At 41.5% G+C, this 288,358-nt stretch overlaps 1 protein-coding gene across 1 annotated transcript; it reads left to right on the forward strand.

The window, feature by feature from the left end:
* Positions 1-102,629: 102,629 nt before the first annotated feature.
* Positions 102,630-224,404, forward strand: LOC126281884 (myrosinase 1-like). The gene is made up of 11 exons (XM_049981199.1): positions 102,630-102,806; positions 118,912-119,045; positions 125,623-125,757; positions 142,250-142,372; positions 151,766-151,946; positions 157,426-157,520; positions 167,485-167,632; positions 200,386-200,534; positions 203,013-203,147; positions 207,994-208,100; positions 224,106-224,404. The coding sequence occupies exons 1-11, from the start codon at positions 102,662-102,664 to the stop codon at positions 224,245-224,247; spliced, it is 1,494 nt and encodes a 497-aa protein (XP_049837156.1). The 5' UTR covers positions 102,630-102,661; the 3' UTR covers positions 224,248-224,404.
* The last annotated feature ends 63,954 nt before the right edge of the window (positions 224,405-288,358 follow it).

Raw genomic sequence — 288,358 nt, forward strand, 5'->3', positions numbered from 1 at the left:
CATCCATAGATATCAGAACCATCATTCCAACTGGAAGTTAGTTAAAAGTTGTCTGGGTAAGAGCGGATATGAGAAAGTAGAGCAGTATTATAAAGTGTACAAGGGTATACTTTTCAGAAGATACAGTGCAGACAGTGATGCTTGGATATTGTGTTGGCCAGAGCAATATATTGAAGTATTGACAAAGTATGTACATGAGAGTTTCGGACATTGTGGGACACAGAAACGTATCCAAAAGATCCAGGAAAATGTATGTATACGTTTACAACATTGCCATGAGAGGGAGGAAGCATTTATCTACATGTGATAGGTGCCAGAGGGTAAAAGATAGTAATCAAACCTGCAAAGGATATATGCAAAACACACTGCCAAAAGAACAACAACATATAGCAGTCGATTTTTATGGCTCATTGCCTAAGGCTAAATGAGGATTTTGTTACATATTTGTCATGGTGGATCTTTTTTCAAAATTCATTAAATTATACCAGGTAAAGAAAGCAATAAGTAAGAACATCATTTTGAAAATTAGAAGAGACTATTTCACAAAGTTAGGAAAAACGAACAGCATACTCTCTGACAATGGTGCACAATTTATTTCTAAGGTTTGGAAAGGATTTGTTGAGGATGAGATCATAAACAATATTCTGATATTTGCTTACCACCATTCAGGCAGTCTGGCTGAACATGGTGTGAGAGAAATAGGGAGATTATTTAGAACTTACTGCAACAAAAATCTTACAAGTTGGATAGAGAACGTAGAGAACTTTGAAGATATACTGTACAGCTTACAGCATTAGTCTACTGGGTTTTGCCCATATGAAATAATGTATCACAAGAAACCACTGAACTGGATTAATGAATTAATTGAATTCCCAGCATGTAAGGCTATGAGTCCACAGGAAAGAGAAGTGGTCAAGAACGTAATGGAACAACAAGGGAAACTGAGGAAAAACAGACATGATAAGAAGTTGAGACCTATAAACAGGAAAACAGGGAAGGTAGACTTGGATTTACCATGTGTCTTCACCATTAACAGATCATCGATTTCAAAATTTATAGGTCTCAACTTCTTATCATGTTTGTTTTTCCTCAGTTTCCCAAGGCATGCCTCCATCCTTGCTACCTTCCCTGTTTTCCTTTCCCTGTTGCTTCATAACCTGGGTTGTGAGTAACTAAATCCACTTTCCCTTCTTCCCTTTCTTTCCCCTCTCTCCTCCCTGATGAAGGAACATTTATTCCGAAAGCTAGGAACTTAAATTTTCGGTTGTTTTTTGTGTTTCTATCGGCTGTACTGAGCTCAGGTAAGTACTGGCCAGCCCCTCTATCTCTTTGTTAGGAATTAAGGAAATTCTCTGATGTCTATACTGGTCCATTCAAAATCCAGTCTATGCCACAACCAAATGCATACAGGTTAGTGTATCTGGGAGGTTACTTGGTTTAAGTAATATAACTGAACTGAAACCCTATAAGCAAGTGTCAAACATCAAGAACACAATAAGATCATCTAAAAGCCCTCAGGAGGGCACCACATCTTTGTGTCAAGTGCTTGGTGAGCACTAGGTCTCCAAGCTACGTGGCATTCTATTTTCTTCTTTTTGTTTTCAGATACTACTACTTTTACTTATCTATAAACCTGTAATGAAGTTCTGTCTCACTGTAAATACTATCCATTCTCTGTATCATAAGTTTTCTCCATGTAATATGAATACTGAGTGACATTATTTGAGGAATAATTTGAAAATATAAACTGTGTACTAAAATTGACTTTCTTACAGTAATGAGTGATCAGTAATTTATAATTACTTGGTAACTCTTAAGATGTGTAAATAATGATTCTTTAAGCATTTCAGATGATGGTTACCACTTTAGCAGAAACATACGTGAAAAGGACATTTTACAAATAGGTCATGAGAAATGAGTTGAGTAAAACATAGTGAGAAAGTTACGACAGCTTTGTAGAGATGAGGATGATAATATGTTAAAGTGCATACTATGTATATAATAAGTATTGTAAGTATATAAAACAGAAAGAAACTTCCACATGGGAAAAATATATTAAAAACAAAGATTCCAAGACTTACCAAGCGGGAAAGCGCCGGCAGACAGGCACATGAACAAAACACACAAACACACACACAGAATTACAAGCTTTCGCAACTGGCAGTTGCTTCGTCAGGAAAGAGGGAAGGAGAGGGAAAAATGAAAGGATGTGGGTTTTAAGGGAGAGGGTAAGGAGTCATTCCAATCCCGGGAGCGGAAAGACTTCCCTTAGGGGAAAAAAAGGACAGGTGTACACTCGCACACACACACACATATCCATCCGCACATACACAGACACAAGCAGACATGTCTGCTTGTGTCTGTGTATGTGCGGATGGATATGTGTGTGTGTGTGCGAGTGTACACCTGTCCTTTTTTTCCCCTAAGGGAAGTCTTTCCGCTCCCGGGATTGGAATGACTCCTTACCCTCTCCCTTAAAACCCACATCCTTTCATTTTTCCCTCTCCTTCCCTCTTTCCTGACGAAGCAACTGCCAGTTGCGAAAGCTTGTAATTCTGTGTGTGTGTTTGTGTGTTTTGTTCATGTGCCTGTCTGCCGGCGCTTTCCCGCTTGGTAAGTCTTGGAATCTTTGTTTTTAATAAGTATTGTAAGAGTTGTTAAGAAACCACTTTCTGGCCATCACACCCTGTGGACAATCTGCATCAGTAAATAATGTTTACTATTTCCGTGCATGTTGTCAGCTTTGTGAACCTGTTGTGATGTTCAGGAGGTAATTGATAGGACAATGAATAGTTCTAGGAGTGAAAGACAATTTTCTAGATCCATATGAGTGTGTACTGTACAGTATATAATAGTTCTTTAAGTTAGTGTTATCATTTTCATGACAAAATTGAATCTGGGAGTATATTATATAATGGAGATTATTGTAGTTATACTCTGCAGTGCATGTATTTGATTTGTGGGAAGTGATAGCATGAAGTAGTTCAAAGGTGGTTCTATGAGAATTAAAGTCATAGTCATGATTTTATGAATTTGCTAATGAGGTGTACAAATGGACAATGTTAAAGATGTACATGTGTTATTAAATGGAAAAGTTGCGCTGTGACAAAAGACATTTTGTGAAAAGCATGTCATTACAAGATTGTGTGACGAGGAACAGTCTGTGAGTTTATGTTTGATATGATAGAGAGTTAAATGAGATCTGAGGGGTCAAATATACTGTATAGTGCAATATACTGCAATACTAATCAAAAAGAAAGTATACTTATATAATTTAATTTTGTTCATTAACTTTAATCTGTATATAGTTAACTCTTTACTGTTTAGATATACTTGTCTTTGTGTGCTGTTGTTTATAAATATGCTAATAGTATAGAGTAATATGTGAATGATTTTGATGTATTTATACCTGACGTGACCTTAATTGTAACATACACGAGTAACTTGAGTAATGAGTTCATCCCTGTTCCTACCTAGAGAACCGTATCCATGATCCTTACCAGACATGGAAGTAAAAATCTAGGAAACTGTGAAACTAATAGTGCACTGTGCTATTGCAATGTAGAGGCTGCCAGAAATAGAGGGGTTCCACACACAAGACGGACAGAACAAAAGGATTGATGATTGAGAGCTGCCAATTCCTGAAGATGTGTGATGTAAACCTATGACTGGAGTGACAGTTAAAAAAATTCTATTTTTTCAATTAAAACAAATACTATGAATATTTAAATGTATTGAAAATGCTGCTGTTATCGTGGTGGTTTTCAGTCCTGAGACTGGTTTGATGCACCTCTCCATGCTACTCTATCATGTGCAAGCTGCTTCATCTCCCAGTACCTACTGCAACCTACGTCCTTCTGAATCTGCTTAGTGTACCCATCTCTTGGTTTCCCTCTATGATTTTTACACTCCACGCTGCCCTCCAGTATTAAATTGGTGATCCCTTAATGCCTCAGAACATGTCCTACTAACCAATCCCTTCTTCTAGTCAAGTTGTGCCACAAACTCCTCTTCTCCCCAATTCTATTCAATACCTCCTCATTAGTTATGTGATCTACCCATCTAATCTTCAGCATTACTCTGTAGCACCACATTTCATAAGCTTCTATTCTCTTCTTGTCCAAACTATTTATCATCCATGTTCCACTTCCATACATGGCTACACTCCATACCAATACTTTCAGAAACGACTTCCTGACACTTAAATTTATACCCAATGTTAACAGATTTATCTTCTTTAGAAACGCTTTCCTTGCCATTGCCAGTCTACATTTTATATCCTCTCTACTTCGACCATCATCAGTTATTTTGCTCCCAAATAGCAAAACTCCTTTAAGTGTCTCATTTCCTAATCTAATTTCCTCAGCATCACCCGAATTAATTTGACTACATTCCATTATCCTCTTTTTGCTTTTGTTGATGTTCATCTTATATCCTCTTTTCAAGACATTATCCATTCCGTTCAACTGCTCTTCCAAGTCCTTTGCTGTCTCTGACAGTATTACAGTGTCACTGGCAAACCTCAAAGTTTTTATTTCTTCTCCATGGATTTTAATACCTACTCCAAATTTTTCCTTTTGTTTCCTTCACTGCTTGCTCAATATACAGATTGAATAACATCAGGGAAAGGCTACAGCCCTGTCTCACTCCCTTCCCAACCACCGCTTCCCTTTCATGTCTGTCAACTCTTATAACTGCCATCTGGTTTCTGTACAAATTGTAAATAGCCTTTCGCTCCCTGCCACCTTCAGAATCTGAAAGAGTATTCCAGTCAACATTGTCAAAAGCTTTCTCTAAATCTACAAATGCTAGAAACATAGGTTTGCCTTTCTGTAATCTAGCTTCTAAGATAAGTCGTAGGTTTAGTATTGCTTCACATTTTCCAACATTTCTACGGAATCCAAACTGATCTTCCCCTAGTATGTCATTTGAAAGTACCAGATTGTGTGTATGTATTTAGCAGCCATTCTTACAAGTAATACTTTTAAGAGTGGCTGTAGGGTGTTAAATGATACCAACTCCCCAGAGATCTTTATGAATTGTCTGATACTACCTTTTGTTATATGCATCTGTGTATTTACTGTTCAAGTAAGTGCTTGCTAGGGCCTTTTATGTGTATTTTTAAGGTTTTCTTCACTTCAGTTTGCCTCAAAACTTATTCTTCTTTGCAAATACTTATAGAATATTCTGGAATGATGTAAATTCTAGTGATTGTTTATAGATTATTGTCATTAACAAAACTATGTACATATTCCAAAGTGAATACAAATTGTGAAATTGAAGTAGAGGGTATTTGGCATCAAATATTAAGAGGCTGTGGAAATGTTGGCATAAATAACTAATGCCTCTAATGACCATAATTGCAATTGGTAAATTAGCTTACACAAAAAACCTCGTTCCAATTCAAAATAAAATACATTCATTATCCAGTGATGTAATTTGATTTGTTTTTCATTTTTATGTAATTCATTGTAAGTAACGGCACTTGTAAATTATGCAGATAATTACCTCTTGTTAATTACACAACCCTAATTTACAATATCCCGGTATCCAAGAAAACATGTGTATTTAATTTATGTAACCTGGCAAAGCATGATGTGTATACTTCGAATAAATGTTAGCAATACCTGTAGAATCCATACAATCACTAATAACGAAATTAAAGTAAAATGAAAATAATTGTTGAAATCAGGTTGTGAATTAATTTTCACACATAAAACCAAAGATTATGATAAATATAATATGTTATTTTACATTATATGTTATAATCTGTAAAAATGTAACAACAATTTGTTTAGATGAAATTGCTTTTAATTGTCAGTTACTTTTTATAATAAATTAACAATGGTAGCAATTTGTATATAAAGTAACACAGCGAGGCTGCGAAAAAGTCAGTCAGTGTTTTGCTTTACCTCAGGAGTCTGTGCAGTTCGGGTGTCAACTAATGTCAATAAATAATTTTGTGAAGCTTGAAACTGTCGTGATGTTCTTATCAATTGTCAATGAACCTGGCAAACAGAAAGTTAAGTGTTAACAATCTGAAGAGAGAGTTACAATGGGGAACCAACAAAAGTTCTAAAAACAGTCACTAAAATAATTGTGCAACCACTAGCTGCAATAGTTAACCAGTCCCTTCAAAAGGTTATTTTCCAGACACACTAAAGTATGCAGTAGTTAAGCCACTATTCAAGAAAGACTACTGGCCAGTCTTTCTTCTTCTATCACTATCAAAAATATTTGATAAGCCAGTCACAATACAAATTCCAAATTTTGTAGAAAAATTTAAAATAATCTTAAAAAATCAGTATGGATTTCAAGAAGGGAAACCCACAGTATCTGCTATAAATAGTTTTGTTGATAAAATTTGCTCATCTCTAGACAACTGACTGCATGCCACAGAAATTTTTTGTGTCCTAAAAAAAAAACCCTCATTGCTGCTCTATAAACTGGGAAAGTATGGAATTAGGGGCATGGTTTAGAATGGTTTAAGTCCTATCTAATGAACCACAGACAAAGAGTGGTTATATCACCAGAGAGTGGATCTTATACTTCAAAATGGAAAACGTGTTTCACATTCAGTACCCCCAAGGTTCTGCCTTAGGTCCCATTCTGTTTCTGTTTTACATAAATGATCTACCACTTAATATTGAGTGTCACTCAGTTTTATTACCAGGTGACATCTTTAACGACTGGAAGTGAGAGTACTGATCGACTTCCACAAACTGCATTAAATACTTTAGAAGAATTAGATACCTCATTTGGTATAAATGGGTTGAAATTAAACATGGAAAAGACTTAAATAACGCAGTTTACATCAAAACAAGCCAAATTAAATGATTTATTTATTTAATCATATGCTAATTTTATATAATACACAGTTGATAAAATACAAATGATTTTATACAATATACAAATGATATAAGACAAGATTAAATCTTAATGTCCTTGTTTTTCAACCATTTAATTAGGCTGGATGTGAGAGTGAACAAGTCATTGGGAATTCCTAGGTATGAATGAAGTGGACATCATTGGACCAGATGTTCAGTTGTCTGCTCCTCTTGATTACATTCACACACTGGTGAACTGATCCCACCCCATTTGTACCTGTAATAGCTACAACAACCACGTCCAGTCCTTAACCTGTTGAGATGCCACCAGAGGTTCCTCGGTAGGTCAAAACCTTTTGGCTTCTTTGTGCGATCAAGGTGATAGGCTCTTGTTCCTAATGTTTTTGTTGACCATTCATGCTTCCAGCTTTCATTTAGATCAAAACCATCTGCGATGAATTGTCCTGCAGTAACACTTGCTGGTCTTCTCGATTGCAACCGTTGCTGAGGTGGAAGACAGAATTTCTGGTGCAGTAGTAGAGAGGGCGATGCAGAAATTTTCTTGGCCTCCCTCAGTAAGTCTTGTTTCCATGTTAAGTAAGGTGGAGGGATATGACTCAATAGAGGTAACCAGTGGCATGAGGTTGATTTGATGGAACCAGTAATGCAGTGCATTGTGTCATTCAGTTTTGTGTCTACCTTCTTCACATGTACACTTTCCAACCAGACAGGTGCACAGTACTCAGCAGCAGAGTACACAAGACTGATGCCAGTTAAACACAGACAGTCAGTAGAGGTTCCCCAGATGGTACCACTGAGTTTATGTAGTATGTTATTCCTTGCAGCACCTTTATGAGAAAGCTTGGTGATGTGCTCTTTGCAGCTCAGGGTTCTATCTAGAGTGATTCCAAGATATTTTGGGAAAGGATTGTACGTCAACATTTGTCCATTTAGCAGACCCCTTGGTTTGTAGTTCGCAGCACGATTCGCTAGATAGAAACAAGAAACTTCAGTTTTTGATGTGCTTGGGATCAATCTCCAGGTCTTAAAGAAAGTTGACATCTTCTCCAGATCCTCCATACGAATTCGTTCACCATCTTTGAAATTACTGCTCCGTGCTACCAATTCAATGTCATCAGCATAGATGAATTTAGATGATGTTGTGGCTGGTAAATCATTAATGTATAAATTGAATAGTGTTGGGGCTAAAACAGATCCCTGTGGTAGTCATTTTTTGTTTCCATTTGTGGCTTTTAGAGCTGCCTAGAAACACTTCAAATTGCCTTTCACTAAGCATGCTGGATATTAGATCCACAATTTCTCGACTTGGTACAACTTGCAGAAGATTATAGATCAGTCCCTGTCACCAGACAGTGTCATATGCGGCTGTCAGGTCAATGAAGATAGCTGTTGATTTCAGATGGCCTTGAAAACCTGCTTCAATATGGGTAGTTACAACAGGAACTTGATTGGTGCAGCTGCGTCCTTGTCTGAAGCCAGATTGTTCAGGAGTGGTATCAGCCTCGACGAACGATGCTACTCTGGTTAGGAGGACTCATTCCGAAAGTTTGAATGTACAACTGTGAAGTGCTATAGGGCGGTAGCTTTCAGGGCTGTCTTCTGGCTTGCCAGGTTTGAGAGTGGCTATAACTTTTGACAGTTTGAGCTGTCCAGGAAGTTTGTTCTCTTTGAGTATGTAAGTGAAGATTGAAGTGAGCCAGAATATGAAGTGTGGGCCCATGTTCTTAATAAATTCATTGTAGATGTTGTCAGGGCCAGCAGCCTTACCGACTTTCTGTTGCTTGACAGCACTTTCTACTTCAGCTATGGAGAAGGGCCTAGAAAGCAGCTCGTTTCTTGGGGTACTGTGCTTGAGGTTAGAGAGGTTACATTTTACTGCTCTGGTATGATTCTCGTCTCTCTTTGCCCTTGTGAGGTCTGTGATCTCGTTGGCAATGAAATCAGGACTCAATTTAGGATAAAACTTTATGAGTTGTTGCTTGCCAGTTAGCCCATTCAAGACTGTCCATGCTTTCCTACTTGTTGCTTCCCATTTCTCTCATCTGTTCTTGTTTAAAGAGTGGAGTAGCTGTGAGCCCACTGTTTGATTTCTAGAACTTTGGTATTCTTGATATAAAGCCTCACTTTCTTGGTTCCAGCCAATCACATATTTCTTTCTGTAACCCCTAGGAATGTTTGACTTAGCAGCTTTGATAACTAGTCTAACAAATTCATCGTAGTTGTTTGCTGTTATGAAACTTGCCAGTTAGCCCATTCAAGTCAAGTTTGCTGTTGTCTGTAAGTTCTTCGCAGCTAAGTTGGAACCAAGGTCTTTTGAGAATCTACCCCAGTTAGCATGTTGAAAATTCCATCTGGGTAGGGGCATTGAGTTTACAATGGGAATTTTTAAACCTATTTCTGTCATTACAGGACGGTGTTGGCAGTTTGGGAAGTTAGACAGAACACTACGAGTGGCGTTAAGTGGTTGATCTAGCTGATTTTTGGACATAAATACCAAGTCATGGTTGTAATCCTTAGCCCACTGTGCAGAATGGAAGGTTCCCTTGTCTTTCACAAGAAAGACCAAGTGCATGCTGGTAGTTTGTGCCCATTGAGCTAGTAACTAATGATATTCAAGTCAGTCACAAAAACCAGGAATTGCAGGAAGAAAGCTGTGCAAAATTCCTAGGAATGCAACTAGATAAATATCTATCTTGGGGATAACTTATACAGTACCTTGAAAATAAATTAAATAGTCTAACATTTGCAATGAGGATACTGTACAATGCTATCAGTTTGGGCATAAGAAAAATAGTGTATCACAGCTAGTTTGAGCTAGTAATAAGGTATGGAATTGTATTTTGTGGTAACTCAAACCATGTGTTGAATACAAAAACTTCAGAAAACCATCACTAGAAATAGCCACAATGTTGGATGAAGAAAATCATGTTGCCCATTCGTAAAAAAATCTAAGTATTTGAGCTGATTATCTTTGTACACAGTTACTCTGATTTATTTGTAGGAAATCATTTGGAGCATGATTACAACATCAAAAGTCAAAATAATTTTATGCTGCCCACACACTGTTTAAAACTTTATGCTCAACCTCCACATTATATGGGTATGATAATTTATAACAAAGATAAAGGAAGAGAACTGCTCAGCATAAATTTAGAAACACTGAAAAAAACCTTATACGAGAAACTAGTGCAGAAATGTTACTATTTAGTAGAAGAATACATAAATGACAATCTGAAAATTTGATCAGGATAGAACAAGTACTTAGTAATGTTAATATTTAAAAGTTTGTTACTTTTGATGAAAAATTATTAATTGCTTAATTAAGTAATTATTCAGTACCATATATTACATTACTGGTATTATAAGGGAAATTGTAAACCAGTTTTTGTGATTTGATGGGTCTCCTGTACATTAAGTCAATGGCTTGAAATTGTATGTTATGAGGCAATAAAGTTCTGCAAAGGGCATTCAAAAAGTTTTGCACAGTCATCTCTAATTCTTTTTTATTTTTTTGCTCGAGGACAATGAAATTTTTTTGTGAACATACTTGGAGCATTTAGCCATAAGTTGGTGGTACAGAAAATTGTTTTCATTTGTTCACAATTGAGCCATAATGGACGATGAAGTAGATGTCAGGTTATGACAATGGTCAGTGATGGAGTTCCTCTTCAAGACCAGTGATGACTCTGCCACATCGATTCACAAGAAGTTTGTCCCTGTTTATGGGGAGCACACAGTGGATCGCAGCAGTATCCAGCAGTTGTTGAAGAGGTTTAAAGAAGATGATTTCTCTTTACTGAACAGTCCATGACGTGGTAGACCATCAATGGCAGTGAGTGATATGAATAAGGAGACCATTGATCAAATCATCCAAAATGACAAACGTTTGACGACACAACAGCTTGCTGAAATGACTCATTTGTCATTGGGTAGTGTGGTATCACTGGTACAGTCACTAGGGTACAGAAAAATCTGTGCATGTTGAGTGTCTAGATTATTAACATGAGAAATGAAAACTATGAGGAAGAATGTGTGTGAGGGTCTCATGAAAACCTTTACTGATGAGTGGAAACAGTGTTTTGACAGTGTCATTACCCAGGATGAAACATGGTTGTTTTCGTCGAAACCTGAGAGCAAAATTCAGTCCATGGAGTGGCATCATCCGGGTCCACCTCGGGAGAAGAAACCAAGACTTTCACAAACAGCAGGCCGAAAGGTGATGGCCTTCTTCTTCTGGTATCTGTGTGGTGTCATTTTCATTGACTTTTTGGAACCTGGCTCCACAATTACACAGGACCATTACTGTTTGTCACTGGACAAGCTGCAACATGTCATCAAGACCCACAGACAACAGCTTCAGGGTCAGCTCATCAGAATACACCATGACAATGCCAAACCCCATACAGCCCCTATGACGCAGAAGAAAATAAGGAAAATGGTTTGGAACATTGTTCCCTATCCTCCAAACTGTCCGCAGTTGGCTCCATCTGATTTTTACCTCTTCGGTCATCTGAAGGCCCACCTGCACGGTAAAACATTTGATAGTAAGAAAGATCTTATTTCCTGTGTCAAGTTATGGTGTAAAAGTCAATCCCCAGAATTTTACCAATGTGCATTTACGTCATGGAAAGAACATTGGGCCAGATGTGTCTCGCCTGATGTAGGCTACATTGAGCAGGCTCGATGTATAGCTAAATACTCAAACTACGTTCAGAAAAAGATCATTTTCCTACAGCAAAAAATAAAAAAAATTAGAGATGACTGTGCAAAACTTTTTGAACACCCTTTGTATTCTATTCTAAGTGCTTCATGAAAAAATTCATGACTGCAGGAGGCAGTGGCAAGCCAATTGCTGTGCTATCTGTTTTTTCACAATATTTGTTGCGGTACAAGAGGTACATTGTCATTAGAACATGACGGAACAACTTGATGATTCCAGGTGGAAACTGTTGGGCTAAAAGATGCAGTGAGTCATGTACTGGCACCTCATAAAAGTTACACTACGTCCAGACTAACTATTACGTCATTTTGACGTGTTTTCATTTTCTTGAGTGTCTCAACAAATGTCTGTGACTTCATAACCTGGTGTTCATAATGACCCAGTTTTGGTACTAGTAATCCTGCAAGATGTCTTGTGACTGCATTAACAGTGGGCCTAAGAGGAACATGTTCCTTATGTATCTTTGGCAATCCATAAAGCCTAGGAGGTCTGGTGGCACGAGGCATTAATTTCTTCACCACATCATATGGCAAACAAGATTCTTTTAATAGCTTCCCTGTCATCTTGACTATGACCTGTGATGGATTGCAACTAAGCTCTGGTACACATCATCTTGTAATAAATTTAGCACCTTAAAGGGGGTAGTGTTCAGTGTTAAGAACCATGTTGGTAGTTTCTTTGTTGGCTGGCAAGACAACCAAGTCCTTGTTCTCACAGAATAAGCAAAAGCCACATCATTCCTCTTGGCTTTTATTTCATTTTGGTGGCCCAGCTTTTGACAGTATATGGCTGGTGGCTTGTCTGATGTCCTCAGCTGTGTTGTGCAAGAGATGCCAAATGTACTGCTCTACTCGACTAATAGTTTGCAAAATTGGCAAGCATAATGGGACTCGTGACAAAATTAAGGTATTTACTCAGCACTGCCACAGAGCCATTGTCCAGTTCTTGTTTGGAGAGATTAACTACTGTTCTGTGGGGCTTATCATTCTCCATGTCAGTTCCTTCTTGAGTTAAGCAGTCAAGCATGCTACGTTGCTTAGACACTGTCTGGCACAAACTAGCATGCTTTTGTGCTGCCATGGCAACAAAATTGATGACATGCCATTAAGATCAAGCTCATATCTCATCTGCTGTCTCACTATGGCACGACTTGTCCTCTTCAAAATTCTGTCCACCGCAGCAGTTCAGATGTGGTGCTTAAGTTGAGCAAAGCAAGGAATTGCCTCCTTGTTCTGGAAGTGTTGCATAAATGCTAAAGAACTCAGCAGATGTGATTTCTTTTTGTGCAGTTTTTCCAGCAGTCTCACACTGCGCATTACGTCCTTGCCATAGAGGAAAGATATATGTGCTCTGAGTATTTGGTGCTGGCATGACTGGATAAAATCTTCTCGGTTTTTCAAGATTTGTCAATTCCAATAAAATTCTTGAGCTGCCATCATCATCAGGGTAAAACTACTGACTGTCAGGGCTGACACTAGTTCTCACTTATATACCTATGATTATGGCCAATGACATCAATCAGAGAGGGCCGAAACAATATTAACATGCACCATTACTCTATGGCAAACATTAAGAAAATAACAAGCAGCTTTACTTATGAATGTTGTACTGGACAGTAAAAATTAATAACAATCAAACCAGTGTAGTGATCATATCATGTAAAGTATTCAATGAAACGTGATTCTGTCAGGAAACGCAGTTGCAGGCTACAGTCTATACCCTGCATGTGTAGCAAAAGTTAGAGGCAATTTTATCAAAGAGAGGTATGCAACTGTCCCACAGCCATGAATCATCAAAGGCTACATGTAATAAGAAGCAAGCATGAGTTACCTAATAGCGCACCTAATAAATCCATCCCAGATAATGAGTACCTACAGTTAACTGTTAGACATACTTTAAATAATTACTTATGTAAATGGCCATTAATAAAAGCTATATTAAATTTGTATGGAACTGTGAGAAATGAAAAGAACTAAAAGATGTGCACCTAGAGTGCAGAAGAACACACTTTCTCTAAGCTGGCTACATGTACTCTGCAATTTTAATGTATCTCTTACACGAAAAACCTCATGTAAGGATGTATATGACTAACAATATTATGAAAAGGATAGTTGTTACTCGCCATGTAGGGGAGATGCTTAGTGGCAGATAGGTACAACAGGAAAACCGTCACAAAATGAGCTTTCAGCCAATAAGGCCTTTGTCAAAAATAGCCCACACACTCATTTTTGCTACTATTACTGCTGTCTGTCAGGCATTCTATTTCATCTGGTAATTTTTCCATATTTTAGTTTCACTAATAACTTGTATAATAGTAGAAGAAGGAAGAGAAGGAAAAATAATAGGTGGATATGGACTGGGTGAAAGGAATGAAAGAGGAAGCTGCTTGGAAGTTGCACAGAACATAATTTAAGCATTGCAAATACTTGGTTTAAGAATCATAAAGGAAGGCTGTGTATGTGTAAGAGACCTGAAGATAGCAGAAGATTTCAGATTGATTATATAATGGTCAGACAGAGATTTAGGAGCCAGATTTCAAATTGTAAGACATTTCCAGCGGTCAATTTACTGGTCATGAACTGTAGATTAAAATTGAAGAAATTGTAAAAAGGTAGGATATTAAGGAGATGAGACCTGAATAACTTGAAAGAACCAGAGGTTGTTGATAGTTTGAGAGAGAGAGCATTAGGCAATGGCTGACTACAACAGGAGGAATGAATACTGTAGAAGATGAATGGGTGGCCTTAAGAGATGAAATAAGGAAGACAGCAAAGGACTAGATAGGGAAAGAGACAAGGCGTAGTAGAAATCCTTGCATAACACAAGAGATATTGAAGTTACCCGATGAAAGGAGAAAATTTTAAAAAGTAGCAAATGAAGCACGTGAGAAGGACTACAAACATTTAAAAAATGAGATTGACAGGAAGTGCAAAATTTCTAGAGGACAAATATAAGGATTTAGAGGAATATTTCACTAGGGGAAAGAGAGATACTGCCTACAGGAAAATTAAAGAGGCCTTTTGGGAAAAGAGAAGCAGCTGTATGAATATCAAGAGCTCAGCTGGTAAATCAGTCCTAAGTAAATAAGGGAAAGTGGAAAGGTCGAAGGAGTATATAGAGTGTATACACAAGGGAGATAAACTTGAAAGCAACATTATGGTAAGGGAAGTGGACACAGATAAAGATGATATGGGAAATATGATACTGCAAGAAGAATCTGTCAAAGCTCTAAAAAATCTAAGTCACAGCAAGCCCCAGGAGTAGATGATATTCTGTTAGAACTACTAATAGTCTTGGGAGTGCCAGCCATGATAGAACTCATCCATTTGGTGTGCAAGATCTATGAGACAGGCGAAATGTCCTCAGACTTAAAGAGGAATGTAATAATGCCAGTTCCAAAGAAAGCAGTTCCTGACAGATATGAAAATTACCAAACTATCAGTTTAACAAGTCATGGCTGCAAAATACTGACATGAATTCTTTATAGAAGAATGGAAAAACTGGTAGAAGCAGACCTCAGGCAAGATCAGTTTGGATTCCGCATAAATGTAGGAACATGCAAGGCAGTTCTGACCCTATGAGTTATCTTAGAAGATACGTTAAGAAAAAGCAAACCTACATTTACAGAATTTGTACACTTAGAGTACTTTTGACAACATTGACTGGAATATTCTCTTAGAAATTCTGAATGTAGCAGGGGTAAACCACAGGGAGCAAAGACTATTTACAACTTATACAGAAACGAAATGGCAGTTATAAGAGTTGAGGGGTGTGGAAGGAAGGCAGTGATTGAACAGGGAGTGACACAGCTTTGTAGGCTATCGCCAGTGTTATTCAACATGTGCATTGAACATGCAGGAAAAAAAAAAAGAAAAAAATTGGAGAAGAAATTAAGGTTCAGGGAGAAGAAACAAAAACTTTGATCTGCCTATGACAGTGTAATTCTGTGAGAGACAGCAAATGATTTGGAAGAGCAGTTGAAGGGAATTTTCAGTGTCGTGAAAAGGGAGATGCAAGATGAACATCAGCAAAAGCAAAACAAGGATACTGGTGTGTAGTCAAATCAAATCAGATGATGCTAAGGGAACCAGCTCAGGAAATGAGACTCAAAGTAGTAGATGAGTTTTGCTATTTGGGCAGCAAAATAATTGATGATGGAAAAAGTAGAGAAAATATAAACTGTAAACTGGCAATGGCAAGGAAAACATTTCTGAAGAAGAGAAATTTGTTAACATTGAATGTAAATTTAAATGTTAGGAAGTCTTTTCTGAATGTTCCTCTCTGGAGCACAGCCATGTACGGAAGTGAAAGATGGATGGGAAACAGTTCAAATAATAAGAGAATAAAAGCTTTCAGATAGTGGTGCTACAGAAAAATGTTGAAAATTAGGTGGATTGATACTGTAACTAATGAGGGAGTACTGAATAGAATTGGGGAGGCAAGAATTTTGTGGCACAATCTGACCAAAAGAAGGGTTTGGTTGATAGGACATATTCTGATATATCAAGGGGTCACCAATTTAATATTGGAGGGAAGTGTGGGAGGTAAAAATCATAGAGGAAGACAAATAGATGGATACAGTAAGCAGATTCAGAAGGATGTAGGTTGCAGTAGTTATTTAGAGATGATGAAGCTCGCACAAAATAGAGTAACATGGAGAGCTGCATCAAAACAGTCTTTGGTCTGAAAACCACAACAAAAACATCACATCAAGAACTTATGTAATAATGTATTGTTTCTGTAATGAGAAAGGCTTCAGCTTTGGTAGCAGCTGTGATTGTCTGCACAGTGAAACAATCATTGTAGTTAAACACTTCAACATTGTTCAGTTTAACTTTTTGTTACACATAGAATATAGGATAGTGGTTTTTGTGGTCAAATTTGAGTGTACACATGAACTGTATTCACATGACTTGAGGCATTTGAGAAGTTTGTCTATTTTATATAGTAAATATTAAAACTTGCATGTAACTGACCTCTTTGGTTGTTTGACGCAATGATTATTTAGGATAAGAAACTTTAGGTGTATATCCCCATTAATAGTGAGAAAATGTGCTGTTAATATTTCAGTGTTCATTTTGGGATTTGTTAAGATAATGTTATGTCAAACTTTGCACATATGTGTTCTATAACTTTCCTCTAACATTATTTTAATTTATTTCAGAACAAGGAGGTTATGTAACTTTCTTTTTCTGGGTTGTATTAATATTTCATGAGTGTCAGCTATAAATTCATTGCAACAGAGACAAATGTGAGCCAGTGTTAAAATATATCTCTGTACTTCTTCAAATTATGGGCAAAGATTGCATGTAATAATTTGCTTTTCACTCAAATCAGAATTAATTAATTTCTCTCTTTAGAAAAATGGCTTGCTTGGGTGCACTTAAAATATACACTCCTGGAAATGGAAAAAAGAACACATTGATACCGGTGTGTCAGACCCACCATACTTGCTCCAGACACTGCGAGAGGGCTGTACAAGCAATGATCACACGCACGGCACAGCGGACACACCAGGAACCCCGGTGTTTGCCGTCGAATGGCGCTAGCTGCGCAGCATTTGTGCACCGCCGCCGTCAGTGTCAGCCAGTTTGCCATGGCATATGGAGCTCCATCGCAGTCTTTAACACTGGTAGCATGCCGCGACAGCGTGGACGTGAACCGAATGTGCAGTTGACGGACTTCGAGCGATGGCATATAGTGGGCATGTGGGAGACCGGGTGGACGTACCACCGAATTGCTCAACACGTGGGGCGTGAGGTCTCCACAGAACATCGATGTTGTCGCCAGTGGTCGGCGGAAGGTGCACGTGCCCGTCGACCCAGGACCGGACCGCAGCGACGCACGGATGCACGCCAAGACCGTAGGATCCTACGTAGTGCCGTAGGGGACCACACAGCCACTTCCCAGCAAATTAGGGACACTGTTGCTCCTGGGGTATCGGCGAGGACCATTCGCAACCGTCTCCATGAAGCTGGGCTACGGTCCCGCACACCGTTAGGCTGTCTTCCGCTCACGCCCCAACATCGTGCAGCCCGCCTCCAGTGGTGTCGCGACAGGCGTGAATGGAGGGACGAATGGAGACGTGTCGTCTTCAGCGATGAGAGTCGCTTCTGCCTTGGTGCCAATGATGGTCGTATGCGTGTTTGGCGCCGTGCAGGTGAGCGCCACAATCAGGACTGCATATGACCGAGGCACACAGGGCCAACACCCGGCATCATGGTGTGGGGAGCGATCTCCTACACTGGACGTACACCTCTGGTGATCGTCGAGGGGACACTGAATAGTGCACGGTACATCCAAACCGTCATCGAACCCATCGTTCTACCATTCCTAGACTGGCAAGGGAACATGATGTTCCAACAGGACAATGCACGTCCGCATGTATCCCGTGCCACCCAACGTGCTCTAGAAGGTGTAAGTCAACTACCCTGGCCAGCAAGATCTCCAGATCTGTACCCCATTGAGCATGTTTGGGACTGGATGAAGCGTCGTCTCACGCGGTCTGCACGTCCAGCACGAACGCTGGTCCAACTGAGGCGCCAGGTGGAAATGGCATGGCAAGCCGTTCTACAGGACTACATCCAGCATCTCTACGACCGTCTCCATGGGAGAATAGCAGCCTGCATTGCTGCGAAAGGTGGATATACACTGTACTAGTGCTGACATTGTGCATGCTCTGTTGCCTGTGTCTATGTGCCTGTGGTTCTGTCAGTGTGATCATGTGATGTATCTGACCCCAGGAATGTGTCAATAAAGTTTCCCCTTCCTGGGACAATGAACTCACGGTGTTCTTATTTCAATTTCCAGGAGTGTATTTACTGAAAGTGATCTGCACCATGTAACCTAATAAAACATCAGACTCGTAAGCAAATAAACTGTTTGCAAGTTATACTAAGCAGGAGATACTGGTTATGACCATAAAAACTGGAAATAATTTAATACCACTGCACAAAACAGCATTAGCTTCTACTAGTACAATTACAGTGGCCACATTAAACTGTAGGTACTTCAGGGTAGAAAAGGATAGGAACTGATGTAATGAAGATTTTGTATGGTTGTTCTGAGACAAGCATGACACTTAACATAAATTATGAACAGTGTAAGATACCTTTATTTTCTACCTATATACATAAAATGACTTAAAGAAATTAGAATCTTTTTTAAATTATTTTACGTTTCTAAAAGTGGCACCACAGTAGTCTTATGTTGGTCTGCTGCACTACATTAATGGTTATTTGTTTTTGCTGTCATTTGAATCCATATTTGTGTGAGGATATCATTAACAAATATATGTAATATTATCAACAAAAATATTATTTAAATGGTAATTATCCTGTATTGGCAACACTGTTAATCGTGCAGGATATGTCTTTGCAGTTTATTTATTTATAAAATATTTTGCTAAATATTTCACTAAACATTTCACTAAATTATAACGGACTGAGCATCTGTTCTTCAGTAAATGCATAAACTTCAGAGTGATAATAAATGACCATTCCCAATTAAACTGAAGCAGTATAATGGTTTATATCTTTGTCAAACATCTTTTTTTACTTTTTGAAATACTGGTGAAAGTTATCACTCCAAAAGATATTTCTGTCACAGCTTTTCAGTATCTTTTACAAGCCTGGAAAGATATACTAAAATAAGGTGTTAATATTTGTCAAAACTGTGAAACTTTACCATGTCACCATATCTGTGGACTACTTCTTACGTTTCCCTCCTTAGTATGTATGCGAAACGATTTGTGCTCTAATTGCTGAAATCCTTGCTCTCTATTGTCCCTCCTAACCCTTTGTAGTGGCTGATACTGACTTGTAGATCACAGAACTGAGCACAGTGTCATTGTACATTTTAAGCTTAGATTCATGCTTATACGTATTTATGAATATCTGACTGATTAGTGATGCTTGATAATTTATGAACATGAATTCAATTATTTATGATTGTATGCAAAATATATGTTCCTCACAGGGAATTCAGTCTTAACTTGTGTTCATACTCCTTGTGAAACTTAAAATAGGAGACTAAACAGATTATAACTTTTAATTAAATCTTTTGCTACAGGTAAGTTTTCCAACAGGACTTCCAAACAAAAATAATATTTGTTTTTACTGTAGTAAGTTCTATTACACTGTAACTACATTTTCGACAAATTGTGCACGGTGGTGTTAATTAATTTTTCTAACAAATATAAATGTCAATCAATTAATACAGGTTTTTCTACAGAAATATGATGCCAGACTGTAACCACAAAGCCTTATTCACACTGAAGTAGACCTCTACCTGGTATTAAGTCTTACAGTGTCATTTTCAGGATGCCAATTTTCTTGGAGTACCAGTACTGTATTATCACATGTTTGGCTCTTTATTATGGCATAATGCCACACGTATCAGAAAATGAAAATGGGTACTTGAAATTCAGTGAACAGTTGTAACATGAGAATAATGTTGAATGAAACACTTCGTTTCAAATGAATTGACTGTCTGTGGAAAAGATTGATAGAAGCAAAATTTATTTTGCAAACCAACAAAAATAATTTCATTGTTCCGCAAGATGATTAATGCTTGACTGCTAATAATGTGGAAGTAAAACAAAATCATAAAACTGAAACTAATAACATATTTTAGTCTCCCATAATTATGTGAATGTATTTTAATTTACTTGATGGCTCCCAGCCACAGAACTCTGTTTTGTTTTTGTTCGACGTGAGACCTGTAAATGAAAAGAAAACAGCAAAATTATGAAACATAAGCATGGGTCACATGGAGACTATGTCCCACCTCCTGCCCACCACAACTCAGTATGCTCTGCATATGCACCAATATGGCAGCATGGGTGAACCAGGAAAATTTTCTATATGGCATCTGGCTTCTTGCTGCTACTGCTCATACGATTAACAGCTACATCTCAAGTAGCTAGAAGCAGGAGAAGGTGCAACTCGTATGTGGTATCAGCTCTGTTCATGCCAATGAGGCCACTAGCGAAAAAAAAAAAAAGCAATATTGAGGAAAATGAAGAATCAAGAAAAATGTTAACCCCCCCCCCCACAAACACACACACAAAAAACAAAACCCACACATGTAATTGGGATATATTATTAAAAATCGCAATCCTCTCCAATACTCTGTACAAAATCTGACCAAGTGAAGGAAATTATATGCACAGTACCATGTTTATACAATAATTTGTGGTAATCAATTTCATCTGTTCTAAAAAAAGTCAGAGATGTGTAACAGCAAGTAAGAACTCATCACAAAGTTGAAATCGATATATGGGTACAAGGTAATCAATCTATTTTCTGACATGGAATGACTACAAATTATACATCCAAAACACTAGTTTTGAGATATCATCCTGTGTGTTCACGTAGAAAAAAGCGAAAACTGACAAACATGTTGAAACAAATCATAAACATCACTGCAGCTAAGTAGTTAAACCATAAGTGTAAATGTGGACATATGTTTAATGACGAACTTTGTCATCATTGCTGTTATTATTTAATGTTTTTCTTATGAGGTGCACTTCATATGCTCACCACCATTAGAGTGTTATTTTAGGTGTGTTGAAAGATACAGAGAGGTGAAAAAAATGAGTTTACTTCCCCAATTGACTTTGCAAACTTATTCGAAGCTGGCTCAGTGAATTTCTGTACACTTTGTAAAATGTAAATTTAAAAGGAAGCTAAGGTGCTACAGTTTCACTTTGTGCTCTCTATCACTGCTGCCAATCTTTATGGTCTGCAGTGTGTGGTGCAAAGTATATAAGTGATTAGTATATGTAGTTGTTGTAATTGTATCATAACAGATTTGGGCACAACTGTCTTTAAAATGTACTACTGCAAAACCCTTTTTTCTATTTCGGTATCACATCTCTGTTACAGCACATCATCTGCATGAAAAGTATATTTTCAGCACTTCACAAAATGCTATCACCCCTACCTCCACACCCATCACTGAAGGGCCAATCCCTTTCTCCACATATCCAGTAGACAAGCTCATTTTATGTGTGTTAGTGTGGTGTGGTGGGTGCGCTAACTATTGCGTGACTTAACAAGTTGCCAGCCAATAAAAGTTTACTAGCCATAAATAGGTGATGTTTCCTCAATTATGACCAAGCCCATTCTTTGAGACTGTGTTTGACTTTAAAAGACTCACAATTGATATTCTTGTTGAATACAGTACATCAGAAGTACATGCAAAAAGATGAGACTGAGTTATAAGTGGCACAATAAAATGTGGTGGCTGGGCTCCTTCATCACGTATTGGCTTGGTCCAGAACACTTCATGTCAACTGTCTTATTTTTCCATTACTGCTGCAACCTAGCAATAGTTGTACCATAATTGCACAGTGAAGCTAAATGTTACAAGTTGTGTTGGCAACACCAATCATGGATTATATCAGCATTTCCTCTCTCACACCTCCCCTTTCCACTACGGCCTAAAGCATTCCCTTAACTCTGCCACCACCCATGGTGTGATAGGTTATTCAGTCACATCAAATATCAATAGGAAGAAAACAGGACAAAGTCAAGTGAGATGTTGAGTAAGAATTTAGAATAGAGGTAAACCTTATTAGGAAGAAATATAAAATTGGGGAATTTTTTGCATTGATCTTATGGATTTTTCAGAGGAACTATGAATTTATGGTGTAGAATTGCAAAAAACATATGATCGGAGAATGTAAAATCGAATTTCCACTATATGCATACTGTTTTGTATGAATTCTGTCATTTTACCTGGTGTGAAAATGTCTACGTTTATGTCAACCAAATTGAAACATGTGGAAATAAAAAGTGGAGATGTAAAACTTAACAAACAATACTTCCGTCATCTCATAAACAAAAGTCAGGACCAAACTTTATTTTTAGTTAGGTTATCAGTTGGAGATGATGATTAGATAAATACACCAATACAAATTAAGCAACCTTTTTTTCTTTATAAAGTTTTCCTCTTAGATCATCACTGCAAATATTGCATCAATTGTGTAGGTCACTAATTTGCAATAAATTTGGACTTCCAGTATGCAATGATAACTGCCAAGATGGAACTTCACCCAGTCAAGACTATGACCTCCCTGCCCATCAAAAATCCTGACTCCTCACTGCTTCACAGCTTAAAAGGGCAAACCACTTTCTTTTTGTGTTTTTGCTTCAAATACATCTGAGAAGTCATCATTTCTTTTGAACCATACATCACTTACAGTGTTATTGGCTGATTTTTTGTTGCATCTCACTCTCTGATGTTTGCACCATAGTTATCAAATTATGGAGAATGTGTGAAACTCTCTGATGTGAAACAATTGTGTATTCCTCTGGGCTTGAAATTTCCCATACAGTTGCTTGGGGGTAACACTAAGCACTCGCAGGTTACTAATTGCCCATCTAATGCCTCACCTGGATGGTTCCCTTTTCCTCTAACAGTTCACTATTTCAGCTTTTGTGACTGACTTATGATACTGCTGTACTCCTTTTTCCTTCTATTACTGTTGCGTCCTTATTTTAAGCACTTGTGTTTTATGTATTAGGAAGACTGCAGTGTTTTCAAATACATAGCACAGGCAGTCTCCTTAAATTTTATTTTGGGCAAATATATTGTTTCTGTGTGTTCAAAGTGCTGGAGAGTGACTTCTTTCTTCAGAATGTTTTGAGTATGCTTTTGAACTTCAGTTTCTTTGCTTAATTGTAATTATTCTTCTTCCATGACTGTCTTAGAAACTTCATCATCATCATCATCATCATCATCATCATCATCATCATCATCATCATATTTTTCAAACTATTTGCTTGAAGTTCACTGATATTGAACTGCATTTGTTTAGTGGTTTCATATTTGTAACTTTCAGATCCATGTTTATGTTAGTACTAGGTAATTTGTAAATCACTACATCATTGATATTATTATGTAAAACATCCTTGGTTTTCTTGCTGCACCAATTTGGGATAAAATCTTAAGCTTTCAATGATAGCCTCCTTCGTCATTGTCAGGAGCAACTGACTGTCTTCACTGCTACTATGGTGGCCTTATATAGCCTGTGGATGGCCTCTCATTGGTCAGCTCGTGACTGGTTGACGATTACGTACTGCTGTCACACATGGTATGAATTTCTGTGCTGGTGGCGCCGCCACTTTCATGGCAACGCAAACCCTGCAAGGAATGTTTCTGCTGCTTCTCTGCATTGAGCGCTCATTTCCATGTACGACTGTTAGCATCCGCTATCACAGTTACATCTCTTCTCACTAATTCTTATTTAAACAGCCTCCTTAATAACAGAATCCCAGTATGTGGAGGCATGGGACAAAATTTTTGTTTCATCAAATAATATTTTATGTTTGTTCGCGAGACTGGTCTCCCAATTGCTGATTTTCTCCCATCCTGTCTTATATCCTTCTTAATCGAAGCACTTCACTCTTTGCCTTCAGTTTGTATTGTTACTTTTTGGTTCTGACACATATTATATATATTCTTATTCTTTTTCAATAGCTTATGATATTTATAAAAATTTTGAAGATCTTGCACTGTTTCACTATTTCGATCATTTTTTCTAGGTCAACAAATCCTGTGAAAATGTCTTGATTTTTCTTAAGTCTTACTCCCATTATCAAGTGCAACTTCAGAACTGGTGCCTGTATATTTTCAAAATCCCATCTCACTGAAACCTAACAAAATCTCCGCTTTATTTCCCATTCTTCTGTGTATTATTCCTATCAGTAACTTGGATGCACAAGTTACAAAGCTAACTGTATGATAGTTATTGTACTTTCCTGCCTTTGCTGTCTTCCATGTTGCGCGACTTATTTTTCCAAAAGGCTGAAGATTCGTTTCCAGTCTCATAAATTCTACACAAACTTGAATAGCAGTTTGGTTGCCAATTCCCTTGTTGATTTTAGAAATTCTGAAGGAGTGACATCTATCCCTTCTGCCTTATTTGATTGCAAGTCTTCCAAAGCTCTGTTGAACCCTGACTATAATGATGGATTCCCTATATCTTCCACATCAACTCTCATTTCTATCACATCTGATGAATCTTCTTCCTTATGCCAACCTTCAATGTATGCATACTGTTTCCACCTATCTGCACTCTCTCTCTGCATTTAACTCTGGGATTCCCATTTCCTGCTTAATGTTGCCACTGCTTCTTTTAATTTCACTGAATATTGTTTTGACTTTTCTGCATGATGAAAATGTCCTTCCCACAATAATTTCTTCTTTGATTTCTGCACATTTTTCCTGCAGCCATTTCACCCTAGCTGTCATGCACTACCTATTTATTTAATTCCTTAGTGATCTGTATTGCTGTATCCCTGTGTTTTCCTGACATTTTTGTACCTCCTTCTTTCATCACTCAACTGTCTGCTCCTCTTCAACTGACTGACTGCTCTGGTATTCCTTATCTCAGATCCACATCCTTGGCAAACTTTAGTAGCCCACTTTCTTCCACATTGACTCTTCTAGATGATTCTTTTAAATTTTATCACCATCATTACTAGTGCCCAGATTTTAAAGGCCTTTTTCCTGGACTTTAGGATAAATTTGACAACAATTTCTATACAAACCAGGTACTTTTGTGTAGAAAAATTGTTTTTATTATGCATGTAAAGTCATATTTGCCATTTTTTCAGTAACAGGCCATATTTTGACAATCTTTTTCCATAACAGGTCATATTTCAGCCAACTTTTACCAAAAAAGCTTGTGTTCACTGTATCTCTAAGGACACATGAATAAATACATGAAAATCTTGCTTACATGACACTGTTTCAGGTGATATTGTCACAAATAAACAACACTTACTACAAAGATTAATTTACCAGGACTGTTGTAGACAAGCAGTGGAACCCAGTAATCAGATTACTGACATAAAACATAACACAATAACCCAAGGGCAAAAAAGGGCTCTCCAAGCCAATAAAGATAGATTCTGACATATTAGCCCTTATCCAGAATCAATATTTTGACGAAAATAACTGGAATCTGGGTCCAAATGGACCCTTGAATAAAAATTCAGCATGATCCCCATAAAAGATATAATTCATACTTAAATGAGTAATTATTGTATTAAAATAAGTTTTATTTCAAATATAAATCAAATTTTATTGAGCAAAAATTTTTCATTGTGTTATTTTTTTGACTTTAAGTCCTATGTCTCATTTTACAACAGTTTTTAGTACCTTACTTTGGTATGCTATATGATTACAAAAAAGGTTTAGATTAAAAAACCTAGATGTACTGCAGAGTTTCTCATAACTTCCCCTTAATATAAATAGGGACACTCTATGCCATCAATTAGAAACAAAAATAATGAAAACAAAAAATGGAAGTGTCCAGATGTTATCTATACCAGTATAGAACTAAGAATGGCACTTGGTACACAACACTTTTTTTCTACATACAGATGAATTTAAAACATCTGTCGCATTTTTGTGATTCTTTGCTGTCAATTTTAGGATCACAGAAATAACATCTTCCTCTTTTTCATGAGTTACTTTGATTACAAGGTGAATTTTCTAGTCGTAGACCATTTTGTGGTTCATCTGCTGCCTCTAGATGATTATCTAGCCTACTCTTAAAATCTAGTGAATATGAAGAATACTCCATCTCTTTTTTTCTGTGATAAACGACCTTATCAAATTTAGTCCAATTTTTTTTTTATGTAATCATTACGTTTCATACATTTTACACCATTTGAAGCATTCCATAATACGAATCCATTTTCACTCGCAACATTCAAAATTGCTGAAACAAATACACATGGCCATCATTGAGGTCTTGTAGACACTGAATAATTGGTGCATTTCTGATCTAATGTATCAACACCACCTTTTGTTCTGTTGTAAAATTCGATCACATCAGGTTTTCCATTGTTTTCAGTGACTGAATTGTCATGGTGCATTGATGAGATCACCACTACGCTTTGATTCTTTTTTGGGACATAATATGCCAGTATTTTATCCTTCATGAAAACAAATAACATAGATCCTTCTACTCATTGTCCATTGGCTAAAACTTCTGGTGGTATTTTCCTTTCATGAGTCAAACCATTTTCAATCAATTTGTCAATGAGCTCCACAGAAGAGAACACGTTATTGGCAGTTATATTTCTGTTTGGTCCAAATAAAGGTTCTACAAGCTGCAGTACATTCTGTGCTGGAACTGAAAGTTGGCTTGTTTTATTAGTGATTGCATTTCTGTATAAATAAAAGCGTTGTATAAATAGTGTGTTTTAGTGTAGCAAAGGCACATAATCTTGATGCCATATTAGCAGGCTTTGATTTCATATAAACCCTGAAAAAAACATTTCCCTCTAATAGGGGAAAGCATTTCATCAACTGTCAAACATTCTGAGCAGCTATAGTTTTTTTGACAGTTCTGAATGAAATTTCGAAATATTTCTGAGACGAGAGCAGCACAATCATTAGTTCCTCTTTCTTCCCTAGAATTCACATCATAAAATCTCAAAGCAGCTAACAGGAACACAAATTGCTTTACTGACTTCATTATTCTGAATATATCTCTGCCTGTTCCATAAGTTGCCCATAAACTTTCTATATATTCATGGCGAGATTTGAATACACCTGATAATAGCAACAACTCAAAGAATGCTTTCATTTCCATAATGCTCACATTGTTAGTGTAACTAGCATTAGTTTTATACTTTTCTGAATATTCTGTTATTTTATGATTAGTGTGAGTGCAAATAAGTGCAATCATTTCTTCTGATATCAGCAACTGGCATGATTCATCGGTGACATGTTCCATTTTTCACCGCTGTAGCGATGAGACCAGGCAGGTGAGAAATGATGTTGTGGCTTCTGACTCTGGACCTAGCTGACGAATAGACCACTTGAATCGATTTTTACCTTGAAATTATGCACTGCTGACAGCTGGCTAGCTCTCTCTACTGAATCATCAGACGATGAGTTACTTAAATCAGAAGAAATTTATGGTTGTGTATTTTCATCGTCACTTATGTTTTCTTCATCACAAGTTGAAAATCACTTAAAAGATTCTGTGTCTGAATAATTTTCATCTAATAATAGTTCACAGATTTCTTTTTCAGTGAGATCCCACTGCACTGTGGCAATAAAGTGCCTGAAACACCACAACATTATTAGTACACACTGACTAAACAAAACCTGTATCTTGGCTCGTGAGTCAAATTGGACCCAGGGATGGCACGTACCTCCATTTCCAGTAAATTTATAGCAGCGAGCTCCCAGTCCCTGGTGCACCTAACAATGCACTGACATTATACTGGCATGTGAAACTGAAACTACATGCGTTTTCATTGTTAGACAGTTTAATTTTTGTCGCAGGGTCCAAAATAACCCATGATTCTGATTAAGTGTTAAACATAGGGTAAATTGCCACACTATTCATTTTGAATACAGACTCACTCCAGTCCAACGTTCTGAAAGTAAACTGCTCCTACAGTATGAAGTTAGAAGTTTTTTTTATGATTTTGAAGAGAAGCTCCTCAGCACTGATGGGGTCATATTTTGCAAACTATGGGAAGCTAACTCTTCATTCTGCACTTTTTTGTAGAACACCAATTCTTCTCCACACTCCCACAGAATGTCAGGAAAAAGAAACACATTTCTTCTGGAAGGAACTACAAATTTATCTATTTTATTTTTAATTTTTTTTTTACATTTTATTTTTGTACAAAACTGAGTGAAACTTATCATCTTAATTCACATGACATCTTGCACCTATTCAAAACTGTGAAATTTACATAATTAATAACAAATTCATTAAGCATAAAAACATAGTTCTAAATGCCAAATGAAGAACAGTTATGATGGAATTAATAGTGCTATGGAAAATGAATGGCTGGCATATGTCTTTAGATACTATGGAATGCAAGAAAGCAGTTTTTATCTTTATTTAAACATAAGTATATGTTGCACTTCTCATATGGGACAAAGGCATAGCTTGGCAGTTAAGGTATCTGCACATTGTTCTCTTCTCATTCCACACTGGGTCAGTGGTTAAGTGACTCTAATCCCACATCCTTTGGAGGTAATGATGATACCTTATATCTAAGCCTGTTGATCTCTATCACATCTGTTCTAGTTGGTCTGCCTCACTCATTTGCTCCAGGACCAATCTGGCAAAGAGTTTAAGCCATTTCAGTTCTAAGCTTCGAGTTCATTGGCATGTCTGCTGTTCTTTTTTCAGTGTTTATCCTTACGTAGAGAATCCACAAATTTTCTACAGTTATATCAATCAGATGCAAAAACAAATCTAAATACCACTGTTTGGATCTACTCTTAACATACCTGTCAATGTTATTAACTAATAAGTTTACATTTCCTACTTGTGAGTTGTAAACAGAAACAACAGCAGGACATGTTACCAGTCTGTGTCCTCTTTGACACGTTCCACATCATTACGAAAGAATCGTGTTCATGATCCATGGAACAAGTAATACAACAAACTAACTAACTAACTCTCTTCTGTCTGTCAAACCTACTCACTTCAGATTTTGGCAGGTTACCAGCGAAAGGAGATAGGAAACAGAAAATACTAGTGTCTTTACACAAAATGGAGGCAATGTCCTCTTGGTCAATGGTCATAATATATTCCTTAGAATAATCACATGCTTGTTTCTTCAGTTCCCTTTGATTTTGGAATTTACAATTTTCTATTTTATTAGTTTGGACTATTCGTACACACTGAATCTGTAGCTTGAAGTGTATGTGAGAATGGGGTAGCCCCAGTAGATCAATTTTCAGCCGTTATTTACATTTAACTGATGAAAGGAGAAAATATAAAAATGCAGTAAATGAAGCAGGCAAAAAGGAATACTTATGTCTCAAAAATGAGATCGACAGGAAGTGCAAAATGGCTAAACAGGGATGGCTAGAGGACAAATGTAAGGATGTAGAGGCTTATCTCACTAGGGGAAAGATAGATACTGCCTACAGGAAAACTAAAGAGACCAGTGGAGAAAAGAGAACCATTTGTGTGAATATCAAGAGCTGAGATGGAAACCCAGTTCTAAGCAAAGTAGGGAAAGTAGAAAGGTGGATGAAGTATATAGAGGCTCTATACAAGGGCGATATGCTTGAGGACAATGGAAATGGAAGAGAATGTAGATGAAATGGGAGATACGATACTGCATAAAGAGTTTGACATAATGCTGAAAGACCTGAGTCAAAACAATGCCCCAGGAGTAGCAACATTCCAATAGAACTACTGATGGCCTTGGGAGAGTCAGTCATGACAAAACTCTACCATCTGGTGAGCAAGATGTATGAGACAGGCAAAATACCCTCTGACTCCAAGAAGAATATAATAATTCCAGTCCCAAAGAAAGCAGGTGTTGACTGATGTGAAAATTACCAAACTATCAGTTTAGTAAGTCACAGCTGCAAGATACTAATACGAATTCCTTACAGACAAATGGAAAAACTGGTAGAAGCCGACCTCAGGGGAAATCAGTTTGGATTCTGTAGAAATGTAGGAGCACGTGAGGCAATACTGACCTTACGACTTATATTAGAAGAAAGATCAAGGAAAGACAAACCCATGTTTCTAGCAATTGTAGACTTAGAGAAAGCTTTAGACAATGTTGACTGGAATACGCTCTTTCAAATTCTTAATACGGCAGGGGTAAAATACAGGAAGCGAAAGGCTACTTACAATTTGTACAGAAACCAGATGGCAGTTATAAGAGTCGAGGGACATGAAATGACTGAAGACAACAACAACAACAACAACAACAACAACAACAACAACAACAACGTCACTTGTATTGCACATGCCTTACACAGAGCTGGAGAAGAGGTGCGATCAAGTTGCCTTAACATGGACTAATTAATTTCCAGTGGCAAGAAAATATATGTGAAAACTCTGCTACAACTGCTCACCAGACAAACACATTCACTGATTCCCCCTGCCCCCTTTCGCACCTCCTCAGGCTCTTCTTACGCTGCAAGGTTCTTGGCTTATTGCTGCTGAGCATTAATGCAATTACTACATCAAAATAAAGACCATCTTTTGCGAGCTTTATAGCGATGAATCAAGTACTATCAAAACTGTGAAAGAGGATATAAGAACGTAGGCTTCCGCGGCCGGTGTCATAGTGATTAAAATTCTTCTGGGTAATATGCCGCGTCATTTCTAAAAACTAACAACAATAATAAATTAAAACCGACGTTTCAGCCGAATTGCAACGGCCTTCCTCAGGGCACGACTGGTTTTGCATGGGGTAGGTGCTACCATTTATTACAGACTATCGATGTCTGACGTCACAGTTGTAGAATTTTAATTGGCCCTCTAAAATGATTGGCTAGTCATGACGTAAGGGAAGATGGAAGGAAAGGGGCTATTCGTGGATATCCATGTCGTCAACGATTGGTAGCTGACCGCCAATCAGCGTTCCGCTTCTGGTCGGCAAGTTTTCCTCCTGTTGTGCGCGGAAGCGGGGCAGAAGCTACACGGGACACGGACGTATCTACACAAACAACTGTAGAGCAACTGTCAGTCCACTTCCGCGCACAACAGGAGGAAAACTTGCCGACCAGAAGCGGAACACTGATTGGCGGTCAGCTACCAATCGTTGACGACATGGATATCCACGAATAGCCCCTTTCCTTCCATCTTCCCTTACGTCATGACTAGCCAATCATTTTAGAGGGCCAATTAAAATTCTACAACTGTGACGTCAGACATCGATAGTCTGTAATAAATAGTAGCACCTACCCCATGCAAAACCAGTCGTGCCCTGAGGAAGGCCGTTGCAATTCGGCCGAAACGTCGGTTTTAATTTATTATTGTTGTTAGTTTTTAGAAATGACGCGGCATATTACCCAGAAGAATTTTAATCACTGTGAAAGAGGACTTTACACATACCTTGTCTGCAAAGTACATCATAGTCACTTAGCAAACATAACTGGGGCCCGAGCATATACTTTATTGGTGCTGCCCCCCCCCCCCCCCCCCTCCTGCTCCTTGTCCCTTCCACCACAATTGGGTCCTGAGGCACAACACTTCATTGGCATCTCCTCCTACTCAGGGCCCAGGATACAGACACTACACTTTATTACCCCTCTCCCCCCCATCCCGCTCGCCATCCAGAAACACATATATTAATATAATGTATAGAACTTACTCCAATAATAATATATTTTCCTGAAAATCCTGTTTGTCTTGGAGACGGTTTGAAAGTGACACCCAGGGCATGATAGACCCCTCATGCCTCCACCTTGCTACGCCACTGGTACAGCAACGCCAACTGTTCATTGTATCAAAAGCCATCACATGACTGGAAGCTGCCGGTAATCAACTGCATGTTGCGCTGGATATAGCGCAACATGTGTAGAGTGCATTGAGAACAGATAATGGTCGTGTGACTGACGAAGTGTAAAACAAATTACAGTGCTCTCTAGCAGAATCCTAGATGCTCTATAGTGTGCAAAATTAATGACTGTCTCTCTGGGAATACTATTTGTAGACAATGCACCCATCTGGCCTACAACGAACACAATCACCTTCAAATGCTCTTCTGTGATGTGGAGAGGAGCTTGTTTGGGTACAAAGCTATCTTCAGCAACAAATCTAACTCTCTGAAGACGAGCAAAACCTGAAAATGCACCTCGTGATCCAGCACAAATCTGCAGAAGCCTAAGACAGACAGAATGTGTCAACTAATTTGGTTTAGGATTTACACAACACACGTTGTTGAATTTTTCATTTATTGTTACACATAGAGTAGTAAAAACAAAACTATTCATTCGATTTGAAAAATAATAAATATATTTTCAGAAAATGTATTTTACAAGTGTTAGTATTTGCAAAATCCTTGTCATTGTCTCTCAGTAGAATACACTTTGGTTATTGTGTTCAGTATAAATAAGAGGTAAATTTATTATTCACTTTGTGACATCTTCCATCTGAAATAAATTATTCTTATTTTTAATTTAGAGGGCCAGATCATTCACAGTTAAAATTCTGTGACTGAATCTTAGGTAAATTCCAGATCCTACAGATAAATGTGAAAGTTCTGGAATTAAATTGTTTGTCAATAAATAATTCAGTATGACTAACAGGATAGTGTAATCATCAATGAAGATTGCTAACAATTTTATTGCATTAAATGAGATAGCTTTAATCAGTATTGGAGAATAAGCTGCTGCTCTCTTTATTTTATAAATTTAAACAGAGCCATGTTCCTTCTTACTGAATCTAAATTTTTCCAAAAATGTAAGTAACATAAAGATGAGAAAGATCTAGTTTTCATTTGAAAGACTGAAACTTTAGTCAAATTTTGTTATGCGTTGTCAAGCAAGTAAATATACATTAATGAGTCAAACATTGTGACCACCTCCTTAACAGTGTTAAGAGCTTCAGGCGAACGTTTACTGGAAGCATGTACTGCGGCATCGAAACTTGCAGGGGGGGGGGGGGGGGGGGGAGGAGGGGGGGGGGGTCATATTACTCCAGGGGGAATATTCACTTGCTCCTCCAGGTGTAGTAGTGGTAGTAATTGAAGTCACCAAGGCAGATGTGGACTAGCTAAACATTATTGATGCCTGATGTCTTCCTTGGTGTCATAACGTTTTCCAGCAGGTTTCCGTGTCATTAAGCCAGATTCATACTATAGTTATTTTAGAAGTTGGGGGAACATGTCCTTCAGGCATGCGTAACATTATACACTAGATTTATGGCACTCTCAATGTATTGTGAAAACGGGTCAGTCTTGCCTGGAATGTAGTAATTTTACCTATGAGTCCTTTATCTTGAATCCTCACTAATCTAGGTTGGTTGCCATTGTTTCACATACTTGTAAACATGTTTGACGGTTAATAAGGTCATTAAAAATTATAATATTGTACTTCAGTGCAACTACTGCTCACATTTATAATAGATTTTGTTAAACAAACAATAGAATTTATGGTAACTTTGACTTCTATTGTGTATCTTATCTGACTACACAATTAAATTGCAGTTTTACTATTCTGCTATCCTTTGGAAGTCTATTGGGTCATACTTTAGTGTTAATTAAATATCTTTGGGTGACAATGAACAATTAATAGTCTTCTTTCGGTATCTACATACAAAAATATGTTACATATATAAAGGTGTAGGCTGTGGGCTAGAGCTCGCTACAGTCTCCCATTTCAGAAATCTGATCATGCAATAAAAGACCCAGACCAGTTCTTTTTCTTCAGATTATCTTCACAGGATAGCTGCCACTCAGCTGATGATTTGTTGTTTATCTGGTTGCAGATAAAATCACAAGTAGACACTTGCTAGTTCGGGAACACTGGGCCACGTTCGTTTGTGATACCCCGTGAATGAATGTTTTGTTCCTTGGGCTGTTTGACTCATTCTTTTAATTCATTGGCCGCAGCAGCTTCATGTCTTACATTACAGTAAAATCTTTGTACAAAATATAATTTTACAGGACCAAATAAAAGTCAAATCGTAGAGTTGACAAACAAAATGACAGTTGCTACGCAGTTTAATCTTTCTCAAGAATATCACGCTTTATTAGGAACCCATTAGATGACATTAGGGGTAATCGTGAATTTATCTTCTACATGCAGATGTTATTACAATCAAAGCCAATTCCTCTCGATTTTTCTCCGCTACACACGGTGCTTGCTTACTTTATTCGTGCTTCGCAGCTACATTTACTGACAATACATACCTTGTCAGTCCAAAAACAACCATCTCAAATGGTCAAGAAAGTTCTCCTTTGGGATGTTGTCCGACTCGAGCGCCACACTGGCTTGAAAGTCGGTTATGTCGTCAAAGTGTCGTTTTGTGTTCTTTTTTCCAGGAGCGAATTGTCAGCGTTTTGCACTTCAATCAAGTCAGGGCAGGCGTGATTTGTGGCGCAACGACGTCGACACACTACGGCTGAACGTCCATGCATGCACATCCGTAGTTTACATTTGTTAGTTGAAGCTGACGCCGTAGTTGCTGCGCTGAGTCGTTTGTACGCCAGGAACAAAAATGATCTCTGAGCCTGTTTGGACAGATGGTGTAAACTTCGTATGGCATTACACATACATCGCATTTTGTTTGTTAACTTCGTCGATAGTTTACATTATATAATTATTGTTCTCTCAACTTCACCAACTTTGATCCTACAAACACATTCATTGTGACGCTGTGTTACATGAACGTGAATAATTTATAATGGTGGCTTCAATATTGAAACAAGCATATCCACTACAGAGTGGGTATAATTAAAGTGCAACTACTCAGACAGATCCAGTGTGTCCTGTAATTATCGTATTATTTTTACATTACCTTACATTTGTCATTTCCCATGGATCCCTTGGAGACGAGTCTCTGGGATGTAGAAAGAGTCAGTTTTTTTTTTTTTTTTTTTTTTTTTTTTTTTTTTTACGCAGATACATTAATGGTGTACAATTATAATCCAGACAGAGCTATGAGCTATAATCCTCGTGAAGATATTCATCGATGGAGTAAAAGGATTCAAATGGCTCTAAGCACTATGGAATTTAACATCTGAGGTCATCAGTCCCCTAGACTTAGAACTACTTAAAACCGAACTAACCTAACGACATCATACACTTCCATGCCCAAGGCAAGATTCGAACCTGCGACCATAGCAGCAACGCGACTCCAGACTGAAGCGCCTAGAACTGCTCGGTCACAGCCGCCGGCTGGGGTAGAAGGAGTTGGACAACAGGCAGAAGTTCTTTAATTCACTCTGAAACCGATCTTGATCACTTACAACACCTCTGATATGCTCTGGTAAGTTATTGAATATATGAGTACCCATGTATTTGACTCCTTTTTGTACTAATGTCAAGCTTTTATAGTCCTTATACAGATTGTTTTTGGTTCTGGTATTATAATCATGGTTTGCACTATTTTCTTTTGTGTAAAAAGAGACATGTTGGAAATGACAACGGACATAAATGAGTACATGTACTGAGAAGTAGTAGTTAGAATACCAAGTTTCTTAAAGAGAAAGAGAAGTCTAGGAAAGAGAAGTCTAGGACTGACACCAGATATAATTCTAATGATTCGTTTCTGAATTTTGCATATGTTCTCTTTGTGAGAGGAGTTTCCCCAAAAGAGGATTCCATTTACATTAGTGAGTGGAAGTAGGCCGAATAAACTAACTTCTTCATTTTTAAATCACCTATTTGTGCTATCATGCGTATTGCAAATGTAGCTGAACTAAGGCGTTTCAAGAAGTGTAGAGTGTGAGTTTTCCAGTTTAGGTTGTGGTCAATTTGTAGCCCTAAAAATTTGACACTGTGTACAGCTTTAATTTCATTGTTTGAATTCATTATACTTATAGGGTCAGGTATTCTTTGTGAAGTACTAAACTGCATGTACTGGGTCTTGTCAAAATTCAGTGACAGTCCATTTGCTTTGAACCACCCACTGATACTTACAAATATTTCATTAGCTGATTGCTCAGTGACGTCACGGGTACTGTTTTTTATACCAATACTTGTATAATTTGCAAATAAGACAAAATTTGCATTTTGTGACACTGCATATGGAAGGTCACTAATATATAATAAAAACAACAATGGACATCACACACATCCATGCCCGAGGCAGGATTCGAACCTGCGACCTTAGCGGTCGCACGGTTCCAGACTGTAGCGCCTAGAACCGCTTTTTTTTTTATTATTATCAGATTGACTTGGTATATTTCACGAGAATTCAGACAACCATAGTCAAATAATCATTGAATATTAGCTGCAAAAAGAAAATCAACAAATTAGTTGAAACACAAATAAAACATTACTTCTGAAGGGGAAGACCAACCCGTTATCCCACCCGTATGAATTTTGGGTGTATATATATACATGCAAAAGAGAAAAAAAAATTACGAAAAAATACAACAAGGAAGGGGACTCAAGCTCAGGGAAGAAACAGGAATCACAGGGGAACTTAACCAACACCTTGACGGTTAAACACAAGAAAAAGCATATTCGCAAAAAGCGTTCGGTATTGTGGTAACCGCTGCCATTTCCAATGCGCAGTTGACAAATAATGGTGAAAAACGCGGGGATCTGGGTCATTACCGCCTTCAATGACGTAGTGGACATAGTAACCCAAGAGCCAGACAATCGTGTTCGTTTTCGTCTGAGGAAAATAAGAGATGTCCGGATGTAAGAAGATGTCGTCTGGGAATGCGGTTTCAGGCCCTCTAGTAAGAAAGGCTAATTGACGGCGGACCCAGAGCCAATGATCCCGTCCGCAAGCAACTAGCCTGTGAAGTAAGGTGTCAGTTTGATGACATTCCTCACACTGATCAGTCGGACGAAGGCCAATACGAAAAAGACGATCACCAGTAGGTATCAGACGGTAAATGACCTTATACCACGTTGAAACAATCTCCATCGGAAAAATGGGAAGACTAAGATGAGACCAGACCGTTTTCCATGACGTTGACGGGGAAGCAAGTTCAACAGAAGAAGGGAAACATGCTGTACCCCAACGGATTTGTAGCATGTTGGTAGTAATATGCGTCATAGAAAGTATATCAGCACTCAGAATACCGACAAGTACAAAGTATTCATGAATGTGCCGCAATTTAGGATTAATCCGTCCAACATCAACAGGAGGGGTCAGACTGGCCGGCCGGAGGCGGGAAAGTAAACGAGAGGTGACTGAATGCGGAGCCCGCGTACAGGTTAAAACATTGCGGCGGGCAAATAAGATGGACGTCTTCACTTTGATATCTGAAAGACCCAATCCTCCAAGCTTCCGAGGCCTGGCCACTACTTCATACCGGACACGGAAGACATGGCGGCGCCACAGAAATCGACTAGACAGCTGTTTCAGCCTGCGGGCCATCATCGCGGGAAGCGGGAAGACCTGCGCAACGTAGTACATTTTACTGAAGACATAGGTCTCTAAAACCCGTGCCTTGTGAAGGAGGCTAAGGGAACGGCGGTCATGTTCAATGATCGCCCCGTGAACACGACTCGTAACCTCACGCCAATTTAGTGCCGCCATTTTGATCGGATTACGATCCACTATGATCCCCAAGGTCTTATGGCGGTCGACAACCGTCGCCCAAGGAATGACGACATGATCAAACCTCTCAACGGCAGGAACGTGCATTTGCGATCATTAATGCGAGCACCAGCAAGACCACAAAATGAATCCGAGGTATCCTTAAGCCGCGGTATGTCCTCGGCATGTCGTACTAAAACCATGACGTCATCGGCGTATGCACGGACTGCAAAAATTTCCCCCAATATATTCCAGCCACGTAATTGCATGGTGAGATGGCGAAGTAAGGTCTCTAAGGATAGAACAAAAAGTGACATGGATAAGGGGCTTCCCTGGGGTAACCCCCGTCTGATCGATATCCGGGGGGTAGGGTGACCGTTCACAATCACCGAGACACTGATACCGGTAAAAAGATTAGTTAAGACTTGTCGAGCATCATTATTAAAGCCGACAGCGGTGAGCACATTCGATAAAAAATCATGGCTGACGCGATCGAACGCTTTTTGGAAATCAAGAAAAAGCAAAGCCCCTGAGATATTAGCGGCAGCCGCCACCGAGATTACATCGCGACATTCGAGAACGGAAGTCAGTATCGTGCGTCCAGGCACACAGCTTTGGTGGGCGGCAATATTGGTATCGAGCAGCTTAGAGAGACGGATATTAATTGCTCGAGCGATAAGTTTATAATCAAAGTTAAGGAGAGTAATAGGACGGAGGGAATCAATTGCAGGTCGACCTGTGGATTTCGGGAGGAGGACCATTCTGCCTTCCTGAAAAGGAGCAGGAAGTGAGACTCCCCCCATCACTTCATTTACCATTGACGTTAAGGTGTCACCAATGAGCGGCCAAAATTGAACATAGAACTCCTTAGGAATACCATCTAATCCAGGCGACTTGCGGGACTGCGATCCTGCAACAACATCATATATGTCATCCTTCTGAAAGGGACGCAGAAAGGCGTCGTTTAATTGAGGAGTGACGACGCGAGGCAGCAAGGAGGTAAAGTCGTCAAGAGAGGTTTCCGCCGGGACATGAGTATCGTACAGATCAGTAAAATAGGTGTAAACGAAGTCAGAAATGTCACGGTGAGAGGTGAACACGCGGCCGTCAGCGGTTGTGAGGGAGGCAAGGCACCCACGTTTCCGGCGCGACCGTAAACGGACTAGATGGTAGAGTGACGTCAGTTCCTCTTGTAGAAGGGAACGTGGTTGAGACCTCGTCCGCAGGGCCTCCATTTGAATGCGTTTGAGCTGCAGCAATTTGGCTTTGATGCGCTGTATATCAGTAACCCATAGGGGAGCATGCGTAGCACTATCGTACAGTTGACGTAAGACAGAATAGTAAAATTCTTGCGTTCGTCGATCTTCTGCCACCTTCGCAGCCCCAAAACGCATGAGAGCCCTACGGATGTGTGGTTTTGCATACAGTGTCCGCCATGCCACGATAGACAGGTACCGGTCCATAGTACGAGAACAACGAGTCCAAATGTCCTCCAGGACGATACCAAGGGAGGTATCTTGCAAATACGCGATATTGAGCATCCAAGGAGGACGAAACAATTTTACCGGTTGTCGCTCGTAATTAAACGTAACGGCTACAGCGCAATGATCAGTAAAACAGGCTGGTATCACATCAACAGCCAGAAGTTGCCCACACAAGAAATCGGAAAGGTAAAAGCGATCGAGGCGACTGCTAGACGTGGGAGTAAAGTAGGTATGTCGCACAAGTGTAGGATAGCGAGAAACCCACACGTCACGCAGGTGCAAGGAGCGCACAAGGTCGTCGAGTTCTTTACTGAAATTAAAATTAGGAGACTGATCTACCGGCCGTAGAACACAATTGAAGTCCCCACCTAAAATTATCTTTGTCGGGGATTTACGAAGCAGGTAAATGACTTCTTCTTTATAGAAACTCGAACGTGCGGTAGTACAACCCGAACCAGAAGGGGCATAAAGAAGGAGTAAACTGAGATCATAAAACGTGCACCCGATCCCCCTTCCACTGTCGAGTACTTCGAAATTCATCAACGGAATGCCTTCTCTATAAAACAAGGCAGTGCCCGTAGAAAGTTCGAAAGCGACATTAAAAAACGTCGAGAACCCAGGAATGGAAAACTGGTCGAATAGGACTTTCTGTAAAAAAACAACATCTGCCCCAGACTGATAGATAAACTGTCGCAAAGCGGCGAGCCGAAGCTCAGAACATATTCTGTTAATATTCAGAGTAAGAAATGTATATGCTTGCATGGAACTTCAACCCAGAAAGAAGAACAAACATCGGTAGAGAGCCGTCAGCTGACGGAGCAACATACAAGTAATCATACCAGAAACAAGCGCTGAACCACAGAGAGAAAAACTACGAAACAGAACCCTCATCTTCCCACTGCTTTTTCTTCGGCCGTGACGCGGCTCTCTGTGGCTGTTTACGGATTCGACTGCGGCTCCGCGGTGCCGACGCTGCAGCGTTCGGCTGCGTGGGAGCATCATGTAGACATTCCGTGTCAGATTGCGGGAGAGAGGCCTCTACATCCCACTCGTCCGCAGACATGGGTTCACGGTGGGACAGTTGGTGAATAACAACGGGATCCACTGGCTCTGGAGAATCAATCAGTTGTTTGATGGGAGGAGGCTGTGACCCAGAGGGGGCGACAGAAATTCCAGAAGGGGGATGCGAAACAGAGTCAATAGGAGAAGTGTCAGAGAGAACCGGAGAAGACACGTGGCAACCAGAAGCAGGTTCCGTCACGGGCGTCTCCGAAGAGGCTGCCGCGGCAGAAGGAACAACGTCAGATAAGGTGTCAGGGAGCTTCTGCAAAGGCGTGATAGCACCTGTGGCGTCCTCATCCACGATTTCCGACTGAGAAAGAGAGTCCTTTACCGGAGGCCCATCGGAAGGGCGAGCCAATAAGGAAGATTCATCAGCCGCATCATCCTGTGTTCGCCGACGCTTGTTGTGAGAAATCAGCGCGGGCACATCGGAATTAAGGGCAGCAACATCCCTACTCAAGGACAACGGGGGAAAATCACGGCCGTTGTCGGGCAACGGATCACTGCGTTCCTCAGTAACAGTGAGCGATTCAGTCCGAGATCTTTGCGGGAGAAGATCAGCTAAAGTCAATTTTTTACGGTGTTCGTATGTAGGTTTTAATACCACCACACGCCGCGGACAATTAGTACGGAAATGACCAGTTTCATTATAATAATAACATGTTCCTTCCTGGCCACTGTACGTGATATGGACCCTATAACCACATACCTGTAGGTGAGAAGGAATAGGTTTTTTGACCACCATTTCCACCGACCGAATACCACTATATACCTGTAAGCGGTGCTGAGCAGACCAGCGTTCCTTTCGAATATGGCGTACGTCCCCATAAGGAAGCAAAACGGACTTCAGAAAACAGTCGTCAACCTCGGGCGGAAGGTTAAATACCCGAACATTCGTATATATCACTTCTGCATTTGCCAAGAGAACCATACTAGTGGAACCATCACGGTGCGTAAATGGTACCTGAGAACCATGACGAGAAAGTAGCCTATCAACCTGGAGCGGGTCAAGAAACTTAACAAAAAACACATATAATTCGCTGTCGAAATATGCGGTATGCACCTGATCAGTAGTGACCTTAACTGTATCGACTAACCAGTCATGTATCTCCAAAGACCCGGGCTGGACGTGACGCGTGGATTTGTCAAAGGTAAAACTGACTGTACCTGTACGCGGAACTTTCGTGGGAACCATGGTGGACATCACGGCGAGAGACGACGCCGCGACAGGAAGGGCCGCACGAACACCAAACACCAGCCGACAACCAGCGATGCGACGCGCACGGAGACCAACACGGCACTAAACTGACAGGAGGAAAACACGCTGCGCTACGGTAGAGGCGGAACTAAGAGCACGACCTAGTCGCCCGACGCGCGAAGCGAGGCTGAGACCACCCAAGCCGGCCACTGTGGAGGGATTCATTACGTAAGTAACTCAGCATGTCACAAAGTATGACATCGAAACTTGGTAAACATGCTAAAGCGTTAATGGGGCACCAATTTTCGCTGGATTGTGCATGTGACCAGTCAGCTGTGAGCAGACATTGTCATGTGGTGGAACGCAATACAGGAACTATTCTGCGAGATATGGATTCGATAAGACCGTAGATTTCTGGAGGTATATGGCACCAAATGACTACGCGCAGATGGAGCAGGTCCCGTAAATTAAAGGTCGATAGTTCGTTGGTGCGTAGCTGATGCCCTCTACTGTTCCATATACGTTCGCCTGAAGAACTACGTATTCAGATAGTACCATCGTCATGGTGTTACACGAAACTTTATTATTTCGACTAGGAAACACGTTCCATTGAATCATAGTCCAGCCTCGATGATCCCATGCCCACTGCAGTCATTACTGACGATTTTGTTGAGTCAAGGTGGGAGCACACAGAGGTCATCTGCTGAGGAGCCCCATGTTCATTAATGTGCTGAAAACAATTAGTTCCAGTTGTGGCCACCTCGTGAATATCTGGCACTGTACACTATTTGTATGACGGTATGACATACACGTTGTCATTTGACAAGCTACAATGTGAGTGAACAGAGAGGATATAGAGAAGAGGGACGTGCGGTTTTAGTGAAGTTGTTTTATGTCAACGACAGCAATTGTAATGCTGCACTGATAAAGTATCGCCGACTAAAAAGTCAGAGGAGAGGCTCGATCTCGTTAAACAGTTTATGAAGATGACAACGAAAATAAGGGTGAGCGAAGGAAAAGGAAGGAAGGCTGAGCTTGACGTCCCGTCGACATCGAGATAATTAGAGACAGAGCCCAGGCTCGGATGGTGTCAAGGATGGGGAAGGAAATCAGCCGTATGTTTTCAGAGGGTTCATCCCAGCATTTCCCTGGAGCGATTTAGGAAAATCACATAAAACCTAAATCTGCATAGCCAGGTGTGGGTCTGAACCGTCATCCTCCCGAATGCGAGTGGTAGGCGCTGAAAGACGAGCTGCGAATTACTGCCGCCTGCATCAGCATTCTACTATGTTGTCAGATTTGCCCCAGATTTCCGCCTATCGTGCTTTACAGAGCGTGCAAACCTCCAACCTCCTCGTTCTGAGATGAGGCGTGAACGTTCAACTCATAATTTCACCGTTCTTCAACAACTTTCCACAGATTCTGAAAACAGTAACATGCGATCAGCCGACCGATGCCGCTTTTCCAGAATGCTCCTTCCCAGTAACCGGGTGATAACAATCTGCCCTTTTCGAAGTCACTTACGTCAGCAGATTTCCTCATTTTTCGCCCTTGTCGTCACTAAATGATTCCCCATTGGTCTCCGTTCCGCTTATATACTTTTCTTAACGCATTATGTGACCGTAGTGTCGGGGGTGGCATTCAGTTTCACGGAGGTTGTCAGCAGTCACAGTTTTGGATCATCACGGCAGATTCTATCCTGAGTCACGTTTGTACTGAAATTTTTACGACTTTTCGAAATGATATGAAAAATCAAAGAGGATAACGTAACCCATCATAACTGAATCGATTTACAGTGCATCCTCACACGCTGCCTTAAGACGAGAGGGTGTAGCTAGGGGCCGTGCGGTTCTAGGCGCTTCAGTCTGGAACCGCGTAACCGCTACGGTCGTAGGTTCGAATCCTGCTCAGGCATGGATGTATGAGTTGTCCTTAGGTGAGTCAGGTTTAATTAGTTCTAAGTTCTAGGGGACTGATGACCTCAGAAATTAAGTCGCATAGTGCTCAGAGCGATTTGAGCCATTTTGTAGCTGTTTTATTCACCAGCTGCTGGTTGTCAACGCACCTGATGCGTTGGAATTACTTTACATTTAATTGCCAACGTTTAATAACTGTTATGTTACGAGGACTAAGCGGTAAGGTCACCTTTTACATCTGTAATAGGAAATAATTTGCGTGCGAGGGAGAGGAACAGTTGCTAACTCAGGTATTAGGTCAGTGTGAGAGTGAGACTGCTACGTATCTTTTTACTTGCAGCCAGCATGCTTTTCTTTTACCTGCAGTAGTCGTTCTATGAGACCTTCGCAACTGAAAATCTGAAATCCGTCCTGTCATAGGTTTTTAATGGCTGATAATCTCATAGCCGTTGATATTCCTCGCTAAATTTGTGCTGCGAGGACCGAATGTGATGAGTGAAGGTATTGGTGCTTCAGTGGTGTTTGTCTTAAGAACAAGAGGATGAATCTAACTAATTATGGCAGCTGTAGCTGTTAGCCTGTACTCAGCAATTGTACAGTTAATTGATCAAAAAATTCATGCAAAGCGGCTTCTAACGATATTTCATCTGTTGGACGAATATTCGGACATTTATCAGAGTATTTTGTACGAGATCGAGACTAAATATCTAAGATACTCCAAGTTGGGTACTCGTTGGGTTCCTAAACTTCTTCAGAACCACATAAATCAACAGAAGACTAGACTTTCTTTCCGTTATGATGGAGAAGGAGAAGGTCCGCTTTCAGAATAGGATAACCTGCAAAAGGCGCTTATTTAGGCTTTTGACAGATGGTCACAGTGTTGTGACTGGACAGGGTAAATCTCTCCAATGTACTTGCTCAATTTTAAACAGTTAACGAGCACAAAGCGAAGCCCCAGCATGGAAGTCTGTAACAGGTGTCTGATGTCGGATGTTTAAAGCCCCTAAACCGGTTGTGGTTGAATTAATTAACTTTTCTCTCTATATTTTTGGATGGTAGCCATATTTAAGGTATAATCTTTATCACTCCATTACAATCACATTTTTCAAAAAGTTTGTTTTCGAACAGGTGACATAGTAAGTAGCTGATTTACTTATCCTGGACAGGTCAGGCCGACGAGGCCGTCCCTTACAGTAATAAGTTATGCATCTTCTCCTCATTCGCCGGGGTTCCCGGGTTCGATTCCCGGCGGGGTCAGGGATTTTCTCTGCCTCGTGATGACTGGGTGTTGTGTGATGTCCTTAGGTTAGTTAGGTTTAAGTAGTTCTAAGTTCTAGGGGACTGATGACCATAGATGTTAAGTCCCATAGTGCTCAGAGCCATTTGAACCATTTCTCCTCATTATTGGATAATACACACTACAACTCGCAAAGTTCTCCACGCTATAGCACAACCTGGAGCAGCAACAGTGGCCATAACCCGGCTGGGGATCGAATCGAACTGAGCATAGGTGACAGGTATGGGCATGTCATTTCATGCTGCTTTAATTCTGTGGCAAAGGTCAGTGACAGTAGTGGCTGGCGAATGGTGACGTGCCTTTCCCTCTGCAAAAAAAGACCAGATGAATTCAGTGGGTAAGAGATGTACTGTCCTAAGCACCTGGAACGATTTCAACCAAATTTGGTACACATATTAGATACGATGTGGGAAGAAATACTGTGAGGTTAAGAACTAGCGTCTTGCTAGGGAGAGCTTGATACTGTGCAAAGAGAGGGGGTGAGGAGGAGATGGACAGACAGCGAGGGGAATGACGAGATGGACACAGATAGGAAGGAGGACGAGATGGACAGAGGGGGAGAGGAAATAGACAGAGAGAGGGGAAAGAGGAAATGGGCAGAGAAAGGGAAGAGGACGAGATAGACAGGAGGAAGAGGATTAGATGCACAGGGAGAGGAGGAGGATAAGATGAACAGAGAGAGGGGGAGAGAACATGAACAAATAGGGAGGTGGAGGAAGTGGAATTAGAGGAGAGAGAGCAGATAGGACACGGAGGGAAGGAGATGATGCTCAGAGAGGGAAGGAGCAAATGGTCAGAGATATGGGGGAGCAGGAGATCGACAGAGACAGGGGCAGGAGGAGATGGACAGAGCATAGTGGCAGAGGAGAGTGGCAGAGAGAAAAAGGAGGAAATGGAAAAAGAGAAGGAGAAGGATAAAAAGAAGACTAGAATAAATACACACCTGAGCCATAGCAGAATGGCTTTATCTAACCAGTTACTTGTGCATCTAAAGTTTTAATTTTTGTGCAAGATATAATTCAAGTTCGCCATTAAAATATTACTATATGATTTTAATATGAGTAAGAACTGACTGATCACTTGTATTACTTAAAAGTAATAATCAGATGAGCGAGTTGTGTAATTGCTAGATGAGTCTTATGATCAACTGAGAGCATCTCCAACAACGCGTAATTTTCTTACTCAGCAGAAAATAACGTGAATTTAACAAGCAGAAGATAAGCCTCTATCACCAAAGGATAGTGCACATTCGAATATAGATTCTTTTGGGGGATAGTCTGAAAGTAGATTCATACTTTAAACATAATTAATCAGATAGTCAATCTGTTCCTAGGTCCAGTACTGTATAAAATGAATCTTTACTTAATAATAAAACATATGAATGGGCCTGTATACACACACACAACGGGAAACGTTGTAGGATGAATCCTGCCAAAAAAAGATATGAAGGATAAGCCACATACAAGTAACAATGAAATTCGATTCAAACTGTACTTAACATTTATTCTGTGCAGACTATTAGAAAAATACACATTTACATAAAAAATACAATGGATGCTAGTGTCTGCTTTAGATGGGCTTATAAATCATTGGATACTCGTAAAATAGGAATAGTGTTATGCTAAGAGAAGAACACACGCCCTTCAAACTCAAACGAATACCACAGAGATGAAAGGAAAGGAACTATAAGAATTAGAAAGGAAAGGAGCTATAAGAATTACGACATGCCCCAAGAATACTTATAGTCGACAAAGGTTTGCCCCACCGGCCAAAAGCATCTGTGATGAACACCGTAAATTCATACCGTAGAACTGAGTGCGAACTACGACACGAAATGCAGTTCAGATCGGAAATAGAGAGTCATTAAGGCACAGAAATACAGATAGGTACCTAACACGGGCCAAAGGAAAACCACGTGGCTGGACAAGTTATTCTGCAGAATAAAGTACCAACATTCCCCATTTCCGCTGTAATAAAGGGATGAAACAAACAAGAAACTCCGAATGTAAAATAAACTGCGATGCTGAAATAATCACACCCTCAAATACATGGTAGCCATATTCGGTGCTACAATCACACAAAGCATCCACTCGGAGAAAATAAATCAAGAAAAATTACGACATGTACAGAAATACATATAAGACATATCATGTTGGAACTTAATCTGGAGCCCATCGATAAAGGCAGGAACTGGAGAAGATGAACTGAAGGCTCGTCGTTTCTCGATCACGTGGTCCAAATCACACAAGACGAGACCACGAGACAATATGAAAATTCTTAAGATCGTTTATCCCGGCGAAAGAATTACACACGTAAGAAAATTACTGAAAAGTAATCGCAAGAGGAAACAGATTCCAAGAACTGATGGCTCTCTAAACCGTGTACTAGGACGTGGAACAGGTCAAAGACTTGTATTAACGAATAAAAATTACAGAATAGAAATGAAATTAAAGTGAGAGTAGAATTAAGACCGTAACAAACTTAAGCACATGCACATTACCACTGAAACCTAGCATAGCATGCTCACCACACTTACGCATTTCTTAATTTCGGCTGAATAAACTAACTACCTATTGTGGTGTGCAGACGGTAGCAGAGCCAGGATGGGGAAGGTGTAGACACATTTATTTGGTCCATGCCTTGTTGACACAAATTTATCATTTAACAATAATTGGTTATACATCCAAGTTAATACAATTAACAGTTTAAAAGGAAATTTTAGCAATAAAAAAATTTAAAACATTCTCTGGAAGAACATGCAGCCCCACTCTGAAACATTACATAAAGGTTCTGTTAGTAAAAGGTATATTATATTGTACAATAGTGCAACATGTGTACAAATATTAACAATTACACCAGAAAAATATTGAACTTGTGATTTGTACTACATGTAAATCAAACCTTAAAAAAATCCAATTTAGCAAGAGTGTAACTAATTCCCTATTGCCTGCAAAAAAAAAAAAAAAAAAATCAAAAAGTGGCAGTAATTATCAGGTTTTTTTTTACCTCCTAATTTCACTTAAGCTTACGTAAACCCTACACAAATGTCAATGTCATGTGACATCAGTTCACCTTTCCTGACAAATACACAAAATTTCTAAATTCTTTTATATCAGTTAAGTAAGCTACAAGACAGAAATAACATTAACCACTGGTGACACGAGTAAACACTGTCAAGTTTTCACTTTCACGACGGTTGTGTTATGTAGCAAATTTTCGTTTAAATACTCCTCCCCCCCCCACCCCCCACGTGTTCCAAAATGAATTCAGTCAGTCTCGACAAGAAACACAACTTAATACACAAATATGGCAATATCATGAAATAGAGGGGTTTATCCCAAACAATATTAGTAGAATTAGGAAATTTGTAATTTAAAAGCACCAATTTTAACAAAGTCTAACGCAATAATAATTTGGACAGAACTTTCATAAAATGATCGATGATAGTGCACTCCGTGCCATACACTATGAAACAAATTAAGAATTATTCACAGTAGACACCTGCCCCTTAATGATATTTTCTGAAGTATTTCTAATCACAAAATGTTGGCTATAAGTACCAACCCCATAATAAGGTAATGATCATGAAATCTAATAAAAGTATATGAAAATTTCGGACTTAGCCAGGTGACAAGAACCACACCAAGGCAGTTTCCTCTTACACTCGAGTGCTAGGCTCAACAAACAACAGCTGGCCATGGAGAACCACGCTAAGCAAGCGAGCATTCCGTCCTCCCCACATATTCGCAAACAGCCACACTCATCGCAGTCCTTAATCTGCAGGCACCAGTTGACTTCCCGCCACTTCCGTCCTATCGCCATATACCGACCGAGCCGTCCTCCAAAACTGTGGCTTCGCGCACCAGCGCCAACAGCGCTCAGCGATCACTCCCCCTATTGCTGCGGCGAAAACAAGTGAAATAATCTCGCGGGTAAATAAAAAATGCTGAGCCGTGACACAGCTCACCTATAAAAATCGGTTGACTGCTAAAGCCTGTTGTTGCTGTGGTCTTCAGCCCAGAGACTGGTTTGATGCAGCTCCCCATGCTACTCTATCCTGTGCAAGCTTCTTCATCTCCCAGTAACTACTGCAACCTACAGCCTTCTGAATCTGCTTAGTGTAGTCATCTCTTGGTCTCCCTCTACGATTTTTAACCCCCACGCTGCCCTCCAATACTAAATTGGTGATCCCTGGATGTCTCAGAATATGCCCTACCAAACGATCCCTTCTTCTAGTCAAGTTGTGCCACAAATTTCTCTTCTCTCTCATTAGTTATGTGATCCACCAATCTAATCTTCAGCATTCTTCTGTAGCACCACATTTCGAAAGCTTCTATTCTCTTCTTGTCTAAACTATTTATCGTCCACGTTTCACTTCCATACGTGGCTACACTCCACATATATACTTTCAGAAACGGCTTCCAGACATTTAAATCTATACTCGATGTTAACAAATTTCTCTTCTTAAGAAATGCTTTCCTTGCCATTGCCAGTCTACATTTTATATCCTCTCTACTTCGACCATCATCAGTTATTTTGCTCACCAAATAGCAAAACTCATTTACTATTTTAAGCGTCTTATTTCCTAAAATAATTCCCTCAGCATCACCCGATTTAATTCGACTACATTCTATTATCCTCGTTTTGCTTTTGTTGATGTTCGTCTTATAACCTCGTTTCAAGACTCTGTCAATTCCGTTCAGCTGCTCTTCCAGGTCCTTTGCTGTCTCTGACAGAACTGCAATGTCATCTGCGAACCTCAAAGTTTTAATTTCTTCTCCATGGATTTTAATTCCTACTCCGATTTTTTCTTTTTTTTTCCTTTACTGCTTTCTCAATATACATATTGAATAACATCTTGGATAGGCTACAACCCTATCCCACTCCCATCCCAACCACTGCTTCCCTTTCATGCCCCTAGACTCTTATAACTGCCATCTGGTTTCTGCACAAATTGTAAATAGCCTTTCGCTCCCTGTATTTTACCCCTGCCATCTTTAGAATTCCAAAAAGAGTATTCCAGTCAACACTGTCAAAAACTTTCCCTAGGTCTACAAATACTAGAATCTTAGGGTTGCCTTCCCTCAATCTATTTTCTAAGATAAGCCGTAGGGTCAGTATTGCCTCAAGTGTTCCAACGTTTACACGGAATCCAAACTGATTTCCCCCGATGTAAGCTTCACCAGTTTTTCCATTCGTCTGTACAGAATTAATGTCAATATTTTGCAGCCGTGGCTTCTTAAACTGAAAGTTCTGTCATTTTCACATTTGTCAACACCTGCTTTCTTTGAGATTGATATTATGATATTATTCTTGAAGTGTGAGGGTATTTCGCCTGTCTCATACAGCTTGCTCATCAGATGGTAGAGTTTTGTCAGGGCTGGCTCTCCCAAGGCCATCAGCAGTTCTAATGGAATGTTGTCGACTCCCGGGGCCTTGTTTCGACTTAAATCTTTCAATGCTCTCTCAAACTCTTCACGCAATATCATATCTCCCGTTTCATCTTCATCTCCATCCTCTTCCGTTTCCATAATATTGTTCTCAAGAACATCTCCCTTGTATAGACCCTTTATATACTCCTTCCACCTTTCTGCTTTCCCTTCTTTGCTTAGAACTGGGTTTCCATCGGAGCTCCTGAGCTCTAGACCTCTATTCATGCAAGCGGTTCTCTTTTCTCCAAATGTCTCTTTAATTTTCCTGTAGGTAGTATCTATCTAACCCCTAGTGAGATATGCCTCTACATCCTTACATTTGTCCTCTAGCCATGCCTGCTTAGCCATTTTGCACTTCCTGTCGATCTCATTTTTGAGACGTTTGCATTCCTTTTTGCATGCTTCATTTACTGCATTTTTGTAATTTCTCCAGTCGTCAATTAAATTCAATATCTCTTCTGTTACCCAAGGATTTCTATTAGACCTCGTCTTTTTACTCACTTGATCCTCTGCTACCTTCACTATTTCATCTCTCAAAGCTACCCATTCTTCTTCTACTGTATTTCTTTCCCTCATTATTGTCAATCGTTCTCTAATGCTCTCCCTGAAACTCTCTAAAACCTCTGGTTCTGTCAGTTTATCCAGGTCCCATCTCCTCAAATTCCCACCGTTTTGCGGTTCATTCAGTTTTAATCTACAGTTCATAACCAATAGATTGTGGTCAGAGTTTATATCTGCCCCTGGAAATGTTTTATAATTTAAAACCTGGTTCCTAAGTCTCTGTCTTACCATTATATAACCTATCTGAAACCTGTCAGTATCTCCAGACTTCTTCCATGTATACAATCTTCTTTCATGGTTCTTGAACCAAGTGTTAGCTATGATTAAGTTATGCTCTGTGCAAAAGTCTATGAGGCAGCTTCCCCTTTCATTCCTTACCCCCATTCCATATTCACCTACTACGTTTCCTTCCCTTTCTTTTCCTATTATCGAATTCCAGTCACCCAAGACTATTAAATTTTCGTCTCCCTTCACTATCTGAATAATTTCTTTTATCTTTTTAAATAAGTTAGGGTTTCAGTTTTCTGATTTTGTATTATGGGTAGGGTTGTTTTTGGGGGAGGACACCAGACAGCTAGGTCATCGGTCTCATAGGATTAGGGAAGGAAGGGGAAGGAAGTCGGCCGTGTCTTTTCAAAGGAACCATCCCGGCGTTTCCTGGATTGATTTAGGGAAATCACAGAAACATAAATCGGGATGGCCGGACACGGGATTGAATCCCCGAATGCGTGTCCAATGTGCTAACCACTGCGCCATCTCGCTCGGTGATTTTGTATTATTTCCACGTTATTAGCAATCAACCATTAATCGTCTTAATGAAGTTATTTTTGTTTCTTTCCTGGACAAATCTGCTTCTATAACTCTTCTCCGCCGAGGCAGTCAATTCATTTGAAACGAATTGTTTCATTCCACACTATTGGCTAGTTTCAACACCGTTCAGTATCAAGCGCACGTTTTCGTATTCTGACACGAATGGCATTAAACCATAATAAAGAACCAAATACGAGATAATACAACCCTGCTGCCCCAAGAAAATTAGTATCCCGGAAACGACATCGAAAACCTGAATATCAGGTAGTTTAGTGTGAATCTGGACATACAAATGTGCACTTTAAGCCATATTAAGCATTTTAGTTTGGTTTACGAAATTGTAATGCTCTGGGAGTAGTATCTGATGTCCTGTTTCTCTTACGACACTGTAAGACATCTTAATGTTATGTAAGTACGACGAACATACGTAAATATTCACTTGAAGCTCATTAAACAGGCAAATTTGGTCAATAGTTTTGAATTAAATACTTCGTTTCAAATATATTGACGACTTTAGCAGAAATTTACAAATCTACTTTCCATTAAACACAATGTTTTTCTATCACAAGACATGCTAGGCTTTACATTATTTCTTAATTTCTGTTGTTTACATCTTAAATTTATGGAATTCCACTCCATGCTAAACTTTAGAGTGGCAGCATACCGTGTTTTATCATTTAACTCCCCACATGGCTTTATATTTATTACTAGAGCAGAATATAAACTGTCACTTGTACAGTTTCTTTGCCCCACAGACAACCTTGTTAATTTTTTTACACATTTGGAAATAATCATAAAATAATTTATTGTCCTTTATTCTGGTGTTTAGCAAATTCCTTCCTACTAACTTTTTGCAGTGCTGTGTAGATGCAAACCTGATTGGAAAAGCTACATAAAAAATTGCAGATACGAATAAAAAAATCTGTTAAAGTCACCACATAGCAAAAGGTTAGGGTACTTTGAGCTGTAGAGTCTACTTTTAAATGAGTATTACGTCAAGAACCCCTTTCTTATTTGGATTCCTTAACTTGGTAGGATATAATAAAACAATTACTCCAGGTGCGACTCCTTATGTCCTTTCAACAAGTCGCAGGGCTGTACATGGCCACATGATACCCCACCACGCACGACATTCCAAACAGAAATGCGAAGAAAAGCGTATCAGCAGAGCGAACACCAAACGCGGGCTGCCTACGTCATCGTAGCTGTGCGTGCGCAGTACGGCCTGTTTTCTGGCGCTCTCGGGCAACTGCTCAACCGAATCTTAACAGTTACTTCTGCGAAATCTAAGCGATTCAGGACGGTGTACAAACTCACGATTTCACTTTCTATTTTAGCCGAAAGCAAGAGTTTAGTTGCGGTCCGGCTGTGACGTCATCCGAGGCAACGCGTATTACGGCGTTTGACTGATGTAGGCTCTACGGTAGCTGGGTGCGAGGGAGGAAGTCTGATAGGCAATGTACCACAGTGTTCGAAGGATCGGATCTGATGTGATCCCAGCCTTTTGGCTGGTGATGATGGTAACGAAATGATGGGATGAAAACGTCATGATTGTGTGTGTGTGTTTAGTGTCTGAGTGTGAGTATTATGGTGTTTGTAGCATATATGCTGTAACTAAAATGGTACGTTATAGTTCCTGGTAGTGGTCATAATGGGGAATTTAGTTCTGGGGGTCGTGTGGATTTTGTCCCAGATTCCTGATGAGCGGGTGGTTGGAGTCTGAGATTTTGCGGAAAAATTTAATGGACTTCTTTTGGATGATTTCTAGAATTTTTGGTATACTGTGAGTTGTGTAGATGGCTCCGTTTGATTGATACTGGTTAGCATCAGCAGCAATTCTGAAGTATTTGTTTTGCGCTCTTCGTACTTTTGCGATATTGGGGTCTGCGGCAACTGATCAAATTTCGAATCCGTAGGTGATGGCTGGTTCAATGATGGTTTTTAAAATCTTCTTTTTGTCTTGCATGTTGATTCTATTGCCTTTAATGATGGGGTAGAGTCTGAAAATCATTCTGTAGCCTTGTTGCAGATGTCTGTGAAGTGGTCTCTAAATGTCATTCTTTTATCAAGCTTGATGCCAAGATATTTTACTGTGTCTGCCCATGGAAGGTTTTTGTCGCTGAACCGGATCTACATCTACATCTACATGACTACTCTGCAATTCACATTTAAGTGCTTGGCAGAGGGTTCATCGAACCACAATCATACTATCTCTCTACTATTCCACTCCCGAACAGCGAGCGGGAAAAACGAACACCTAAACCTTTCTGTTCGAGCTCTGATTTCTCTTATTTTATTTTGATGATCATTCCTACCTATGTAGGTTGGGCTCAACAAAATATTTTCGCATTCGGGGAAGAGAAAGTTGGTGACTGAAATTTCGTAAAAAGGTCTCGCCGCGACGAAAAACGTCTATGCTGTAATTACTTCCATCCCAACTCGTGTATCATATCTGCCACACTCTCTCCCCTATAACGCGATAATACAAAACGAGCTGCCCTTTTTTGCACCCTTTCGATGTCCCGATGTCCTCCGTCAATCCCACCTGGTAAGGATCCCACACCGCGCAGCAATATTCTAACAGAGGACGAACGAGTGTAGTGTAAGCTGTCTCTTTAGTGGACTTGTTGCATCTTCTAAGTGTCCTGCCAATGAAACGCAACCTTTGGCTCGCCTTCCCGACAATATTATCTATGTGGTCCTTCCAACTGAAGTTGTTCGTAATTTTAACACCCAGGTACTTAGTTGAATTGACAGCCTTGAGAATTGTACTATTTATCGAGTAATCGAATTCCAACGGATTTCTTTTGGAACTTATGTGGATCATCTCACACTTTTCGTTATTTAGCGTCAACTGCCACCTGACACACCATACAGCAATCTTTTCTAAATCGCTTTGCAGCTGATACTGGTCTTCGGATGACCTTACTAGACGGTAAATTACAGCATCATCTGCGAACAGTCTAAGAGAACTGCTCAGGTTGTCACCCAGGTCATTTATATAGATCAGGAACAGTAGAGGTCCCAGGACGCTTCCCTGGGGAACACGTGATATTACTTCAATTTTACTCGATGATTTGCCGTCTATTACTACGAACTGCTACCTTCCTGACAGGAAATCACGAATCCAGTCGCACAACTGAGACGATACCCCATAGCTCCGCAGCTAGATTAGAAGTCGCTTGTGAGGAACGGTGTCAAAAGCTTTCCGGAAATCTAGAAATACGGAATCAACTTGAGATCCCCTGTCGATAGCGGCCATTACTTCGTGCGAATAAAGAGCTAGCTGCGTTGCACAAGAGCGATGTTTTCTGAAGCCATGCTGATTACGTGTCAATAGATCGTTCCTTTCGAGGTGATTCATAATGTTTGAATACAGTATATGCTCCAAAACCCTACTGCAAACCGACGTCAATGATATAGGTCTGTAGTTAAATGGATTATTCCTACTACCCTTCTTGAACACTGGTGCGACCTGCGCAATTTTCCAATCTGTAGGTACAGATCTATCGGTGAGCGAGCGGTTGTATATGAGTGCTAAGTAGGGAGCTATAGTATCAGCGTAATCTGAAAAGAACCTAATCGGTATACAATCTGGACCTGAAGACTTGCCCCTATCAAGCGATTTGAGTTGTTTCGCAACCCCTAAGGTATCTACTTCTAAGAAACTCATGCTAGCAGATGTTCGTGTTTCAAATTCTGGAATATTCCATTCGTCTTTCCTGGTGAAGGAATTTCGGAAAACTGCGTTCAATAACTCCACTTTAGCGGCACATTCGTCGATAACAGTACCATCGGCACTGCGCAGCGAAGGTATTGACTGCGTCTTGCCGCTTGTGTACTTTACATACGACCAGAATTTCTTCGGATTTTCTACCAAATGTGGAGGTTAGGAGGCATTCTTTTATAAGTAAAAAGTATGCACCGAGTCTTCTCCATTTTGATGGTAATTTTCCATTGGTTTGCCCATTGCTGGAGGTGTTGCTCTATTTTACCGACTATGTATTGGAGGTTTGAACTACTGCGGTACACTGCAGTATCATCTGCAAATAGGGATAAGTGACCTCCTAGTTGTCTGGGGATGTCGTTTGTGTAAATCGTATAGAGAATAGGTCCCAAGACTGATCCTTGTGATACCCCAGCCTCTATTGTTCTGGTGTTACTAGTCGCTCCTAGAACATGAATATAGAACGTCCTATTGCGGAGAAATGATGCTATGGTATGAATGAGACGATTGGGACAGTTGTACCGATGAAGTTTGAAGATCAGGCCGTAATGCCACACTCTATTGAACGCTTTTTCGATGTTAAGCAGGACTGCTCCATTGCCTCTCAGGCCATATTTATATACGGGAGCAGCGGACGGCCAAGAGAACATCTGCTGTTACGCGCTCTATGCTCACGGTAGTACCCTCTAAAATGCCGCTTTTTCGGACAAACAATATTTTATGACACTGTTGTGTATTAATTTAGGACCTTCGAAAGGAATCAGTTCACTGCTAGTAGCGCTACGTCACCATAACGCGTCTGTGCGTAGCACACAAGTATTGCACCATAATTTAAAAATGAAATTAAAGTTGCTTTCCCAAACTTTGTCAGCTTGTGCTTTAGTACACAAAGCACAAGCTGTGCTGTAGTGCGACATTTCGAAAGACAATGAATTTAAAAGAAATTCATGTTTTTTACATTTGAGGAACAGTAGTGAAATGAGAAAAGATGCTCTTAAGCGAAATGTAGTCTGGTTGCGACGGCAGGTCTTCGATGATAGTGATGGGAAAATGAATCTTAACGTGGACATCTTACAGTCCGCCGTAATGAGTGAATATACTGAGACGCTACATGAGTCTACCGTATCTCGAGTAGCACGAGCGTCTTCAATGGGTGGATATTTCCCGTATCTATATCCGTACTTTGAATGGCATCCTTATCTCGGAAGCGGTGGAATCCCAATAGACATACGTTACGCTACATTGTGCAAACATTGTAAGGACTGCACACTGTTAGACAAGGAGGGATGATGGAGAAGAGTAAATATACTAATTTGAGGCAGGGAACCTTGAACTGGAAGCCATTGAGGCGCACGTCATAGGCGAAAATGATAAAATTTCTAATTCACTATTGGTCTGCTTACGGTGATCAAAATCCAAGTAGGAATTTCTGTAACAGTTTTATGTATCTGAACAACTTGTTCAGTTGTTGACAGTGACGTGCTCCTGCTTCTCTGCTCAGCAATGACGATGTTTTCCTACTCGTTCTAACTTCCCGGATGTTGATCAATCAGTCTCACATATAGCAAGAACTGGTAGCAGGAGATTTCATTCAATCTGCATAGGTGATTGTATACGAAATTTTTCATAGGATCGCACAAGAAGAGACCAAGTGGAGTCAGATCGGGTGAACGATCTGACCACGAGTCACAACTCCTGATAATGTGTGTTTACCAGCTGTACAGTGTTTTACCTAAAATATATGTAAATATTTTATGATATTGTTTAAAATTGATTTATTGATCATCGTATTACACTGGCAGGGGTTTTCTACGACACATCTGGCTTCGTAACTTTGTCACTTTGGGGCAAGGGTTACTTGTTTCAAATAGGTAAATTTGCTCTTCTCCGCCACCATTAAAAATGTGTATATAGGGTTAGTGGTGCTGGATAACATTAATAGAACAGGATCAGACAAATTTGTTATTCTTGGAGCAAAGTTTCATGCAACACAAAATACAAAATTTTATAGGCAGCGGTGCTGTATGTATGGTATATAATAAAATAAGAGAGCAAAGAAGTCATTAAAACAATCACTTACAACTGACTGAAGACAGCATGACAATTAAATGGACTACAAGCACCGATGATGTAATGAGTGTTAATTTATGTTTTAGTTTTATAGATGCCTTATAAATGTGCTAAGCGCCACTGAGAAAGTAAGGAGATTATAAGATTAAGTAAGTAAAATTATTTTCCTCAGTGATGAAGCGTAGTAGTTATGAAGATTATAAAAGACAAAATTTCAAGACATTCCGAAAATTTTTATAGTTGTACCTGATATGGCGAATACTTCTCATTAAGAAGGTCTGGTCAAAGAAATCGAACAAGCATAGCCCGGTGACATATTGTGTTTATATAATCACGAAAGCGAATGCCTCCAGCTAGTAGTCCATACCAACTTGCGTTATCCAACGACACAGGATTCTCGTTCCTGTGGACGGTGGTTCACCGTTTTCCTTGGCTTCCTAGCCTTGCTTAATACAAATGCTGGTCGTTCCTTTTCTCAACCCGACTTTTTTCTCTCTTTTTAATGATTTAGCCGTCGACGGGATGTCGAGTCCTGATTTTCCTTTTTCTTCGGAACTGCACTATAATGGTAAATTTTTGTGACTGTGTTAATTGAGGTGTTATCTACTTTTTTTCTGTAGTTTCTGAACCTGTAGTTCGCAGACTGTTGAGTCGAAATATTTTTTAATCATGAGAAAGGTACGAAATTACTTTTGTCTTTCACAAACGTGTCGGCGTTCCGTACAACTAACGATAATTGAGAACCAAGGACTAAACTAGAATCGTTCTATGCAAGTGGAAACCTAGTTGTCAGCGATACCTGTAGACCCGTCCTCTTCAGTTTCTGAACGGATCCAGCGGGTATAAATATTTTTAGTGTCTCATCCTTGATTTTCCCATCGAGCTCAGAAGTATTTCGGGGGTAGTATCCTATAGTATGTCGCACGTACTGTTAGGTGTAACTGAGTCCCTTTACGTAGTCAGCTGCTGGATACGAGCACTCTCCTCGAAATCAAGCAGCATCACTGAAGAAGAAGAAAAAAAAGGAGAGGCGCTAACTATGAAATAGGTACTGAAAAAGTACACAACTTTGAGACAACGCAAGAATATGTTTGTATATATCTTGCAGTAATCGATTCGCCTATGTTCACGACGGCTGATCATTCAGAATTACACTAGCACCTAATATTGAAATGATAACGAATTTTCATGCATACAAATTCAAGTCTCTCAAGAATTAAACCCAAGAAACTTGGTAAACAGTCAAAAATTTTTTAGTTGAATGTTTCAGAAACAATAAGCGATCAATCTTCTCGTAAAGAAAATCGTTCTTGTCATGACATTCAACTACCCGGATAAACAGCAGAAGGCAACAAAGGGTTGTGGTAGGAGATCTGAAGTCACACGTTTATAAATGTAGTTGACTTAAGAGCTATACCCAAGTGACTTCCTAAATAGGCAAGTATTTGTTAATTGGTTGCATGAGAAATAAGGAGTGATTAATCACATCAAAAAAATCGTTCATTTGGTGAGAATCAGCTATCCTGGTAAACGGCAGGCGGTAACAATTTCCTGCGCGCATTCGCTTCATGTCCAGGACAATAAAAATTAGTAAACATCTTTATTTTGTTACTTGATACCATGTGACCTTTACCTCTGGCGTATTGCTAACGTTTGCGTGTGTAAACAAATGAAAATCAAGTCACTAAGTTCATTTTTGAATCAAAGCCTCTGCATCTACATCTACATGATTACTCTGCAGTTCACGTTTAAGTGCCTGGCAGAGGGTTCATCGAACCACCTTTAAACTACTTCTCTATCGGTACACTCTCGAACAGCGTGCGAAAAAAAAGAATACTTAAATCTTTCCGTGCGAACTCTGATTTATTTTATTATAATGATCATTTCTCCCTTTGTCGATGGGCGCCAAAAAACGTTTTCACACTCTGAGGGGAACTCTGGTGATTGAAATTTCACGAGAAAGTCCTGCCGCAGTCAAAAATATTGATTGAAATTTCACGAGAAAGTCCTGCCGCAGTGAAAAATATCTTGTTTTAACGACTGCCATCCCAATTCATGTATGATGTCCGTGGCACTCACTTCCCTATTTCGCGATAATACAAAACGAGATCTTACACAGCATAAAAATACTCCAGAAGAGGGCTGACAAGCATAGTGTAAGCCTCTTCATTTTCTAAGTGTTCTGCTTGTAAATTACACCTTTTGCTTTGCTTTCCCCACAATATTATTTATGTGATCGTTCCAATTTAAGTTATTCGTTATTGTAATCCCTAAGTATTTAGTTGACTTGACAGCCTTTAAATTTGTGTTGTTTATCGTGTATTTGAAATTTAGCGCATTTTTTTTTAGTGCTCATGTGTAGGACTTCACACTTTTCATGGTTTAGAGTCAACTGTCACTTTTGGCACCTTACATATATCTTGCCTAAATCATTTTGCAATTAGATTTGATCATCTGATGACTTTACATGACGTTAAATATAATATGTAAACAATGTAAGAGGACTGCTTAGAATGACCCCAAATCGTTTATATAGATCAGGAACAACGTAAGAGCTACAACACATTCTTGGGGAACGCCAGATGTTTCTTCTGTTTTACTCAATGACTTTTCGTCAGTTCTTACGAACTGTGACCTTTCTGACAGGAAACCACGTATCCATTTGGACAGCTGAGACGATGCTCCATGGCCAAGAAATTTAATTAGAAGTAGCTTGTGAGGAGCGGTGCCAAACCCCCTCTGGAAAAAATATGCAGTCAATTTGATGTCCCCTGTCGATAGCACAAACTCCTTCGTGAGAATAAAGAGATAGCTGTAGTTCACAACAACGATATCTTCTGAATCTGTGTTAGCTATTTGTCAACAAATCGTTTTTTTCTATGTCATTCACAACGTTCGACCACAGTATATGTTCCAAAATTCTACTGCTAATCGACGTCAGTGAAATGGGTCTGTAATTCAACGGATTACTCGTATCTCCTTTCTTCTGCTGCTTGCCAGTCCTTGGGCAAGGATCTTTCTACGAGCGAGCTGTTGTATATTATTGCTAAGTGTGGAGCTATTGTATCAGATTATTATGAAAGGAATATGACTGGTCTGCAATCAGGACCGGAAGCCTTGCCTTTATTGTTTTAGGCTGCTTCGCTACATCGAGGATATCTACTTCTAAATTACTCGTTTTGTCAGCTGCTCCTGATTCGAATTCTGGAGTATTTCCTTCGTCTTCCTTTGTGAAGGTATTTCGGGAAACCATGTTAAGTAACACGGCTTTAGTGGGAGAAGGGAGAGAAGTAATCGAAATAAAATTATCTGGATGGATGAGTGTTTGGTAACTGAATCGGGACGTCAAAAGGAATTTAGTCTAACCCATTTTTCTGCTACGGAATTCAGAAATTTCTAAGCACTAATTCAAGGAAAAAAACGATAAACAAATTTATCAGTTTTACGATGTCAGGTATCAACATAACAAATTTGGAAGACGTTTGTTAAGGCGCTCTTAAGGATATATTAACGTTGGAATCAACTTTTCCAATTACTCCAATGCTGGAGGGGAACTGTAGTATAGTCTTTGCATTAAAACTAAACTCATCCTGCACAGGCCATGAATGCCCAACGGTGCTGACAGGCCGCCGTGTCAACCTCTGCCCATAGGTGTCACTGGATGCTGATATGGAGGGGCATGTGGTCAACACACCGCTCTCCCTGCCTATGTCAGTTTCCAAGGCCGGAGCCGCTACTTCTCAATCAAGTAGTTACTCAGTTTCTTCACATTTTGAGCATAAAATAAAATATGTATCCAGTTTATACTAAACCAGCAGCTTTCCTTATTTAGCCTCTCTTTAGCATGATTGCCACTATTATAGTCTTGTGTTTACCATGTTATTTAAGTTGTTTACCATAAATGATTTTAATTTAAAACTACGTGTAACAAGCAAATATTTAGGAAAACTGCTCATTCTTCCTCGTATTAAATGATAACTAACATTTTCTCCGTGGAGTCACAAGCCTTTATTTGGTGTTTTACAGATGGTAATAGTTTTTTTGCGTGCGCATTCTATGAAATGTTGTCGTAAATAACACATTTAAGTGCTACAGTGCTATGGACATTGTTTCCAGGAAACAAATATAAGTAGTTGTTAATGGTTTAATGAGGCTAGAATATAGGTCAAGATTTCAAAGGTAGTGGTAAGCCTGAAATGCCTGCAGTCTCATTATGAAAAAAAAAAGAAAAAGACGGAGTATTCGAATTGTGCAGTAGCAACCATATGCATCACACGGAAGACCCATGTAAGAATAAACTTTATTGTGTATGTGAATCTTGTCTGAAGCTTCAAGAGACATTGTGGAAAAATAAATAAAGCATTAGGTGGCGGTTGTCATTCTCAGTTAATGTTGTAACGGCCTCCTTAATTACAAAACCAGAAGAAACCAATAAAGAACGCCACGAGGGTCTAGCGTCAGCGATCATTTAATTGTGTTAGACAGAATCGAAACTACGCCCGTGAAGTTTCTGAAGAAAGAAGTTCTTTTCTTATTGCGTATCTTATCAAACGATGAACTATGAGACTCTCGATTCGCGCTTAGGAAATACCATATTCGCTTTTCCCGAGTGAAGATGCTTTGTTTGTTATCTCCGTGAGTGATGTAATTGCTTTTTGTAAGGAGATTTTACCTGTGAATGGCATTTGCGTGCTAGACGAAAGCTAAAGTCATCATCTGTAACTTCCCTCTTTTTCTGTCGAGTAATCAAATGAGATTTAAGTCGTCTCAGTAAGCAACAACCTAGTTGGCTCGTATATTACGAACTAAAGCAAGGAAAATTCCATACCACTGGGGCAGAGGAACATGGGTATAGCTTCTTCAACGAAGAATACAGATGACTTCAGTGGCAGCTGTGATGACCACATGACCTTTATCAACAAAGTCTGTACTTTTCTAACATCATAACGAACACGACTGGAAATGCATCATTGCTATGTGTTACGATATTGTCAGTAGAATGGAATTACACAAAACATGACAAAAAAACTATTTTGTGTCTCACAGACGCTCTCTATCTAACGACCTGTTGTAACGTTTTCATGTCAAAGATATAATAAACTTCACGATTACCTTGAATGAATGTCTGATTTGTGGAATGAGTACTGAACTCGAATTGTCGTGTTGTGTGTTGTCAGTGTACTTACTCTGAGTTATTGGTAGCACAACTTTACACGAATTGTTTGTGCCAAGCAACTCCCAGTACCAATAAAGAAATACAGTCACTGCAAAATACATTCAGTCCCTTAGGCCCTGAATCATCTGGCTCTGTTCAAAACTGATAACTTTGGTCCCAGTGTACATAACAAATAAATTAAATTGTCTTGCCTCTAAAGTAGCAACGGTGGAACGTGACATTTCCTGATATCTCAGAAAAATATAAATATGCTAACTACAGGTTCAGCAGTGTGCAGTGTTGCCATAATACTGTGAAATACACATTAAATTATTTTGGCTGATAAAATAGAACATTTAAGAAAATCCAACTTCTTTGAAAAAATGTGTGACTGGGTCGGGAGGCGGTACTAATTATAGTGAATTGCTAATCAGTTTTTTTTTTTTGCAAAATTATATTTCAAGTTAAGTTTGTCTTTTCAAAAACATCTGACAATTGAAGTTACGTTACTCACAATTGGTTCACAAACAATGAGCTTTAAACAGCAAGTATTATATAACCTCATTAAAGCAGTTTAAATGCAAACCATCAAATTACATATAGCTCATTTAACAAAACTTAGAAGCATTACAAAAAATGAAATATCTAATTAGCCTTTTTATCAAAACAGTTTACGTGCATTATCGGGTCACTCAACAATTTCAAATTATCAGCCAACCCACCATTACTAATGCCCTGGCAGAAACAGAAATCATAATTATTTAACTTCTTGACCTTGGTTACATGAAGGCTTCTGCTTCCATGTCCATCAATACTGACATTCCTGCATTAATCTAACTCTTGGGTGCTTCACACGGCACACCACAAAATTCGGCTACTCCATCGTCTTTCCCTCACATACAGATACCTGCAACTGAACGCCAAGCACTCTCTTTCTGCAACACTAGCAGTACCTCTGGATCTGCGATATAAAGACATACATCGTTTATAGAATCATATTCGGGTGCCACATACAAATGTGCCCCAGTATACTCCTTTCACAGTAAGTCATCAGTTTTGTACAGGGCCAGATGATTCAATGCCTAAGAGGCTGAATGTATCTTGCAGTGACTGTATTTCTTTATTGGTATTGAGAGTTGCATTGCACAGACAATTCGTGCAAATTTTTGCTAACAATAACACAGAGTAAGCACACCACTTGCACTTAAAACATGCAACATGACAAATCGAGTTCAGGACTCATTCCACAGATCAACGTAATCGTGAAGTTTATTATACCATTGTTATAAAGAACGTTACACTGTTAATAATTTTGTGTGTGCAAAACACCGAATAGCGAAACGCAGTTAAACCTTAATGTTAAATAATGTGCAGGGAGGCACATTATGATGCTGATGAATGTGTTACACCCTCGGACTGGGTTGAAGGAGTAACGACACCTTTCGAAGCGATTAGGCTGAAGTTGAAAAGAATTATACAGAATTCCGTGGATCAGACGCACACAGATTTCAGTTGAGTGATGGTGAAGAGTATGCTGAAATTTCAGAAACTCATCAGGAAGAATCGACGTAAGTGAAATGGGAAGCTGAGTTAATGAAGAATGGTGATGTGCGTTCGAAGTTTTCTGAAGCAGTAGGTACTGCATATCACAGTAAGTAGTTCAGTTAAATAGAAACGAAGATCTATACTAATAATAAATCTGTAAAACCGCCTTGTATTTGTTTGTCTAGGAACACTAAACATATCCATAAATTATTATAAAAATATATTTGTGTAAGTATTTTCCATATCTCCACCGATACCACTAGACCCGTTTCAACCAAACTAGGCACACATATCACTTAGTGTCTGGAAGGAATCGCGGTGGGGTAAGAACTGCCTACATATCAAAGGAGCGAAAAAAATTTTTGCAGGTGTCTGTCAACAGATCGATATACACTCCTGGAAATTGAAATAAGAACACTGTGAATTCATTGTCCCAGGAAGGGGAAACGTTATTGACACATTCCTGGGGTCAGATACATCACATGATCACACTGACAGAACCACAGGCACATAGACACAGGCAACAGAGCATGCACAATGTCGGCACTAGTACAGTGTATATCCACCTTTCGCAGCAATGCAGGCTGCTATTCTCCCATGGAGACGATCGTAGAGATGCTGGATGTAGTCCTGTGGAACGGCTTGCCATGCCATTTCCACCTGGCGCCTCCGTTGGACCAGAGTTTGTGCTGGACGTGCAGACCGCGTGAGACGACGCTTCATCCAGTCCCAAACATGCTCAATGGGGGACAGATCCGTAGATCTTGCTGGCCAGGGTAGTTGACTTACACCTTCTAGAGCACGTTGGGTGGCACGGGATACATGCGGACGTGCATTGTCCTGTTGGAACAGCAAGTTCCCTTGCCGGTCTAGGAATGGTAGAACGATGGGTTCGATGACGGTTTGGATGTACCATGCACTATTCAGTGTCCCCTCGACGATCACCAGAGGTGTACGGCCAGTGTAGGAGATCGCTCCCCACACCATGATGCCGGGTGTTGGCCCTGTGTGCCTCGGTCGTATGCAGTCCTGATTGTGGCGCTCACCTGCACGGCGCCAAACACGCGTACGACCATCATTGGCACCAAGGCAGAAGCGACTCTCATCGCTGAAGACGACACGTCTCCATTCGTCCCTCCATTCACGCCTGTCGCGACACCACTGGAGGCGGGCTGCACGATGTTGGGGCGTGAGCGGAAGACGGCCTAACGGTGTGCGGGACCGTAGCCCAGCTTCATGGATACGGTTGCGAATAGTCCTCGCCGATACCCCAGGAGCAACAGTGTCCCTAATTTGCTGGGAAGTGGCGGTGCGGTCCCCTACGGCACTGCGTAGGATCCTACGGTCTTGGCGTGCATCCGTGCGTCGCTGCGGTCCGGTCCCAGGTCGACGGGCACGTGCACCTTCCGCCGACCACTGGCGACAACATCGATGTACTGTGGAGACCTCACGCCCCGCGTGTTGAGCAATTCGGCGGTACGTCCACCCGGCCTCCCGCATGCCCACTATACGCCCTCGCTCAAAGTCCGTCAACTGCACATACGGTTCACGTCCACGCTGTCGCGGCATGCTACCAGTGTTAAAGACTGCGATGGAGCTCCGTATGCCACGGCAAACTGGCTGACACTGACGGCGGCGGTGCACAAATGCTGCGCAGCTAGCGCCATTCGACGGCCAACACCGCGGTTCCTGGTGTGTCCGCTGTGCCGTGCGTGTGATCATTGCTTGTACAGCCCTCTCGCAGTGTCTGGAGCAAGTATGGTGGGTCTGACACACCGGTATCAATGTGTTCTTTTTTCCATTTCCAGGAGTGTATATTTTAAGTGCACCCAAGCAAGCCATTTTTCTAAAGAGAGAAATTAATTAATTCTGATTTGAGTGAAAAGCAAATTATTACATGCAGTCTTTGCCCATAATTTGAAGAAGTACAGAGATATATTTTAACACTGGCTCACATTTGTCTCTGTTGCAATGAATTTATAGCTGACACTCATGAAATATTAATACAACCCAGAAAAAGAAAGTTACATAACCTCCTTGTTCTGAAATAAATTAAAATAATGTTAGAGGAAAGTTATAGAACACATATGTGCAAAGTTTGACATAACATTATCTTAACTCACTGGTACTCACTGTGCTGTCTGTAAATATATTTAGTCATTGCCGGTTTCGATCGTTGAACATCTTCACAGTGTTGACAAAAATAAACAAATAAATAAAATTAAGGAAAAAAAATTGTATGCTTGTATCTGCTTTTATTGTAATTCTTTTATTGTAATTTTAATGCATGTCTATCTCTCTGTAACTGCACTGTAGTGTACACGTGCTTTCGAAACTTGTTCTTTGGTCCTTATCTTTGATGTTCTTCGTCTTAAGCTTGCAACTTCTTTGACCGAGACTTGTGTGTTAACCTACTGGATGTCATTGTGCCTGAGCAATGGTGCTGTGCACTTAGTGCTGTTATACGAGTTCATGTTTTCAATGTTTTCTGCTTGTTTAAGCCGGTATTGTGTCGTTAAGTATCTTTTTATGACGTTCTCAAGTCAGCTATGGCGCATAATTTTCCGACTAAATAGCATGTATAACATGTTAAGTTGTCACAATAGATGTTTTTCATAAGTACACTTAATTTTTCAGATTTATAATTCTCATGAAAATATAATTTGTGTCGATATTCACAGTTTTCACTTTGTTTCCGTTTTTGTGGCAGCACTGTGAAGATGATCAATAATCGAGACTCTAACATTCTGCGTGGTTTCTGTTTGTTCTAAGTCGTTTCTCCCTACCACTTTCACGCAACGACGCTCTGAGTTTTTTTTTTTTTTTTTTTTTAGGGAATTGACTAGTTTGGATCTGGGACCTGTTGCTGGTAAGGAGACGCCAGACCACACATGACATGTAGAGTTCAGAAGAGTTCAGTTAGACTAGCGATGATATAATGAAATACTTAATGATTTCAGCGTCAGCTCCACTGCAATCCCTGTAAAAGAATCTGAATACTAACTAAATTTAGTGCAAGGGGTTCAAGGCTTTCCTATTTTTAGTTAGCTGGTAAAATAACGTCGAAAAAGCAGTAAAGTTTACCATTGGAATTTTTATTCTACTCACAAAACATTGTTTATAAATTGTACTATTGATAAAAGGAAATATTTTAAGACAGGATGATAAAAACCAACTGCATTCAACAAAAATGTGAACGAATATTCCCTGAATGGGTTTCCAAGTTCTATAATGGCTCGAAGGATGACCTTTGCCATATCACATCTATAATCTAGGTTTAAATTAAGTTTCATAAAAGAGAAAACTATCAAAAATGTTCTACTGTGACCCTCAGTTATCTTTAATTACTTATGTAACTTGTCATAAATTACAGTGGTTGATGTGGCTTCTCAATAATTAAATAACAGAAAAATCACCGCGTTTCAGATTTTTAACTTCTAATAGCAAATGTGAATACCATGAAGTTTAATTGATGATCAACACTAGTATTACGTAAAAAGGGGATGTAACAGATGAGACTTCTGCAGTTCTGAGTGAAGCCTTATGCACTCTTACGCGGCATCGTGTGCGTTCGTTACCTTGTCGGTGGATAGGCAACGTCAGGGGTGGCGGGCGGGGCAGCTCCACACACTTCGCCGTCTCGGTAGCAACTCTCACCTAACTTCTCCTTACTACAATTTACCGAAGTTGGTTTAAGAAAAAGGTACCGGGCTGTGTTTTCACTGACCAATCAGCGTCTCAATGTTAGCCTTAAGCTCCACCTACAAAAATTCTGTCTATCCAATGAGAAACATTATACTTTTCGTGGTGGAGCAATGTTTTTTAATGTTTGATACGTAACAGAGACGTGTATAGTCTCACGCTAAAACTTGCAGCTGGTGCAGCCCCTTTAGTGATATCGTAAGATCTATACTGTTCTTCTGGAGGGCTCTATCTTTTAACATGGACTGGGGGATGCTCTTGGCGGTCGGCCGGCGATGTGGGTGTCCCTTATCGTAGGGACTTCTAGCCTACACGGCTCTACTCTCGGCTTCCTCGTTTCTCCCCTCAGAACGGCGTCTGTTTCACAGCGTGCAGGTATGACATGCATTTAGGCGCTCTTGTATTAGTCTGTGGTATTCACTTGTTGATCGTATTACTTTGGTTAATTTAATGTCAGGATTTATTCGGAGCTATGTGACATATTGCTGGATTTGCTATCATGTCAGGGTTTTCATGGAAGGTGTTGGATTTGCCTGACACTGTACAAAACCAATTGTGGATACATATATTGAAGACAGCACAGTGTGTAACATGCATTTCTCCAAGCACATACAAAGGGTTGGGGGTGAGTGTGAGAAAGAAATATAGGCCACGACGCGTCAATACCCAGATTTTACTGATCCAGTATTTGAGAACGGGAGCACTTAGTGACGTGCAACAAATTTTACATACAATTTGAAGCCTTTACGAAACTTATTTTTCTGACACTCCCTACAAAATGATGAAAAGAAAGAATTTTATCGTTTACTACATTGTCGCTGTTCATTTTCACATCAGGCATAACGTCACAGTATTTCTTTACTATTCTGCATACACTGACGCAAAAAAATCTCAACACCAAGAAGAAGCTGTGCCAGGTAAAACGAAGTTGGTAGGCTTGTTACTACATCTAAAAGACGGTATCTATTCATATTTCGCTGCAGTCGCTGTAGTAGCGCCACTATGAGGAAGCAAATCAGGTTTTGCTTTAAATACACGCTGTGACGGTCGAAAGCATTAGTTGCGTTCGAGACTGGACATGGTGAGTTGATGTTAGTCAAAACGGAGTAGTGCAACAGGGCTACGAGAAGTTGGATGTTCCTTCTGCGATATTGCAGAAAGACTTGGCAGGAGTGTAGCTACTCTACATGATTGCTGTCAGCGGACGTCACGAGGCACTACCGAGAGAGAAGATCATCGTTGCATCTGCGGCAGCAATTTGAGCGGCTGTTAGCACCACAGTGACACAATGAACTGTTACAAATCTGTTACTTCTACTACAGCTCCGAGTCAGGTGTCCTGTAGTACACGTTACACTGGCCCCAAGCCATTTGCGCCATTTGCGACTTCATTGGTGTACAGCGACAGCTCATTTGACAGCAGAGTTGAAGTCAGTTGTGTTTTTTGATGAAAGCTGGATCTTCTGCCTCGGTGTTAGTGAAAGCCGTGTGTTGGTTAGTAGGAGGCCATATGAGGATCTGGAACCAACCTATCTGCTTGCTGGACAGAATGGACCTACACCTGGAGTTATGAACTGGGTCATGACTTCGCATGACAGCAGGAGCACTCTCGCGGCTGACTGCAAATTTGGAAGCCAGTCTGGTGATTCGATCTGTTGTGCTACCATTCATGAATGGCAATCCAGGGGATGTTTTCCAACAAGATAACGGTCGCCCACATACCACTGTTACAACCCAACATGCTCTACAGAATGTCGAGACGTGGCCTTGGCATGTTCTTTCACCACATCTCCAATAGAGCATATACGGGAAATCATCGGACGACAACTCCAGCGTCATCCACAAACAACATTTACCGCCTCTGAACTGAGCGACCAAGTGCAACAGGCATTGCACTCCATCCTACACTCTGACATTCGGCACCTACACGATCAACGCATGCACGTTTTGAGGCTTACAGTCAACATTCTGGGAGTTACACCGATCACTAATGTCCAAGTATTTCACATTTACGGTGGCTTATCTCGCGCTTATATTAACCTGTGATCTGGCAATGTTAATCATTTCAATATGTTGCCTAGAGAAATTTGCTCTCGGAACTTCATTAGTCTACATTAATTATTTTTTGGTGTTGCGATTTTTTCCGTCAACTTATATTCGCGACAAATTTTTCAGCAGTATTCACGTGTACCACTCTCTGTATCTGCAAACTCTATTATTGTACGCCACGTAGTTCACGATATATGGCGTCATAAACACTGAGAAGCGTGAAAAATTGCCTTAGCATGCATTACTAACTAGCTTAACCGATTTCGATGAAATTTGTTAAGGAGATAGCTCAAACACTGAGGAAGAACATAAACTACTTTAGAAAATGTGTGGTACAAGATACTTACTAATTTGAAGAATGTTACGCGAATCAGGGAAAAATATTTACTTTTTGGCTTTTGAACTTTAGCGTATTTGTGAAACTGCTTTTATTGGTTGATATGTGAAACACTATGTCATCAGAAGTATCCGGACATGTGGCTGAAAATGACATAAAAGTTCGTGGGGCCATCCACCGGTAATGCTGGAATTCCATTTGGTGTAGATCAACCCTTAACGTTGGTGACAGCTTCCACTCTCGCAAGCATATGTTCAATCAGGTGTTGGAAGGTTTCTTGGGTAATGGTTCAAATGGCTCTGAGCACTATGGGACTCAACATCTTAGGTCATAAGTCCCCTAGAACTTAGAACTACTTAAACCTAACTAACCTAAGGACATCACACACACCCATGCCCGAGGCAGGATTCGAACCTGCGACCGTGGCAGCCCCCCGGTTCCGGACTGCAGCGCCAGAACCGCACGGCCACCGCGGCCGGCTTTCTTGGGTAATGGCAGCCTATTATTCATGGAGTGCTGCACTGATGAGAGGTATCGATGTCGGTGAGGCCTGGCACGAAGTTGGCGTTCCGAAACATCCAAAAGGGGTTCTGTAGGATTCAGGTCACGACTCTGTGCTGGCCAGTCCATTATAGGGATGTTATTGTCGAGTAACCAATCCGCCACCGGCCGTGCATTATGAACAGGTGCTCGATCGTGTTGAAAGATGTAATCGCCATCCCAGAATTGCTCTTCAACAGTGGGAAGCATAAAGTTGCTTAAAACATCAATCAAGGCCTGTGTCGTGATAGTACCACGCAAAACAACTAGGGGGCAAGCCCCCTCCATGAAAAACACGACCACACCATAACACCACCACCACCGAATTTCACTGTTGGCAGCCCGCATCTCGTGGTCGTGCGGTAGCTTTCTCGCTTCCCACGCCCGGGTTCCCGGGTTTGATTCCCGGCGGGGTCAGGGATTTTCCCTGCCTCGTGATGGTTCGGTGTTGTGTGATGTCCTTAGGTTAGTTAGGTTTAAGTAGTTCGAAGTTCTAGGGGACTGATGACCACCGATGTTAAGTACCATAGTGCTCAGAGCCATTTGAACCATTTTTTTTACTGTTGGCAGTACACACGCTTGCAGAAGATGTTCACCGGGTATTCGCCATACCCATACCCTGCCATCGGATCGCCACATTGTGTACCGTGGTTCGTCACTCCACACAACGTATTTCCACTATTTTATCGTCCAATGTTTACGCTCCTTACACCAAGCGAGGTGTCGTTTGGCAGTTACTGGCGTGATGTGTGGCTTATGAGCAGCCGCTCGACCGCGAAATTCACGTTTCCTCACCTCCCGCCTAATTGTCATAGTACTCACAGTGTATCGTGATAAAATTTTGAATTCCTGTGCTATGGTCTGGATAGACGTCCGCCTATTACACTTTACGACCCTCTACAACTGTCGGCGGTCTCTGCCAGTCAACAGACGAAGTCTGCCTGTACGTTTTTGTGTTGCACCTGACCCTTCATGTTTCCACTTCACTATCACATCGTAAACAGTGGACCTAGGGATGTTTAGGAGTGTGGAAATCTCGCGTACAGACGTATGACACAAGTGACATCCAATCACCTGACCAAGTTCAAAGTCAGTGAGTTCCGCGGAGCTCCCTATTCTGCTCTCTCACAACGTCTCATGACTACCGAGGTCGCTGATATGGTGCTGGCAGTAGATGGCAGCACAATGCGCCTAATATGAAAAACGTATGTCTTTGAGGGTGTTCTGGAACTTTTGATCACATAGTGTATGTGGTACGATTCGAAGTTATGAATACAACGCATATAGAATTTTCAATGTGTTTAATCCGTACTTCCACGCTGTTTCAATAGCTTGATGCATAGATGTGCTCTCCAGCCCATGCCCGTCTGTACACAGTGGTAGACCAGGGAGAACATCACGAGCTATACCTACCCAAAAAGGCAGACACGTGAGCGCAGCTGATGCTACTTCACATACAGCAGCTTACTTACTCATCATTAAACTACTGATATGTGACCACAGGCGCGGGTAATATCTAATCTGTAATAAGCGTAACTGAAGTTGAACGGAAAATTATATGCGAAAGAAAGGTGCCAGCAAAGAAATTATTGGAAGCATAAGAAATATTTCAGTTGAGCCTCAAAGGAAGGAAACGCAGAAAGGTTCCAAGTGAAGCAAGGAATACAACAATTAAATTGAAAGAGAAACGAAATCAATAGGACGTGCAAGGAAATGGCTGCAGGGAAAAAATTGAAGGGATCAAAAAGTTAATATTCATTGGACGGACGGATTCAGCGTATAGAAAAATCAAGATAATGTAACATGATAACAGGGAACATTGTAGTACTTTCAAATGAACGAATTCTGTGGATCTAAGAAGTAGGACAGTAATGAGACTAGTATAGATACGTAGAGCATTTCTCGCAAAATAAGCTTACTAATATCAGACAGACTTTACTTCTCCAAACAAATTTTTGAAGATGCATGGTTGGAGAACAGTACTGAATGGATTGAATCACAAATTCCGGAAAAACCCGAGAAGAAGAGAATCGAAAGGATTCAGAGGGACGCTTCACTTGCGTATACCTATACTCTGAAAGCCATCTTGCACTGTGTGGCGTAGGACAGTCTCTTATCACACTCATTTCCCATCGTGCCTGTTCCATTCGCAAATAGTGTGTGGGAGCAACGACTATGAACACTGCTGACTGAGTTTAAGGTCGTTATCCTTTCACGTAACGTAATTGGTAGGAAATTAGAATTACCGACTGTTCTTGGAACGAAGGGTCTTGGAATAACAACGGTAAACCTCTCCATAATACACGATGCTTCTGTTGTAGTGTTTGCTACAGGGCTCTCACGTCGATTAAGCAGTCCCGTGACGAAAAGCGTCGCTCGATAATTTTACATTTTATTACGGAAATAACTGTGTCAGATACTGTACTGTACGTAGGAACCAAAGATGTTATTCCTTGCATAACAAAAACGTACAATATCATTGCATAATCTTTGATCAAAATTATCTTTATGTTGCATGTAATGTTAATGATTCCGATTTTGTTCTTGCTCTTATTAAAACGAAAGGGAACTTATAACAGTGAATGTTACTTATTACAATTCGATAGTAAGAGGAAAAGTTGTATTCAAGGAAGAATCTCTCATAAGTAATTAGGTGAAACTCGAACGTAAATATTACTCTTTCTAGTCGTTATAATAACTATAGAAAGTTTCAGCTACACTTCGTCGACTTGGAATTGGAGTTGGAGTTGGGGATATTGGTTAACGAACGTACAAGTGAACACGGTGACTTTTAGCGGACTCAAGAGCACCCAAAAAGAAATATGCTTTTACCAACGCATTACCACAGTGCAAAACACACACAAAGAGAGTTTAGTTTCAGTGGACATTTCAATACGCCGTTTGAAAACCAAGAATAGATTGCTAATATTGTCTATAAAACCATAAAATACTGTAAAAACAACAATATAGCTCTTCGTTGAATGTTCTCTACCTCCTCATTTAATCACATTGGTAATGGTCTCAGACTGATGATGACACTCAAGTGCTGTTCGACAACGATTTTGTAAGTCACTTCCTTAGTGAATAAATTACATTTTCTTAAGATTTTTACAGTGAATTCTAGCTTAAGATCTACCTTTGATACAATTAGATTTACGTTGTAATTCCACTTAAAGTCTTTTCGAATGTTTGATTACTCCGAGGCGGCCGTTGTGGCCGTGCGGTTCTAGGCGCTTCAGTCTGGAACCGCGTGACCGCTACGGTCGCTGGTTCGAATCCTGCCTCGGGCATGGATGTGCGTGGTGTCCTTAGGTTAGTGAGGTTTAAGTAGTTCTAAGTTTTAGGGAACTGATGACCACAGATGTTAAGTCCCATAGTGCGCAGAGTCATTTGAACCATTTGGTTACTCCGACGTATATTGCGGCTGGTCCCGGCGGAGGTTCGAGTCCTCCCTCTGGCATGGGTGTGTGTGTTTGTCCTTAGGATAATTTAGGTTAAGTAGTGTGTAAGCTTAGGGACTGATGATCTTCGAAGCTAAGTCCCATAAGATGTCACACAGATTTGAACAACTCCTACGTGTTAATGGTAGGCCGAACTGCTATTTCCAGTGATTTGTTGCGGGCAGTATAATCGAACATGAGTGGATTTCTTCGCCAGTTTATGCACATTACAACACATTTGTTTACATTCAGGGTCAACAGCCATTCCCTGCACCGTTTGTTGACCATCTGCAGGTCTACATGACTTACGATATGGAGTCCGCTACGTTAATTACATAGAAATGTGCGGCTCGGTTAGTGACTAGGTTTAAGTTGCATTCTCGAGTCTGTTCTCTAACTACTCGAAACATTTTCCAGAAAACAAAAGTTCGGGAAGGAAGACTGAGATAAGGCCAAAATCTGCATGCGGTCTTGCGAAATTGTTTCACCACGGAAGATCGTAATACGGTCCCTCTTAGGGCATTTATCGCACGAGCATCGAAACGGGAGATATCGAAATAACCGATTGCAGAATAGAAAATCAATTGTAATCGCTTAGTAGTGGAAAGGCATCTGGCCCAGGTGGGGTACCTGTAAGATTCTACAAAGTGTATGCGGAAGAACTTCTCTCCTTCCAATGGTATTTATTGCAATTTGGTGGAGGAACGAAGTACACTTAACGGTTGGAAAAAAAACGTAGTTCACTTCCGTTTTCAATAATGGTCGCGGGACAGATGTACGTAACTACAGGCCTATATCGTTGACCTCACTCTGTTTTTGGAGAACGAAAGTCTCTTCTGTAAAAATCAATATGGAGTCCGCAAACAGAGATCTTGCGAAACTCAGCTCGCTCTTTTCTTCCATGAGATCGACAGCGCTGTAAAAAACGGCGCTCTGATTGATGTCATGTTCCTTGACCTCAGGAAGGCATTTTTCACGGTCCCACACTGCCGTTTAGTGCAAATATTCGAGCTTACTGAGTATCGGACCACATTTGCGACTGGTTTCAAGACTTCGTTGCAGACAGAACTCAACACGCTGCCCTTATCGGAACAAAATCGACAGATATAAATGTAATTTTCGGAGTACCCAAAGGAAGTGCGTTCGGGCCGTTACTGTTTACAACGTAAAGCTTCGGAACGTTTATTAAGATTGTTTGCAGATGACGCGATTGTCTATAGCAGAGTAGCAGTGCCGAAGACAGTATTGATTTGCAGAGTGATCTACAGTGGAGTGATGGTGCAGGCTCTGGTAGATGAATGAGCGTCAATAAATTTACCATATTGCGCACACATGGGAAAAGAACTCTACTAGTGTAAAATTTCACTATTAATGACAAATTCCTGAAAACAGTATCTACCATAAAATAACTATCCAGAGGGGCCTTAAATGGAACGAGCACATAAAACAAATGGTAGGAAAAGAACACGCCTGACAGGTACAGACGAAGAATCTTTGAGCCGTGGCGAGCTGGCGCCAGTTCTATTTTGTTCATGTATCTTTGAGATCGATTGTGGTTGAGGTAAGCTATCTTTGCTTTTCGCGTGTCATGTCTTGTGGTTTCGCAGGCGAAGCGAGTTGGTTGTTAGCCTCCGACATGTAACCCTAGAGATCTCGTGTCATAAGTGGGGGAGACGAGTGTCAACGGCTGCCGTACGAGTGTGATGACCGTTACACGTTATGGTGTGAAATTGGTTGGGCGTTTTGCCGACTGGGCAGCTTGGAGGTACAAGTTCTCTGACTTCTCTGGGAACAAAATTTAAAGGGAAGAGGTGAAGCTGTGGCACCCTTTCTCTCGTATTGTGTACCTGATTTATGGTAAGTCGTCGTAATGGTGTTTGTTCACCGACGCACTCAAGATTTTAAACTTTATTATAATTATGGGAGACTTTCTTGGCCTAGTTAAATGGTCGCCGTTATTTGAAATATTTCTCAGAAGTTTTTTGTGTCTCTTGCTGTCAAATGATTTTATGTTGCTGTTTTTAAGACCTACACTCTATTAATATAGTTGTCGATGTGTAAGTGAGTCAAAGGTTCACCCCAGTATTTCTATGTTTCCGAGTTATTGGGATGTCTTTATGATTCGGGCAGAAACTTTTAACTGTGCCAGCGCTTTGGCGGGTGAAATGTCATCCGAGGTCTAGGCCTGGCAGTGTTTAAGAACCTGTCCACTACCGGAGTTGGTCACATATCCCCTTACGAAGTTTAGTATTTCTCTTCCTTCCGTCAAGGCGAGTTAAGCGGGCAGATATATATTTTGTATGTAACATGTTTGTATACGAACTTGTTTTATTAACTATTATGGACTGGCAACTGGCTAAACTTTAAACTGCATAGAATCTGCTGAGTTCCTTGCGCAGCTTTCTCTAGTAATTTTTTACTAACACTTCTGAGTACGTAAGCATTAATTTTTTGTTATCAGTGTCTCTGTTGTAGTTTCTTTTAATTAAGTGATTCTGTCATGTTATGTAATGGCATCTTAGTTTGGCACTAGTGCTCAAGTGTCAGTAAGTCATTCTTTACCTGGAACTGTGTCATTATATCAATTTTGAGGGAGTTTGAAGGGAATTTGAAGTTCTCAACATTGTCAGTAACCCCCTTTCCTTAATTTTGAATTGTTTGTTAGAGTACGGAGTACGTTGGGTTTCCAATTGTATTTGCAATGTTTTATCTAGTGGCTCCTCCACAATTTGTAATTGTCAATTTTGTTTTTTAAAAAACTGTTTGTTAGAGTACTGAGTATGTTGGGTTTGTGATTGTATTTACAAAGTTTTATCTAGTGGCTCATCACCAATTTGTAATTCTGAAATTATTTTTATTAAAGGCGGAACGCTAATAAATTGTCTTAATTATAAAGTGTGACTACCAAACATGATTCCATCCCGCTTCCTCTTTTATGGTATTTAAGATATGCTGTGCAAGTGTGTTACGGCTAAGGAATCACGTATCAATCTTAAGGAAATGTAGCTCATCCAAGAAAGAAATGGTTTAAAAGGCTCTTGTTGGACCGATTCTGAAGTATTATTCATCAGCCTGGATATCCTTACCAGATACGATTGATAAAAGAGAGAGAGAGAGACAGAGAGAGAGAGAGAGAGAGAGAGAGAGAGAGAAGTAGACAGAGAGAGAGAAAGAGAGAGAGAGAGAGGGAGGGAGGGAGGGAGGGAGAGAGGGAGGGAGGGAGGGAGGGAGCGGATTCGACGAAGAACGGCGCATTTCGTCACAGGATCGTTTAGTGGGCAAGAGAGCGTCACAGAGATGCTCCACAAACTCCAATGGCAGACGCTGCAATAGAGGTATTACTATGGGAATTTGGATAGAGCACTTTCAAGGATAAATCTGGCGACGTATTACTTCCTCCACAAGCATCTCGCGAAACATCCACGATGCGAAAATTCTAGAAATTAGAGTCGATGCTTACCGACGATCATTCTCCGCACGCACCGTTGGGGAGTGGAACAGGGAACAGGTGGGGGGGGGGGGGGGGGGGACGTCAGCGGTAACAAAAGTATCCTCCGTCACATACAGTAAGGTGGCTTTCGGAGTGCGATGCAGAAGCAGATGATCAAACGCGAATCCTTTACTCTGAAAACAGGTTTAGCCGCATTACTAGTCCAATGTACAGCTGAGAAATTTAAGTCTCCCTTGTTATACGAGGGTCAGTCAAAAAGTAATGCCTCCTATTTTTTTTTCTACGTTTAGTTGTCAGGAAATTTAAATGCAATTACATAGGTTGAAAACCACAACATTGAGGATCATTTTGTCATTTTTCAATGTAATCTCCGCCCATCTATACAGTTTTGGTCCATCTTTGAACAAGGGCATGTATCCCAGCACGGTAAAAATCACAGCTCTGCTTCCTAAGCCATTGACGCACGGATGTTTTGACGGCCTCCTCATCTTCAAAATGAATCCCACGATGAGCTTCTTTTAGTGGCCCGAACAGATGGAAGTCTGATGGTGCCAGGTCAGGGCTGTATGGGGGATGAGGCAAAACTTCCCATCCAATTTTGACAATCTCGTCAGAGGTGTGACGACTGGTGTGTGGTCTTGCATTGTCATGCAAAAGAAGAACATGTGCCATTGATTTTGTTGGGCGAACTCGCTGAAGACGTGCTTTAAGTTTTTTGAGGGTTGTGACGTATTGAACAGAATTTATTGTGCATCCCTGCTCCAAAAAATCAACCAGAATCACACCCTCTGTATCCCAGAAAACTGTTACCATAACTTTCCCTGCCGATCGCACAGTTTTGAATTTTTTCTTCCTGGGCGAGCATGTGTGACGCCACTCCATTGACTGCCTCTTTGATTCGGGTTCAAAAAAATGCACCCATGTTTCGTCCCCGGTCACAATTTTTTTCAGAAACTCATCTCCCTCCAAACGGAAGCGCTGCAAGTGTTGGGAGGCTATTGTTTTCCTTGCCTCTTTATTCTGATCGGTTAACATTCTTGGAACCCACCGTGCACAAACTTTTGAGTACCCCAATTGTTTAATAATCGTGATCACACTGCCTTTACTAAGAGAAATAATGCGACACACTTCATCTGCAGTCACCCGACGGTCACCACGAATGATGTCATCAACTTGCTGAATGTTGTGTGGAGTCACTGCACTCACCGGCCTGCCGCTCCGCTTTTCGTCAGTCAACGGTGTTTGCCCTTCAGCTTCCTTACACCGACGAACCCATCGTCTAACAGTGCTGACATCCACTGTCACAACACCATACACCTTCTTCAGTCTTTCATGAATGCGTATGGGCGTTTCACCTTCTGCATTCAAGAATTCAATCACACAACGCTGTCTCAAACGAACATCGATGTCGGCCATCTTACAAACTTCTGCTGTGCTGCCACCTGTTGACACAGAAAGTTACTACTGCAGTGGATTGCAGTAGGATTGAGGAATGGCGCCAAATTCAAATTTTTCACTTAACTTAATTTTTTTAAGTAGAAAAAAATGGGAGGCATTACTTTTTGACCGACCCTCGTAATACCATACTGGTGATATCCTCCACGTTTTCTCTGAGCGCTCTGCCCTTATAGCTCTTGTGGCAGCCTAGAAGCGGATCGGAATATCATATTTCAGCCATATCTGATGCTTACACTCGTGCTGATTATTTCACATTCGAAATCAGTAATAACATCAATAAATATTGTAGAGAACCATATGGCAATAAATGCACCGCCGTATTGGCGTCAAGCCTATCCGTGATAGGGCGAAAACGTTTGACCACCTGATTAACAGTGGTTTGGTCCAACTTTTGAGCGCAATACAGTAGAGATTCTGCGTGCTTTGAGTTCGACAGGTCGCTGGCAGTTGGAAAACACTATTAAATAGAAGAAATTACATGGTAATAGGACAAATGTTGTGACGTCGGGGAGTAACGTCCATCGTAAGGGGGGTAATAGTAGAGGAAAATAATTCGAGAGGAAGAAAGAGAGGACAATATATCCAGTAAACGAAGTACATTTTGTCCACGTGCTTCTCTGAGATAAGAGATATGCTTACGTGACAAAAGCGGGCAGGAACAAACCATTTATGAGAATGGTTAAAAAAAAAAAGAAGAAAGAGAGAAGGAGCCTGAGACATTACCGTGGGTTCCTCTCTTCTCCTAGATTCAGTTACCATGCACATCACTATCAGAAAAGTACATCAGACTACGTAAGATCTGCACTGTCTGGATGTCACAATTCTTTGACTTTGAGCTTAAATACTTCTTACACCTATTATGATATTCAATGAAATGGTTATTACGGAACCATTAACATTTGTGTCTACTTGGACATTTGTTTCGTTGAAAGTTTGTCAACCGGACACATATTCCTCTGAAAGATTCTAATAGGCGTGTTGTCCTAATGGGAACCATTTCATAGGTAAACTACCCCTGTTTAGCTCTTGTGGACGAAATAGCGAACTAGCAACTGGAAGGATGAAGGAAGGTTCTGGTTTCGGGATCAAGAAAGGTTATAACTTCGAATATTTTATGTATGTGAAAAATCTCGAGGTAGGAATTTTGGATTTAATTTATACGGATGTACGAAATAAATTTCTAAGAGTCAAAGATACCTGTTAGGTGGGACATAAAATAAATGTAACAACATTAGTGAACAGTGAGACGGGTATTGGTACTTTCATGAGTGCTAAACGGGTAACATAGCAAATTACTTGGAGAAAAGTAGTGACAGAACTATTCTGCTCTGGGCTGAAGACGAAGGCTACACCAGTTGCCTTTGTACAGGTTTACCTACCCACTGCACTGACTGACGACGGTCTGGTAGAAACACGAAAGACACGGTTGAAGATGCATAACAGGTGACTGATGCTTGGAAGGTTTGGATAGTGGAACAGTATGCTTGGGATAGGATTACTGAATTCGCGGGTGTTTGTCACGAATTAGGGAAGAGGAATATATCACGTTGTTCAATGGTAGGTTTTTTACTGTTTGTAATGACATGTCAAGTGATATGTATTTCTTGACTTCCGAAGATCATTTGACTCAGTACCAAATCAACGATTGATAATTAATGAAAGTTCGATAATATGGAATGTCAAACGAAATTTGTGACTGGAATAAAGATTTATTGGTAGGAAGCGGGCAGCATGTTATCTTCGCTCGAGATTCGTCTGCAGAAGCAGAAGTAACTGCACTTGAGCCCCAGGAGGGAAGTGAGTTGGGAGCCTTGCTGTTCATGTTGTGTGATACAAGACTAGATGGCTTATATTGATATTAACGTTGGACATTTTGCACATGATAGAGTTGTCTCCAATTAAGTATTGTCTGATAAAAGGCAGTGCATGTATTCAGAGAGAAGGTGATAAGATTTCAAAGTGATACGAAGATGGGCAACTCACTTTTAATGTTTAGAAAAGTAAAATCACGCACATCACAAAAGGAAAGAATTGTAGTCTACTCTTACTACGGTATAGTCACAGTTGGAATCAGCGAATTCATACAAACAGCTGGGTGTAACAGTTTGTAGGCGTAGGAAATGGAGTGATCACATAAGCTCAGTCGTATGTGCAAACATGTGGCAAGCTACGATTCATTGGCATGATATCTGGAAAATGCGGTTAATCTGGGTAGGAGATTGTTTACAAAACGCTAACACTCGTAGGACCCATCCCACAACATTGCTCAAGTGAATGTAACCAAACTAAATGACTGTTAGAGAAAACTGAATGTACAAAGAAGGACATGACATGTATTCATAGGTTTGTTTGACCTTGGGGAGAGCATATCGAAGTTTGTCTATGGGAACCGCGATGGCAGTGTTAGACTGAATGATTACAGCATGCATGGAGATACTTCAGCAATCATTCTCCCTGTGCTCCCTATAATAATGAAACAGGAAGAAACCCCGAGAAATAGTACAATGGTAAGTACCCTCTGCATAGTCTACACCAGGGATCCCCAACCTATTTTGGACAAGTGACCCCTTTTCCAAAATGAACTGTTACATCAGACCCCCATGGGCAAATTACCTACTTTTAAGATCAACCCCCTTATTCATAATGGTCCGCTAAATTAAAACAGCTGCTACAGAGTGTTATTTTTCATTCTGACTTAGGTCAATAGAAGGAGACAGAGTGAGAATTAGCAATTAAGTTAGCAGACTGTTATGAATAAGGGGGCCTAAGTTTAGTTTTTTCCTATTGATACAAAATACATGGTTACTAAGGTACCAATTGGATCATGATCATGAATTCGTTCGTGTTAAATAGCCTAAACGTCAAATAGAGAGCAAGTCAAAACGCGCCTGAAACACTACGCACAAACTTGTCCACACAGACTTGCCGAGTTTTCATCTTGTACCAACTAGAGACTTTACATTACTACAACAATGCTATTTCCTACAAAATATTAATTATTCTTAGTACACGTAACGCAACATAAATAATACAGTACCTACCTATTTTGAAAGTTTTAAATAAGAACTTGTGTTAATTTAATAGGGGTCGATTTTTAGACCTTGCCGACCCTCAAAAACAGTTTTCGTTTATGTCGACCCCTAGGAAACCGATATCGACCACTTTGGGAATCCCTGGTCTATACAGTGATTTGCAGTTTGTAGATGTAGATGCATAACACACAATGGTTGAGTATATCGGCAACTATGAGATTTTGAGTTGGTGGAAAACAGATGGGCCCCTCCGCTGAACGCGCCATTTATCACTACATCCACGTGTACTGAATTATCCGAGCCACCACTGATCTGTCTTAACCGTTCTAATACGGAAATCTTAACGATCTCTTGCAGAGGCTTAAATTTATTAGCTTTCAAAGTACGGTAACTAAGCAGTTCATTTCATTTTTAGCTGTTAGGAAGAAAAGGTCAAGATACAACATACACACAGAAACACGTGGCCATTGTGGGTTGGGGAAAAATAATTCTTAGTATTTGGCAGACTGGATACGGTTGTTTCTTCACTGTTGTCAATTCAGAGGACACAGTGGATGCACAATTTTATCTATCTATTGACACCTTAAGCTATCTGCAATTTTGTTAAAGAACTTGCAAAAAGAATTACAAAATGTGATATAACAGGCGTGGAATAGTGGTGATACTGGTATGAGGAACATAGGGTCCGAAACGGCTGTACCCATTCTTATTTACCTATCGCAGATAAACAGTAAAATAAATCTCGACGCTGAACAGCTTGGAATGAGGTCAGATAAACTGTGTCATTTATAGACCTTAAACATTTTTAGTAGCTTACTTACTACAGTTTCCTATTCCACAAGAAGAAGTAACAGAAGAAGAAGAAGAAAACATTCCTAAAAAGGTTACGGTAGTTCTTTAGTAGGATTGCAGAGCAGCGCGAAATGATGATTCTGATATGGTCTGGGAAGCAATATTATTTGGAAATGCTTCAGCTTCAGTAATTATTCTAGGAATGGGTATTCTAGAGGAGACAGGCTCATCAAGTCTACACAAGACTGGTATCATTAACCAAATGGTTGGTTTCACTGTCATAGTGCTTTGCTTGGAGACTGTAAGATCACTGAAGAAGATATTAATCACAACCCTTGAGAGTGCACACTGGTCTCTGTGCAGCGTTGCAGATTCTGTAGATTTGGTACCAGACATCCAAGTTTCCTCCAGCTTTGGTGTAATCATGAGCACAGAACCTGGATAACAGAGGGGGGGGGGGGGGGGGCAGGGGTAACGTTCTCCTACGAACTAAAGGCACCGGTGAAATAATAAGATACGACCACTTTGGGCTTAAAAAGAGATTTTCCTACAGTTATAAAGTTTGAAAATTGCTCGATCGTATGATCATGAAGTTGTAATAGGGGGTATAGTTTGGGAGTGTTACGCCATCAAAACTGGTGCCAGATACAGGAAATCATGATGCTTTGTTCTGGATGTCTTGTCCAAAAATTACCTTGAGCAGATAGAGAACCAAGTTGTGAGGGTAACGTCTAAGACCTCTAGACAACAAATAGACCTGAGCTTATCGAATCAGTTAACGTAGAGGAAGATATCATTGATCATAAGGTTGTGACAGCATTTATGACGAAGGGTCTTACATGGAATGTTAAGAAAGGTAGGAAGATATATTTGCTCAGCAAGGGTGACAGGATACAAATTTCAGAATATCTCAGCAGTCAGCATAAAATATTCGATGATGAGGACGAAGATGTCGAGAACAAATGAAAAAAAAATTCAAAGGCATCGTTCAAAATGCCCTAGACAAGTATACTCCGAGTAGGGTTTTAAGTGATGGGAAAAATGTACCTTGATTCAATAGCCTTGATAGAAAAGCAATATGTAGACAAAGAGCACTTCATCTCAGATTCAAGAGAAGTAAAAACCTCGCTGACAAAAAAAGCTTAACGAAGCGAAAATAAACGTAAGGAGAGCAATGAGAGAAGCGTTCAATGATTTTGAAAGTAAGACTTTGTCAGCCGACCTGAGTAAAAACTCTAAGGGATTTTGATCGTATGTAAAATCAGTAAATGGATCAAAATCATCCTTTCATTCTCTCAGCAACCTCACCGGCACCGAAAGATGACAGAGAGAAGGCCGAAATATTGAATTCGAAGTTGTTTCACCGCGGAAGATCGTAACACTGTCCCTCCTTTCGATCGTAATACGAACATCTAAAAGGCAGATACTGAGATAACCGGTCGCGGAATTGAAAAAGCAATTACAAAGGCTTCAGGACCAGATGAGATACCTATAAGATTCCATAAAGATTATGCGAAAGAACTTTTTCCCCTTCTAGCAGTAATTTATCGTAGATCACTTGACCAACGAAAGATACCCAACGACTGGAAAAAAGCGCAGCTCATACCCCGTTTTTAAGAAAGACCGTAAGACAGATCCAAACAATTATAGACCTATATTGTTGATATCAATCTGCTGTAGAATTATGGAACATGTTTTATGCTCAAGAATTATAAGCTTCTTGGAAAAATGAACATCTCTATAAAAATAAATATGGGTTCCGCAAACAGAGATCCTGCGAAATTCAGCTCGCTCTGTTCTTCAGTGAGATCCACAGCGCAGTCGACAACGGCGCTCAGGTTGATGCCGTGTTCCTTGATTTGTGTAAAGCATTTGACACCGTCCCGCATTGGCGTTTAATGAAAAATATACGAGCTTGCGGAGTGTCGGAGCAGAGCTGCTTTTGGGTTCAAGACTTTCTTGCACATAGAACTCAACACGTCGCTCTTAAAGGAACGAATTCCCAGACTCCTGCTAAATTCAGTAACTCGTAAATTGAGAATAGTTGTTGTTCCTTTATTTACTTGTTTATACCACGGATATTACATCCACAAAATAAAGTTGTTTGGTTATAGAAATCATATTCATAAAACAAAGCTGTTTGGTGCAAGATATTATATCCATAAAACAATGTTGTTTGGTGAAAGAGAGAGACAAGCCCAATTTTTTAAATTTATGTAAATACCCTAGGCAGCCACAGTATTATGACCACCGACCTACCATCGAAATAGATCCAGCAAGGCGATAGCAGCGTCACCTGGCGAGAAATTACTGCTATATACGCGCATAGTGCCTGTAGTCTCAGTGAGTGCTCTCGGAAGGAGCGTTTCGGAAAATGTACGACTTGCCGGGCGTTCGAGGACTGCTGTGGTGTTTTCAACACGTGGCGAACCAAGGTGTAACCAAGTCCAGACGTCGTTGCGTGGGATTGGGTGGCCATCCCTCATTACAGATGACAGACGTCGTAGGCTGGATAGACTGGTAAAACAAGACCATCGACGAACTGTGACGAAAATTACATCAGACTTTAATGTTGGGCACAGTACAGCTGTGTCCGAACACACAATGCACCGAACACTCCTACTGACGGGCCTCTGCAGCCAGCGACCCATGCAGGTGCCAATGTTAACACCACGAAATCGGCAACTACGACTGAAATGGCCACGAGGACATAGGCACTGGACGGGGCCGCAGTAGTAGACCGTTGCATGGTGTAATGAATCGCGATAACTTCTTCACCGTGTGTGACGCCTCCTATTGATGCCTGCTGACACTTACACGACCGGTGAAGGTGTTATGTCCTTTTTCTATGCCCAGCCAGTATTCTTCACCTCGTCGAGATACGTGAAAGCGAAGAGACGCAACATTGTCTGTCAATACAGTCAATATTTGTTGATCAATTAGTTTAAATTCAAATTTTTACCATCAGCCAGCAGCATTTTTTTTAGCGGTTGTTGCCAAAGATGCTTATTAACAGTTATCAGGCGGTCGATTCGTGTTTCAGAATGGACTGATATCTTTCATCTACATCTACATAATACTCCGTAAGCCATCTAATGGTGTATGGCGGAGGGTGCCTTCGGTACTACTGTCTGATCCATCCAACCCTGTTCGACTCGCGAATAGTGCGTCAAAAGAATGCTTGACGGTAAGCCTCTGCATTGGCTCTAATTTCTCGAATTTTCTCCTCGCGGCCAATACGTGAGATGTATGTGGGGGGGGGGGGGGGGGAAGTAACAAGTTGTCTGACTCCTTCTGAAAAGTGCTGTCCCGAAATTTCAATAGTAAATCTCTTCGTGATGCACAACGTCTGGGAGAGGAGTTTGTTTAGCATCTCCGCAACGCTCTCTCGCTAGCTAAACGATCCCTTGACGAAACGCTCCGCCCTTCGTTGGATCTTCTCTATCTCCTCTATCAGTCCTACTTTGATTTTGCGTTGCACGTGTACACCAAATTACTTCCTTCTAAAGTCACAGATTTCATTTAACACAGATGTAAGAGGTCCATGATTAAAGAGTTTGTTGCTAGCGCAGTCGAGCAGATGTACACTCCTGGGAATTGAAATAAGAACACCGTGAATTCATTGTCCCAGGAAGGGGAAACTTTATTGACACATTCCTGGGGTCAGATACATCACATGATCACACTGACAGAACCACAGGCACATAGACACAGGCAACAGAGCATGCACAATGTCGGCACTAGTACAGTGTATATCCACCTTTCGCAGCAATGCAGGCTGCTATTCTCCCATGGAGACGATCGTAGAGATGCTGGATGTAGTCCTGTGGAACGGCTTGCCATGCCATTTCCACCTGGCGCCTCAGTTGGACCAGCGTTCGTGCTGGACGTGCAGACGGCGTGAGACGACGCTTCATCCAGTCCCAAACATGCTCAATGGGGGACAGATCCGGAGATCTTGCTGGCCAGGGTAGTTGACTTACACTTTCTAGAGCACGTTGGGTGGCATGGGATACATGCGGACGTGCATTGTCCTGTTGGAACAGCAAGTTCCCTTGCCGGTCTAGGAATGGTAGAACGATGGGTTCGATGACGGTTTGGATGTACAGTGCACTATTCAGTGTCCCCTCGACGATCACCAGAGGTGTACGGCCAGTGTAGGAGATCGCTCCCCACACCATGATGCCGGGTTTTGGCCCTGTGTGCGTCGGTCGTATGCAGTCCTGATTGTGGCGCTCACCTGCACGGCGCCAAACACGCATACGACCATCATTGGCACCAAGGCAGAAGCGACTCTCATCGCTGAAGACGACATGTCTCCATTCGTCCCTCCATTCACGCCTGTCGCGACACCACTGGAGGCGGGCTGCACGATGTTGGGGCGTGAGCGGAAGACGGCCTAACGGTGTGCGGGACCGTAGCCCAGCTTCATGGAGATGGTTGCGGATGGTCCTCGCCGATACCCCAGGAGCAACAGTGTCCCTAATTTGCTGGGAAGTGGCGGTGCGGTCCCCTACGGCACTGCGTAGGATCCTACGGTCTTGGCGTGCATCCGTGCGTCGCTGCGGTCCGGTCCCAGGTCGACAGGCACGTGCACCTTCCACCGACCACTGGCGACAACATCGATGTACTGTGGAGACCTCACGCCCCTCGTGTTGAGCAATTCGGCGGTACGTCCACCCGGCCTCCCGCATGCCTACTATACGCCCTCGCTCAAAGTCCGTCAACTGCACATACGGTTCACGTCCACGCTGTCGCGGCATGCTACCAGTGTTAAAGACTGCGATGGAGCTCCGTATGCCACGGCAAACTGGCTGACACTGACGGCGGCGGTGCACAAATGCTGCGCAGCTAGCGCCATTCGACGGCCAACACCGCGGTTCCTTGTGTGTCCACTGTGCCGTGCGTGTGATCATTGCTTGTACAGCCCTCTCGCAGTGTCCGGAGCAAGTATGGTGGGTCTGACACACCGGTGTCAATGTGTTCTTTTTTCCATCTCCAGGAGTGTAATTTCGATGGATTGCTCACGCGCTGCCTGCGATATGTGAGCTAGAAGAGAATCTGCGACCAAAGAGCAGTATTGACTGCAGTAAGAACTGTGTGTCAGGAGTAAGTTGTTACTAGCGAGCAGTCGTGTCTGGTGTATCGTGTTGGCTGGGCCGGTCGTGTGCAGCGATGGTGGAGCCTGAGCGTTGTAGGATAAGGTAAAAGCAGCCTCGCGCATATGTAGTATTGTTACATCAAGTCCCATGTAAATGTTTTACAAAATCTGTTAATAATAATCTTTCTCATAAAAAGTAAATTTTGACATTCATCTCAATTTAAAGAATTCACTAATTACTCCAATCCTTGGCCATCCCGATTATTGAAAAGAAAAATCAGTTCTTTCTTTTTATGTAAGACAAATCTATCGGCCAGCATTGCACTTAGGTGCGCCAGGAAAATTTCTTATAGGAGCGTTATCCGGCGATCTAATTAAGGTAAGATTTTTCAGTTTATTCAGAATGATGTATCAGGGCCATGACGCAGCATTGCTGACGTCCAAAATTTACCAGGTTAAATTGACTGTCAATTATTGAAAGGTTATAAGTGACCCACATTTTTTTTATTGAGAGATTAGTCACATTTTATTATTGATACGTTACGCAATTTTCCAGTTGGTGGGTTATACTGAATGTGAACGACATAATTATATTTTTTACTGTTGAGAGGTTTAGGAATTTTTCTGTTTTGAGGTTACACTAAATGAGAATATTATTCATATTATTTTATTTTTGTGGGGAGGTTACACCTGTCGACAACCGGCCAGGATCGTATTTTTGTGAATTTCTGAGAAGTAGCCAGTTATATATCTGCTCTTATTTACTTAATATTAAAAGTTGTTTGCATCTGGCGCAACGCATTTACTAATTTGTGACTTTTTCTTTCACAGATCATCTTTGTTGTAACTGTATTTGTTCCATTTTTGCTTTGTCTTTGTTTGATTTTGTGCTTAACTTTGATTTGTGAAAATGCCGCGAAAAACTGCTAACAGTACATCGCGATGTGCAATGAGTGAAAAAGCTGACTCGAATAATTTGACCGATCATACTAGCGACAGTCAGTGTAATAATGATAATCCTCTAATTACAGATAATCAGTGCGTGCCGATCACTAGTAATGATTTTAATGCTAATGATGAGCAATGAAATTCAATTGTGTCCTCTGTTAATTTAACGACAATTGATGACGCGGCACGTTTCGTTACAATGAACGCTGCCCAGTTTAACACACCTGATTTGCAAAATTTACACAGTGTACACCAAAGATAAATTTTTCTCACGAAGATGAACAATGTAGTCAAAATACGTCAGATTTATTTGATTCCGAGGTAGTGACCCACAGTGCCGATAATTTTGGCTGGGATCAAGTTGTGGCATTATTGTTACAACTCAATGAAAAATACGACGTAATGAATCGAACAAGCAACTTAATGAAAGTTTAAAGCAGTCGAATGAAAAACACGACAGGTCCATCAAACAAATTAATGAGAACTTTAAACAGATTAATGAACAGATTGCAGCCGTTGCCGTCAATGTCATGAACTAAAGAACAATTACGTGAGGAAATTAAGGCTTGTGCTAGGAACAGTAGTGAAGAAATTAGATCTGTTGCACAAGAATTAAGTAAAACGCATGCAGCCACAACAGAATCACTTAGAGATGAAATTAGTGTGGTTAGCAAACAATGTTCAGGAAACGCAACACATTTACGCGACGAGTTTAAATTAATGTCAGCAGAACTTTCACGCACTCTAGATGCGAAAGTCGATGAGAAATTTGAAAAACAGAACAGCCAAATTGACGAACGTTTTAAAGTGACAGAAATGAAAAATGTTTCAGCCTCTAACGCGACACAGCATACGCCACATTCCGAACATATGCCACACTCACACAGCCAGTATAATTTAGGTAGTTTACAGAGAGTACGTGACTTGGATTCCGGGCAGACACAGACAAACGGATTACCATACAATCCTGAACCAGTTCACATATTCAGAGACGATAACGTTGATTATAAACAATTTTTATCCGTGGAAAAATCTAAGGTATTTAAAAATGACGGAACACAAATACATCCTTTGGACTGGATACGACAACTTGCTTTTGTATTTTCATCAGCTTGGCCTGTAATGCAATAACTAGAATTGGACTGGATACAACAATTTGCTTTTGAATTTTTACCGGCATTGCCTGTAACGCAGAAACTAAAATTTATTTGCAGTGCGTAAGTGACCTCAGGGGATTCATTACACTTCGATGAATATGTGCCGTAGCGTGCACAGGGCCCCGAGCCGTAGTAGTGCTATTTCATCTTTAGTTTTCTGCACTGCTACCTTTTCTTTTACTATCCTTTATATCTATCAAAACAGCTCTTCAACTATCGATCTATCTAGGGTTATGAATGAGTAAAGATATATGACAAGTTTTACCGAAAGTGACAGTTTTCATTAGACACTAGCGAAATAAAAAGAAATACCAGCATAATTTTAATAACAGTCAGAATTTTAATCATCAGTATGTACAAAATTTTCAGCAATCACAGACACAATTTGGCAACAATAGAGGCTTTTCCTCACATCATCAACAAAACCTGTCGGTTAGCATACCTAACCAACAATGTAGTCTGCAAGGTCAACCAAACTTTAATGCTTCGCCGCCTACACGTATAGCGTCGGCTCCACCCAATAGTAACGCACAGCAACAAGGAAATCACTACGTACAGAAAACACACCATTTCAACTCATATCGCAATGCGCCGTATAGCAACGATTATTATGACAGACGTAAAAGTAATGAGCACAGTTTTCAGCGTAACAGTCGGTCTTACCAGCAGCAGAATCATCGGCAAACAACAGATTATCATGAATGAACCAGACAGTAGATATCATCCCGAACGTAATACGTCAGGGAGAAATAACAGAACGGTACAAATAGTGGAAATGCCACAGCATCCTCCCGCAAATAACACCACGTCAGATAGATTGAACCTTCCAGCGATGTAATACTTTTGATACACAGACCCTTGTTCACGAAAATGTTATTACTTTTGACGACATCCGAGACACACTTTTACATGAAAAACCAGTTATTCAAAAAACCATTTCCCATCCTGTCTTTGAAATAAAGATTGGATCATCCACATTTTTAGCAGTAATCGACTCTGGATCACCTATGTCAGTCATAAATGAAGAAACCTTCAACGAATGTTACAAAGAGAATATTTATCCTACGTTACCATTAGGCAAAACTAAAGGAAAAGGAGCAGTATCCGGTAAAAGAGTACGCGTAAAATTACATACACACTTATCGTTTTGTATTGCAGGTCATACGTTCCACTCAAATTTTTGGATTGTTCCCTTATTGACAACAGACGTTATTTTAGGTACGAACTTTCTGGTACAACATGACGCAATTACTGACTTTCAAAATTCCTATTTAATGTTAAAGGATGAAAATGTACAACTGGCATTAGAATTTCAGCACGCTTTATCTGCAGACGAACAGGAAATTAATCGAACAGAGGTCATTTCTGCATCACGTAACATAGACTGTCATTCCACATTGTTCACAGATACGTTCGTACACAACTATAATATACCAGACGAAGCCGACTATGACGTTATGCAAATGATTTCTGATAAAGTAAAACAAAGCAGTGCAAATACAGACGACGAACGTACGCAACTACGCAAAACTCTTTTACAGCAAGCTCCAGTTTTTGACAACATCCCTGGTACAATGTCCGGTTTCATGTATGAATTTCAAGTTAAACAGCACGACACATTTAAAGCTAAACATTATCCCATTCCGTATATTCACAGAGAACAGGTTAAGAAAGAATTGCAAGCTATGCTTGATCAAGGTATTATTGAACCAGCAGTTAGCCTGTACATAAACCCACTCCATATTGTTAAGAAAAAGGATGGAGCACTTCGACTCGTACTTGATTCGTGTCACATCAACGACATTATTATTAATGAAACAGATCGCCCACAGACACTAGAAGAACTTCTACAGAAATTTCATGGTACTGCTGTTTATTCCACATTAGATTTGAGATCGGGATTTTGGCAAATTCAGCTCCATCCGAACTGCAGAAAGTACACAGCATTTCTCTGTTTTGGTGACTGTTATCAATTTTGCAAATTACCGTTCGGTTTAACAATTTCTTCAGCAGCATTTATTCGCGGTTTGAATACTATACTTCCGACAGAATTAAAAGACAGAATCACAACGTATGTAGACGACATTCTTATTGCAGAAGCTAACTAGTCTGAACATAATCTGATTCTGGAACAACTGTTGCAAACTTTTCGTGCACAAGGACTCAAAGTTAATCGTAACAAATCGCACTTTGGTAGAATTTCCATAAAATTTCTTGGACATCTAATTTCAGCAGAAGGCATTGCGCCTGACCCGGAAAAACTTCAAGCTTTACGTGACATTACTGTTCCAACGACAAAGAAACAATTACGCAGCTTTCTGGGATTAATTAACTTTTTCCGTAAATTTATTCATTATTCTGCTTTAGACACCCCTAGATTATGCCAACTGTCGGGTAAAAACACTATTTGGTCCTGGGATAGCCAAGCGCAGTCTGAATTTGTCAATCTGAAACAAGCTTTGTTGAACGCACCACTTTTATCACACCCAGATCTCACTAGAAATTTTTCCATTGGCACCGACAGTTCTAACACAGCTTTAGGCGTACACATTTTTCAGGAAATTGAAGAAGACGGTAATACAGTAATTAAAAACATCGCCTTTGCAAGTCGCATTCTGTCACCTGCTGAACCCAATTATTCTGTTACAGAACGTTGTGTGTTGTATGGGCATTTACCCGATTTAGGCATTTTCTTTATGGAAGACATACTACCGTTTACACAGACCACAGAGCTATCCAGTTTTTACTTTCCGCTAAATTTACACATGACAGATTAAGCAGATGGAAACTTTATTTACAGGAATTTAATTTTACAATTGTTCACATTCCCGGTACACAAAATATTGTAGCAGACCCACTATCCCGTTCTATCTGCAACAATCAGCAAAGACATCGCAACCAACTTCTGCCAAGCAAATTCTAGCGTCATGTATATTCAACATGTCGCATTTGAAAATTTCATTTCATCGTCATTACAAGACATAGCACAAGAGCATAATAAAGACAACGTATGGAAAGAAATTAAACACCTTTGGCAAGATAAGAATAACGTTACCATTAGAAACCATTGCACGGTACGCAATAACATTCTCTTTCGCCGCTCTCACCCTGACAGCAACAACTGTTTATTATGTATTCCTGACGAGCTTGTTAACAAATTAATTTGGTATACTCATTTAAGTTACGCACATTATGGAGCGAGAAAATGTTTTCTTATACTGAGACAGAACTGTTATTTTGCCAACATGGAGAAACGTATTCGACGAGTTTTAGCGTCATGTAAAATCTGCCAGAAAGCTAAATCAGACACGACTTCACATATTCCTCCGTTACATCCCATTGTACCTGTTAAATTGAGACACATGGCCGCTGTAGACATTTTTGGACCGATTCCCAGAACTAATAGAGGTTTTGCTACATCTTTGTCGCTGTTGAACTCACTTCGAAATTTATTTCCTTTCACTCCATTGCGCAAAGCTACTGCTAAATCTATTTCGAATGCATTTGTAAAACATTTTTTATTTCATGTAGGGCATGTATTGAAAGTAATTTCCGACAATGGACCACAATTTCGATCTGCGATATGGACACGTATGTTACGAGCTAGAAACATTTCTCCGATCTATATATCCAAGTATCACGCTTCTTCGAACCGTTGTGAACGACTGATGAGAGAAATTGGTAAACTGTGTAGAATGTACTGCCATAAAAGACATATTGATTGGGATACACACATACTCTCATTCCAGGATGTAATTAACTCCATACCAAATGAATCCACTATGCTATCTCCGACTGTTATATTGAAAAATGTTGAACCACCTAACAAAATTAAAGAATTAGTATCCTTTCCTACATCTCGTCGACTACGCCACCATGAAATAATTGACATTGCGCTCAACAACATCAAACGTGCCGCAGAGCGCCGGAGAAGACAGCAAAAACAGGTTCGTACACGCCGTGACTTTCACATGGGCCAGAAGATATTAGTACGTACACATTATTTATCCAACAGAGAAAAGAGTAGATGCAGTAAATTTGAACTTCTATACGCAGGTCCATACAGAATTCGCAGCATTCTTCATCCCAATGTGGTACATGTTGAAACTTTGAGAACCAGAAAAAGCAAAGGCAATCACCATGTCTCCAATATTAAACCCTTTATTGAATGAACATACTTTATGATTTATCACATTATAATGCCTTTTCCAGTTATTGATATGAACACTTACTGATGATTATCATATTTTTTCCTGGCAAGTGCCCGGCAAGATAAGGTTAGCAGGTCGCCTTTCTTGTCGTTATATATCAGACCGTGCACATTTTCGATTTTGTGTATGTATGATTGTTTTCCTATCGAAAGTAGAATTTTTGTCTGTATGCACTATGAAATGTTTAAGATGTAACAAACACCAGTTGACATTGACATTTTGCATTATGATATCTCAACATCTTGACTATTTTACATTTTTTGCTACTACATTATGATACTTGTGTGTACATTTTTTGCACTTGAAAACTGTCTATGTTTTTGACCTAATATGTTTTCTGTCATGCTATGCTGTATGCTTAATTATATTACTAGAAACAAGTTTTCATATAATGAGTATATGATTAAATCCAAGGTGTTAATCCTTATTCATCATTTTTCAGAAAGCAATACCGTGTAAAAGAAATGAATTAAACAACCACAGTGGTTTACTATGAAATGGAAATTTTACCACCAGAATGAAGGAAAGAAAATGCAATATATTGTCACGAAGAGTAAATGGATCAGAATTAACAAGCATTAACCAGAATATACTGTACACATCGTGTAATAGCAGTCTTGACTAATTATTTTTCTTCCAGAATAAAAGGCGATTGATGCAGACTGTCAGACAGAACTACAGATGTTAATTTTAGTGATGAAATATGCTAGAAGTAAGAAACTCTATACTATATGAAGTAATGAATGATAATGAATAGTTGTATGAAGTAAATGGTAATATGAATATGCATAATGAAGTGTGTATTTTTTGCAGATGATAATAAATGATGATGAATAGTTATATGAAGAATATGCTAATACGAATAATGAAGTTTTTCTTTGCAGGTGATTATAGTGATGAAGTTATGGTAATATGAATAATGAAGTTTTTCTTTGTAGATGATGATAATGATGTAGTTTATATATCAACTGTTAGTTAAGAAATGCTATGTAGTTATTTAAGTATTTGTTGCAGTTCCTTTTGACAGTATGTCTTATGTCGCATAGTATAATGACTGAATGTTATGGAAAAGACAGCTAGACTACATACATATTAAGTACGCGTTTCATTACCTCTTAATTCAAAGTTCACTATTTTTCAGCATAATATGCATTTCTTCTTTCAGCTCAATAATCCAGGAGAAGCTTTTCGTGACATAGTATGCTATAAGTAGTTAGTTATTAAACCTGTTCTAGTACTTGCATTTTTTTACCCAGTTGTGTCTATCATTTATGAATGTGATCACATATACTGTACTTATTTCATAACCTTGCTACAGCTGACTCATGGCAAATGACGTTAATAATCCTTATTTCCAGCAATAAGTCAAAAGCAAATATTTTCATGCCCCAGCAATTAATTATCGATCCCAGTGCAATGCATTGCTTAAAAAAAAAATAAAAAAATACGAGTCCCTACTATTACCAGTATACAACTAAATAATGCTACCAGTTTAAGATATATTTTTAGTCCTCAACATAATGCAAATTTTCTGTATATTGATTCCATTATGTCTATGTATTATTGGACTACCGACCTTGAGTAATAGTTCCAATGTCTTACATTTTAAATATGTCTTATGTCACTTACATGATATCATATATAAACACCAGTAGCTTGATGCTACATTCAATAGCGCCTGTTTTAAATGATGACTTGTGAATAACACTGAATAATGTTATTACAACATTTAAGTGTCTTGGCTACACTGATAAATACTTCAGGGAAGAGAACTTCAGATTGTCTCACTTGGTGTTGTGCTTCTGTAGAAAGATATGGACCTTCAGTGCAGCTAAGTGCAACCTACTGTGCTACAACCGTGATGCAATCCTTCCCATTCCTTTCCTAGTTATTACAAAATGCTAAAAACTTTTATAGTGAGTGTGCACTTTATTTCTTTTCTTAATGAATTCAGTAGTTACAAAATGCTAAAAGTTTTTATAGTGCGTGTGCACTTTATTTCTTTTCTTAATGAATTCAGCACATACAAAATGTTAAAACCTTTTATAGTGCGTGTGCACTTTATTTCATTTTTTAATGTGATCAGTTCATGTAAAAATGCTAAGGACCTCTACAGTGCGTGTGCACTTTATGTCATTTGTTAATATATTTTGTACTCATTGCGTATAGACTTTGTCATTTCTGAATATGTTTTGCACTCAGTGCATATGCACTCTATTTAATTTCTTAATATGTTCTGCACTTATCAATGATGTATATACTCTGTGACTGTAGACAAAGTAGCTAAATAGTTTATAGAAAAAATTGTTGCTCATGGCAAGTCCAATTGACTCACCATCGCTGCCATATTTTTGCCCCCCCCCCCCCCCCCCCCGCCCCAGTGGAGGGTTATGTAAGAGGTCCATGATTAAAGAGTTTGTTGCTAGCGCAGTCGAGCAGATGTAATTTCGATGGATTGCTCACGCACTGCCTGCGATATGTAAGCTAGAAGAGAATCTGCGACCAAAGGGCAGTATTGACTGCAGTAAGAACTGTGTGTCAGGAGTAAGTTGTTACTAGCGAGCAGTCGTGTCTGGTGTATCGTGTTGGCTGGGCCGGTCGTGTGCAGCGATGGTGGAGCCTGAGCGTTGTAGGATAAGGTAAAAGCAGCCTCGCGCATATGTAGTATTGTTACATCAAGTCCCATGTAAATGTTTTATAAAATCTGTTAATAATAATCTTTCTCATAAAAAGTAAATTTTGACATTCATCTCAATTTAAAGAATTCACTAATTTCTCCAATCCTTGGCCATCCCGATTATTGAAAAGAAAAATCAGTTCTTTCTTTTTATGTAAGACAAATCTATCGGCCAGCATTGCACTTAGGTGCGCCAGGAAAATTTCTTATAGGAGCGTTATCCGGCGATCTAATAAAGGTAAGATTTTTCAGTTTATTCAGAATGATGTATCAGGGCCATGACGCAACATTGCTGACGTCCAAAATTTACCAGGTTAAATTGACTGTCAATTATTGAAAGGTTATAAGTGACCCACATTTTTTTATTGAGAGATTAGTCACATTTTATTATTGATACGTTACGCAATTTTCCTGTTGGTGGGTTATACTGAATGTGAACGATATAATTATATTTTTTACTGTTGAGAGGTTTAGGAATTTTTCTGTTTTGAGGTTACATTAATGAGAATATTATTCATATTATTTTATTTTCTTGGGAGGTTACACAGATTATTTCTTATGATTTGTTATGAAGGATATTCATACTTACATCCAATATTAAATGTCTATAAACGAAACTCAAGGAAATTTACTTTTAATTAGGCCTGCTTCCAGTGAGGTCCATGCGGCGCATGATCTTAACAGTCGCGAATATTCAAAGCTATAACGCTAAAAGTTCGGACACTAAAATTTCGAACATAGAGCCTCCCAGACGCTAAAGACTCACAGACGCTAGAGACTAACAGACGCGAAAGACATTAACAACACGTGCGTTTGGTTCGTATAATAGTTATGAAACAAAAAGAAACGCCGTTAGAACCTCTTTGAATAAAGCCCTTTGCTACTTCACATGTTGTTGTTGTTGTGGTCTTCAGTCCTGAGACTGGTTTGATGCTACTCTATCCTGTGCAAGCTTCTTCGTCTCCCAGTACTTACTGCAATCTACATCCTTCTGAATCTGCTTATTATATTCGTCTCTTGGTCTCCCTCTACAATTTTTACCTTCCAAGCTGCCCTCCAATGCAAAATTTGTGATCCCTTGATGCCTCAGAACATGTCCTACCAGTCGGTCCCTTCTTCTTGTCAAGTTGTGCCACAAATTTCTCTTCTCTCTCATTAGTTATGTGATCCACCCATCTAATCTTCAGCATTCTTCTATAGCATCACATTTCGAAAGCTTCTATTCTGTTCTTGTCCAAACTATTTATCGTCCATGTTTCACTTCCAGGTTCACATATAATTCTCTATACCATTGACTCTTATTTCCTTTATTTAATTTTTCTGCTTTAAAATGAGAATTTATGATTTTATATGAAATTTGGGAGTTGTTAATGGCCAGTAAGAATAAATTTTAGTTTCAAAAAAAGAACAGACATATAACGAGGGGTTACACATGACGATGGGAGGGCGCGAATCCGTCTTCCTCCAGCGCAACAGCTCCTTGACATCTGTACTGCGGACGGAGAAAAGCTGGCGACGGCACCATTATGGTCTCGGGAACATTCACGCGGGTATCCATTTCTCCAGTGGAGCTCGTACAGACCATTTACACCCCTTTATGAGGAACGTGTATCCCAACGGCAGTGGCATTTTTCAGCAAGATAATGCGCCATGTCACAAGGGAAAGAGTGGTTCGAGGAACGCATTGGCAAGTTCCAGTTGACGTGAACTCTATCGAACAGGTCTGGAATGTGATCGAACGTGGCGTCAGAGCTTATCGCTCGCCTCTAAGGAACTTGCGGAACTTAGGTGACTTACGTGTGCAGATGTGGTGCCATCTCCCTCCAGCGACCTACGAAGACAAAATTACTTTCATCCCACAACGTATCGCCGCTGTTATCTGTGCCAAAGGTGGACGTATCGACCATTAGGTAGGTGCTCATAACATTCTGTCTGATCAGCGTGTAATACATCTTAGTTTGGTTGTGATAACTTGTTGTGGCGTGCTGGTGGCCTAAGTAAAGACAGGGAAAATACTAGACCGATTAAAATGTTTCTCCAATTTGTGGACAGTGTTCTGTGTTTTACTTGAAACTATGTAAACGTGACTTACCTGGTTATTGTACCAACTCGTACAGTTGAGATTTTGTTTCTTGTTGAAAGACGCAAAGCGTCGAGTGTACTGATGATGTAGTGGTTAAACCTTAATTTGGAGAAGGGTCTGTGACGTTTCGGGAGTGTTTTTCGTAGGATACAATCATTCAAGTTACTCTGAACATGAACCAAGTTGTTCATTTACACAGTCTCGGTGACTAAGTGTTGCCCTTACTCCTACGTGATGACTATGCTACGGGCACTTCATTGGTTCGAGATGGCAACAGCCATGTTCGCAGAACTGGATGCCTATGTTCCTGCTTTGACTTATTCTCAGATACCGTTAAATCGCCCGATAGTATGCCAACAGGAAATGTTGGGGAATACTTAGAACAGTGGGTGAATCGTAGTAATCAACATCCCTGCAGTTTGGTTGCTATAATGGCCTACTCTTCACTGAGTGGTTTAAACTGGGTATAGTATTGCTTAACAAACCTGTGGACTTCCTCCCGCTCCGAATTGGTGCAACTGTAAAGACTAGTAAGGGTTATTAATAAGGTGTCTCCTGGAAGGTGACTGTATTTTCACGCGGTATGCTATTTTTGCCCGTGCCTCCCTCTGACCTGAGAACCCATTCAGATGGCCACTTGTTTTGGGACTTAAGGTTTAACAAGAAGGACGAATATACAAAGCTTCGGCAAATTTTAATATCATGGTAATCACCAGAAAAAAACTGAGGCTAAACTGAGTACTTTACCCTCGAGTTACGGTGTTAATACTCGATTCCAGCGCCAAGTAGCTGAAACCACTTGCACTTTTAAGCGCCGTAAGTAGTATAACTATAATTTGAAACGAAGTTTGTGACTACTTTGACGTACTTCAGGATCATATTAAGCTATGACATGGAGTTATTAAGCACTGCCCGTGCTTCAACATAGGAATCTTAGTGTCACTACTTGACCACTTGTATGGGTCAATAGACATGTTGATTAATATGGCTTGGATTTTTATGGTAGGACCTATATTTTTTGGTATGCCTGACATGTTCCATAAATACACGTAAATGCTTGATATGAAAAAGAACTAAAAGAAATACTGTAATTTTTAAAAAGGGAAAGAAGGAAGAGTGCGTTTAACGGCCTGTCGACATCGAGTTCATTAGAGACGGAGCATAAGCTCGAACTGTATCAAGGACTGGGAAGGCCGTGCTCTTTCAAAAACCATGCCAGCATTTGCCTGGAGAGATTTAGAGAAATCACGTAAACCCTAAATCTGGATGGGCGGGCGCGGTTTTGAACTGTCTTCCTTCTGAATGCTAGTTGTAATTTGATCTACCCACCTAATCTTCAGCATTCTTCTGTAATCTACTTGTTATTACACAAAATCTCATGTAAGGTACGAAATTAACATTCATTCAAGCTGCCACCTTACACAGTTGTACTTCATGCTTAAGTGTTCTGAGGTAAACAAACCATTCAAAATTTCGTGAGTTATTAGAAAAATACACAGGCAAATCTGTTCCTCACTCTTCAACATAAAGAAAGGTAGAGGTTGGCCAAAGCTGAGGAAAAACTATGTGACAAATTAGACACCAGGTTGCAAATAAAAAATATGTTTATCAACAGTAAAATGGTGCTCGTGGCTAGTTTGGCTAACACCTTACACAGAGTTACAGAAGAGACTCTTAGTATATTCAGTGATGTTACCACACTTATTGAGTGTGGCAAAAAAGTATTTTTGATAGCCCCTTCGGGTGCTGCCGCAGTGAAGTTGCTAGCTCCAGACATTTCCTTGATATCATCTTCACAAGACTGGGTTCCTAGAATAATGCTAGCAAATATAGCTGCCAGAAATTCAATGCTACGAAAAGCATCATTGATTCATTTGATAGCAGTGAAGCTGCTTGAATTGGACTGGCCCAAGAATTAAAGCCTAACACGTTTCAGGCAAGCATTCGTATTCAGAGTATGGATTTGTTTCTGCTGTCATTACTGCTCTGGAGCAGTCAGAAGTGCCAATAGTGAAGCAGACAGGGCAAGTGAAAAATGTTATGCATAAATTATAAACTGTTCATGGTTAACTAGATAAAGAGGTATCAAAGGAAATGGAAATGGTGTCAGAAAAAATCGAAGGTAAAAAGTTCTCGCTTAATTATTTAGATTTAGATTCAAATGATATAGTCTATCTTAAATATGCTTTGTTTTGTCAGCTTTAGCAAAAAAAAGTTTGTCGAAGTCCGAGGCATGCTTGACTGGCAGAAGGAAATCTTTTTTATTGTAGAATTTGCACAGGGTATTCACAGTATATTACAAATGAGAGCAAATGAATTGAAGTAGAAATGATGATGTAAAAAAATTTACATATGTTTTGACAGTGTTAGTAAAAAGTATACAACAACATTAAATTCCATAGTTAAGCTTGCTACTCAAGTGCATTTAATTCTTAAATAAATAGTTCATTATCACAAACTGATTAATTTATTTTACGACAGGAATTTAATTGCATTTCAGTATTGTTAGGTCATACTGTATTTTTAGGATTCCGTACCTCAGTTGGGCAAAAGCGGAACACTTATCAAGTTGAAATTTATGTCACATGCCAACGCCTACGTCTCTTGCGGTGTGAAAAATTGAAGCTACTATGTACAGTCAAAAGACACGACAATTTGTGTCATATTCTGATACAAATACACCTGTAAAAAAATATTGGGTATATCCTGTTGGTCAACAATAATGAAATTTGGCAAGAAGCAAGGTTCCGCAGTACAAGTAAAGGAAAAAAAAAACAGAAAGTTGTTACTCTGTAATTATATCACAAGAGAAAATATTTCTTTTGTCATCTGTTATCCGACACCATACTTGAAATTAAAACAATCAGAAATTCCGTTTTCAGGCTGATTGGGTCGCAATGGCAGAAGCCGAACATCAGGTAAGGAATGGTTATTGCCCATATGAGGCATTTCGAAATTTATCTATTATCAGTTATCCACGAGCGATTACTGCACGTATATATGGCGTTTCAAGTTGTATAACAAATTTGCGAAATTTTTTTCACATAACTGATGGGTAAATTTCGAAAAGCGTCATATGTGGAATAAAGTCATTCCTTTATTGATATTTGATCTTAAGTCACATTTATACTAGTGAAATTAAAACATTCTTGAAGATCTTGGAGTCGCTGAGACCGATATCTCGTCAGTATCAATGCCGATAACAGGCGCGAATGATCGAGATTCCAGATTCCAGGAATGGATGAACTGTCTGTCTACATAATGAAGTTTCTACGGAATTCTCAGTGCGAGACCCCTACACCCATCTGCTCAGTTTTTTTATGTCATTATGCATATTTTTGTAAATTTTTGGGCACAACAGCACTTCTTTGGTGCTTTTGTGATATTTGAGTCATCAAATATCCAGCGCTGCTGCCTAGGCTCTGAAAAGGGCTACTTAAATTGACATCACCCGCCTATTATGAAAGAGATACCGCGTCCACGCTGTGAATGCATTGTCGTAGCGCTTACTTGCCACGTCGTTGTCGTTATTCTAACTGCCAATTGGCAGCTGTTGACTCGCTCTTTTGCGTACGGTCTGGAAGAGGCCACTTCTGAGATGTTCCACATCCTGGAGGACCTTCTCGCTACGGATCAATTGGAATGAAAGTAAATCTAATCTAATCTAAACTTCAATTTACACCGCCTGACCTGCTAGCAGCGAGGTATCGCGTCCACGCTGTGAATGCATTATCATAGCACTTACTTGCCACTTCGTTATCGTGATATCCAACTGCCAATTGGCAGCTGTTGACGCGCTCTTTATCTTGTTATCTGAGCGACTTGCCGTATAAATGCGGTCAGAGCTGCGCCGGGCCCAGCTGTCGTAGTCTGCTCCCTGCTGCAGCATGTTAGGTTTGCGTCTGCTGGTTGCCGCCGCTCTGGCGGTGTACGGTTGTGCCGGCCAGAACGCCTCGCCGGACTTCCCTGAGGACTTCATGTTCGGTGTCGCTACCGCGGCCTACCAGATCGAAGGCGCGTGGAACGTAAGCGGTGAGTTACGGACCTCACACATTACACTACCCCTTTGTTGTTGTTGTCTTCAGTCCTGAGACTGGTTTGATGCAGCTCTCCATGCTACTCTATCCTGTGCAAGCTTCTTCATCTCCCAGTACCTACTGCAACCTACATCCTTCTGAATCTGCTTAGTGTATTCATCTCTTGGTCTCCCTCTACGATTTTTACCCTCCACGCTGCCCTCCAATGCTAAATTTGTGATCCTTTGATGCCTCAAAACATGTCCTACCAACCGATCACTTCTTCTAGTCAAGTTGTGCCACAAACTTCTCTTCTCCCTAATCCTATTCAGTACCTCCTCATTAGTTACGTGATCTATCCACCTTATCTTCAACATTCTTCTGTAGCACCACATTTCGAAAGCTTCTATTCTCTTCTTGTCCAGACTAGTTATCGTCCATGTTTCACTTCCATACATGGCTACACTCCAAACAAATACTTTCAGAACCGACTTCCTGACACTGAAATCTATATTCGTTGTTAACAAATTTCTCTTCTTCAGAAACGCTTTCCTTGCCACTGCCAGTCTACATTTTATACCCTCTCTACTTCGACCATCATCAGTTATTTTACTTCCTAAATAGCAAAACTCCTTTACTACTTAAGTGTCTCATTTCCTAATCTAATTCCCTCAGCATCACCCGATTTAATTCGACTACATTCCATGATCCTCGTTTTGCTTTTGTTGATGTTCATCTTATATCCTCCTTTCAAGACGCTGTCCATTCCGTTCAACTGCTCTTCCAAGTCCTTTGCCGTCTCTGACAGAATTACAATGTCATCGGCGAACATCAAAGTTTTTATTTCTTCTCCATGGATTTTAAAACCTACTCCGAATTTTTCTTTTGCTTCCTTTACTGCTTGCTCAATATACAGATTGAATAACATCGGGGAGAGGCAACAACCCTGTCTCACTCCCTTCCCAACCACTGCTTCTCTTTCATGTCCCTCCACTCTTATAACTGCCATCTGGTTTCTGTACAAATTGTAAATAGCTTTTCGCTTCCTGTATTTTACCCCTGCCACCTTTAGAATTTGAAAGAGAGTATTCCAGTCAACATTGTCAAAAGCTTTCTCTAAGTCTACAAATGCTAGAAACGTAGATTTGCCTTTTGTTAATCTTTCTTTTAAGATAAGTCGTAAGGTCAGTATTGCCTCACGTGTTCCAACATTTCTACGGAATATCTTTTTCGTCATCTACGACTCTGCACAATCATTAGTGGAACTGCAAGAAGTTATTTGTCTTTGCGACGAATGTCAGTGAGGTCACTGTCTACAGAAAAATTTACAGCTAGCTATTACTTGATGAAATCGTAGCACACCCACAGACTAAAACAGTGCTGGAGAGATGTTATGCCACCAAAAATATCTCTCACGTGGGGAGTAGCAGTATTGCCTGTATATGTTTGTTTATTTAGTTTCTGATTATTTGCGATTAGTAGACATCTTTCACTTACCAGGGCAGATATGCTTAATTTTAAACGACAATTGTAAAGTACATAAATGGCTTTTGTTAGTATAAAAACCTTGTTTAATCATAGCACAATCAAAATTTAGCAAGAGAGGAACATAGAGGACAGCAAAAGAAAAAAAAAAGAAAAAAAAAATAAGGGGGGGGGGGGAGGAAACAGGAAACAAGGCGTTAAATCCAACGTGAATATGATTTGAGATATTGATACTGACACAGCTGATCATAGGCTGAACGGATTCAATAAACAGTAAACGAAGAGCTACCATTTTATCAAGAGATAAACCACTGGTTTATTTTTTAAATGGGGGAAATTGTTCTTTGACCAGTGCCACGTGCTTATACAATTGTTTGACCCATCAGGTTAATAGTAAGACGATAGTAACCAGTTCGAGGTTTTTCTTTTGTAAATTGCGTTTCGATGTAATTTATTTTAATTATCAAAATTACTGTGGAGTTACACTCCTTGTGTAAACCAAGTTGACCACGTGAAGCAGGTGCTGTAATCATCAAAGTAGCCCTCAGCTATTCTTTTCGGGAAGATTTCACAGAGAGTTAGTATTAATTTAGTATACCAGTGTGTGGTAATTTCATGACGGACAGGATTGCGCTACAAACGTAACTTCTTTGGGTGAAAATTGAATCGGTAGGTTGTGGTTAATTTCATCTTGCATATGTTTCAACATTCGTCGTGTGTTATTTTATGAATGCAGTGTTGTATGTAGTCTCCCAATCTTGGCTCCATATTTGATGTGTTCCGTAAGATTACAAACTCACATTTTCACAATCCTAAATAAGCCACCAGTTTAGTTATGAATCAATTGTAATATGCTGAAATTTTAACGGAACAATAATCGATGTTAAAATAAATGTCCAAATGAAAACTGATTTATTTCTTTTTATTTAAATTCACCGGTTGTCGTAAGATGACTATTAAAAGATTATAATTAACGTTAGTCTGGTTGGAAATTTGGTAAGCTAGACTGGATACCTGGTGAAACAGTTACTCACTAATGCAAGGTTAACTTCCCCAGATAGCTCACGGCTTTTAACTCGCTTTTATTGTCTTGAATATCAGCACCACTTTCAGAACAAATTAAAGCATCAACATTACACTCTGTCTTAAAAGCTTCGTCCGCCTCGCACCCTGTCATGTGTATTAGAATGGCATTTAATCTCGTGCGATGATGGCCGGCCGTAGTGACCGTGCGGTTCTAGGCGCTACAGTCTGGAACCGAGCGACCGCTACGGTCGCAGGTTCGAATCCTGCCTCGGGCATGGATGTGTGTGATGTCCTTAGGTTAGTTAGGTTTAATTAGTTCTAAGTTCAAGGCGACTGATGATCTCAGCAGTTAAGTCGCATAGTGATAACCATTTTTTTGTGCGATGATGAACTTTTGTCGGGTGACTGGCGTTACAGCGCTACACAGTTTTTTTGTTGTTGGGTTGAGTGGTGAAGGGTCGGTTGTGGGGTGGTCCTACCAGCCAGACATCCCGACCGGCAAAGTCCTTCACTTAGCAGGGCAAAACGTTAACACATGTCCAGTTTTTCGGTTAGTCGGTCGGTTGCTGCATAAATAGGGCACTTTAGGCAGTATGCATAAAACTTAATCGGATATATTAAAACGCAATTAAAGAAATAGCTGCAGTTTTAACATTGATTCAAAGAGAAATATTTGTTTATATTATAAAAAGTGGCTGGAAATAAGTGACTTTGAAATCTGCAGTTAAATAAATTTAAATAACAGCAACGTATCAATGGATTAAAAAAAAGCATTGGAACAGCGGATCTAAGAAACAGCAGGCGGCACGGGTCCAAGACACAATGCAAATGGACAAAATAGGAAATAAAATTAAAAGCTCTAAAGCGTAAACAAAGGTATCTAATGGCATGTCACTTAAAATGATGAAAACTAGTTCCTAGTTGTTTTCTGTGATGTATATAGCGCACAATTAGGCGAATTAAAGGCATCATGTCGAAACATGATAAAAAGACTCCGGGCCGGGGAAGAAACAAAACTCCATACCTACAACAGACCGTCGTACAATGGACGACAGGTGTTAGGTACAGATTCATTTTGTTCATTAAGAAGTTTAGAAGGGAGGCGTTTTATGTTTCCATGAATCTTTATGCCTTCAAAATATGGAGTAGACGTTTCTTAGGCGCAGTGTGTACAACCTACATACTGTAGTCCATATTAGTTACGGTATTCTTGTCAAATGCTGTCCACACGCTGCTCTATTTTGTGGACGTGTATGTTCCTGAACTCTTTATTTGCAGCTACCTTTTATAATTTTTAACTATTTCTCTTTGAATCATGTTAAAATTCTAGCTCTTTCTTAAACTGCATTTTAATGTATCCGATTTAGTATTTTATAGAACGTCAAGGCCATATTTACGACGTTGCAGACTGGCATCGGCCAGCGACATGTAGTTGTGACGAGCGCTTAGATGTTAGCACCGTAGTTGTAGGCACAGTACGCCAGCGACGAGACGACAATACAGGTGACATGTGTGACCATGATTTAATCTACGCGTCGATGCCATTTATGTCATTTTGTTTGTTATAACAATGAAGCTCACAATAAATATATCACGGTTCTAGGGTTTATTGACACAATATTGATACAAATAATTCTGTTACCAAGCGGCAAGTTGTAGATGAACACTTAATGGAAATTACATACATTGATAGTGGTAACATCAGTGTACAGGAAGTGCAAGTAAAAAGCAAAAGTCCAATTTCCAGTAAAGCATTCGGATCTGAGTCTAGAGCGCAGCCTAATCAACATCGACAGCAGGTTCATCTCAGCGTAGCATTTGCTAGTTGTTGAGGAGAACATAGCACGATGTGAACTGGCTTGTAGAAGTCAGTAGGGCGCTAAATAAGGCTCCATAGTTAATGGAGCCGGTGGGTGGGGTCGCTGTATATTCAGGGCGGCCAATCGCTGTGGTTTGAAGCACATGCGCACTCGCGCGAAGGCGGCCTACGATGCTAACAGCGGGCTGGTGCACGGAGAAGTCCGGCCAGCTACGGGTTTCTTGGCCGCACGTTACACCGCACCGCTGCTCGGAGCGGAGATTTAATGGTTGTGGATACCACATCCCTTCCCTCCTAGGGAAGAGGGGTAGCATCTGCTGCGAATGAACGCCATATCCGTGGGATCTTCCTCCGAGTCCTCAGCGTCGTGGGTGACTCGGGGCACAGGAGCTTACGGACGATAACGCCCTGGCCAGGTGCGAAGGCTGTATGGCGAGGACCTCGGCAGCGAAGCAGTTGGTGCAGGAGGAGCCAGCAGCATGTCTTTATCTTCATCAGGAATTACTCGCGGCGGGTGACGTGGCGATATCTCGTAGTCTGGGAAGGGCAGCCTCTGGGGCTGGGTCGCTCTTGTTGGCGTGTGGTGCTGGTCAGCTAGCTGTGGTAAAAAGGCATGTATAAGTCTCGTACTACACAGACTGGGTGGCTTTGGGTAGGATGGGAACTAGAGGACTGATCATGATGATGAGGAGAGGGGGACGGAAAAACTATTGGGAAAATAGTCAGAGACGAATTGATTGGCATGTCGCAGAGCCTCCTGGTCCAAAAGCTGCACCCTGAAGACCTTCCAGCCCTGGTGCTGGACAACTGTTCCCGGAATCCAGGCTGGTCGCCGGCCAAACCATTGCATCCACACCAGGGTCCCAGGATGGAACTTGGAAGCAGGCAGTGGTGGTGTTGGCCGTCGTGTCGTCATGAGTAAGCTCAAGAGGGTTCGGGGCTGCCGCCCGTGGAGAAGTTCCATTGGACTTTTGTCTCCAATGGGTGTGGATCTGTAACTGATCAAAAAGAAAAAAAAGCATCGATGGAGTGAACCTGGAGGTATTTGTTCATTTGAGTTTTGGAAATATGGATCATTCTCTCGGTTTCTCCATTACATTGTGGATTGAAGGGGGCCATTGGAATGTGGCGAATGCCATACTGGGCACAGAAAGCACAAAACTCTTTGTTAATCGTTGTCAGTTATGAGCACTTCCGGCAGACCATCAATCGCAAAAAAATTTCTAAGGCTGTGATGGTGTTGGTGGTTGACATGACATTGCATCCGAAAATATACGGAAATCTGGAGTAAGCATCAACCATATTAAGAACATGGCGTTAACACTGGCACTGCGAAATCAATGTGTACTCGCTACCAAAGGCGAGCGCATGGTGGCTAAGAAACAAATGAATTGATGGTGGTTACACCAATGTCCAGGAAGTGTAAGTAAAAAGCAGAAGTCCGGCGGAAATCACAAATCCGTTGACATACTAAGACTAGTGAACTCTGAAGTCCAGTTTCCAGTATAGTATTCGGATTCTAAGTCCACAGCGCAACCAAATCAACATCGACAACAGGTCCACCGCAGCGCACACTTTCCTAGTTGTGGAGTGGAACACAGCACGATGATAGCTGGCTTGTAGACTCAGTAGCGACGTTAAATAAGGCTCGATAATTAATGAAGCCGGCTGCTTCGTACTTTACACGCCAGGGAGGAACATCACGCTGGCAACCATTACTCAGTGTGTTTGTCCCCTTAAATACAACGTTTGATATTCAGCACACTATGTATCTGTAAACACCTGTCGTAAACAAGGGTGATTACTAGACTGGTTGGATGCAGGTGTAATTGAAACGCATGTGCTTACGTGAATTCAAGTGTAAGTTGTTGGTTTCACTTTGCAGTAGCAGCCTGAGAAAGGCGGTTGGATGAAGTCTTCGAAGACGACCCGCACCGGCACTCGGTCGCGACACTCGTCTGCCCGAGCGTGATGGCGCGATTGATATCTCCGGAACAACTCGTTTGGAACGCCTTGTTCCAATTTTGGACGTTAGATCGAGTGGAAAATTTGTAAATGAAAGAAACAGACTTTGTCTCTTCTGTCTTCCGATTGGAGGAGACGCTTGAAATTTTTAACAAACTGGTCTTGGCTACGGGGCAGTGCACACCCACCAAGTTCGTTCGCTCTCTGTACGTAGAGCTGAGGCAGTTTGCATTTTGGACGGAAGCTGAAGGGGCACCGACGAGACGAGTTGCAAAGAGACTAAATATTTCGTAAGTATGGCGTCCTGCTTCTGTACGATCTTGAACGGCGATTTGGGTCGAGAGTTAGTTCGGTTTTGAGCTAGGATTTTCGATAACGATTAATCTTTATCGTTAGGAGCAGTGAGCGACTTTCGCGAGTGCTATCGCCGCTGGCTACTTAGACAGGTCGAACCGAAATTGTTGTTTAATAGGCCACGACTCACGTTATGCATTTTGTGCCGATTTAACTTTCATGCTTCATTTCGGTGCGCGTCGCAAGTCAACTTTGACGAGTCAGTCATTACTGGAAAATGGTAAACTTTTCTTTCGCCTGCTCTGTGAATTTGGATATTTGTGTGTGAACACTTCTGCGTCCACATTGCGTTTCTTAGCCAAGCCGATCCTTCTAGAATAATGACAATTGTCAACTTATTACAGTCTGTTTGTAGGGAACCATAGCGTCAGATTTTTATGAGTGTTTCATGCTAAATGCAGTTCAAGAATATGCACCACCCTTGTCGTGGTGTTGCGGTATTGTCTTTGATTATTAATCAAAACGTCCTCGGTTTCGGGTTCGAATCCCGCCACTGTTTAGATTCTGAATAAAAAAGCAACATTCACGGCCGAATACGTTCGGCATAAGATATCACATTCAATCTGCCAACGGCCTTGTCAAAGAAGGCGGAGGGCGGACAGAGGTTTAGGGTACTCTCGTACGCTCGGGGTGGCAAACTATCCCTAAAGCCGGAAGAATCAGCAATGATCAACGGCATGAGGAAGCAGAAGGCAATGGAAACCACTGCGTTACAGACATACAACATGTACCCACAGGACATGTGGCCTGTAACTGAAAATGTGTCATGATTATCTCTGCATAGGCAAAAGATTTCAGAATAGTACCTCATTTGGATCTCTGGGAGCGGCTGCCAATGGGGAGGTAGCCAAGAGAAAATATACTGAATAACCAACGAAAGAATAAGCTTCTACGAGTCGGTGCTTGGAGTGTCACAAATTTGAGCGTGGTAAGGTAGCTAGAAAATCTGAAAAGGAAAATACAGACACGCCGTTTAGATACAGTGGGGGTCCTGAAGTAAAATGGAAAAAAGGCAAGGATTTGTGGTCAGACGACTGAAGGGTAATATGAACAGCAAAAAGAATGGCATAACGGGAGTAGGTCTCGTTATGAATAGGAAGGTAGGGCGGAGAGTGTGTTACTGTGAACAGTTCAATGGCAGGGTTGTTCTTCTCAGAATCTAGAGCAAACCAACACCGACAAATATAGTTCAGGTATACGTGCCGACGTCGCAAACGGAAGAAGTAGAGAAAGTATATGAGGATATTGAACGAGTAAAAACAAACAACCTTCACTAAAATTAAAAGCAAGGGTGGTAATATTAAGAGAGGAACAGGAATTCCACTGTTAAATATAAAGGAGAGATTGGATAGGCGGAAAGAGTACATTGTAGGCCTCTATGAGGACAAAGACTTGTCTGACATGACAGACAAGACTCGGTATAGAGGAGATAGGTGATCCAGTATTAGAATCGAAATTAAAAGTGATTTGGAAGATTGAAGATTAAATAAGGTAGATAACATTCCATCGAAACTTCTAAAATCATGGGTGGAAGTGGCAACAAAGTGACTATTCACGATGGTATGCAGAATACATGACTCTGGGGATATACAATCTAACTTTCGGAAAAGTATAATCCACAGAATTCCGAAGACTACAAGAGCTGACAAGTGAGAAAATTATCGCACAGTCAGCTTAACAACTCATGGAAGTTTCTGACACTAGAAATATACAGACGGATGGAAGAGAAAAATGAGAATATGTCAGATGACGATCGGTGTGGCTTTAGGAAAGGTAAAGGCACCAAAGAGGCAGTTCTGACGTTGCGGTTGATAATGGAAGCAAGAATAAAAAAATCACGAACTGTTCGTAATATTTTTTGACCTGGGAAAAGCTTTCGACTATTCGACAATGTAAAATGGTACAAGATAGGGAGTAATACAGTAATAATGGAAGATCAAGAGCGAAGTGCTCGGATTAAAAACGGTGTAAGACAGGGATGTAGTCTTTTTCCCCTACTGTTCAATCTATATATGGATGAAACAATGACAGAAATAAAAGGAAGGTTCAAGAGTGCTATTAAAATTCAAGGTGAAAGGATATCAACGATACGATTCGGTGATAGCATTGCTATCCTTAGTGAAAGCGAAGAAAAATTAGATGATCTGCTGAATGGAATGAACAAGTAGCAGAAATGAGAACAGCGAGAAACTTAACATCAGGATTGATAGGTCACGCAGTAAATGACGTTAGGGAATTCTACTACTCATGATGGACGGAGCAAGGAGGACATTAATAGCAGAATAGAGCAACAAAAAAGGGCGTTCCTGTCCAAGAAACGTCAACTAGTATCGAACTTAGTCCTTAATTTGAGGAAGAAATTTCTGGGTATGTGCGTATGGAACACAGCATTGCACGGTAGTGAAACATGGACTGTGCGAAAACCGGAAAGGAAGAGAGTCGTTTGAGATGAGATGATACAGAAGAATATTGAAAATTAGGTGTACTGTTATGTTAAGGAATGGTGAGGTTCTCCGGAGGATCGAAGAGGAAAGGAATATATGGAAAACACTGACAAGGAGAAAGGACAGGATGATAGGACATCTGTTAAGACATTAGGGATTAATTTCCATGCTACTACAAGGAGCTGTAGAGGCTAAAAGCTGTAGAAGAAGACAGAGATTGGAATACATCCAGCAGATAATTGAGGATGTAGGTTGCAAGTGCCACTCTGAGATGAAGAGTTTGCCACAGGAGAGGAAATCGTGGCGGGCCTCATGAAACCAGTCAGAAGACTTCCTCCCCCTCTCATCTCATGTAACTTGTAAGAGAGGGTTACTACGAAATATAATATTTAGTAAGGTGTAGTTCCTGATTGATACAAATGCAATAGTCAGATTCCCGTTGCGCGTTTTATCTTGAGATAGGAGCTAAGGCTAGAAACGTAGAAGTTTTGGCAGTCATATACGAAAAGGCTCAATTATAGGGCAAAAGTGCGACACACCAGGGAATTGTAAAAAATCGGAGGCACCTCTTAGTGACACTAAATATTCCCTACTGGCTCTACACCATCCAAGCTGCAGTTGCCTGTGGTATAGTGCCAACTATAAAGGTAGGAAGGCATTTCGATATCTCAACCAAGCTTCCAGCAATCTCTTACCAGTGGTTCGTGGTGACGCTTTGTCCGAACGTCAGCTGTCGTCATCCGTTTATAGGTCAAAATTAGTCCAAAATTCCTAGGATTCTCTCGTAGTACAGTTCTTTTGGAAGGACACATGCCTACTCTTGCTGCTATTCTCTTACCACTCGTTCCACAATCATTGCAACACAAATGAAATGAAATGATCGTATGGCATTGTTGGCTGGGAGGCCCCATGTGGGGAAGTTCGGCCGCCGTATTGCAAGTCCTTTTTAGTTGACGCCACTTCGGCGACTTGCGAGTCAATAAAGATGAAATGATGATGAAGAACACACAAAACCCAGTCGTCACGAGACAGAGAAAAATCCCTGACCCCGCCGGGAATCGAACCCGGGACCCCGTGCGCATGAAGCGGGAACGCTACCGCAAGACCACGAGCTGCGGACATTGCATCACAGTCAACTGTCTAAGAGATCTGTCTGTATGATGATTCCACGTTACTTACGACACTGATTCGAGTTTTCTCAAAGTCAGCAAGATGACGATAAGCTGTAGGTTCAAGTCTTCGGTCGGCCGATGTGGCCGAGCGGTTCTAGATCTCGGACAGTTCACCGTACAATGGAATTTTACTACATGGTTTTAAGGGACTTGTATGATCAGGCAGATGACTCAGACAGGCGCTTGTCCGACATCAAGAAAATTAAAGCGACCTTATTAAACTTAAAGAGAAAACAACTGGGGGTCTTAAAATTAAGTCAAAAGCCAGATCTGTTAGCGAGGACGAAACGACTGCGTTATATCATCTGATTAAACCTCGCAAGAACCGACGAGGAATATTCATGTACGAATTTAGATTAGAAAACGGTACTGTCCTCACTGTGCAAAACGAGATAATCAGAGAAATCCACAGGAATTACAGTGCCCTGTATGAGGCAGAAGCAACGCAAAACGACGATTCGGATGAGCTATTTGTGTTTACAGCCTCCCCAATTACGGCCGACGACAACGCCAGCTTATTTTCGGCTTTTAGTACAGATGACGTCCTTGAAATAATTCGCGGCTCCCCTAAAAGGAAATCGCCGGGCCCTGCTGGCCTTCCGGTCGAATTCTATCAACGATATTGGAGTATCATAGGTGATAAGTTGACACAAGCCGTTAATGACGTCCTGCGGGGAAAGTTTGTACCATCAGAACTTAAAGAATGTAAAATCGTGTTGATTCCTAAAAATAAGGGATGTAAAAAGATTAACAACTTCCGGCCATTTCTCTTCTCAATTCAGATTATAAGATTATTGCGAGAGCTTTAAACAAACAAATGATGCCGTTGACCGCAAACGTAATTGGGCAACAGGAAACTTGTGCTTATAGGCGATCAATATTTCAGACTACAACACAATATAGAGATATCGTCGCTCTGTCGTCTGCCAGCACCATTAATTGCGGCCTCCTTTTTGTCGACTTTTATGAAGCATTTGATCGCGTCAGCCATAAAGACCTCTTCGAAACGATGCGGAGGATGGGCTTCCGGCAGGACTCCATCGCTGTCGTGCGCAACATGATCACTGGTCTGGCCGCCACGATCTCCGCCAACTGCCAGCTCACAAGACCCATTACAATCGCAAGAGGTGTCCCCCAAGGAGCCCCCTTTCCATGTTGCTCTTGGGCATCTCACTAGAACCATTGCTGCTGCTAGTACAAGAGCACATGACGGGCATAACGATCGCCGGGAAGAAAACTGCAGTTGGGGCATATGCTGATGATATCAGCATCGTCGTGAGGAACAGGGAAGATGTGATTCAACTGGAGGCAGACCTCAGAAGCTATTGTTCCGCTTCTGGCGCAAAAATGAATGAAACCAAAAGCAAATTTCTACGTATAAGGGGACTTGACGATGTCGGCCTAGAATGGGCTAACCATGTGACGGAACACAATTCTCTTTGGACGATACAGATGGTCCCCCCACAAAGGATGATAACGGCGAATTGGCGGGATGTCTCGCTCAAAGTCAAGGGTAATTTAATAGATAACGTTTATCGCACTATGGACCAAATTCAGAGGGTTAAATTTATAAATACATGTATCCTGTCGCGAGCATATTATGTGGCACAGGTCTTTCCAAACCCCACGGTCATAGCGAAACAGATAATGAGCAAGTTGACCAATTTTCTGTGGCGGGGGAAATATTTCGAGTTGACGTGACGACTCTGACCCTCGACCCTCTGCATGGTCTGCATGGCGGTATGGGTCTGACCGATCTGAACGCCAAAGCAATGGCTTTGTACATTAAACGGATGACATCCTTAATCCAAAACTACTCTGACATCCTTACGGCAAAGTTGTTTGAGTCAGTCGCGCCGAAAAGCGTAGAACCGCCGATCAATGTGCAGATGATCGACTACCAGCTCTCCCACATCCGCACATATTACCTGGAAAAGACCTACTTGAGCGAGGTCCTTCTCCGACATCGACCCTTAACTGCCAAGGACATTCTGGAGCACAGGAAACAATATGAGGGCAAGAACAAAATCGAACAAAAGAGTACTGGAGTCAATTGGGATGTCCTGTGGGCGAACTTCAGCAGCAGTGTACTTCCGTCCTTGGTCAGGTCGACATGGTACAAAACGGTTAACAACATTATCAGCACAAATGAGCGCCTGCATGCGATTGTGCTAAGCGACACAGCCCTTTGTCCAGATTGTCACCAAGTGGACACTGTTCCCCACAGACATGCTTGCAGTCACCGCATGCGCAATTGGCAATGGGTTCGTCAAAAAGCTGGCCTTATAACTAGGACTTCTGAAAATAACATAGACACGAACTTACTGCACAGACCGGACGTCAAATATTTTCCGCCAACTAAAAATAATGCCGTCATGTGGCTGTTGTGCCAATATACAAGTCATGTCTTCAATCGGCTGACGGGCGCCGATTACAGCGAGTTTCTGTTGCACATGGTAACGGAATATATTAAAATTAGACACTACGCGGATCACCGTCGCTGTTCTAACTCTAAAACCTTCACCCGTTTATGTATCAACCGAATGATCTGGCTCCAATCCCATATTGATGCTTTCCCAAAAAAAAAAAAAAAACTATTGTCCTTTACAATCAGTGTGAGTGGTGACGGGTATGAGGGCGGCACCGTGGCCAGGCCTCGGACTAATTGACCCCTGCCCTCCTTGCCGCCATCTGCCTGCCCTGCTCGAAAAAAAAAAAAAAAAAAAAAAAGAGCGAGGTGGCGCAGTGGTTAAAAAAAAGCGTGACACGGTGGGCGTCGCGCACTGTCCATGATGCGTCGCTGGTTCTATTACATCGGTTGCTGCATTTTCATTTTTTTGAAGGAAGTTCTGCTGTCTGCTGAGGTTGTCAATTTGATGGAACTTTGAACATGATTCCCTTCACTAAAAAAAAAAAAGTGGTCTGTTGGACTGATGATAGGTTTATATATCTATGGTCTGGGTTCGATAAAAAAAAAGCGGTTCTAGGTGCTTTAGCTCGGAATCGCGCTCCTGCTACGGTAAAAAAAAAAAGCGGTTCTAGGCTCTTCAGTCTGTGTGTGATGTCCTTAGGTTAGTTAGGTTCAAGTAGTTCCAAGTTCTAGGGAACTGATGACCTCAGATGCTAAGTCCCATAGTGCTCAGAGACATTTGAACCATTTTTTAGCAAGTGTTCTTGGTGCGCTGTGTTGCAGTTTCCAGCAGAAAATTTTCAGTAATGTTAGCCATCTTGTAGTCATATGCTTCATATCCTTCTTTATCTGCAGGAACGGCTGTACTGAAAATAAAGTTGCGTGAAGATTACATTTTAATCGCACTATCATACGCATAGAATTACTGGATATCGCTTTGGTAGCTTTCGCTCACAGTGCAACAGTTGTTCTCAGTAGATATAAGGAGAGTCAGATGAAAGCCAACACCCACCACAACGGGACCATGCAATGGTTCTACTCAAAAGTAACCACCACATGCCTTAAGACATTTATCCCACTGGGAGATGAGACGATTGTAGAACGCGTTCGGTCCGTGACTGATCTAGAACCACACCCATTGTTTCAATTCGTCGTCCGAATGAAATCGACGTCCACGCATGTCATTCTTCAGGTCGCCAAAGACGCCAAAATCACTTGAAGAAGGACGCGGGCTGTACTGAGGATGTTCCTGTATTTCCCATCGAACCTGCTGAAACGTAGCTTTCGTCCGATTGGCAGTGTGGGGGCGGGCGTTATCGTGCTAGAGGGTGGTTCCATCCGGTGGCATTTCCCGGCGTTTGACTATAAAATGTCGCGGTTGCTGCAAAATGTCTTCATTTCCCTGAGCAATGACTGTTGCTGAACTTAGCACAACTCGTGTGAACAGCTTCGGATTTCTTTGACGTGGGAGATGTGGGATGTTCTCATGACTGGCTTTGACATTTGTCCTCGGACTGTCGCAATGCTGTCGGATGGAATCATCCTGTTGCACGATAATGCTCGACTCTACAGTGCCAGGCTGACGAAGGCTACGCTTCAGCTATTTCTTTCGGAAAAATTACAACATCTTCCTTACAGCCCGGAACTTTAACAGTGCGATTTTCACATCTATGGTGACCCGAAGAAAGACATCCGTGGGCGTCGGCTTCAGTCAGACTAGGAAATGCAAGAGTGGGTCGGCTGCTGACGGTGTTTTATCAAACGAGATTTGATCGTATTGTCTCCCACTGGGATAAATATCTTAACGCGTGTGTTAACTACTTTTGAATGGAATCATCCCATGGTTTGATTGTGGCGGTGTTCGGTTTCCATTTGGCTGTCCTCATATATACAGGGTGTTACAAAAAGGTACGGCCAAACTTTCAGGAAACATTCCTCACACACAAAGAAAGAAAATATGTTATATGGACATGTGTCCGGAAACGCTTACTTTCCATGTTAGACCTCATTTTATTACTTCTCTTCAAATCACATTAATCATGGAATGGAAACACACACCAACAGAACGTACCAGCGTGACTTCAAACACTTTGTTACAGGAAATGTTCAAAATGTCCTACGTTAGCGAGGCTACATGCATCCACCCTCCGTCACATAGAATCCCTGATGCGCTGATGCAGCCCTGCAGATTGGCGTATTGTATCACAGCCGTCCACAGTACGAGCACGAAGAGTCTCTACATTTGGTACCGGGGTTGCGTAGACAGGAGCTTTCAAATGCCCCCATAAATGAAAGTCAAGAGGGTTGATGTCAGGAGAGCGTGGAGGCCATGGAATTGGTCCGCCTCTACCAATCCATCGGTCACAGAATCTGTTGTTGAGAGGCGTACGAACACTTTGACTGAAATGTGCAGGAGCTCCATCGTGCATGAACCACATGTTGTGTCGTACTTGTAAAGGCACATGTTCTAGCAGCACAGGTAGAGTATCCCGTATGAAATCATGATAACGTGCTCCATTGAGCGTAGGTGGAAGAACATGGGGCCCAATCAAGACATCACCAACAATGCCTGCCCAAACGTTCACAGGAAATCTGTATTGATGACGTGATTGCACAATTGCGTGCGGATTCTCGTGAGCCCACAAATGTTGATTGTGAAAATTTACAATTGATCACGTTGGAAGGAAGCTTCACCCGTAAAGAGAACATTTGCACTGAAAATAAGATTCACACATTGTTGGATAAACCATTCGCAGAAGTGTACCTGTGGAGGCCAATCAGCTGCTGATAGTGCCTGCACACGCTGTACATGGTACGGGAACAACTGGTTCTCCTGTAGCACTCTCCATACAGTGACGTGGTCAACGTTACCTTATACAGCAGCAACTTCTCTGATGCTGACATTAGGTTTATCGTCAACTGCACGAAGAATTGCCTCGTCCATTGCAGATGTCCTCGTCGTTCTAAGTCTTCCCCAGCGGCGAGTCTTAGGCTGGAATGTTCCGTGCTCCCTAAGACGCCGATCAATTGCTTCGAACGTCTTCCTGTCGGGACACCTTCGTTCTGGAAATCTGTCTCGATACAAACGTACCGATTCACGGCTATTGCCCCGTGCCAATCCATACATCAAATGGGCATCTGCCAACTCCGCATTTGTAAACATTGCACTGACTGTCCACATAACATCTTTTCTTCATTTGTGTGTGAGGAATGTTTCCTGAAAGTTTGGCCGTACCTTTTTGTAACACCCTGTAGTGCTGACAGGAACATCTTTCTTGGCTACAGTTCAACAGAATCTTATGAACTACACATATTTTTGGACGTCTTTTTTTCCGAAAGATATTTCCAGGCATCAGAGCCTATACGAATTGTTGTGTCATAGTGTAAGGTGCACATCTCACGGAGTGAAAAACGTCTGTTTCGCTAAGGCATTTTATTACTTTCAGGCAAGCGGGAGAGTATATGGGACGACTTTACACACGAACACCCGGATTGGATCGCAGACGGCTCAAATGGAGACGTTGCCTGCGACTCCTACCATAAGCTGGATGACGACCTCCAAATGCTCCAGGACCTTGGGGTGAGTTACAATTACTGGATGTAGTTGGAGAAAAGACCTGATTCTCCGTCTTAGCCGTAACTGGGATGAGGAAGCGAAATACATTCTTTTATTCACCTCGCAGTGAACCTTGCAGGATTTTTCAAGATGTCGACAAACATTCATCGACGGTAGATCGTACAAATACGATCAGTTTTTGTTAATTTTGTTTCTTTGTTGACTCTCCGTTTATGAGCTATGTGCATGGTCATTACACACAATCGCTACTAGCGACCTGATATGCAGCTCCTAGTGATGTTATTTTTCTGTCGTGTTGTGCCAGTCATGTCACTCAGCTTGTGTTGTTGTTTCAGTGGCGTGCTTCTTACCATTGCTGAATTTAGCATATGCTGTAACAATAATGTGTCTACAGTGGTGTGCATCTTACCAAAGCAGTATTCATTTTAAGACTGTATCTTCAGTGCTGTTCGTCTTACTAGTCCTGAATTCAGGTTTTCTTGCTGTTAGTATTCAATGAAACATAGAGTACGTCTTTGATGAGCTCAGTGACAAAGTTATGTGTTACGGCGAGGAGAAGGGAAACGGAGGGGCAGCTATACGGAAACCGGTTCCGTAGCAGAAGATATCAAACCACCGTATTTTCGCTCCAATTCACGGACTCTTCGATAAACGGAGTCTACGTCATCAGCATGGTGGTGGTGATATCATGACCTGAGAACACCAGATTTTGCAATGAACCTTCAACCAGAAAATGTCCTACAGCCTGTGGTATCGAAACACGTCCATGTTCTGTTTGGAGAGTACCGCGGGAGTACAATCTTTACGCATACCATCTTCAAAGATTTCAGATTTTAGGACCAGCTGGTTACCACACCATAAGCATACCACACCAAAGAGTGAATGATGCTCCTCCCGCACATGAGTTTTATTTACTGATTAGCTTTCTTTACACTTATTGGGTATTTTAACAGCAGGAGCAGTCCCATTCAGGAAAATGAGTAACCACTGCTGTTAGATCGCACCAACGAAGGTTCTCTTTAAACTTGTTCGTACCTCTTGCGGGAATACAGGAAACGCTGCGAGCAAGTGAGGTGAATGAACAAGGAGCTACGCTTGTTGCTGCTTGAATATTGCTCAGCAGTGTGGGATCCCTAGCAGATAGGGTTGATAGAAGAGATAGAGAAGATCCAACGGAGAGCAGCGCGCTTCGTTACAGGATCATTGAGTAATCGCGAAAGCGTTACGGAGATGATAGATAAACTCCAGTGGAAGACTATGCAGGAGAGACGCTCAGTAGCTCGGTACGGGCCTTTGTTGAAGTTTCGGGAACATACCTTCACCTGAGAGTGAAGCAGTATATTGCTCCCTCCTAGGTACATCCCGCGAAGGGACCATGAGGATAAGATCAGAGAGATTAGAGCCGACACAGTAGCATATCGACAATCCTTCTTTCCAAGTACAATACGAGATTGGAATAGAAGGGAGAACCGATAGAGGTAATGAAGGTACCCTCTGCCACACACCGTCAGGTGACTTGAGGAGTATGGATGTAGATGTAGAATTTGCGATAACTTGATAATTTGGGTCGGCCAGGAAGCGTGTTAGGATAGCAGAAACGATTAAGGTGATCTGGCGCGTAAATCGGGAAATCCGGGTTCGAGTCACGGCCGGGCATAAATATTCACTTGTCGCTATTTAATTTATTTTAATGCCCGATTGTGGTTGATGCCTGATTCTATGTTGTGTCATGTATTTATGCTGAAGTTCTCTTGCGTCTTGAATATGTACGACCGCTGAAGCATACATGGTGTTTGTGCTTACGGACATGTTAGAAAGAAAGAGACACCACATATAGCGATGAGGCAAAACATTATGACCACCGCCCACCACGACGTTGGATGTCACCTGGTGGCGTTGCGGGCACGTGACGCGGTAATAGAAGCACGTAACCGGAGCAGACACGATAGGGAGAACACACTAGCGAACATATGGGCTGCAGTGGGGAAATCCATTGAGATAAGCGACTCTGACAAAGGGCAAATTATTTTACGAAGAGTCTGTGACCTAGTATCACGAAAACGGCGAAGCTGGTCGAATGATGACGAGCTACTGTCGTGAGCTTCTATGGAAAGAGGTAGAAGGACAGTGAAACTACCACTAGGCGCTAAATGGTTGGACGCCTCCATGACTCTTCATAGAACGTGGGGTTCGGAGGCTGGTCTGCTTTGTTAAGTAGGATGGATGGTGATCTGTGGCATCTCTGCCTAAAGAGCACGATTCTGGTGCACGCACAAGTGTTTCGGAGCAAACCGGTCATCGTACATTGTTGAACATGGAGATCCGCAGCAGACCACCCCTGCGTGTTCACATGTTGACCCAACGATATCGTCAATTACGATTGCAGTGAGTACAGGCCCATCCGGATTCGACCGTCGATGAATGGAAACGTGTCGGCTCTTCGGGTGAATCACATGTTTGCTACACTAGACCGATGGTCGTCTACACAAACACCGTCTTCGACATGAACGGCGGCTCTAAACGTGCAACGCTCCACAGGCGCAGGCTGTTGGGTGCACTATTATGCTACGGGTATTATGCTGCGCTTGCATGGTGTGGTGTGCGTACTGTAAGACCTTCGGTACACACACCATCAGATTATTTGACTTGTCGCTCTAACTAAGTAGGCGAGTGTCGGCAATATGTCTCGTGGTCTTATCGTGGCGTGTTTATCTTCTGCCGTTAGGTCAGACGATAGAAATACCACTTGCACGCTTAGAGTAGCAGATTGGCGGTGACCAACTTTAAACAGAACTTGATTAATTTTCACACACATTTATTAAAATAATAACAAGCCTAAAAACTGCTTAACATGGTTCTGGTTGCTATTTACAATTGACAGTCGGAAGTTCCTTTGGTCTTGGTACGTTAATCTTATTCTCACATATCTCTGATACTTGACAAAATAGTCTTTTCATTTCTCTTCATGGCTATGTACAGGAATATGATGATCTTATTAGGTGCAGACTGGAAGTTGACTACAGACTAATGCAGACTAATGAAGACTGTCAAATCGGAGTTCTGTACACTCGTTATAATACCTCGCGCGTTTAGGTATCACTGCGCGAGTGTGATCGGCGAGGAGAAAGGGTGCTACGCTGGCACCAATCTCATTGGCTTGGTTACATATTAATACGCGGATCGGCGAAAGCAGAATTTGGTCCAAGACAGCGCCATCTCGTAGTGCGGAGACGGACGAGCGCTGCGCCTGCGCTGTTGTGCTTAGCGGGGCGCGCTCTATTGGGAAAGTTGTGTACGCGCTGACTACGCGGAATTATGTACACAACACTATGTCTTGTAATCTTATTTGATCGCTAAGCGAGACCTGTAACAGAGACAGTAGACTTGTTGTATTGTCCCCCCCCCCCTTCAGCCCCCTATCGGTTCGATACATTTCATCATCACGATCAGTTTTCTGCTATATTTGCCTCTCCATTTTCTGCCATCCATTGCTTCCTTCTTACGGCTGCTGTATGTTGTGCCGTCCATCAAGTCATCCAGTATCAAATCTCTTCCTTCCTCGCTTCCTTTTACCTTCTACACAACCTTCTAAAACTGTTTTTATCAGTCCGTCATCCTTTCTTAATACACGCCCAATCCAATTTCTTTTTCTTCTTTTTATTACATGTAGTAACTGTCTTTTCTCTCCCACTCTTCTCAGTATCTCTTCATATTTTACTCTGTCCATCCAACTTATTCTTTCCATCCTCCGCCATGTTCACATCTCAAAAGCTTCCATCCTTTCTCTGTCTTTCTTCCTCAAAGTCTATGTTTCGGCGCCTTACAGAAGAACACTCCATAAGACATTTTATGAGTCTCTTCCTGAGTTCTCTGTCCAGACCACTGCAGAAAATTCTCCTTTTCTTATAAGATGCCTCTTTTGCCATTTCTATCCTTCTTTTAATTTCTGTGGCGTGTTTCCAGCCGGTGTCTATCCTGCTTCCAAGATACTTAAAATTTTGCACCTGTTCCATAGTTATTTCCGTTATCTTCAATGGTGTCCACCGAATCCTATAATTCTTTTTCTCCTGTGGCTAGAAGGACCATGTCATCTGCAAACCTCAAACACCCTACTTTTCTTCCTCCAATTTCTACTCCTTTGTCATCTAATGAGCATTGGTCCATCATATTTTCCAAGTAGGGGTTGAAAAGGATCGGTGATGAACAGCATCCTTGTCTTACTCCTTTTCTTACTCAAATCCAGTTTGTACTTTCTCCTCTCACTTTAACTGAGGCTTTTTGATTAAGATATAATGAGTTTACAAGTCTTCTGGTTTTGCAGTCCACTCTCTTTTCCCTCATTATAGTCGCCAGGTTGTCCCAAACCACAATGTCAAATGCCTTTTCTAGATCGATGAAGCGCATATATAGGTCTCTTACTTTTTCAGTCAACCTTTCTCTTAAGATTCGTAGGAGCCCTATTGCGTCTCTGGTACCCGTATTCCATCTAAAGCAAAACTGCTCCTCGCCAAGATTCTCTTCCATTACTTTTTCAAGTCTCTTGTTAATTATTCTTAACATCACTTTGGGTGCATGTGAAATGAGGCTGATTGTCCTGTGCTCACTACATTTCTCAGTTCCTTGTTTTTTCGGTAATGGAATCATTACTGTTGTCAGAAAGTCTTCAGCCATTCACCATTGCCATATATTCTATTACATCACCTCAATATTTCGATTATGCACTACAGCCCCCTGAGTACCGTAACTACTGTCGTCAGCAATACTCGTTGATCGTGTGGGGACAAACATAATTTCATCTTACCAGTGCCAGTCCTTTCTCCGCAGCCATCCCGTGTTCAATTCTTCGAAATTAATGGGAGGCTATGTATACAGGGTGGTCCACTTAATCGTTTCATTGCAAGTATCTGTGTAACACCAATAGATACTAAAAAAAAACGACTTTCACGGGTATGAAGGTTAGGCAGGGGCTCATGAAAGTAAATACTATGAGACATTCTAAAACGTAAGTAAATATCAAATTTATATGTTTTCAAATGGACACCCTGTAATATTTATCGCGCAGTCATTAACATGAAGAAAACACAAAAAGAATGGTGGTGGTTGCATCGCAATATATCTCTTACATCAGGTGAAATTACAAAGTGAAGTTGGCGCTTGAAATAAACGAAACGTGCTGCTATTGCACACTTCGAGATGCAAATGTGAAACCCACGTTACTCGTAATCGCGATGTGATTGACTCACTACGATGCAAGAAACGCTGTACATATTGCCATTTTCATTGTTATTAAGTGTTCTGGAAACATTATAGATGTCCAGTCACAAAACTACGCAGAAGTGCCATTTACACCTCTGTTAGATCCTTGGCCAGCCATTAATTATGTTTACCATGGCCGATGACATTCGTTTTTTTGTTACCGTTATGTCGATTCTAGCGCTGCAGTAAAGATCAGTAAATATGAACGATCGAACGCTTTCCTTATTTTTAATTGTGCATCATTGTACATCTGTGTTCTTCCCAATCGACTTGATAGCAGTGTAAACATAATTAAATACAGCGATTGTTGCGTCACAGTGCACCTATCATATCGTGATTAAGAGCAACCTGGGGTTCACGTTTGCATCTCATGTTGTGCAATAGCTGCACGATTCGTTTATTTCAAACGTCAACTCTACTTTGTAGTTTCTTGGGATGTAATTGACGTACTACGATGCACCCACCCCATTATCTTTCTGACTTTTCCATTTGCTGATTGTGTAGGAAATAAAAGAGAGTGTCCGCTTTTTTTTAAAAAAAAAACCTTGCCTTGAGAATCATATTTGTTTCGTTTTAGACTGTCTCATAGTATTTACTTTCATTAGCCCTTGCCTTACATTTATACCCGTGAAAGTCGATTTTCAATATCTTTTGCTGTTCCAGAGATATTTGCGCAGAATCGTTTGATGGGCCACCCCGAACATCTCGACTTAACGTCTGTGTGATCGCTGAAGTAATACTGAATAAAACTGATGAGAAAAGAAATCTGTGGCACAACCTGACTAGAAGAAGGGATCGGTTGAAGGGACACATTCTGAGACATCAATGGATCACAAATTTAGTACTGGAGGGAAGTGCGGCGGGGGAGGGTAAAATTCGTAGAAGGTGGCCAAGAGATGAGAAAATAAGTGGATTCAGCAGTTTTTTAGAGATGAAGAGGCTTGCTCGGGATAGAGTAGCATGGAGAACTGCATCAAGCCGGTCATAGGTCTGAAGACCACAACATTAACATCGACTGTGTTGCCCAATATTCGGCCAACACGGTTCAACTCCTCGTAGCTTAAATTTGACCGTGATAATGCTATTAAGCGATCTCTACCACTGTAAAATGTAGCAATAATTTATGAAGATCAGAGCACAATATTGTATCAATAAAGTATGATAATAAAAACAAGGAACTCGATTTTTATCACGTGATTGGTGGTGGTGGAGTGGGGGATGGAAGAGGGGATAATGTACAGAGTTGTATGATACGACATGGGATAGCAAATGAAAGCAAAATTACAAACAAAGAATTTATATTGGCCTTATTCTTTTCATTTAGGTCGACTTCTACCGATTCTCCTTCGCATGGAGCAGAATCCTTCCCGAGGGCCACACTGATCAGATCAATCAGGACGGCATCAGCTACTACAACAAACTAATAGATGGTTTGATAGAAGCTGGGATACAGCCAGTGGTGAGTACCATTCATCTGAGTCATTGTTTTCTCTTCGAAGATTTTCTGTCGCACGCCTATTTGGATGTGTTTATTACTTACAGTTTCACATAAGTGCACAGGCAGTGTAGAAAGTTACTTGACTGTATTTCATTTGAGAAGAAAAACAAGTTCGTGTTAAAGAGAGAGTAAGGAACAGCTGCAGTTGAAAGAAAATTGCGGAAGGGGAACTTGGGGTATGATTGGATAGCTAAAGAGAAAACTAGGTAAAAATTACAGTTTTCACTGTAAGATAAGCAAGGCGTAAACAAACTATATTAATTATAAGGACTTATTTTACATGATTTAAGATATATTTAATACTAGCTATAACCGGCTACACTTCGCTGTGGCCCAGTACGCCTAAATATAAAAGAAAGATTAGATAAAGTACACCTTTCTGATGAGTTTGGAAAATGGATATACGTCCTAATATCCTTCTGTTCCATGTCCCGAGTTCATCTCCCTCTAGGCCCTTCTTCAGTCTCTCTCTGACCACCGCCTCCCAGCACTCTTTCTGTCCATCGTCTCCACCCTCCTCCTTCCCCCCTCTCTCTCTCCATCTCCTCCTGCTCCACTCTGTCTCCTCCTCCCTCAGTCCATCATCTCCTCCCCCTTTCATTGTCCATCTTCTCCTTCCCCCATCTCTCCATCTCAACCTGCCGCTCTCTCTGTCCATCTCCTCCTCATTCCCTCTCTCCTCTCCCACCCACCTCTATCTGACCTTGTTTATTGCAGTTGCTAATTCAGATTTTGTACTAGCATTCTAATCGTAAACCAGTAAGTCATAAATACAACTTTGATGTTTGCTAACAGCATTTCAATATCAAAGTACAATGATCATCCAGAACGTTATGACCACCGACGCACTGGTGGTATAAACCCGTCCAGGCGCTAGCAGCTTCACCTGGCGAGGAATAAGTGCTAGTCAGACACTTGCACGGTCTGTGTAGTATCAGCGAGCGTGTTGTCCGTGTGTAGTAGAGAAAAGGCGCGCGATCTATCTGCGTCTGACAGAGGGCAAATTGCGAAGGCCGGAAGCTCGGGACGAATACACACTGTATCGAACACTCCTAACGTTGGGCTTCCGCAGCTGACTACGCTTGCACTTGCCAGTATTAACACCAAGACATCGGCAGCTACGATTGAAATGGGCACATGACCATGGGCACTGGAGGATGATGCCCATGTGAGGAACGTCACCGAAATTGTGGGTGCCCATCGAAGACTAACTGTCCGAGAGATTGAAGAATAATGCAGCAGCACTTCAGCTGGATCATGTCATGAAATCCTGACACAGTGTCTCGGAATGGATCGTGTTGCCACCAAGTTCGTCCTACGGCTAAGGAGTCAGGACGGGAAAGACCTTCGCCTTGGAATCTGTGAAGTGCTTTTGGAACGCGCAGATGAGAATGAGATGTTCCTTAAGAGAATCATAACTAGCGATAAGACGTGGATCTACGGTTATGATGTTGGGACCATGATTCAATCTTCGCATCTGGTTGGAAAAGATTCTCTAAGGTCAAAAAAAGCTCCTCAGGTCAGGTCAAATGTAAAAGCTATGCTGATAGTTTTCTTTGTTTCAAGAATTCGTGCCAAAGGCACTAATTGTGAATCGATGCTACTATTGAGACGTGTTACGACGCCTGCGAGGAAATGTGAGAAAGAAACGGCCTGAAATGTGGCGAGACAATCCATGGCTGTGGCATCACGATAACGCACCCACACGTTCATATAGTTCATCACCGTGCTGCCCCATCCTCTGTAATCTCCAGACCTGGCTCCTGCGGAATTTGTTTTTTATTTCCAAAGTTGAAAGCCCCGTAGAAAGGGCGAAGATTTGCAGTGATAGTCGAGGAATTCGAGTACTCGGTAAATAGTACAATTCTCAAGGCTGTCAATTCAACTAAGTACCTGGGTGTTAAAATTACGAACAACTTCAGTTGGAAAGACTACATAGATAACATTGTGGGGAAGGCGAGCCAAAGGTTGCGTTTCATTGGCAGGACACTTAGAAGATGCAACAAGTCCACTAAAGGGACAGCTTACACTACACTCGTTCGTCCTCTGTTAGAATATTGCTGCGCGGTGTGAGATCCTTACCAGGTGGGATTGACCGAGGACATAGAAAGGGTGCAAAAAAGGGCAGCTCATTTTGTATATCGCGTAATAGGGGAGACAGTGTGGCAGATATGATCCGCGAGTTGGGATGGAAGTCATTAAAGCAAAGACGTTTTTCGTCGCGGCGAGATCAATTTTCGAAAATTTCAGCCACCAACTTTCTCTTCCAAATGCGAAAATATTTTGTTGAGCCCAACCTACATAGGTAGGAATGATCATAAAAATAGAATAAGAGGAATCAGAGCTCGAACAGAAAGGTTTAGGTGTTCGTTTTTCCCGCGCGCTGTTCGGGAGTGGAATGGTAGGGAGATAGTATGATTGTGGTTCGATGAACCCTCTGCGAAGCACTTAAATGTGAATTGCAGAGTAATCATGTAGATGTAGATGTAGATTCTGCCACTGGAAGTCCTGTGACGTTACAGTGTGTATTTCTGATTGGTGTGATGAACGGCAGCTAGCTCTAAATGTAGAAAAATGTATGTTAATGTGAATGAACAGGAAAAACAAACCCGTAATGTTCGAGTACAGCGTTGGAAGCGTGCTGCTTGACACAGTCGGGTCATTTAAATGTCTCAACGTTAGCAATGCAATATGACATGGAATGAGCACATAACGACTGTAGTAGGCAAGGCGAATGGTCGACTTCGGTTTATTGCGATGATTTTAGGAAAGTGTGGTTCATCTGCAATGGAGACCGCGTATATGACACTAGTACGAACCACTGTTGAGTGCTGTTCAAGTGTTTTGGATCCGCACCAGGTCTGATTAATGGAAGACAAAGGGGCAAGTCTGAGGCCGGCTGTTGGATTTGTTACCGCTAGGCTGCACTAAACACAAGTATTACGGAAATGGTTAGGGAACTCAAAAGTAAATCAGTGGAAGGAAAGCGATGTTGTTTTCGAGCAGCACTGTTGTAAAAATGTAGACAACCAGAATTTGAGGATGACTGCAGAAAGATCCTGTTGTTGTTGTGGTCTTCAGTCCTGAGACTGGTTTGATGCAGCTATCCATGCTACTCTATCCTGTGCAAGCTTCTTCATCTCCCAGTACCTACTGCAACCTACATCCTTCTGAATCTGGTTAGTGTATTCATCTCTTGGTCTCCCTCTACGATTTTTACCCTCCACGCTGAACTCCAATATTAAATTGGTGATCCCTTGATGCCTCAGAACATGTCCTACCAACCGATCCCTTCTTCTGGTCAAGTTGTGCCACAAACTTCTCTTCTCCCCAATCCTATTCAATACTTCCTCATTAGTTATGTGATCTACCCATCTAATCTTCAGCATTCTTCTGTAGCACCACATTTCGAAAGCTTCTATTCTCTTCTTGTCCAAACTATTTATCGTCTATGTTTCACTTACATACATGGCCACACTCCATACAAATACTTTCAGAAATGACTTCTTGACACTTAAATCTATACTCGATGTTAACAAATTTCTCTTCTTCAGAAACGCTTTCCTTGCCATTGCCAGTCTACCTTTTATATCCTCTCTAATTCGACCATCATCAGTTATTTTGCTCCCCAAATAGCAAAAATCCCTTACTACTTTAAGTGTCTCATTTCCTAATCTAATTCCCTCAGCATCACCCGACTTAATTCCATTATCCTCGTTTTGCTTTTGTTAATGTCCAGCTTATATCCTCCTTTCAAGACACTGTCCATTCCATTCAACTGCTCTTCCTAGTCCTTTGCTGTCTCTGACAGAATTAAAATGTCATCGGCGAACCTCAAAGTATTTATTTCTTCTCCATGGATTTTAATACCTACTCCGAATTTTTCTTTTGTTTCCTTTATTGCTAGCTCTATATACAGATTGAATATCACCGGGGGGAGGCTACAACCCTGTCTTACTCCCTTCCCAACCACTGCTTCCCTTTCATGTCCCCCGCCTCTTATAACTGCCATCTGGTTTCTGTACAAATTGTATATAGCCGTTCGCTCCCTGTATTTTACCCCTGCCACCTTTAGATTTTGAAAGAGAGTGTTCCAGTCAACATTGTCAAAAGCTTTCTATAAGTCTACAAATGCTAGAAATGTACGTTTGCCTTTCCTTAATCTTTCTTCTAAGATAAGTCGTAAGGTCAGTAAACATACTATTGGCGCTAAACTACATTTCCCGTAAGGACCATGAAGATAAGATCAGAGAGATTGAAACGTCCCCTTTGAAAAATTTATACAAGACTGTGCTTAAACTGACACACAATAGTTTTTTTAGCGCAACGCAATCTGACTTTCAGTAATCCCTACAAGAGAATGGCCCTGACTAACATTAACCTATATGTTTCACAAATCACAAAAATCTTCGTTACTCGAACTACTACAATACAGCGAGCGCCACTACTGCCAGCTAACTAAAAGATTCAAACTACGGAAGTCACTAACTACTGATAGGCACAGTTAGCAAATGAAAGATTTTAATAGAGGACAAACAATCTATTTACCTTAATAGTCATAATATATATATCAGTTCATGACACCAATTCTTACAAATTTCAAAACTCCGCCATCTCTCTCCCCACGTCCACCACTGCTGGCGGCTCACCTCCAACTGCGCAACGCTACGCGCTGTTAGCGTCCAGCTCTGCTCAACACTACAATGGCAGACAACAATGAAAACCAGCCACAGACTGCACACGGCACAGCCAGTGATTTTTATACAGAGCGCTACGTGGCGGCGGCGTTACCAATAAAAAAACCTAAACAGCCTACTTACATAGCCTCCATGCTCCCCACAAAAAAATTTTTACAAATTGTTTTGGGCAGTGGCCAATAATGATTTGATAAAATTTTTCATAATTACTATAACAAAGATATCAAATGCACACACTTATTGATACAATGTTGGTCAAAAGCTAAAATTTTCTCACAGTCCATATAGACAGTCCTGATCATTCATCACAGTAAAATAGTAGTGTTTTTCTCAAATACTGACCAATAAAAGAAAATGCACACGGAAGTAGTGGATTTCCATGCAGTCTTGAAGAAGTAGTGTTGTCCTTCCAAGGGAAAGACAGTGCTGACTCTTGACATACAGGCAGGTAATGGGCCACAACAGAGCCAGTCGTCGTTGAAGACTATCGGTAGGTAGGTCATCACAGAGCAGACCCACTGTAGTCCTGTTAGAGATTACTATTGGTGGGCCACCAGAGGTGCAGACCCACTGCAGTCCTTGTAGAAATAATGGCATTGGTGGGTCATCAAAGGTGTAGACCCACTGTAGTCCTTGTAGAAATAATGGTATTGGTGGGTCATCAAAGGTGTAGACCCACTGTAGTCCTTCTAGAGATGGCCAGCAGCCATCTGTTGCGAATGTGCAGGTGCACAATCACCCTCGAAGAGTCTTGCGAAGAATATAGCAAGTCCATAAACCACCACTTGTCCAATCACAAAGAATTTGTTTGAAATGTCCTTAGAACTAGCAATGCTGTTATCCAGTCCCTTGCTGAATTATTAACACACATGCAAACACTACCAGTCGCTACTTCTCACATATTGTCCATATACTATGACAAACAGAAACGTGTGCAGTGAAATGTAATTTACAAGTTACTTAATTTGATGAACTGGTGTCAATTAGAATTTTATAACATAAGAATACAATAACAAAGGTGCAAAATATATCATTAAAGAACATAGCAGTACAGATAACTTTTGCAGTAATATAGGCTTTACAAAAGAATCGAAATAACAAATACATCAGTGTTACAAAAATTATGACATAAGTACATACATAAAAGATCAGAATAACTTTTGAAACATCAACTTCACACATGAGCATTAGAACAAAACAGAATAAATAATGTGTAAACTTCTTTACGAAGTAAATAACATGTTATTAATGCAAATTATATTTGAGGATAACAGTATTCCTCATCATAGTGAATGTAGCTTAGTATTAGAAGAGAAAAAATTCAATGAAACAGTACACAGAGACAGGAAGAAAACAAATACACAAGGGTACACAAACACATAGTGGGATAACACAAGGAAAGGACAGGGTTTGTTTTACTGCAGTATTTTGCATAGAGATCTCCCTTAGTTCATCATTATTCCCAAAAAGTCCTATCTAAACCTGCTTTCTGTATTCTGTTCACATCCTCTTTCAAAAATAGTTTTTCTCCACTGTACACTGCTTTTTTGGCCAAACCATTTTCTTATAGCTTCTCAATGCTTTTCTTCCAATTCATCATAGTTAGTTTCTTATATAGTCTACCCCCTCTTAAGCTAACTTAAAGCTACTGAGCTCAGATGCTAAACTAAGGGACGACGCAATGCAGCAGCACAAAACAATTAACACAAACAACAATGACAAAAATGGAAATTGTGAAAGCAAGCAGCAGCAAATGCAATAACTTATATCTAAACATGACAAAGCTGAAGCAGAAAAAATATTACAGTAAAAATGTTTAATACCTATGTCACATCTTAACACTAGAGTGATGCATCACAAGAACATACGCTAGCAGATAAGTTACCGAATCGTAAAAAAATTATTTTTGCAATTCCTGTCAAGGGAAATGTCTTTTGAGCTACTTCGTTTTTTTTTAAGTGCATTATAAGGTTATTATTTACTGGATCTGTAGGCATAAAATATTTATATTAGTACATCCATTAAATTTTATAGTAACCAATGCTGCAGTGCAGCTATAAACTAGATATTAAACAAAATAGGCAAAGCAAGGCGTGAAACGTCATTCGCTAGCCGTATGGCGTTTCATAGTGCAGTAAACAATCTTTCAACTAGCAAGACAATAGACATGAAACGTTTCTCATCATTTCATTTCAGTAAATATCATAAATTAAGAACTCTACAGTGTAATCATGTTTTCAAGTTTGAGGGTGTCGTATTTGCGATGCTTTCTACAAAGGAATGCCGATAGCGAGGATAATGGCTTCCCTTTTTTTATTTCTCCACCTGTGCCTCTGAAGGTACACAATAATGGCTTTCTTTTGTCAGGTGGTTGTCGCGCTGCTGGGTGCCCACGACGCATTACGTGAAGGTGGTCACTTACCTTTCTTACTGAAAAATTTACGACAACAGTTTCCGCTTCAGTGACAGTCCCATATAAAAATATTTTCACAGGTTCAAAATTTGCGTTATAAATCTGTAGAAAACTTTTCAACAGCATAGTGATACATTCACGCATATACACACATTTCATAACACTTAAAGTACGATTCTCGGTTTCCAACATCCTTTTTCACAAACCAGAGTCCCTAACCACTACTCGTTATTCCTTACCTTTATTACATATACACATATTCGTAGACACTTCTTCAATTTTGCATCATAACAGATACGTAGCATTATCAAATAGCATCAGTTTATTTATCATAAACATACCGCAACAGCATAATACACATCGTCGTCGTAATAATATCATAACATCTCAGTCAATTCTCAAAAACGTTGTAGCTTCCTCCAATAATTTCAAAACCTAAAAAAATTCTCTGCTCATTTCAATAGTGTCATATACCTCAAACGTACTTTAAAAATCATGATCTCATACCAAATACATCATTCAAAGCTCTCATAGTATCACAATGGTTCTGAAAAATATGAAGGGTTCACGCAGTTCAGACAAAATACAATTTCATAAGTGTGAAGTTATCCAGCTGTGTAATTGCGTAAACATCTGTCACTGACGTAGTAAAAAAAATGTTTGTCTCTCTCAGTTAAGCGATCAGATAGCTGTGTAATTTATATGTTAGAGAAATATGGTACCGATGTGTAAAGTTGTATAAGTAAATACCATATTAGCTAGGGCTCCTTGTGTTTGCCAGACACATGGTACACAAAGTAAGAGTGTACCCCCCTGACGATTAATGTACTTATATCCTCAGGTGTTACAGATTACAGCAATGGAATGAAATGTATCATGGAAAACCTTTGTATCATTGTACTTCAAATATCTTTAAAAATAAATGTTTTAAGTACAAAATTAGTCACTCAAATACGCGTACTGTAGCGCTAAACTGTGCGTCTTGTTGTAAGATAATCTCTGTGGAAGTGTTGTAGTTATCGTCCTCCGTAAGCTAAGTTCTGCAGAAGTCAATGTACTTACCTCATGATAAACAAAAGTGAAATGCTTTGCGTATAGATATCGTAGTTACCAACCTTATTACCGTGATGAAGTAAGTACTGTACTGTAATGTATTGTTGCGCTACAGAAAAGGCTGTCTCATTGTAGCTATACCACAAAGTTACTACTAAAACATGTTTTACTTTCCAGAATAATACAGAAAAACTGTGCAGATATAAAACAGATACACCGCAAAAGAACAATGTAAATCGTGTGACATATTAGTAGCGTCGTGATATAATCGTATAGCTATCAGAGAAACCAAATGCTAAGTCATCTTTAATCTCACCGAATGTACTTCCAATAAAGAATGTATTTTCAAGTAAACCAAAATGTTGCATTAAAATCTCATTAGCAGTACTGGTAAATGTTCTAAATATGTCAGCCTTATAGTCGTTACGTAATCGTGCAACTAACAAGCAAGAATGTACACACACAATGACACTGTGACGTCTGTTCACTATAACAATGCACTCGTAAATACTGTCTAAATAAGTTCTCTAAGTTCTAGACTGGATAGTTAACTTCAAAACATTGTTGCATGTTAACAGTTTCTAAGTGTGACAAAGAGTACTAGTAAAGCGAAGTGAAAAATTTTATTGGAAAGACTAAGTTAAAATGCACATTATATCTCAATAAATGGTTTTAAATGTGAAATGTGGTGCAATCCTTTACTCTTCCTAGTGGACAGAGTTTAAACTGCAAAGCAATTATCATGTTATATACGTCGGTAAGGAAGGCAAAAATTTTTCTCAAGGTTAGCATCTATGTTATTTTTCTCTGAGCCAGCCGGCGCACGCGGCTGCCTGCGGTGCGAGTCATTGTCTGTCTCTTTGTTGGCGCGCAACGTTATTGGGATTTGGAGACCTAACTTCTACAAATTCACCTTGTCGAGAGGGCCCTGCTCTGTTTGAATCCCGCCAGTTCTGCTGCAATTCAGGTCTGTCGTTACGATCATATTGTGTGTCCTCATGTCGGTAGATTCCATAGTTTCTTTCTTGTCAGTCACGTGGTGGAGAATTTCTCCCTGAATCGTAACTGCGCGCTGGACCGTTGCGTCTGAACTTATTCCGTCTCCCTTGATAATAATTATTTTGGCTTCCATATTGTCTGTTTCTCTGATTGTCTCTGTGATAGTCATTACTACGGAAATGCGATCTTTCTCTGTAACTACACTCCTGGAAATGGAAAAAAGAACACATTGACACCGGTGTGTCAGACCCACCATACTTGCTCCGGACACTGCGAGAGGGCTGTACAAGCAATGATCACACGCACGCCACAGCGGACACACCAGGAACCGCGGTGTTGGCCGTCGAATGGCGCTAGCTGCGCAACATTTGTGCACCGCCGCCGTCAGTGTCAGCCAGTTTGCCGTGGCATACGGAGCTCCATCGCAGTCTTTAACACTGGTAGCATGCCGCGACAGCGTGGACGTGAACTGTATGTGCAGTTGACGGACTTTGAGCGAGGGCGTATAGTGGGCATGCGGGAGGCAGGGTGGACGTACCGCCGAATTGTTCAACACGTGGGGCGTGAGGTCTCCACAGTACATCGATGTTGTCGCCAGTGGTCGGCGGAAGGTGCACGTGCCCGTCGACCTGGTACCGGACCGCAGCGACGCACGGATGCACTTCAACACCGTAGGATCCTACGCAGTGCCGTAGGGGACCGCACCGCCACTTCCCAGCAAATTAGGGACACTGTTGCTCCTGGGGTATCGGCGAGGACCATTCGCAACCGTCTCCATGAAGCTGGGCTACGGTCCCGCACACCGTTAGGCCGTCTTCCGCTCACGCCCCAACATCGTGCAGCCCGCCTCCAGTGGTGTCGCGACAGGCGTGAGTGGAGGGACGAATGGAGACGTGTCGTCTTCAGCAATGAGAGTCGCTTCTGCCTTGGTGCCAATGATGGTCGTATGCGTGTTTGGCGCCGTGCAGGTGAGCGCCACAATCAGGACTGCATACGACCGAGGCACACAGGGCCAACACCCGGCATCATGGTGTGGGGAGCGATCTCCTACACTGGCCGTACACCTCTGGTGATCGTCGAGGGGACACTGAATAGTGCACGGTACATCCAAACCGTCATCGAACCCATCGTTCTACCATTCCTAGACCGGCAAGGGAACTCGCTGTTCTAACAGGACAATGCACGTCCGCATGTATCCCGTGCCACCCAATGTGCTCTAGAAGGTGTAAGTCAACTACCCTGGCCAGCAACATCTCCGGATCTGTCCCCCATTGAGCATGTTTGGGATTGGATGAAGTGTCGTCTCACGCGGTCTGCACGTCCAGAACGAACGCTGGTCCAACTGAGGCGCCAGGTGGAAATGGCATTGCAAGCCGTTCCACAGGACTACATCCAGCATCTCTACGATCGTCTCCATGGGAGAATAGTAGCAGCCTGCATTGCTGCGAAAGGTGGATATACACTGTACTAGTGCCGACATTGTGCATGCTCTGTTGCCTGTGTCTATGTGCCTGTGGTTCTGTCAGTGTGATTATGTGATGTATCTGACCCCAGGAATGTGTCAATAAAGTTTCCCCTTCCTGGGACAATGAATTCACGGTGTTCTTATTTCAATTTCCAGGAGTGTATTATTACTCCGCCAGTGGTTGTCATATGGGTGGTGTCTGTTTTGGTCACGATTTGCGTTGTAAGAATAGACTTGTCGTGTCCAGTTATTGTTTCTGTCGTGACGGAATTGTGACGGATGTGACCTGTAGTGATTGTTTTCCTGTTTTCGCATTCCGCGACTGTCTGTGTCAATTTCTAATTGTTGTAAGAGTCCCTGAAAAGCTTCAATGTCGTCTTTGCATCGTCCTGCTAAAATAATCTGTCGTAAATGTTCAGGTAATTTGATTAAGAAAATGCGGATGAGTTCTGATGGGCTGTATGGGTTTGAAAGATACTGATTCTTATGTAACATGTCTTCAAAATATTTGACAAGACTGGACAATTCAGATTGTTCGAAATGTTTCATCATTATGATGCTATGTTTTACTCGGTCTTGTGTAGCTTGAGAGCAATATGCTGAGAGGAAAGCATGATAAAATTCTCCTTCACTGTGACAATCGTGAATGACCGATAGCATTCTTACAGCTGGTTCATTCTCCATGTAGCCACACATAAATTCTAATCTGTGTTCTAATGACCAGTTGGGAGGAAAACAATGAGAGAATTGATGAAGCCACGCTTGTGGATGAATGTCGTTGCCAGAATTCTTAAATGTTTTGAATTTACGTGTGGTAATGAACAGCTTTTAGTCAAAATCATCATGTCGGCGAGTCGCATGTCGGTCATTGTTACGTCGTTTCGGCGGTTCCATCTCAAAATTCGGTGTACCTTGCCAATTTCTTTCATAATTTCCGAAGTGCCCTGTGTTATTATTTTGTGGCTGTTCCGTATTTCTATGGCCCTCTTCCCGTATTGGAGCGCGAGTGTCTTCTGAAATACGTATTTGTTGTATTACGTGTGTCAGCTGATCTTGTACTTCCCGGATTTCTCTTTGGTGTTGCGTACTAATTTGATTCAGACTTTGTTTGAATTTCCTAATTTGTTCGGACTCTTCTGTGTCATTAAAGACTACTGGTTTTGTGTCATTCAGATTATCATCTACCTTCGTAGATAGATTAGTGAACTGATCCGAAAGTTCGGCTACTTTCTCCGATAGTGAACACATTTCCTCAGTGTGTTTTTCTGAACAAAGTTTCAGAGTGTCCATTTGTGTTGAAATCGAATCTACTGTATCCTTTAAGTTTTCCTGAGTTCTTACAAGTTGCGTAACCGAATCGGTGGATGCAACTGAGTCCATTTTAGCTTGCAAGGTGTCGTGATTTTCACGAACAACAGTTTGCAATTCTTTTATGGCTGCATCGTGATTCTGTAATGCGTTTTCATGCCTCGAAAAAATAGGTTGAAAATGCTCACAAATTTGTGTTTTCACGTCATTACAGATTTTTTTGACATTTCGATTGAATGTTATGTAACTCAGTAGTTAAATCTTCAAGTGTTTGTTCTAGTGTGGTGTCTAACTTCCGAAGATTATGTTCCATTGTGTCCAACTGTTGCTGTGTTTGTCTCTGATTTTGTTCCATTGTGTCTAACTTTTGAAGCTTTTGCTGTGTTTGTCTTTGATTTTGTTCCATTTGTTGCATTATTTGCAATAATAATGTATTAGTGTATGGAATCTGTTTTTCTATGCTTTTTGGCAGTGCATTTTCACCGACAACATTTACATTTTGACAGCCAGAAAATGTGTCTTGACTCATTTGAGAAAACGGTGAGGACCCATAACCTGAATCTACAGTATTTGCAAGAATGTGTCCTGTCATTTCGGAATCCTGAGGCGAGCTGTTGCCAACCGATCGATCGATAATGCTTCCCTGTTCACTAATAGTCTCACTGTGTAAACCATTGTTTGCAGCCCGCTCCATTTCCCTATGTACAATTACCAAATTACTACTTTGAACATTAGTTAATTCATTACATGGTGGCGCTAACACGCTGCTTTCGCCTTCACTGTCATTTCTCAGTTTACTTTGGAGCCTAGTAGTACGTTTTTCACACGCCATTATAGTCACAATATTTCACACGACAACACAGAAAAGCACAATTGGAAGAGCAAAATAAGAAAACACATTAACATAGCACTGAAAATAATAACTAGTTAATTGCAAGCGCAGCTGCGAAATACTTCGTGCAAAACTACATGCATGCCACAACTATTTTACTGTATAACAATGAAAAACTGCAACTACAAAGGAAATTCTCTCTATGATTACGCGCTAGCAATAAACAAAAGCTACACTAATTACACAAACTACAAGGAAAAAATCAGAAGATTCCAGTGAGGTATCCCTGGCTAAGGGTCGACATATGAAACGTGCCCTTAGAAAAATTAAACAAGACTGTGCTTAAACTGACACACAATAGTTTTTTAGCGCAACGCAGTCTGACTTTCAGTAATCCCTACAAGAGAATGGCCCTGACTAACATTAACCTATATGTTTCACAAATCACTTACCTCACAAAAATCTTCGTTACTCGAACTACTGCAATACAGCGAGCGCCACTACTGCCAGCTAACTAAAAGATTCAAACTACGGAAGTCACTAACTACTGATAGGCACAGTTAGCAAATGAAAGATTTTAATAGAGATAATATATATATATCAGTTCATGACACCAATTCTTACAAATTTCAAAACTCCGCCATCTCTCTCCCCACGTCCACCACTGCTGGCGGCTCACCTCCAACTGCGCAACGCAACGCGCTGTTAGCATCCAGCTGCCGCTGCTCAACACTACAATGGCAGACAACAATGCAAACCAGCCACAGACTGCACACGGCACAGCCAGTGATTTTTATACAGAGCGCTACGTGGCGGCGGCGTTACCAATAAAAAAACCTAAACAGCCTACTTACAAGATTAGGACTCGTGCGAAGTCATTCAGACAGTCGTTCATCCCTCGCTCTATTTGTGAGCTCAACAGGAAAGGAAATGGCTACTGGTGGTGCAGGTTACCTTCCGCCACGCACCGTACGATGGCTTGTGGCGTACCTATGTAGATGTAGATGTAGAATGTAGTCACTGCGCTTTATGTGATTTTAGGTTCGTGAGAACATTTTGTAGTGTTCTGATCCCAGAAATACTTCCCAAAGACAGACCCTCTATAAGAGAGTACCAATTACTCTGCTATACTCTAGTAACTAAATAAGAATTCACAAAGAAAAGAACAACCACTGCATAATCTACAGAGAAACATTTTGTAGATGCCTTCTTAATCTAAGGCTGGGAGGGGACGAAACTAGAAACAGAAAACGAAGTTTCACCCAGCTGGGATTCCACTAGTCACCACCAGTAGATACAGCAATGAAGGAGCTACTGATTCCCTATGCCTTCGCCTGCCATAGTCTCCGTGCAATAAGACCATTTATCACACTGCTGGTGTATCCACACTGATAAGATTTTGACGTAATGCTAGTTAGTCTCACATGTAAATGTCACGATGCAGATGTTACGACCGGCGCGTAAACACACTTGCCTCGTGTATGTGACGGCGGTTCGCCCGCAAATATCGTTAGTGTTGTTTTTCGCACACACTGTGGTCATACACTACAATAAAATTGACTCATGCCCACTATGACTGTTCATACACAAGAAGCATCCACAATTCAAAATCAAACCGATGTATTGTCTGCATAAACACAATAAATGTAGCTGTCTGTTCATACTTTAACAGACGATTACCGTTACTAATAGTTATTACGAGCTGGTCTGTGCGAAACGCTGTGTGCAATGATGAAACTTTTTGCAATATTAAAAAAAGCGTTGCGAAGCATTGCATCTTTACTAAATTTAGCTAGTCGCTGAAAGATATTAAATTCACTTGTCAATATATTCCATCCATATTCACGGCGCTGTTCATAATTAGTGGTCGTCAGATCCTTAGCGTTTCTTTCTACACTAAATTTTACCATTCCACATAAATTACGCGGCACCGTACTGCGTTTTATCGCGACATACGTTACACGTACACTACTATCTTAGTGCCAACTCACTTAACTCGACCCAAGTCCAAAGATATTTGCACTGCAATCTCTACTCGCAGGGAATCGGATGGAAGTGTAACTGTCACTCGCTCATCAATCAAAATTATCGGACTGCTTCAGCTGGGATATCTTTAATATAAGTTTTTGTGACTATGATAAAACTTTTATTAACGTGTTGCTGATTAAACCAGAAATCGTTAAGTACATTTTTCTACATATCTGTCAATCGCGCATAGTAAACTTTTATCTTTTAGGTGGATATTTTGTAAAATATTTTCCGTGGCATTTTTAAAAATATTCATTACATTAAATGTATATACCCTGGTCAGAGATAAACTTCACTGACACTGGATAAATGTATTAAAAGCTCTGTTCTAAACATTGCTCAATGAATTTTATCTGCAGATATCTTTAAAGTGATCACTGTGACGTACTATATACACACAACAAAAAAAGTTTTGCATCACCCCTGTTCCTAGATCTACTGAAGATAGACGTTGACTGTGGATATTGTATCACAGACACAGTCCATTTGATTGTTCAGAGATGTCACTAAACCCGCCCAAAGATGTAAACAACCATGCGTGAGCAGCGCCTAATTATACGTAGGGGGTCCGACAGCCGATCAGTTCCAGTCATTCCACCAGGAAGGCGTCTCGGACTGAACCAAAGCGATGTTGTTCGGACATGGAGGAGATACAGAGAGATAGGAACAGTCGATTACATGTCTCGCTCAGGCCGACCACGGGCTACTACTGCAGTGGATGACTGCTACCTACGGATTATGGTTCGGAGGAACCCTGGCAGCAATGTCACCATGTTGAATAATGCTTTTAGCGCAGCCACACGACGTCATGTTGCGACTCAAAGTGTGCGAAATAGGCTGCATGTTGCGCAGCTTCACTCCCGCCGTTCGTGGCGAGGTCCATCGTTGCAACCACGACACCATGCAGCGCAGTACACATGGGCCCAACAACATGACGAATGGACCGCTCAGGATTGCCATCACGTTCCCTGCTGTTTTGGGGTGGCGTTATGTGGGGACGACGTACGCCGCTGGTGGTCATTGAAGGCGCCGTAACGGCTGTACGATACTTGATTGCCATCCTCCGACTGATAGTGCAACCACATAGGCAGCATACTGGCGCGGCATTCGTCTTCATGGACAACAATTCGCGCCCCCATCGTGCTCATCTTGTGAATGACTTCCTTCAGGATAAAGACATCGCTCGACTATAGTGGCCAGCATGTTCTCCAGACATGAACCCTATCGAATATGCCTGGGATAGAACGAAAAGGGCTGTTTATGGGCGATGTGACCCCACTCTGAGGGATCTACGCAGAATCGTGTTGAGGAGCGGGACAATCTGGACTAACAGTGCTTTGATGAACTTGTAGACAGTATGCCACGACGAATACAGGCATGCATCGGTGCATGAGGACGTGCTACAGGGTATTAGAGGTATCTGTGTGTACAGAAATCTGTACCACCACCTCTGAAGGTCTTGCTGTATGGTGGTACAACAAGCAATGTGTGGTTTTCATGAGCAATAAAAAGGGCTGAAATGACGTTTATGTTGATCTCTGATCCAGTTTTCTGTACAGGTTCCGGAACTCTCGGAACCGAGGTGATCAAACCTTTTTCGATGTGTGTATATATTCTGAAATGCCAAAGGCGAATCATAACTCTTCGTTATTTTACAGGCCACCATGTATCACTGGGATCTGCCTTCCCCACTGCAGGACCTTGGTGGGTGGCCCAACAATTTCACCGCTGACTTTTTCGTGCAGTACGCCCGAGTGCTCTTCGAGAATTTCGGCGACAGGGTGAGTCTGAAAACCACTTCCAGCACCTTTGTACCTTATCAGTATAAAGTATCCTTTCGCATCTATAGTGATACGTTACCGGCGTCCCACACATAACGTCCAATACACTTCATTGTGTTCATCTACTGTGACAAGTCTTTTTCACTTCCTCTAGTTCAGGTCTCTGCTTTTGTATTACGAACAAAGCTCATACATTGAATACTTATACTCTAATGGGTCGTTTAATTCATTTGTCTTGTTCGTAGAATCTTTACCTATATCCCTACCGTAACTTAATCATATGTTCTGATTTTCCAGTAGGGCATTTCTAGTTATTCTTCTAAGTTGTAAATATTTCTCTTCTGTGTCCTGAGATTTGTTCTAGGCGTTGTCGTCTCGTTTCTTCTCTAGTTCCTTAATTTATGTCCACACCTGCCTATCACTGAACTACTTTAAAATCACTACTTACAATGAAACAGATTTATTTCATTTTCACTTGAGATAAAATAGTAAACTTAAATTTTAATTCCACAGTTGGTTGTACACATTATTGTTCGTTTCATTTTTTATTATTTTTCTTCAGTGAGCTTTGTGTAATGTTTCTCCACACATTTTAATCGAGCAATGCCGTTTTCGGATATGAAGAAATTTGTGTAATATTTACAATGAGGAAAGATTTAGTGTTCTTTTAATGGCTGTTCGCATTGACGTCGTGCTCTGAGGACAGAACTTTGTTGTAATTTGTATTCTAGAAATGTCCAGTTCAACACTTTTCAGGCACATGTAACACAATATTACCAATAAATTGCAAAAAATTGAAATAGGAAGCGTCAGAATTCATATATGTTTCAGATCATGATCCACGTGATCTATGGTGTCATAGACTACACTTTGCAAACACTGGGCTGGTTTGCATGCCTATCCACGTCATTTTCCTTGATCACACTTTCTTTTATAGTTCAACGATTTTGTTAAATTGTCACTTGTGCCATCTATCACATGCATTAGAAATGTAAGTGATCTGGGGCATGACATGAGCTTCCAAGTCAACACGCGACTTACTCCTATAGTTTCTTGACCATATGCTGGATAACTTTTTCATTTATTCAACATTTATGATAAATGGCATTAATTATAGGTTAACACTAACGAAAATATCACATAAAAAGTTATATAAGGTATCAGTGTTTAGAAATTCATCCCCGACATAGAAAAAGTCGCCATGCAGATTCGCTTGTAATATATCTATAGCATTATTTTTAGTATCTGGTAGTAATACGCGTGTAGGTCCGTAGCTAACCGGATAAACGTCAGCCTAAGACTCAAAAGGTCGGCGTGCTATGGACTTTCCTGACAACTATTTATTTTTTAACCACTAGCAATTACTTCTAAATGTCAACGGAAATTTAAGTCACATTCTAGGTCTCCTGTAAAAGGGCTAAGTAAGTCACATCAAACGTCGGAGACAGGCTAGGAGAACCACCTCTAGGAAACACTGCAGCGTTCAAACTTGCTTTCGGATTAGGGAAGCTTTACTTTAGACCTTTCATATCATTAGATAAATCATTACCGATTTTAATGATGTATGCCACACTCCTCCCTGTACTGTGATGAGCTCAAGTCACGAGAACAGAAAGTGATGTTTTAACCTTATAGTTTTGTTTGCTTGTTCGAGGCATGCTCCCATGGGACATACTGTAGGACACATTGGCTAAGATCAATGAGCGTACTTGTTGCCCACTGGGTACTTTGCTGTGCAAAAGCTGTTCGTGCCTTTTGGCACCACATTGTGCGAATAATTACCGTTTATAGCAAGGTGAGTGATTTGAGAATGGACGTGTCAGCCCGAAACCGGTAACCACTACAGCTGAATTTAACGCCAATACAACTGAGGCGAACGAAATAAAAATGTATGCAATTTCCTTCTAGTTTTATGTTTGTGAAATTTGTGATCAACGTTCAGCTATATATCGGAAGATTTACAGATACAAATGCCAGTCCAACAAGCGTACGTATATCGACAACAATGTAGCTTTTCCAAGAGGCTTCTTGACTTACTGCATTGTTGCAGATATAAGCCGCACACTTCTTGAGGGGAAGAAAAAGGAGAAATTCAGTGGAGACAAATGTATCACTTCGCCCATTTACACGAATTGTTCACAAAGTGATCAGTCTTAAACCGTTTCTTTAATATCGTAACGTAGATAAACCGCATAAAAAATACCGGCCTAATATTAAAGTATTCACTAGTATCAATGTTAACTTTACCACCGATATTCATTTTGTCACTGGCAGTATGTTTTTTCCTGTTCTCGCAAATGAAGGACATTGGAAATGCAGCACGTTTTCAGCCTTGTGAAGAAAGAATCTGGTGATACTGTGCGTTATGAAGAGAGAATCTATTCATACATAGGATTGACTCATTGTTTTTTTAATCTTGCTAGATAGTATGAGAACACAGTGTTTTAGGGAACGGACTTTAAATGATTTCTTTATGTATTTTTTTTCTGTAAGTATCTACAGTGTTGAAGTCATACATTGAAGTATAGCGACCAAGTCTATCTACAATGCAAGAACTTTATTATTTACTTTCTCCTTTGGAAAATTTTCGTTGGTCAAGGATTTAGGCTTGAGAATGGCATTGGGGGGGGGGGGGGATAGCATTTCTTCCTCTAGAGCAACTGATAACATCCCGGTAACAATGTAATTGTACAGACTTTCGTAACAGTTGTCGTTGAAGGTAACATCGTCTAGAAGCGCTACATTCCTCTTTAAGCGTCTACTTCACAAATTGAAGTTCAGAGGCGTCTGCAGTTCACCTAACTGTGGATACCAGAACGTTCCAGCACAGAAGTTACAAGGTGGGCCTGAAGGGAACACCACACGCCTTAACATCCTAGAATATTTTACCTGCAATCTCAGTGACTTTTTGATTTTCGTTTCCAGTTGTTATTCGCTGTGGCCGAGCGGTTCTAGGCGCTTCAGTCCGGAACCGAGCTGCCACTACGGTCGCAGGTTCGAATCCTCCCTCGGGCATGGATGTGTGTGAAGTCCTTAGGATAGTTAGGTTTAAGTAGTTCTAAGTTGTAGGGGACTGATGACCTCTCTGTCCGTCGAAGTGCGTCACAAGCACAAGTACTGCCTAAAGATTTAACTAGCAAACTCATCATCTTCCAGAGAGGCTTACTCTCTGCACCAGGTTGGCAACACCGACGAAAAGCCTGTCTCTTGGAACACGTCGACTTATATGAGACTTGATTATAATGAAGCGAAATGTATCACATTAAGAACAACTGGTTCAAATGACTCTAATCAGTATGAGACTTATATCTGAGGTCATCAGTCCCGTAGACTTAAAACTAGTTAAACCTAGCTAACTAATCACAAACCAGAGTAACCAACCGATAATCGTTCGAAAATTCATCTGTGGAAAGTATAAGGCCTTCTCCATTTCCAAGGCTGAAGTAGTTCTCGACTTGTCAGTATTCCATCTTTCCTTTTATCCCTACTTTCAAGTTCCGGATACCCCTAGCTACACGCTCACTTTATGGTTTCATTGGTGAAAAAGTCATTTATTGCGTATTCCTCAATGCGATCCAACGTAGCACATGAGGTTAGTTCAAGCCATGCTATTTGCCAGCTTCTGTATTACATGTATCTTCGTATAAAGAATAACTGCGAGTCTGCTTAATAACTCCGTCGAGTTCTGATATTTTTTAATGGTTTCTGACAACGTTTTTACTCCTTAGTTAGATAAAAACTGAGTCAGTTCCAGCAACGGCCGCTACCCTAAATGAAATGTAAGCAAATGGAGACACACAATTTTGCTTCATATTTTTTTTTTTAAAGTCACAAATCTTCTGACTAGCTTGCTGCAGGTCTCCACGACTTCGTCTCCTGTGCCAATCTCTTCATCTCAGACAAGCACATCCTCAATTATTTGCTGGATGTTTTCCATTCTCTGTCTTCGTCTACAGTTTTTGCCCTCTACGGCTCCCTCTAGTACCATGGAAGTCATTCCCTGATGTCTTAACACATTTTTTCACATCATCCTTTCTTCTCAGATTCTGCGCGGAACTACCTCATTACTCACATATTCTTTCACATAACCTTGTTACTTCCTTGTCTAGTTTACACCGTAGCTGCTGATTATCAGCACACACGCATGCCTGAAGTTCCATCATTGTGTTGCAGACAGATAACATTCTCGTCATCAGTCCACCTAATTTTCAAATTCGTCTGTAGCACCACATCTCACATTCTTTGATTCTCTTCTGTTCCGGTTTTCCCAGTCCATGTTACACTACCATGCAATACTGTGCTCCAGACGTATATTCTCAGAAGATTCTTCCTCAAATAAAGGCCTATGTTTGATACTAGTACACTTCTCTTGACCAGGAAGGCCTTTTTCTCAGTGCTAGTCTGCTTTTCATGTCCTCCATGCTCCGTCCGTCATTGGTTATTTTGCTGCCTAGGTGGCGGATTCCTTAAATTCTACTTCGTGACCATTAATCCTGATGTTAAGTTTCTCGCTGTTCACTTTTCTGCTACTTCTCATAACCTGATCTGATTTCAGAATCCCTATCTTACCATCACGTAATCCAACTGATATCTTCCTATATCATCCGGCCTTTTCCAATATATCTCCTCCTCTTGATTAGATTAGATTAGATTAGATTAATACTTGTTCCATAGATCATGAATACGACACTTCGTAATGATGTGGAACGTGTCAGGTTAATAAAAGATGTCGGTACAAGAAATTACATTACACAAAATATTGCATGACACTAATGATTAAGTTTTTTTTTTTTTTTTTTTACTTACTTTATATCTAAAAATTCAGCCAATGAGTAGAAGGAGTTGTCATCTAGAAATTCTTTTAATTTATTTTTAAATGTTAGTTGGCTATCTGTCAGGCTTTTGATGCTGTTTGGTAGGTGCCCAAAGACTTTTGTGGCAGCATAATTTACCCCTTTCTGTGCCAAAGTCAGATTTAACCCTGCATAGTGAAGATCATCCTTTCTCCTGGTGTTATAGGTATGCACACTGCTATTACTTTTGAATTGGGTTGGATTATTATCAACAAATTTCATAAGGGAATATATATACTGTGAGGATCCCTAGATCCTTAAATAGATGTCTGCAGGATGACCGTGGGTGGGCTCCAGCAATTATTCTGATTACACGTTTTTGTGCAATGAATACTTTTCTACTCAACGATGAATTACCCCAGAATATGATGCCATACGAAAGCAGTGAATGAAAGTAGGCATAGTAAGCTAATTTACTGAGATTCTTATCACCAAAATTTGCAATAACCCTAATAGCATACGTAGCTGAACTCAGACGTTTCAGCAGACCATCAATGTGTTGCTTCCAGTTTAACCTCTCATCAATGGACACACCTAAAAATTTTGAAAATTCTACCTTAGCTACAGACTTCTGTTCAAATTCTATATTTATTACTGGAGTTTTGCCATTTACTGTACGGAACTGTATATACTGTGTTTTATCAAAATTTAAAGAGAGTCCGTTTGCTGAGAACCACTTAATAATTTTGTGAAAAACATCATTTACAATTACATCACTTAGTTCTTGGTTTTTGGATGTTATTACTATACTTGTATCATCAGCAAAAAGAACTAACTTTGCATCTTCATCAATGTGGAATGGTAAGTCATTAATGTATATCAAGAACAGTAAAGGACCTAAGACCGAACCCTGTGGGACCCCGTGCTTGATAGCACCCCAGTTTGAGGAATCAGCTGTTTTAACATTACACGAACCACTTATTTCAACTTTCTGCATTCTTCCAGTTAAGTATGAATTAAACCATTTGTGCACTGCCCCACTCAAACCATAATGATTTAGCTTATCTAAAAGAATTCCATGATTTACACAATCAAAGGCCTTTGAGAGATCACAAAAAATACCAATGGGTGATGTCCGGTTATTCAGAGCATTTAATATTTGTGATTCTTGAACAGAGTATTCGCTTTTACTAGCTGAAATTTATTACAGAACTCGATTATTCTCTCTCCTCACTCATTCCTAGTCCCAATCCCATATTCCTGTAACCTTTTCTTCTGCTCCTTCGCTTACAACTGCATTCAATTTCTCAATGACTATTAGATTTTCATCTCCCCTTACGTTCTGTATTACCCTTTCAGTATCCTTATATACGTTTCCTATCTCTTCATCTTCAGCTTGTGACGTCGGCATATATTCCTGTACTATCGTTCTCGGTTTTGGTTTGCTGTCGATTCTGATAAGAACAATCCTATCGCAGAACTGTTTACCGTAAGATTCTGTTTGCTCTACCTTCCTATTCATAACGAATTTTATTCTCGTTATGTCATTTGCTGCTACTGCTGATATTATCCTATACACACCTGACCAGTAATCCTAGTCTTTTTTCCATTTCACTTCATTGATCCTTACTGTATCTAGATTGAGCATTTGCATTGCCCTTTCCAGATTTTCTAGTTTGCCTACTACGTTCAAGCTTCTGAAATTCCACACTCGGACTCGGACAACGTTATCCTTTCGTTGGTTATTCAATCTTTTTCTCATGGTCACCTCCCCTTTGACAGTCCCCTCTCGGGGTTCCGAACGGGGGTCTATGCGGGAATCTTTTACCAATGGAGAGATCACCATGACATTTTTTCAGCTACAGTTCACATGTCCTGTGGATAAACGTTATGATTTCCATTGCCTTCTTCATCCTCACGCCGTTGATGATTGCTGATTCTTCCCACCTTTAGGGGCAGTTTTCCACCCCAAGGAGAAGAGAGTGATCTGGGCCTCAGTGCGCTTTTCCGTCCTCTAGTACCATTCTTCTAAACTTGCCTCGTATGATACAGCTTCTGCATGTACACTATTTGATTTTCTTGCTGTATTACATTGTCTATTCATTTGTACAGTCACGTGGATGGCTCACAGTCGATTTATGTACCTCTGAAATCGATAATACATTGCGCATATGAATATCGTAAATAAAGACAGCTGACTAGAATATTTCGAAAGCATTTTATCATTTGGAATGTTTTGCAGACTGTTCTCGTGTCACAAGAAAGTGGCGAAATCTCAGCCTTCTATAATGTTTTTCCTCGAAGGAGCAATTGTTCGCAGTTTGTTGTCTAGTGGTCAGCATCACTGCCTCTAGGTCGCGGAGTCCTTGATTCGATTTCTGGTCAGTTAACCCCAATTTATTTGTTATATGTGAGTGCAGGCGTTCTCGGCGAATTTAATATATGAAGTCTTCACGGGTTGTCAGCCGAGAAGCGTCGTGGTCTCGTTGCAACGTTTCGATGGAATGCATCTCCATCAGCTTCAGGCGATGTGTCGGGATATCTGCTGCTGCTCTCAACTGTTACTTTCCCCTCTTTGGGGAAGTGAGAGGGGGAGCTCTTATAGCCTTTCGGCTTTTACTCCCCTGTGTACGTGTGTGTGTGATTATATCTGTAGGTTTTTTTTTTTTTTTTTTTTTTTTTTTTTTTGGTGTCTGTGAAATGTGATGACTGTTCTGTTTGTGTCTGGTATTCGCCTGAGGTTGGCGAGATGTTTGGTGTTATATGGGAAGGGGCAGGATTAGGGATTGGATATTTGGGATTTTCTCTTCGACTTAATCGTCGAAGATCGTCATTGGGCGCTTGTGCTTATCGTGGGACATGTCATATCGACCTAGGGAGTGGATGAGGGCGTTTCCTGATCTGGAAGAACCCTCACCGAAGGCCCTTGCCAGATCTTGAAAACGCTCTCTCAGGAGTGGGATTTCGACTGCGGCGTGCAGATCATCTATGGGGAATCCAAGAGGTAAATGTAATGCCCTCCTGAGGGTCCGTGTGTTGTAGTGTGCGTGTGCGTGTGCTGGTGTCGTGATCCTCGGCGCAGTTTCCCCTGGGCAGTCAAGTCTGTTTTGATTGCCTGGGGGGCAGTCGTCTTGGGAGGTCTCTTATTACTAAATTTTTGTTGCGTGTTTTTGTTGTGGGGAAATTGTAGTGGGGTACGTTTTTGTTATTGAAAAGTGTCTTGATGTGGTATAGTTTTCTAGTGTATTTACTGTAATTTTTATTTTGTCTCCACTCCAGGTTTTGCCTGGAATCTGCCTCCCCCAGATTTCTGTTTTCAGTAACTCGAAGAGCTCCTCGTAATTCTGAGAAAACTCAGCGACAATCGGGGGGGAGGTGGTGGGTGACTTGATTCTGTGTTTGTGATTCTGTTGTGTTGTTTTGTGTTTTCTCTGGCTCTTCAGCCACCGCCTGACATCTGTTGGGGGTGGGTTCCACTCTCCGGGCCGCCGAAAGCCTCGGCTGGCGAAAGGTTTTCTTCGTCAGCACGAAACCATCCGAGTCCTGCCCGGTTACGTGGTTTCCTTCCAGTGCAGTTGTTTCCTGGTCCACTCCCAGGGCGACGACAGGTGCTGTCGGGGGTGCAGGTCCCTCACGGGGTGATGGAGTGGTTGGGGGGGGGGGGGGTGGTAGAGTGCTTCTTTCCCTCGGAGTGCTTCTCCTTCCTGTCATTCCTTGCACGCCGCTGTTTGGATGTGGTGGACGTGTGTGTGTGTGGGGGGGGGGGGGGATTTAAGGTATTTGGAACAGGTGGAAGGCTGAGACGAGGGGGTGGGTTTGGGGAGGATTTTGACCGGCAGACGGGTCATCTGCTTGCCATTATTCAGGAATGCAATATAGTCAGGAAGTGTGTCGGTGGCGTTGGCAAGCAGGAGCGGACTTAGGACGAGGGGAGAAGGGGCGGGATCGCAAATACTGACGATGTATTTTGTTGTCGGCGTAAGTAAATGTCGTCGGTCGCGGGCTGATTTCTCTGCCGGACCGCTCTCCGCTTTCCCTCCGCCGGCCGATCACGCGCCCGCGAAATCCCCCGATGCGGCTGGATCGGCCGGTGGTGGTGGTGGGGAGAACGCGTGCGCGGGGTTCGGGTCCCGACGTCCGTCTCTGCTCCGCCTGTAGCCCGTGGTGGAACGGAACGTTCTTCTCTGATTTTCCTGATTGCGGGTCCCAGGCTGTGCTGAGACGGTAGCTACTGTCGCGGTTGATTAGGTTATCGAATAACCGTATTTCTATGGACTCTTTGATAACTGAGTCCCAAAATCCGTCTGTACTGCATATTTTCTTTGTGTCCTCGAAATCGAAGGTGTGTTTCTCGTCAATACTATGTTCCGCCACTGCGGATTGTCGTACATTTTATGTCCTTGGGGACTGGGTGTTTGTGTTATCCTAATCATATCATGCCGTCCTCATCGACGCACAAGTCGTGGAAGTGGCGTCAAACAGAATGACTTGCACCAGGCTGCCGAACGACCGTAGTACGGTCCTATACGATCTCGTCATTTCATTTCGAGGAGAACTAGAAGCTAGCTGTTGTCTATGTTTTTGGTCTCTTGCACCACAGGTGAAGTGGTGGATCACGTTCAACGAACCGAAAGAGGTGACCCGCGGCTACGGCGAGAACGACAAGGCACCGCGCATCAACACCCACGGCGTCGGCGAGTACCTGTCGGCGCACACCATCCTGCTGGCGCACGCCAGGACCTACCACATGTACGATGAGGAGTTCCGCGCCACGCAACAAGGTAATTATAGTGTGCGTTAAATTAAATGCCATCTGACTCTTAAGACCCGAAGATGAGAAATTGTCGCAACAAATAGAACTCGAGTGAAATACACCAAGAGGTAATTAACATAGAGTAACGAAATTTTGGGAATGCATTTGTTCAGGTGACATATTTAATGGATTACCTTGCAAGATCACAGGTAAATATACGCGCGGGAAAAGACATTGTAAATGTGAAACTATGGTACTTTAATAACCGGTGTAACCGCCAGAATGTTGACTGCAAACATGCTAACGCGCCGGATGTTAGTTTGTGGGATGGAGTTCCATGCCTGTTGCTCTTGGTCGGTGAATACAGCGACTGTTAATGCGGCTTGTGGATGACCTCGCTGTAGTTATGTCCGATGATGTCCCATATGTGCTCTGCTGGAGACAGATCTTGTCAGGGAGCAGTCAAAGCTACACTCTGTAGAGCATGTTAGATTACGGCAGCGGTATGTGGGCGAGCGTTATCCTGTTGGAAAACACTCCCTGGAAAACCGTTCATGAATGGCAGCACAACAGGTCGAATCAACAGGTGACGTACAAATTTGCAGTCAGGATGTGTGTGATAACCACGAGAGAGCTCCTGCCGGCATACAAAATTGTAGCCCAAATCATAACTCCACGTATAGGTCCAGTTTGTCTAGACGGAAGACATATTGTTTGCATGTACCCAGCTGGCGTTCTTCTAACCAACATACGGCCATCACTAGCACCGAGCCAGAACTAGCTTTCATCAGAAAACACAACGGAAATACACTCTGCTCTCAAATGAGATCTCGCTTAACGTCATTAAAGTCGCAAGTGGCGGTGGTTTGGGGTCAACGGAATGTTCGCTACAGAGCATCCGACACGGATCTGTCCTTGAAGTAGCCGATTTGTAACGTTTCGTTCTGTCTCTTTGGTGCTGACTGCTGTTCGAATTGTTGCTGCAGATGCAGTATTATGTGCAACAGCCATACGCCGATAATTATATTATAGTTTTAATCTGCCTATTCTTTTGGGCTATCATGTACTTATGAATGGCAATGTTCTCAACATTCAAACATGTTGATTACCTTGTATTAATTTGTTTCTGATCTGTGTTAACGGAATTTCTAAACAAAGGGATGTGTTTCAGCCCTCTAGATTTACGATATTACTGTTGAAAATTTTGATGATTGCTGTTTTTAGGTCAGACTATTCGTTCAAAATAATGTTAAGATGTTTTTGCAAATATGTGAAAATTCCTATTTCTTCCTAAATGTTTATCAGATTGCCGTTTCCGTCAGCGCGTAGCTTAGGAATGCTAGGCGACTCAGGGACAAGTACGCACACTGGTTAATCGTCTGGCTCTGTCAGGTTGTGGCTAGCACTGTGATAGGTGCAGACCTGATCCTCTGATGTCACAATCCAAGAGGGCGGCAAGTGACAGCACTCTTACCTATCCCATGACAAGCCACGCTTTCCCCACCTTCTTTCCCTTCCTCTCTCCAGTTAACAACAGCGTAGTATTAAAATGAACATTTTGTCACAGTGTAGTATAAATAGCTCGCATGAAAATAAAACACGCAGTCACAAGGCAGTCCCAGAGAAGCCATACTGACAATGCTCAAAAGTATTCGAATGACCTAAAACTGTAGAATTTCCATGTCTAAAATTTGCCAGTTGAACACACACACACACACACACACACACACACACACACACACACACTCACACTCACACTCTCTCTCACACACACACACACAGCCATCAAAAAGGTGCCTGAAACATGTTCAAGAAACTCTCAAATTAAGTACTAAAGCACTATTTTTGTCTCTAAGTAGTTATAAAACGTATGTGGCTAAGAAATATCGTTATTCGGGCCTACGCTTTGTAAATCAAATACTTCAAATTTAAATTGTTCTATAATGTGTGTCAAGGGTTTCAATGTTAATTGAATGACAGAAGTGTCTGCAGAAATACATCAACCAGAAAAAATGCAATGTTTATGTTAAGTGGCACAATTTTATTTTCCGCCTACTCTCATATCCGTCAAATTGCTGCCTAAAACATAATTGTGAACTCTCAGATGAAGTGCCCCAATGCTATTTTCATGCCTAAGTTCTTAAAAAAAACACAAGTGAATGAAAAATATTATCCTAAGCAGGTAACTTTATGGCATGCACTTTCTATCAGGACCAGTGGGTCTTCAAACTAAATATTTTCACATCTAAGTAGTTCTGCTTTGCTTGTCAAGTGTTATAATGGTATTACCATGGCTAAAATGCGAAAAGGGTATCAAAATTTCAATTTGAGGCAATGTTAATCGTGGTTCGTAGAACAAGCTGACATCACCTGATGGTTTTAAAATTTTTACCGCAAAGTTTCACCTTAGGAGGCAACAGAAAAGTACAGCGATAACACTTATAAATAAAAATGTAAATGTCGTGTGATAGCAGTTATTGTTTTACTACAAAAGAGTCAGGATTACTCAAGCTTTTGTACAATAACAACATTCGAGAAAGGTTGCAATGTTTACCGAACACAGCTATGGTTCTCTCTAAAACGTTTGCCGACTGTATTTCTCATAATAAAGTAATAAATAATACGAAAATGTCTAATCAAAATATCTGATGTAAAAACACATTCAACATCGACAAAAGACAAATGAACTGGCCAAACAAGTTTTTAGGAAGGATGAAAGAAGGTGTTTTGATGACACATTTATTACGATATAGCACTTAAACTGTATATTTTCATAATACGAAAGGACAAGGTCCTAATGCAACGTGTTTATATTCAGCATACCATGACCAAAGATTATTATGGAACAGTTTGTCGAACAGGTTGTCAGGGGATTAATACATAATTTCCACAAGACACATAGTCTTTATTTTACACTTTTTATTGGAACGTGCTTCGCAACGAGGGTTAAAGACGAACCGCTCTTTACCGTTGCCTTTTACGGTTTCGTATCTTCGTTCATAAAAAGGGGGGGACCCTTGAAGGATCACTTTGTCAACAAATTCGTTTTTCCTAGTCAAGAAGTTGACTATAAATTAATCCTGTGGAGACAAGCGGAGACATGTTCGGAAGAACAGACACCATGGTCGATCACGACAGCCGTGAAGAATCGAATTTCAGTGAATTACAAACATCAGCTGTGTACCGGACGTTGATAAAAATCGGCGGCAGGAGTTGAAAATGTGTGCCTTACCGGGATCTCCTGCTTCCTAGGGAGGTGCTCTAGCTCGTTTTTTTCAGTTTTTTTTATTGCAGAGGGCAGTTAACCCTCTGAGCGACCTTGCCGCCTAACTCCAAAGCCACCAAGGACACAGGAATCTGCGCGGCTGCACGGACTTACCGCGAGCGTGCCCCCACAGCATTCTCAACTTACTCCAGACACTACGAGAGTAGTGCTCTCTGCCCATTAATCTCAATGCTCGTGGCAAATCCTGCTCCCACATGAGTTCAAGACTATGCGTGCATCTGCCACGAGCCTTAAGGTTAATGGGCAGGGAGCACTACTTTCGTAGTGTGTGCAGTAAGAGTAAGTTGAGAATCTGAGTGTGTTTGGGGTGGGGGGGGGGGGGGAGCTTGGGATAAGTTCGCGCTACCGACTTGTTTCTGAGTACTCGGTGGCTTAGGGGTTATAGCGCATGCATTGTAAGCAGCAGACCCAGGGCTCGAATCCCAGTCGGGCACACATTTTTCAACTCTCCCCGTTGATATCTATCAGTGTTGCATACACAGCTGATGTTTGTAATTCATTGAAATTTCATTCAATTCTGTGACTGACGTAAACGTCCGAAAATACTACTGCCATAGAGTTAAAGAAACCTAAGAGTGCCATATGTTGGGTCTTTGGTGAACTAACAATGCCATATATTGGTTTTTGCTGTAGTACGCAGTCACTAAGATAAACATCCGAATTAATAAGCTGAGCAGAATCCTACAACTTTAAATTACGATATCCTTTTTTTTCGTAATCCGTTTTTGATTAAATGAAGCCTATACGTTGTCCCAAGACACATGCAGGCTACCTGTGAAAACCCCATGAAAATCGTATGTAGTTTTCAAGATTTGCGTTTTCAAACAGAGACGACAATTTTCAATTTTATTAGTTCTACAGAAGGTATAGACATATATGTTGTCAGTATTGTAGTAAGCTACTTTGCCCATTACCTTACAGTTTTCACCCCTTTTAATGAAATTTTTTCTGTTATCACGTGATCGATCTCGTTTTGCTTTGGTTTATTCTTTGTTTGTGCGACTACATCCTTTTCGGTACTCCAGTGAGAAACTATCGACTTTGGACATCTGTAATTTATCGCATTATTGGTTTTACTGACATAATTTGCTAATATGATCGTCTGTAGAGTCTCCAGTTGTACTTTACATATCATGTGAGATAAGCGTTCTTGCACAGGCTTCAGTTATCGAACTGCATCTCCCTCCTACCATTCGGTGTCCTTTCAAAACGAAGCGCCGCACCCCCTACCCCCCTCCACTACAGTGCCATCTATGGACACACAGCAGCAGGCCTAATTATTTTGTGCTTTTGTGCGTATGCTACTCTGTACACTCATAAACAAATACACCTTCTTACACAGTGGGCTTCATTTTTTATGTCGAACAGATTCTTACAGAACTAAATTAAAGTAGCTTCCCTGATCAAGATTTCTTGAGATTCCCCTTGATTATGTGTTAATTGCTGGGATTTATAACCCCCTCCTTAATACTCCCAATTGAGGCTTCCTCTGCGCCACTACGAGATTGCGAGGTATTTGGCTGAACGTGAGTCATTATTCGAACAGCCCACTGCTTATAGACAATGAAAAGTATATTCAAATACGTGTGGGAAGCAGCTGTTGTGATGAAATGAAGACACTTGCCGGCAAGCGACAGTAATGGTGATAACCACCAATTCAGTCTTAGTGTTGGTACCCAAAATAACATCATAGGAGGATTGTTTACACACATCTTAGTGGATAGAGTTCCCACTTCGGTAGAGCCTACACCGTAAAAGCACCAGATAATGTATGATATCGACCTCGGTTGCCGAATGGTGACCGTCGCTGCTTTCGTTACTGAAAGACCCAAGTTCGATTACCAGGACCTCCTAAGATGTTTTACGAGATTCAGAAGTGTTGTACGGGGTCCACTCAGGCCTTGTAAGTCCCAATGAAGAGCTACTTGAATAAAGAAGACGGGACATTATCAGGATTCTTGTACTGGCAATATAGGCTGAAAGGATTATCGAGATGCAGTTCACATCTCACACTGTCAGGGATCACTCCTTGTATTGCTTTGTAAGCAGCAGTCGGCCAGCTGGAACAGGGCTAAGGCGTGTTGCATGAGTGGTTTTTAGATTATGATGATATCTGGGAAGTAACCTCAATATGGTGAACTTAATGAGGGAACATTCTGGGCCATAGCTTGAGAATAAATATAAGACGTATTGTTACTCATGTATTGTTATCTGTTTTCAGGAAGGGTCAGCATAACGCTGAACCACGAGTTTTGCATACCGAAGAACGATTCAGAGGAGAATAAAGACGCTGCCGACAGATGCAATCAGTTCGAAGTAAGTTGAAGGCTGAACATGTTTGATAGCTAATTATCTAACACTATAATCCTAAGCACTGTATGAGAACGTGAAGTGTTGAACCTTTATAAGAAATGCAAAAATCTATTTTAATGCTTACGCCGTTAATTTCTAGAATTTCACTCTTATATTCATTCATTGTACACAAACCAAATATCGACACTTTGTGGGTATTGTTTGAGAGTTTAACAGTCGGTGTCCTAATACTGAAAAGAGGAGCGCAATTCCAAGTTTTTCTACTTAAGATGTGTCGGATCTCGAACTTCACAACATGCTGTTGCAAGTGAAACTTCACAGTGACCCAGTAGTACCTATGTTCTAGTTCGAATGACATCTTCCTTGATAATGTACTGGGATAGGACATAATAATAAGAATCCCTAGTGAAGAGAAACAACTGAATCCCAGTTCGGTTTTACAACCTGTACTCTGCATCATTGGTCCTTTACTTAGCTTACATTTACAACGAATCTGGAGCCCAGTGTAAAGTTCCAAGCGACTAGGGAAAAAAGCGCAATTGACTCCTGTATATAAGAAGGGTAGCACAATGGATCCGCAAAATTACAGACCAATGTCCTCAACATCGGCTTGATACAGATTTCTTGAAAATATTCTCTGTTCGAAACACAATAAATTTATTTGAGAGGAAAAAGTGTTTGTCCACTTTAGATTTTCAGAAAACGACATTTTTGCGAAACTAAGCTTGTACTTTTCTCACATGATATCCTTCGAACAATGAATGAAGGTCAGCAGGCGAATTCCACATTCTTAGAGTTCCGTAAAGCATTTGACACGATGCCGCACTGCGGACTGCTAAAGAAGGTGCAAGCATAGAGAATAGCGCTTCGAAGACTTTACAAGCAACAGAACCCAGTATACTATATACGAACAGCCGAAGTTCGTCAGTGACAATGATATTGTCAAGAGTGCCTCTGGGAGGTCTGATAGAGCAGCTGTTAATTTTATTTGTATATACATAAATGAACTGGCGGACAGGGTAGGCAACTGCCTGCGGCTCTTTACTGATGACGCTGTGATGCACTGGAGAGTGTCGTCGTTGAGTGACTATCGGAGGATACAAGAGGACTTAGAAAAACATTTCTAGTTCCTATGATGAATGGCAGCTAGCTCTCAATGTAGAAAAATGTAAGTTAACGCAGATGAGTAGGAAAACAATCCGATAATGTTCGAGTATAATATTAGTAGTGTGCTGCCTAACACAGTCACGTCGATTATATTCCTAGGGGTAACGTTGCAAAGCAGTATGAAATGGAACGAGCATGTAAGGACTGTAGTAGAGAAGGCGAGTGGTCGACTTCGGTTTATTGGCAGAATTTTAGGAAAGTGTGGTTCATCCGTAAAGGAAACAGCAAATAGGACACTTGTGGGAATCATTGTTGAGTGCTACTCGAGTGTTTGGGATCACCACCAGGTCGAATTAAAGGAAGACATCGAAGTAGTTCAGAGGCGGTCTTCTAGGTTTATTACCGGTAGTTTCGAACAACAACGTATTACAGAGATGCTTTGGAAATCACTAGACGGAAGGCGACGTTCTTTTCGAGAAGCACTATTGAGAAAATTTAGAGAATCGGCATTTGAGACTAATATGATTACTAAGTCTTTCGCGACAGAGTCCTTGCATAAAAACTTCTCGGTTTACTTGCCGCGTCAAATTTTAATCTGGCCACATGGCAATGAGGCACTGCAGCAGTTTGTTGATCATTTGAATGGTATAAATCAGAACATACGATTTACAGTGGACGTGGAGAAGGATGGGATGTTACCCTTCTTAGACGTGCTGATGGAGCGAAAATCAGATGGACGTCTCGGACATTCTGTGTACAGAAAACTGACGCATACAGATTTATATCTAAACGCACGTAATTTTCACCACCCAGCTCAGAAGAGAGCTACGCTGAATACCTTGGTACACAGAGCAAGGTCTGTTTCGGACAAGGATCATCTCGGCTCCGAGATTAACCATCTGACGATGGTATTCAGAAAAAATGGATATTCCGATCGTGATATCAGATCTGCTCTGGCGAAGAAACCTACGAAGGACGCTGTTCGAACAGATGAAGAGAACCAACACATCGCGCGGCTACCATTCCGCGGTGCAACGACCAGCAAGATCGGCAGAGTCCTGAGCCGGCAGGGAATCAGACCAGTCTTCCGGCCACCCAGAAAGATTAATAAAATGTTGCGACCCGTGAAAGATAATCTCAGCCTGAGAGTGCCGGGAATTTACAGCATTCCTTGCGAGTGTGGCAGAAATTATGTGGGCCAGTCTATAAGAACTGTTGCCGATCGCCTTGTGGAACATCAGCGTCACCTGAAAAACAGGTATCTAGAAAAGTCTGAGGTGGTTGAGCACAGTTTGTTAAATAAACATAAGATTTTATTCTATGAAACAAGACTACTTGCCCACGCTTCAAACTATTGGGACTCTGTCATCAGGGAAGCAGTTGCAATTAGACTCTGTGAAAATAATTTCAACAGAGACTCCGGTTATGCAATCAGCAATACATGGAAGCGCGCAATTGATAAAGAAAGAGCGCAGAGGGAGACTTCTTACATTCCTCGCAGTTCTCCGCCTGTTGGGATGGATGGCGCTGCAAGAAACGCTGGATAAAGGGCGCAAACAAAATCTTTGGATATAGAGGCCACCACCTCGGTACGCGCCGTTTTCACCGTCACGTCATCCAGCCAATGAGAAGCTGTCTACTGCTCAAATAAGCGGAAGCCTCACCGGTCCACGATAGTCAGTTTTACCCCTGACGAAGATGACAGAGGTAGTCATCGAAAGCTTGGGATGTTATCCAAATTTGACGCGCCAAGTAAACCGAGAACTTTTTATGCAAGGCATTTGAGACTGACAGCAAAACGGTTCTACTGCCGCCAATGTACGTTTTGTGCAAGGGCCATGAAGATTAAAGAGACTAGGGCTCGTACGAAGGCTCTGTTTTCGAGTGGAACAGGAAAGGAAAATACTGGTAGTGGTACAGGGTAAATTCCGTCACACACCAATGGTGCCTTGCGGAGTATGTATGTGAATGTACATGTGGAACAATGGAAACGTGTCGAATGTTCAGATTAATTACGTTTCATCTAATTTTTTGGAGCCATTTCCGTCAGATCACCGAAGTTCAGCGCTTTCGGGCTTGGCTAGCACTTGGATGAGTGACCGTCCAGGCTTATCAACCGCTGTTGGCAAGGGGGGTGTACTTTGTGCTTGTGAGGTCAATTGAAGCGCTACTTCACTGAGAAGTGGTGGCTACGGTCACGAAAACTGACAACTGCTACGATATCGGTGTTCTGACCACGTGCCTCTCCAGCGCCACGTCCAGTGACACTACCGTCAGAGGATGACATGGCTGTCGGTCGGTACCGTTGAGCCATATGAGACCTGTTCGGACGGAGAGATTAGAGAGTGCTACTTCGCGGATGTGACACGTCTTAGAGCCAGCTGCATCTTCCCTCAGCCTGAGGTCTTATTACAAAAAGGTAAGGGTTATTCCAAAATCTTTGCATCATACGTCTAGGCGTGACAGACCACGTCATGAGGAACAATTTTTGTTTGAGAGAAAACGCTCGCTGACGCTTCCCGGCGACGCAAGACGTTTCTTAGTTCTCGACAATCGTGGGACGACGAGATATCACCGAAGCAGCATGGTCTACTAACCTGATGTGCTATGAACTGTTCCTCAGTAAATTGATATTGCAATTTATAACAAGAAAATCCTAAAAAGGTATGTCTGTAAGCGGAGAAGGATATTTTAGAAGTGAATCAGGACCTGCACCTTTCGGACGAAGCATCACGTCTGACAAAATGGTCACAAAGAAAAAATTCGAAAAGTTTGAGCCAGTACAGAGACATACCGATAGTCATTCTTTCCACGCGCTCTTCGCTAATAAAATAAGGAAGTGGGACTTGGGGAGTATTAATATATATTTACAGTGTCTGGAAAACAGACCTTCCGTATTTCAGAAGGTTAATATAAGCAAATAAAAAAATACATAGAAAATACTTTGATTAGTGAACAACAATGCTATACCATTTTACATTATTAACTGGTTTTAAAAACTATGTCTTGTAAATGGCGTCCTCCAATGCTGCTATACTGACAGATTCTTCCAGGAAGTTGTCCGTAGTTCTTCGTATCACTTCCGGTAGAATGGCAGACACTTCCTGGGTAATTTGCTCCTTCAGAGTTTGCAAGGTTGTGCGGCGATATTTGTTCACTTCAGCCCTCACGTGTTTCCACAGAAAAAAACGACAAGGCGATAATCCGGGTGACCTTGGTAACCGGACGATTTCTCCACGCAAAGAGGGAAGACGTCCAGGAAACAAATATCTGAAAATTTCTAGAGGACGCCGAGAAATGTGAGCTTGGCTTCGTGTTGCTGGAGCCAGACTTCTCCCTTTTCCTGGTCCCCAAATTACTGATTTATTTTAGGACGGATGAAGGTCTCTTATCAGATGACAGTAGCCATATGAATTAACCTACCTTTACGTCATCTTCTGTGAATGAAACACGAACCCCTCGTATCAAATTCAGAAACGGCATACAAAACTCTCACAGATTGCTGCGAAGTGGTTGTTGGTGAAGTCCTTGAGAGTTTTCTGCTGTCCAGTATCAGAAATTTTGTTTGTTTCCAGTACCTGAGAAGTGCAAGTGGGTTTCATCAAGGTAAGTCAGAACAGTACGAGGAGGAATGGGTCGAAGAATTTCCTCGCACGAAGCTCTGCGAGTTTCAAAATCTCCCCCTCTTGGTTTTTGGGTAATCATTTTGTCAAGACCTCTGTTCAAATGTTTATGGTAAGATCTTATGGGACAAAACTGCTGAGGTCATCGGTCCCTAAGCGTACGCACTACTTTATCTAACTTAAACTAATTTACGCTAAGGACAACACACTCATGCACGCCCGAGGGAGGACTCGAACCTCCGACAGGGAAAGCCGCTTCAAATCTTCAAATGTGTGTGAATTCCTAAGGGACCAAACTGCTGAGGTTTGCAGCACCTATACTTACACACTACTTGAACTAACTTATTTTAAGAGCAACACACACACACACACACACACACACACACACACACACGCACACACGCACATGCCCGTGGGAGGACTCGAGCCTCCGGCGGGAGGGGCGGCGCAATCCGTGGCATGGCGCCTCTAATCTGTGCAACATTCTCCTTACATTCCTATGATTATCCCAGGGCATCTGCATGTTTACGTGATGAACGCTTCCAAGGTTGCTGGACGGAAGCTCTCCGGCGTTGTTAAAGTCCTAAGTCAGCCAGTAGATTTTCCTTTTACTAAAGAACCTCGTCCTCTAAATACATTAGCAGTATTCGCAGTTACGAATGTGTACAAGCTTCAGCTGTATAATGGAATGACGACAATGAAAATTAATGCCGGACCGGGACTCGAACCCGGATTTCCCGCTTATCACGAGCGGTGGCTATCCGAGCACGACTCACGGCGAGACCGAAACTTCCATTTGTCTTCAGTCATGAGTCTACATCCTGTACTTGTATATCCAATATGTACACTACTGGCCATTAAAATTGCTACACCACGAAGATGACGTGCTACAGACGCGAAATTTAACCGACAGGAAAAAAATGCTGTGATATGCAAATGATTAGCTTTTCAGAGCATTCACACAAGGTTGGTGCGGTGGCGACACCAACAACGTGCTGACATGAGGAAAGTTTCCAACCTATTTGTCATACACAAACAGCAGTTGATAGGCGTTGCCTGGTGAAACGTTGTTGTGTTGCGTCGTCTAAGGAGGAGAATGCATGCCATCACGTTTCCGACTTTGACAAAGGTCGGATTGTAGTCTATCGCGATTGCGGTTTATCGTGTCGCGACATTGCTGCTCGCGTTGGTCGAGATCCAATGACTGTTAGCAGAATATGGAATCGGTGGGTTCAGTAGGGTAATAGGGACGCCTTGTTGGATCCCAACGGCCTTATATCATTAGCAGTCGAGATGACAGGCATCTTATCCGCATGGCTGTAACGGATCGTGCAACCACGTCTCGATCCCTGAGTCAACAGATGGGTACGTTTGCAAGACAACAACCATCTGCACGAACAGTCCGACGACGTTTGCAAGAGCATGGACTATCAGCTCGGAGACCATGGTTGCGGTTACCCTGCATCACAGACAGGAGCGCCTGCGATGGTGTACTCATCGACGAACCAGGGTGGACGAATGACAAAACGTCATTTTTTCGGATGAATCCAGGTTCTGTTTACAGCACCATGACGGTCGCATCCGTTTTTGCGACATGGTGGTGAACGCACTTTGGAAGTGTGTATTCGTCATCGCCATACTGGCATATCACCCGGCGTGATGGTATGGGACGCCATTGGTTACACGTCTCGGTCACCTCTTGTAGGCATTGACGGCACTTTTAACAGTGGACGTTACATTTCAGATGTGTTACGAGCCGTGGCTCTACCCTTCATTCGATCCCTGCGAAACCCTACATTTCAGCAGGATAATGCACGACCGCATGTTGCAGGTTCTGTACGGGCCTTTCTGGATACAGAAAATTTTCAACTGCTGCCCTGGCCAGCACATTATCCAGACCTCTCACTAACTGAAAACGCCTGGTCAATGGTGGCCGAGCAACTGGCTCGTCACAATACGCCAATCACTACTCTTGATGAACTGTGGTACCGTGTTGAAGCTGCATGGGCAGCTGTACCTGTACACGCCATCCAAGCTCTGTTTGACTCAATGCACAGGCGTATCAAGGCCGTTATTATGGCCAGAGGTAGTTGTTCTCGGTACTGATTTCTCAGGATCTATGCACCCAAATTGCGTGAAAATGTAAGCATATGCGAGTTCTAGTATAAAATATTTGTCCAATGAATACCCGTTTATCATTTGTATACTTCTTGGTGTAGCAATTTTAATGGCTAGTAGTGTATATTCCTATACCGGGAGGGGGGGGGGGGGGGGGAACACTTTACTTGGGAGTCGCTTGCTCGGTGCTGACGGATAAATACGATATGGCAGTGCCTTCGTTTTTCCGAATTACCATCCGAAGTTCCTTCGGAAATGCATTTCGGAATAACACAGGTGAACCGTGAATTTACTTTCAAAACTTTTCCTTAAGAATTTACTTTATTTACTAGCGATTTATCAAGAAAATTAACACATTTAATCACACTATGTGAACGTGGAAGTAGTTGCCTGGGAGTAACTGATGATATCAAAATGAAATTGATTTTAACAAATGGAAATTTTATTCCTAAAAGCCTTTTTCTTTTTAGAAACAGATTTAAAATTATAATCAGAAAGCACCCTCTAAATATCAAGTTACAATTTATTCAGAGGCAGGAAGAAACAAAGTTTTGAGTGTATGAGCTTTCGGGTTGAGAACCTTACCGCTCTCCTTTGACACTGCCGCAGTCACGACCGCTCACAACAACCTCTGAAAGACTACACAGGTGCAAATCTGCAACACATAAGATTACCTTAAAATAAAAGTTTTAACAATTTACACAAGCACACAAACTATGCACCCCGTAAGAGGGATGGAAATGGTACAAAACACTAAAATTAAAAGATTAACTTGCCACTGAAGGTGCAACTTGATTTTAACTTCTAAGAAAAGTCTAACGGTGGAAGGGTGGCAACTTTATATACTAAAATGACCACTTAAATAAAAGCCCATGAAATGCAATCTTACATAAAACTATACAAGGTTGGCCAAACATGCTCTACAGTACACATATGCCGCCTCTCAAGACGATAGGCAAGATAAAAACGTATTTCAGGAATTAGGCCGTAACACTTGAAGCAATAAATTCGTTAACACACCGAATCCGACAAACATGACAGAGGCAGCTATTAACGTACGGCAGATTCATAGGCCGATAACCGCAGGCTGCTGTAACCGCCCCTAGTCCGCAAGGGAAAAACGGACCACCAAATTCATAAATAACCACCTTCCCGCGGGTGGGCAACGGAGAAGAATGGTGAGACGACCCCGAAACAAAGCGGCTGGTGACCCCACCAAGAAAACAACTAGAATTTAACAAGTAAACGAAACAACATATAACCAATCACTTAACTTCCAATAACTGAGGTTTCTCGCGATGACCTGGCGCAGCACCCCCAAAAGGCTTTCCCGAACCGTCCGGTGCCAGCCGCTTCAACGGGCGCAGGAAGGCGCGCCTATCCCCCGTATCATGGCTTCGCAGCTCGCGCTGGCCAGACCAATGTCGTGGGTTGACTCCTGTTGCTCTCGTGTGGGCCGCGAAGCCACTACCCCTCACTATATGGCGCGGCCCACTGGACTGACGTGGCGACCTCACATCCGCCGACGTTCAAGGCGGACAAGTCATCCTGTGTCCCAGTGCGCGAACGACTAACCGATCGATCAAAATGACAATGACCGTTGCGTGAGCAACTAGAGCAGACTGGCGGCCAAACGCGCAGACTCAGATGCAGGAACTAAGTCCCCGAGCGGGCGACCACTCGATGAGTTCCCTCACTGCGCCACAAATTCGGACGAGAGACTGAGCCCAGACTGACTCCAGACTCACCCAGACTGACCAACTGGCGAGCTCATAGCGTCCCTTAAATGCATGTGAACAGGCAACCTTTCCCCTTTCCCGCCAGAGGGGGACACCAAAGCTGCGATTGCCACAGCGGCGCCACCACCAGAAACGGAGGGCGACTGCTTCACACTACGCGCTGCGGCACGCTCTTCAAAACAGCAATTTTTACCACGGCTCAACAGGCACTGCAATATCGTGTTTATCCGCCAACACCGAGCAAAAGACTTTCAAGTAAAATGTCTCCCCTGTATGGGAATATACATAATGGATGTATGGGCACAGAAAGTACACAGATACTTGGCGACATATGGAAATTTGAGTCTCGTCGTGAGTCTGCTGCTCTGAGAGCCAAATGGCAAGGCGACCGCTCGCGATAAGCGGGAAATCTGGGTTCAACTCACGGACCGGCACAAATTTTTCATTGTCATTCTATTATACAATTGATGGCTGTTAATATTCGCAGTTGCGAGTACATTTAAAGTATTTCATAATGGCTGTAGTTGCCGCAGTGTCTGTTCCTATATGCATGCATGCCCGAAGGAACTTTGCATCGTGTAATTCGGAATGGCACAGGCACTGCAATATCGTATGATGCTCTTTAAGTTTGAGACTCAAACTGGAAAAGCTTTTCTGTCAAGAAGAGAAACATTTCGGCCGAGCTCGAACCGAATGCGAAATGCTCGCTGAGTACTAATAACAGAATCAGCATTATGAATATACTCCTCCTTAACAAACACGCGATGCTCACCTAGACAATGCGTTGTAGCTGCTGGAAACGTCATATAAACCGCTATAGATTGATACCACCTCACCCTCTGTATCCCCACCACAGGTCACACTGCGGCTTCTTCAAATACGGTAGGTCATTTTACCGGACCCTGTAGACACAGCTGATGACTGTATAATAAGTCGTGGACTGTGCGGCTGATTCCGGCGGAGGTTCGAGTCCTCCCTCGGGCATGGGTGTGTGTGTTTGGCCTTAGGATAATTTAGCTTAAGTAGTGTGTAAGCTTAGGGACTGATGACTTTAGCAGTTAAGTGCCATAAGATTCACACACATTTCAATATTTTGACTGTATGATAGGCAACGTGTAAGGCATACGCGCTCCAGCGGGCCACCAACCAGCCGCCCTTCAGGGGCATAACCCAAAACAGAAGACACCTAACGCTGTCGGGAAGTGACAATGAACATTTTGTCTCCAACAAAAGTCGTTCCCCAGAGACTTTGAAACACCCTGTATTTGTATCTGTGAGCAGTGTAGAATGTATCGTACAAATCACAATGCAGTAACTGAGAACAAATTTGCGTGTGTTGTGGCCTGCCGTGTGACGAACAAGTGTTGTTATTCACTGCAGCTCGGCTGGTTCGCGCACCCCATCTACTCGCAGGAGGGTGACTACCCTGAGGTGATGCGGACGCGCATCGATGAGAACAGCGCTGCTGAGGGTCGGCCCTTCTCCAGGCTGCCGTATTTCACCTCAGCGCAGGTTGAATACATCAAGGGTGAGTTCTTTCAGGCCTTCTGCTCCTTTTAATAACCGTAACAACTTTGAGACCTGCATATGTTTCGTAGTTTTGTCGCAAAAGCAATTCCCAGCAAGTAGATTCTTAAATCCTCAACTCCCCTCGATATATTGATACTAATCTTAATTAAAATCTTTAGTTAAAATCTAAACTTACTCAAAAAGGAATACAAACGTCTCAAAATTGAGATCGACAGGAAGTGCAAAATGGCTAAGCAGGACAAATGTGTAAGATAGATACTGCCTACAGGAAAATTAAAAGGACCTTTGGAGAAAAGAGAACCACTTGTATGAATATCAAGAGCTCAGATGGAAACCCAATTCTAAGCAAAGAGGGGAAAGCAGAAAGGTGGAAGGAGTATATAGAAGGTCTTTACAAGGGCGATGTACTTGAGAACAATATTATGGAAATGGAAGAGGATGTAGATGAAGATGAAATGAGAGATATGATACTGCGTGGAAAGTTTGACAGAGCACTGAAAGACCTAAGTCGAAACAAGGCCCCAGGAGTAGACAACATTCCATTAGAACTACTGACAGCCTTGGGAGAGCCTGTCCTGCTAAAACTCTACCATCTGGTGAGACAGGCGAAATACCCTCATACTTCAAGAAGAATATAATAATTCCAATCCCAAAGAAAGCATCTACATCTACATCTACATCCATACTCCGCAAGCCACCTGACGGTGTGTGGCGGAAGGTACCTTGAGTAGCTCTATCGGTTCTCTATCGGCAAGGTTACAGATGTGAAAATTACCGAACAATCAGTTTAATAAGTCACAGATGCAAAATACCAACGCGAATTCTTTACAGACGAATGGAAAAACTGGTAGAAGCCGACCTCGGGGAATATCAGTTTGGATTCTGTAAAAATATTGGAACACGTGAGGCAATGCTGACCCTACGACTTATGATAGAAGATAGTTTGAGGAACGGCAAACCTACGTTTGTAGCATTTGTAGTCTTAGAGAAAGCTTTTGACAATGTTGACTGGGATACTCTCTTTCGAAATCTGAAGGTGGCAGGGGTAAAATACAGGGAGCGAAAGGCTATTTACAATTTATACAGAAACCAGAAGGCAGTTTTAAGAGTCGAAGGAGAGGAGCAGTGGGTGGAAAGGGAGTGAGACAGGGTTGTAGCCTATCCCAGATGTTATTCAATCTGTATATTGAGCAAACAGTAAAGGAAACAAAAGAGAAATTCGGAGTAGATATTAAAATCCATGGAGAAGAAATAAAAACTTTGAGGTTCGCCGATGACATTGTAATTCTGTCAGAGACAGCAGAGGACTTGGAAGAACAGTTGAATGGAATGGACAGTGTCTTGAAAGGAGGATATGAGATGAACATCAACAAAAGAAAAATGAGGATAATGGAATGTAGTCGAATTAAGTCGGGCGATGCTGAAGGAATTAGATTAGGAAATGAGACGCTTAAAGTAGTAAAGGATTTTTGCTGTTGTAAGTAGGCTGTTTAAGTTTTTTATTGGTAACGCCGCCGCCACGTAGCGCTCTGTATGAAAATCACTGGCTGTGCCGTGTGCAGTCTGTGGCTGGTTTGCATTGTTATCTGCCATTGTAGTGTTGGGCAGCGGCAGCTGGATGCTAACAGCGCGTAGCGTTGCGCAGTTGGAGGTGAGCCGCCAGCAGTGGTGGACGTGGGGAGAGAGATGGCGGAGTTTTGAAATTTGTAAGAATTGGTGTCATGAACTGATATATATATTATCTCTATTAAAATCTTTCATTTGCTAACTGTGCCTATCAGTAGTTAGTGACTTCCGTAGTTTGAATCTTTTAGTTAGCTGCCAGTAGTGGCGCTCGCTGTATTGCAGTAGCTTGAGTAACGAAGATTTTTGTGAGGTAAGTGATTTGTGAAACGTATAGGTTAATGTTAGTCAGGGCCATTCTTTCGTAGGGATTTTTGGAAGTCAGATTGCGTTGCACTAAAAAATATTGTGTGTCAGTTTAAGCACAGTCTTGTATAATTTTTCAAAGGGGACGTTTCACTATTTGTGGAACAAAATAACTGATTAGTAGAGAGGATATAAAATATAGACTGGCAATGGCAAAGAAAGCGTTTTTGTAGATGAGGAAGTTGCTAACATCGAGTATAGATTTCAGGGTCAGGAAGTCGTTTCTGAAAGTATTTATATGGAGAGTAGCCATGTATGGAAGTGAAACATGGACGATAAATAGTTTGAACAAGAAGAGAATAGAAGTTTTCGAAATGTGGTGCTACAGATGAATGCTGAAGATTACATGGGTAGATCACATAATTAATGAGGAGATATTGAATAGGATTGGGGAGAAGAGGAATTTGTGGCACAACGTAAGAAGGGATCGGTTGGTAGGACATTTTCTGAGGCATCAAGGGATCAGCAGTTTAGTATTGGAGGGCAGCGTGGAGGGTAAAAATCGTAGAGTTCGACCAAGAGATGAATACACTAAGCAGATTCAGAAGGACGTAGGTTGCAGTAGGTAGTGGGAGATGAGGAAGCTAGCACAAGATAGAGTAGCATGGAGAGCTGCATCAAACCAGTCTCTGGACTGAAGACCACAACAACAATCATAATTTGTTTAGTTTACGGTTTTAGGTCCGCGACTTCATATGTCAGAAATGAACTTAAAATTTGAAAAACGGATAAACCATGTTTAGTGGTTGTTTATTTCTTGGGCTGGAGGTGATACAGATCGCATGTTTTTTAGAAACCATTATGTCTACCAGATGATTGGTGGCGGCGCCCATTTTGCAGAAGGCTTCTGGACTAATGTTTACTTTTGTTAGGTAAAGGTTTCTTTGTTACAATGGTGAACTCTTGTCAAGCATTTCGTTTCACTGAAAAATATGTGAATTGACGTAATATTTCATTTCCCAGGTAAAGTTATTATAAAACACAAAAAATTCCAGACGTAATTTTCGGGATTACATTAGTGGATTTGCTGGTTGAAGCTAAGGAGTCATATCGTTACGAAGCAGATGCAAATGATCTTGTGTTTGAGAGTATATCATTGTGTCTAAATGTTATGAACTGAATTAAACGCGTCATTATATACGTATCTAGTAAAAATACGTAGGTCCTCTGCTCTAAAATTCGATCAATGACGAAGATTTTGAGGCAATATCTAACTCACTGGTAGATTTTTCTCTATAATCAATTATTTTGCTACTTACCTGAATATCATTTCAGTATCTGTGCTGCCTAAATCAAAAGTCGGAAACATAACCGGTTATTTTATGTAAAACCCGGAAATTGTGGATAGAAACACATGTCATTTCTTTTAAAAATATAGTAAAGCATTTGACACCCACTTCTGAGGAATCGTCAGAATACTATTTGCTTCATACCAACCTAATATTTCTCTGCCTCTTGATGACTGGGTGTTGTGTGCTGTCCTTAAGCTAGTTAGGTTTAAGTAGTTCTAAGTTCTAGGACGCTGATGACCATAGATGTTAAGTCCCATAGTGCTCAGAGCCATTTGAACCATTTGAACCAACTTAATATTTTCTCTCCTGTGTGTGCGGAACCGACAAATACAGTGAGCGACCCACAGTGCAACATATACCTGATCGAATGTAAAAACTATAGTCATCTCATTATGTGAAATGATACAAACATATATAATGTGAGTTATAAAATGAGCTAGACTAATACAAAATTTATAGGATGGCACCATTCTTGAAAATTTATATGAAATACGGCACTTGTGTGACTGAAAATGCAAAATTAAATTTGCGTTTCTATAGTCAGAGTACTCGGGATTTTAAATTTGTGAACAAATCGTGGGTCATAGGAAAAGAATGATTACGAACGTGTAAAGAAACTTCGGGCATTAGTAATAAGCTGTAAAAAGAAATATATGAAGCTGAGAGTCGAAACTAGTATATACGTAAACTAGTATATATGTAAGCGGTCTACGTCTTCATCTGCGTCTACATCTACACCTACACACATACACCCTCCACAAGCCACCGTATGTATGGTGCATGGCCGAGGGTACCTTGTGACAATACTAGTCATTCCCTTTCTTGTTCCTCTCGCAAGCGGAAACGGGAAAAAACGACTATCTATATATCTCTCTTTGAGCACTAATTTCTCTTATCTCGTCTTTTCGATCTTTGCGCGACGCTGGTGGCAATAGAAACGCTCTGCAGTCAGCCGCAAATGACGCTTCTCAAAATTTTCTCAACAAAGTTTCGCGAAAAGAACATCTTATCGGCAGAGATTCCCATTTGCGTTCAAGGAGCATCTCTATATTACCTGCGTGTTGACCGAACCTACCAGTAACAGATGTAGCAGCGCGCCTAGTGGGGATCCCAAATACTCTGTAAGCGATCTCCTTGCTAGGAGAGCTACTCATTCCTAAAATTGGTCCAGTTAACCGACCCGACAATTCACCCTCACTGTTACCGACCTTACGTGCTCATTCCATTTAATATCGCTTTGCAACTTTACACCCTACTTATTTAATCGTTGTACTTTGTCAAATAGCCTGCCACTAATACTGTATTCGAACCCTACAGGATTGTTTTTCCTAATCACCTTCATTAACTTACGTTTTTCTACATTTAGAGCAAGCAACCATTCATCATATCGCGGTAAGGGCAAGCTAAGAAACTGGTTTTCTACTTTTTGGGCTGCATTTTAACAGGGGTACCTACACTACTGGCCATTAAAATTGTTACACCGAGAAGATGACATGCTACAGACGCGAAATGTAACCGACAGCGATAAGATGCTGTGATATGCAAATGATTAGCTTTTCAGAGCATTCACACAGGGTTGGTGCCGGTGGCGACACCTACAACATGAAAGTTTCCAACCGATTTCTCATACACAAACAGCAGTTGACCGGCGTTGTCTGGTGAAACGTTGTTGTGATGCCCGTGTAAGGAGGAGAAATGCGTACCATCAAGTTTCCGACTTTGATAAAGGTTGTATTGTAGCCTATTGCGATTGCGGTATGTCGTATCGCGACATTGTTTCTCACGTTGGTCGGAGACTACGGTTGCGGTTACCCTTGACGCTGCATCACAGACAGGAGCACCTGCGATGGTGTACTCAACGACGAACCTGGGTGCACGAATGGCAAAACGTCATTTTTTCGGATGAATCCGAGTTTGTTTACAGCGTCAATATGGTCGCATTCGTGTTTGGCGACATCGCGGTGAACGTACATTGCAAGCGTGTATTCGTCATCGCCATAATGGCGCATCACACGGCGTGATGGTATGGGGTGATATTGGTCACTCGTCTCGGTCACCTCTTGTTCGCAGTGACGGCACTTTGAACAGTGGACTAAACATTTCAGATGTGTTACGACCCGTGGCTCTACCCTTCATTCGATCCCTGCGAAACCCTACATTTCAGCAGGATAATGCACGACCGCATGTTGCAGGTCCTGTGCGGGCCTTTCTGGATACAGAAAATGTTCGACTGCTGTCCTGGCCAGCACATTCTCCAGATCTCTCACCAATTGAAATCGGCTGGTCAGCGGTGTCCAAGCAACTGGCTCGTCACAATACGCCAGTCACTTCTCTTGATGAACTGTGGTATCGTGTTGAAGCTGCATGGGCAGCTTTACCTGTACACGCCATCCAAGCTCTATTCGACTCAATGCCCAGGCGTATAATGGCCGGTATTACGGCCAGAGGTGATTGTTCTGGGTACTGATTTCTCAGGAACTATGCATCCAAATTGCGTGAAACTGTAATCACATGTCAGTTCTAGTATAATTTATTTGTTCAATAAATATCCGTTTATCATCTGCATTTCTTCTTGGTGTAGCAATTTTAATTGCCAGTAGTGTATTTCTTTATCCTCCATATGTTGCGTTCTGTGCAACAGTTAAAGAATGGTATGTTTGTACAATCCTCCTGAGTGAATGATTTTTTAAACGTGAAATTTAGAACTTCAGCTTTATCTGCCTAGTCTTCTTTTGCCATACGAGGCTGGTCGACGAGGACGGGGATGGAAGTCTTCGATCCGCTTAGTTGTTTGAGGCTGGCTCAGAATTTGCTACGGTTCTCGGTGAGGTCTATAATTGTGTGCATCCGTCTTACGGCTGTCCTCGAAAACGGAAATGTCCACCGCTCTTTTGTCCAGTCGCTTGGTACATTTAGTTGCTCCTGCGATCTACGATAAACTGCTGTTAAAAACGGAGCACGTTATTTCTGACAATCTTCGTTGAATCTTATAGGTATCTCATCTGGTCCTGATGTCCTCCCACTACTAAGGGATTGTAATTCCTTTTCTATTCCTTGATCGGTTATCTCAATTTCAGCCATTTCAACGTTCGCACGATAATCGAAGGGATGCAATTTCGGAAGACCGAATTCAGTATGTTGGCGTCCTCTCTCTCCCGATTGGGTGCCAATATGGCCTGTGAGTGTATCAACGAATAATTTAAAACCGGTTATTGATTTTTCATAAGAAGATAACCTATTAAGATTTATACTGAGATCTGGTGACAAAAGTTTTCTTTCAAAGTCATTGAATGCCACTCCCACTCCTCTCCTTATGCTACTTTCAGTTCTTTCAGCTTTTGTTTGTCAGCTGTGTTTTGACTTCTCTTGAACCTGAGATGAAGCTTTCGTTGTTTACAGAGCAGTTTTCTAACCCGGCTATTAAATCACTGTGCGTCTTTTCCATCCCTTTAGACCACGCTCAAAACATATTTATCTAAGGCAGACTGAAGGATACTTTTGATTTTTTTCCATTTATGCTCCACATTTTCGTCCTCACCACTGAACATTTGATATGACGACTCAGACACTCTTCTATTTTCCCCATAATCAACAGTGAGTTTTAAGTGAGCAGTGGTGGGTGATTGTGGGTTATTTATAATTTTGTACACAGAGTTGAAAAAGCATAGAGAATAGAGTGATAAGAGTGGCCAGTATTGAAAGGTTTTTGTATTCCCTAAACTAATGAAAAATTAAAGTCAGCGATTTGAAAAACATACTAACATAATATAATACCATAAGGAAAAGGTACGCGACAGTCAAATACTTCTCTAAAGATCCCAGTGACTGTATTGATGGAGGAAACACAGATCTAGAAATCACCCTGTTAGCTTGGTGTGCTTTGATGCAAGGGGTCAGTATTTACGATGCTGGAAATTGCGTTGAAAGAAAGGAGATTAATGACTGCCTAAAGTATAAGATTTCACTGCATATATAGCAACCCAACAAATATTATAATTTCAAGAAAGACGTAAATGACACAAAGAGAACATTTAGTTTGCTTTGACTGTCATTATATCCAGCATTTTTCTACAGCAGTTAAAGACGGACTTCTTGAGTTGTGTGAGCTTTACCGGCCACTTACAACGCTTGGCAGTCAGGGCCGGTTCGAGAAAATTTTTCATCACAAAATATACGTTATTTGACACTCTCATTCTCCCTCCTTTTCTCTCTTCTGCTTTCATCCGTGTCAGTTTTCGCTAATGTTGTTGCGGTCTTCAGTACAGAGACTGGTTTGATACAGCTCTCCATGGTACTCTGTCCTGTGCATGCCTCTTCATCTCCGAACACTACTGCATCCTGCATCCTTCTGAATCTGCTTAGTGTATTCATCTCTTGGTCTCCCTCTACGATTTATACCCTCCACGTTTCCCTCCAGTACTAAATTGGTGATCCCTTGATGGCTCAGAAAATGTCCCACTAACCGATTCCTTCTTTTAGTCAAGTTGTGCCACAGATTCCTCTGCTCCCCAATTCTGTTTCGTACCTCCTCATTGGTTACGTGATCTACCCACATAATCTTCAGCATTCTTCTGTAGCACCACATTTCGAAAGCTTCTATTCTCTTTTTGTCTAAACTATTTATCTTCCATGTTTCACTTCCATACATAGCTACCCTCCATACAAATACTTTCAGAAACTTAAATCTATACTCGATGTTGACAAATTTATCTTCTTCAGAAATACTTTCCTTGCGATAGCCAGTCTGCATTTTATATCCTCTCAACATCGACCATCATCACTTATCTTGTCTACAAATAGCAAAACTCATACACTGCTTTAAGCCTTTTTTTCCTAATCTCATTCTCTCGGTATCACCTGACTTAATTCGACTACATAGCATTATCCTCGCTATCTATTCTTTATGCTCATCTTAAATCCTCCTTTCAAGACACTGTCCATTACGTTCAACTGCTCTTCCAGGTCCTTTGCTGCCTCTGACAGAATTACAGTATCGTCAGCAAACCTCAAATGCCGGCCGGCGTGGCCGAGCGGATCTAGGCGCTACAATCTGGAACCGCGCGACCGCTACGGTCGCAGGTTCGAATCCTGCCTCGGGCGTGGATGTGTGTGATGTCCTTAGGTTAGTTAGGTTTAAGTAGTTCTAAGGTCTAGCGGACTGATGACCACACCAGTTAAGTCCCATAGCGCTCAGAGGCATTTGACCCATTTTGAACCAAACCTCAAAGTTTTTATTTCTTCTCCGTGGATTTTAATTCCTACTTCAAATTTCTCTTTTATTTCGTTTACTGCTTGCTCAATATACAGATTGAATATCACCGCGGATAGGCTACAACCCTGTCTCACTCACTTTTCAATCACTGCTTCCCTTTCGTGCCCCTCTACTCTTATTATTGCCATTTAGTTTCTGCACAAACTGTACATGGCCTTCTGCTCCCAGTATTTTACGTCTGCTATCTTTAGAATATGATAGGAAGTATTAAAGACAACACTTTCAAAAACTTTCTCTAACTCTACAAATGATAGAAAGGTAGGTTTGTCCTTCATTAACTTATCTTGTAAGATAAGTAGCAGGGTCGGTACTGTCTCGCGTGTTCCAACATTTCTACGGAATCCAAACTGATCTGCCCCGAGTTCGGCATCTACCAGTTTTTCCATTCGTCTGTAAGGAATTCGTGCTCGTATTTTGCAACCGTGACTTATTAAACTGATAGTTCAGGAATTTTAACACCTGTCAACACCTGCTTTCTTCGGCATTGGAATTACATACACCAAAAAAAGGTTTTGTATCGCCACGGTTCGAAAAGTTCCGGGACCTGTACAGAAAATCATCATATCAATATAAACATCATTTCAGCCCTTTTTATTGCTCATGAGAACCACACTTTGCATGTCGTACAACCATACAGTGCGAGCTTCAGAGGTGGTGGTCCAGATTGCTGTACACACCGGTACCTCTAATATTCAGTAGCACGTCCTCTTGCATTTATGCATGCCTGTATTCGTCGTTGCAAACTATCCACAAGTTCATCAAGGCACTGTTGGTCCAGGTTGTCCCACTCCTCAACACGATTCGGCGTAGATCCCTCAGAGTGGGATCACATTGTCTATAAACAGCCCTTTTCATTCTATCCCAGGCAAATTCGATAGGGTTAATGTCTGGAGAACATACTGACCATTCTTGTCGAGCGATGTCGTTATGCTGAAGGAAGTCATTCAAAAGATTTTTTCGATGGGGGTGCGAATTGTCGCCTATGAAAACGAATGCCTCGTTAATATGCTGCCGGTATGGTTGCACTATCGATCGGAGGATGGCATTCACGTATCGTACAGCCGTTAAGGAGCCTTCCATGGCCACCAGCAGCGTACGTCGGCCTCTCTTAATGCCACCCCAAAACAGCAGGGAACCTCCACCTTGCTACACTCGCTGGACCGTGTGTCTAAGGCGATAAGCCTGACTGGGTTGCCCCCAAACATGCCTCCCACGATTGTCCAGTTGAAGGCACATGCGACCATCATTGGTGGAGACAACGTGATTCCATTTCTGAGCGGTCCATGTAGTTGGGCCCATCTGCACGATTGTCCGGTTGAAGGCATATGCGACCATCATTGGTGGAGACAACGTGATGCCAATTCTGAGCGGTCCATGTAGTTGGGCCCATCTGCACAGCACTGCATGGTATTGTGGTTGCAAAGATGGACCTCGCCTTGGACGTCTGGAGTGAAGTTGCGCATCATTCAGCCTATTGCGCACAGTTTAAGTCGTATCACGACGCCCTGTGGCTGTACGAAAGGCATTATTCAACGTGGTGGCGTTGCTCTCTAATAGGCGCTGCTCATGCATGGTTGTTTACATCTTTGGGCGCGTTTAGTAACATCTCTGAACAGTCGAAGGAACTGTGTCTGTGATACGATATCCACAGTCAACGTCTATCTCCATGAGTTCTGGAAACCGGGGTGACGCAAAACTTTTTTTGATGTGTGTATTATATTCTACTTGAAGTCGGAGGGTATTTCGCCTGTCTCATACATCTTGTTCACCAATGGAAGAATGTTGTCATAGCTGGCTCACCCAAGGCCATCAGTTTTCGCTACTACTAATGTATAAAAATCTTGCACTTGGACAATTCTGGTCCACTTCTTATCTTGGTGCCCCAAGCTGCCGCTACTAATTGTGTTAAGTCCTGTACTGAAATGTTAAAAGTTGTGGCGCCTTTGGCGTCCATCTCGGCTTGTGTCGAATGTGCCCTAAATTTGCTCTGACTGCAGTCATTATGATGCATTCCACCAATTTCAAGAAGTTTCACGAGTGTGCAAAACCTGGATACCAATTCCGAATGCTCTAAAATGCAGCTGAAAAGTCAAGTAATTTTCTTCAAATTGTAAAAAGCCAAATTAGGAGTGTAGAAGAACTCGTCAATGGAAAGCTTGCGAAATTAGTACAAATTAATCGCACGAAGTAGAAGTCACTTGTTTTTAGTCTTCTGTTTTGTGCATTACTTGACTTGCCTTTAAAAGGACAAATCAGTTGAAACTGTGTTTTTATTTATTACCGGATCATGATAGAGACGGCTGTGCAACAGAACGGCGAATAGACAGCTCCAGGTCTATCTTGCTGACGGGCTACTTCACCATGATCTGCACTTAAAATATTTAAGCCTAACATTGGGCCGGACATTGTTTCACGGGAAGCATCTGGAAAACACCGCTGGGAAGATACGAAACAGGAAGAAACCTATGTGGAACAACCTGGGGCTTCGCTGCTGAAACTCTTAGCTGTTCAGCATCTGGACTTGTCTACCCTACTGAGGATTATGGTGCCCCTGTATGGCTCTATAACGCACAGACGCAAACTCGATGCATATCTGAACAAAATGAGAATTATCAGTCGTACACTAAGAAGTTTAAACTCAAACAAGGCAACCCGCAACTCCGTACCCATTAAGCTGCGGTTATCCTAGAAAGAAACTAGCTTCGATCAAGAAAATCATCCATGAAAGCCACCATGGAACCACACACGTCTCAGTTCAACTTAATAGACACAGGGGAACGAAGCTGCACGGAGGCTGGGCCTACACATTGCGAGAACTTGCCCTGCATAAGAAAGAAACCCACTGCCTTTGACCAGCGGCGTAGAAAATTGACAGTGCTTAACAGAATACGCATTACTCATGGCAGATGCATGGACTCTCTCCATAGGCGGGCTAACACTCCATCTCCAAATTCCGAGTGTGGGGCAGCCAGGCGAACCGCTCTTCACACTGTCACAAAATGTTTCACTGGGTCTACTGTGGAGTTTTCGACGATGTCCCAATGGCAGCGAACGATGAAATTGATTATATTAAAATTTAGACATCTAGTTTTAAATTAAATGTGTTATTGTATTATATTTAATATTTTACCTAAAGACCATACGGCAAAAAAAAAAATATAGCACTATACAGTAGAGTCGGGTACCGAAATACTTCAGAAACTTTAGAAGGTTCCCTTAAAAATAGCACCTATATTTCCTTTCAAACCCAAAATGACTTTCGACTCTGAAAGAAATTGTACAGTTATATGTTATGCATTATCTTACAGTTTGTGTGTGAGCGGGAACAAGACGTAGTTTCCACATTAAACGATTTTAAAATGGATGTTGAAGCCTGTGGTAGCTGCCCAAAAGCGCAAAATGTGGGAAAAGTTACCCATACAAAAACTTTAATGGGCTTACGACGGTACCAATCGAAAATATCGTAAATCGTGGGAAAACGTAAAAACTGGAAACGTGTGGTAGCTTGTTCATGTTTATTACAGTGACCAAATACTAAAACTGCACTCTAGAAACCAATACGGTAAAATGGTGAGCAGGGACAATGCCCTCAAAATTTCTAAATAATATGTTTAGGGAAAGTGTTTTGCCCTGCTGATCTAAAATCTGTGAGCACCCCTGAATGCTACTTGTGTAATATTGATACACAAAGTCGCGCAGTTGTTAAACTCAAAGCTTGATTTCAGCCAAAAATGTGAACACTGTGACTGTTGGCTTTATTTCCTATAGAGCGCAATGGTAGAAAATCTGTGTTTAACCATCCGTCGCGTGATCCAGATGTAGGTTTCGAATCTCAACAGGGGAGTGCGCGCTCTAGGAGGGGATTTCTGAAAGTAAGCTACACCTGTTGTGTCACACTAAGACCACTGAGCAACAAGAGAGGCATGTTGTTAGAAGAGAGTCCATGTTCTGGGTTTTCCGCAGAAGAGTTTCTGCTGAAGTAAGTGTAACACGTGCACCACAGTAGAGAAGTGAAACAGTGTGGCGACTGGAAACGTCCTCCAGAGATGAAGTACGCCGAGCAGTTCCATTCTTACAGGCGAAACGTCAAAACTTCACACAGATACTGTGAAAGTAAGTTGAGCACAACTCTATTGGCAGTCTTTGGGGGACTAATTCATTGAAGTTACGCACCAAAAAACTGTCTACATCACTGCGAATAAGAGATGACTCTGAATTCCAGTAACTACTACATATTCTGAAGGTAAACTCGAAACAAAAAACAAAATTTGAGGACTTGGATCATACGAAGAACGCTGATAAAGTAAATAGAAAGATAAGTTCAAGCAAATTCATGTGGTAGCCGGTCACATCAGAATCAAACTTAAAGTACGTGAAAATTTAGGCTACGTTAAATGAATGGTTCTCCTCATCTACATCTACATCTACATGACTACTCTGCAATTCACATTTAAGTGCTTGGCAGAGGGTTCATCGAACCACAATCATACTATCTCTCTACTATTCCACTCCCGAACAGCGAGCGGGAAAAACGAACACCTAAACCTTTCTGTTCGAGCTCTGATTTCTCTTATTTTATTTTGATGATCATTCCTACCTATGTAGGTTGGGCTCAACAAAATATTTTCGCATTCGGAAGAGAAAGTTGGTGACTGAAATTTCGTAAAAAGGTCTCGCCGCGACGAAAAACGTCTATGCTGTAATGACTTCCATCCCAACTCGTGTATCATATCTGCCACACTCTCTCCCCTATAACGCGATAATACAAAACGAGCTGCCCTTCTTTGCACCCTCTCGATGTCCTCCGTCAATCCCACCTGGTAAGGATCCCACACCGCGCAGCAATATTCTAACAGAGGACGAACGAGTGTAGTGTAAGCTGTCTCTTTAGTGGACTTGTTGCATCTTCTAAGTGTCCTGCCAATGAAACGCAACCTTTGGCTCGCCTTCCCGACAATATTATCTATGTGGTCCTTCCAACTGAAGTTGTTTGTAATTTTAACACCCAGGTACTTAGTTGAATTGACAGCCTTGAGAATTGTACTATTTATCGAGTAATCGAATTCCAACGGATTTCTTTTGGAACTCATGTGGATCATCTCACACTTTTCGTTATTTAGCGTCAACTGCCACCTGACACACCATACAGCAATCTTTTCTAAATCGCTTTGCAGCTGATACTGGTCTTCGGATGACCTTACTAGACGGTAAATTACAGCATCATCTGCGAACAACCTAAGAGAACTGCTCAGATTGTCACCCAGGTCATTTATATAGATCAGGAACAGTAGAGGTCCCAGGACGCTTCCCTGGGGAACACCTGATATCACTTCAGTTTTACTCGATGATTTGCCGTCTATTACTACGAACTGCGACCTTCCTGACAGGAAATCACGAATCCAGTCGCACAACTGAGACGATACCCCATAGCTCCGCAGCTTGATTAGAAGTCGCTTGTGAGGAACGGTGTCAAAAGCTTTCCGGAAATCTAGAAATACGGAATCAACTTGAGATCCCCTGTCGATAGCGGCCATTACTTCGTGAGAATAAAGAGCTAGCTGCGTTGCACAAGAGCGATGTTTTCTGAAGCCATGCTGATTACGTGTCAATAGATCGTTCCCTTCGAGGTGATTCATAATGTTTGAATACAGTATATGCTCCAAAACCCTACTGCAAACCGACGTCAATGATATAGGTCTGTAGTTAAATGGATTACTCCTACTACCCTTCTTGAACACTGGTGCGACCTGCGCAATTTTCCAATCTGTAGGTACAGATCTATCGGTGAGCGAGCGGTTGTATATGAGTGCTAAGTAGGGAGCTATAGTATCAGCGTAATCTGAAAGGAACCTAATCGGTATACAATCTGGACCTGAAGACTTGCCCGTATCAAGCGATTTGAGTTGCTTCGCAACCCCTAAGGTATCTACTTCTAAGAAACTCATGCTAGCAGATGTTCGTGTTTCAAATTCTGGAATATTCCATTCGTCTTCCCTGGTGAAGGAATTTCGGAAAACTGCGTTCAATAACTCCGCTTTAGCGGCGCAGTCGTCGATAACAGTACCATCGGCACTGCGCAGCGAAGGTATTGACTGCGTCTTGCCGCTTGTGTACTTTACATACGACCAGAATTTCTTCGGATTTTCTACCAAATTTCGAGACAATGTTTCGTTGTGGAACCTATTAAAGGCATCTCGCATCCTCTTACAGCATTCAATTGTATCCAGGGTGATTCTTATTAGCGTTTAAGATCCCCGAAGCGACGTAGGTGACATTGAGATAAGTTAATTTAATATAAAACACATGGAGCCTAAAATGTCCGGAATTACCCCAAAAGTCACGTCGAACACGTGACGTCACTACATGACGTACCTCGTCGCAAGCGGTTGAGTCTGTCGGTCTGTCGCAGCTGATCATCCGAACATAAGTCAAGTATTCGATCTGGCTCCGGTCTACGGGCGCGACTTTAGGGCATGGGGCTCAGGGTTCGAGTCTTGCGTCTGTCATGCAGTATTTTTTTGCATTTCCGTAAACATTTATGTATCTGAGGTAATATTCATTATTATTTACCAGTCCTGTGGTCTCCGCTGGTTAACTGCAAAGTTCACTAGAAGAAAAATCTAATACATTGCGTAACAGGTAAAGAAGTATAGTCTTCCGAACTGCTTCGCAAACAGTAAATGACCTATATGTTCTTTACTAAATAGTCTGAGAATAAAAAAAGAAGGGACGGAATGAAAGAAACACAAAATAAGAACAGGTTTTGAATGGTTATAACGAGGACAGTCCCCCCCCCCCCCATGAACCATGGACCTTGCCGTTGGTGGGGAGGCCTGCGTGCCTCAGCGATACAGATAGCCGTACCGTAGGTGCAACCACAACGGAGGGGTATCTGTTGAGAGGCCAGACAAACGTGTGGTTCCTGAAGAGGGCAGCAGTCTTCTCAGTAGTTGCAAGGGCAACAGTCTGGATGATTGACTGATCTGGTCTTGTAACAATAACCAAAACGGCCTTGCTGTGCTGGTACTGTGAACGGCTGAAAGCAAGGGGAAACTACGGCCGTAATTTTTCCCGAGGGCATGCAGCTGTACTGTATGGTTAAATGATGATGGCGTCCTCTTGGGTAAAATATTCCGAAGGTAAAATAGTCCCCCATTCAGATCTCCGGGCGGGGACTACTCAAGAGGACGTTGTTATCAGGAGAAAGAAAACTGGCGTTCTACGGATCGGAGCGTGGAATGTCAGATCCCTTAATCGGGCAGGTAGGTTAGAAAATTTAAAAAGGGAAATGGATAGGTTAAAGTTTGATAAAGTTGGAATTAGTGAAGTTCGGTGGCAGGAGGAACAAGACTTCTGGTCAGGCGACTACAGGGTTATAAACACAGAATCAAATAGAGGTAATGCAGGAGTAGGTTTAATAATGAATAGGAAAATAGGTATGCGGGTAAGCTGCTACAAACAGCATAGTGAACGCATTATTGTGGCCAAGATAGATACGAAGCCCACGCCTACGACAGTAGTACAAGTTTATATGCCAACTACCTCTGCAGATGACGAAGAAATTAAAGAAATGTATGATGAAATAAAAGAAATTATTCAGGTAGTGAAGGGAGACGAAAATTTAATAGTCGTGGGTGACTGGAATTCGCCAGTATGAAAAGGGAGAGAAGAAAACGTAGTAGGTGAGTATGGATTGGGGCTAAGAAATGAAAGAGGTAGCCGCCTGGTACAATTTTGCACAGAGCATAACTTAATCATAGCTAACACTTGGTTCAAGAATGTTGAAAGAAGGCTGTATACATGGAAGAAGCCTGCAGATACTGACAGGTTTCAGATAGTTTTTATAATGGTAAGACAGAGATTTAGGAACCAGGTTTCAAATTGTAAGACGTTTCCAGGGGCAGATGTGGACCCTGACCACAATCTGTTGGTTATGGACTGTACATTAAAACTAAAGAAACTACAAAAAGGTGGTAATTTAAGGAGATGGGACCTAGATAAACTGAAAGAACAAGAGGTTGTAAAGAGTTTCAGGGAGAGCATAAGGGAACAATTGACGAGAATGGGGGAAAGAAATACAGTAGAAGAAGAATGGTTGGCTTTGAGGGATGAAGTAGTGAAGGCAGCAGAGGATCAAGTAGGTAAAAAGACGAGGGCTAGTAGAAATCCTTGGGTAACAGAAGAAATATTTATTTAATGAAAGTAGAAAATATAAAAATGCAGTAAATGAAGCAGGCAAAAAGGAATACAAATGTCTCAAAAATGAAATTGACAGGAAGTGCAAAATGGCTAAGCAGGGCTGGCTAGAGGACAAATGCAAGGATGTTGAGGCTTATCTCACTAGGCGTAAGATAGATACTGCCTACAGGAAAATTAAGGAGACCTTTGGAGAGAAGAGAACCACGTGTATGAATATCAAGAGCTCAGATGGCAACCCAGTTCTAAGCAAAGAAGGGAAGGCAGAAAGGTGGAAGGAGTATATAAAAGGTTTATACAAGGGCGATGTACTTGAGGACAGTATTATGGAAATGGAAGAGGATGTAGATGAAGATGAAATGGGAGATATGGTACTGCGTTAAGAGTTTGACACAGCGCTGAAAGACCTGAGTCGAAACAACATTCGATTAGAACTACTGACAGCCTTGGGAGACCCAGTCCTGACAAAACTCTACCATCTGGTGAGCAAGATGTATGAAACAGGCAAAATACCCTCAGACTTCAAGAAGAATATAATAATTCCAACCCCAACGAAAGCAGGTGTTGACAGATGTGAAAATTACCGAACTATCAGTTTAATAAGTCACGACTGCAAAATACTAAGGCGAATTCTTTACAGACGAATGGAAAAACTAGTAGAAGCCGACCTCAGGGAAGATCAGTTTGGATTCCGTAGAAATATCGGAACACATGAGGCAATACTGACCCTATGATTTATCTTAGAAGCTAGATTAAGGAAAGGCAAACCTACGTTTCTAACAATTGTAGACTTAGAGAAAGCTTTTGACAATGTTGACTGGAATACTCTCTTTCAAATTCGTAATGCGGCAGGGGTAAAATACAGGGAGCAAAAGGCTATTTGCAATTTGTACAGAAACCATGTGGCAGTTATAAGAGTCGAGGGGCTTGAAAGGGAAGCAGTGGTTGGGAAGGGAGTGAGACAGTGTTGTAGCCTCTCCCCGATGTTATTCAATCCCTATATTGAGCAAGCGGTGAAGGAATCAAAATAAAAATTCGGAGTAGGTATTAAAATCCATGGAGAAGAAATAAAAACTTTGAGCTTCGCCGATGACATTGTAATTCTGTCAGAGACAGCAAAGGACTTGGAAGAGCAGCTGAACGGAATGGATAATGTCTTGAAAGGAGGGTATATAATTAACATCAACAAAAGCAAAACGAGGATAATGGAATGTAGTAGAATTAAGTCGTGTGATGCTGAGGGAATTAGATTAGGAAATGAGACATTTAAAGTAGTAAAAGAGTTTTGCTATTTGGGGAGCAAAATAACTGATGATAGTCGAAGTAGAGAGGATATAAAATGTAGACTGGAATTTGCAAGGAAAGCGTTTCTGAAGAAGTAAAATTTGTTAACATCGAGTATAGATTTAAGTGTCAGGAAGTCGTTTCTGAAAGTATTTGTTTGGAGTGTAGCCATGCATGGAAGTGAAACATGGACTATAAATAGTTTGGACAAGAAGAGAATAGAAGCTTCTGAAATGTGGTGCTACAGAAGAATGCTGAAGATTAGATGGGTAGATCACATAACTAATGAGGAAGTACTGAATAGGATTGGGGAGAAGTTTGTGGCACAACTTGACTAGAAGAAGGGATCGGTTGGTAGGACATGTTCTGAAGCATCAAGTGATCACCAATTTCATATTGGAGGGCAGCGTGTAGGGTAAAAATCGCAGAGGGAGACCAAGAGATGAATACACCAAACATACAGAAGGATGTAGGTTGCAGTAGGTGCTGGGGGATGAAGAAGCTCGCACAGGATAGAGTAGCATGGAGAGCTGCATCAAACCAGTCTCAGGACTGAAGACCACAACAACAACAACAACAACAACAACGAAGACAATAATTTTGTTACTTTTACGTTTACAACAGATCAAATTTATAAGACATGTTAGAAAACAGAGTAGCTTAGCGGAGCTATTTGTAGCACGTCCACTTAGCGACGAGGGTAAGATCGACGAGCCCGATCGCTGTATTTGCGGCGAGTCATCTGATGCAGTCACATGTCCAAAATGTGTCGTCCACTTTTCGGGTATTGCCCCAAATTTGCTGCCCAATGGGTCTTACACTAAATTATTTGTCTCAGTGCCATCTACATAGCTTCAAGGAATTTTAAGCGTTAATAAGGATCACATTGTATAGACCAAGAGCTTGAAATCAACCTTTGATTTACTAAAAGGGAGGACAATTCCATCGAATTAAATCGTACTTCATCTTTCTTTAGACGCAAATGGCTGTGCGTGGTTCGTATTTGCAAAACTTTAAACACTGTTCACAACATAAAATGGTAATACTGATTTGACGACAGAAACATGCAGTAAGTAAACACATTAACCATTGAATAACAGCAACACTGTTAAATTTTTACCATGTACATATTTGAAACTACAGGCAGATATTTTGCCCGTTACTGAACCTGGAATATGTTTGTATGTTCGATATTTGTTGACAGTGTTGAATATGTGCATGAGCGATTTCTTTGAGTGTTCAGAGCAACTACACAAAACTTAATAAAGAATTTTTAATCTCCTTGGGGTACAATTTCATAGAACGTCAGGACAGTAGGTTCACGGTTGTCAACACAAGGACACCGATTATTTGCGTAGCCTTTTGAGAGAACTAAAATACTCGCAATTAACAGATCTGCCTATTAGCCATGTGTACTATGTATCTGAAGTATATTTACCACCATCATTCTCCTATTTTGTCTTTGAAGCACATATTCACTTTTGTAATTCCATATTTACGCTCTGAGCTCCGAGTATACTCAGAGACAGAGACCTTCTGCTGCCTGCGGTACTAGTTATTACGATAAATCACACCACGCCGTGAACTGTGAAAGGAACCCTGGGCGTTGTATCTGAAATAAACACTTATAAAATTGTTCAACGAATCGTTGTTCTCAAAAAGCCCCCGGTGGAAAAAGAACTAAGTACTGGAATACTCCATATTCGGCTTCTTCACTAACGCAGTGGCAGTGCCTTATGCCTTATGGCAGCAAAATATAACTATATTGTCTAAATCTGTATCAGCCACAGAATGCTCATGATAGAGTGGAAACGTGTAATCTTATCTTGCATATCTACATACTTCTCCAGGCTGCTATCCGTACTTGGCCACTGAGATTTCTAGTTTCTTCTCGTTCTGTACTTTTGTTCGATCTCTAAACCAGCGTCAAATTTTTCTATCTACCACAACTTTTCTATCTCTGCTACTATTAAAATTTTCTAACAGCCCTCCGGTTCCACAGTAATGGTGATTTATAAAGTAGGAATTTAATTTTATAAAATTTATCAAGCTGAATTACAGCAATTTATAGCATATAGTAATAAATACTTAGTGAATACTTTACGTTAAAACTAGCTGAGACACTTGGCATTGCCTGGGTATCTATTTATTCCAGTCTTCTGTTAGTCAGTTTCTGTCTTCCTCTCTTTGTGCTTCTCCTCCTCCCCCCCCCCCCCCCCCCTGTATGTCCATCTCCTCTTCCCTACAATCTGTCCATATCCTATTCCCCTCTGTACCTCTGTATCTTGTCCTTCCACCTCTCTCTCTGAGAACGTCTTCTCTCCTCTCTCAACCACTTCCACCCCCCCCCCTCTCTCTATCCATTCCACCTGTTCCTCCTTGTCCATCTGTTCCCCCCTCCCCCCTCTATATGTACCTTCCCCCAACTCTCTGTCAATGGCCACGCCCTCCCCGCTTTATGTCCACCTCCTCATCCTCCCCTCTCTTTGTCCATCTCCTCCACCCCATTCTCTGTCCTTCATCACCTTATCATCATAATGGAGTTTGGTGGATTTTACCTCCACAATATTTATTTGCTGATACTAAGTGCTGTGTCTACCAAGTTTGGTTGATATGGATCGAATGGTTCATAAAGAGATGTGGAACATACCTACATGCATACTTATAATGTACAGAGATTTTGTGAAAAGCGATTCAAAATATCTTTAAAAAGTTCTACCGCCTACCATGAAAGCTGGAACCACCACTTTCTTATCGCCATACTTCTTCACCTTCAATGCCAAGAAATTAAGCATCTTCAAGCAAGTTCGATACTTTCTGCACGTTGGAAGAGCCTTTAACCCGGCAGTCGCTGCTTTCGTGGAGTTGCTCTTAATGTAAAGGAACATATGGAAATAACATCGTCTGTACGTAAACTCTAACATTTTAACGGAATTACATTCGTAACACTGTAGTATAGGGAGACAAAATGTTGTATTCCACTTGGAATTTTGCTCCAGTCTGTTAAAGAAACAGAGGTGTGCGACGGCATCTTATCAGTAAACCAATGCTATCCGTAAGCTAAATTGGAAGGATGGCTCTTGTATAGAGCTATAAAAGGAACTCTGAGACAGAGGTAAAACGTAATAAGTCTCTTACTTTTCATCTGACTATTTGTGATGAACATTTTGTAGACACAGCTCAGTGCTAATTTTTATTGCTTCCCTGTCACGCAGGTTATCACATAGTGAATAAGTATAAAATGAGGCGGCTAATATCACTTCTTCAGCGCACTTAAAATATAAACTCTTGGAAAAACGCGATATCTTCAATAACAAGGCCATTTTGCAGACAAGTGATGTGACGGGTGGTCCACCTTTGTAGAAGTGTATGATAACTTTAGACCAAATGAAGCACACATGTGACAATAAAGGCTGCCGGGATAGTCGGATCAATCCACTGTGTATCCATCTCTGGCAGCAACATAAGCGAGTATTCTTCATGCAAACGATAACAGAGGTGCCTTAGCTTGAATTCAGCTATTGTTCTTGAAGGGTCTGGAGAATGAGGAAGTTCCTACTTCACCGTGTCCCATACGTGTTCAACTGGCGAGAGATCTGTTGTACACCACCGAAAGGCATGTTGTGTCGCTAAAGCCGTATTGTCCTCTTGAAAAAGCCTATCACCTTCCTGTCGAAGAAATGACAATAGCAGGGGATTACCAGCCACGCACTGTATCGGCTACTAACCAGTAGACGCTGCAGAAACACCAAATATGACCACGAGTTGTAAATGAAGGCCCCCACAACTCGAAGCCAGAGGTGGGGCCTGCGTGTCATGGGCGTATACACTCTGGAATAGGCCGCTCACCAAGTCCACGTGTAAATCAATCATTCTCTCACAGACGGAACCTTTTCTCACCACTGGAAACAACTGTCGTTCTACTCTTTCATGACACCAAAGTAGCCATGCTTGGCGGTGTCGAGGTGTGAGTAGCAAGTAGCCTGGTTAGAGGCGCGAGTGATCGTAGTCCTACTGCAAATAGGCGATTCCCTGCGCTCCTGGGTGACACATCAAGTACAAATTGATCCCAAATTTTGTCCCTCGATGATGTTCGGTCGGACATAGCTCGCAGAGTGCGTCGATCATGACGAGCGTCTATATTCCGCGGACGTCCAAAACCTGACCTACGGGTGTGAGACAACACCACAGACCTCTGCTGAAAGCAGCGACTCATCGTCGATCCATGTATCCAAAGTGTGTGGTTGCGCTGATCATTGACTTTCAGTATGATATGTTTTCCTAGTTCTTACAAATGTTTTAGGAAAGTAAACGTTTCGACTCAGCCCCCATCTAATTAAGCTGTAATTTCGCCCACGGCCCATTGTAGCCAAATGCAGTATATATATATGGATATGTACCAGCACATTTTGCTGCTAACATAGTACGACATTTAATGGGCCTATGTGGTCCTAGATGGACTGGGAGAGTGAGGCCTGCACCTAGGTCTACAAGAGCACTTCAGTATTCTGCACGTTTCTGTCTCTGGTCATCTCAAAAGCGAAGCGCACAGCACCCGTGGTCAAACGGTTGAAATACCAGAGCAGTGAAATATAGAGTATTGTAAAGCTTCATGAGGTGATGTGGTGGTATTTGAAGGTACTCATAGTTTACTGCAGGGACGAGTGCAGTACTACACCCTAAAACAAGGATGATACGTGGAATACTATCTTTAATGGATACGATTATACGGTAAACTGTAACATGTAACGCGTTGAAGTAGTATTACACTTCTTGTTCAGGTAGGCATAGCTGTCCTTTAAAATAGTCTCCAGTGCTGTGTAGAACCCGTTGTCAGCGATGTGGATGGAGTAGTATACCGTTAGCAGCGCCTGTACTGTTGATGGTGCGAATGGAGCAGTCTACTGCCTGTCGAATATCGAACAGTTCTGAAGCGAATGCCACGAAGTGGTTCCTTCATCTTCGGAATCAGATCAAAGACACAAGGACTTAAGTTCGGGGAGTATGGTGGATGGTACAATACTTCCCAGTCCCATCGACTGAATAGAGCAGCCACAGCTTGCGCTGTATGTGCCCACGCATTATCGCGCAAAGTGATGGGTGGGTTGCGCATAAAGTGTCGCCGCTTCTTCAGCAAAGCTGGTCGCCGGTGATGCCTCAAAAACGATCAGTAATACTGTGCATTGACGGTCTGCCGTGGAGGAACGTATTGCGTTAGGATAAAACTATCACGGTCTTACACGAGAATCAGCATAACTTTAACCATACTGGGGCTCTGACGCACTTTCAACTTTCGCTTAGATCCATAATAACGCCATTCGTTGGATTGGCGTTTCAGTTTTAGCTCGTACGATGTGGCCCATGTCTCATCCAGTGTTACGATACGGCGTAAGAAAGCCTCTCCTTCGCACTCATAGGGCTGCAAGTGCGTCTGAGCAGTGTCGTAACGCATCCGTTTCTGCATTTCCGTCGTCATGCGGAACCCAACGTGTTACATTTTTTCTCATGCCAAGGCGTTCCTTCAGGACGCGAAGCACAGTCGTATGCGGTAATTCGATTTCGTGGGTGAGCTCACCAATCGTATGGCGTCTATCACTGTCCATTAACGTCAACAGCATGCACCTCTTCTTCAGAGAGGCTAGGACGACCTGCCCGTTGCATGTCTGCCACAGTTTGCCCACATTCGTAGAAGACTTTTACCCAACGTGCCACTGTTCTATACGGCAATGCCGATTCCCCGCACGCCTCTTGAAGACCTTGATGACACTGTCGTGCTGTACGACGTCTGGCACATTCAATCTTGATCCAACTGCGTTGTTCCTGTTTCGAAAACATAGTGACACCGTTACATTAGACAGCTCGCTCACAAGTGACTGTGTTTCGCTCGATTGTCCGCACGCCTGTGACATGGGACGGGCGAGTCCATTTTCTCGGAGATAAACTAGGTATGTCAGCAACGTCTTCTATCAGCGACAATAGAAGATTTCATTGCACAGTGTCTGCACAGCAGTGTTGCCACTATTTAAGTTCCAACCTATGTATAAATGTCTTTGTAGTTAATGCTAAGAAGAGCATTTCACTGTATTAAGCATCGCCCTCTACTGCGTTCAACTTCTTTTAGGACAATGTATGACTGAGGCGCAAAACAATCAATCTGCGAACTCTGAAATTTAACAACCACACATTAGAAATTATCACGCAAACACCACATTTGTGGGCGCACCTTCACTCTAACGTTCTTGCCTTTATTAATAACAGTACGACCTGTATAATTCGAATGAGACTGTAATTGTATCGTAGACTAACTTGAGTTACAGACAGTTAACGTAAGCCTGACATATTACATGTTAGCTAAATTTAGGTAACGTGGCGTAACAGATTTGAAGCTTAGAAGCAGGAATTTTCACAGAAAACTAATTTCAGGCATTTTGCAAACTATAAACAGTGAGTGCTGGGAATATTTCAGATGTGCGTTCTAAAAATAAAAATAAACGACGAGCCACGAAAAATTATTTGAAAGGGGCGATTTTTTTAGAAGAATTGGATGATTTATTCAAGAGAAAGAGCTGCATAAATTGAGCAAATCAATAATGCATTGGCCCACCTCTGGTCCTTATGGCGATGACTGACAGAGTTGTTGGATATACTCCTGAGGTGGGCCCTGCCCATAATGCTCCATACATACTCAGTTGGGGGAGAGATTCAGCGACTTTGCTGGGCAAGGCAGGGATTGGCGAACACGAAGACAAGCAGGGGAAACTCTGGCCTTGTGCAGGCGCGCATTATCTTGCTGAAATGTAAGTCCAGAATGGCTTGCCATGAAGGGCAACAAAACGGGGCGTAGACCGACATACCGCTATGCTGTAAGGTTACGCCGGATGACAATCGAAGGGATCGTTCTATGAAAAGAAATGGCGCCCAGACCGTGACTCGCAGACGTCGCGCCGCATGGCGGCCGGCAGTCAGGTCGGTGTCCCACCTATGCTCAGGGAGTCTCCAGACACGTCTTCGTATTGCTATCTCACTGACTGCAGTAGAATTGCCTTCAGTGGTGAATCCCGATTCTAACTAAGCCCTGATGACCTTACTGTTCCAGAGTAATTTTTATAATTTCAAAAACAGACTGCAACACACATAAAGTGAATGCTGTCACTTCGGAATGGAACGAGACAGTGAATTACACTTCTGTTACCGCCTTAGCTAGAGGCAGATGTCTGAAAAGTGTTCCCGGATATAACATTCTGCCCTAATAAAAAGGCTACGCCAAGACCAAACTTCTACTCAGGAATATCGATAGAATGTAAAGCAAAAAGCTGCAATCGTAGAGGTTAATTCCATAAGTTGATAAATATACTACACTACTGGTCATTAAAATTGCTACACCAAGAAGAAGTGCAGATGATAAACGGGTATTCTTCGGACAAATATATTATACTAGAACTCACATGTGATTACATTTTCACGCAATACGGGTGCATAGATCCTGAGAAATCATTACCCAGAACAATCACATCTGGCCGTAATAACGGCCTTGCTACGCCTGGGCATTGAGTCAAACAGAGCTTGGATGGCGGGTATATGTACAGCTGCCCATGCAGTTTCAACACGATACCACATTTCACCAAGAGTAGATACTGGCGTATTGTGCGGTGCCAGTTGCTCGGCCACCGTTGACCAGACGATTTCAATTGCTGAGAATCGATAAAATCGTGCAGGGAGTAAGAAACCTGGCGATGAACATAGACGTTTTTACTAATTTGTTTCTTTTTTTTTTAATTATTTATTTAAGCTGATCTGACTGGAGCCATTACGTCCCCCTAAAATCAGAGTAGGATTTCACATTTACAGTACCGTTTTACACCATAGTTACAAAACAAATAAAAATTTCAATATGAAAAATGGTATTAAAAAGATATGAATATCCGAAAGTGCTAGTGTGAGGAAGTTATTCTGACTGAGCTAATAAAGGTAATGCTGGCAGTAGTTGAACTACTGCAGCTGCTGACAATAATGATAATAATAATTGTAATAATAATAATAATAATAATATGCCTCCGGTATGTTCTGCCAGTCGTAAAAGGCGACGAAAATAACAAACCACTAATAGGGGTAACCCCCATTTTAGTGTGATTAGTTGGTTCAGGACAGAACTAATGAAGCCTCGGACAAGCGCTGTCATGGTCGGGGACGACGCTTCAACCCTATGTCCATCCGCAACGGTAGCGACACTGCTAGCCTCACGGAAAATGATTTAAACCCAAATAGAGGCGTTTTTCAGGATATGCTTCCTGCAACCACTCTAGAAGGAAAACAAAGACAGAGGATGAGATGGTCAGATGAAGTTAACTGACACCTCATGTTCTGTAATTACCAAGCAACAAACTTAGGAACCAACACAACTGGATATAGATCACAAATATACACAACATTTATTACCAGATACCCAGAATTAAAATTTTTAAGAGGACAACGACTAGCTGATCAGATCTGTGTAATAATAAAAAATAACAGGATACCCCAGTCAGAATTAGAAAACATCAAACAACAAGTACAACAAATACTGGAACAAAATAATGTGCATTCAGAAGAAGAAGAAAATACCGTAATGGACTCAAACATCCCAGAGCAAATAAACAAAGAACAACACGCATCAATTAAACAATCAGAGGAAAACGAAATCTTAAGACAGCCACCAGAACAAGCACAAATAGAACAAAAAGTGACACATGTGTTAGATATAGAAGAAAAATTTCAGCTGACTTACATAGAATACAAAGACAGAAATACAGACATTACACTATTCTTGCATAGACCACCAAATAACCCACAAGTAGAAACAACAATAACAACTATCAACACAATCACACACAACAGAATAAATGAAAATACTACTATGGAAGAGTTACAACTACTGGTTTATATAGGAGCACTCACTACACTAAATATACACACTAGGAAGAGATCAGAACCAACCAACACACAGAAGAAACCCACACAACCAGCATGGCAACACAGGCTACACATCAGAACAGAAAAACTGAGAAAAGACATCAGACAGCTAACACAATTTATAAGAAATGAAATATCAGACTAAAAATGAAAAAGGTTAGATAACATCTCACAACAAGAAGCGAAAGAGCAGTTAGATGAAAAGATGCAGAAATTACAAGCATCAGCCAAACGACTTAGAAGATACAAAAAAAGTGAAAATAGAAGGAAACAAAACCAAACATTCAACACAAACCAAAAGAAATTTTACCAGACAATAGATAACACACACATTAAAATACACAATGCACGAAACATAACAGACATGGAACACTTCTGGAGCAACTTATGGTCAAACCCGGTATAACATAACAAACATGCACGGTGGATACAAGCAGAAACAGACACATACAAGATGATACCACAAACGGCTGAAGTGATAATTTTGCAACATGAAGTCACTCGAACAATTAATTGTATGCACAATTAGAAAGCCCCTGGAAAAGATGAAATAGCAAATTTCTGGCTAAAGAAGTTCACCTCAACACATTCACATCTACCTAAATTATTTAACAGTTACATTGCATAGACCACCAAATAACCCACAAGTAGAAACAACAATAACAACTATCAACACAATCAAACACAACAGAATAAATGAAAATACTACTGTGGAAGAGATAGAACTACTGGTTTATATAGGAGCACTCACTACACTAAATATACACACTAGGAAGAGATCAGAACCAACCAACACACAGAAGAAACCCACAAAACCAGCATGGCAACACAGGCTACACATCAGAACAGAGAAATACCCTTACACATAGACTAACTTATCTGAAACCTAAAGATCAAGCAGGCACAGTAAACCCAGCAAAATGTCACCCCATAACATGCCTACCAACAATATACAAAATATTAACTTCTGTCATTACACAGAAATTAATGACACATACAACACAGAACAAAATTACAAATGAAGAACAAAAAGGCTGTTGCAAAGGAGCACGAGGATGTAAAGAGCAAACTGATAATAGATGCAGAGGTGACATATCAAGCTAAAACTAAACAAAGATCGCTAAAACAAAGATCGCTACACTACGCATACTTTGATTACCAAAAAGCTTTCGATAGTGTACCGCACTCATGGTTCCTACAAATATTGGAAATATACAAAGTAGATCCCAAATTGATACAGTTCCTAAACGTAGTAATGAAAAATTGGAAAACCACACTCAATATCCAAACAATTTCAAATAATATCACATCACAGCCAATACAGATTCAGCGTGTAATATACCAAGGAGACTCATTAAGTCCTTTTTGGTTCTGCCTTGCCCTGAACACACTCTCCAACATGCTAAATAATACAAATAATGGATACAATATTACTGGAACATACCAACACAAAATCACACATTTACCATACATGGATGATCTAAAACTACTGGCAGCAACAAATCAACAACTCAACTAATTACTAAAGATAACAGAAGTATTCAGCAATGATGTAAATATGGCCTTTGGAACAGACAAATATAAGAGAAATAGCATAGTCAAGGGAAAACACACTAAACAAGAAGATTACATATTGGATAACAGCGACTGCATAGAAGCGATGGAAAAAGCAGATTCCTATAAATATGTAGGATACAGACAAAAATAGGAATAGATAATACAAATATTAAAGAACAACTAAAAGAAAAATATAGACAAAGACTAACAAAAATACTGAAAACAGAATTGACAGCAAGAAACAAGAGAAAAGGTATAAATGCTTATGCGATACCAATATTGACCTTCTCATTTGGAGTAGTGAAATGGAGTAACACAGACCTAGAATCACTCAATACACCTACACGATCACAATGCCACAAATATAGAATACATCACATACATTCAGGAACAGAAAGATTCACATTAAGCAGAAATGAAGGAGGAAGGGGATTTATCGACATAAAAAACCTACATTATGGACAGGTAGACAATTTAAGAAAATTCTTTATAGAACGAGCAGAAATACACAAAGCAATCACTCAAATAAATACATCGGCTACACCATTGAAATTTCATAACCACTTCTACAACCCTTTAGATCACATAACATCAACAGATACGAAGATATCGTCGTCGTGCAAGACAGACAGTCTACAAGACCACCGAGAACTTCGAATTTGCTACAACAGCTGGAGACAAGAAGAACCGTATTCCAGTTAAGTCTGTCGCTGCTCAAGCCCTGCTCTCCAGCTGTTGTACCAAATTCGATGTTCTCGATGGTCTTGTAGGTGCTTTTCGCACCTACCATATTTCTGAACTAGCTAATAAGGATTTTGGTAAATCAGCATATGTCTCGGCTTCTTCTTTGTCCTTATATACACGTAACACGAGGAAAATATCTGTCAATGAGTCTGTATTTATATGGGTTAAAGGAAGAAGCGACAGACTTGACTGGAATGCGATTCTTCTTGTCTCCGGCTGTTGTGACGAATTCGATGTTCTCGATGGTCTTGTAGACTGTCTGTCTTGAACACTACTTTGGCAAGTACCTGTATCATCTAACACAGCCACACATCGATTAAGACGCATCCAACACATGGCTAAGAAAAGGCAATATATACAGTGAGACGGAAGGATTCATGATTGCAATACAGGATCAAACAATAAACACAAGATATTACAGCAATAATATTATTAAAGATCCCAATACCACAACAAATAAATGCAGACTTTGCAAACAACAAATAGAAACAGTAGATCACATCACAAGGGGTTGTACAATACTAGCAAATACAGAATACACCAGAAGACATGACAATGTAGCAAAAATAAGACATCAACAACTTGCCATACGATATAAACTAATAAAACAACACGTTCCCACATACAAGTATGCACCACAAAATGTACTGGAGAATGATGAATACAAATTATACTGGAACAAAACCATTGTAACAGATAAAACAACACCACATAACAAACCTGACATGATACTCACCAATACAAAGAAGAAATTAACACAACTAATCGAAATATCCATACCCAATACAGCAAATATACAGAAGAAAACAGGTGAAAAAATTGAAAAATACATCCAGCTGGCTGAGGAAGTCAAGGACATGTGGCATCAGGATAAAGTTGACATTATACCAATTATATTATCAACTACAGGAGTCATACCACACAATATCCACCAGTACACCAACGCAATATAGCTACATCCAAACGTATATATACAACTACAGAAATCTGTAATTATTGATGAATGTTCAATTACTCGAAAGTTCCTAAATGCAATGTAACATATACCGTACAGTTAAAAGGAAGTCACGCTTGATCAAGGTCCGCGTCACTTTCCTTTTTTAACCAGACATAACGTCTGAGAAAGAAAAGAAACAATGATAGCAATAATGATAGTGGCAGGTATAAGAAACATTTGTAGGTGTAAAAATAGATGTTTTCTCATAGAGGGAGCTCTGCAGAAAGGAAAGGTTAAGAATACTGGGAAATGAGGAAATCTGGTTGATTTACAGGGAACGTGTGCGTACAGGGAAAATAGCAATGGTTCGAAAATGGTTCAAATTGCTCTCAGCACTATTGGACTTAACATCTGAGTCATCCGTCCCCTAGACCTAGAACTACTTATACCTAACCAACCCAAGTACATCACACACATCCATTGCCAGTGGCAGGATTTGGACCTGCTACCATAGCAAGAGCGCGGTTCCGGACTGAAGCGCCTAGAAGCGCTCGGCTCCAGCGGCCGGCGAAAGTAGTAATCCTTATTGTTGCTTTAGAAGGTATGTCATTATCCGTCTTCTGAAGCTGTACATGTTATTCAGTTCTCTAATGTAATGCTGGAGGTTATTCCAGAGTCGGGTCCCTAGTAATGAGAAGGACTTCGGGGAAGTGGCTGAACGATGGAGCGGATTTTGCTCTTAAGCGAGATGGACTTCCTGCCGTGTTGTTTAGACAAAAGCGTTAATGTCAAGGAGCGATATGAAGGACAATGTTTACTGATAACACAATAGAGAAAACAGACGGTATAGAAATCTCTGCGTTTGTCTGCACGCAGCCAGGATAGCTGTGCTTATGGTGGTGAAATATGATCAAAGAGGAGAACATCACAGATGTAACGAATACAGGGTTTCATGAACAGTTCCAGGCGTCGTTAGCTTTCCAGAGAAAAGCGTTGCAGGATAACACCTATGTCATCAATAAAGAAATATTTGTGTTTGTATGCAAGGCCGTTTTTGACGTCAAGAAGGGAGAGCTTTTTATATTTTTGTAGGTCATGGAGAGATGGTGTCAGTCTTTTCGCTAACTGCACTTAAATGCCCAGTCCAATTTAGATTTTCATCTATTATTACTCCTACACTATTTTGCTGAAGAAGAGAAACTCTTCTTTACGTATTACCTCTTCAATGGGACACCTTTTCTTTTCCAACGATGGATGACTACTCCGAGGCCTTGGTCGTAGAAGTCTGTACTTCGGCTGTTCAAGAAAGGCCCAAACTGGAAAGTAACTCCTAATAATCGTAGAAATTCAGAAGACTACGTTGGGTGAAGTAAAGTAGCGTGTGTCACTGAGTCCTATGCAGAGTGATATGGCGTTTCGTCTCGCAGCAAACCGCACCATTAGACAGCTTCTCTCTCACTTCATTATGACAGCATACCTTAACCTAACTAGAACATTCCGTTCGTATGCTGTTATGGCACTGAAGAGTATATTCTGCCACGTTCATACACGTGTCCCAGAAAATATCCAGCTTGCCCGAAGATGGCTCGGTCTTCACCTTTTTCGGTAAAGGTAGTTCCACATGTTTCCACTGCTTTCACTGCTACTTCGTCTCGGAGTCATAGTGATATTTCAAGCGCTCGTCCACTGTGATTAGGCGGCCCAAGATGTCTCTTGGACTGGCGTTACACGGCAACAACATTTCCGCTACCGTCTCCTTACGGCGGGCTTTTTCAATGGGTGTGAGCGGGATGATACCCAGCGGGCGGCGATCTTTTTAGTCTTAAAAATAACTAGTAAGATGTTGAAAATTTATCCGCGAGTTTTTTTCCACTGTCGTCTCCACCGTGATACCGTGATCTTCAGACACCAGGATCTCCTCGTCCGGTTCGCGGTTCTTCAACGAGGGATGGTCTGCTACTTCATTCTCTTTCCTTCAGGTTTGTTTTACCACTCTAGAAGCGTCTGCAGCACCTAACCACCGCGATATTGTCTTACACTTCCACTAACCGAGCAGACATTGTTGCAACGTTTCCCCAATTCAAATGTAGAAATGAGTTACTTTGGAATACTCCACTTTATCAAAAGTCTAGGCCCACCGGCTGCTGTGGCTGAGCGGTTCAAGGCACTTCATTCCGGAACCGCGCTGCTGCTACGGTCACAGGTTCGAATCCTGCCTCGAGCATGGATGTGTGTTATGTCCTTAGGTTAGTTAGGTTTAAATAGTTCTAAGTCTAGGGGACTGATGACCTCAGATGTTAAGTCCCATAGTGTGCAGAGCCATTTGAACCATTTGAGCTTTTGGATCCTCTGCCTGCTTTCTATGGTATAATGGCGCGGTTTTTTTGTGTATATTTCAGGCTTACAGACATGTACCTGCGAACAAAGAGAAACTCACTTATGAATCTCTACTTTTGGAAGTGGTGTCTCTATGACTATACCTCCCATTTTTTTTGAAATATTTACATGAATTTCTCATTACTAAGGCAAGTGCAAAGCGATGTCTCGTAAATCGCATAAGGATGTTGTTACATACATTCTTCCTTTCCCAGGAACGTTCGACTTCTTCGGGCTGAACCACTACACGACGAAGCTCGCGGAGAACGGGCTTGCGGGTGAGGATCCATCCAGGGTGCGAGACGGCGGCTACGTCACGTCTTTCGATCCCTCGTGGCCGACGAGCGCCTCCGACTGGCTTGTTGTGAGTAATCCGACTGTATCTCTCACAAAACTTATAGGATCCGACTTAATGGTTCTGTTATTTTAGCCCTGTTGGGTTATTGAACTGCAATCACGCTGTGACTGCGATGTAATAAGGACTGGTCATCGAAAAGTTCTTTAGTCGCTGTTGTTAATGTTGTGGTCTTCAGTCCTAGGACTGGTTTGGCGCAGCTCTCGATGCTACTCTATCCTGTGCAAGCTTCTTCATCTCCCAGTACCTACTGCAACCTACGTCCTTCTGAATCTGCTTAGTGTATTCATCTCTTGGTCTCCCTCTACGATTTTTACCCTCCACGCTGCCCTCCAATGCTAAATTTGTGATCCCTTTATGCCGCAGAACATGTCCTACCAACGGGTCCTTCTTGTCAAACTGTGCCACAAACTCCTCTTCTCCCTAATTCTATTCAGTACCTCCTCATTAGTTATGTGATCTACCCATCTGATCTTCAGCGTTCTTCTGTAGCACCACATTTCAAAAGCCTCTATTCTCTTCTTGTCCAAACTATTTATCGATCATATTTCACTTCCATACATGGCTACACTCCATACAAATACTTTCGGAAACGACTTCCGGACATTTAAATCTATACTCGATGTTAACAAATCTCTCTTCTTCAGAAATGCTTTCCTTGTCACTGCCAGTCTACATTTTATACCCTCTCTACTTCGACCATTATCAGTTATTTTTCTCCCCAAATGTCAAAACTCCTTTACTACTTTAAGTGTCTCATTTCCTAATCTAATTCCCTCAGCATCACCCGACTTAATTCGACTACATTCCATGATCCTCGTTTTGCTTTTGTTGATGTTCATCTTATATCCTCCTTTCAAGACACTGTCCATTCCGTTCAACTGCTCTTCCAAGTCCTTTGCTGTCTCTGATTTGTATATATTTCTTGCATTTATCTTGTTTTATAGCCGTGAAAGCAGTGCTGACTAATTCATCTTTGTGAATAGCGTAGTGGAAGCCGTTATTTAGGCAACGGACTCTTTGATTTCTTTCCCTGGGCGATTACTAATAAGTAAAGATGTAATTTGCTGTCAACGAGATAACACCAACAGCGCACTGTTCAACATGAAGAATTATGAGAAAATATATGACGAAAAGGTCATTATAACTCTCTTACACGTAGTGCTGGCAAATATGTAACGTTCACAGGTTGGATGAAAATATGGGAACACAAAATATATAATCATATTAGTCTAATACATTTCAAACAGCTTCCAGTCTCCTGGGAATCCTGTGTAGTTTGGAAGGGTTCAGGTAATAATGATAGATGTGGATAGCCATCACTCACCGATCTCTCCAAAGTAACCACAAAGGATCAATGATATTGAGATCTGGTGATTGTGATTTCCAGGGGATGCGACAATTCATTCTCGTGCTCATAAAACTACTCGTAGGCCGAGCAATCTGTATGTACAGGGGCCATCACTTCTGGGGAACAAAGATTGTGCCATGAGACGGACCTGATTAGCTACAACGGCCACATAATCCTTGGCAGTAATGTGACCTGGCAGAGTACCGATGGTGCCCAAGGAACATCACGATATGGCTGCCCAAATAATCATTGAACCTGCGCCATGCTTCACCATTGGGACGTGTAGTCGGCTAGAAGTTGGAAACATTGTGCAACAAGACTTTCTTCTATTGCTCCTTAGCCCAAATTTTACGACTACGGCACCACGTTTTCCTTTTACGGGTACTCTTATCACTGATGTGTGGTTTTGGGATTTGCAGGTCGCCCTGCGATTCACGGTTTACAGAGTTCGCTTCGTCTTGGTTTGGTGCTGACAGAGTTCGCGAGTGCGACGTTCACTTGTGTAGTGACTTTTGCAACTATCGTCTTCTTGTTATTCGTCAGTCCTCTTCGACGGCCGTCTGTCAGAATCACTCAACACACTCTTTCGTCCGAGTAGTGACTTAGTGGATGGTACTTCCTGCCAGATTAAAACTGTGTGCCGGACCGAGACTCGAACTCGGGACCTTTGCCTTTCGCGGGGAAGTGCTCTACCACTTGCCCACTTGCCCGCGAAAGGCAAAGGTACCGAGTTCGAGTCTCTGTCTGGCACACAGTTTTAATCTGCCAGGAAATTTCATATCAGTGGACACTCCGCTGCAGACTGAAAATCTCATTCTTAGTGGATGGTGTTTGCCCTGTAAGCTTTATAAATACGGTGCTTATTGAATCACCAAACACTTCTGCCACATGGGTTACGGAAGCACACACCGTTCTGGCAATTTGCCCACTTTCGAAGTTACTTAGCTTCGACATAATGCAACTACAAGTACACAGAACGGTATTCTGACCACGACTGACACTTGCGATGTGTTGAGGACATTAGTCAGACACAACAGCGCAACATACAGGCTTGACTATCATCTGTATTTACGTTCAAACATGCATTTCTCGCGGTGTTTCCACGTTATTGTCCAACCCCTCTATGTGTGTTACAGGCTTATCCAGAGGGAATACGTCTCATCGTGAACTGGATCAACGACACGTATGGCGACGTCCCCATACTCATTACCGAGAGCGGTTTCTCCGACCTCGGCGAATTGATCGACACCGGCCGCCAGAACTACTACAGGGTAAGAACTTGTGATCACAAGGCAGCAGAAACCAGATACTACGTAACTATCACTAAGTAAATACCATATGGGAAACCTGCGTAGGGTAGCTGTGTTTAGCCATCCAATAGGGAAAGTTCTCTTCTCCGCACACAATAGCGCTCCACTCCACGCCTGTGCGAGAGTTGTACCTCAAGTGTATCAGCTGAATGTGTGAGACTGTAATGAAAGTGTTTAAGTGTGGTGTCAGATTTAGGTTTTAAGACCAAGAGAGAATGGAAAGGGAGAAACCTGGTGGCGTCACATAACTGACTCCTCTCGAACAGCACCAAGGAGGCTGTCGGGCTAAAGTCCCCTTCCGACTGACAGGTCAACTTCACGCCGTGAGACACTGTAGGGAGGTTCGGAATCTAATCCGAAACATTGTCGAAAACGCTGGTGATTAGGATTTTTACGCCACCCCGAAGATTCGAACCGTCAACTTTAGAGTCGAGCGCAGCAGGAAGGCGTGCGTTATACCTCGGCTAAGGTGGCTAGGATAACATGAAAGAAACACAGGTATGTGACAGTCTTACGGCATAAGATTATGAACGGAAACGGCCTGGAAATTAATAGATATTGCTGCGTGTATTCATATACACAACAGCTATAAACAGCGGCGATAGTTCGTATGGATAATAAATCTTTCACGAAGGCTAGGATAGTATTAATGCTGAAAAGAATAGATAGGTAGGAGACACAATCTTACTAAACGAACAGACGTCATTTATTTTCAAAATAATCGACGTGGAGGAATTATGGGGAAAGTTTAAATTGATTGTAAATCGCTTCCTGAATAAGTATATGCGTTGTAATAGCATTAAGGAGGGATGAGACCCCAGTGGTTTAATAATAAAATTCTGAAACTGTTGAGAAAAAAAAGATCGTTGCTCTCTCGACAAAAGAGAGAGAGAGAAAGAGAGAGAGACAGAGAGAGAGAGAGAGAGAGAGAGAGAGAGAGAGAGAGAGAGAGAAGAGAGAGACGCGGAAATTCTATAAACAGATTGGTGTGCGAAACATACAAGAACGTGCATCGTCATACCTTAGCCAAAGATCTTTCCGCCAACCCGAGAAAATTGCGACCTAAGATCGCTAAGCGTATGCAAGGCTTCTGTCCCATCACTCATTGATCAGTCTGGTGTGGCAGAATACGACACAAAAGGAAAGCTGAATTTTTTTATTTGGTTTTCAGGAATCGTTCATGCAAGGGTATCATACAAACACACCGTCGTTTGACCATCACACAGACTCCCGTATGGAGGACATAGCAGTAAGCATCCCTCGCGTAGAGAAACAAGTGAATGAGTAGAAAAAGATTTAATTGTTAGGACCGGATGGAAGCGACTGAAAGAAAAGCGCAGATGATTCTTATATATAAGAAGGTTACAAGAACAGATCCGCAAACTTAGAGACCAATATCCCTGACACCAGTTCGCTGCAAAATTCTAGAACTTATTCAAAGTGCGAATACAATGAATTTCCTAGATACCGAAAAGCTAACGTCCACGAATCAGCACGAATTTAAAAAGCAGCGGTCGTGCGTAACTCAGCTTGCCATTTTCTCACATATACTGCAAATCATACATGAAGGGCAACTACCAGATTCCATATTCCTAGATTTCCAGAAAGCGTCGTCACGGTGCCATAATGGAGACTGTTGACTCTGAAGAGGGGGTCCCGAGTTCGAGTCACGGTGCGGCACATAGTTTTAATCTCTCTGGAAGTTTCATATCAGCGCACAATTCACTGTAGCGCGAAAAGTCATTCTGGAGACATCCCCCAGGCTGTGGCTAAACCATGTCTCTGCAAATATTCTTTCTTCCAGGAGTGCTAGTCCCTCAAGTTCGGCAGGAGAGCTTCTGTGAAGTTTGGAAGACAAGATATGAAAAACTGACGGAAAGAAATCTGTGAAGACGGGTCGTGAGTCGTGATTGGGTCGCTCCGTTGGTAGAGCACTTGCCCGTTAACGGCTAAGGCCCCAAGTTTCAGTCTTGATGCGACACAAAGTTTTAATCTGACAGGAAGTTATTGACAGATTATTTCGCAGCTTTGGCTTCGACTGACAAAATTTCACATCTCAAATTCGACTGCAGTCCTCAGTTCACAATCTGGTGTACAACAAAAGATCGCTTTTCGTTTTGGGAAAATACAAGTTGAAAACAAGTAAATAATAAAGTAGTAAAGAAACATACTGGCAGATTAAAACTGTGTGCCGGACCGAGACTCGAACTCGAGGCCATTGCCTTTCGCGGGCAAGTACTCTAACATCTGAGCTACCCAAGCACGACTCACTCCCCGTCCTCACAGCTTCACTTCTGCCCGTACCTCGTCTCCTACTTTCCAAGCTTAACAGAAGCTCTTCTGCGAACCTTGTAGAACCAGCACTCCCGAAAGAAAGGATATTGCGGAGATATGGCTTAGCCACAGCCTTGGGGATGTTTCCAGAATGAGATTTTCACTCTGCAGTGGAGTGTGCGCTGATATGAAACGTCCTGGCAGATTAAATAAGATAGTAGTTGTTAACTCTTCCATATAGCTGAAGTTCGAAATAACTTTTTCGATTTAGAAGGATAGGTTAATAAGAACATCTGTGATGTAAGTAATGAGTGCAGATAATAAAAGCTCCATAAGATATATTGAGTAAGAGTTTTACTTTATGTGAAAAAGTTTAAAGGTATTTCAAAGATTGTTAGCAGGAGAGTAAGAGAGGGAAATTAGAACTACATGTAGTGAACAGTTTAGTATGTGGGGTTCGGCAGCAGCCGATAATGATTGAATATCTCTCACAAAAATGCTACCTAGGCATGAATTTCAGCAATTACACAATTCGTATTAAATTTCAACGACTGAACATGTACTTAGACTCTTATGACTAATGCATGTGCATTGATGAACAAAAATTGTGACCACATTTAGTCTATTAGTAAATTTGTATCGATCGAGCAAGTAATACCACACAGCGTGGTCCCGAGGCTCAGTGGACTAATGTTTAAAAGTCTGAAGTTCGATCCCAGGCTAGTCGTAGTTGTATCATGATTCGGAGCCCATGTTAAATCCATACATTTGTTCAGAGACCTGAGAACGGTAAGGGTATACCACCTTCAAAAGGAGACAAATCATTATGGTGGTCAAACAAACCCTTTGGTTAATCACAGCTCCGCCTAAGTAGCTTCTCTCTGCGTTGATAGTTTCTTTAGCTTTGAATAACAATGGCCTTAAAACCTTACGACTTACTAAACTGTCATCAACACAGAAAAGCCGTCAAATTCATGGACAATGATATATATGTTTACGTCGCGCTCAGCAAACTTTTGTAACCCTGACGCGACACCATTGTGGCCTAGAGTTTGTGCTCTCAGTCAAGTTGCCAACGCCATTTGGCTCTGAATTATCAACTGCTGAACGATTAATTCCCTACGATATTAGCTGTAAAGATGCATTTTGAAACTACACCACCTGAAGACGAGCGTTCTGGCTTACTATTCTGGACTGCGTTGTGTTTTCCAGGGCCTGAAGTTGAGAATTATATTGTTTATTTTAGTTTACTTTACGAGTTACTATTTTGATTTTTCGATTGTGGAGCAGGTGGTACGATTAATATCTGTGCTCGAAGTGCAATAATCTAATTGACAGCTGATTTAGCGATGTTCGCAAGCATACCTCTACTAATTCAGGCCGGCCGGAGTGGCCGAGCGGTTCTAGGCGCTACAGTTTGGAACCGCGCGACCGCTACGGTCGCAGGTTCGAATCCTGCCTCGGGCATGGATGTGTGTGATGTCCTTAGGTTAGTTAGATTTAAGTAGTTCTAAGTTCTAGGAGACTGATGACCTCAGAATTTAAGTCCCATAGTGCTCAGAGCCATTTGAACCATTAGAGGACTGCTCAAACTGGTGGCGGCTATGTAATGGTATGAAGATTGGAAGCACAGTATTATCAGAAAATGTTGCTATGAGTATCAGTCGATATCGAACTTAATTGCTCGTGATCCTTTGCAATTTTCTGCGTGGTTTATTCCTTTAAACAATAAATTACATATTTTTTATGGTTGTGATGCCATTTAAGTTGCTTCGTGTCAGTTTTCAGTTTTGAATTCTACATTCGCTTTTATAGTGTCTGACTTTATCTGAATAATCATCGCTGTTAACCTCACAGTACTGCGTACTACTGACTCGCGATTTGAAAATTTTGATGCCACAATCAGTGCATAACAGCAAGTGATTGTAATGTTGATTTTTTAAAAATGTTTTGTAATTTTCTATATTCACGTTTTTAATCACATTTTCCACTTACTTACAAGTTTGGAATCGATATTTTAAGCGAATCTATTATATTTTAACAATCCTTATCTTAAATTTTCATGACCTGTTCTGTCGTTTCTGACAACATCGTCACGTATGGCAACATAATATACTAATTTTAACTAAGAATTGTATACAGATGTAATTCAACAGAGCCTCTACCAAAATAACATCTTAGAAACATTAAGAAAAGGAATGTTTTCCCCAAATACGTAAAATTTTTTTCATCTGCTGTCTAAAATTATATTGCGACGTAACTGTATTAGATTATCGGAACGATATAGATCTAAACACGTCTTCACATTATTGAATGACAGTATTTTAAGGTCTGTTTACTAATTCAAGGACAATAGTAGGCTAATGTGGACAAAAGATCAGAACTTTCAGTAGCACCTGTGCCGCAGGAAAACTTTTGCTACTTTAGCGACAAGTAAATCGGTTAAGTCCGTAAAAGTTATCCAGTCTTTTCTATTTTGTGCAACAAAATGTGAGCCACAGTGGCGTAACACTTGTACTTTCTTCTAACACAGGAGTACTTGAGGCAGCTGTCCCTGGCCATCAACGAAGATGGAATCAACGTGATTGGCTACACAGCGTGGTCTCTCATGGATAACTTCGAGTGGCTATACGGATACACGTGAGTACCCTACATTACGCTCCATGGTGAAAATTTTGTAATATCCTTAAAGGAAATAGGTCCCGTATACCGTCACACGTCAGAAAGCTAAATACACAGATGAGCCAAAAACAGTATGACCACCGTCCACGGGAAGACTGAAAGCAGCCGGCATGCGACGGTAAGGAAAGTATGTAAGTGGAGCAGAGACGATCGTAGAATCGTTCTAGTGAAGCTACGGGCCGAAAATGGGGCATCGATAGACATAAGCGAATTTGAGAAAGGGCGGATTGTTATCGCTGGGCACGTGTGTACGATAATCTTAGGAACGGTGAATTTGATCAGTTGATCGCTTGCTATTGTTATGAGCAGTCGATGAGAAGTGGTTGAAAGATGATGAAAGCCTCACAAGTGTTGCACATCCATGCTCCTCACAGGACGTAGATGTCTGAGGCTTGTCCGCTCTGTAAACCAGATTAGGCGGCTGTCTGTGACTGATCAGGCAACAGGGTACAATTCTGGTGCAAGCACAAGTGTTTCACAGCACACAGTTCTGAGTACGTTGTTGGACATGGGACTTTGCAGAAGACGACTCCTACTTGCCAACGATACTGTCCATTACGACTGCACTGGTCATGGAGTCATCAAGATGGGACTTTTCACTGGGCGAACGAATGATATTTCTCGAAATAAAAGCCGATGGTCGCTTCTGGATACGCCGTCACTTGGCTGCTCGCAGCGCTCACTGGACCACAGACGCAGGAGAGCTGTGGCTGTGTTACACTATGGGGAAGATTGACCAAGAAGTTCATAATACCTGTGGTAGACATCGATGGAACAATGAGTGCTGTGGACTACGTGAATTTTTATTGCCAACCAACTGCCCATCTGCTCTCCTTCACGCTTGAACTCTTCCCTAACGCCATGGTATTATCCAGCGGTACAATTTACTGTCCCTGTCACAGGGCCAGAATCACACCACAATGGTTTGAGGACCGTGATAGTGAAATCGTTTTGCTGTCGGGGCGACCGAATTGGCCTGATCTCAACCCGATGGAATACGTCTTGGTCATTATCAACGGCCTATATTATACGCAAATTGCGTGATCTGTGCTTAGATATCTGGCGCCACACACCCACGTACACCGGCTACACAGAGTCCCTGCTATATTGCGTTCCAAAGGTGTACCAACACGCTGTTCAGCAGGAGGTCAATATTGTCTTGGCACATCAGTGTATTTTCCTTTGGACAGACATTTTAGAATATTTTCTTGCTAATCCCATCATAACGGCAATCGGAACGCTGTGTGACCATACCATTCTGGCCAAAGGTACCTTTAAGTTGGAGCTATGATAAACACGACCAGTGTCAAATAGGGCACCGGCTAAAGCAACGCTTGACTCTTACATTTTCTCGTATTAGCTGAGTACTACGTAGTGCAATTATTTTTACTTTGGAACGGGAGACAAGGTAGTTATAAACTGATCACATGAGCTTTTCCACGTGTTACGTACTGCACTTACTGAAAACCAAAACTATGTGAGAATGTCAATATTTTACATTTCAAAATCACACTACGTTACTATAAATACCTAATAAATTTTAGAAAATGATCCTGTTCTCCTGGACTCTGATTGCGTTTCAGATATATATCTACTGCTCAATCATTTAGAAGCCTAGCGGTTTATTTTCGTGATGGAGCTATAACTGTAGCTAAAATCATCAGAGGTGTAACTAAAATCTGAGATTTTCTTCAGCCTCTTCATGCACGTACAAGGGTCGTTAAAAAAGTAATGCAACATACTTTTTTTCTAAAAGCAGGTTGCTTTCAGTCAGGATTCTAATACACCAAATTTTTCCCTCTCTTTTTGCAACGAAACCATAATTTCACCATATTAATTCAGTGTGATGGCGTCCGCCGCTGGTAGCTCAGTGGTCAGCGCGACAGAATAATCATAAGGGTCCGGGTTTTATTCCTGGCTGGGTCGGAGATTTTCTCCGCTCAGGGACTGGGTGTTGTGTTGTCCTAATCATCATCATTTCAACCCCATCGACCCGCAAGCCGCCGAAGTGGCGTCACATCGAAAGACTTGCACCCGGCGAACGGTCTACCCGACGGGAGGCCCTCGTCGCACGACATTTATTTATTTTAGCGTGATGGCGTTACGCCACTTGACTGGGAGATCTTGTACACCTGCATATTACCACTCTATTGGTCGACCTCGGCGCCAGCGTCTTGCTGCACCAATAACGTCCCTATCATCCAAGTACTGCTTCTTACTGGGCCAAACAGATGAAAGTGGGGAGGTGAGAAATCTGAGCTGTAGGGTGAATGAGGAAGAACAGTCCAGTGAAGTTTTGTGAGCTCCCCTCTCGGACTTCTATGAGACACTGCGGTATTATGGAGAAGGAGAAGTCCGTTAGCAACTTTTGTGGCAACGAACGCGCTCCTTAGGGTAAAACAATTCACTTCAAAGTTTATCTTTGCACCATGAGGGTGTACATCGTACAGAATAGCACCATCAGAGTTCCAGAATACCGTCCCCATGACTTTATTGGCTGAGGGTGTGACTTAGAACATTTTCTTCAGAGAAAGGTAATGTAGCACCACTTCATGGTTTGCAGTTTTGTTTCCGGTTCGAGGTGATGAACCATGTTTCATCACCTGTGACGATGCTCTTCAAAAATTGTCGCGATCAACCTGCTAATTCGCAAGCAGTTCCGCACAGACGTACGTTCGTTGCTCATTATAGTCCTTTGTTACACGGCGAGGAACCCAGCGTGCACACCCCATTGAGTACTCCAAATGATGGACAAGTGAGTAAGCACTACCAACAGAGACGTCCGGTTGTGTAGCGAGATGCTTAATCGTGATGTACATTGAATGTGGAGAATAGTAGACAGGCAACTTTTATGCTTCTTTCTGTATGCATTAGGCATTTAGCTCCTTGCTTGGAATATTTATCTTTCCACCTCTTCCTCGGTCTTCCTAAATATCACCAGGTAATAAGTCATCGCTACTTTTGATATTCTGTCGTCTTTCATTCTTGTCACATAGTCCGTCCAGAGTTCCAGTTGTTACTGTGCTCCTTAATCTGTTGATTTTCATTCTCTGTTCTTCTCTGGTGTCAACATTGCTCCTCCTGTCGGATAGTGGTTGCCCAGAGTCTCCGATACTTGTACTATTTGTTTATTCCTTTTTGTTACAGACCATGACACACTCCCCTTTTTTATGGTTGGTACTGACGTCGTTTAGTAGAATTTAAGTAGAGCTTCTTTCCTTACTATAGTTCTGAGGATTCTGTAAATTGTTCCGTTAAGGTAATTAAATCACTCTACTTTCCTTCGCATGTCCATTTCTGTGATAAATGAGATAGTATTACCTAAGAATTTGAACGAGTTACATTTTTCTTCTTTTTGATCGTTTACTGTTATTTTGCTGGAACTTGGCTCTTGGTCTCTCAAAAATAAAAACGTGGTTTACTTATCCATTGCCAGAGCATGTCATCAGTATATATACTACGAAGAATCGGAGAAAAACTGTGGTCTTACTACAGTTTCGCCCTACTATAGGTTTTACGTTTCTCAGTGGCGATTTCTGATCACAGGTACTTGATTTCTGCTACCTTTGCCCGGTGCAGAGGTGTTCCTCTTTTGTTCACTATCTGCCATAGCTTTTCTCTATTTCTTTATTGAAAGCTTTCACATTTTCTTTGAATTGTAGTTTTCTCTCTCTCTTGAACTGTGTGTTTTTCAATAATTTGTCTAATAGCAATGTACTGCTTGTGGGCGATCTACGTATCCTAATCCCGTTTGTTCTTGTAGCTGAATAATTTCAACAGTCGCTCCTAGTCTGTGTGTTACTACACTCAGTGTTTGGCAGAGAAGTGCCACTTTACTTTTCGCAATTACTTCTGTCTCCTTTCTTGTAAATAGCTATTATTGTAGCTAATGTCCAGCAAAATACTAAGGCGAATTCTTTACAGACTAATGGAAAAACTAGTAGAAGCCGACCTTGGGAAAGATCAGTTTGGATTCCGTAGAAATATTGGAACACGTGAGGCAATTCTGGTCCTACGACTTATCTTAAAAGCTAGATTAAGGAAAGGCAAACCTACGTTTCTAGCATTTGTAGACCTAGAGAAAGCTTTTGACAATGTTGACTGGAATACTCTCTTTCAACTTCTGAAGGTGGCTGGGGTAAAATACAGGGAGCCAAAGGCAATTTGCAATTTGTATAGAAACCAAATGGCAGTTATAAGAGTTGATGGGCATGAAAGGGAAGCAGTGGTTGGGAAGGGAGTGAGACAGGGTTGTATCCTCTCCCCGATATTATTCAATCTCTATATTGAGCAAGCGGTGAAGGAATCAAAAGAAAAATTCGGAGTAGGTATTAACATCCATGGAGAAGAAATAAAAACTTTGAGGTCCGCCGATGACATTGTAATTCTGTCACACACAGCAAAGGAAGAACAGTCGAACGGAATAGACAGTGTCTTGAAAGGAGGATATAAGATGAACATAAACAAAAGCAAAACAAGGATAATGGAATGTAGTGGAATTTAGTCGATGCTGAGGGTATTAGATTAGGAAATGAGACACTTAAAGTAGTAAAGAAGTTTTGCTATTTGGGGAGCAAAATAACTGATGATGGTCGAAGTAGAGAGGATATAAAATGTAGTCTGTCAATGGGAAGGAAAGCGTTTCTGAAGAAGAGAAATTTGTTAACATCGAGTATAGATTTAAGTGTCAGGAAGTCGTTTCTGAAAGTATTTGTATGGAGTGTAGCCATGTATGGAAGTGAAACATGAACGATAACTAGTTTGGACAAAAAGAGAATAGAAGCTTTCGAAATCTGGTGCTACAGAAGAATGCTGAAGATTAAATGGGTAGATCACATAACTAATGAAGAGATGTTGAATAGGATTGGGGAGAAGAGAAGTTTGTGGCACAACTTGACTATAAGAAGGTATCGGTTGGTAGGACATATTCTGAGGCATCAAGGGATCACCAATTTGGTATTGGAGGGCAGCGTGGAGGGTAAAAATCTTAGAGAGAGACCAAGAGATCTGTACACCAACAGATTCAGAAGGATGTAGGTTGCAGTGTGTACTGGGAGATGAAGAAGCTTGCACAAGATAGAGTAGCATGGAGAGCTGCATCAAACCAGTCTCAGGACTAAAGACCACAACAACAACAACAACAAAAACAACAACATGTCCAGTTCGAAGGAATTTCTTATTTTTCCAGCATCTGTTAATTTAACTAAGAAAGTATCTTTTCAGTGTGGAAAATGGTAATTTAATTTTGTCTGTGTGTATTCCATCAGAGTACAACGGTTTTCTGTTTTTCATTTTCCATGCTAATTTAATTTAGCCTGTGTTTATTCCATCAGTGTACAACGGTTTTCTGTTTTTCATTTTGCACGTTGCATCGTCAAAATCCTTCATTACTATTCTATTTACTTTTCTACCTTCCTCTTCAGTTCACTAGAATCACTAAACGCTTATCACTAGAATACGTCAAGGTGCCAGAACAGCCTCCGTACATTTTCCACTCGCAGTACAATTATACAAGCCACTGTTCTACAAATACTGACCAACAGCAGCCCTGGCGTATTTTGCCAATTCAAAATCTTTGTCTCACTCTGATGCCAGCAAAGGCTCAATGAATAGCACCAACTACACGGTCCAAGTCGCTCTTATGCACCGCCTTACACTCATCGTAATCGAAACTTTCTTCCGCCGTCAGCTGCTCCAGGCAAAGGACGCTACACATTACACTCGGCCACACCCGGCTATGAGTGCTAAAAATCCCACTGCTATACTGCTAACCTTGCCGACTCTAGGCGAAGCTGTACGAGCTTCCTCCAGGGTCTGTTTCCTTTCAGTGGCGGTTAGCGACTCCAAGGCCGCTCCGTCGCTGCTCCCATCGTCGAGCAGTGGAGTCGCTCGCACCGATGCCTATGTGTTGCTGGCATGTCCCACCATCGAAGCACGTCGAGCAAGCCCCGTCGGTGGCAGGAATGACGAATGTGCCACACATCAAGGCACATTACAAGTACCTAGGAATGTGCGTGTTTGTCTGTTTCAGCATGTCAGCGCCACAGAGGCTAGACAGCTTTCGGCTAAACAACTTTCCTCAAACAAAAAGTTGTTAAACCCCTCCCCTGCTGCTACCTGCACTATTTTCTGTAGATAAATATTCTGTTGAATTTAAGAACAAACTGATGCACTCCATTTTGTCATTCTCATAATCTTTCATCTGTATATGTATCTGGCAGAGCAGGATTTGTGTGGAGAGTGGTTTGGCCCGATGTTTAATGAAATCATTATTTATTACCACATCTTATGACATGGACTACGAGGTGCATTCAAGTTCTAAGGCCTCCGATTTTTTTTCTAATTAACTATTCACCCGAAATCGATGAAACTGGCGTTACGTCTCGACGTAATTGCCCTGCAGTCGCACACATTTTTCACAACGCTGACGCCATGATTCCATGGCAGCAGCGAAGGCTTCTTTAGGAGTCTGTTCTGACCATTGGAAAGTCGCTGAGGCAATAGCAGCACGGCTGGTGAATGTGCTGCCATGGAGAGTGTCTTCCATCGTTGGAAAAAGCCAAAAGTCACTACGAGCCAGGTCAGGTGAGTAGGGAGCATGAGGAATCACTTCAAAGTTGTTATCACGAAGAAACTGTTGCGTAACGTTAGCTCGATTTGCGGGTGCGTTGTCTTGGTGAAAGAGCACACGCGCAGTCCTTCCCGGACGTTTTTGTTGCAGTCCAAGAAGGAATTTGTTCTTCAAAACATTTTCGTAGGATGCACCTGTTACCGTAGTACCCTTTGGAACGCAATGGGTAAGGATTACGCCCTCGCTGTCCCAGAACATGGACACCATCATTTTTTCAGCACTGGCGGTTACTCGAAATTTTTTTGGTGGCGGTGAATCTGTGTGCTTCCATTGAGCTGACTGGCGATTTGTTTCTGGATTGAAAAGAAAGTCCCATTCATGCTGTCGTTGCGCATCAATATTGCTTGGCAACATGCCACACGGGCAGCTATGTGGTCGTCCGTCAGCATTCGTGGCACCCACCTGGATAACACTTTTCGCATTTTCAGGTCGTCATGCAGGATTGTGTGCACAGAACCCACAGAAATCCCAACTCTGGAGCCGATCTGTTACACAGTCAATCGGCGATCCCCCAAAACAATTCTCTCCACTTTCTCTATCATGTCGTCAGACCGACTTGTGTAAGCCCGAGGTTGTTTCGGTTTGTTGTCACACAATGTTCTGCCTTCATTACACTGTCGCACCCACGAACACACTTTCGACACATCCATAACTCCATCACCACATGTCTCCTTCAACTGTCGATGAATTTCAATTGGTTTCACGCCACGCAAATTCAGAAAACGAATGATTACACGGTGTTCAAGTAAGGAAAACGCCGCCATATTAAGTATTTAAAACAATTCTTACTCTCGCCGCTGGCGGTAAAATTCCATCTGCCGTACGGTGCTGCCATCTCTGGGACGTATTGACAATGAACGCGGCCTCATTTTAAAACAATGCGCATCTCTTTCCAGTCTGGAGAAAAAAAATCGGAGGCCTTAGAACTTGAATGCACCTCTTAGCATACAACTTCACCAGAAAGTTCATAGATGTTCCAGATTTCAAATCAGAAACAAACAATATTCTGTCCAAGAACGCCCCTTATTTAAAACGTTCAAATGATAATAATAATAATAAAGACTTATTCTAAACAGATCCATATATTTGTTATATCTCAAGTCGAAGTTTCAGGGAAAGTATACCAACAATGTTGACAGTGCACCTTCACTGGCCCATTTAGTGAAAGAGGATTACTGATTACAGTTCTGTCAAACAATAAACATTGACTAGGGATAGTGCACTATCACTAGTGAATGTATATTTGCACTGCCAAGAGGTAAGGAAAGTGAACCAAGGCTGTAATAACAAAACTGTCGTACTTTGAAAATTACATACATCACCTGCAGTTTGAAAGCATAGTCATATTATCTAAAATTCATTTTTTGCAGCAAGGATGTGCACCATCGTACTTTGAGCTGCACAGCACATTTTTGTTTTTGCGAAAGCATCTCAGAGTTTGACATTTTTGGTGGTAGTTGCAGTAGAAGAATCCGTGGCCGTTTCTCATCGACTGAGACGTTTCAACGGTCATCAGGGCAACAGTTTTCTCTGCTGGAACTTCCTCCTCCGAGGAAATTTTGTAGGGGAATCTTGTAGTCGTTGCCGTCCCTCTTTTGTCCAGATTTTACTGATGTAGCGTTGTTGAGAAGTGACTCGCACTTTTCTGTGTCCATGAAGACAGAATTGTAACTGAGATTTCCTCGTTCCACTCTAAGAGCCGCCCTGATATGAACTGTAATTGCACTACTATCAACCGCAGCTGCACTACTGCCAACTATAACTGCACTGCTGTATAACCTAACAATAACGAGCTGACGACAATTACATTCATGCTGATGCGTGATAGCATTGTTGGATGCACCACCAATAATCCGGGAGCACCGATGATACACCTTCACTAGTGGATAATATGTTATTGTACACTTTCCCTAGCCGAGTAGAGTGATGGTTCACCTTCACTAACGTTCTTTTTTCAGTTTATGGTAAGCTCTCACTCATCACTGTAGCAATGGTGTACATACACTGCTGAAGGTTTACCTTCCCTTGTCTTCCACTTCCACTATATCACATACATAAATAATTTTCTTACATGGTCCAAGTGACATTATAAACAGGTAGCAATCAAGAAACAGTTATCAGAGCTTAATGCTTGGTTGTCAGTTTTCAACATGTAAGGGGCAGTCAAATGAAAACTAGACGGAACGAAAGTAAGAAAACTATTTATTACTTCAGACGCAATTGCTATGGCTATTAACACATTTACCCCTCCGTGAGACAAGACAGTCAGTGCCTTTATGAAATAAATATCGTGGTTGCTTACAGAATCTTGACTGTATTCAGGTGTTCACCTCTTCGTCTGAAGCAAATCTATAACCGCGATTTTTTTTCTTTAGGGCTCCAAAAGTATGGAAAGCGCATGGAAAGAGATTAGGACTGTATGAGGCTGTGTAAGTCCTTCCCTGCGAAACTCCTGCGGTGTAGTCGACACAATCTGCCAACAAAATCCCCACCCAGGTGTTACTAAGTTTGTGTCCTTGAAAAGTTTCCCTGGGAAGCCCTTGCACATTCTTCATATAGTTCCCATCTCTTCTCATGTTATTTTCAAATTTTGGGAGCCCTGAAGGATAAATGTACCAACAGTTGTGTCAGTTTCTTTTCAAATAATAAACAGCTTACTTTTTCTATCTGCTGTGTTTTCGTTTGACAGCTCCTTATAAATTCACTACGTTAGAAGTAATACTTAAGTATCTCTAATCTGAACAACACTGGTAGTGCCTCCATCTCGTACACTAAGTACTTACGTTGGAGTACAAGGTGTGTAAATATATGGTTTCTGTGATTGAGTCATCAAAATAATATGAATATTAATCATATAGGTAAGGCGAAAGCGAATGTTAGTGCTAGGGCAACCTCGAGGAATAGTAATAACTTGTCACCTTTCCTGGTCTACCTGGAGTAAAACTGCCCCTACGTGGATGCATCTGTTTGCACTATAGAAGTCGTGTTGTAGTTAGGTAACGCTAGTAGATGTGCTGTACGCAGAGGTTCAATCAGTGCTATAAAACCTGCTTCCTGGGACTCTCTCCACTAAAATTTTTTACCGTTTTTCCCCAGAAGATTCAGTGGAGCAGCCTTATGAGCAAATTCAGAAATTAATTTCCTAAAGGAGTCGTCCATCCTGACGAACCTCGCCGGGTTCACAGTTACTACACCTGGTGAAACTACATAGGCAAGAAATTACTTATCTGGGTTCACTGCCAGAACCACGTCCCTCAATCACCACAGAACCTCTGTAAATTTCTCAAAATATTATTGCTTATTTATGACTGTAAATAACTAAATCATCAAGAAAATGATATACAGACAAAATTTAATGTCAGAGAATATCTTACCCATAAGTTGTGACGGGACTGCAGCTCCAGTGGACAGGCTGATACGTATGCGGGCGAATTCAGTTAAATTCTAGTCACTAGTAAAAGCTGTCAGCTTTCTGGAATCCTCCGCTTGTGGGACCAGATTGTAGACTTGATTTAAATCCAAGGTCGCAAAAATGCGAGTGGCACTAAACCAACCAAAACAGTAGTGAAAGTCTGAGAGCGGGATCATATGTGAGACGATCTTTTTAACTCACGGAATTCGACCACAGGACATTTGCCTCCATTTGGCTTTGGAACTATGAAAACAGGGACAGCATAGGGAAAGCCAGAGGGACGAATAGCTAAATCCTTGGTCTAACAGTTTTTCCACTATGTGCTTAACGTCGTTCTTGCGAGAAAGTGAGTGATGGTGAGTGGGGTTGTGTACATGTACATCCTGACTGATTTCTATATGATATACAGTCAACGATGCTATTCCCAATTTAATGTTTAAAATGCATTTGAAAATATTGAGAACAGAATAACAAATTCGAAGGCATTAATTCTAACGGGCCGTCGTGATGACCAAAGGTTATATACTGCACATCTCATGATCTCCAGTAATAACGTTGGCTACTGCCATACAAAGTTCCAATTGCTGTCATCAAAACAAGGTAGAATAGTGACCTGCAGCAGAACTACCTCTTTTAGCAAAACCATGACCACTGTTTCCACACAACAATACACTAATCTGGCCCAGGTAGACTCACGCACCCCATGGGCTATGTGCATGTGCCACTCCTAGACATGACGTGTGTGTACCGCCTATTCTCGGTAGATGATACGGTAAGGACGTTTCTCTGACTATAAAACCAGCGCCAGATTCGAGATGGGCAGACACCTGGTACAATACAGTGAATGAGTCACAATCTCTGTGCGAGTACAATAATTAAAATGCAAAAAAAAAAAAAAAAAAAAAAAATCGTGCTCTTATGCACGATGATACCAACGTGCAATTCAGAAATTCACTGCACAAAATTTCTAATTCCTAGCCATGTTTGAAAACATCACAACAGTTACCAGCTGACTTCACCTCGCTCAGCACTAACTACAAGATAGTCTAGCAGAATCTATCAGATGCCCACTAATAGATGTTGGCCACAAAACCACAACATCTGGCTCTCTGCGCAGCCCTACAGTAACTAAATTCTCCACCATTCCTGTGGGCTGCTGTATTCTTCTGGAGACTGTGAAAAGATAATTCACTCCACAAGTAGATGACTTCAATGTACGTCTTAGGCATTGACCGTTTAGACAGCTGTGGCTAGAAAATTGCGGCTCCACGACGCTCAACGTTTCAGTCTTTCGCACTCACATCCAGACGTCAACTAATCACTCCGCCATACCTGTGGTACCTTCCACGGATAACTGCAGCCAAGCTCTTGGGCATCTACACGACTACAAGTCTGGAGGGGGCGCTAGAGCATGATTCTCCACCGCCGCTACAGTGGCATTCGCGGCTGGCACAAGACAATGTATTCTTCCACTGATCGCCGAGGCCTGCGCCCAGTGTGTCTCCTTGGCAAGCCACTCCGGCACAAACTAGTGTGGTTAGTGCACGATGAAGTCCCCGGCAACGTCCACAACTTATACTCCGGTACCACAGTGACCAGCGGCCTTGGCCCAAGTAGATATTGCGTGTTTGGCCCAGTACTGCTGCCAAATCTTTGGCCAGCGTACTGGTGCCCCGGCCAACCTCCCCTGCTGAGTCAACGACTGGCCCCTCTGACATACTGCAGCATCGTCAGCCGCTTCGGCAGCGGCCCTGTTGCGGGTCCCAGAGAACGTCGCTGTTTTCTTTCCGTAAAGTTGACCCTTATTCTGACCCCGGCACTAGCTGATACGAAATTTTTATTTCAAGGCACAAGATGGATGGCCATTTTTCTACGTCAAATAGTGAAATAAACGTTCCCTTCTTTTCAGTATTCTTCTATCTATCCTTCTTCTGTCACCTTTATTCCCTCTTCTCTTCATTAATGGTTTTTCACCACTTCTTCACGTTAAACTATTTCACAAGCATATCTGTTCTCTCATGTCAATGGACTTTTCTTCTATAATTATTGCTGCCGGCCAGTGTGGCCGTGCGGTTCTAGGCGCTTCAGTCTGGAACCGCGTGACCGCTACGGTCGCAGTTTCGAATCCTGCCTCCGGCATGGATGTGTGTGATGTCCTTAGGTTAGTTAGGTTTAATTAGTTCTACGTTCTAGGCGACTGATGACCTCACAAGTTAAGTTGCATAGTACTCAGAGCCATTTTTATAACTATTACTGTTTATACAGCATCGAGATGATAAAAGTTATGGGATAGTGGTATAAACATTTAGAGATGGCAGTACTACCACGAACATAATGTAAAAAAAGGGCAGTATATTAGCGGAGCGATCATTTGTACTCAGGTGATTCAAGTGAAAAGGTTTCCGAAGTGATATGGCCTCACGACGAGAATTAACAGGCTTTGATCGGAATGGTAGTTTGAGTTAGACGCATGAGACATTCCACTTCAGAAACAGTTAATGAGTTCAGTTTTCCGAGATCCATGATGCCAAGAGGTGCCGAGAATATCACATTTCAGGCTTTAATCCTCACCACGGTCAATGCAGTGGCCGACGGCCTTCACTCAATGATCGAGTGAACCAGCGTTTGCGTAGAGCTAACAGACAAGAAACACTGCGTGAAATAACCGCATAAGTCAATGTGGGACGTACGATGAACGTATCTGTTAGGACAGTGTGGCGGAATTTGGCGTTAATGGGCTGTGGCAATAGACGACCGACCCGAATGCCTTTTCTAACAGCATGACATCACCTGCAGCGTCTCTCCTGTGCTCATGACCATATTGGTTGGACCCTAAAAGATTGGATAACCGTCGCCTGGTCGTATGATTACCAACTTCAGATGCTAAGAGCTGATGGTAGCGTTCGGAAATGGCACTGCCACACCGAACCATGTGTGCAAGCTGGAGGTGGCTCCATAAGGATGTGGGCTTTGTTTACATGGAATGGACTGGGTCGTCTGACCGAACCGATCATTGACTGGAAATGGTTATGTTCGGCTACTTGGAGACTATTTGCAGCCATTCATGGACTTCATGTTCCCAAAAAACTATGGGATTTCTATGGATAACAATGCGCCCTATCACTGAGTCAGTTTGTTCGCGGTAGGTTCGAAGAACGTCGAGCGAATGGTTTGGCCGACCAGGTCGCCCGGCTTGAATCCCATCAAACATGTATGGGACGTAATCGAGACTGGCTGGTCGGCTGTAGAGGCAGCATGGCCCAGAATTTCTACAGGGGACTTCCAGTGACTTGTTGACTCTATGCCACGCCGAGCTGCTGCACTACGCCGCGCATAAGAAGGTCCTACACTATACTGTGGAGCACCCCATCGGTTTTGTCAGCTCAGTGTAGTTTTGAACAATAGGTTTCTAGCTTCTTCCCGATGCTATTCAATCTGTATATTGAGCAAACAGTAAAGGAAACAAAAGAAAAGTTAAGAGTAGGTATTAAAATCCATGGAGAAGAAATAAAAACTTTGAGGTTCGCCGATGACATTGTAATTTTGTCACACACAGCAAAGGAAGAGCAGTCGAACGGAATGGACACTGTCTTGAAAGGAGGATATAAGATGAACATCAACAAAAGCAAAACGAGGATAATGGAATGTAGTCGAATTACGTCGGGTGATGTTGCGGGAATTAGATTAGGAAATGAGACACTTAAAGTAGTAAAGGAGTTTTGCTATTTGGGGAGCAAAATAACTGATGACTGTCGATGTACAGAGGATATAAAATGTAGACTGGCAATAGCAAGGAAAGCGTTTCTGAAGAAGAGAAATTTGTTAACATCGAGTATAGATTTAAGGGTCAAGAAGTCATTTCTGAAAGTATTTGTATGGAGTGTAGCCATGTATGGAAGTGAAACATGGACAATAAATAGTTTAGACAAGAAGAGACTAGAAGCTATCGAAATGAGGTGCTACAGAAGAATGCTGAAGATAAGATGGGTAGAGCACATAAATAATGAGGAGGTATTGAATAGAATTGGGGAGAAGAGGAGTTTGTGGCACAACTTGACTAGAAGAAGGGATCGGTTGGTAGGACATGTTCTGAGGCATCGAGGAATCACCAATTTGGTACTGGAGGGCAGCGTGGAGGGTAAAACTCGTAGAGGGAGACCAAGAGATGAATACACTAAGCAGATTCAGAAGTATGTAGGCTGCAGTAGGTACTGGGAGACAAAGCTTGCACAGGATAGAGTAGCATGGAGAGCTGCATCAAACCAGTCTCAGGACTAAAGACCACAACAAGAAACAGTTTCCACGTTAAATATAAGATCTACTGTAATAAATATGCAGGATGAGTCAAGACACCACCGACATAATTTCAGAGGTTATTCAAGGACATTTTCTGAGTATTTTGATACAAATGACCGGAGTTCTCCATTGTCTCGCCACAGAGTAGTGACGTAGTTATGATTTATTCGGTTTTCTTACCAGAATTATATTTTAATTTGTGAAAGTACTTCCACAGCAGTGAAGAAGCTTGTACACGCACTCACCAAAAAGTAGTAACACGAAAGCATATGGTTACTCGGGGGGTCTATGTATAGACGCAAACCTACTGTGATGTGATTGCCATTGCGCCGGAAACAACTGGGAATAGGGTCGTAGTACCACTCTCCCACTGCATTCAATGAACCTACAGACAAGGCGCATATCGGTCAACTCCTCACTTATTTACATTCAACTGTGTATCACTGTTAACATATAACCAATACAAAAAGAAACCGAGACTGTATCGAGCACTACAGGATGCATGCTTGAGGACCAACAATAAAGTAGTCATTACTGCCGTCGACAGCAACTACTGCGAGTGTGTGGAACAAGTTTGTTTCCGGACCAGATGCGGAGCACACACCGTCGACGTTAGCACTATTGAAATCTGAGGACTGGTAAGAGCTGGTGACGAGACAAAAAGTCTTTGTGGGGGACAAAGAGAGAAGGGTAGCTGATGTTGGGGTATATAAATCTGGAAGGAAAAGCAGGTGAAGATGACAGGATGGGGAAAAGGAGGCTGTGTGTTATGGGGAGAGGAGGAGGAAGAAGCCCTTGGGGGTGGATAGAATGAGATGGATTCAGATTCGGTAGCGTGTGTATATGTCGGGGCATAGTTCATACTTCAGGAGAGGAAGATGTTTGAAATTCATTTGGGAGAGAACATGGAGGGTGTGCAGGTGGAGGGTCTGTTGCATGTGTACGCTGTCGATGGACGACAGATGTAATTAACCACACTCAGTCTAAACGAACCACGGTTTTCTGTGAAAAATATTCAGAAAATAAGCTGATAAGCACCTTACGTAGATTTTGTCAGATAATGGAGAATTTTTAGAACTAGGCTAAATCAAAGTTACATAGGCCTGTCGATTGCAAACCCCTCATATCAATGGACTACTTTCTTACGTTTGACACTAGTAGACTTCTCTTGACCAGGAATGCCCTTTTTGTCGATGCTAGCTGCTTTTAATGTCCTCCTTGCTCCGTCCGTCATTGGTTATTTTGCGGCCTGGTTAGTAGAATTCCTTAGCTTCATCTACCTCACGTCCATCAGTCGTTAAGTGTCACGCTGTTCTAATACCTGCTACTTCTCATAACTTTCGTCGTTCTTCGATTTACTCGCACCATTATGTTGCCATAAATGTACCGTATATTTAATAAACATATGCAAGCTTTTCAGGACAGAGTAACACTACATTTTTACCAACTAAAACTTAATTCATGATTTCTGACTACAAGTTTTCTTTTCGTACTAACTCTTGAACAATAAAAATTATCTTGTCTTTCATGAAGACGTAATGAAAAATTTACTGTAACTCTCTGTACTTATCTTCTGTAAAATGAGTGAAAACAACCATTACTAATACATTCATGTGTCTTACAGAGTGAGGTTCGGGCTGTACTACGTCGACTTTGAAGACGACGACAGGCCCAGAACGGCTAAGGGCTCTGCGGAGTTATACAAGCAGATCGTAGAGACACACCAGATCCCTGAGGCTGGATCAACAGCGGCCTGGGAATGGTGAAACAGAGAGCAGCAGTGCATTACGTCGATGGTTGCACACAATAAAAGTTGTTGTGCAATAAACTTGCAACACTGTTATTAAAGAAAACCTTGCTATGTACATATCATGTCGCTGTTTTATGTGGATTGTAACTGTACGATAATAAACTCATAAGGTTTTTCCCGATAACGCGCTTAATGGAAAAAGGAGATTTTTTTGTTCTTATTGCAGTTATTTTGTATTTAATTTTTATCCTACCAGGTCAGTTAGTTCAGCCTGAGTTTTATATACAACAAAGAAGGTATAGTTCTCAACGATTCTTTTACTTGATACATTGAAGCGATGCTACGTAGTAATAACAGTAACAATGGTGACATCGTTGCAATTCTTACTGTGATTTCATCCACCTTCACCCTTTGTAGGCTGACTGCGGCACAATCAAGCCGCTCTTCATCGGTAGACATTATTCTGTTATTAGACCCTGAACACAGAACAGGGAGACATATTTACCATGAATTTAAAATTATTTTTAAAGATGTTCTTAATGGGAAAATGTAAGAAATAATGATGTCTCCATGAAAAGTTTAAAAACAGTGACAAAATGTGGACAGGCAGCACAGTTAAAAACACTTGATGAACACTAAACACTTGAAAAAAATGCGAGATACATACCATTAAAAACGGAACACTGTACACTTTAACTGAAATTGGAAGAGGACCCACCCTGGGAGGGTAGATTGTTGATGAAAAGAGGTGGGTTGGGAGAGAGATAGAAGACTGGTGATGATGAAAACTGAGGACTGGTAAGAGCTGGTGACGAGACAAAAAGTCTTTGTGTGGGACAAAGAGAGAGGGGTAGCTGATGTTGGGGTATATAAATCTGGAAGGGAAAGTAGGTGAAGATGACAGGATGGGGAAAAGGAGGCTGTGTATTATGGGGAGAGGAGGAGGAAGAAGCCCTTGAGGGTGGATAGAATGAGATGGATTCAGATTCGGTAGCGTGTGTATATGTCGGGGCATAGTTCATACTTAAGGAGAGGAAGATGTTTGAAATTCATTTGGGAGCGAACATGGAGGGTGTGCAGGTGGAGGGTCTGTTGCATGTGTAGACAGAGGAGTGCAGCACACTAGAACTGGAAAGGCGGGTGGACGCAATAGGATTGTTGGAGTCGAGTTTTCAGATGGTATAGGATACTCAAAGGTGTTCAATGTGAGTGAGGAGAGGTGGGTATTTGATGAATTATTAAAGGATCCTTGAGGAAGGGGGGGGGGGAAATGGTAAAGGGACGCGAATAGCAAGGCAGAAAATATGGCGTTCGTGGATCTGTAAGGATACATAGAACTTGGGTGGGATGGATATCCATGCAACATTTGCATAGCAAAGTATGGGGTAGACCAGGTATTTGTATGTGTGAAGGACAGTTAGTTTTAGCCTATTGCGTGCTTTCTGTTGAATGATGAGCACGTGAGGTTTACACGTTACTTGACAGTTAAAGGTTAGTCCAAGATATTTTAGTCTGTTAATTAGCTGAATGGGGCAGTTGCAATTGGTGAGGTAGATACCGTGGAGTCAGAGGGTGTAGGTGGTGCGTCCTATAAATATCACATTAGTTTTGGAGGGGTTAATCTCAAGCAGCCATTGGTTACATCATGAGGTGGATTTGCGGGGATCGTTGGTATTTTTGGAGCATAGGACAGAGGAAAAGGAATTCGGTATCATCAGCATACTGAAGGTGTTGGACGGGAGGAGGTGGTTTGGGTATTTCAACAGTGTATAAGAGGTTAAGGAGAGGGAAAGAGCGAAACCTTGGGGCACTCCAGCAGTGGGATGACAATTACAGTGATAATAATAATAATTTCAAATGTGTGGTAGTAACAGTAACTGTCGCGAAGAAGCAAAACAATATTGTGATCAACTAAATTCCTTCCGAACAGGCCATGAAGGCCCAACGATACCGACCGGCCGCCGTGTCATCGTCAGCCCACAGGCGTCACTGGATGCGGATGTGGAGGGGCATGTGGTCAGCACACCGCTCTCCCGGCTGTATGTCAGTTTCCGATACCGGGGCCGCTACTTGTCAATCAAGTAGCTCCTCAGTTTGCGCCACAAGGGCTGAGTGCACCCCATTTACCTACAGCGGTCGGCAGACCTGATGGTCACCCATCTAAGTGCTAGCCCAGGCCGACAGCGCTTAACTTTGGTGATCTGACAGGAACTGGTGTTACCACTGCGGCATGGCCGTATTTTGATCAGCGCAATATTTATTAACAAAGGAAATAAATTCCCTGAATGAGTATGCGATTATGGTAGATACTCCGTGAATAAAGCAACTTCGAGAATTTGACATATAATACACATAGAAAGGCGAAGTCGATTTTTGTCCTATGACGGCATGTCACCTGGAGGGTGGAGGGGGCAAGTAGTAGATCTACTGATAACGGTTTCATCGTTGTCCACCAACAGATAGTGTGGTGGCTTAACTACTAGAGTGCCATCTGCGTCTCTCCTTTGACAGGGCAAGCTCGCAGCAAGAAGGCTGAGTGTGTTGCAAACCTGTGAAGCAAGCGGCAACCATGCTGCAGAGATGCACTCGTGCTTCCTACTGCCAGCTGATCGATTCTGATCAAATTGTGGCCTTCTCAGTGGCGAGATGGCCCTTTTGTAGAATTTACACACAAGTTAGAGGTGCTGCATCAGTTGTGCAACGGTGCTGGTATCAGTGGCCACCTGAACATATGACACCACTAGACGAGGTTCCGGACGTCCTCACAGCACGCCCGCCAGAATCCTCGAATTGCAAGGGAGGCAGTGGCACATCGTACAGCTACCAAAGCAGAGATAAGAGGGCTTGTGAGCTCAGACGTGTCAAAACGAACTGTTGTGAACCGAATATTAGCAGTGGAACTGCGGACATGCACACCTCTAGCCCGTCATCCACTCAGGCCACAGAGTCGACGTGTACTGCTCGTCTGGTGCAGCCCGAGAATCACTTGCCAGATGCAACGGCGCGCCGTTGTCTTCAGCGATGAAAGCATGCAAGCAATGGCCGTTTGCGCGAACGACGGAGACCTGAAGAGCACTGTCTCGTAGACTACATTCGTCGAGGACACATTAGCGCCTCTCCAGGCCTTATGGTCTGGGGTACAATAAGCTACAACTATAGTTCACCTCTATCGTTTCTGGAGAGGATGCCAGCCAGCGCTCAGTACACGCAGATTGTTGTTGGGGCTGTTTTTCTTGCCGTTCTTACAACAGGAAGGTGGTGTGCTTTTACAACTGGATAATGCTCGCCCACATACTGCCCATGAAAGTCAAGGTGCTCTGCAATGCGTTCAGCAACTTCCCTAGCCAGCACAGACTTGTCTGCAATTGAGCATGTGTGGGATATGATGAGATGAGAAGTGACTCATGCTATTGGTCAATAAACAACTCTTGCACAACTACGTGAACAAGTGCAGCAGGCGTGGAATAAAGTATTCCAGGACAGCATTCTACATCTGGATGATAGTGTCAGCGCCTCCATTGCCGCCTGTAGAAGCTTCACCACTTTCAACCTGGGTCGATACCTGGTACCTGACAGCCGCTCGTAGTACTGATCTGTGAATCTAATCATTTCATTTTCTCCATACGTGCTGTTGCATCATTAAATGTCGAGTGAATTGGAAATCTCTTAAAGAGTATACTAAATTTTTCGCAGGTGGTGTATCTTTATTTATAACGTCGTTTCGCTTACTGATGTCATCAGTTGAAAACTGACGTCACGTGCAGGTATAAGGTTTGTCGATACTGACACTGAACGTGTTTAGCACGTTCTAGGTTTTTATATGGTGATAAAATAGCAGAAGTGACGTTATAAATAAAGATCTATGTTAAGTGATGTAGACGACTTTATTCGCAAAACCTTTATTAGCAAAGCAATGCTGCTGTTGAAGTTATCCTAATACTGGCAAAATTGAAGCTGTGGAGATGAGTCGTGGTCATGAATCATGCTTGGGTAGCTCATATGGTTTCTGGCACGGTAGCTCAGCGTGTTTGGTCAGAGGGCTGCTCGCCCTCTGTAATAAGAAACTGAGTAAAGGAATCAATGATCAACTTGAACGGATGTCTTGTGACGTTCTCCCAGACCAAACGCGACGAAGAATACCGAACCACATCAGAAAAAAGAAAAAAAAGATGGTAGAGCACGTGCCCGTGAAGGGCAATGTTCCCGAGTTCGAGTCTCGGTCCGGCACACAGATTTAATCTGCCAGGAAGTTTAATATCAGCAAATAAGCCACTGCAGAGTGATAATCTCATTCTGAAAACTGCTTTCTCTGAATCTGATCAACGCAAAAAAGAAAAATTTTTACACACTAGCTGACAAACTTGGCATTGTCCGGGTATTCATTTTGCCAGTTTCCTGTTAGAAATGCAAACGTAAAAATGAAAGCTGTTTGTAGTGTATTGCCAAAAACATTTCATTTCTGTGTATTCGTGAACACATCTTTGAAATTATGAAACAGTTGCACAAAGAAATACGCAACATGCACGAATGTAAAAGTACAGTATCCAAATTAAGAAACGTAGTGTGCAAAATACAATATCTCTGTAACGTTCATGTATAAGCTATATTTCTCGTTACCTGTCCAGGCAGCTGGTCGCAGCTGCTTCGTGTGTCTACACTGCGATTTTGTAAACCTCTACGGCAGTGCCTCTTCATAGCTTTATAGATATCTATTGTTTTCGCTTGCATTTGCTCTTCGCATTTGCAAGCTGTAAAAAGCTGTGCCATGCGTCAGAGATTTCCTTGAGCTGACGCGACTGCAGGAGTGTCTTAGTAGTAAAGAATAAATGTATTAAAACGTCATGCATGATGCGGTATTATTTCACCTATCTGATTGTTTATGACGTCGTATATCTTGAACTAGGGTTGTTACAGTGACATATTTGTATAGATACATTCAGCGCCTTATGTGAATACTTATGCGATATTTATTGTGAAAAAATTAGTAGCACGTAAGTGATAAACTTATTAATGTTTTCACGCGTCTGATTATGACATATATCTTCTGAATTGTGATAGGTAGGTGCCTCTTAACCCCATAGCGATTGTTACCTGACAGCAAGGGATATATTTACCAGGTTTGTTGGTAATCGGTCCATTGTTTTAGGAGGAGATGTGGAACATTCACATATACATACGTCAATTTTTTATTATAGTTGTGGGTACAGCAATGTACGTATACAGAAGCGTTGCCAGGTTGACCATTTCCCAGAAGCTGGTAACTAGACAGTGACCCTGAATGAAATTTTATGCAAATATTTTGGGAAGTATTAAAGGAACGTTATTACTTTGATGAGACGTTGTCTCCACTAATATCTCTCCACCCACCTGAAAGAGTAATATGCGGTGGGCTTACTCTTTTTTCATACTGCAGTAGTCAAGAACAGTAATATTGCAATGAAGTACAGAGGATTTAAATGGCGGTAGCTGCAACTTGCAACTTTTACATAATAAATTTAAAACGCAGACGAACTTGATGAGGTGTGGAGTTAGTTGTTGACATTCAAGAATGGGAAAGATTTACAATTTTTCAACTTAGAGTTTATTGCTCTTTCTGCACTGAGTCTACAGCATGTTGTTGCTGTGAACGTGTTCAGTAAAATAAAATATATAGAAAATATATAGAAATGAAGCACAGATGAAGACTACGCACTGCCGCAATAAATCCATGTGTGCTAGTATGCCATTGAGTGCAGATTAACCATTACATTGTGCGATACCAACACAAGAAACCTTCTGAAAATTGCACTCTTGTTACAGTATAGGTGGAATACCATCTGCTAGATTATGAAGACGAATCTTTCGTTTCTGATAAATGAGTTGAGGTAAGCGCTAATAATAATGCATTTTTGAGCTTGGCTCACCACTGACAGAAGTTAAATTTTGTTATTATTGGACCGAAGAACGCACGATATCACCTTCGCTAGTGCTCTGACATTAACTACTATTACTTACATGGTCTTTTGCAATGATAACAGCTTTTTTGTTTCTGTAAGTTATCAGTTCTACTGTAAACAAGCAAACGTGTGCTTCTCTAGCAGCTGACACTCCTTGTGTTATTTTTCTGTTATCCAGTGAGCTTTACGAGGGTTCCTGTTCTCCCTTGACTGTCGTAAAAGTCAGATCTGTCACCCATAAGCGTTTGTGGAGCATGCTGACACGACGTCTCGACCAGGATACATTACACACAGCATCTTTTGACCACTCGTCCAAAGAAGTAGTCGTAGCATGCTACGTTGCCTCCTAACATGAAACCAAACATCTTTTTAATCGTCTCTGTGCGTGATTTTAACACCCTGGTTGTAAACCATCATAAGCAACATTTTGGGTGTTTCGAGAAATTGCACAATAAGTTTTCAGTAAGTTCTCATAAATTGGGTAGTGTATGCACATTCAATGTGATATTCTTATCCAGATACGTCACGTTTTCATATATAACAGCCGTGAGCACATCTTTTTACAATGGTAAATTCTGCCCTCAATTCTGTGCTTAAATTTTTGTCAAAGTGTACTTAAAATCGTTTTCTTGCAAACTAAGCCCACTTAAAACCAGTTACCATTTACTTGCCACTGTTTACTTGCTGCATGAGTTATGGAAACATTTCTCCAAATCCTCTCCAAAATAAAAATTTAATAACTCCTTTCACGGATATCACTGATCGTAAACAAAGTTGTCGCTACGCATTTTGCGTCTTGTAGCAATTCGGCTGCCTATAATTGGAAAATATGTGTTATTTGTGTTCTTCACTTATGCATTCGAAACACTTCTTAGAGCGTTCATATGACGACCTACATCTTTTCATACATCATCCCCATGCACATGTTTATTCTATATTCCTTTCCTTTATTTATCTTCTTCTTCATTAGTACTTGGATACCACCATGTTTCATTCTCTTCCGATCTTTCTGTGGCTCCGCTGATCATTTGCATCAGTTGTAATTGCTTGCAGAATAGTAGCACCAAGTGCGTCTTTTGAAGGATCATTTCTGTGACGTTCCTCTGAACCTGTAAAGTTCAGAGCTACATGTCAGAATAATTTCATGGGTAACAATAAAATACATCCATAGATAGTCTCTAGTATGTATTCATGAACACCTTTTCAAATAGAAATACATGCAAAACACTGGCCTTATAGGGTGTACAATGATGTTAAGGGTAGAAGTGCAGATATGTTTGTGACTGAGGACAATGTACTGAACAACAGTACATCAGTATTTACCTCATTTGCAGATTAATAATAACAGTTGTTAACGTGTAGTACGTTTTTGTGGTAAGAGCAAACCATTAATGTTTATTTTCCCCTGGGCAGCAAGTAAAGTGTTGAAGTGGGGATGCGTGGATGCATAATGGTTAGTCTATACTGACAGGCGTAATCTAGTTAGTGGTGCAATTAAGACTGTGCAAAAAACATCAGGCAGTAAATTACATGACTTGTTTGTGAGAAGATTGTTACACACAAAGAAAAAAACAACAAACACACTGAAGTGCGTACATTTTAAGGTACGAATGGTCACATTAATGCACTTACACTACCAACAACCCGTATAAAGGCAGTAATAATGTAAGTAAGTAGGTAAATACATAACTGACTTTTATTTGCTTGACTTTTGAGGTGTGGTTACAGCAATAGCTAATGCATTACAAGAAGCTAATGCAAACACCTTACTGCAGCACATTGAAAACGTTAAGGATAGCGTTGAAAATGCATTTCATCTCACGTCTCATAACTACACGCTAACTATGGTCTAAGCATTGTTTAGTTGCTTAACGAAATTTCCGCATTTGACTTCTTAGTAAGATCTCTTTATGTGTATTTACGGTCAGGAACATATATAAGATCTTAGTTGGAGTCATACGTATCCACATGATACTCGGATTAGTATAGCCCATTCCTGGAAAGAAATTTATTGACATGATGACTTCACACGTTACCACTACAGTCAACGATATTGGTGGCATCTTCAGCTATTCACATGCACACGTCCTTCAAACGTCGCCAATAGCTAGAACGTGAATTTCGAGAGAGGGGTGCTATCCTCGGATAATCCCGAAACTTTTGCATTATAGGGCTAAATCACATCACATCTAATAACTCAGTTTTCCATCGAATGTCGTTTACCATTGTTTACAGCCGACATCTTTATTTCAAGACTCTATTGTCGATGGAAAAACCTACACAAGGTACAGAAATAGTTGTCTTTTATGTATATACGGGAATGACCCAGTGATAAGTACAATAAAAGACGACTAGAGTAAAGAACGTATCAAACCACTATTTCGTCTTAAGACCACAACACCACTGCACGTTATGCACTAAGTGCTAGATTTCCACTTGCGACCATTGCTTGCTGAAACGTGTTGTTCTCTTTACACCACTGTATGATATTTGGCTATTGTGTAACACCTCGAGGTGGATGTTGCTGTAAAAATCAAAGTTAGACATTTCTGTGCCCTCCTACTTCCTGTGATTAGGAAGTTTGAATATTCGTTAAGGACTAAGAAAGAGGTAATTCAAAATATCTATTCGTGAAAGACTAAACATTATAGCACAACGCTCTGAGCAGTGGCTAGTGAGATATGCATCGTGCCAGATTTTGTTGGTTCGTCCCGTCGGACTATCGCCTCCGCACCCGAATATGAGGCCGCTTCAGTTTGGAATGAAGATGGTTTCCACAAAGAGAGCAGTGGTTGAACAGATAACATGCAATGTGTCTTCAGAGAAAGGATCCAGTAGTAGAAAAAACTGTCGAATCCGGGAGAGGCAAATGAGGCAAAGACAACAAAATCGCGGAGTCTAACTAAGAACGTGTTGCAAGAAATAACGGTTAACTATTTTTTTCTGGAGTGACCGAGAGAATGCGAAGTTCATTCATTGTGAAGTTAACTAGGAATCCAGATTATAAAAATGTGAAAGTAAAGTTTCGTGGTATACTCGACACATTATCCGCTCACTTCGAGAGAAGGCAACAAACAGGAAATTCATCAGAACATTTCTTATAGCCTACTTATAAAAAATAGTTCGTAGGAACTACCCTCAGACTCGGAAATTCTCTTCTTAGAGAGTGCTGGGAGGATAATCTGAAAGAAAGCAAAGTACGGGCGATTGCACAAAACGCCCAAAGGAGTTTTTAAGTTTTTTTTTTCTTTTCGGGGAATCGGCGGGCAAATTTAGTGTAAGAGAAGAGAAAACACCGGTGTTATCTGGTGGTTCAGCTAGTAAACTAAAATTCCTTGGAACAAAATATCACGAAAGGAGAAGCTGGTCTAAGGTCAGTGACAGTTCGAGGGTATCGTCTTCGTGAATCTGTAAAACTTTAGAGCCATACGCAAACAGAGAGATTGTCTATGAGAAAGGGGCGACGTCGTATCCTGAGCAGTGGATTGCCACACCATCCTTGTCTCTACTGACTATCTTCCCAGCCTGATACATCAACATTGGTGCACATGACTTTTGGCTTTAGGACATTCAGAAGAAGTAATATCACTGGAGGAGCTCCATTCGTGATGAAGCACTTGTAAATTGCGCGGGGAATATCAGTATGTTTCTGCATACGGATTTGATTAGGCAGCTCGGTTCCATGATGTCACATTGCCTCAGTCCATTAGGCAATTTGGCAACTTACCGCGTACTGCAGTGGACTGATACGCAGCAATGTGTATTGTCTGTAAAACTATAAAAGGGAAGGTTTGGGATTAGAGTCCAGCGACAACGAGTTCGTTCACTAGGAACGGAGAGCAAGGTCGGACTACCGTACGGATGGGGAAGAGGATCAGTAGTGTCTTTTTTCACAGAAGCGCCCCGACATTTCTCGTAAAGGATTTAATGATTTACTCTGAGTGGACAAAAGTTATATAATAGCGATATGTACATATACAGATGGCGGTGGTATCGCGCACACAAGGTATAAAAGGGTAGTGCGTCGGTGGAGCTATCATTTGTACGCAAGTGAGTCATGTGTAAAGGTTTCCGATGTGATTAGGGCGACATGACCGGAATTAACAGGCACTGAACGCGGAATGATACTGGGACATTCTTTTTCTGAAATCGGTAGAGGATTCAATATTCCGTTGTTAACAGTGTCAATATTGTGCAGAAAGTACAAAATTTAAGGCATTACCTCTCGAACAATTCACTGGCCGACAGACTTCATCTAACGACCGAGAGCAGTGACGTTTGGGTAGAGTTGTCAGTGTTAACAAAAAATGTTCAAATGTGAGTGAAATCTTATGGAACTTAACTGCTGAGGTCATCAGTCCCTAAGCTTACACGCTACTTAACCTAAATTATCCTAAGGACAAACACACACCCCCATGCCCGAGGGAGGACTCGAACCTCCGCTGGGACCAGCCTCACAGTCCATGACTGCAGTCCATAGACGGCTAGGCTAATCCCGCGCAGCTCAGTGCTAACAGACAAGCAAAACTCTGTGAAATAACCGCAGAAATCAATGTGGGACGTACGAAGGACATATCCATAAGGACAGTGTGGAGAAATTTGGCATTAATGGGCTATGCCAGCAGACGACCGACGCGCGTGCCTCATGTAACAGCACAACATGGTCTGCAGTGCCTCTCCTCGACTCGTGACCATATTATTTGAACCCTAAACAACTGGAAAACCTGGTTTTGTCAGATGAGTCCCGGCTTCAGTTGGTAAGACCTAATAGTAGGGTTTGATGTGGCGCAGATCCCACGTCACAGGGTGCCCGAGTTGTCTACAATACCATGTGCAAGCTGACGGGGCTTCACAACGGTGGGCGCCTTGTTTACGTGGAATGGACTGGTCCTTTGCTCCTAATGCACCTCTCATTGACGGAAAATGGTTATCTTCAGCTACTTGGAGACCATTTGCAGCTATTTAGGGATTTCATGTTTCCAGACAACGATATAAGGCCATAGTTATTCCCGACCGGTTCGAAGAACTTTCTGGACAATTCGAGCGAATTATCTGGCCATTCAGATCGCAGTATATGAATCCTATTGAATATTTATGGTACATAATCGAGAGGTCAGTTCGTGCACAACATCGCTGGTGTTTGTCTTAGGATTTAACTTTTGGGCTAACTGTAGTCTGTATGGTGTCACGTTTAATTTTTTATGCAAAACACACCAGCGTCGTTGCTGACATTTCCAACTTGCCTGTAGCTCTGAGTAGAGATTTTGCCAGACTCGCTGTGAAAGTTTTTATCATTCGTTCCGTGCCATTAGCATTCACACCTGGTCGACCACTTTTCTTCTTGTCACACAAGCACCCACTTTTAACGAACTTGGCATGCCAGCTGTGGATTCCCTTTCAGTTTGTTGCTGTTTTCCTGTACCTCATTCTACATTTTCGTTGAACATCCCTTCCAGTCTTTGTTTTGTCAAAGTCTGAGATGCAACAAGCCTCCTCAGTTTCAGAAAGCACTATCTCGATTATGATGCCATGTAGCGACCATCATGAAAGTACACGACACACCCGTAATGACCAAAACACTTACCAACTCACTCTTTCAAATTAAGTATATTGTTACTTTGAAATGCTACTATTCGATTACAATTATTTTTTTAAAGTGTTCTCGTACTTTTTAAACACGCTAATCCACTATCTTTTTTCCTTTTCAGTGGTCACTACGGGTTATAGTGAAATGGATAACTTCAACATAGATTCTGACACCTTTCACTGACACTACATTTATTTAAGAAAAAGAAGGACGTGGTAAAACTTGTCAGAAAATAAAAAGAATTAAAATTTTAACAATTTTTAAAATTTTGAATTGCCTTGACTCAGTGATAGAAAGAGCGAGAGATTTACGCTGCAGCTCATCTATTTGTGGCCAATGCCATGTGACGCAAGTGGCGGCCCGTTGGCATTGGTGGCGTAGTTTAAGTGGCTCCATCAATCGTGCTTGCTCGGTACATGTTTCTCCTGGCAGCAATTTTATCTCCTGGGCGATTCCTTTTGTCGCAGACTGGTCGAACGTAATTCGTCCTTCCCGCTCTATGTGTCCATTTTCTCCACCGTACCTCATTCTGTCCATCTTCTTTTTCCCTCTTTCCCTGACTTTCAGTGTTGTTTATTGTTATTGCAAACGAAACCTTGATTGGGAATTGCAGTCACTGAAAATTAATTACTAAATCGATTGGGATCGTTGGTGGACGGGATATGAGAGAGACATATTCAGCTGCTGGCTCTACTGAGGATAGTTGCTTCATTGACAGTATTTCACATAGTTTTAATCTGCGAACGAGTAGGATTACAAGGTTTCAGACGATTCAGATTCCTTATTAGTACTGTAATCATAACCCTAAAAGCCATAAAAATCACTTGGGTTTGTGCATAAGTTCGTAGCGTTTTTCCATACGTTTGACAAACTCAACAGATACACATAACAGAGACTTTGTTCATTAATAATATATTGTTCTTCACTATTTGTAACTGTCTACCAACGTTGGGGTAACTTTTCGATTCCGCGACTGTGGATACACTGACAGAGACTTTCTTCATCGATAATAAATTCTCCTTCACTATTTATAACAAACTACGAACGCTGGGGTTACTTTTAGATTCCGAGACTGTAGAAATATGGTGGTTTTGAGCCGAATAACTCGTCGTGATCTCGTTCGGAGCACATTTTCATCCAGAAAGGAAGTTCCTTTCAGGCTGTTGGACAGGGAGCGAAAAAGGTGAAAATTTGAGAGCCCAAGATCAAGTGAATAACGTGGGTGCGGAATGACTTCCCAACCCAACTCCTGTTTAGTATTTTTGTCAGTCTTGTACAGTATAGGCGGGTGTTACAGTGGAGTAGCAGCCTTCCTGAACGCTCTTGGATGGCGTCTGCAGGACTTCTCAGTTGTGGACGATAAATGCTAGAAGTGATGGTTACACCTCGGCGAAGCAATTCGCAACACACCACACCGTCGCTGTTCCACCGAAAGCATTGTATTGCATTGTATTGTATGTTAACCGGGGGCCTAGAAACGACGGAGAGGCTCCGTCACCGCCGCAGCCGCAATGGTCCACAATCCCCACGACGACTACTGCAGTCCACTTCACCCATCAGTCGCCCCACACCGAACCCAGGTTTACTGTGCGGTTCGGCCCCCGGTGGACCCTCACAGGGAACGTCTCACACCAGACGAGTGTCACCCCTGGGTTTGGGGGGTGGTACAGTAACGGTAGTGTACGCGTACGTGTAGAACTTATTTACGAAGCAATCGCAGACACAGTGTAGCTGAAGCGGAATAAGGGGAACCAGACCGCATTCGCCACGGCAGATGGAAAACCGCCTAAAAAACATCCACAGACTGACCGGCTCACCAGACCTCCGCCTGGCGGATTCGTGACGGGGACCAGGCGATCCTTCCCGCCCGGCTACCGAAAGCATAATACACCCCTGGAAATTGAAATAAGAACACCGTGAATTCATTGTCCCAGGAAGGGGAAACTTTATTGACACATTCCTGGGGTCAGATACATCACATGATCACACTGACAGAACCACAGGCACATAGACACAGGCAACAGAGCATGCACAATGTCGGCACTAGTACAGTGTATATCCACCTTTTGCAGCAATGCAGGCTGCTATTCTCCCATGGAGACGATCGTAGAGATGCTGGATGTAGTCCTGTGGAACGGCTTGCCATGCCATTTCCACCTGGCGCCTCAATTGGACCAGCGTTCGTGCTGGACGTGCAGATCGCGTGAGACGACGCTTCATCCAGTCCCAAACATCCTCAATGGGGGACAGATCCGGAGATCTTGCTGGCCATGGTAGTTGACTTACACCTTCAAGAGCACGTTGGGTGGCACGGGATACATGCGGACGTGCATTGTCCTGTTGCAACAGCAAGTTCCCTTGCCGGTCTAGGAATGGTAGAACGATGGGTTCGATGACGGTTTGGATGTACCGTGCACTATTCAGTGTCCCCTCGACGATCACCAGAGGTGTACGGCCAGTGTAGGAGATCGCTCCCCACACCATGATGCCGGGTGTTGGCTCTGTGTGCCTCGGTCGTATGCAGTCCTGATTGTGGCGCTCACCTGCACGGCGCCAAACACGCATACGACCATCATTGGCACCAAGGCAGAAGCGACTCTCATCGCTGAAGACGACACGTCTCCATTCGTCCCTCCATTCACGCCTGTCGCGACACCACTGGAGGCGGGCTGCACGATGTTGGGGCGTGAGCGGAAGACGGCCTAACGGTGTGCGGGACCGTAGCCCAGCTTCATGGAGACGGTTGCGAATGGTCCTCGCCGATACCCCAGGAGCAACAGTGTCCCTAATTTGCTGGAAAGTGGCGGTGCGGTCCCCTACGGCACTGCGTAGGATCCTACGGTCTTGGCGTGCATCCGTGCGTCGCTGCGGTCCGGTCCCAAGTCGACGGGCACGTGCACCTTCCGCCGACCACTGGCGACAACATCGATGTACTGTGGAGACCTCCCGCCCCACGTGTTGAGCAATTCGGCGGTACGTCCACCCGGCCTCCCGCATGCCCACTATACGCCCTCGCTCAAAGTCCGTCAACTGCACATACGGTTCACGTCCACGCTGTCGCGGCATGCTACCAGTGTTAAAGACTGCGATAGAGCTCCGTATGCCACGGCAAACTGGCTGACACTGACGGCGGCGGTGCACAAATGCTGCGCCGCTAGCGCCATTCGACGGCCAACACCGCGGTTCCTGGTGTGTCCGCTGTGCCGTGCGTGTGATCAGTGCTTGTACAGCCCTCTCGCAGTGTCCGGAGCAAGTATCGTGGGTCTGACACACCGGTGTCAATGTGTTCTTTTTTCCATTTTCAGGAGTGTATTATCTTTTGTGAACGCACATAGATCTTTGTACGGCAATTTCTACTTTGTTTCAGTTCACACATTACTTTATTTTCTTTATTATAAAGACACCATTTCCCGTCACTAGTAACGATACTGCTTAGGAATGGATCATGCTGTTCCCGTGTCTGTTGATGATGAGCAAGCAGAGATGCACGTGTGACCACCCGCTGATTTTTGTTATTTTGACTTATAGCGAGCCATACCCACACATTAGATTTTTGAATCTTTCCTATTGCTTGCAAATGTCGCACTACGGTGCAATAATCACAGTTCAGCACATCTACCAGTTCTCGTGTACACTGACGTGTATCATTGGGGATTAATGAGTGTGAACGATCTTCATCAAACCCCGAAAATCTTTCTGAATGTGGAGAGTCACAATGACAAAAAGATCCTCCTTAAATCGAGTAAACTATTTCCTTCCCGTGCTCTGTCCAATGACATTTTCCCCAAACTCAGAGCAAATGTTTCTGGCTGCCTCTGCCGCTGTCACCCCTCTACTGCGCTCAGAAGAATTTGTCGTAAATTTTCCGTTTTGCCACTTGGCTCTCCATTTTCTAGCATCCCCAGCTCCACTCACTATCTCCAAATGATAGGAGCAAAATGATAACATGTAAACTCAAATAGCATCAGTTGACTACAAATAAAAAAAAATTACAATTGATAAAGAAACCCATAGCCAGCAGAATAACAACACGCAAAGCAACCTAATAGATGTGATGCTGTGTGTGAATTCAAAGGATTACATTTTTCAGCATTCATTATGATTGTGGTTTGCTGGCCAATTCTACAGTATCGCCTAAGCATGCCATATTTGTTAACGGATTCTGAGTATACCGATACGTGTTTGTTCGCGGATTTCTTAATGGAAACGCTGCTGCTACTTGCAGGGAATACGGCATACGATTACATAACAGCGGAGTATGAAGGTCAAGAGTGTTTACTCTCGTTTTCGCTTCACTGCGTGAGAGTGGTGTAGCGCCCAGCAGTAATATTTCATCCGAGCATGCGAATTAACGAAGTATGTACGAAGTAGGAGACATTATTTAGTTGGTAAAAGGTAGTTCTTCAACAAGCCACACACATAATTTTTACTCGTATGGGTGTCCAGCATTCAAGAATGTGGCGGATAATATGTGTGCCAACATATTCGAGAAGGAGATGAAGGTAGATATCTGGAACTTCGTCTTTAACAAATTGCAAGACGCCGAGTAATGTCATTAATACAATATGCTGAGAAGCTAACATCGATGGTCCAATGGAACTCAGGCCTGTTGTGCCTCTGAATCGTACGAGGTTTGTCCGAAAAACACGTGTAAAACTTGAATAATAACTTTATTTTACAGTTATTCAGGTATTACAATATGGTATCCTTCAAAGTACTCGCCCTGAGACGCGATACACTTCTGCCAACTCCGTTTCCACTGTTGATAACATTGCTGAAAGTATTCAGTTGTGATGTTGTTCATTTGCCGTGTCGTTTCCGCCTTGATGGCTTCCACATCTCCCAAGCGCCGCCCCCGAAGCACCATTTTGCATTACGGGAACATGAAGAAGTCACACGGGGCTAAATCGGGTGAATAAGGCGGGTGGTCTGTCACGGTGATTGAGCTTCGGGCCAAAAACTCGCGCACAACGAGCGACGTGTGAGCGGGCGCATTGTCGTGATGAAGGATCCACCTGTCCCTTTTGCCAACTCCCGTCGAACTTGGGCCACACGAGCTTTGAGACGTGCCAGAACTTTAACGTAAAAATTTCCGTTCACTCTCTGGCCTGGACAAATTCCTTGTGAACAATGCCCCTAGAATCAAAGAAAACAGTCAACATTGTCTTCACATTGGACCCTGATTTTCGGGACTTTTTTGTTCACGGTTCTCCTGCTTGTTTCCATTCCTTGCTTTGAGATTTGAGCTCCACATGGAATTCGTGAAACCAGGACTCGTCTCCAGTGATGACTCGGTTGAGAAAGTCCCCTCGTTCCTCTGCTTCCAACCAATCCTCACAGCACTTGCTTTCTGTTCTGGCGTCAAGAGCTTCGGTACGACTTTCGCACACAATTTCTTCATTTCAAATTTTTGTGTCAGGATTTCGTGAACGATTGTTTTGGGGATTGACAGCTCGTCAGAAATCATTCTGACTGTCAATCTACGGTCTTAAAGAACACAAGCCCGAATTCGTTCAACATTTGCATCGGAACTCGATGTAGACGGGCGTCCTGGGCGAGGGTCATCGTTCACTTCTTCTCGGCCATCTCGAACCTTTTTAACCACTTGTTCACGGTTGGTTCGTTCAGAGAATTGTCTCCGTAAACCTGTTTCAATCAAAAATCTCACGGCCATTCTTGCCTAGCTTTGCAAGAAACTTGACGCGCTGTTCCTCAATCAGAGAGAGCTCCATGCCGACGGCAGGGGAAAAAGGGTAACTGTCAACAAGCTGCCGCACACTCCCACCTTCACGCAGAGTGCTCTGACTCGAACTGAGCGTTGATGGGATTGTTTACAGCAGTAGTCCCACCTGGCGGTGACTTCAACTTGTAACATAAAGACATTATTCAACTTTTATACGTATTTTCCGGACAAACCTCGTATTACAGGGCCAGATTACTTAGGCATATTTGAAAATGACAGTTATTGTAAGAGATTTCTTTGGCTACATGAATGGACATGTTCTTCCAGCATGACGGGGCCCTGCACATTCTAGTCCTCAGGTCAAACATCATCTAAACCTCACACTCTCCGGGAGATAGATCTGCAGAAAAGATCACATTTCTTGGCCACCTAGGTTCCCGGACCTTACCCTTTCAGATTTTTGCCTGTGTGGATGGTTGAAAGGAGAACTCTTCAGACAAAATGAAATGACAAGAAATCACCGAACTGAGGCCTTGCATATAAGAGTAGTGCTGCCCTCACAAAAGACTGCCAAGCCGACCTGAGGAAAGCTACACGTGGTACTGTGAAGAGAATTATAAAATGTATTGGAATCGGAGGTGGAATTTATGACAAATGACGTAGCAATTTGCCTTCGCTTAACACTTCATCCATCGTTTCTGCCAACAGTATCTCTGTAACAATAAAAATTGGACACAAGGGGTGTTTTAATCGAATTAATGTCTGTACTACCATCTTACCAAATATTTGCTGTTCCTACAAACTGTATACTGTTCGATGGGCTCTCAACAGATCCTCTACGTAATTTTCTCGAATTTATCATAGGGCTTTGCTATTTGTCTTCCCAGCTGTTGGATTTTTGAGCGCTACACAAGTTATTTACTGATTAAGATTATAAAGAAAGGATAGTATATGAGACAGTGGAGCAGGCCAGTGTGGCCCAGCGGTTCTAGGAGCTTCAGTCTGGAAGCGCGCAACCACTACGGTCGCAGGTTCGAAACTTACCTCGGACATGGATTTGTGTGAAGTACTTGGGTTAGTTAGGTTTAAGTAGTTGTAAGTTGTAGGGGACTGATGACCTCAGATGTTAAGCCCCATAGTGCTCAGGGCCACTTGAACCATTTGAGACAGTGGAAGACACTAAAGGAAATGGAAATAACGAGAGTAGCAAAAGACACGGGAGAATACTTGCTTCCTGACAGAATATTTAATATGGCAATAATACAAATAATAATAATAATATACTCGCAATATATTTTAACAAATTTTGATTATACATACAATCAGTTCCTAACTAACCGTAGTTTACAAACTACGCATTTCTGAACTAGTAGAGAAACAGACAAGCTGCATCTGCTCAAGATTCTGTGAAACTACATTGCGCAATACAGTTAAAGGATCACTTCATCGAAACACCGTAGTTGTCTCCCATTGAGACGTGTAAGTTGTCTCTCATTGCGACTTGCAAGTTTGAAATGTGACTCAGAGGTGCGTACAACCTTGCTCTGTAAAGGTGTAATAACGTGGCACTCTGCAACGTCTGCCGGGGACTGGGTATTTGTGTGGTGCTCATCATTTCATCATGATCATCATTTGTGACAGTGACTGGATTGGATTGCCATAAAAAAATGGACTGTGTAAAATTGTGAGATTGTACGGGAGACGATGACCGCGTAGTTGAGCGCCCCATAAAGTAAACATCATCATCATCAGCGACGTCACCTTCGAGCTCGGCGACGCGCCAGACAGAACCGACACATCTGAGGTAAAGTCCAGAGCTAAGAAGCAGTTGTGAGGGGTTAGGTGGCTTAATGATGTAGCATTGACACCCAATTTCACCACAATTCTGCCCAACGCCTCCGTAGACGTGTCACATGATAGGAAGCTTGTTACGTCCCCTTTTACTCATACACTCCTGGAAATTGAAATAAGAACACCGTGAATTCATTGTCCCAGGAAGGGGAAACTTTATTGACACATTCCTGGGGTCAGATACATCACATGATCACACTGACAGAACCACAGGCACATAGACACAGGCAACAGAGCATGCACAATGTCGGCACTAGTACAGTGTATATCCACCTTTTGCAGCCATGCAGGCTGCTATTCTCCCATGGAGACGATCGTAGAGATGCTGGATGTAGTCCTGTGGAACGGCTTGCCATGCCATTTCCACCTGGCGCCTCAGTTGGACCAGCGTTCGTGCTGGACGTGCAGATCGCGTGAGACGACGCTTCATCCAGTCCCAAACATCCTCAATGGGGGACAGATCCGGAGATCTTGCAGGCCAGGGTAGTTGACTTACACCTTCTAGAGCACGTTGGGTGGCACGGGATACATGCGGACGTGAATTGTCCTGTTGGAACAGCAAGTTCCCTTGCCAGTCTAGGAATGGTAGAACGATGGGTTCGATGACGGTTTGGATGTACCGTGCACTATTCAGTGTCCCCTCGACGATCACCAGAGGTGTACGGCCAGTGTAGGAGATCGCTCCCCACACCATGATGCCGGGTGTTGGCTCTGTGTGCCTCGGTCGTATGCAGTCCTGATTGTGACGCTCACCTGCACGGCGCCAAACACGCATACGACCATCATTGGCACCAAGGCAGAAGCGACTCTCATCGCTGAAGACGACACGTCTCTATTCGTCCCTCCATTCACGCCTGTCGCGACACCACTGGAGGCGGGCTGCACGATGTTGGGGCGTGAGCGGAAGACGGCCTAACGGTGTGCGGGACCGTAGCCCAGCTTCATGGAGACGGTTGCGAATGGTCCTCGCCGATACCCCAGGAGCAACAGTGTCCCTAATTTGCTGGGAAGTGGCGGTGCGGTCCCCTACGGCACTGCGTAGGATCCTACGGTCTTGGCGTGCATCCGTGCGTCGCTGCAGTCTGGTCCCAGGTCGACGGGCACGTGCACCTTCCGCCGACCACTGGCGACAATATCGATGTACTGTGGAGACCTCACGCCCCACGTGTTGAGCAATTTGGCGGTACGTCCACCCGGCCTCCCGCATGCCTATTATACGCCCTCGCTCAAAGTCCGTCAACTGCACATACGGTTCACGTCCACGCTGTCGCGGCATGCTGCACCAGTGTTAAAGACTGCGATAGAGCTCCGTATGCCATGGCAAACTGGCTGACACTGACGGCGGCGGTGCACGAATGCTGCGCAGCTAGCGCCATTCGACGGCCAACACGCGGTTCCTGGCGTGTCCGCTGTGCCGTGCGTGTGATCAGTGCTTGTACAGCCCTCTCGCAGTGTCCGGAGCAAGTATCGTGGGTCTGACACACCGGTGTCAATGTGTTCTTTTTTCCATTTCCAGGAGTGTATTTCACCCTGACCTTGAATGTCTCTGCGATGGAGACGTTTCAGACACACCGATCGGACTCGGCACGAGAAGGCCTCAAGAAGAGGCTTAAAGAGCGTAAAAAAAATAAAAAGATCACTTTCATTAGTGCGTTGATTCCCACACACTTCGCGGTCTAAACCGAAGGTTCGTAGTGAAATGAGCAACGGGATGACGTTCTCGACTATCTTTTATATTGCTGACACCATACGGGCGATTCATCTCTTATCTAGAGACATCCTGGGTCATTAACCCCAATAAATTTGATGGCACCCTTTTGGAGAGCAGTGCGACCACAATGTTTGGTCTGGTGTGCAGAGTGGGACCAGTGACATCTGACATCTGAACACGTTCCAAAGCAGCAATTGGCGTTTATGCTTTCTCAACTCTCGTGCTATGGTCCCCCTGTGGTGTGATAACGGTGGTGTAAGACACTGACACCCGCGTGAATAAAACGGCAAATAATATGTCTAAGACCAGTCATCGACCTACCTTTGACGAGCACTTTAAAAATGTCTGCACAGTTGTAACAGTTTACATGAAATCCACTCCAGTCTATTGACTTTACCACATCACACGAATAGCACAACCTCCTACTGAAAGAGAAATGGCTGTGAATGAGGAACGAAAGGCAGTGGAGTAGGAGAGAATTCGCTCTCTCTATGGGAACGAATCGCACGTGCAATGACAGAAGTTAAGGAATAATTTCGTTAGAACACTGTCGCACTTAGAACCACTGTTGCAAAATCTAGGTTCCAACAACGTAGGGCCACAACCTACCTTCCCCAATCCTGGAAACGAGTATCTGAAACATTCCCTTCTGTTTATGATGAGAAATGGATGACTTGGAAGTTCCTGAGTAGGCTAACATCAGGAGTTTGCAATTTTAAGGTTAATTTGGCTAGATGGAGCCACACTGATCAATACGTTAATCAATGTGACTGTGGAGTAGACAAGACTGCTCATTATGCCCTACTGTCGACTGTGTCTAGTCTCCTGCATAGAAGAAGAACTTTATCAAGGAACAGAAAAGGCACTGGACGTGGCCTAGTTTTGGGAAAAAGCGATACACTCGTAGCTGTGAATAATATCAATGTTTCTGAAATGAAAAAGTATAAAACAATAATTTGCTCTCTATCTTGTATTTTGTTGCTGCCTTTTTATAAATTATGCATCAGAGCAAATTTCATATCTTCTCATTTCTGCCGCATCATTAAATATCATCCCTCAGGAGAGTCCACACAACACTAAATTTAAAGAAAGAAATACTCCCAGTAGCTGACATCCACTTCTCTGCGAACTCAGATCTTAGTTCCATGTCCAAAAAAAGTATAAATATTTAAATATTCTCATTATAACTTAGTATTGCACCCATCCAAGCACTCACGCTCCCTCCCACCCAACCACACACACACACACACACACACACACACACACACACACACACACACACGCCTGAATATTGCGAAAAAATGTCGATGGAAATTCTTGGTGCCAAGTGCAAAGATATATAGATACGTTATCATACGCTTTACTAACACACATATTATGGATGTGAGCACCGCTACTTGTTATGTGTGAGAGAGGCCAGTGTATGAGTTATCTCCACAGATCTCAAGTGTCTTGATAACACACTCTTCCAAGTCCATTCTGTGAAGATAGAGGGGTCAGTTCACTAATTGTGCATGAGGAACAAAATACAGAACAGAGGGAATGGGAAGGAAAAGGATACTCAGTGCATATAATTTATTATACATTTTTTTCACATTGGTACTGATTGAGGGTTACTATACTTTCAGCTGCCTAGTTTCAACTACTATTACCCAGGTACAAAACGAGCGTTACTAACTTTCAATTACATAGTTCAAATTAATTCTGAAGGTTAGTCATCTACACTCATGCGGCTACTTTGCAATGCCATCAACAAAAGGCAGACGCAGGTCGTCATAAAAAGGAGTCTTTCTAGCATATTACGCAAGTTAGGGCATCAATAGCTTACATCCCCAGTAGCTGATACCTGCCAAGTAGTTAACCTCTGCAGTAGCTGACAACTCACAATAGCCAGCAACCACTACACAGCCTCATAAAATTAAACAACCTTCTGAATTTATGATGAACAGGTATAATTGTGTGCAACATACAAACCGGACTGCAAGTATGAGCACATTTAAAATGGACCATTTTGGTATACGCAAAAATCTGACCACGCCTCAGAATGAAAAATAACAATATTTGCTGCAAAAAGCAATGGAAAACGATTATGCATTAGAGAACATCTCGAAATCAATTAATCCAAATACGTTTACTACGTTACAGGATATACAGAATATCTTTTTGTAAACATCCAGTCTCAATTGAATCTACTTAAAAAGAATGGTTGCATTGTACCTAAATAAGATGGACTGGACGTCCACAGGCAACAGAAGAACTGTTTGCAGGGTTTAAAGTCCACCGAATAACTAAATTTAATGATAATTAGTTTGCAAAAATTGTAAACTTAAATTTTTTTAAGGAATTTCTGCAAGAATCAGGAGCACAGGAGTTGCAAACGTGCGTCCAAGAAGACTTGGAATGCTATAACAATAGTGTAATGCAGGAAATAAAAGGTAAAATTAAGAATCTCTGAATGCTCTCAGCCATAGAAATTGCAGGAAGGAGCGGAGTTAACTGCTAAAGCACAAAAGTGATAGTTCACTGCAGAAAAATTATACATGTATTAGAACTCGAAAATATACCTTCTTTAACTCTGGTAAATAACACATGGTAAGAGAGGGAGATAATTTGGATGTAAATTTAAACTATAATTTAAAAATTAAGTTTGGTTTTATCACAACACCAAACAATAATAAAAAAATTGTTTTCTGTATGTAAATGTATAAAAAATTTAAATGTATTTAAAAGAAGATTTGCTTTCTTATTCGTTACCCTACTAACCTTAAAACATCTCCCATTTACGATGAGCTACAAGTGTCTGATGTATGATGAGATAAAAGAAATTATTCAGATAGTGAAGGAAAACGAAAATTTAATAGACATGGGGGACTGGTGTTCGAAAGAAGGAAAAGTAGAAGGTGAATGTAGAATGGGGGAAAGGAAAGAAAGAGGAAGCCATCTGGTAGAATTCTCCACAGGAAATAATTTATTCATAGCTAACACTTGCTTTAAGAATCATAAAAGAAGGTAGTATACGTGGAAGAGGCCTGGAGATATTGGAAGATTTCAGATAGATTACGTAATGGTAAGACAGAGATTTAGCAACCAGGTTTTAAATTGTAAGACATTTCCAGGGGCAGATGTGGATTCTGATTAAAATCTATTGGTAAACGAATTGGGGATTAAAACTGAAGAAACTGCAAAAAGGTGGGACTTTAAGGAGATGGGACCTGGGAAAACTGGAGGAACCAAAGGTTGTAGAGAGTTGCAGAGAGAGCATAAGGGAACGATTTACAAGAACAGAGGCAAAGGTAAAAAGCTGAAGGCTACTAGAAATCCTTGTAGATATCGAATTTAATTGATGAAAGGAGAAAATACAAAAATGCAGTAAATGAAGCAGGCAAAAAGGAATACAAATGTCTCAAAAATGAGATCGACAGGAAGTGCAAAGTGCCTAAGCAGGGATGGCTAGGGGACAGATGTAAGGATGTAGAGGAATATATCACTAGGAGTAAGATAGATACTGTCTACAGGAAAATTAAAGAGAACTTTTGAGAAAAGGGAACCATCTGTATGAATATCAAGAGCTCAGATGAGAAACTAATTCCAAACAAAGAAGGGAAAGCAGAGATGTTGATGAAGTCTATACAAGGGTGATGTACTTGAGGCCAGTGTTATAGAAATGGAGGAGGATATAGATGAAGATGAAACGGGTGATGTGATACTGCATGAAGAATTTGTCACAGCACTGAAAGATCTAAGTCGAAATAGGTCCCTGGTTGTAGACAACATTTCATAGAACTATTGATAGCCTTGGGAGAGCCAGCCCTGATAAAACTCTATCAACTGGCGAGCAAGATGTATGAGACAGGCGAAATACCCTCAGACTTCAAGAAGAATGTAATAATTCCATTCCCAAAGAAAGCAGGTGTTGACAGATGTGAAAATTACAAAACTATCAGTTTAATAAGCCATGGCTGCAAAATACTAACACGAATTCTTTAAAGGTGAATAAAAAAACTGGTAGAAGGCGACCTTCGGGAAGATCAATTTGGGCTCAGTGGAAATACTGGAACACGTGAGGCAATACTGACACTACAAATTGTCTTAGAAGATAGATTAAAGAAAGGCAAACCTACATTTCTAGCGTTTGTAGACTTAGAGAAAGGTCTTGACAATGTTGACTGGAATACTCCCTTTGAAATTCTGAGGGTGGCGGGCTTCAAATAAAGGGAGAAAAATACTATTTACAGTTTGTACAGGAACCAGATGGCAGTTATGAGAATCGAGGGGCATGAAAGCGGAACAGTGGTTGCGAAGGGAGTGAGACAGTGTTGTAGCCTATTTCCAATGTTATTCAATCAGTATATTAAGCAAGCAGCAAATGAAACAAAAAAAATCCGGAGTAGGAATTAAAATCCATGGAGAAGAAATAAAAACTTTGAGGTTTGCTGATGACATTCTGTCAGCAAAAGGCCGTGAAGAGCAGTTGAACAGAATGGATAGTGTCTTGAAAGGAGGATATAAGATGAATACCAAGAAATAGAAAATGAGGATAATGGAATGTCTCAGAATTCAATCAGGTGATGCTGAGAGAATTAGATTAGGAAGTCAGACACTTAAAGTAGTAAATGAGTTTTGCTATTTGGATATAAAATGTAAACCAGTAACGGCAAGGAAAACGTTTCTGAAGAAGAGAAATTTGTTAGATTTAAGTGTTAGGAAATCTTTTCTGAAAGTTTTTGCATGGAGTGTAGCCATGAATGAAATTGAAGCATGGATGATAAATAGTTTAGACAAGAAGGGAATAGAAGCTTTTGAAATATGATGCTACAGGAGATTGCTGAAGATTAGATGGGTAGACCACATAACTAATGAGGAGGTATTGAATAGATCCCCTATTCAGTGCTAACATTGGTGCCTCTTCTGACGCTAAGCCTATTACCTCAAAATCATTCTTAACCGAATCCAGGTACCTTCTCCTTGGTCTACCCCAACTCCTCCTACCCTCTACTGCTGAACCCATGAGTCTCTTGGGTAACCTTGCTTCTTCCATGCGTGTAACATGACCCCACCATCTAAGCCTATTCGCCCTGACTGCTACATGTATAGAGTTCATTCCCAGTATTTCTTTAATTTCCTCATTGTGGACACCCTCCTGCCATTGGTCCCATCTACTAGTACCTGCAATCATCCTAGATACTTTCATATCCTTAACCTCAACCTCATTGATAAGGTAACCTGAATCCACCCACCTTTCGCTCCCATACAACAAACTTGGTCGAAAGATTGAATGGTGCACAGATAACTTAGTCTTCCTTCTTGCAGAAGAGAGTAGATCGTAGCTGAACGCTCACTGCATTAGCTTTGCTACACCTCGCTTTCAGTTCTTTCACTATGTTGTCATCCTATGAGAATATGCATCCTAAGTACTTGAAACCGTCCACCTGTTCTAACTTTGTTCCTCCTATCTGGCACTCAATCCATTTATATATCCTTTCCACTGACATTACTTTCGTTTTGGAGATGCTAATCTTCATACTATAGTCCTTACATTTCTGATATAGCTCTGAAATATTACTTTGCAGACTTTCAGTCGAATCTGCCATCACAACTAAGTCATCTGCATATGCGAGACTGCTTATTTTGTGTTCAAATATCTTAATCTCACCTAGCCAGTCTATTGTTTTCAACATATGATACATAAAAAATATGAACAACAGTGGAGACAGGCTGCAGCCTTGTCATACCCCTGAAAGTACTCTGAACTATGAACTCAGTTTACCATCAACTCTAACTGCTGTCTGACAATCTATATAAAGACCTTTAATTGATTGCAAAAGTTTACCTCCTATTCCATAATCCCATAGAACAGACAATAACTTCCTCCTAGGAACCTGTTCTAGATCCCTGTTCCGCTCGTAACACTTCTCCATTATTTGCTGTAAGCTAAAGATCTGGTCCTGACAACCTCTAAGAGGCCTAAACCCTCACTGATTTTCATCCAATTTGTCCTCAACTAATAATCGCACATTCCTTTCAACAATACCAGAGAATCTTTTACCCACAACGCTGATTAAAGAGATACCTCTCTAGTTGTTACAATCTTTTCTGTTTCCATGTCTAAAGATTGGTGTGATTACTGCTTTCGCCCAGTCTGATGGAACCTGTCCCGACTCCCACGCCATTTCAATTACCCTGTGTAGCCATTTAAGACCTGACATTCCACCCTATTTGATGAGTTCCGACTGAATTTCATCCACCTCAGCCGCTTAATTGCACTGCAATCTATTGACCCCTTTCTCCACTATCTAAAATGTGATCCTATTTCCATCTTCATTCCTATCCCATTGTACATCGAAATCTGAAACATTACTGATCGTATTTTCACCTACGTTGAACAACTCTTCAAAATACTCCCTCCATCACCCTAAGGCATCAACAGGAATCACCATCAGTTTTCCTGACCTGTCCAAAATACTTGTCATTTCCTTCTTACCTCGCTTTCGAAGACGGCTAATTACATCCCAGAATGGTTTTCCAGCAGCTTGACCCAAAGTCTCCAACCTGCTTCCAAAGTCTTCACAAGATTTCTTCTTGGATTCTACAGTTATCTGTTTAGCTTTGTTTCTTTCTTCAACATAACTTTTTCTGTCTACCTGAGTTCTAGTATGCAGCCACTTTTGATACGACTTCTTTTTCCTTTCACAGGCTGCCTTGGCTGTGTCATTCCAGCAAGCTGTTTGCTTCATCCCACCTGTTTACACACTACCGTTCCAAGACATTCTTTAGCCACTTCTAGTACTGTGTCCGTTGTGCCTGATTTCCTTAAACTGCAGTTTCTATGCTCTTATCCTCCTACATATGGACCTGACCTCCAGCACTTTCGGCCTCACAATACCAATTTCACTGCAGATTAAATAGTGATCAGTGTCATCAAAGAATGCCCTGAATACACGTGTGTCCCTCACAGCCTTCCTGAATTCGTGATCTGTTATTATATAGACAATGACAGATCTGGTTGCCCTGCCGCCCCAAGCATACCGGTGAATGTTCTTATGTTTAATAAAGGAGTTTGTGATTACTAAGCCCATACTGGCACAGAAATCCAAGCGTTGTTTCCCGTTCCTGTTTGCCTCCATATCCTCTCCAAAGCTACCCATAACCTTTTCATACCCTACTGTTCGAGTTCCAATCCTTGCATTAAAATCACCGATGAGCACAACAATGTCCTTGTCCTTTAACAACTACATCACTGAGTGCTTCATAAAAATAGTTAGAAGTGAACACTTTATATAACATTACTGGATGTGATTACTTGAACACGAGATATGGAGAAAAACATTATGTAACCCAATAAAGAGGTTGAATTTATTTGAGCAGACAGATATTTGAAATTACTGAGTGTGTTTCATTTTCAATATTTTGACGCTGGGTGTGCTATAGTGAGCTATAAAGTGACGAAGCATAGCAAAGCTTATGCAGGTAGTGAAGCTTACTCCCATATAGATAATCATTTCAGGACACTGAATTATTGGCATAAATTCTTTCAATTCTTTCTTAATTTTTTGTATTTTTTCACCATGGGCACAGTCCAAACACCTGACACAGAAGATTGATTCAGCTATCGATTCTTGTACTCTGTTAAACTCTTTCAGTTATATTTTTCAACCTCATAATAAAAAATGGCGGTATCTCTTTTCTTGTTTTTTTTGCTTGATACCCTAAAATTATACAATGCAATTAAAAATTTTTATAGAACATTTAACACGTTTTTTATGAAAAATACCTGGGTTTTCTAAATTATTTCTTAACTCTTGAAGTGTGTAAGTACATGTGTTGTTTTCTGAGTCCATACATAAGTCATAAAAATTAATTGAAAGACATTTGATAAAGTTGCTGTTTTTGTTTATATTTGTTCATTTTTGCTTATATTCCTTCATGCACCAGTTTTTCCCTTATTTAGTATAAAAGTTGCTTGAAATATGATTTTTTCCTTGATTTGCTTGAAATTTGAGGGTTTTGCTCACTTTTTGAGAATCCTAACGAATTTGTTGTCGACGTATTGGTAACTGGTAACTCCTACTCTTTCGTTCATATTTTCTACGATGTGCAAAATCTGAAGTCTGGCTTACTTCGGAGCGAGCATTTGCAAATAGTTCACCAGCGTTCACTACCATTCTCCTTCAACTGTGAAGAAACGTTTACGCTGGAGGGAACAGAAGGCAGCGTGAGATAACTATCATAGTCTATGAACACTGCGTCATTATTTTCCGACGATAATAATCGACACAAGGAATAGAACATCACGATGTAAAACTTTGATATTCGTGGAGAATTATTTTGTATGGCGAAAGGCACTCTTTTGGACGAAGCAAGAAAATTGGAGTAGGAGAAGAATCGTGAAATGTTTGAAGATATTGCACCCAAAATTAATTGCAGCGCCAACTTTCCTCGGCGCTATTCCAAAACTGGCAAATATGTAGATTAAGTTTCTCACTGGCTTCGCATTACAGTTGAGGAAGAAATTAAAAATCAGGATTTTGATTACCGACGACCAACACAGACTGAAGAACTGCTAGCATAAACACCATGGTTATTATGAGAGCTTACTAAAATTAATACCTCCGAATTTTTTATGTGAAAATTCTTAAAGATTTTTAACTAAAACGAAGTGTTTTTAACATTATACATCTTTATTCATCATGTCTGCACATTTCCAATCCCCGCGGTGGAGTGCTCCGAGTTGTATTGCGTAACATGGCAGTGTGTAACGTGATTACGCCGATTCGTGAGAAACAGTGTGATGTAATCGAGTTTCGAATTCGAAGAGTCCGTCCACACATGGAGCACTCTCGCTTTCAGCAAGACAACGACTGACCAGGAACGACTGCTGCGAGATCTGCAACAATCCGACGCATTGGGTTCACTGTCATCGACCATTCTCCATCTGATTTTTATGTGCTTCCAAAACTTAATGAACACCTTCAAGGACTACACTTTGATAGTGATACGGCGTATAGACAAAGGTGATGTTGCGGCTACGTGAACAAAGCGAACACTAGCGAATACCACCGGAACATGACCGGATGCAATTCACTCATGCTCGGCTACCGTTTACACGACAGAGAATTCTTATTCGCTGGTTTCGATCCGTTGTAAAGCAGGTTTCTTATTGTTCGCAGTTGACGAAAAGCGGATTGTGTAATCATTTCCCAGCAACAATTGCAATAGTTCAGGTACAGGCAAACTGAAATTTGAGCTACTCTACCGCTGTTGCATGAACATGAAAACATTAATGCCAACATGAACGCAAACACCCATAAAAGCAGGGACTTTCATCTCGTAAAATCGCTCAAGAAAGGTGAAATACATTCATAAGCTGTAAAATAAAAACGACAGTTTACTGGGACTAGGGTGCAGTCGTCGATTGAAGAAACATATACATCTTTATGTTCATTAAGACTTCGCACCCACTCACACGTCGGCAGTCACAGTGGCAATTCTCTGTATTGGGCACCACTCGCGTACTTTATTGTCACAGACGTACAAAAATCTACGATGGTACCACATTCAAGTGAATTAGCAAACAGATAGCTAACGAAAGAAAATCTAAATTTCCAAAGTTCCGAAAATAAGGTTTATTAATTTTGAAAATAATGAAATAAAACGCATTTTGCTAAAAGTAGACAATTCTAGTTATTAACGGAGTTCTAGAAACATAGCTATTTGTCCTAACATTGATAAATTGTCAGTAGTCTTTCATAGGATGTTACAGCAAGACGCAAAATGCGAGAAACGCTGCCATCTGCGACACAAACTGAAACTTAAATGCGAGGAGCTGACAGTTTACAGTATTTACGGTTCGCATACTAACACATTTACCACTGCTTCAGTTTCGGTACACGGCAGGAGTCAAACTCTTTACGATGCGGAAAGACGCCGAGAGATGTAAAGTAAGCCACATAAACATAGCTCTCCCGAAGTAGATGGGCTCAGCAAAACGCGCGGGATCTAACATTAGCATGAATGTGCACAGTGACCTATCAGCTACCTGCACACTGCACAGCGTTGTCGTTGGTTCTAGGATCACATCATGTCACTGGTTACTATGTTTGTTTTCACTACTGCGTAACTAACGTTTGCTACCAGATTAGGTTTCTCGACAATCTCTTTTCTATTGCACTAATATCTTTATAGCTGTTGATTTATACAGGGAGTTTCCGTAAGAGCGTGCAAAAATTCAACAGGACATAGAGGATGCTCCACTGAACGATGTGAGGTAGGTAACCTATGGTCGGAGAAGCCAGCTTAAGGAATTAATAGGGATAAAGTGAAATTACTGTGTAGTTTTTTATTTAAATTGACACAATGAACCATTTGTAATGTACCTTACAAAATGTGCTGAAACAGACGACCATGAACCTCAATGCAAGCGCGGCATCGGAGAACAAGATTCTGACGCACTCCAACACATATCCCTTGTGTGTTTCGAATCACATCACAGTCAGCTACAATTATGGCAACAAATTCAATTTTCGTATCCACTGTGGCCTCATACACAAGTGACTTTAGATATCCCGATAGGAAATAATCAAGAGGATTCAGGTCAGGTGAGCTCGCACACCATGGAACAGGCCGATGACCAGGAAATAGTGTACTGGTACTGCTCCATCGTATTGTACTGTACGTCTTTGAATAGCACGGTGTAATGAATGGGTCTGTCGTTGACGCATAGCACGTTCTTTCAAGGGACAATGTAAATACGGTACAACAGAGCCACTTTATGGACAAGTAAAGCAAAGAAAACTGAGTATTGACTTCCTAGTAATCAGTCTCGTCCCTCTTGCTTCCTCGCAGGAGATAATGAATGTACAAGAAACAGCACAGCACAGAAATGCTAGACAAAGCGGCAGACAAGTTTACTTCCATATCTCCTAAAGCTGGCTTCTCCAACCTCTGAAATTATTCAGTGGAGCATTCTCTACATCGTGTTACATTTTTCCACCCTCCTACGCAAACACCCTGTATACTCATACATCGCCTTTCCAAAGAAGTGAAGCATCGAGAAGGAACGGTAGGGTGTCAATGTAACTTTGTAGACGTGCACAGCATCGGCGGTAGGAAAATAGATAGAACTGTAGTACTCTATAAACGGTAGAATTGTCACTAGAGTGCAGTAATGTTGTTCCTATTTACTGTTATTTAACAGACCTGGTGGGGAGAGTGAACAATGTTGAGTGATCGCTGTGTGTGAGACAGAGATGCCCTATACACACGTGAGACAGCGCTATCAGCACTTGAAGGGTTTTGACATAGGCCGAACTGTAGGTCTTCATTTGGTCGGGTGATCTACCGCTGTTGTATGCAGATACGTGAGCCATTCGAATGAGGCAGTAGCCCGCTAATGGACTAAATGGTAACGTGCCTAGAGGCGTACTCGTCGTCAACGTTCTTGTCGACGATATCTGAAGACCACAAGCCCGTAGAAGGGGAGATCGCGGTACAGTGCATCAAGCATATCACAGTCCCTTCGCATCTGTGACAGCCATCCAAGAACATTAATGGCCCCACCCCAACATTCTGTGTCGTCCCTGTCCATTGGCCGCAAATTAGAAACTACCAGACTAGAGAACCGTCCTATGCGTAGGCTGTCCTTAATGGCTGCGTTTGGAGTGGTGCAAATCACTGGGCGCCATAGTCTACTGACGAATGGCGTCGCATTCTTTTGTGATTCACCGATGCGACGGGTGACGATCGTTGCGAGTATGGTGCCGATCTGAGGAGAGGTCCCATCCTTATAATGTTTTGCAGAGGCACAGCTGTGTTATTCCTGGGGTTATGTTATGTCGAGCTATCGTGAATGACTTGAGGTCACCGCTTGTGGTGAACTCTGATGGCAAAAAGGTACGTCACTGACATCCTGCGCCCTCGTCTGCTACTTCTCATCCAACAGTATCGTGGTCTAATTTTGCCAACAGGACAGTGCTCTATGAACTGTAATCACACGGCCAGCAAAATCCTCAGAACTGCCCGTAGTAGGACATGTGCAGGACTGGCTCGGAAGGCAGTTCTGTCTCAGGACATTAAGGACCAATTTTAGGCCAGTTTGCCTCACGAGACTATAAAACGCCGTTATTGTACACACACCAAATGAATCAGTACGAGCATCCAGGCCAGAGGGGATACATCCTCATACTGATAAGTGGCCTCATACTGCCAATTTAACTGTAAATTTTTGAGATTATCTGAATGACATCACATGTCCTCTGAGCATATTTCATTTCTTTTTCTCCACCCCTTTTGGGTGCTGTACGTTCTTTGTCAGCCAATGGAAAGGTTATATAAATTTGTTTTCAAAGAAATACTGTTGAGTGCGCAGATGTCGGAATGTAAAAGAAACTAAGACAAAAGAAAAATTTAGTGTACGCTACAGTAAGAATATATCTCTAGGTAACGTTTCAGTACTGTTCTCATTTTCGACTGTACATTAGGAAGAAAGCGAGGTGTTACTGAATGTAATCCAACAAAATCAACTTTAAACTATTGGAAGCATGTGAGGACAGCCACTACTCTATTCCATTAAGAAAACAATATAGTTCCTTTGCTGATCAAATTTATCTGTTAAAAGTGTCAACAAGCAACTTCAGTGCCCTTCTGATAAGTTTTTATGTTTTACTGAAATGAGATTTTTTACTGCATCCAGTATTCTTATAACTGAATTAAACAATCACAAGTATGTAAAAAACGATAGAAGGGCAGAAAATGTAAGCAATACATTTTTATGTTATTAGAACAGAGAATTTCCTACCAGACCTGGCTACATGTAAGTTTTATGTCGTGACTGTCATCTAGGACACGGATAATTTTTTTGTTTTATCTGTTGAGTTAACTGGTAAGGACAACCTTTGCTTCGTTTTTATCAACTCTTTCTGAAATGAGAAATATATGCGATTAATGAACTCATTTTTGTAGCATATAATGTATTCAGAGTATATTCGTATAAAGTACATTTGGTATTTTGCTTTCGAGGCTGAGGACAAATGAGTATTGTCGTTGACCAACACTCGACAGGCGACGTATAGTTGACCGTGCGAGAAGTGCGATTCCTTCAAATTGCCTCTGCAGCACTAAATTGTTCGGTCTTGTGTTTTATTGCCATCATACTTGTTGTGACCAGGCGAAACTACTTTCATCTAGCTATAACTGTGGGTTCTTTGATTGCTCCGGCAGAAGGGCTCTTCAAACAAAAATGTTCTTAACTTTGACACAGTTCATTGCAACAGGATTGTTGGATAAATACACCTGTCATTGACTGTGAAAGTATCACTTCATGCGCTAAGTAGCAAATTATCCTCTCGAGGTTCAGTGTTAGACATTTACAACAGTGGAAGTTCATCAGAAAATTTAACAACCCGTTGGTCCTACGCTATGGTGTTGCTCTTTCAGATGAGGTCACGAACCTCGCAGCGCTCTAAATTGACCTCTGAGCGAGAGCGCTGTGCTGTTACAAGGGAAGGTGTGGTGTTCAGGAGCGCCTCCTATACATTGTCACGGATTGCAGTGATCCTTCGCTAAAGTCTGTGGTACGGATATGCGTTGCCGAATTTGGTGTGGCATCACGATCTCTGGAAGATAATACAATACTGTTCGCTGATCTTACCGTAAATTGGCGCCTTATGACGCTTGTGGTAAATTAGATGAAATGCGTTGAATTCGTGAGATGGGTACTGATTTGCAGTCTTGTTTCCGGTTAATACTTCAGCTTCATTGAAGAAACCATAATTGGCGAAAGAAGGGCATAATTTCTTACCGAAATGGTAACGGCTCCCTTGGAGAAAGTACCACTTGAATTAAGTGAACGTATGTGGTACCAGCTCGGTGGGTACCGGCATAATACACGGTTGTGGCTTGGAAAGAGCTCACACAGTTTTTTCCTAGTCGCTAAAGAGGGCCCACACGTTCGCCTGATTTAATGTCACCGGGCTATATTCTCCGTGCATACTCAAAAATGAAACCTGCTCACAAGTTCCACCGACACAAGAGAATTTACTACATTGCATTATTGTAGCAAGGACGATGATATCAAATAAATCTCTTCAGTGTGTTATCAAGTCGTGCTCCAACGATCGTGAACGTGTATTGCAGTAGACCGTAGATATATCGAACACTTGATGACTGAAATGGAATTTTAAGAAAGTGGTTATGATAACATTCTTCTGTGATTTCCTTTATGGTCACCTTGGTGAGGTAATTATGCGAAGTAAGTGTATTTTGACATTAATTTCATGACTCTAAGTTATTATTTAACAATCTTTGTAGGCTACCTCGATTTCCCACAATTACAAAACCATTAATTTTTTGTCGTGCAGCTACCTTTCAAGGTTCTGGAAAAACAAGATCAGATCTGTGACCGTAGTTAACTGGTTAATCATCTTTAGATATTTCGTTTGCCTTCCAGTTGGTGTGTCGTTCCTACCAGATGTAGCCGACTGTGATTCTCAGCAGTTTATAACTAAACTTGTCTCTACTGTTTCCATTTTTGGAAGCAGTTTCTCTTAGTCGCGTTGCCGTAGCACCACATCCGCTTGACGCGACATCAATTCCGTGTAACAACACGAACTTCCGCATAAGACAGCAATCGGTTTCATGTTCAAAACAAATACTAAGCTATAAATATTGCAATTTATCCGAGAGTAATAACTCTATTTTGAAGATTTAAATGTCGTTGAAATCGTCTCCTTTAGAACTACGATAGTAGCAGCACAGTTGGCGATATCCAGCACCATTTGAAAATGCAGAATTGATACCGATGCTTATGTAATCGATATAGTTATGAATACAGGCTGTACGTCATTGAGTGAGATTTATTTCACAATTAATTTGGGCGAAAATATAATTATTATGTATTAGGTGACTTACGAAATATCCGATGTGAATACCTAGCTCAACCTATCTAGACATGATTTGACTGATAGCGCGAACAACATTTGCAGTTGATTTGCTTGCTATGTTAGTTCCAGGAAAGATTCTAAGAAAATTACAGAACAAATTACAGATTAATTCGCGGGAAATTACACAGTAATGAACATAAAGCAATGAAAGAAAGTAATATCTGATTACAAGGGTAGTAGAAAATTTCCGGACTTTGTCATATATTTTAAGTAGCTACATGTAATAAAACAGGCGTTATTAAATGAGATGAAAAAATAACGAAACTGATAGGGCAGGTGGGTCGTGGAAGAATCTGCATCGAGACACAATCGGTACTGCTCCACTGCGCGCGGAGTATTATTCTTAGCATAAGTTAGTTTTACTTTAAGTAATGTGTAAGTCTAAGGACCAATGACTACATCAGTTTAGTCCCTTAGGAATTCACATACATTTGAACATTTTGGTACTGCTCCAGACTTGAGCGCCATAATCAAATAGGCTCCACAGCTCATGTCGAAAGAATTTACAGTCACGCCGCTAGGACCAGTGAGCTCGTTGTAGTCTGCACTTAAGTAAACTAAAAGTTCTTAGATAGCTTAAATTACGATTTCTGGAAGAAAGTCGACATTGCTGGACTGACATGTCTAGTATTTCGTTCATAACTAATTTAAATTCAGCACATTCTCAGTTACAGCTGTCAATAGAAAAATTTTTGACGCTGGTATTAAGTAACATCAACGATTTCAAGGATTAAACCGTCTACTCTACTCTTATATTAACTCCCTGTCTTTTCTGGAGGCAGTTTTGCATATGATACTTTCTGTACTTTAGATGGGATCGCGATGAGCCAGGAGTGAAAGACAGACATAGGGTAGTGACTCGGAGTCTGACCAAGTCCTCTGGAATTTCGTCTTGCTTTTCAGAGCTGAAAGGAGTGTCCTCTCACAGTAGGTACAACACTATGGGCCATGTATTGTTTAACTGAGGCGCCTGCTAGTTGCCTTCCACCAGATTTTCTCAGAAAGTGCCCTGAGCAGCACGGGTTCTGGCCTCTCTCCAAAGAAGATATATAATGTGCGATGACAAGCATTTAGCCTTGCAGAGTCTTGGCTTTTAAAAGCTTTGCCAGCCGGTCAAAATACATTTCAGAATAACTTTACTCTTCGCTTATAGGTTTCTTTCTTAGAACGCAGTTGAAAGGGAAGGCAGGCCACAGACACAGATCTCTGTGTCCCGAACAGCGTCAGAACTGTATTACGTTGAGGAATTCTTTTCGTGTTTGTAATGGTTATGCACTGACTTAAAGGTGCTGCTCTATGCGGGGTGAGCACTCTCCAGCCTAAAATGTTGTAAGAGGGCACCTCATTCGTTAATCCTAAAAAGTAGCAAATTTGTGGGCCAGGAAGTTGGTTACTGAAAAATTCAAAATGGAAACAAGCATGTAGGTTAAATAGAAAAACAGAACTGAAGAGTGGAAGTGTAACACAGAATTGCTTAGGAACAGCACACATGAAAGTCAGACAATTGGAAACATTGCAAAATTTGTGCCAGATGGGTAGTTCCTTTCTTTGTTAGGAAAAGTATGATTGGCTTGCATTTTACATTGGTTTTCCACTGGCATATGGGAACTTTGTGGGTAGACGGTAGAGAGAAGTCGGATTCGGTGTTGAACATTTCACCTAGGGTGCTGGGTAAAAACTTAGTCTGGAGATCTTGAGAGAGGCATTTGGTCGTTAGCCCAAGATGAAAGTAAGGAACATGGCGCAATCAGCAGCTGATTTGTTGCAGAGAGCAGCAGATTAGGGTACTTGCAGCTTTTTACTCTACAGTATGCAGAGTATTGTGTGAACTGCAGCAGAGGCGAGTGGGATATGAGACTTATCGATTGCTTGTAGGTCTGTTATCAGTGTCAAACGGGTTCTGAAAATCTTGTATACTCCTTGAGTCAAATTGTAAGCATTTACTAGTTTTACGTTCTTCACAGTGCGTCTACTGCGAATTTGTCTTTACATAACAGTTTTGAATGAGTCTGATCTTTCTCATTCACCTAACCTATCTTGTTTTTGCCGGTCTTTAAATGTTATATTAGAACTATTTCATGTTGTAATTGTCAATTCTCGTCTTTTCTGAATTTTTAAACCTCCGACAGCTTCTGTAACTAATATTTGTTCATGTTTGTGTTGCCAGAGAACTTTCTAATAAATTGGGGATTATTTGGACCATTACTTCATTTCATAGTTAAATGATCCCCTTTTTAATATCTGTTGTGAGGCACAACACCGATGTCTCATGTTTGCTAAGGCCACCTTCTTGGTGCCATTAAACCATTGCACTACAGGCTTCACTGAAGCATATGTGGCCTTGGGGAGCAACCCGACTATCGGTCAGTCCAGCCAGTGGGTATCAGTGTGACACTGACAGGCGTACGTCGAAAACTCCGTTGACGGCTTGCGGTATACTGGGCGTAAGTCTGCTGCTATAATCTCACTTAGGAGTAGTAATATAAAAAATTATTAGAACGCGTGTGGAAGATATAATTCGTGAGAACAGAATAATGGCCGGACCACTAATAGAACCAGGGAATAAATGAATAATGCTGACACGAAACAACTTTTGCCGTATGCTTCACCATGCGCGCACTGTACATACAATTACGTAGATACAGAATATAATTTCTCAAGAATTATTCTTCTCTTAGAATGCGTAAGGTTTCTTAATACTGACACTGTTACGTAGTAAACAGAAACTAATCTTTACATCTGTGGCTCCTGTGATGTCTCCTTTATTTCATTTCTTCCCAAGGGAACTCTTTCTTCCTGAAGGGACGAATCCGTGTACTAGTTTAGTGTAAGCTCCGCTTTCTGACCGTGACTAGCCAATCGAGACCCACCGAACCCTGTGCCACCCTCTGTTTATGGCTACTGTAGGAGGGGCGTGAGCTTTGCGCACCGTCCGCCGGACCTTTGTCGGTTTTCTTGATGTTGGAGCTTCCACTTTGCACTTAACTAACTCGTCAGTTGGCCTCATGGGGCTGAATGCACCCCGTTCCAGTCCACCCTTCGAAACAAATCCCTAACAGTATCGGCAACCGAACCCAGGTCCTCCGCATAGCAGTCAAACACACTGTCCATTCGCTACGTAGAAAGGTTATACAATGGTTTATTCATCGAAAATAAGAGGTACTCTAAGAGTGTTATCGCTCTGCTGATAAAGTATGTCTTTGTTTCACACCCAGTAGCTCGTTTCATATCGGTATTCTTTTGTTTTCTGATTTATAATTTATCATAGTATGTATAATTACATTTGAGAGACTATTGAGATCGGTCAGGCAATTGGTACGTTGAACATCATCCAGCACTAACACGTAACAGATATTTTTAAGGAGAAATAAACAAAACACTTCACTCTTCGCTGTAAGATGGCTACGTAAGCCGTAGACGTGGTTACTTCATGTAATTTTTCCCCATCTGAAGTGTTGACTGAACTGTACAGTTTACGGGTGATAGTCACATAAAAATATAGCTGTAAGAGACAGACGAAGCACCACAAGACTCACTGTATTATTTGAGTTGAGTATTCAAATAAGTTAAATATTTGATGTGTGACGATGGAGCATGTCGCGTTTCATAAAAGACAATGGTTTATCGTAGTAAACGGTACTTAAACTCTAACTATTCTACTTCTATGACTTCTGCCCCTGTATTCATCACACACACGCAAACCCGCATAAGCCACACGCCACTAATACCAAATACAATTCAAACTCGCGCGCCTCACCCAGCAGAACACGCTACGAAACAAATGATGCCACACAGCCACAACAACACGTAATGGCAGCGAAAACTCCGCCTATGTTTTGAGTAATCGAAAAACTGCATTGCCACGCGAACACAGGCAAAGAAGTGAGCCTATTTACTTCGCCAACAATACAAGAAAACGTACCACAACTTCAAAACTGTAAGTTACAGAAAGAAAATGCGATACAGTCTTATTTCCATTCCTAAATGCATAACAAACAGAAAATAAATTACGTTTTGCTGTTTGCAGATGACATGTTGTATATTGTGTAGCATAACAGCTACCAAAAAAGAGGACAATAACATAATGTAAGGTATGTTACTTTTCGCCAGTTAAGTTATGAATGCAACTTTTACATAATGTTGTAAACGACGCAAATGTTAATATGTAATAACAAATTTACAGTTAAAAATAAAAATAGAACCCACTGCCGATAGCACAAAAGTGCTGAAACATGTTTGGGTGAAACAAAAGAAAAAAGGTGTCTTGCATAAGGCGTAACTTCTCATCCCATTTTATGACTTATTTGGATCGGAATATGACACCAAAGATTGTATTACCAGTAGAGTTCTTCTCTGCATGTGGCCGTGCTGTTCCTCATACACAAAATACAAATTCATTTTAATCGAGGCCAAGCAAAAACATTATGTAACCTCCAAATAAACATACAAATGCGCACTCATCTCGTACTTTCGTGGACATTTTTTTCTGTGTCTACGGAAAAGGAGTAGTTTTCAATAAGGCAAAGTTTGTATATACTTTTGAATGTATTTTTCTTGGGAGCTATTCACTCATCTTCCTTCAATGTAATACGTAAAACTTACGGGGAAAGACAGATAACAAATTTTCCAGCTGGTAGGCTATTTTTTTCATTTGTAGACGCTTTAACATTATAACTGCAATAATGGTTTTAAATAACGTAGAATTTTTATTGATCCAATTGGACAAAGGACCGGTATAAAGATTCATAGCTTTCTTTTGTATAGAAAACTGCTTTTGAAGGACAGTTGGTATCAGAACACTCACTACGTCAAAGGACATTTAATCAGCAAAGCAAGTATGTGCGCTCGCAAACCGAGGAGAATTTTGTGAAGAAGAAATATACAAATCCATTATACCGAAATTTGACAAGGGAAGTTATTGAATTCAATTCCTCTTTTAAGAAATATTGCAAGATTTTGTTATTACACCTTGGCGAAACAAAATTAGCAATTAGAAGCGACAGAATTTTGATTGTGCTGCTCAAATTTACTTCTGCCCTAAATGACGTCATAACTGTTGTTACTTGAAAGATAATGGCAGACCAGTTATACGTGTCGTTAACAGATTCTCTAACGGATATTCTGAGCCAATAAAAAGTTAAGTTAGAGAAAAAAGTTCTGTCCAGCGACTGAAGGGCCCCTCGACGCCTTGCATCATTTAAAATGAGGTAAAACAGCTGCTTCCCGGACCACACTGCATGCCTTCATTTAGGCAGTAAACAGTTTCTTTGTACTTTGAAGGCAACAGCTTTATAAGCCATTTTTAGCAATGATCTTTTGCGACTTACTCGACTCCAAGTCTACGAATGTATCGCGTACAATTCTCTTCGCAGTGGTTGCTCGGAAACCGATTGAGATGGACTTGACATTTGCTGTCAGCAGCAGCTCCTGTCAAGTTTGAAACCGACTGTCACTGACAAAGCACTCCATTCATCCCCGGTCTCTGTTTGTAGCGAAATTTTTACGGTCACTGTTCTTACGCTGTATTTCATGCCTGTAAGAGCTACACTGTTCCGTGTAGGTAGCAGGACAGTTCAAACTGAAAAACGGAAAGATCGGCCAAGCTCATTCAACATGTAGTCATGGGCACACCCAAGTGCAATACATTCTCTCTGTCATGTTAATCGATCTTAATGCGTCCGACTGAGTTATGACATCTGTGTAGGGGCACGCGATTACTTTCACCATCCACTTGGTACCAAAGAGACCACTGCACTTATTTACTTTTTCTTCCAGTAGGTTTGTACTTGAACGGGAATGTTAGGCAGAGTAGTGAACTTACTCTTCAATTGGGGAAACATCCTTATTGACGTACACTCATCGCAAACAACTGAGCTATTTATTTTGTAGCGTCTAATAATCAACACATATACAGTGGCTCTATTTTCTTACAAAAGTGACGTCAGGAGTTAGTTGTAGACTGTTCTGAAGTTGTTTAAACAATTTGATGTTTCGGGAACCGTTTTATAGTATAATCTTATAAACACGTTAGTATCGTTGGCAGTTATTGATCTTTATGTTTCTTTTCGAAGATAGCATAAAAAAATGAAATCAGTTACATCTGCAATTATGCATATTGCAAATATAGTGGAGGTAAACAGTATTTTAAAATGTTATTTATTCAAATATGGCTGAACGTTGGGGGTATTTACTAGAAGTTCCGAAGCACATGTATCCATGTGTTCATATTTTGAATGAAGTGTCCTCAACAGATGCACTTTTACTTCTTTCTCAAAAACCTTGACCAGTTTCGGCCCTCAGGGCATTATCCAGTGCTCATATGTTAGATGGCCTGAAAGAACACAGAACACACTGACGTATAACCAGTGGATAACGGACATGGGGGCTGAAGAACAGTCGGGCTTTTAAAATTGAAGTTATAGTGCTTCTAATGATGACACTTTACACAGTAGTTAAGCTACAGTTGCGGAAAATGCACCCACATGCTCTATATGCTGGACAAGAAGTTGTGTATATTTCCCATTTTACTGACTGTGATCATCATTGAGCATATTAAGTTTCATTATAGATATACTCTTTCACATACAGTGTACCATACATGTTAATATATGTTAACACCGATATTTGCTATGTGTAGCTCATCAGAGCACTGGAATGCAATTCTAATAGTTACCAACGGAATAGGAGTCAAGTTAGTTTTGGATAGTGTCACAGAGGGCATTAGAATCAATCAAAACACTATTCTCAACAAGATTTCTCTTCGTAATATGATTATGTGTGGTAAACAGTGCGAAAGTACGTGTTTGTCTCGCTTGTTTTTTTTTTTTTATATGAAGGAAAACGTGAATACTAGAAAACAACAAACAAACGGATAGAAAAGGTTCAAAAAGAAATCCCAATAGCACAAAAAACGCTTCGACTGGTAAGGGGAAGGGAGGCAATTGACATAATTTAGTCAAAGTGAGTGTTTCGACATTGGCGGAAAAAAAGACCAACTATACGGTGCTGGCATAAGTTTTGTTCAATTAAAGTATTAAAAAACACAAGTAAAAGTTAAAACACTTGTTCATTCAAAACAGCATTTTGAAGTTGGCGGGAGTTGATACTCATTAAATATTCATGAAGTTGCGTTATTCCTCGTTGTAATTGTGAGTCGGAGTTTTTCCTACTGTAGTACGTAGGATTTTTCATGCAGTCATTTCGTCTTATCTTCCTATTTATTTCGTTCCGCAGCCCGTTGCATTTTTGCATACCTGAATTTCCTTGAGCATTTTTGTACTTCCTTCTTTCATCGATGAACTGAAGTATTTCTTGTATTACCCATGGTTTCTTCGCAGTTAACTTCTTTGTACCCATGGTTTTCTTTCCAACTTCTACAACCGCCCTTTTTAGAGGTATCGACTGTGCTGCATACTGAGCTATTTTTTACTACTGTACCTATAGAGAACTTGAGGCGTGTCTCGTCATCACTTAGTACTTCTGTATCCACTTCTTTGAGTATTTATTCTTCCTGACTAATCTCTTGAACGCCAACCTGCTCCTCATGACTGCTGAATTGTGATCTGAGTCTATCTGCTCCTGGGTACGCTTTACAATCCAGTATCTGATTTCGGAATTTCTGCCTGACCTTGATGTAATCTAACTAAAATCTTCCTGTATCAACCGGGCTTCCCAAGTACACCTCCTCTTCTTCTGGTCCGCAGCTCGTGCTCTCGCTACCGCGTTCTCGCTTCCTGAGCACAGGGTCCTGGGTTCGATTCCCGGCCTATTCATAACGATTCCTACACCCGTTACATCATTTGCTGCTGCTGTTGGTATTACCCTATACTCATCGGACCAGAAATCCTTATATTTTTTCAATTTAACTTCACTGACCCCTAGTACAACTAGACTGAGCCTTTGCACTTCCCTTTTCAGATATTCTACCTTCACTATCACTTTCAAACTTCTGACATTACATCCCGCGACTCGTGGAACGTTATCCTTCCGTTGAGTATTCAATCTTCTCATCTTCAGCTGCCCGTTGGCAGTCCTGTTCCGGGGATCCGAATGGGCAACTATTCCGGAACCCTTGCCAACGGAGAGATCATCATGACACATCTTCAATTAAAGGCCAAATATTCCTGTGAAAATACGTTATGTGTCTTTAACGCAGTGGGTTCCATTTCTTTTTGCATCCTCAAGCCGTTGATCATTTCATATTCTTCCGCCATTAGGGGCAGTTTCCTACTCCAAGGACAACAGATTGCCAGAATCTTCGTCCGCTCCTCCGCTCATTTTGACATGGCCCTTGGCGGAATGAGGGTGACTTCTTACGCCGAAAGTCTGCGGATGCCAAATGCCAAATAACCAAAATTTACGCGGTGGCGTTTTTCGAACCCGGGAACGAAGACGTTTGATTACTAATAAAAGAAACCACCCCTTGATCAAGGGTCGGTTCCATGACTACCGATTCCAAATCGAGTGTCACACTAGTGTACCCCCTAAGCTCGCAGTATGTGGAGGTCAGAAGAGGTTGACTTCAGGTGTATGAATTCATCCTCGTTGAGCCAAAGACCTTGTCAAAGAGAGCGTAGGAGCGGACGGAGATTCAGGGCACTCCCTTGCCCTTGGGATGCGAAACCGTCGTTAAGGGCGGAATAATCAGCAATGATCAATGCCATGAGGATGGAGAAGGCAATGGAAACCACTGCTTTAAAGGAGTATAATCTGAATCTACAGGGCGTGTGCCTTGTAACTGAAAAAGTGTCATGATGATATCTCTGCCGGGAAAAGATTCCAGAGTAGTCCCCCATTCGGATCTCTGAGAGGGGAGGTTACCAGGAGAAAAAGACTAAATAACCAAAGAAAAGATAACGTTCTAGGGCTCGAGGCTTGGAATGTCAGAAGCTTGAACGTGCTAGGGAAGCTACAAAATATAAAATGGGAAATGCAAAGGCACAATCTAGATATTGTGGGGGTAAGTGAAGTGAAATGGAAAGAAAACAATGATTTCTGGTCACATAAGGTAATATCAACGGCAGCAGAAAACAGTACAACGAGAGTAGGATTCTTTATGAGTATTAAGTTGAGGCAGAGAGTGTGTTCCCGTGAACAGTTCAGTGATAGGGCTGCTCTCATCAGAATCGACAGCAAATCAACACCGAAGCCGATAGTTCAGGTATACATGTAGACGTCGCAAGCCGAAGATGAAGAAGCAGAGAAAGTATATAACGATACAGAACGGGGAATTTGGTACGTAAAGGGAGATTGAAATATAACAGTCATGGGGAACTTGAATGTGATTGTAGGGGAAACACTAGAAGTAAGGATTATGGAAGAATATAGGACTGATACTAGTTAAGAGAGAGACAAAAGAGTGACTCAGTTGTGCAATAAATTTCAGTTAGTTATAGCAAATATTCCGTCCAAGAATAGCGAGAAGAGGAGGATACTCGGAAAAGGCAGGGAGATAAGCGAAGATTTCAGTTAGATTACGCCATGATCAGGCAGAGACTGTGAAATCAGATACTGAATTGTAAGGTGTGTCCAGGAGCAGATGTAGACTCAGATCACAATATAGTAATGATCAAAAGTAGGCTGAAGTTTAAGACACAGGTCAGGAAGAATCAATGTGCAAAGAAAAGCTGTAGTAAGGAATGAAGTGATACGCTTAAAGTTGTCTGAGGCTATAGGTAATGCGATAAGAAATAACTCGATAGGCATTTTATTTAAAGAGAAATGGCTGTTTCTAAAAATGATAATTACAGATGTTGCTAAGAAAAACGTATGTACAAAGAAGGTAGCTGAGAATAAAGCATGACTAACAAGAGATACACTTCAACTGTTCGACAAGAGAAGGAAGTAGGAAAATGTAGGGCAATTCAGGAATACAGAAGTACAAGTCATTTATAAATGAAATAAATAGGAAGTACAGGGACGTTAAGGCGAAAATTCTCCACCAAAAATGTGAAGAAATCGAAAAAGAAACTATTGTTGGAAAGACTGACTCAGCATGTAAAAAACTCAAAACAACCTTCTGTGAAATTAAAAGCAAGAGTGGGAACATTAAGAGTGGAATGCGAATACCACTGTTAAATGAAGAGGAGAGAGAGAGAGAGAGAGAGAGAGAGAGAGCAGATAAGTGAAACGAGTACACTGAATGCCTCTACGAGGGGAAATACTTGTCTGATGACGTGACACATAAAGAAATACAAATCGATATTGAAGAGACATGGGGATCCAGTATTAGAATTTAAAAGAGCTTTGAAAGGCTTAAGATGGAATAAGGCAGAAGGGATGGATAACATTTTATCAGAATTTCTAAAATCGATGGTGTAAGTGGCAACAAACCACTATTCACACTGCTGTGTAGAATGTGTGGAGTCTGGTGATACAGCATCTAACTTTCGGAAAAATATCATCCACGCAATCTAAAAGATAGCAAGAGCGTACAGCTGAGAGAATTATTGAACACTCAGCTTAACAGCTCATGCTACCAACTTTATGACAAGAATAATGTACAGAAGAATGGAAAAGAAAACTGAAGACGCATTAGATAACGATCAGTTTGGCTTTAGTAAAGGCAAGGGTTCAAGAGAGGCAGTTCTCACGTTATAACTGGTAATGGCAGCAAGAATAAAGGAAAATCAAGACATGTTCATAGAATCTATCGATCTGGAAAAAGCGTTCGACAATGTCAAGTGGTGAAAGCTGTTCGAAATTCTGAGAAAAATAGGGGTAAGCTATAGGGAAAGACGGGTAATATACAAAATATGCAAGAGCCAAGAGGAAATAATAACAGTGGAAGATCAAGAACGAAGTGTTCGGATTAAAAATGGTCTAAGACAAGGATGTAGCCTTTTGTCCCTACTGTTCAGCAATACGGAAATAAAAGAAAGGTTCAAGGGCGGAATTAAAACTCTAGGTGAAAGGATATCAATGATAAGATTCGATTAACACATTGCCGTCCCCAGTGAATGCAAAGAAGAATTAAATGAGCTGCCAAATGGAATGAACAGCGTAATGAGTATAGAATATGGACTGACAGTAAATCTAAGAAGACGAAAGTTACGTGAACTAGCAGAAATGGGAACAGTGAGTAACTTATATGAGGATTGGTGACCACAAAATAGATGACGTTACAGAATTCTGCTACCTAGGCAGCAAAACAACGCATGACGAACGGAGGAAGGAGGACATAAAAAACAGACTATCACTGGCAAAAAGGACATTCCTGGCCAAGAGAATTGTACTAGTATTAATCATAGGCCTTCATTTGAGGAAGAAATTTCTGTGAATGAACGTTTGGAGCACACCATTGTGTGTTAGTATAACATGGATTGTAGGAAAACCGGAAAAGAAAAGAGTAGCAGCATCTGAGATGTGATGCTACGGAAGAATGTTGAAAATCTGGTTCACTGAAGAGGTGAGGAATGAGGATTTTCTCTGCAGAATCTGCGAGGAAAGGAATATATGAAAGACACTAAAAAAAGGATGGGGTAGGATGGTAGGACGTCTGTTAAGACATCACAGAATAACTTCTATGTTATTAGAGGAAGCTGAAGAGGGTAAAAACTGTAGAGGAAGACAGAGAGGGAACACATCCAGAAAATACATGAGGATTCGGTGGCAAGTACTACGCTGAGATGAAGAGTTTGACACAGGAGAGAAATTCGTGGCGGTTCGCATCAGACTAGTCAGAAGACCGATACCTTGAAAAAAAGAATCAGTAATGAGAGCGATACGTGCAGAAAACGATACAAAATTAAGAAATCGAGTTGCACAACACAGACATAAATTAATTTCGCCACTCCTGTAATCATTGGTTTTGCAGGGAAAATAGTTCAATCGAACTTTCGACCATACTTTTTCAAAATTATAGAAGTTCATTTCATGGAGCTTTATTACTCAACCAGTACAAATATATATTTTCGTGAAAGATCAGTGCCAACTTTTATTCTGTTATTCATTAAGCAGCATTCCAATCTTCCATTAGCCGAACTCCTTCTTACCCCATGTCCATCCCTCTCCCTCTCTCCACCCCATCATCCCCACTCTCAGTTAACCTCCTACTGTCTCTCTGTCTATCCATTTCCTCCATTCTCGCTCAGTGCATCTATTCATCATCCATGTCCCATTCTTCTCTGTCCATCTTTCCTCCTCTTCCCTCTCTCTTTGTCCATTTCCTCCTGCTCCCTCTCTCAGCCCACCTCGACATCCCACTCTCTCGGCCCTTCTCTCCTTTTCCCTGTAAATCCCCTCCTTCTCCCTCTCTACCCCTCCTCTGTCCATCCCTCTGTATTCCTTTCTGTTCCCTTTCTCTGTCCATTTTTCCTCCTCCTATCTCTCTCATTCCTCCTCTCCCATCCTTCTTCTACAGCATCTCTCTCTTTTCTACACTATCTGGCTCATTTTCCATCTCCTCTTCTCCTCTAGCCCCTTTGTCTGGTTCCTGCTGCCCGTCTCTTTCTCCATCTGCTCGCGCCCCCTCTCTTTCCCATCTGCTCCATTTCCGTCTCCTGTCTCTCTCTTTGTTGTCCATCTCCTCCTCTTCCCTCTGTTGGTCGATCTCACCTATCGCTCTTTCTGTCCATCTACTCCTCTCCCTATATGTCTCTTCGTTCGCTCTCTCTATCTCCTCCTCTCCCCTTCTCTCTCCACCTTAAGGTTCCCATCTCAATTGGAAGTTGCTGCCTCTCACCTGCCACAGGATTCCTTTCCAGATGGTAAGTTATATATGTAGTAAATTTACCTTGAAATCGGTTCAGGGGTTTAGAAGGAGATTTTTAACGGTGGTTTTGCCCATGTATGTACGTTTCTCCTATATTACACAAGTGTTTCACGTATTTCAGACACATACGTACACACATTTCACCTACATCTGTATCGAAATTTGCCCTGTAATTTCGTTTTCACACAGCTCAATATTTATTTCATCTGCTGAACTTTGTGTCCTACAGTAGCACCTACCGTTGTATAGGTGCAATCTGTGCTGTGAATAGAGTCAGTAGCAAAGAAGGGAAAAATTTAAATGTCATGCATGATGCGGCAGTATTTCACGCATATCAGGACTTGTGATATCTCCTAAACTAAGTGTTGTATAATGATATACTCTTGCTGGTATATTCAGTGGTGTATTGGACATAGATGCATAATATATATCGCAAATACAGTTATTAGTAAAAAGTAACAGATTAAAACGTCATGCATGAGACAGCAGTTTTACTGCAGGAACAGCGAAAATGTCGTAACCGATAGACTCTTTTCCTTTCACCACTTTGTGGTGTTGTCAGCGAGAAACACTTCCGTAAGAATTTGAAATAATATGCAAGTCACTAAGGGCTCTTATTCTAAAATGTTGGTTGAATATAGACTGGCTATTTGGGCGTTTTGAGCTACACTACATTTTCACTCCTTTCCACAGCCCTCTGATAGGTAATAAGTGATAGTCTACCAAGTTTGAATGAAATCGATCGAGTGGTTTAGGAGGAGATGTTGAACATACATACATTCATATATACATCTATTTTTACAATATGTTTGGATAATCCCATATGAAAAAATATTGTACTTCACTGAGGTGTTATGTCATTCTCCGCAGTAAGTTGTATACGAGGGCGTGTTGAAAGTAATGCCTCCGAGTTTTTCATTTGTCTGCATCTACATCTAAATCTACATTTATACTCCGCAACCCACCCAACGGTGTGCGGCGGAGGGCACTTTACGTGCCACTGTCATTACCTCCCTTTCCGTTCCAGGCGCGTATGGTTCGCGGGAAGAACGACTGCCAAAAAGCCCTCGTACACGCTCGAATCTCTGTAATTTTCCGTTCGTGATCTCCTCTGGAGGTATAAGTAGAGGGAAGCAATATATTCGATAACTCATCCAGAAACGCACCCTCTTCAAATCTGGACAGCAAGGTACACCGCGATGCAGAGCGCCTCTCTTGCAGAGTATGCCACTTGCGTTTGTTAAACATCTCCGTAACGCTATCACGTTTACCAATTAACCCTGTAACGAACGCACCGGATCTTCTCTATCTCCCCCGTCAACCCGACCTGGTACGGATCCCACACTGATGAGCAATACTCAAGTATAGCTCGAACGAGTGTTTTGTAAGCCACCTCCTTTGTTGATGGACAACATTTTCTAATGACTCTCCCAATGAATCTAAACCTGGTTTCTCACGCACCGACGTAGCTACGATACATGTCACAATACTACACACTACCTGCACAATTCGGGGCCCTGTAGCGTTAGAGGGCTCCCACTATGTAGACATGAAAGAAGAAGATATAAATGTTAATAAAGTACGTTTTATGCAAGAATTTTAAGAGTTTTCGCAGAAAAAATTCGGAGGCATTAATTTTCAGCACGTCCTCATATATTTATCCATTCCTATTCGGCAGTGTTTGGAACCGACAGCCTTTTTTTCCAAAATTCATAGATGCGCCATCACACGGTCGTGTGGAAAATCGATCGGATTGTGGGGACATTTTACGTGTGACTTGACGCGACAGGTAATATGAGAGACTGATGCACCTCGAGACTCAGATTGTGCAAATATTGCTGATGTCGTAGGAGTAAAATTCTGAGACAAAGAATAACTGTTTAGTTATGCGCGGACTGTTGTGAGTTCACGCCACACAGCAACCGTTATTGTTGGAAATCAAGATGCCAGCACGGTCCACGATTACAGCCCGGAGAGAGTGGTCACGCATGTGTGAGCTGTTCTTGTGTTAATGTGTGTCGTGTATGAGTTTTCTACTCCTGAAGAAGGTCTTTCACCCAGAGCTGAAATACATCTTGCGTTCTTTTTCATTGTGCCTGTCTGCTACTTAACGCTTCGTGTATGAGGCGAGGAGTAACTAGCAGAAAAACCCTGTCGGAGCGTAAAAAAGGCGAATATGTTCCTCTTTTAAAGACCGATACAAACATAGGAAACCAGCTGCCTCAATCCCATTTCGCCTTCCTCACAAAAAATATTGAGATGCGAACATACATTATTTTAACACATATCATTCTAAATCCTTCTTCTCAGTTTCTCTTTGTAGTTGAGAATTCATACTTAACATCTTATTCACACTGCCACTGTCTACATGTATTTCGTTCTCGCTCAGTCCCCTCTTTCACCCACAGATTTACAATATGCCCCACTGATACTCTCTCCTCTTTCATTTACACTGTATCCTTTGGTCTTTCTTTCCCAATGATACTGTATCCACCATGTCTCGGGAGCTCAAAAATTCAGCGGCGTATAATTTATTTTTTCCAGCTGTAAGCACACGTTTAAAATTTCGCCCTTCGCTATGCCTATATGTTAATGTTCGCTGGTCTGGAAGAATCCAGACCCCTCCAAGTCTATGCATGGGCTCCACTCATCCACCACTACCTCGTCTCTCTTTCGCTCCCACTGCTTCTACCTTCATCCATCTCTCTTTCTGTTATAGTGCCTCTGTCTCTCACTAATCATCAATATCCTCTATTTCTTTCGCGCGCACTGCTATTGCCTTCATCCATCCCTCTTTCTCTTTCACAGATGGACACTCGCTCACACCATCATTGTCTCTCACACCATCATTGTCAGTCTCCTCTCTTTCTGTGTTGCTGTCTTTCTGCTTTCCTTCACCACAAAAAAGCGCGAATATGTTCGAATGCCAACATTTTTGGTGAGAAAGGCAAATTAATGAATAAGGATTGAGGTATCTGGATCCCCATTTCCCTGTCAGAGTGTTTATTAATGAGGGGCATATTCGCCTTTTTTATGCTCCGAGAGGAGCATTTACCTGGTGATGCCCTTCATTTCGCTGCTACAGCAGGGTGTGTGCTTTTTATAAGAAACAAATTTTATTGGGCAGTAAAGTTTCGACGCTTTATTTTGTACTTCAAAACATTTGCGAACCTCGACACATATAAACAACTAGTAAGTACGCTTAATACATGGACAACACAAAATTGTTTGCTTTACATTTTTTCTGAATGTTTTGCTCATAGATCGTAGTCAATCGGAAACGCCCAGCTTATTATTTGTATCTTAAAAGAGTGAAAATGTTATTAGAAGTATTTAACTGAATTTGCAGTCCTTGCAGTTTTACATATTTTTTCGGTAGTAAGGAACCTTTAAGCTCATTTTTGTCACTGCAATACCACTTTGGGCATATGTGTGTAGGCTTAAAGTGCGTGCTATACGGAGACAGCTCGTCATAAAGTTTTGTTGGTAAAAAAATGCTGACTGAAAGCGTAATTTGATGAACTCAGACGCCTATAATACTTACCCGGTATTCACTACGCTAGTCAAAATTATATTCACGCCTCAGACCGGATACTGAGTTCATATTTTACATGCATAAGTAGGGAAAATTTGAACCTCTGGATCTCAGTTCAAATGGTTCAAATGGCTCTGAGCACTATGCTACTTAACTTCTGAGGTCATCAGTCACCTAGAACTTAGAACTAATTAAACCTAATTAACCTAAGGACATCACACTCATTCATGCCCGAGGCAGGATCCGAACCTGGACCTTAGTAATGGATATTAACATAAAAAAAAGATTCAGATTTCCCAGAGATTATCATTTTAAGAACATATGGTAAAAATTTCGACGATTTGCCATCAAAATAAATTAGAGAGGTGTCCATCTCCCAACAGGTACTTTTGGTAGCCAAAAATCATGGTTTTTCGGAACCGCCCATGAACAAATGGTGCTTTTATAAGGTGGCTAAGGTCCACCCTAAACTATACCAGATAGAAAAGAATAGGCCTGTTTGCTGAATTTGCCTCGGCCGGAGTAAGTGCCTGATGTTTATATTTTTACCTTGATCTGTAGGGTAGCTACAGTATGCCCGTTCTTATGCTAGATTTACAACTGATCGCTAAGCCAAGGGCTACCCAAAACACTTGTTTCCTTATCACTGTGACCAATAGAATCCGAGATATGACTCCCTTGAAAAATGGTATTTTCCCGGAAACTTTTAGAACATATGGATAGCGTGCACTGTCGTGCACTGTCTTTGACTTTTCGGAGTACTTCTCATAAATTTGGAAATTATGAGTAAAATATAGATGTAATTGTCTAGCGTAAAAAGGTAGTTACTTTTTAATGTTCTATATTTGTCAATACAGATCTCCGTTCTACATTCCAATTGTAACCGGGTTACGAGGTCACACCATTACGTGGTGTTGGGAAGGAAGATTAAAATTTAACGTCCAGTCGACGAAGAGTTTATTAGATGTGGATCACAAACGGTAAGGAAGAATGAGCAAGGAAACTGAGCATCTCCTTTCCAAAGATTGCACTAAAAGAAGAAGGGAAGCAACGGAAATTTAAATCTTGATGGCTTGTTAGGAATTAAATGCCCTCGTTAATTTAAGTCCGCTTAGCTTGCTACAAACTGCAGGATCCAGGGCTATAATACATCAGAAGGTTTCAACTATCGTTGTCTATATTGGATTAACAACAAAAGTGTTGCACTCTTTTTTTTCACAGTTCATGACCAGTGAAGAAATAGAAAAAGTGGTCTAATAAAGTCTTGAGATTATGGTTCGCACCACTCCGTTCACAAAGCTAGACTCTAAAGAGGACGACTACTACAGAAATGTGAAGCTCTTTTTGAGGATGGAGCGATATCTACTTTCCTAAAAAGTGATGCTGCCAGCAACAAACAAAGTTTTAGTTGTGATACCGACATCGTACACAACGAGTTTAGTTTCTATACGGTGAACAATGGATTAGCTTCTTTTTAGGAACAATCGAATAGGCACTGGATAACTGAATCACCCAACTTGCTGAATCGACTGTGGCAGGAATTGCAAACTATTTTACAAGTAATACAATGTGAGGAATTCTTGGAAGCGTTTGGAGTACAAGCAGTTTAAATGTTACTGAAAGTAGCGTTTGATTCTCTGAAATTCAGGTCTGAAAGACAGGCAAAATACGTCGAATGTTCGACCACTAAGAGTTCAGATTACCACTTTACGACATGAAATGTTCAGGATTGACCGCAGGTGTATCTTTCAGCCTTAAGCAAATAAGACCAAGAAGTGATAAAATATATAATCAGCCTCATCATTCGAAAGTATTTAAATAGCTAAATTTAAATAACGCTTTTTTCTGCAGGCATCACTGTTGCCACGCTTCGTACGAACTTAGTACTTTTGTGTATACTTCTCTGTTAACACTTCGTTTTTCACATTATGTGAAGATCATATCTCGTGAATTCCGTTAGAATTTCAATCTACGCAACTCTGAATTGATACAGAATATTATGTGAGTAAATTTTATAACGTTTTTTATACGTGTTGTTAGGTTTTCTGGCTTAACGAGATTGGGTAATGTATTTACTGCTGGTCCCGATGGCTACAGAGAACCACCCAAACCACGTTTTATTGCAATTAGTATGGCAGAAAAACAGTCCTTATTGCAGCCAGTCAATCGATTCGTGCCTGAATGAAATACTCGTTTTTGTAGGCAAGGGCCTCAGACGAATTACTATTTTAACTGATCTTTGCAGCTAGCTGCCAGTGAATCTAGGATATTTTCACCTTAGAAACTAGATGACCATGGCACTGCCCTTATACATGTTAACTCATTGACAATACGTACTACTGCAAGTTGCTTCTCTTCACATGCCAGATAATAGTCACCTCCTGTGGACAAACACTTGACAACTGAAGTGGTTTGAGACGTGATATCGCCTAGCCGATAACGCGCCCATGACTATTTCACAGTAAGTTGTACGGATATCTTCAGGTCCTGTTATATAAAAACAAAAGAAGAACTTTGACTTCAGAACAACGCCGGAAATGTAATCTAATCATCTAAGACGCACTTTGGAAATAACAGAGGGAACGTATGATAGGTGTGTTATGACTCGTCTAATTACCTTTACAATATATTCATGTTTATCGCGGAATACTAGTTAGAAGATCTGCTAATTGGTGTATGAAGTAAGAGCAACCTACATCATTATGCATAGTGAAAAAGATGGAAATATCGCTCCCTTCGTATATCGGTTGCTTTACCATCACATTAAAACACAACGCAAAGGTATGCTACTGACGACTGGGATGGATTGAGAGTGTAAATAATAATAAAAAAAGACAATCAAATGTTTGTGAAATGATTTGTCTGAATGTGAGAAACAAAGTTCCTTGGCGTGAAAAACTTGTAGAGCAACACCACGGAACGTAATGCACTCTCTCCAGCGTGCTCCCTTGCTTACCACAAAGATTGGGAAGGAGTTGTTGTGGCAGGGAGTTCCAATCCTTCTCCAGTTGACGACTGTTGGACGCTCATCGGCGCATCTGAGCGTTCCGCGGTACGTCTCCCCGACTTAAATCCCAACGATCACGTGTGGGATGCGTCGCAGAGACGTACTGCACCACGCCCACACACACCAACGATTATGTGGGAGGTGGCAACAGCCCTGGTGGAGCAACGGAACGCCCCAACACACGGAGCCGTTACCAACCCTGTGGCAAGCACGATGACATTCGTAGTGACCCCAAACCCTATGACGAATCATGTCCCTCCTTTTGTAATGTCCAAGAGACTTTCACGAATTGCAGTGACTACAGTTTAATTATTGTTGTTGAATAAAAGCGTCAATTCTGTTCGTCTCGCAGTTTCTTTTTTTCAGTTACTTTTTATACTATATAAAAATGACAAAGCTGGCTTACTAACTTTCATTCCATAATGTCATATGGGATTATTTTTTGGGGTAATTCATCAAGGCAAGCTAAAGTTTTCCGGGCCAAAAACGTGCAGTAAGAGTTCTTTGTGGTGTGAACTCAAGAATATCCTGCAGAAGCCTGTTTAGGGAACTAGGGGTACTAACTACTGCTTCCCAATATATTTATTCTTTAACGAAATTTGTCATTAAAAATATATCACTTTCTCAAACCTACAGTTCAATTCATGGAATCAATACTAGAAATAAGAATAATCTTCACAAGGATATAAACTCACTCTTGTACGAAAAGGTGTGCATTATTCAGGAACACAAATTTTCAACAACTTGCCAACAGCCATAAAAAATTTAACAACCAATGAAATTCAGTTTAAGAGAAGCCTAAATGATTTATTGGTGACCAACTCCTTCTACGCCATTGGTGAATTTCTCTGTAGGATCAACTGATTATATACCCTCTCATAAATAAAAAAAAATCTATTTTTATTTTAAATTCAGTGCATTAGTGCTTGTAAAATGGTTCTCTCATATAGTGTTCATTAAAGAAATGACGATCATTCCACTTGGGACCTGAGGAAGTTACATTAGCTTATTTGTTTCAGTTGTAAATATTTGTCATGTATTATTGTTTTTCTGTCATGTTCCACATCATGGAGGACCTCCTCAGTATGGATCAATTTGAATGTAATTAAATCTAATATAATATAATCTAAACTATGCTGCAGAAGTTATATTTATGTATAGATGAAGTTTCGTCGAGCTATGTTACTTGGCACGTCATGCGAAAGCTACTTTTTTTCATTGAATTTTGCACACCAATTTAGGTTAGAAACGTATTTGCATCACGCCTGAATGACGCTGAAAATCATGCACAGCAAATGAGGCACGTGAAATATTTCTCTAATCTATGTCATTCCTTACTTTTGAAACAAATCAATTCACAAAAAATTGACAGTTATTTTTTCAATTTTTGCTTTATTTTCAAGTTTTGTTCAAGAATACATTTAAATTTCTATCGGTATCCTATTATTATTAAGATAATATTGATCAAGAAAAGATGAGGTTTTCAGTTTATGCTGTAATTTGAAAGTTATTTCTGTTTTTTAAACACGAGAGAAATAGTTCCACAGTTACGACACCAGTGGAAGTTTTAATGAGCAAATTAGCTAGGACTTGTCGAGCAAAATGTATTGACACTTTATTTACAAAGCTAGTAGCAATTGTTTACGAAATACTTCAATTTTTCCTCCAAAAATTAATTAAGTTTTTCTTAAATACCATGATTACTTTCAAGCAATTAAGCCTCTCTTTGCAACACTAGACCTTACGCTAGTGAATTTGATACTGCTTTTCGTTCATTTCCCACTCTGCATTTGCCTATAAAATTCGGACAAAATCCATTGTGTAATTTCTTAGCTGAAATATTTGACCAAAGGCTAGGGGACGTGTAGAACGTATGGTAGTGATAGCAAAAGCTCGTCAAACGCATGATATCAGTGAATTCGTCATGCCGATGTAGATCTTGAGGAAAAGATTCAACAGATAGGGTTCATTTAGTCAAATTTCGAAATAAGCCCCAGCGACCAGTTAAAACATTCGAGTAGTGATTGTTTGTTGATTTCGTGAAGCATTACGCGTAGTGAGCTACTCACTGATCATGATGGCAAAGCAAACCTTCGCTCCCTTTTAAACTAACCACAAGTGTTCGTACCGAAATACGTTCACGTTCTTAAATATATCCCGAAACAAAATACGCTTATGGTTAACGCATTCTCACTATTGTCTGGTAACAAGGAGAAGGCAAAGCGTCTGAAACACGTAATAACGGGGCAAGGTTATTCGGTTATAATAAAATATGATTACTGAATATATAATGCAAATCGTAAGCGTCTCGCTGCTCTAGCTTACCAAGTAAAAACATGCACCCTAAAGGTCCATTTAACTCTGGTAATACACCTAACTAACAGTCACCTACCACCATCTCAGACGAAAGTTATCAATGCCGAAATTGTCGTCTCCACCGTCGGATGATCTCTGAGTGTTTCATCAGCGTCAAAATTACCTTAAATGCTGAAAATCACTTACAGGAAGTAAATTCTAGAGGAACAGGAGTGTGCAAGGCGTCTCGTAAGCAAAATGCAGCGTATTTTCAACGAATACGTTACTCTACGAAACCATGTTTCGAAATTTGAATATGGATACGGCTACACGTGGTACAGTTGATAAATCAGGAAAAATGGAAGACGTGAATTACCATAGATAAAAATAAATTGAAGCCTCTTATGATGGACAGAAAAGTTAAATATAAAATACTGCTCTGGTGGCTGTGAATACACATTCGAAATGAATTATCTTTAAATCCCTTCAATGCAGTGCCTTATAGCAACAACACAAAATTGACACCCCCCCCTTCCTCCCGCTGTTACATAATACAATACAAAAATATAGAGTGTTGCACACAAATTACTTGCGGTTACTGATGCTTACTACTGAAACAGATTCGTATCACAACGTGTTTTAAACCAAATACCCACAAAGACCAACTTTTAGAACTCAAAATTTCCATATGAATAGCAACGGGAAACAATGACGACCTCGTACAGTAGCATGTAGCATATTCGTATGAAAGCGCTGCAGTCCGGACGCCTGCATCATAACAGCTTGCTTATCAGAAATTTTCGTGTTACACACAACCCAAAACGTCTAAAGTCCTTTGTACTACCAGCGAGCTGCCCAAGCAGAAGACGAATGAGAAGATGATCGAATACACTACTGGTCATTAAAATTACTACACCAAGAAGAAATGCAGATGATAAACGGGTATTCATTGGACAAATATAGTATACTAGAACTCACATGTGATTACATTTTCACGCAATTTGGGTGCATAGACCCTGAGAAATCAATACCCAGAACAATCACTTCTGGTCTTGATACGACTAGGCATTGAGTCAAACAGCTCTTGGATGGCGTGTACAGGTACAGCTGCCCATGCAGCTTCAACACGATACCACAGTTCAAGAGTAGTGACTAGCGTATTGTGACGAGCCAGTTGCTCTGCCACCATTGACCAGACGTTTTCAATTGGTGATAGGTCTGGAGAATGTGCTTGCCAGGGCAGCAGTCAAACATTTTCTGTATCCAGAAAGGCCCTTACATGCAACATTGGGTCGTGCATTACCCTGCTGAAATGTAGGGTTTCGCAGGGATAGAGAGAATGGTAGAGCCACGGGAACACATCCGGAATGTAACGTCCACTGTTCAAAGTGCCGTCAATGCGGACAAGAGGTGACCGAGACCTGTAACCAAAGGCATCCCATACGATTACGCCGGGTGATACGTCAGTATGGCGATAACGAATACACGCTTCGAACGTGCGTTCACCGCGATGTCACCAAACACGGATGCGTCCCTCATGATTTTGTAAACAGAATCTGGATTCATCCGAAAAAATGACGTTTTGCCATTCGTGCACCCAGGTTCGTCGCTGAGTACACCATCGCAGGCACCCCTGTCTGTGATGCAGCGTCAAGGTTAACCGCAGCCATGGTCTCCGAGCTGCTAGTCCATGCTGCTGCAAACGTCGTCGAACTGTTCGTGGAGATGGTTATTATCTTGCAAACGTCCCCATAGAGACGTGGCTGCACGATACGTTACAGCCATGCAGATAAGATGCCTGTCATCTCGACTGCTAGGGATACGAGGCCGTTGGGATACAGCACGGGGTTCCGTATTATCCTCCTAAACCCACCGATTCCATATTCTGCTAACAGTCATTGGATCTCTACCAACGCGAGCAGCAATGTCGCGATACGATAAACCGCAATCGTGATAGGCTACAATCCGACCTTTATTAAAGTCAGAAACGTGATGGTATGCATTTCTCCTCCTTATACGAGGCATCACAACAACGTTTCACCAGGCAACGCTGGTCAACTGCTGTTTGTGTATGAGAAATCGGTTGGGAACTTTCCTAATGTCAGTACGTTGTAGTTGTCGCCATCGGCGCCAACCTTGTGTGAATGCTCAGAAAAGCTAATAATTTGCGTATCACAGCATCATCTTCCTGTCGGTTAAATTTCTCGTCTATAGCACGTTATCTTCGTGGTGTAGAAATTTTAATGGCCAGTAGTGTACTTTATGGTATCAAAGAGCATGCTGGAACCACTCGAACGTACATGCACCTTGCTTTCGCATTGACCGCTCGTTCACATGTCTTAAGCGTCACCGTAAGTGATTCCTACGTCTCCGCACTGGAGAAAGAAGCGCAGCGGCAGCGGGTAAGTCGACGTGGGGATCGACTTCTGCACAAACAAGAGACTAACACCTTCCATGTTACGGACCTACAAGACATGAAAGGTAGAAGCTAGATTCACTAGAAGCTTACTCTGAAGTCACGTCAAAAAGAAATATACTTGTCCAGCAGTGGTTGCCGTCTTCATTCTTCACGTCGTGAAATATAACAAATCTCGTATGTCGTACAATAACAAACACTGACACAAGCAAGTGACTGAACTTGACAATGGACTTTTAGAACATTCTGTTTGTCTTCCGCATGTGTTCATTCACTAAGTCAAGGGCATCATGGGCAATAAATTTATTCAGACTTTTATTATCTCTCTTGACGTATTTCGTTGGTGGTGCAAATTCATTTTCAAACATAGGCATCTCCACTTGACCAACTATAATGAAGTAATAACTTCACAACATCGTTATTTCTATATGTGAGAAATTTTTCCTGCCTGTGCATGTTGTGTTCCTGTTATAAAAATCGAGTACGCCTCGCTTTCAGCAAGTTTTTGCTCCAACTCCCATTACAGTCCTGTGTCGGCGGCTTGAGGTCTAACCTGATGATTTCATTTTCAGCCTCTATTAAAATACTCCTCAGCTTTCATTCTTCTCAGTTGTCAAAATATGCCACAGTTAACACATTGAAGTTTCAACAACAGTATCTGTCATCTAGCAATCTTTCGACACCTTTTGCCACCAACGTGTCATTAACTGACGCTTAATGATTAACAAATCATACCAAGAGTTATGTGTTTGTGATGAATTTTCAGTGCTCCATAGCCTTGAAGCTATATACTGTCACAACACCCCAGTTATGAGATGAAATCATCGAAGTACATGATATCAAGGTACAGCCAGTTGTGCGATAATGAATCGCATTTTAAGATTAATCTACAACAACATAAATACGTATTAGAGGCTGTTAAGTGGAAAATTTTTCTCAGACCCAGCAAAAAGGAAATTGTTGATTCCTATATGTCTACTGGCCCCAAAACTACGCGCCCAAATTAAGCCGCACAAAAACCAATCTCCTAATCGTCCAATTGTCAATGCGAGGCAAGGATTAGGATGTTACACCGAAAAGCGTACAGCTTCATACTTGAATCAAAGTTTCAATCACCCCATAAATCTAAATATTTGGAATAGGGTACATTTTATTCAGTAGCTACCTCAGCTAACCATACCACCAGGAACATATTCAGTTTCCTTGGGTATTACGAATATGTACAACTCAGTAATGTTGAACGAGTGTCGACATATTGTAAATAACAACATACGTTCCGTTAGTAATCGTCCTATCTAAGAACCAGATAAGGTTCTTTACACAATTCTCAAATTCAATTATTTCAGATTTGGGGACTTATTACAAACCCAGGACTTACGTTACTGCCAAACAAACATTTTCTTTACCAACTTAGAAAATGAGATATTTCATTAATTTAGAACATTTTTGGCCAGAGTGGTAGCGTAGTATTGCTGTGTCGATGACATTCTATTGCTCTAAAGCGGACCAAATGAAGACTTCGAGGCCTTCTTAAACGAACTTTACACCTTAAATACGAACACACGGTACGCTATTCAATATGGAGAATTCTGCTCACTTCCACATTTGGATTTGTTACTGACGTTAAGCAAATCAAAAATTTCCTACGATATTCACGAGAAACCGACTACCATAAACGTGCTGATTCATGAGTTCTCGAATCATCCAATTAGCTCTAAAAGCAGCAGTCAGATCACTCATGTATAGGTTACATACTGTTCCGCTTTCGAACATCGATTTCAATCGAGAAATGAACACAATCGAATATATTGCTCATATTTTGTTAATAATATCAATAGGACGATCCGGAACTACTGAATGCTTTTCCGATTGCACAACGACAAATAATTCTACCACCAATAAGCCAAGTTACGAAAAACCATATTACCATAGGACACCATATTAACGATACAATTTCATTCAAAATAGGAAAAAGTCTGATTGATAAAGGTGTTTCACCAGTGTTTTTTCTTCCAGGAATCACTGGCTTTCAGCTTCACCACAACGAGCGAATAAAGTATAACAAATTTGATTCTACAGAGATATAATGTATTTACTGCATTGACTGGTATCCATTGTTATATTGGACAAACGGGGCGAAGTTTTCGCATGTGTTCCAAAAAATATACGAACGTGACAGTCTCAAAGTCTGCGAGCGCCCGGGTTCCCGGTTTCGATTCTCGGCGGGGTCAGGGATTTTCTCTGCCTCGTGTTGGCTGGGTGTTGTGTTGTCCTTAGGTTAGGTTTAAGTAGTTCTAAGTTCTAGGGGACTGATGACCATAGATGTTAAGTCCCATAGTGCTCAGAGCCATTTAAAAAAAAGTCTGCGATTTTCAACCGTTTGTGTGATACTGGACATACAGTTAAGGATCCGGCAACCAACTTATAGTTCTTTTCTAACAGAATCAAGGGCAATATCCTCAATGTTCTCTACGGAATCCATATCATGCCCTGCCTAAGGTAACACCCAAACCAAACACTGAACAGTCAGCTGGATCTGACACACAGAGCCACTCTTTCAAATTTCGGTTCCTTTTGGCCTCCTTTACATGGAGGACCTTCACAGTAACAGGTGCAGTATTTTTTATTCACTGATTTTGACTTTTGGTTCTCATTCACATAGTTTTACTATACAGTGTGAAGTAGCGTGATTCCATTGTCAATTTTAGTTATTTTCCTAATTTACTTTCCAGTTGTAAATATTAATTTAATTTAAACTACTTATTCTTGGGGCCGAAAGCCAGTTCCAATAAGTCATAATTTAATCATTTTTAAGTTTTAATTAGTTTGATTTGTACAAAAGCTAAAATACTAAGCACGCTAACAAGTATTTTTCCACTGTTTTAAAAGCGTTAGTAATGTTACCAATGACAGATAACACCTCCGTAAATTCAGTATTTTTCCACTGTGTTAAAAGCGTTAGTAATGTTACCAATGACAAACAACGCCTGTTGTTCCGTAGATTTCCCCGGCCTCTTATATGTTTATGCTCTTCAACGTTCTGCCGGAAGCATACTCGTGAAGAGCATAAACAACACCCGTTGTTATTTATCTTCATTTGTCCATTTCATTTGTAAAACGACTCCCAACTTTCGAAAAATGAGGTATCACTGCCTTGTACAATCCTTATGCCCTCTACCGTTATCTACCAGCATTCTCGCTTTAGGTCGGTCGATTGCCTGACTCATTTCGTGGTTGCATCTGCACACAATGTGATCTTTTCTTCATCGCAAAAAGACAGTTGGTTTTCTATGTACCGTCAGGAATTCAACACCGGTACTTTTCTAACGTTGTACTTTTACTGGATTCTGGTACCACTGTTTCGTGTTGTTCCACTTATGTGCTCTACTTTTTAGGTCCACATTAGTACGTCCCTCAATGATAACCCGTAATTATGCAAGATTATTGATGGATCTTTCAACACCCATTGCGTTTGATGTTGTTAAGATGCGTGCCTTATGGTACGTTGGGAGTTCGTATTAGCTTAATGGCGCAACGTAACCAAGCGAGTACTTTTCTGTCTCATTCACAGTAGGCACTGTTAGTAGTTTTTGCACTTAATGCCCTCTGATTCGTGTGTGTTTTGTAGATTAATCTGAAGTTGCGATTAATTACCAAGAAACAGGTTGATTATGGATGTGGTAGATCCGCTGTTGTTTTCTATCTACATAAATGATCTTTTGGATAGGGTGGATAGCAAAGTGCAGCTGTTGGCTGGTGCTGCTGTGGTGTACGGGAAGGTGTCGTCGTTCAGTGACTGTAGGAGGATACAAGATGACTTGGACAGGATTTGTGATTGGTGTATGAGAATGGAAGCTAACTCTAAATATAGATAAATGTAAATTAATGCATATGAATGGGAAAAAGAATCCCGTAATGTTTGAATACTTCATTAGTCGTGTAGCGCTTGACACAGTCACGTCGATTAAATATTTGGGCGTAACATTGCAGAGCGATATGAAGTGGGACAAGCATGTAATGGCAGTTGTGGGTAAGGCGGATAGTCGTCTTCGGTTCATTGGTAGAATTTTGGGAAGATGTGGTTCATCTGTAAAGGAGACCGCTTATAAAACACTAATACGACCTTTCTTGAGTACTGCTCGAGCATTTGGGATCCCTACCGGGTCGGATTGATGGAGGACATAGAAGCAACTCAGAGGCGGGCTGCTAGATTTGTTACTGGTAGGTTTGATCATCACGCGAGTGTTACGGAAATGCTTCAGGAACTCGGGTGGGAGTCTCTGGAGGAAAGGAGGCGTTCTTTTCGTGAATCACTACTGAGGAAATTTAGAGAACCAGCATTTGGGGCTGACTGCAGTACCGTTTTACTGCCACCAACTTATATTTCGCGGAAAGACCACAAAGATAAGATAAGAGAGATTAGGACTCGTACAGAGGCATGTAGGCATTCATTTTTCC

This window comes from Schistocerca gregaria, chromosome 7 (genome assembly GCF_023897955.1).
Source record: "Schistocerca gregaria isolate iqSchGreg1 chromosome 7, iqSchGreg1.2, whole genome shotgun sequence".
NCBI lineage: Eukaryota > Metazoa > Arthropoda > Insecta > Orthoptera > Acrididae > Schistocerca > Schistocerca gregaria.

What these genes read in the sequence shown, in the direction of transcription:
- LOC126281884 (XM_049981199.1), top strand. Translation starts at nt 102,662, where the DNA reads ATGTTAGGTTTGCGTCTGCTGGTTGCCGCCGCTCTGGCGGTGTACGGT. An exon ending in GCAGGTTGAATACATCAAGG is followed by an intron (nt 167,633 to 200,385) that starts GTGAGTTCTTTC and finishes TTCCTTTCCCAG; the next exon opens with GAACGTTCGACTTCTTCGGG. An exon ending in GCCGCCAGAACTACTACAGG is followed by an intron (nt 203,148 to 207,993) that starts GTAAGAACTTGT and finishes CTTCTAACACAG; the next exon opens with GAGTACTTGAGGCAGCTGTC.